The sequence below is a fragment of the Geotrypetes seraphini genome, chromosome 17 (genome assembly GCF_902459505.1).
Source record: "Geotrypetes seraphini chromosome 17, aGeoSer1.1, whole genome shotgun sequence".
NCBI lineage: Eukaryota > Metazoa > Chordata > Amphibia > Gymnophiona > Dermophiidae > Geotrypetes > Geotrypetes seraphini.
The window spans coordinates 1,696,323-1,943,107 of record NC_047100.1 but is presented as its reverse complement, the minus strand read 5'-3'; the positions used below and the strand labels follow the sequence as shown (position 1 = coordinate 1,943,107).

The 246,785-nt window shown below is 42.4% G+C and overlaps 3 protein-coding genes and 2 long non-coding RNA genes across 11 annotated transcripts; 2 read left to right on the top strand and 3 right to left on the bottom strand.

Moving 5' to 3' along the window:
- Positions 1–16,913: 16,913 nt before the first annotated feature.
- Positions 16,914–33,685, bottom strand: OXTR (oxytocin receptor). The gene is made up of 3 exons (XM_033926110.1): positions 33,464–33,685; positions 31,728–32,861; positions 16,914–17,786 (listed from the first exon to the last, which is right to left on the bottom strand). The coding sequence occupies exons 2-3, from the start codon at positions 32,656–32,658 to the stop codon at positions 17,536–17,538; spliced, it is 1,182 nt and encodes a 393-aa protein (XP_033782001.1). The 5' UTR covers positions 32,659–32,861; positions 33,464–33,685; the 3' UTR covers positions 16,914–17,535.
- Positions 33,686–36,990: 3,305 nt separating this feature from the next.
- On the top strand, positions 36,991–99,482 carry LOC117351191. Its single transcript, XR_004537349.1, has 3 exons — positions 36,991–37,243; positions 74,942–75,000; positions 99,341–99,482. It is a non-coding gene; the product is annotated as an uncharacterized LOC117351191 (long non-coding RNA).
- Positions 99,483–108,576: 9,094 nt separating this feature from the next.
- RAD18 (RAD18 E3 ubiquitin protein ligase) lies at positions 108,577–181,004 on the bottom strand. Of its 6 annotated transcripts, none has more exons than XM_033926104.1 (14): positions 180,813–181,004; positions 176,906–176,991; positions 175,821–175,902; positions 160,508–160,569; positions 157,920–157,990; positions 153,212–153,549; positions 151,039–151,138; positions 146,618–146,802; positions 142,720–142,793; positions 141,238–141,298; positions 134,989–135,123; positions 133,618–133,777; positions 119,428–119,490; positions 108,577–108,832 (listed from the first exon to the last, which is right to left on the bottom strand). In XM_033926104.1, exons 1-14 carry the CDS (start codon positions 180,886–180,888, stop codon positions 108,820–108,822), a joined length of 1,506 nt encoding a protein of 501 aa, XP_033781995.1. In that variant the 5' UTR covers positions 180,889–181,004; the 3' UTR covers positions 108,577–108,819. The 6 variants fall into 6 exon arrangements, with proteins under 6 accessions (XP_033781995.1, XP_033781996.1, XP_033782000.1 ...); XM_033926105.1 differs by lacking the exon at positions 180,813–181,004 and adding an exon at positions 180,461–180,494; XM_033926109.1 differs by lacking the exon at positions 180,813–181,004 and adding an exon at positions 179,569–179,605.
- Positions 181,005–184,007: 3,003 nt separating this feature from the next.
- LOC117351272 lies at positions 184,008–194,118 on the top strand. Its single transcript, XR_004537375.1, has 2 exons — positions 184,008–184,141; positions 193,876–194,118. It is a non-coding gene; the product is annotated as an uncharacterized LOC117351272 (long non-coding RNA).
- Positions 187,636–210,911, bottom strand: LMCD1 (LIM and cysteine rich domains 1). 2 transcript variants are annotated; one of them, XM_033926345.1, is made up of 6 exons: positions 210,765–210,911; positions 202,072–202,160; positions 200,225–200,480; positions 195,316–195,651; positions 190,688–190,903; positions 187,636–189,652 (listed from the first exon to the last, which is right to left on the bottom strand). In XM_033926345.1, exons 1-6 carry the CDS (start codon positions 210,789–210,791, stop codon positions 189,500–189,502), a joined length of 1,077 nt encoding a protein of 358 aa, XP_033782236.1. In that variant the 5' UTR covers positions 210,792–210,911; the 3' UTR covers positions 187,636–189,499. The 2 variants fall into 2 exon arrangements, with proteins under 2 accessions (XP_033782236.1, XP_033782237.1); XM_033926346.1 differs by lacking the exon at positions 210,765–210,911 and adding an exon at positions 209,281–209,301.
- Positions 210,912–246,785: the final 35,874 nt, after the last annotated feature.

Genomic DNA, 246,785 nt, shown 5'->3' with positions numbered 1-246,785 from the left:
AGAACAGGCCCGAGAACAGAACCTTGAGGCACACCACTGGTAACATCCCTTTCCTCAGGGCAATCTCCATTGACCACTACCCTCTGTCGCCTTCCACTTAACCAGTTTCTGACTCAGTCTGTCTTTTTGGGGCTCATCCTGAGGACACCCAGTTTATTTATTAGACGTCTGTATGGAACCCTCTCAAAGATTTAGCTAAAATCTAAATACACCACATCTAGCACACTCCCTCTATCTAATTCTCTAGTTACCCAGTCAAAGGAATTGATCAGATTGTCTGACAAGACTTGTCTCTAGTGAATCCATGTTGCCTCGGGTCCTGTAATCTGCTGGATTCCAGTAACGTCACTATTCTCTGTTTTAAAAGCGTTTCCATTAATTTATTTACCACAGTAGTTGGACTTACCAGCCTGTCATTCCCTTATTCTTCCATACCTCCACTTTTGTGGAGAGGGACTACATCAGACTTTTTCCAGACCTCTTGTACCACTCTCTACTCTAGAGACTCTTTGAAAAGGTCAACCAACCAGAACTTCCCTACGTTTCTTCAGTACCCTTGGATGTACACCATCTGGCCCCATCACTTTGCCCACCTTTAGTTTAGCCAGCTCCTCACAAACACAATACTCTGAAAATCGATCAGAGACTACCACCCTCCATCCCTATTCATGTTTGTCTTCTGCGGTCCTGCTCCCGGCACTTCAGCTGTGAACACAGAACAGAAATATTTGTTAAGCAATTCAGCCTTTTCTTTATCAGCTTCTACATATTCCTCCCCCTTCATCTTTGAGTCTCACAATGCCACTTTTGCACTTCCTATCACTAATAATATATCTAAAAAAGCCTTGTCCCCTCATTTTACCGTGTCAGCTATTTTTTCTTCCATTTGCATCTTTGCTTTCCTGACTACTCGACCAGCCTCTCTTAACTTTTCCAGATATTTTTGCCTGTCTTCCTCTTTCTGCAATCTTTTCTAGTTTATTAAAGCTACCCTCTTTCCTTACTTTCTCAGCTACTACTTTTGAGAACCAAAGCAGCATTCTTTTCTTCATATTTTCACTTACTTGCCTCACAAAAAATTTTGTCGCTCTTACAATTACTCCTTTCAGTTTTTCCCACTGCACTTCCACTCCTAACAGACATTTCCATCCAGACAATAATTCCTTGACGTAATCCCCCATCCAAACACAGTCTAGAACCTTTGCTTTTGAATGAGCTCTCTCTGTACCCATCTTAATATTAAACCATACCATGCAGTGATCACTGGATGTCAGATGATCACCCACTGTAACATCAGAAACACTTTCCCCGTTTGTAAGCACTAAGTCCAGTATGACCCCATCACGCATGGGTTCCATTACCAGCAGCTGGAACAGTTCTCCTCATAGAGAATCTAGGATCTCCCTACTTCTAGAAGACTCCGCAACAGGGATACCCCAATCAACATCCCTTTTTTAAGATATATTCTGAATGTCTACTATTAAATCTCTGTCCTCTTTTTACATCTGTGAAGGAGGCCTGTAAATACATTTTTCATTCCCTCTTTCCAAATTGATCTACAGTGCCTCTTCCTTGTCTTGTGGCTTTAATATGATCTTGTGGCTTTAATATGATCTTTAGCATATAATGCCACTCTCGCTCCATTTCTTCCTACCCTGTATTTCCTGAATAGATTATAACTACATCCCAGTCATGGATCTCTTTGTGATTGCTGCTAAATCCAACTCAGCCTCTTCTACCACAGCATTTAGATCCAGAACCTTGTTTCCCATACTTTGAGTTTTAGTATACTGCTTTCCAGACATTTTTCCCTTTTCCTATTTGTTTAGAGGTATTTAGTTACCTGGGGGCTTGTAGCACCCTGCCCAACAATTCAGCAGCTTAGCCAGTTAGTATTAAGCACTAAACAGACTTTCCTCAACTGCTATCTCTGCCCTAATCTGATCTTATCTTATGCTCTAAAATGCAACCTAAAATACTAATCTAGACTAAAACACTTTTTATATAAAACCCTAACAGAGGTCCTAAAGGCTACACGTGTGTCTAAACTAACTTTGTTGAAAAAAACAGAATACTGAAGCTCAAGTTTACCTTTCCCCCAACTCTGAGTGGCAGTAGGTAAGATATTCCAATGGAGATTTTCTTCCCCTTAGCAGATCCTTACTCAGAACCTCTTCAAAATAGGGCAGCTCATGATGTGAGCATTTTATGAGCCCCCCCCCCATCTTCACATGTCTATGCATCTTTTCTACCATGAAGGAGTAGTCCAGTGGTTAGAGCAGCAAACTGAAGATAGTGGAAAGTAGAGTTCCAACTGTGCTTTTCTTCTTCGACTGAAACATCTTGTGCAGTTGGGCAAGTCCCTCTAACATCTATTGCCTCAATTGGATCAATTTCGGCTATTAACCCTCCTGGCAACTAACTGTACCTTTCACTAACCACAGTCAAGTAATAAAATCCAGATTTGTGGGTTGTCTGTCATTTTATTTCTAAAAACTTACTATTCTGCTGGCATCAAAGCAGTCCCTGAGAAATATGTTTAAAAACCCTCTTTTAATGCACATTAATTTATTGTTCATAAACCCTAAATTCCAAGCAGACACACAGCTGATGATACATCCAAACCACTGCCAGTTCGTGTGGGGGTTTAATTGCTATTTTTGTTGGCCAGTGCTTCAATGAGACTTATATACAAGCAGGAGAGAGCTTCCTGATCAGCAGTGATGTGACTAGTGATCTTTTGTCAGTAGAATTTATGGTACAGGAGCCAGGAACTGGGGAATAGGCTTCTACTTTCATTTACATTGTCAGGATTCATCTATTTGACTGACAGAATTTCTGAGGTTGCCCTGAGTCCCGCTGCCAGACTGTTATAGCTTTTGACTAGACTCCAGAAATCCTGGCAACAGTCAGTGGTGACTTGGGCTACAGAAGAGCTCTTTGTCTGATGGAGGCTCATTTTTATTGAGTGCCCTGCTCTAGATGGATACGGAAGCAACTGAGTACTTCATAAAAAAGAACGACCATATTAATCCATATTATCGTTTACTTCATTGGCTGTCTTTTTGGAGGCAAGAGTATTATTCAAATTTTCCTGTATCTGCTTTAAGCTGATATCAGGATTGTCTCCAGCTTACCTTTTTCCTCATTTTGTGTTGCATAGGCCATCAAGAGAAACTAGAAACTTCTACTTGTTTGCTTATCCAAAAATTAATGGGTGTAGATATAAGACCTTCTTAGATAGGACCCTAGAATTTCAAGCTGGTAGGCAACAATCTTGGTTAAGTAAATGTATTCAGCAAGCTACGTTATCCTATTGCAGTTTTTGGAAATTAATTAAGACCACTTTGTTCGATAAGTTTATTACTTAGTGAGTTTTATTAGTGAAATTCTATTTTACCAATATTTGCATTGTTTTACTGTATTATTGTATTTAGCTGATTGTCCAGCTCTTTTTAGTGTAAACCGCCTAGAACTTTTAGTTATGGCGGTATAAAAGAATAAAGTTATTATTATTATAAGCCTACACAAACAACTTCAGAAGGAAGGCTCAGCTCAGAAGTGCTCAAGATACTGTCTGTGTCTATTTTCAGGCTAAAACTACACCCGAGTCAAAGGGGTCTCCTTGCTTTTGCTTGTCTGGTAACTGATCCTGCTGGTGCCCACTGATATAGTGGAATTAGAAAAGGTACAGAGAAGGGCAACGAAAATAATAAAAGGAATGGGATGACTTCCCTATGAGGAAAGGCTAAAGCAGCTCGGGTTCTTCGTTTGGAGAAAAGAGGGCTCAGGGGTGATATGAAATAATGAGTGAAGTGGAAAGGGTAGATGTAACTTGCTTGTTCACTCTTTCCAAAAATGCTAGGATTAAGGGACATGTGATGAAGTAGTTTTAAAAGAAACCAGAGAAAATATTTCTTTACACAACTTGTAATTACACTCTGGAATTTGTTGTCAGAGAATGTGATGAAATCAGTTAGCTTAGCGGAATTTTAAAAAGGTTTGGATAATATCCTAAAAGAGAAGTCCATAGGTCATTATTGAGATGGCTTGAGGAAATCCATTGCTTATTCCTAGGATAAGCGGGATAAAATCTGTTGGGACCTGGGTTGGCCACTATTGGAAACAAGGCACTGGGCTTGATGGGCTTTGGACTGTCCCAGTATGGCAATTCTTATGTTCTTATAGTAACCAGTGCTGAATATCAAACCCATATTCTTAGTTGTGAAAGGGGAGGGGGGTTGAAAAGATTAACTTCTACAGGGCCATAACATGGAAAGGAGAGAACACTTTTAAGTTATTTCTCAGGGTTCACAGTTTCAAATTAAAAATTATGATTGTTGAATGTGACAGCACAAAGCAAAGATCCCAGAAATACAATGGGAAGAAAATAGGTGAGTTTAAATTGCAAGTGGTAACACATGTCATTTTAAGAAACAGAGAGACCAGAGATCAGCCCAAGCTAGAAATGAGGTCAATCATCGAAACCCAGCCAGGGAGAAACCACAAAAGTGCTCAGAAGAAACATGACAGCTTAAGTAATTTCATCATTATGTTTACTTTTATTGCAAAACTTGCTAATTCCACCCTCTACATCAGCCCTTTAGTGGACAGTAGTGAGAAAGCTCCTTCCGGCCTCTTCCCATAAGTTCAACATCAAGGACCAACAACGTCTGAAGAATAAAATTGCTTGCAACAGAGAGACAAGAGCTGGATCTAAGAAATCTGGAGATTCTGGCAAAAGAGAAAAACACCAGAATGGCCCCAAGTGATTACTCTACAACCACGTACGCAGCACTGCACATTAAAAATGTAAGAGACAACCTAGAGCTTACAATCTAATCAAAAGCAGACAAATAGGGTTTAGGGAATTTCTCACAGAGGGAATGATAAAACAGACATTGGTAAGACTTAGGAGTTAAAACAGCCTCAAAAAGGTTAAAAAAAAGTGTAATCCCTAGAGTTTATGAACTCTGTGAATTGTAACGAGAAGGTCCTCAAGTGTTAAGAGTCCAAGACCAAGAAAATATGATAGAACAATACAGATACCACAGGCTTGATTAAAAGAAATTTTCAAGTACAACTTGATAAGTTGCTAATTCATAAATGTGGTTAATAAAACCAAATAAAATGCTCGTAATACCTTATGAGCTCTCAGTAAATCTGAGAAATGGAGCTCACACTCCACAAACCCTGGCATAGGAGTGAGGCTCATTCCTGTCATAGTATGTGCAAAACAAACCCATTTGGAGCCACTGTTCCTGAGAGAAGCTTCACTTCTTGAACCTACTCCTTTTGGTGTCTGTTCCTATTTGACTGTTCTGTGGAAGCATTTTCGGAAACTGACTACTTATGGGCCTGATTTTAGAGGCTATACCCCCTAAAGTACTTGAAGAGTCATGTCAAGGACATAGGGGCCAGATCTGTGGGATCTGTGACTGTTTAAGCATCTTGAATATTGAGCAAATTGTTTGACTGTGTCCAGGGAAGACTAATTTCTATTGGGTTTAACACCCCCAATCATTTTAAGAAGTTATCTCCTATGGCCAAGGTGATGCACCATTAAGTGAGCGTGCAACCTTGTGTTCTCCTTCATTTGGCCTTGGTACAGTTTTGTATGACCGTGGCCTGGTTTGGGGTTTTGTCCTGAGTTATTTCTGTTGGGGATTGTGAGTTAGAATGTTTGTGGTAAAGCAGACTCTCCCTGTTGACGTGGTTTCAGACGTGAAAGCATTTTCCCTGTAGGTCTGGAGAACGGAGAGCAAGGCTAAAGGGCGCCTTAATACCTTTCTATGAGCCTGGATTGAGGGGTACAGATAGAAGCAGAGGTAGGTTATAGAAATGGTCAGGAACCATTTCACAGGTCATAGACCTGATGGGCCGCTGCGGGAGCGGACCGCTGGACGTGATGGACCTCTGGTCTGACCCAGTGGAAGCAACTTCTTATGTTCTTATGTTCTAACAGAGGGTTTACATGTTGGGAAAATAAATCTGAGGCTGACCCACACGCACACATGCAACCACCTCACATAAGCCCATCTGTATCACCACCCCAGCCAGGCATGCCTCACCTGCACACACTCTCACTCATCATACCACCAGTGTACCCCCAACATACATAAGTCCCTACTTGGCCACCTCGGATATCTCACCTACAGCAGACACACACTACACACCCCTACTGTTTTAAGTACCTCCCTACACACCCCACATGTTCTGTACCTCCCCTTTGCCCAACACACCAAAACCTTGATCCCCACACACAGTCCTACCCCAAATATCCAGCCATACATACAGTACACTATCTCAAATACCCCTTCAGTTCTCAAAAGTCTCCACTTTTCCTCCCCATGGTATGACTATGATAAGGGTTCATCTTAATTTTTCTACCCAGGCCACTGGCTGTTCTCATCATGTGATGGGAAAACCACACACCCTCTAATGAATAATGAGAATATGGGATTTATTAGCCTAATGCAGATTGGGTCTTTCTTCAGTTCAGTTAGAAGAGCTGTGTTTGGCCTTTAAGGAACAGCTTTGTCATACAATATGTACTGCACTGGCTGCCCCAATTTGGAGCAAACATCTCTTTTCCTGGAAATTAATGACATTCATATGGACCCATATGGGACTCGCTCCTTCAAACTGCCTTGTTTTCATATCCTGTCTCCTGATTACATCAAACTCAGGGCAGAGAAACTTGCTGCATTTAGTTACAGAAGTGGCCATCAACTAAAAATAATTCTCTGGTGGCGTGTCAAGATATTGGCTTTCAATCCATGGGGGGAGGGGCTAAGCACAGGTTTATGGCAAAGGAAGTGGCTGCCCACCAGTCACCCTCCACCCCCAACTGTGAGGTTCTAGTGAGTTTGTATGAGTGTCTGGCAAGACATGAAGTAAGGAGATTGCAAATATCTGGAGGTATCCAGGGGTTGATTTTCAATCTAAGCAAATGAAAATTGTGCGTCGTTGAGAACTTTTAGGTGTCGTGTTCTCATGACAGATTTATTTATTTCAGAAGTATCAATACAAGCAGTTTACATAAATTAAGGTCAGCAGTTGTGCTCTCGTGGACTGTTTCTGGGTACTTATTTCTAAAGGCATTTGGGCATGATGAAATGTCCTTCTTCTCCACGTCCTCATTAAATCCTTTAGGGAAGCAAGTGAGTATAGGCACACTTGTACAGATTTAATAAAATGTATGCTTAAGTGCTAATCCCTCCGGGAACACATCTGAATATCACATAAAAGAGCTATGGCCTCTCTATGCTTGCAGAAGATGTATAAGACCCTTACCATCGCCATGACTAGAGGCGTCCATGGAACCCAAACCTCAGCTAAAAAAGTGGCCAGGAGGTGTGAGGACAGCAGATGGTAAAAGGTGTGACTCTGAAGACACTGCATCTTAGCTAAAGCAGCAGGTCATGGTGAGTTATCATTAGGGACTGGAGAGACATCAGCCAGTCATTACAATGAATGCAACTAGTGTTAACATTTTTATCCAAACACATTTTTTGCTCTACAATCCACTTTGCTTTTAGTAAAACTAAATTTTTACAAATGACTGTCACTCATGAGAGTGCGCTTGTGAGTCATTAATCCAGCAACGGCAGGTAGTATTCAGTTTGATAAAAGGTTCCTTCAAATCAGGCCAGGCTGCAATATATTGATGTTTTCTGACTTGATTTGCAGGTATTGATCAAGGGAATCTGTCTGAAATATTTGACTTCCATAGAGCAAAGACACTTTATCATCATTATTGCCATTATCATCTGCATTAGAAGTAGGGCTGTCTAATTCATCACTCGTATCTTCATCTTTATCTTCGTTATTATTGAAATGCTGTCCAATTACGAAGAAGGCTGTCACAAAGTTGGAATCATTGTCTGTTGTTATTCTAAGAGTTTTTCGTCTGATGGCAAACCCTGAATATCTTCGTGAGCTGATGCAAGAATGTCAAAAGTATGGGAACCCTTCGGTCTTAAAGCAAGACAAGCAGAGGGACAGCCTCATGGTTAGTGCAGTGTATTTCAGGCCAGGGCCCCCAGGCTCATATCCCCCTACAACCCTACCCCTGAACCCTCCAGGAACAGGGAAATATTGACTGTACACCACTTCAATAGCCTTCAGGTTTGCAGATGTCATAAATACTGATGTAGAGTAAGTATATGTCTGTTTCTGGAGGGTCAGTCAGGGTTTGGTTCGATGTATGTTTTTAAAAAAAATTATCAACTACTAATATCACAGCTCTAATTGGATTTTAAACTTCATTTAAAATATTTTAAAACTGATAGTGAAGTGCTCAGACCTTATAACCAGTGATTTAGTGATAACACTAAATTGAGGTTAACCATAGTCTCCAGCAGGTCATGGATGATACGTTGAAATCTTCTACTCCGTGTGAGGCGCCAGCCAACAAAACAAACAACTGTTAGTATGCCTCTGTATTACTTGATGGTGAGAACATACCTTAAGTATCATGTGCAGTTCTGGTTGCCTTTAATCTTTTTTCTTAAACCATGAACATGTAACTTTGCCCCTCTTTCCTTTTGTTTCATGTTTGTCTTTGATTTGTAAGTCTGAAGTCATCTTGTTTAAACTATATAATATGATTTTATATAATTGTAAATTGCTTAGCATCCCGAATAAGCGATTCATCAAGTACTAATAAAAACTTGAAACTTGAAAATGAGTAAAGGCACAGAGAAGGATGACCATAATGATTCAGAGGCTGGAACAACTCTCATAAGAAAAGCTAAAGAACTTAGGATTTTATAGGCCTCTATCCCCCGCTGCTATTTATTTAAAGTACTTATAAACCACTTAAAATCTAAGTGGATTCCAAATATACATACATAAATCATAAAATCAAAGCTTAAAAGTCCTGAGTGGAGTGGAACTCTTTCTAGAAATACAAAGACCAGGGGACATTCCATGAAGTTTCAAAGCAAAAACAGGTCAACCTTCAAAGCAATTTAAGCAGGCAGGAGAGACTCCTGCCTGCTTTAAATTAGGCCCTGGAAGCCAGCTGCTGGATCTTCTGCAGCTTCAACCAGCTGTACACAAAGTAGATTTATTTATATGGATTTAGTAACTGCCTTTATGAAGACATTCACTCAAGGCAACGTATAGCAAGTACAATTCAGCATAAAACATACAATTTTGTTAACAAACCGAATATAAACAAATACAATGAATGAGATAAACTCAAAATCAGCAAATTGAAACTTAATAATACATTACATTACGCTAGTTTCTTTTATTCCGCCAATACCTTGCAGTTCTAGGTGGATTACAAAAGGAAGAGATTCTGGTAATTTCCAGAAGATTACAAGGAAGCTATTGGTTGTAACATTTGGTGTCTGGTGATGGAGTGAGGATAATTGGTTGTATCAGGAGTTTGTCTTGATATATTTCTTGAACAACCTGGTTTTTATTTCCCTCCTGAAGGTTCTGTAATTTGGTACTGAAATCAGTAGATTGGAGATATGGCTGTCTAGTTTCGCTGCTTGCGTGGCGAGTAGTCCGTCGTGTATTTTTTTACGTAAATGCCTTTGATTGGGGGGTGGGTGAAGGGTGTTGTGAGTTCTCCTTGTGGAAGAGTTGTTCCGAGTTAGGCGAGTGTTCAGGTAGGAATGCCACAAAACAGTTTCAAAAATATACTGTACTTACAACAGCACTGACATTGACATGACACGAGAGAGATATAATACAATGTCAGCATAATACTTATGAAACACCTAATAAGCACACGTTAGAATATCCAAATAGCATAGATATGACGCTAATGCTTATCAACAATACAGCTTATCCTGTAGCCGAGGGGCCAAGTGCATACCCATTATACCCAGTTATTAAATACTGACAAGATGGGTGGTAGAGAGAGTCAATTTGGGATAAACAGATGGGAGGCTAAACTCAGGCAAGTTGATTATACGGTTCAACAAGATATAATGAACTGATTTAATTGCAGCGTGTGTAGCAAGCTAGTCCTGATGCACAAGGAGTTTACAGTCAACCACCCTAAGTATTAAAGGCTTGGATGAAGAGCTAGGCTTCCACCTGTTTCCTGAAGTAGAGGTAGTCTGGAGTTTAGACATAGCCCTTCTGGCTAGCTATCAGATGCTGGTACCCACTTTTATTTATTTTTTTAAAATTATTTATATTCCGCATATCCTATAATTCTATGTGGATTACAAATTATTCAGGTACTCAAGCATTTTTCTTTATCTGTCCCGGTGGGCTCACACTCTATCTAATGTACCTGGGGCAATGGGGGATTAAATGACTTGCCCAGGGTCACAAGGATTTGAACCCATAGCCCCAGGGTGCTGGGGCTGTAGCTCTAACCACTGCACCACACACTCATGTAGTAGCCAAAGTTGTTGGATGTGACCCCCCCCCCCAAACATGGCTTGACCTCTCCCCCCAACACCTGTCTGATATCAGATCCCTTCTGAGGCCTAACTTCCATCCCTAGCAGTCCAGTGAGACTCCATGGGCTAAAATGGTTTCTGCAAGCTCTAGCCGTTGGAACCACTACGGGTAGGAACAAGAAGTGATTACTCCTGCCTTGTATACCCTCGATAGGCCACCAAGGATGGAAGAAAGGCCCCTTGATGGTACTTATGCAGGTCCCTGCTGATATTCAGCCAGGACCCACATAAGATCAGGTAGACAAAGTCAGACCCAGGTACTCAATACAGCTGGCAGCACCAGCATACCATGTAGCTTTACCAAATATCTACAGACACTTCAAAGAGGCAGAACGTGCTCGGTGGAACTTACAGGCTACTTGACTAGGTGAAGACTGAGGACAGATGGACAGTAGGGAGGATACCTGGATAATAGAAAGTATGTCTTCTCTCTCTTCTTTATCTCTTTCCCTGGGTAATGTAATTAAATGTACAGTTGTGATAAACCTGTAAACCAAGATCACAGTCCCTAGTTCATATAATACTAATTCATTTGATTTGCTGAGCTGGATTACACGGAGCAGCGTCACTCAGAATGAATAATGGATTCTGACATATCCAAAAGATAAAAACTGCAATATTTTATGAAAGATGGCTTCTTAAGAAATCCAAGATTTAGTGTGGACAACTGGATGTGCCTGACTTTCTCATTCAAATCAGCAGGTCTCTGCAGATTATGGAACAGCCGGGCACCATGAACCTCCCTCCCACCTCCCACCATCCCCAACTGCTAGAGCTAAGTTCAGAGACACAACACATGCACTTGGAGGTAGGCCTCCCTTGTGCAGGATGCCAGAACATTTCTGCTAGTGTGGCTTTTACGGTCTCTCCAAAAAATCCTTCATCCTGACTTCCAAATAATATTTACTTCAGCCTAAGTGACGCTTGTGACTCTCTGTTGCATTTATTTCTGTCATAAATCCACACATGAGTCACCTCGCAGACATTTCAGAACTTCTTGGATGCCTCTCTTGAACATTTGTAACTCATTCAATAAATACATTCATCATTGCACTATTGATGGGAACAAAGAAACAGAGGATGGAGGAGACATTTCTTAACTTTTTTTTTCTGCAGCCACCAGAGAGAACAGATTAGCCAATGGAGAAAACTGGGATTATGTTTGCTACAGCCATTAACCTTGGCATTAGCTGGTTTACCCATGTGAATGAGCAATTGTAGAGACTCAGCGGCTTACAAGGACTTCAAAGTGGAAATGGATATGGCTTGAGTATATGTATTTTATATCTTCCAATAGCAATACATGCATACTTCCAAAAATGTCACTATCAACATTTACCAATAAATCACTCATTCACATGGACCGTGCAAGAAAGAAAATAATGGGTATGCACAGACCAGATTTCATATGTCAAGGGTGGAAAAAGCCTCAGACAACAGAACCTCCCACCAGGTGTTCAGGCTAAACCTCAAAATCGATGAAAAAATCAACTTATCTTGTTTTGTACTGCACAGAGCCAGCTATAGTGTCATAGAAACATGATGGCAGATAAAGGCCAAATGGCCCATCCGCAGTAATTATTATCTCATTCTCTCTCCGAGAGATCCCACGTGCCTATCTAAGGCCCTTTTGAATTCAGACACAGTCTCTGTCTCCCCCACCTCTTCTGGGAGTTTGTTCCACGCATCTACCACCCTTTCTGTAAAAAAGTATTTCCTCAGATTACTCCGGAGCCTATCACCTCTTAAATTCATCCTATGTCCTTCCTTTCAGATAAGAGACTCAACTCATTCTCATTTACATCACGTAAGTTTTTAAACGTCCCTATCATATCTACCCTCTCCTGCCTTTCCTCAAAAGTATACAGATTGAGATCTTTAAGTCTGTCCCCATACGTCTTATGATGAAGACCACATACCATTTTAGTAGCCTTCCTCTGGACCGACTCCATCCTTTTTATATCTTTTTGAAGGTGCGGCCTCCAAAATTGTACACCGTATTCTAAATGAGGTCTCACCAGAGTCTTATACAGGGGCATCGATACCTCCTTTTTCCTACTAGCCATACCTCTCCCAATGCAACCTAGCATCCTTCAAGCTTTCGCCTTCACCTTTTCAACCTGTTTGGCCATCTTAAGATCATCACATACAATCACACCCAAGTCCCGCTCTTCTTTCGTGCATGTAAGTTCTTCACTCCCTAATATGTACTGTTCCCTTGGGTTTTTGCATCCCAAATGTATGACCTTGCATTTCTTAGCATTCAGTTTGAGCTGCCAAATTTCAGACCGTACTTCAAGCTTTGCCAGGTCTTTCTTCATGTTGTTCACACCATCCGGCATGTCTACTCTATTGCAGATTTTGGTATCATCCGCAATGAGGTAAATCTTACCCGACAACCCTTCAGCAATATCGTTTATAAAAATGTTAAAAAGAACAGACCCAAGAATGGAACCTTGAGGCACACCATTGGTAACAACCCTTATCATAGCGATCTCCATTGATCACAACCCTCTGTCACTGTCCACTCAACCAGTTCCTGACCCTGTCACTTTGGGACCCATCCCGAGGGCACTCGGTTTATTTATTAGACATCTGTGTGGAACACTGTCAAAGGCTTTGCTAAAATCTAAATACACCACATCTAGCGCACATCCTCTTGTCCAATTCTCTGGTCACCTAGTCAAAGAAATTGATAAGATTGGTCTGACAAGACCTACCTCTAGTGAATCCATTTTGCATTTTGTCCTGTAATCCACCGGATTCCAGAAACTTCACCATTCTCCGTTTTAAAAGTGTTTCCATTAATTTGCTTACCACAGAAGTCAGACTTACCGGCCTGTAATTCCCTACTTCTTTCTTTCTTCCACTTTTGTGGAGAGGTGTGTTTTTTTTTATGCCTATGAGGTTTAGCCTGAACACCTTAAAACCCATATGTGGATGGTGGCAGGGTCTGTTGTATGAGGCTTTTTCCACCCTTAACATATCAAATCTGGTCTGTGCATACCCATTATTTTCTTTCTTGCACGGTCCATGTGAATGAGTGATGTATTGATACTATTGGATTTTCTCTATATCTGTGTCACTTATACTGTCAGTATTTACACTTGCTCTGAGTCCCACATAAGTGTCAAGTAACGTGGATGTGGACCTTTGAGGACTGATGTAAGAAGCACATCAAAAGTTTAAAAAGTTGAGTTTCGCAGCTCATATCCTTAAATGGATCCTATGTACATGATGTTTTATAAAATCAGCCATTTCTAAGTGCTGCTGTTTACACGTACAAAGCCTTGAATAGCATCACTCTTTTCTTTTTGGAACATGTTTTTTTAATAAAATGGCTACTCCTCTTGCAAGTACCACTGTGATACACATTTTTACTGCAACCCTATAAGTATGTTACAAAAGGCTGTGTTCAGAAAGCTCTTTCTAAAGACTGAGACCATGAACACCCCTTCCTCGATAAACAGTTCAGAGAAAAATGAACAACTTATGTTGTGATGTGATGTGTTTTACTCCCCTATTACAAGCATGAACTTATTGAGACTTCGAATCCCTATCTGTGACATTTCAAAGCAGTTATTAGTGAGGTGTACAAATATATCCCTCTCTCACTCGGGGTAATTGGTAAATCATTGTACATGGACATGACAGGAGCATTTGCAAATGAATTTTGCAGACTCTGGAAAAGCCCCAGGTCCTGATGTTTTATTTAAACTCTGTAAACAGATGGTACATAGAAGCAAGGACATGAGAGCATCTGATCTGTCTGTGATGCAGCAGAAACCTTGATACAGGCAGGGAGTTCAAACAGCACCTCCATTATATGAACAATTTCAGCAGTTAAGTGCAGTGAAATTTATAAACAAGCTTTTTATACATACTTTCATTATTTCATCTGATAAGTAAAACAAAGTCTCTTTCATGATTTAATTGTCATTAAAATTCCTTTAGATATGTGTCTGGTTAAGATGAAATTTCACCTGAGAAATTGAGACAAAACGTGCTCTGCAAAAAAATAGAATATTTTAGTAAGGAAGCAGCTCTGCTGGGGCGTCCAACACCAGTGTCCTCAGGAACCAAGAGTCTGGGGGATAGGACCTGGCCAAGAGGTGAGGAAGAAGAAGGACCCACAGCACCAAAGATCCTCCCATGACAGCAGAGACCTATCACGTAATACTCTACACTCTCTGGAGGCAGAATTAGATTTTTTTTAACCCATCCACTTCCCCTTTAAAAATAGAATAAAATTGAATTAGCACATATGTGAGATTGTGAGCAGTAATATCAGTCCTCAGGCTCTGAACATCATTCAAAGATCACCTCCTCTACAACCTCCCATGGTATTTCCTCATCTCTGTAGCAATCTAAAGCTCTGTTATAATTATGAGGTAAATGAGCACAGGAAATTTATTTTAAGAAGGTAATTGAATTACGGTATGACTTCCTCTGGGACCTGCCTCTCCATCACACCATCATCTCCTTTCTCTTTTTTTTAATCATATTGTATCTTCTTTTTATTGTGTTTTATTGAATATTTTTATTGTAATCTAATCTCAAATTGTTTTAAACTATTAAACTATCATCAGTGGACTAAAGTGAATGACTGTCTCTGGGCAAGGGACATTCCTGAGGGGGTCTACCCTTGGCGATCTGTTCAGGAGTGACCAAGAGAATTGGGGCTTTAGTCGTTTATAGGTTTGGTTTTCTTTATTTGCTGTTACTGTGGAGGTTTTAGGAGCATAGATTTGGGACTTATAGTTTGAATGTAATTATATTTAGTAATAATAAGATTGGTTCAGTTTGAGCGTTTTGGGCAGGACATTTTGTATTAGGGATTGTTAATTGTTTTTGTATTAATTGTAGGGCCTCCCATTCTCAGTTATACTGATGAACCTCATAAAATGTTCCAGAAAGACCCAAAACCCAAGGTGCTGCCACTGCCTTTGGGACCTCTCCTATCTCCCAGAGCTGTCAATGCCTTTTTCTCCTGCTTCTCTAATCTGTTTCCAGATCAACATGGCACCTTTTGTAAAATAGTGGAAGGATGCATGGAAAGACACATGTATTCTACAGCACGGCCATTGGGGACAGCCATTTACCCACAAAAAAAGCAACATCACTCATGGTTTTGTACATGTACTCGTAGAAGCTGATTTTGCAACTTTCACGTGTAAATGTCAGATATACACGAGTCAAGATGGGCCAAATAAGAAGCCAAACTAAAGCAATGTATTTTAACATTTTGGACATGATTTTACAACTCAGAGAGGTAAGCACGCATTAACCCCACTTCCAAACAAACCTCGAAGAAACTGTAAATGCAAATGTCCCCAATTTTAATGTAAACGGGTACTTCTGCTCTTAAATCAGAAATATATATATATATATATATATATATATATGTACTTTTTATTCCTTTGCAATTCACACCTACAGCCCACCCCTCCCAAAATACATATCCCAAGGCTTTTAAGCATGGAAGTAGGGACTTTCTAAACTGTTATTTGCATGTGTTGACTTTTTAGAAGGGCTTCTAAAATGACCTTCTTTAAGCCATTTAACCATCAAAATTAACCGATCAAAGTATTTTGTATATGTGAGCCTCTAACTGCCTTATAATTACATTTACAATTTATAAACAGAAGCCCTAAGCTGTAAACTGCTCTGAAACCCATTTTGGGGTGTGAGAAAGCAGTACAGAAAAATTAAATGTAAGATGCTTGAATGGACATTTGCTAGGATAGAACCTAAGAACTGGTTCTACTGCTCACAAATTTCATTTAATTCAATCTTTTCTTTTTCATGATACCACATGTCCAGCATGTATCAATGCGCTTTCTGTATTCATTTTTATGCAGCTTCTAGTTGCTCTGATCCTGGCCAGTTTCGGCCTTTCTTCTGGCCCTATGACTGCCAGCTAGTACATAAGAGATCTTAAGATGTGCAAATAAATTATTTGGCAAAATATTACTCACACTTCCCATATGGCACATGTTAAATAACACTCCAGGAGCCTTGAAACAGATTTTGATTCCCAGTTCTAAAATGCTGCTTTGAGGAAAAACATCTCTTTATCTAGAAGTAGCAGGAGGCACATAGGACAGAATGGGGCTTTAGATTAATTAAGGGGCTCAAGGCGCAAAATCCAAAGTGAAGAAGAAGAGCTCCAGAGATGCCGGCAATCTCTAGCCTGGTGATTCTGGGTGATAGCACCATTACAGCACCTGAACCAACAACCATCATTGACTACTGGGCATTAGCTTCTTGGAGGGAACAGAAGGGGAGATTTCTAGAGCTCCCCCAGTTGTACTGTAGTTACACATGGACTCTGCCTTATCTTGGACCCTACTGGCAATAGTATCTTGGTTATTTCTGGTGGTGCTGGAAATATCTATCTGTTAAAAAATAAAACTTGTATCATTGTGTGGCTGATATCATAAGGATCCCACCAAAACACAATTCTTATGTTCTCTGGAGACCGAGACACAGATGGCTAGAGAACTTGGTATGTTGCCAGTTGCTAAGTAGGAATGTCTTGTTCTGGTAGTGACATAGGTTCAGTTGTGACAGGTCATTCCCCAGAGAATAATAAAGTAATACTGTAAAGAGTGGTGTTTCTCAACGCAGGCCTCATGATGCATTCACGCTGTCAGATTTTCAGGACAGCCACAATGAATATGCATGAGAAAAATTTCCATTCACTGCCCCATTGTATGCAAATCTCTGACATGCCATATGCATTGTGGGTATTCGGTTCAGCTAGAACTTGGTTGAGAATCACCGTTATAGACGATGCCACAGAACTCTATGCATGTCACATGAACATACCAGTGAACTGGTACCGCTTCTAAAGCATAGCTTGGTAATCCCCCAAGAGAAGTTTAAGAAGTTCAAAGCAAGTGGTGACTGTTTCCCCCAGCAGTCACTCACTACACACAGGCTTCCTGCTCCTTGCTGGAGTTAAATAAAAACTTCACACCTGAAACTCGTATATATACATATGAACACTACATATATAGAAAACGGATACACTCTGAATCTCCTCTTTCTTTTGTCCAAATTTACACGAAAGGGAAGAGGAAGGCAGACTGTGTCCTCAGGCTGAGGATGGCTGCGAGACACTCTTTTGACTGGAGCTCTTCTGACTCATCACAAAGGTGGAGGAATTGCTCTTTCTGCTGGTGCTGAGGTCGCTTCCTTGCTGTTTGGATTTCAGGTAGCGTGAGGAGCAGCAGAGAACGCGCTGAAGCAGGTCATGGAAGAGGTGGCCAGTGAAGAACATATAGATCCAGGGGTTGCAGCAGCTGTTGAGGCTTCCCAGCAACATGGCAATGATGAAGAGAGAGGCTGCAAGGAGAGAAGGGGAGAGAGTAGAAAGGTCTTGCTTAGGCGACAGAGTAGAGCAGGGGTTATTCAAGATGGTAACAGCATAAATTCTTCCAGGTTTTACCACAAGGCTAATCTCTTTTGCAATCCACATCTCCAGCCCACCCCTTCCCAAAAGACATATCCCAAGGCTTTTACGCATGGAAGTAGGGATTTTCTAAACTGTTATTTACATGTGTTGACTTTTTAGAAGGGCTTCTAAAATGACCTTCTTTAAGCCAATTAACCATCAAAATTAACCGGTGTCTCGGCTGATCTGGAAAAGCTACAATCCTTTTACTTGCCCGGGTGCTGTTTAGAACCAGTTCATTGCATGCTCTGGAATGGCCCTAGCTGCTAGGCAAAGATTGTTTTGGTCAACTGATAACTCGGATAGAGTTGCCAATTGGTTCCTGGTTTACCCAGCCATAGGTATACCCCAGTGTATGCAAGGAATTGTAGTTCTGTTTTTCCAATTGCATTACCCAAGTAAAGCAAAACTCCAACCCCTCTGCACGCAATAGGATAAATCCAGTCCTTGATCAACCTTGTCAGGCAAATCTGGAATTGGTTGGCAATCCTAAATTTTGATGAGGAGGTTTTCAACAATTCTTGAATCCTGAATTTAAGATAAGGTAATAAGCACATGTTTCCATCAATATACATGTATGCACGCATACGGAGAGAGTCAGATGTACAAAGCAGTTTCCCCCAGTCACAACACAGGAAAAATCTATTCCATAAAGTTTAACCCTTTCCACTGGCAACAATTAGATAAATTCCAGCTGTGAAGGAAATTATCTTTCCTTGCACTTTCTACGTGAAAACTTTTTACCATAATACCTACAGCGACAGCAGCTTATCTGTTAAATAACACAGCTGATTTTCTAATACCCCCAGAAACTAAGTTATGATTTCAGCATGTGGGATATGAACCCCAAAACAAAAACTCACATCCCTAGGACCCCAGAACCTTAGTGAGATCCTCCAGAGTTCTTCTGCTGACCTTGCTGCAGGGGAAAGACTAATTCGGTAACACAGGTGATTCTCTATTCACAGAAGAAGTGACTTATTGCCTCTGACTAGAAAAGTCTGGGCTAAGAGACACTTCCATGACAGCCAGCTGCTGCGGTCACAGGATGGAAACATACTCAACATTCCTTCATTCTGCGTGGTGTATTCGTGTCTAACTGGTGACTGATTTGATGGACTTTCGAAAAGCATTAAAACTTGTCTGTATAAGGATAATTTCCCATCCCTGATGTGCTCCGTTAGCCGTAATGAGTTGTTTTCTTTTCTGATGCTTTTATTTTGATGACTGTTTTAATATAAATGGCTGTGATGTAGTGTTTGGTTTAGTCATGTGTATGCTCTGTCTATGTTTGCTGTAAACCATTTAGAATATAAGAATGAATGGTGTCTAAAAACGAATGGCGGACATAAAAGAACCTTTCTATAATGAGCTCATTTATCCGCTCAGAGCAGGAGGGAGGGAGGGTAAATATTACACTGCCTGACTCAGAGTGTTGTAGGTTATTGCAGGCTGGATATTGAGCTGCTTTGTTTCTCAAATCCAGTTTTCACCAGAATTTCTCAAGCTGGTCCTGGAACAACCACAATCCAGTCTGGTGTTCAGGATGCCTACAATGAGAGATTGCATTCTGATTTATCCTGGGCATATTCCTTGTGGAGCTCCTGAAAACTGGACTGGCTTGAGGTGCTCGGAAATACTGTGTTACCAACCTGTGCTTGCATCTCCAGGAGAGACATTCTGGGCCAGTTCTGGGTTTCTGAAAACCCCACTGTGATGTATTATGGGAGTGAAGGAGTAACATAATGGTTATTGCAGAGGGTTGAGAACCCAGGAAAGTGGGATTAATTCCCACAATGGCTCCTTGTGACTTTGGGGAAGTCCCATAGCGCTCTAATGCCCTAGGTACAAAAACTGACATTGTGAGCCTACTAGGGACAGAGAATATACCTATATATAGCAAATAAACAACTTTGGTTGCACTACAGAAAGGCAGGATATCTAATCCATGACCCTTGACCCTTTACATCACCTACAGCTCTGATTTCTATAGGTAGAATCATGGAATAGAAATAAGAAACTGCTTCGAGTTATAAATGCAAAATCAGTATACTCTTGAAAATGGCTCCAGGTTCATCTGACAAGACTGATCCAGTACGGGGCTTACCCCACTGCATCCAGAGACTTGCAACTGATTTCCCATTCACTTTGTCTAAGAACAGCAAGTTCAGGATTGTACTTAGACCTCAGTGGGAGGAGGTGGAAGGGAGAGGAGAGGCACAAGGAGAAACAGAGGAGGAAGAATGCATGGAATAAATGAACCCTGAAATAGAGAGAGGAAGAAAAACCTAAGACAGAAAGAAATCTGAGGCAGGAGAGATGCTAGCATAAGCTGGATGTTGGGGAGTCCCTGGACATCGTATACCTGGACTTTAGCAAAGCATTCGATAGCGTACCACATCGCAGGTTGCTGAGCAAGATGAGTTCTATAGGATTGGGCGACACATTGACGAAATGGGTTGGGAACTGACTTGGAGGTAGACTTCAAAGGGTAGTGGTGAACGGCACCCCCTCCAAAATGACGGAGATAATCAGTGGAGTGCCCCAGGGCTCAGTCTTGGGCCCTATCCCATTCAACATCTTTATAAGAGACTTGACAGAAGGGCTCCGAGGTAAAATAACATTATTAGCCGATGACGCCAAACTAAGCAATGTAGTGGGCAAAAGCACAACGGACAAAAATTCAATGCCTGACAACATGATGCACGACCTACTCCTACTGGAGCACTGGTCTAGGACCTGGCAACTCAGCTTCAATGCCAAAAAATGCAAGGTTATGCACCTGGGCAGCCAAAATCCATGCAAGACTTATACCCTTAATGGTGAGATCCTAACAAGAACGGTAGCAGAACGAGACTTAGGGGTGATCGTCAGTGAAAACATGAAGGCTGCCAATCAAGTGGAGCAAGCTTCATCCAAGGCAAGACAAATCATAGGTTGCATACGCAGGAGTTTCGTCAGCCGTAAGCCTGAAGTCATTATGCCATTGTATAGATCCATGGTGAGGCCCCACCTGGAATACTATGTGCAATTCTGGAGGCCGCATTATCGCAAGGATGTGCTGAGACTGGAGTCGGTCCAGAGAATGGCCACCCGGATGGTCTCGGGACTCAAGGATCTCCTGTACAAAGAACGGCTAGATAAATTACAGCTATACTCGCTCGAGGAGCGCAGAGAGAGGGGAGACATGATCGAGACGTTCAAATATCTCACTGGCCGCATCGAGGCGGAGCACGCTATCTTCTTTTTCAAGGGTCCCACGGCAACAAGAGGGCATCTGTGGACAATCAGGGGCGGGAAACTGCGTGGTGACACCAGGAAATTCTTTTTTACTGAAAGGGTGGTTGATCGCTGGAATAGTCTTCCACTTCAGGTGATTGAGGCCAGCAGCGTGCCTGATTTTAAGGCCAAATGGGATCGACACTTGGGATCTATTCACAGAGTAAAGGTAGGGGAGGGTCATTAGGGTGGGCAGACTGGATGGGCCGTGGCCCTTATCTGCCGTCTATTTCTATGTTTCTAACCATTAGGCAAAGCTAGGCAGTCTAAAATAAAAGTTCTGAAGTCACACATAAACTCAAAAGAACACATAGGCTGAGTGGAAATTTCCAAAGAGCAGAATATTATTCCAGATAAAACTTGTCCAAAACAAGACGGACGAGAAGAAATATATATCATAGAGTACAAAAAACCCAAGAAGAGAGAGGAAATACTAGAGGAGCCCCACAATGTAGAAAATATCTTTATTCAATGATCTAACATGCTCGTGATTCACATGGGAATTACTTATTAAATACCTAATGAAGACAAAATTTCCCATTTAAATGTCATGTTCCCAGAACAATCCTTCAGAAATGCATAATCAGGCCTTATTGAGGTGATCACCACTGTTAAATTGACCAAAATCTTGGGTGGGAGGGGGGAATATGCCTGGGTCATCTAAAGTTCTTGCATGAACAAGATCCTGGCTATGGGGAGGAGAGGAAGGAGAAAAAGAAAGCACTTAGAAAGAGTGGGGAGAAGAAGATGGAGAGGAACTTAAGGGGGAAAACAAGATAGAGGCTGAGGAGGGGAAGGGGAAGACATGAGGGAGTTAAGTATTGAAGAATCCATGGCCATGAGAGAAGAGATGGATATGAAACTGAAGAGGGAAGAAGGGGGGAGAGAGAGGGAGAGATGGTATGAGTGCAAGAGGAGGACTATTACCTCTCCATTTAAAATCTTCCATCTAACCACATGTGAAATTATGGTATAAAGCTTGTGTGGTTTGCTGTGTTCTTGCTGAAGCTGGAGGCAGTGCAACTTAAGATCAGAGCTGTCCCGTGTAACAAATGACAGCTGGCCACCCTCCCTACAAGCACTTTTGCTGATAAATGATCTTCTTGCGCAATGGCTGATTTCAAAGTGTTGCCTGGAACTGTGAAACTTGCTCAGCCACTTCTCCCCTTGGCCGCCTAACAAGCTCAGCTCCAAGACACAGTCCTGGTAAGCTCTTCTGCTGCCTCATTTCAGACAGGGCCACATTTTCCCTGTCCCTTGTTCTTGAAAGTGTTATTCTGCTTTGTGTGCAATGCAACTATTTGCTATAAACATAACACCTGTCCAGATGTGTGACCTGGAACGTATTTTGGGTATTTCCCAGCTTCTCCACAAACAATTCATTCTTCTAACCTGCAAAAGCAACACAAAGATAATTGTACTAAACTGATAGTCCTACCCCCAGCTCATGGTACCCCTGAGGGCCCTCACTGCACGATGAAGGAAAGAAGAAAACAAAGGTCTACAAGTAGACTGTGAGCCCACTAGGGAGAGAGAACGGAAAGCACTTTGGCTCTATATCGAGCTTTTCCTCTGGGATATTCCACATTCTTTATTCTATGAAACATAAGAACCTAAAAATAGCCTTACTGGGTCAGACCAATGGTCCATCTTGCCAAGTAGTCCACCTCAAATGTTTTCAGCTCAGTGTTTTGGACAGTGTTCCATCCTCTCTGAAAAATGCAGAAAGCAAAGAGGGAACCGTATATTGTACATTGGAGAAAAGTTGAGGGCCTCTTTGGTGGTCCGTGCATGGAAAGCAGACCTTGTTTGATGCCTGCCCATCTGAGGTATGCCCTGATGGTTTCTTATAGTTTGGGTTTGATATTCAGTTCAACAATAGTTCAGCATGCATAACATATCTCTACTATGCAGAAACAATTGTTCTCTCTTATACAACAAGATTCGCCCTTGCAAAATAGTGTCAGAAGCTTCAGCAGAGCTTTGAAAGTGCCGTTTTCTCGGAATAAGACCCAAAAGTGGAAAAAGGAAGGACGAAGAACTCCCTGCAATGTTAGGAGCTGACAGTTTTGAAAGATAAGTAACATCCTGAAAAGCTAGGAGAACAAAAAAAGGCAGAGTAAAAGAGAGAGAAGCAGAAATCTTCAGATCAGCAGGAGAGAATTAAGAGAAGAGCCGGAAAAGCTGAGGAATCTCTCCATTTAAGATGTTTTCGTCCTCAAAGGCAGGCTGCCAGTGCCTCAGGTTTTCAGGATATATGTGGAGACACGGGGTGCAAGGGGAGGTCCACCGATGGATCAAAAACTGGCTGGCAGACAGGAAACAGAGGGTTGGAGTGAAGGGCCATTACTCAGACTTGCATGGGGTCACGAGCGGAGTTCCGCAGGGGTCGGTGCTGGGACCGCTCCTGTTCAATATATTTATAAATGACCTGGAGGCGGGAACAAATTGCAAAGTTATTAAATTTGCGGATGACACCAAACTCTACCGCAGGGTTGAAACCATGGAAGACTGCGAAGATCTGCAAAGGGACCTAACGACGCTAGAAGAATGGGCCAAAAAATGGCAAATGAACTTTAACGTAGGGAAATGCAAGGTCATGCATGTAGGGAAAAAGAACCCGATGTTCAGCTACAAAATGGGAGGATCACTGCTAGGGGTAAGTAACCTTGAAAGAGACCTGGGAGTGATGGTGGACACGTCTTTGAAGGCGTCGGCACAGTGCACCACAGCCTCAAGAAAAGCAAACAAAATGTTGGGTATCATTAAGAAGGGTATCACGACCAGGACAAAGGAGGTCATCCTGCCACTGTATCGTGCAATGGTGCGACCGCATCTGGAGTACTGTGTCCAGTATTGGTCGCCGTACCTCAAAAAGGACATGGCGGTACTTGAGGGAGTCCAGAGAAGAGCAACTAAACTGATAAGAGGTATGGAAAACCTCTCATATACTGACAGACTGAAAAAGCTGGGGCTGTTCTCCCTGGAAAAGCGGAGACATGATAGAAACCTTCAAGATCCTGAAGGGTATAGAAAAAGTAGACAGGGACAGATTTTTCAGATTACGGGGAACCACAAGTACAAGGGGGCACTCGGAAAAATTAAAAGGAGACAGGTTTAAAACAAATGCCAGAAAGTTCTTTTTCACCCAGAGGGTGGTGGACACATGGAACGCGCTTCCGGAGGCTGTGATAGGCCGGAGCACGTTACAAGGCTTCAAAGAAGGTTTGGATAGGTTCCTAGAGGATAAAGGAATTGAGGGGAACAGATAATAGTAGCGGTAGGTTATAGGGATAGTCTGGGACCATTGCTCAGGCAATGGGCCTGATGGGCCGCCGCGGGAGCGGACCGCTGAGCGAGATGGACCTCTGGTCTGCCTCAGCGGAGACAACTTCTTATGTTCTTATGTTCTATATGCATGAAGGAGATTTACATGCCGACTACCTCAGTTGTATGCAAATCTCTCTCATGCATATTCACGAAAGATATCCTGAATATCTGACCCACTGATGGCCCTCGAAGACTGGTTGTGAAGGCTGAGGGATGAGACGTTTTGTAAATCTACAGGAGATACAATTGGAAGAAAAACATGTCCTGTTTCATATTCTCTATGTTTACCGGAAATAGTGGATTTTCCTAGAGAGCTGAAAAGTCAACATATGTGTAAGTGATCTCTTTTTACTGTATTAATTGGATACGGATGTGTTAATCCAGTCCAACAAAGTGGACTTTTGTCTTCAATGATTAATGCCTCAAGTCTGTCTGATGCCGCCAGCCTCTTTCTTAGTTCTTAACTAGTTCACGGAACACTATTTCTATGTCTCTAAGGGAACTACTCAGACAACCAGCTCATTTGCTTCTAGAGCAGAGATTCCCAAACCTGTCCTGACAACTTTCAGCCCGTCAGCTTTTCAGGATATCTGCAATGAATATTCATGAGATACTTTTGCATGCTCTGCCTCTGTGACTGAGGGTCCCCAGGTCAGGTGAGCAGAAAATCCTCTTTTTTTCTAGGGTATTTGTGCAATAACAGCTCTGGCAGAGTTGGTTCTCCAGTTATCAATAGCACAGCACTGATGTGAAAAAAAAAGAAAAGAGGTTGTGGTAAAAGTGGATAGCGTAGCTGGTTTTAAGAAAGGTTTGGACAAATTCCTGGGGGAAAAGTCCATAGTCTGTTATTAAGATATGGGGGAAGCCTCTGCTTGCTCTGGATTGGTAGCATGGAATGTTGCTACTCCTTGGGTTTTGGCCAGGAACTGGGGACCTGGATTGACCACCGTGAGAATGGGCTACTGGGCTTGATGGACCATTGGTGTAACCCAGAAGGCTATTTTTATGTTCTTAAGACAGAGAACAGGTGAAGAAGGCAGAGGAAAAGGAAACAATGTCTGAGCAGCCAAAACTGGAAGAGCCTCCACAGTACATGGCGTCTGCTCTCAGAAAATGTGGACGTTGACCAACCCAGCAGGGTTCAGAAGAAGTTAGGACAAGTTCCTGCAGAAAAATTCCATAAAAAAATAATTAGCTACAGAGATGAGGAGTCTTTGGGCAACCCTGGAAATGAACTGTGAGCAATGGATGGGCCAGGTACTTCACACTGGCTCCATGGCTAAGACCAAGCTCCTTTTCTTTCTGCATAAACCCCTCTCACCCCTCCCCCATTCTCTATTTCTGTGGACAACACTCTCCTCTTCCCTGTCTCATCAGCTCACAACCTCAAGGTCAGCTTTGACTTCTCTTTCTCAAGTTTCAAGTTTCAAGTTTCAAGTTTAATAAAATTTGATGGTTCGCCTATTAAATCTAAGCGAATTACATAATAAAAAAGATAATAGTATAAAACAGTAAAACAAGTTATTTTACATTAACAATTTTCAAAGGGCTATGACAAATTGACAATACAGACGAACTAAGAAACATTAGGAGAGGACATTAGGGATTAAAAGTTACAATTTGTTGTTTCCTCAAGGGAAGAAAGGGGTATGATATGGGTAGGACCAAACGATTAGGTTGGGGAAAATGTGTGAGGACGTATTAATTGTTTAGATGTTTAGATGTACGCTGAGAAGTTATTCTAAAGGTTAAATGAGGATTTGAATAGATATGTTTTTAGATTAATTTTAAATAAATTAAGGTCTTTGATGTTTCTGATATAAAGGGGGAGGGTATTCCAGATGAGAGGTGCCATGACTGAGAAGATGTCATGGCGTCTAGTTCCTATTATTTTCAATGAGGGGACCATTAATAGACCTTGAGTGTTGGACCGAAGTGAACGTTTTGAAGTATGAGGAATTAGGAGCCGATCTATAAACTGAGGTTCATTAGTAGCTAGTGTTTTAAATACCAGTAATGCTATTTTATATGTTGTACGTTGATTGATGGGCAGCCAATGAGATTTTATGAGATAGGGAGTTACGTGTCCAACAATCTGCTAAAGCCTGTCACTTCTTCCTCTAGAATATTACCAAAATCTGACCTCTCCTCTGCTTTCCAAAATCTGTATCCACACTCTCATCACCTCTCGCTTAGGTTACTGCAACTTACTTCTCTCAGGTCTTCCGCACAACCATCTCTCTCCCATTCAGTCTGTTCCAAATTCTGCTGCATGACTGAACCGTATATTCTGCCAGAGCCGCCATACTCACATTACCCTTCTCACTTCACTGGCTCCCCATCCATTTCCAAATACAGTTCAAACTCCTCCAAGTGCACTTAATCTGCAACCCCTCTCCACACTTGTCTCCCCCTATGCAGCCCCTCTTATCCATACCCTTTACCTCCACTGCCAACTCCAGACCATCCCTTCTATTTTGCTGCACCATATGCATGGAACAGACTGCCTGAGTCATTACATCAGTCTCCGTCTTTAGCAGTATTCAAATCCAAGCCTTTTTCAGACTGGTTTCAACTCCTAACTCTCACTCACCATAAAACTACCATCCTATCAATCCTATATGTCCTATCTGTCTGTCCAAATTAGATTGTAAGCTCTTCTGATCAGGGACTGTCTATTGCACATTAAATGTACTGCACTGTGTATGCCTTTCAGCGCTATAGAAATGATACATGAATAGTAGAAGTAGTAGCAATGGATTCAGTGTGGCTTTTTCTTCTGTTCCTGACTCTCTGACTGGCATTTAAATAACACTCTCTCCATGGGATGGGAAAACTGAATTTGCTGTATGCTTGGAGTTCTTTGGGAAAGTTTGTGAATGCCAGAGGGTGGTTGTTAATAAAATTAACTTGGGAGGAAGGAAAGATGAGTAGTGGAGTGCCTCAAGGATCATTAACAGGAGTCAATTCTATTCAAATTTTTTTTGCGTAACATTGCTGAAGACTTAGTAGGAAAGGTTTGCTTTTTTGCAGATAATACCAGTAACAGACTGGACACCCAGGAGGGAGTGGAAAATATGCAAAAGTTAGAAGAATGCTTTAATCTTTGGCAATTAAAATTCAGTGTAAAGATGTGCTGAGTGAAGCAATTGGGGAGTAGAAATTCAAGGGAGCTGTATGAGCTAGGAGGTGAAAGGCTGATATGCATGAACGGGGAGAGAGACCTTAATGTAATAGTGTCTGAGGATCTGGAGGCTGCATAGAGAGAGGTGTGACCAGCAGAAGAAAGAATGTGTTGATGCCCTTGTACAAGTCATTGATAAAGCCTCACTTGGAGTATTGTGTCCAGTTTTGGAGGCCGCATCTCACTAAGGATGTAAAAAGACTTGAAGCAGTCCAGAGGAAGGCAATGAAAATGCCAAAAGACATTCGAAAACAGCCTGAAAGACCTGAATATGTATACCCTAGAGGAGAGACAGAGAGTTATGATGCAGACATTGAAATACTTGAAAGGTATTAATATAGAAACAAATCTTTTCCAGAGAAGGAATAACTGGAAGACATGAATTGAGGTTGTGGGGTGGCAGACTTAGGAAAAATGTCTGAAAAATTATTTTTCATGGAGAGAGTGGGTAATGCCTGGAATGCCCTCTCGAAGGAGGTGGTGGAGACAAAAACAGTGAAGGAATTCAGAAAGGATCTCTAATTAGAAGACGAATGGTATAAAAAACAAACATAAATGGTTGCATTTGTGTTTCAAGTGCCGAGTGGTTCTTAGAAGGCGACTCAGGCTGTAAAGAGCTAAGGCTGGGCCTGACCATCCCATATATGGCAATCCAGTTTAGGCTAGGCTGAAGAGGGCTTCGATGGAACGTCCAATAATTGGAATGTGAGGACAGACTTTTACGGCCTGTGCCCACAAATGACAAGATGGAGTGAGCTTCAAGGGCAACGCTGCCGGGCAGATCTTGGTCTATGTCCAAGAAAGACCATGATCCTCTATTTTATATTGCATTCATTGTTGGTTTATTTATGAATTGATAATGAGCATGACTATTGGACAGACTGGAAGGACCGTTCAGGTTTTTATCTGCCGTCATTTACTGTGTTACTATATACTGAATCTAAAATCAGAGCTAAGAAGTATCCTCATAAAAACTCTCTAGAATGGTCACCCCTTCCCCTCCGAGTCCTTTTCTTCTGTACTCTGCAGCCCAAAGAAAAAGCTGGTAGATAAACAAGTTGTATCCTGCCTTACTGCAGCCTTTCCAGGTGCCGCCAGGTCCATCCATCATCCCCTATTTCAAAAATAATTACTGCCTACCCAGTTGAGCCACCTAAGCAGTGCACCTCGGGTAGAGCAAGCATCTACCGAGTGCAGAAACGACAGATAGCATGCCACCTTCAGGGGGAGATTCTGCTCAATTCAATAATGTCTGCTTTGGATTTTCAATTACAGCATCACTGTAACAGCGGAGCAGGTCTTGACAGAAGACACTTAATGAGTTTTGCAGAAGTAGAGACTGCTTTTGTTGCGAATCAGAGTCACACAGGGAGCGATGCAATGACTGGAAACAGCCCCTCAGCCATAGTAATCTGGCACAGCCTAGCAGACCAATCCTGTCCCTTGATGTGGCCTCACTAGCCACCATTGTCATGTCCACTAACTGGGTTCCGTCACTCACTACCACTACTATTATTAATGAATTCTGTAGTGCTATCAGATGCATGTAGTGCTCTACAGAGTCACAAAGAAGACAGTCCCTGCTTGAAAGAGCTTACAAACGGTTAATCTGCTGGCTGGGTTGGTGGGGAGTAGGGTTATGGATTGAAGGCTATATCTACAGGGTGGGTTTTCACTCTGCTTTTAAACAAAAAATGTGTTGTTCACTTTCTTCCCTTTCTGACAGCCACAAAACACTTAATGTAGGGTTACCAGATTTTCCCGAAGGAAGGGAAGGGGCTTGGCGGACAAACTCAGGTAATTTATTCCAGACATAGGGGCAGCTAGATGAAAGGAACAAAGTCTGGAATTGGCAGTGGAGGAGAAGGATACAGCTAAGAGCAGCTGATCTGAGGAACGGAGGTGCATAGGAAGAGAGGAGAGATATTGAGGGCAGCAGAATGTGGCTGTACTCAAAAGCAAAAAAGAGAAAGTGGTGGGTGAGCTGACCATTCAGGGAAAAAAAAGAGCTGTATCTTTAGTCAAGAAATGTACTGTTAGTCCAAGCAGAAGGCTCCACTTTTGTTCATGAGCCCTGAGCTTAACTAAACAGAGTCTGAAGCAGGCAAGAGCGGCAAATGCAGAAAGTGGGTTAGATTTCCTCATTCCCAGCCACACCAGAATACTTCTAGGCCGACTCTCCCCTCAAGCCTCTGTTAGCTTCCCTTGGCACCAGTCCAGCTACAGCACGTAGCGTTCTGACCACTAGATGCTGTATTTAGACAGTGTGTCCTGAATGATTAAGTAGAGAATATTTATCAGGGTTTATATGTTGTTATGGTTTTGTTTTATGATTGTTTGAAACTGGAAACCGCTTAGAGCTTAGGCGGGATATCAATTTTGTACATAAATAAATAAACACTGGTTTCTGCAGCTTGAGAGTAACAATCACCATACAGCTGCAGTGGTGACCTCCCCAAAGAAGCACAAGGGAATTCACACTAAGCGTACATGAGAATCCATGCTAAGCTTCTGGAAATAGATGCAAGGCAGAAAGCAGACAACTCATAGGAATCCAAGTTAAACACGTTTTTGTGAGTATCCAAACTAAGGGTAATGCATTTGCTATACGACCTTTCTATGGTACACCCAAAGCAGGTTACCTAGTCTATAGCAATACTTTCTCTGTCCCCAGTGAGTTCACACTCTAAGATTTTGTACTTGGGAACAGAGAATGATACGGTGACAAAATTAATCACCGTTCCTGAAACAATGCAGTGTCATTCTTTAGTGTCTATCTCAACCTCGGTCCTTCTGCACCAGATTCTTCAATGCAAGGCTTGAGGGTCAATGGCTGGGCCCATTCATACTCTTGATTCTTCCCTCTATGACATGGGGATGGTTTCCCACGGTTATCCACAGGGACGGGAACGGTGATGAATTTTGTTACCGTGTCATTCTCTACTTGGGAATTAAGGAGCCACAGTGGGAAGTAAGCCCAGCTCCTCAGGTTCTCAGGCCACTGCACTAGCCATAGGGCTACTCTTTCACTCCCGTGTCTAAGAGGACGTGGCTTATAGAAATCACTGCTCAATGCACAGAGCCAGTGGGAATCCAGACTGATTGTCGGCAATGTTCAGAGGAGTTGAGCGTAGGTGTTAACTGACTCAGAAGACGTGAATGCAGACTTCAGAGTAGTTCTTTTCGAGGACATGGCAATTTGTCCGGGTTTTGAAAAGCTTCTGTCAAAGTCGCATCGGGAAGGGGTATCCCCGCACGCACGGATGCAACGCGGTGGCATCATTGTGTCACGTCTGTGTGGATGCTGTCTGGGGGCGGGACTGGGTGGGCCTGGGAGCAAGGCCATGGGTCTGAATTTTCCTTCGGGAAAATCTGGTAACCCTACATTAAGTGTTTTGTGGCTGTCAGAAAGGGAAGAAAGTGGACAACACATTTTTTTGCCAGTGTAGAAGGTTTAGCAGAGAGGATTTAATGCTAATTTTGACTTCCTTTACAGCCAGAATTGCCCGAGCTTGTGCACATGCCAGAATGAAAATGAAAGCAACATTGGCACCTTTTTGCGCTTAGATATGAGCCCGCAGAATGTTTGCGAGCTAGATGGAAATTTCTGCAGGACTGATATTATACACAGAAGAGTAGTCAAGATGTATGCAGACACTTCTATTTTTGTTCCAAAATGTGCCTAAGGACCTGTACTTACCATGTAACCTTTGTGCGCATGCGTCCAGTGAGTTCCTACACCTTGTGCATGAGTTTTGTGCACATCAAATCTCCATCGATAGAAGCCGACATCTGGGCATGGTCTACCCTCGGCATTGGCCCTTCTGAGTCCCAAAGAGAAACGCTCTAAACCTGCATCATGCAATTTTCAACATTTATCCCGCACAGACTTTCCCACTATTCTATCACAAATCTTTGTAGAGCTTAAATGATCAAAAATACCTCAGTTTAGGGTGCGCAGCTACCTAGAGCCTTGTACCTGTCTAGTCAGTCTGTTTTTTAACGATGAGCCCAGCTTAGTAAGAAAGAAAGCACGTACCTTCTTTGGGAGCATTTATGTCCCAGACTGACCACATCTGTACAAAGAAGAAAGGGGTCCAGCAAACTATGTAAGCCAGGACTATAATGAAGGTCATTTTCACTGTTCGGATCTTGGCTTGGGAGATGAGTTTCACGCTGCTGACCCGGGACAGTGCTGGTTTGCGGATGGAAGTGGTCGTCAGTTTCATGTTGGTCTCACACAACGTTTTCAGTTTAATATTCTGCCAGATTTTGAAGCTGATCAAACCGTAACAGATAGTCAGGATCAATACTGGAATGATGTAGACCGTGACAGTGATCCAGGTCACGTAAGCTTTCAGCCCCCAGGGCTGGATGAACTCGGCCCAGCAGTCATACACTCCTTTGTTCACCTCTTTTAAGGAAAAGATGTGGACCTGTGGAATGCTTGCTAGGAAGCTCAGAAGCCAGGTGAGGATCACGTAAGCTCGGTCTGAGCCCCTGTGTAAAGACCTGAGAGGCTGACAGATGGCCAAGCACCTGTCAAGGGACATTAAGAGTAGCATGTAGGTGGATGCAAACATCCCCACTACCTGAAGGTACTTCACCACGCGGCATAGGAAGTCTGGTCCATAAAACCTGAAGGTGATGTCCCAGATGAGCTGCGGCAGAACCTGGAAGACAGCCACCACGAGGTCAGCTATGCTCAGGTGCTTCATGAAATAGTACATGCGGGAGTGTTTTTGTCTGGTGATGTGGATTGCCAGCAGCACGCACAGGTTGCCGGTCAGGGCTAGGAAGAGAATGAGGGAGAGCACGGCCACCTCAACCTTGGCTATCTCCTCATTCCTTTTCACGGGGTCCCCGGTGGAGTTTCCAGCAGAAGCCCTGTGCAGCAGACTGGAGTTTTTGAGCGAGTTATTAACAAGAAGAGCCCAGCACACGTTCCCTTCAGCACACGAGCTCTCCATGTCTTCCTGTCCCCAGCAGATTGCAACTGCCTTCTAAATGTAGCTCCTATGGATTTGCTCTGAAGAGGTCATTTTACTGGAAAGATTCAATTCTTATAATCCTAGGGTGAAATTGCCAATTCTCTGTCCTCCTTGTACTGTGTTTCTGCTGTCCTGTCTAAAAATGACAAGGATGGGCTTCCCTCACACATCACCTCCTGCCCCTAAAAATTAACGAGAGCAGAAGAAATTAAACAGCAAAGCCTGCAGAGAAATGCATCAAAAGTCTTGTGTCTTTTTTCCATTTTAAATTGCAGTCCATGACCACATACAACATTTGTGAAACTGTTTTAAAGATTTTCCTTTTGCTGCAAACCTATATTAACACATCAGCTTTCAACTAAAAGAGAGAGAGAGGATTCAATTACGATATCCACTGCAAATCATATTCAGTGCTAAGGATCCCGTCAATGAAACACGGAGCTACTTCTTAGAAATTTTTTCCCTATCGCTTTACTTCAGGGAGAAATAAAAACATGAACAAGTCAGTGACAGGCACGTTCGGAGGATAATCCTGTCAGTCTCTGGTGACAAACAGCTGTTGTGAAACATTCCCGGCACTGTCCAGCAGTAAATTAAAAATCTACTGAGGGGAGAAAACAGATGTGATTTACTGCCTCAACTCCTGGCAAAAATGTCTTGTCTGGGCTTTAGGAACAGACACAGGTGTATGAGCAACCAAAGCTGATACATGCAATGAAACTTCTCCTGCTCCCCCTTTCAGTGACAAAAGAAAGACATAACTCAGCCAGCTTTCAGTTCCTACCTTCTCCGTAGTCCTTTCTTTAGCATTTCAGGTGCTGGTGTCCTGCCCCATACTTTCAACAAGACTCAAAAATCCGGTGCAACAGCTTCTACCTCCCCCTCTCTTCCTTTATCCAAGCTACACCTTCCTTGAAGCCTCCTCAGGAGAAGTCAGGCAGCAGCTACACACTTGTTCTAAAATGAATCAGAGAGGGAGGGGAGGGGAGAGAAGATGGCTCAGTCGGTCCTATAAATCATAGAGGGATTAATCTGTGACTGGAAAGCTGCTGGGGCATCAGCAACAGTTCATGTACTATCTGCAATTTGGCTTTCTTTCACTAGAGGGCACACAAGGCCACTACATTCACTCATTGCATTCTCCTAAGAAGGGGAGAAGCATGTGGAATTGGAGACAGAGCTGCAAAGGTTTCTGTCAGAAAAACATAAGTTTTAATCCTGAACCGGTCAATTACTTTTTCAGTGTGTATTTTAGACCTACTTGAAAACCAAACAAGTGGGGAATCTTTCCAACTAGATCTTTCCAACTAGAGAATGACATAGTAGCAAAATTCATCACCGTTTCCGTCCCCGCAGATAACTGCGGGACACCATTTCCATGTCATTCTTTAAGGAGAGAGGGAAGAATCAGAGTAAGAATGGGCCCAGCCACTGACCCTGAAGCCTTCCATTGAAGAATGCTGGTGTAGAAGGACTGAGGTTGAGACAGACACTAAAGAATGACACGGGATGGTTAGAACATAAGACTCATAAGTGTTGCCATACTGGGACAGACTGAAGGTCCATCAAGCCCAGAATCCTGTTTCCAACAATGTCAACCCAGGCCCCAAGGACCAGGCAGAAACACAAAGAGTAGCAACGTTCCAGAGCAGATGATGTCATAATGCCTCAATCCACCAATGCCTAAGAGCCAACCTCATCAGTGATGTCACAATGGCTTTGATTGTCCTAGACTTGGCTCACATAAGAAAAAAAAGAATTGCTGTACAGAATGACCTGTCCCCCCTCATGTCATTCTTTAAAGAGAGAAAGAAGAATCCAGAGTATGAATGATCACAGCCACTGACCCTGAAGCCTTCCATTGAAGAATGCTGGTATAGAAGGACTGAGGTTGAGATAGACACTAAAGAATGACAATCTCTGGTATCCTGAGCAGATATTGTAATGTCATAATGCCTCATTCCACCAGTGCCTAAGAGCCAACCTCATCAGTGATGTCACAGTGGCTTGATTATCCTTTACTTGGCTCACATAATCAGAGTATGAATGGGCCCTGCTACTGACCCTCAAACCTAGCATTGAAGAATGCTGGTGTAGAATAGATGATGAGTATGTCATGTATGCAAGAGTCTATCAATGTTATGAGCATCTGTGTGTGTAAGGATACAACCAACCAGACAAGCATCATTCTTTGATGGGATTGGTCCTTGACAACTAACGGCAAGTCATTTTAGGTTTTTTGTTTTTTTTAAGCAGTAGTTATCCTACCTTGAGCAACAAAGCAATCAAGGTTTTGTAACCATTTGGATCTTCTTATCTTTGCAAACTTAGATTTGTAGCTCTGACAGAAATTAAATAGAAAAAAAGAGAACGACTGCAGATGGTGGATGATGAAATGCATGTTTGCATGTCAGCTATTGAACTGCGTTTTGAGTTAAAATTGCACTCAAAAACAAGCACATCCATCGCATTGATCAGCAGTTCTATTCTATCTACTTTAGTTTCACTGTTGTCACAATTACCCATACATAGCTTAAAGCAGTGTTTTTCAACCTTTTTACACCTATGGACCGTCAGAAATAAAATAATTATTATGTGGACTGGCATCGGTCCGTGGACCAGCGGTTGAAGAACACTGGGCTAAGTCGTGGGCCAGACCCCGCCCATCTCTACCCAATATCCACCCCAGACCCCGCCCCCATAATAGTACTAATTGCACCTTGCACGTCCCGTGCCTCATCTGGAAGCCTTCCCTCTGACGTTGCAACATCAGAGAGAAGGTTTCCAGTTCAGGCGCAGATTGCCCGTAGGAGCCACTGCCTGTGGCTTTGTGCACTGAATCAGTTAGGAAGAGGGAGCTGGCTCGAAGATAACGCTGCATCGATCACACTGTGGACCGGCGGTTGAAGAACACTGTTTTGGGCCTGATGCATGGACCGGCAGGAAATTTCTGTGGACCGGCACTGGTCCATGGACCGGTGATTGAAGAACACTGGCTTAAAGAACTTTAAATAAAGAACTCTCAAATTTAAATTTTTTGTTGGTTTTGCAATGTTATAATTTCAATTATAATGTGCTGCAAAAAATATTTGCTCTGTTTAGTGTGCCAGAGTTTAAAAAGTTTGAGAGACACTGTTAGATAATTCTGTTAACCACATCAGACTACCCGGTATATAGTGATACATTAAAAAAAATTTTATGTTAGGTTTTATTTATGTTAAAACAGCCTACACAGGTTTGCTAGCCTCCGCCATAAGACAACATACCCTCCAAAACACAGCAATTAGATTCCTATGTATGGTAGGTCATTACGATAAAGTCAAACAGAGAATTATTTATAAAATTTTATTTCTGACCTTCAAGACTTGGACTAATCATCTACTCTGATTATCCCACCTGTGTTACACTCCCTAAACGACCATCCTTGGTTTTCCCAGGTCCTAAGCAGGCTTATGTTGAAACTAGACCCAGAGCATTCCGTTTTATGGTGTCTTTTACCTGGAATAAGCTTGCCACTTTCAATTCATAGCATGACTTCTTTAAAAGATTTAAAAATGGCTATAAAAACATGGCTATGTTTGAAGGTTTTTTTAAGATTACCTTTGGCAAGCAGAATTTCCTGGTGCAGTTTGGGCTATTCTTGCATAGGGAAAGAAGACATAAGAATAGCCTTACTGGGTCAGACCAAACCTAGAAGCCCATTCTCATGGTGGCCAATCCAGACCAAAACCCAAAGAGTATCAATATTTCCTTCCTTCATTGGCCAATTCTCCCTTTGTTACTGTGTTGTATATATGACTCTTTAATTACTGGCGTTCCTTTCATTTTTCTTAGTTTTTTCTGATCTGAGGAAGAAGGGATTACCTTCGAAAGCTAATTATTGAACTACATTAAATTAGTCCCATTAAAATATGTGATTTTTTTTTCCTTTATGCTTTTGTTTTATTTTTACATAAGAGTGGACTAACATGGCCACTTCACTTCGTAGTTTTGTAAACAGCTTAGTTCTGTTTCCTCAGTTTAGCAGTATAGCAAATTTGAAATAAAGATAAGGATTGCTAATTTATTGGTGAAAAAAAAGGTGTTCTCTGCACCATAAGAAATGTTGCTTTCCAAAACCCGATATTTGGGATCAGAATCTGCAAAAAGTTTGTAGGTCGGTATTTGCATCCCCAAAGTTTTAATTTCCTGAAGTTTCTACAGGAGAATTATTGTATATCCAAATCTTGAAATTCTAGGGAAATGTCCTCCTGAGTTTTTATTTTTATTGTTTGAGGTGTTTTTTGTTTTGCAGAAGTTTCTTCGATGGAATATTCCATTCTGGAAGTTACAGGAAACCAAAGCCTTGAGCTAAAGTGACAAAATTTCAAAACTTTTCCATGAATTCAGCTGGGGAAAGCATGGAAGTCAAAAATGAAGAGAGTGAGAGGAACCCAGCAGCCAAGCAGGAAGTCACCGTGTTGATTATTTTGCCCTGTGTCTGGCACCACCCACCTGTCCTCTCATGGCCTCAAAGACTGCCAGACTGTGGCCAGATGTTGCTGTGAAAATCTCATTGGCTGAGGTAAGTCGGCACAGTGGAAGCTGGCAGGTTTCACTGCTGGAAAGGTGGCATGTGGATTCTTTAGCAATTTGGCAATTCATAAATGGCCTTATTGTGAAAAGAACTCATTCAGTGGAGAAAACCACCCAGTCGCCATCCCACAAACTCTCAGAAGACACAGTGTCAGGGGTAAGGAGCAGCAGTGCCAGGAACTGGGCCTCCACTGGCACTAGCCATAGAGCTCGCCTGTGGAACTAACAGGCTTGGCAGTAGCCTGGGATGATGCCAACTTATTTGTTTTTTTACGGTTTTCTTGTTCACCTGCTATTTCCTTTATGCGTTTTTTTTTGTTCACCATTTTGTCCACTGTGTCTGTCATAATTAGATTGTAAGCTCTTCTAAGCTGGGACTATCTACAGAAATAATAAATAGTAGTAGTAGCACTTTTGTTTTTGCGACACATATAAACCAAAAATGTCACATTTTCATCCCAGTGACATTCAACAACTATAAATTCACTAAACATGTGAATGTTTTCAATAGTGACAACACTGGGCCCTCTTAAACAATTGCTATATTTGCACCCTTCCCCCATTTGATTATTACATTTCCCCCTTCCTCTGCCCCATCCTCCTTTCACAAACTCACTCAGATCCTCCTCTACCTGCCTCATCATTACTGGCCAGTGTTTTATTTTAGTCCAATCCAATCCAAACCTTAGTCTTGTATACTGAGTCATCCTGACTATGGGGCTTGATCCGGTTCACACAAAGTTATTGAAAGGCCAAGGAAGTCGTCAATTTATCATTTAAAGATTTCTGAAATAGATAAGTCTTTAAAGTTTTCCGAAAGATTATCAGAGAATTTCTGTAGGAAGATCATTCCAAATTTTTACAAAGGGAGAATGTCAGAGAATGATAGATTACACCAAAAGCTTTGATTCTCCTAATGGAAGGGAAAGCTAATTTAAATTTGTGAATTCCCCTAGAGGATAAAGGTTGTTGGGAATTGAACGAAAAAGTAATCAATGGGAGAAAAATCCCATATAGAATTTTGAATATGATACCGGCACATTTGAATTGGACTCTCCAGTAGACCGGAAGCCAATGCAAAGCTTTCAACAAAGGAGTAACTTGATCATATTTACTCTTACCAAATATTAATTTGGCTGCCTATAAATCATTTCAATATATACATATATAATGTCCCCTGGCCTGTGCCCTGCATTCCTGATGGACATCATTGCTTTATGTCGTGGTGCATTGGATGTTAGTGTACAGATGTTTGTTGCAGTTTGCTATAGATCAACTCCTGTCCTGGATCTTTTGGGGTTGGCAGCCACTACAGTAACTCTATTGTCTCTTTCTTTTCTTCTCTACTGGTTCTCCAGGCTCCACTGGCTTCAATTCTCCATTAGGCCACTATCCATTTTTACATACACATTTGTAGCAGAGAGAAAGTCTGGTGGTAGTGGGAAGAGTAAATGAGGAGCTGTTGCCTGAAGTGAGAAAGAGAAAACCTCCATCCTGTGCCAGGTCATCCAAGCCTGGGGATGCTTCAGAGACCAGATTTAGAGTCCATGTTAGTCAAGTTCTGGTAGAAGTCACTGTTTGTGGCTGAGCTGAGTTAGGATACCATAAACCCCCAAATAGTTGTGGTTAAAGCCTCATGGTGCCATAACCTAGTGGAAGCCAGCTCCGATTAGCTGAATGTTTAAAGAAGGAGCAGCAAAGTGTCTGGCATAAAACCTGCATCTACTCTAATGTGTACAATGCTGCTTCTGCCTAGTAACATTATAGAAGTAGTAGCTCTGCCCGTGACCTCAAGTTTGGCTAGAAGTCAGTGACCAACAGAGTCATGGCAAAGAGACCTGACTTCATAAGTGCTGCAAATGAGGGCCTACTTAGCCAGATGGAAAAAACCAGCCCTGATCCCTGAACACAAAAGGGGAAATGTAATTCCAACACAGCTGTGTCTTTCACCTACTGCTAGTAAATCTCAATCCAGTGGGAACAGTGCAAAAGCCTCAAGATTACAAATCATCTTTCTTGGGTCTGGCTTAGATCTTTGAGATCTTAATGTCCCAAATATAGCCGGGAAACTCATCGAAGAATCCATTTCCTCTTGCTATTTTCATTCTGTGACTGAGGAAACCTAGCAGCGAATCTTAACTTCTATAATTCAGCATTACAAACAGGAAAATATTGTTTTCAGTCAGTACACGTCCCATTGACTCACACATGAATCTCTCTCCAGATTCTCCAGCAGCTGGAAACTGTTATGATGTTTCTGCCATTTTTGATCTCTGATAACAATTTACAGAGTGCAAGCTGATCCTCCTTGGTCTTAGCAGTGGGGGCCAAGCAGTGCATCTCAGGAAGCACCCTAGTTCCACATGGACAGGAATTGCTCTCCTGGCATACCTCCCCCCCCCCAAACATCTCTTTATGTAGATTGTTCACTTTCCAGAGCTTTCTCCCAGGCACTGCCTTAAAGTAACTAATTAGAAATGTTGGCCCTAATTAAAGTATCTAATTTCTTTGAAGATAAGAAATGCTTGTTGAACCTCCCCATCTTGTAGTGCCCCTTCCCTGTCCTTTCCCAATCAGTGCTCTGGGAAAATTTATGTTAAATTGGTTCTGTCTGATTAAATGCCCTCTGGTGGAATGAGCAGGTCCCTCAGCAATAAGAGATTTCCATATCTTCTGGATTCTAGAGTTACTTCTCTGAATCACATGGAGACATGCCACTGCTTTATTGCCATTGGTTAAGATATAGTTGTCTTCCTAAATAGGTTACAAGCTCTGCTAAACAATTAGAATAATTTTTTAAATGAAACTTATGCCAAAGAACATAGCAAGTGGTCTGTATTAAGATAGGATCATAGCAACAAACCAGTAATTATTAATTTTACTTGCTAAGTTCCCCTATAAGGTGTCTTCCCCTGCCCCCCCCAAGATAGGTAAGGCCTGTACTCAGATGATTTGGTTGTGGTATAAAATGCACATCCTTCTTGCTGCTTATGGGACAGAGACTGTGGAAGCCTGTCCGGCATTGGCTCCAGTCCTCCACTGCTGGAGTTGCCGTCAAAGCTAACTCTATCCCCTCCCCATCCATGTTGCCATATACAAGACAAAGACCAAAGAAGTCCGTCCAGCATCATTTTCACTTCCCCATTGCTGGGGCTTACACTTAAGCACCATTCCAGGGCATCATAAATGAAGTTATAGTGTTTGATCTGTCAAGTCGTGTGTCAATACTATCCTTTCTATTTAGGAATCCTTTGACTCTATCCCATTAATTTTTGAACTCCGATGTGGTCTTTGCCTCCACCCTTTCTACAGGGAAGGTGTTCCAGGCATCCACCCCCCACTCTGGGACGAAGTATTTCCTGACGTTATTCTTAAGTCTACCATCTTGCAACCTCCTGTTGTTTTACTGCTTCTCCATCTCCAGAAAAGATTTGCTTGTAGATTAATACTATTCAAGTGTTTAAATGTCTGTATCATATCTCCTCTATCCCTTCTTTCCTCTAGGGTATACTGTACATAGTCTGGTATTCGAGCCTCTTCTCATAAGTCTCTTGATGCAATCCAGCTATCATTTTTGTTGCCTTCCTCTGGACTGCTTCAAGTCTTCTTATGTCCATAGTAAGGTACAGCTTCCAGAACTTGAACACAATATTCCAAGTGGGACCTCACCAACGACTTGTAGAGAGGCGAGTTTTCTCTCTATGCAGCCCAACATCCTTCTGGTTATGGCCACTGTTTTGTCACATTGTTTCATAGCCTTGAGATCCTCAGACACTATCACACCAAGGTCTCTCTCCTTGAACATGCATATCAGATTCTCAACCGCCCCCCCCCCCTCCAGCATACAGCTCCTTTGGATTTTTATTCCCCAAGTGCATCACTCTGCACATCTTTGCACTAAATTTTAACTACCATACATCAGACCATTCTTTCAACATTCACAAATCTCTTCTCATGTTTTCTGTTCCCTCCAGCATATCTACTATGTTGCAAATATTCATGTCATCTGCAAAAATACACATTTTTTTCTTCTATTCCTTCAGAAATATCACTTACAAATATATTGAACAGAACATGCCCCAATACCAGTCCCTGAGGCATGCCACTACTCGCCTTTCTTTCCACTGAGGAAATTTCATTCACTACCACGTCATCTGTCCGTCAACCAATTTCGAATCCAGGTCACCACTTTGGGTCCTGATTTCAGCCCACTAAGTTTATTGATAAGCCTCCTATGCAGAACCGTGTTAAAGGCTTTGCTGAAATCCAGGTGGACTACATCTAGCACACATCCTCTACCCAATTCTCTAGTCACCCAATCAAAGGACCTAGACTTCTTGTGCAGCCTTTATGAGAATCAACTTCCTTAACTCCTGTCATAAACACAGCCTCAGTATTAATAAGGAGGAGAGTGTGGTGCAGTGATTAGAGCTACAGCCACAGCACCCATGCTGCTCCTTGTGACCCTGGGCAAGTCACTTAATCCCCCCATTGCCCCAGATACATTAGATTGTGAGCCTAGCGGGACAGATGGGGAAAATGCTTGAACTACTTGTATGTAAAGTGCTTTGAGTGTGGTTGCAAAACTACAAAAAGGCAGTATACAATTGCCAATCCCTTTCCCTAATAAGGCTGGTACTGTAAGATCAGGGTGTAACTGATGATTCCATCCATTGGTCACAACTTTCAGTTTTTCATTTTCTGTCCTTACCTAATTCACACTCATCACCATCTTTCTGCTCTCTTTTTTTTGTGTTTAGTTTCCGCATTGATTCATTTGCATTTCCTGGGACTCTTTTCCTTTCTTCCCTCCCTCAAGCTATACTAGAATATACAGAGTTCAATTATTTTGTAAGAAAGAAACCTATTGTGTTAAGGATACAATTGCATTTTATTGTTCCACCCAGCCAGTGCTCAGAAGCCTAATTAGCCTCTAGAAAAATATGAAATGAAAACTTAAGCTTCCCAGTGCTCTGGGCTCTACCTTGCAAAGAACAAACAAGTACAGTACAATGTAAGATTTTTGCTTTAAAAATAATTTAAAACTATGTTTGTGATGCTATAACATTACCCAAGACATCTGACCCTAGTCTCTGAGTTTGACAGTGTCATCCTGTCATGTAGAACTCTAGAAGCCATGTTTTTCTTGGCCAAAACAAGTCTTCGTAGGTTGTGATAACTTTTTAAGTATTGACAAAAATGGATATTCTAGCATAGGCCTCTTCTTCTTCAGAGAAAGGGTCTAGGAAATGATGGAAGTTCTTTATCTTTGGTCCTTTAGAAATATTCAGGATCAGTTTATGACAATGTGGGAGTTTCTAGTGACACCGATGGATAGCCTGAAGTATTCAGCTGCCTAGCCAAACTGGTCTATGATAACCTGGAAGCCCTTTATTGAGTGGGCCCAGGAATCTACAAAAACAAATCCCTAATAACTGATTCCACCACCTTAAAATGAGCCTGTAGGCATCTGGAGCTAACCAACCCTCCACCTGTGCATGATTGAATGTAAATACCTCGATCCATGTCCTGGAAGGCACCCAGGAGAATCATGGAAATAAAAACAGTACAGAAGATGCTTGGTGCCAAAACAGAATCTTGCTTTGTGCCATCTGAGACTGAGAAGCAATCGGAGGATTCATTGCATTCCTGTACTTTGGCCAACATCCTTTCATAGAACAATCTGATCATGGAAAACCTCTCTAAGCAACCATGTTTCTGGAGGGTTTTTAGAGGCCATTGTGGCTGGTTGCATTGAGGACCTTTGTTATATAGAGAACTTGATGTCTCTCAAAGCATTCCTCCTAAGAACACCATTTCCATGTGACCCCGCACTACGATTCCAATCAGTGTAGGAGGACACAGGGAAGGAGGGGCTTCCCCATCTTCGGAGACAATTTCCTGGAGGAAAAGTTCATAGTCTGTTATTGAGAAAGACATGGGGGAAGCCACTGCTTGCTATGGATCGGTAGCATGGAATATTGCTACTCTTTGGGTTTTGGCCAGGTACTAGTGACCTGGATTGGCCACCGTGAGAACGGGCTGCTGGGCTTGATGGACCATTGGTCTGACCCAGTAAGGCTATTCTTATGTTCCTACTCAGGGACTCTTAATTTGAAATTCTTCCAATTATTGTAGTCGGGGTGGATTGAAATGTAGATAAACGAGGCCCTTCTTAGTCCAGATGTTAAGAGGGACCCTGTCAGATGTGCTCAGGATTCAGGGGAACAAGATTGCCAACTATCTGGCTTTTTCTCAGGGTACAGACTTGTAAATTAACTGTCTAATTTGTTAATTTTTCTCATTTTAATTTTTTAAAAATTCCTTTTGATTTTATTATTATATCACTTTTAGTTTATGTGTTCTATCTCAACTATGGCATTCCTTTCAACTTGCTCTGACCCACTCATTAGACAGACTGATACTCATAGAAAGTTTTGAAATAAACATGACTATGGTAAATGTCTAGATGTTTTTCAGAGTTTGGCCCTGTATAAGTCTCCAATCCTCTCCCTACATTAGTGACTTCAGCCAGTGGGATGGGTGCTCTAGCCACAGGAAGGAAAGGGTGAGCTATGGGACAGCTCATGTGCAGTGCAAATGCTGTGAGGGAGACTGAGCCCTGGATGAGTAACTTATGGGGAGGGGGTTGTTGAGAATGTAAGAGAAAAGGGTTAGGGTTAGGGTCCACTGTTGCAGGTTGAGAAAAAAAGCAGGCAGCAAATTCAACAACCTAGCATGATGGTGGAGGGAGCGGGGGTCAGTGACCAAATGAGCAAATGAAGAGCAAGAGGCATCCCAGCACCAGAAGAGAGTGGATCTGTCTGTCTGATAAGTGGCAGTGCATGGCATGTACATGTGTGTGGCTGAAGAGTAAAGAGCAAAAGTGTATATGTGTGTCTTGAGAATACTAAACAAAAAATAAAACAGAGAGCTACAACCATTAAACAATGGGATTCAAAAGTAAATCTCAAAGATAAGAAAAAGAAATCCCTGAAGGGTATATACCACAGAAAAATACTATAATATCAGAGCAATGTACTCAAATTACAAAATTAGAAATATTGTACATATTTATTAATTTAAAATTTGCAAAAATATCACAAAATTTTCATAGAATAGCATACATAGAACACCATACAAACACTACAAACAAACTAAAGGTATATATCACAGAAAAATACTATAATATCAGAGCAATGTACTCAAATTGCAAAGTTAGAAATATTGTACATATTTATTAATTTAAAATTTGCAAAAATATCACAAAATTGTCATAGAATAGCATACACAGAACACCATACAAACACTACAAACAAACCAGACAAGATATAACAGCATATAACAAGCACTATCAAACCAGACTGGAAAAGGCCACAAAAAATCATACAATGATTGGTTTGTTTGTAGTGTTTGTATGGTGTTCTATGTATGCTATTCTACGATTTTCAAAAGGCTTTCGACAAGGTGCCACATGAAAGGCTGCTTAGGAAGCTGTGGAACCACGGGGTGGGAGGGGATGTGCACAGATGGATCAAGCACTGGTTGTCGGGTAGACTGCAGAGGGTCGGAGTAAAGGGACAATATTCTGACTGGCGGGGAGTCACGAGCGGTGTGCCACAGGGATCGGTGCTGGGGCCGTTACTCTTCAACATATTTATCAATGACCTGGAAAAGGAGGCAAAGTGCGAGGTTATAAAATTTGCAGACGATACCAAACTGTGCGGCAGAGTTAGATCCAGGGAGGAGTGTGAGGACCTGCAAAGGGACCTGGACAAGCTGGAAGACTGGGCAAACAAATGGCAAATGCGCTTTAACGTGGAAAAATGCAAGGTCATGCATATAGGGAAAAGGAACCCGTTGTTCAACTACAAATTGGGGGGGGGCATTGCTGGGAGACAGCAGTCTAGAGAGAGACTTGGGTGTGCTGGTAGATGCATCACTGAAGCCATCTGCGCAGTGCGCAGCAGCCTCGAAAAAAGCCAACAGGATGCTGGGCATCATAAAGAGGGGCATAACAACCAGGACGCGGGAAGTCATCATGCCATTGTATCGAGCGATGGTGCGTCCACATCTGGAATACTGCGTTCAATATTGGTCGCCGTACCTCAAGAAGGACATGGCGGTACTTGAGAGAGTCCAAAGGAGAGCAACGAAACTGGTAAGGGGGGCTGGAACACTGCCCGTACGCCGAGAGGTTGGATAGGCTGGGGCTCTTCTCTCTGGAAAAAAGGAGGCTCAGGGGAGATATGATAGAGACCTTCAAGATCATGAGGGGCATAGAGAGGGTGGATAGGGACAGATTCTTCAGGCTGAAGGGGACAACAAGTACGAGGGGGCATTCGGAGAAACTGAAGGGAGATAGGTTCAAAACAAATGCAAGGAAGTTTTTTTTCACCCAAAGGGTCGTGGACACCTGGAATGCGCTACCGGAGGAAGTGATCAGGCAGAGTACGGTACAGGGATTCAAACAGGGATTGGACGGATTCCTGAGGGATAAAGGGATCGTGGGATACTGAGAGAGGTGCTGGGATGTAACACAGGTATAGAAAGCAAACCAGGTAATAAGTATAGAAACCCAACCAGGTAGTGCATGTGCAAGACCAGAGGGTTAGGACTTCGATGGGAAGATAGGACTCAATGGGAAACCAAGGTGGCAAGGGGGCCCCTTCTGGTGATTCAGACAGGTCGTGACCTGTTTGGGCCGCCGCGGGAGCGGACTGCTGGGCAGGATGGACCTATGGTCTGACCCGGCGGAGGCACTGCTTATGTTCTTATGAAAATTTTGTGATATTTTTGCAAATTTTAAATTAATAAATATGTACAATATTTCTAACTTTGTAATTTGAGTACATTGCTCTGATATTATAGTATTTTTCTGTGGTATATACCCTTCAGGGATTTCTTTTTCTTGTCTTGAGAATGCTAACATGTGCCTGTGTGTCTAAGACTGAACAGCAAGAGATTGCATGCATTTGTGTGTGTGCACGTGTCCATAGCATAAGCATAAAATCTGTTTTACTAGTTGGGACCTGGGTTGGTCACTGTTGGAAACAGGATACTGGGCTTGATGGACCTTCGGTCTGTCCCAGTATGGTGGCTATTCTTATGTGAGGCAAGTCTAGGACAGTCGAGCCATTGTGACATCACTGCTGAGGTTGGCTCTTAGACATTGGTGGAATGAGGCATTGTGACATCATAATCTCCACTCTGGAATGTTGCAACTCTTTGGGTTGCTGCCAGGTACTTGGGACCTGGATTGGCCACTATTAGAAACAGGATACTGGGCTTGCTGGACCTTCAGGCTGTCTTAGTATGGCAGTGTGTGTCTCTGGTAGGGACAGTCTCATATAGTTTTGTGTGAAATCCAACAGCACAAATGTATCTGTTCACACACAGTACATGAGAATGGACGTTTTCAGCCATGGGGAATTTACCCGATCAAATTCCTTTGAAAACTCCATTAATATTCCCTCCACTCTGTTTATATCCTATCACAAGCACCAAAGAAAGCTAAATGTTATTTTCTTTCATTTCTTCAATAGTGAAGCTTTTCTCACAGGTAAGACTTTTTGTAAATGCGTACTTCAAACACTCACTCTTTGGGGGAAGTCCATCTGGTTTGTACAGTAGCAATGGAGGGTGAAAATGGCTTGCCAGCTTCCAAGGTTCTCCGTTCACTAAACTAAACTTAACCTTAAGTTTGTATACCGCATCTTCTCGACACAGTTTACAGGAATAGATATAGAAGGAACTCCAACGAAAGTAGAAGGACTTAGTAAAGAGAAAGTTTAGAGGGACTTAGTATATTGAATAGGGAGAGGTCAATTATATTTTAGAGTAAAGCCAAGTTTTCAAATGTTTTCGGAAGAGTTGGAAGGAGCCTAGACTCCGAAGCGGGGCAGTAAAGCTGTTCCACTGTTTGGTGATCCTGAAGACGATGGAAATCCCTAATTTTCCTAAATGGGATATGCCTTTTAAAGAGGGGAAGGATAGTTCACTGTTTGAACCACTAGCTCACTCAACTCAAAGCACGTGCTTGTACAGTCAGCATGTGCATTCACAACTTCCTGCCGCCACCACACTCGGAACTAGCACCTCAACTTTTCTATTTACTACTTCCGGAGAGATGAAGAATCTGGGAAGGCCATGAATGAAGCTCTTGGAGGGACAGGGAAAGAGTGAATATGGTTCAAATGGGGGTCATGGTAGGGGCCTACAAACGAATGTTTTCCCAGATCCCAAAACACTATTAATCTGACCCAGATTGTAGTTAAAAACACATTGAAAATTGCACGTCTGGATGTCTATTCTTGCTGAAAATAAACTATGTATTGTAACAATTAAGCATTAGCTTGTCCTGAACTGTCCTGGTGCATCTGTTTCTACTGGAAACACCCTCATAAAGACTGTCTGATAGCCAACAAATACTCTTAATGGCAACATACCTCCACTGGAACATTTGATAAACAAAAATTTAACCAGTGAAAACATCCATTACCCAGCACAAGTGAAAACACGTGTGTTTCCATGATGAATAATAGCAGATGAGACAAATTAAATTGATTCATAAATAGAAAAATTTGAAAAGGTCAAACTCCCTCCTTCAGTGGTCAGAAATGTGTTCCGTGTCTCTCTGATTTCTTTCCAATTGAGGAGAGTGGCACAGGGTACTGTCTTTGCCCGTCTTTCTCCCTAGTGCCCCAAAGATAGAGGAAGGGACAGAGATTCTGAAACGTTTGCATTTTAAGTTGTGATTTCATGGTAGTACGCACAGTGCATTTGTTTGAACTGGGCTATTTCCATTTCCCCAATCCTATTTCCTCCCATAATTCAAATGTATTTTAATTGTCCATTTGCTTGACTTTTGCAATTCCATTGGATATTTCAAAGCTAAATGAATGTTCAGATAAAAACATAATTGCAATAAATCTCAAAGCCCAACTGCTCAGAAATCTGCTTCACTTCACCCTCTCAGTTCTGCCATTTTGCAAACCCAGCTTTGTTATGGAGTTTACTAGGAAAGCAGATTTGAAATGTGGACTTTCATGTATGTCACATGAGCCAGAATAGTCAAATACAGTTCCTGGGCCATAGTAAGATAATCAATGATAGGGAATTACTTTCAGAAATCCCATCAGGACCCTGGCAATTTCCAGGAGCTCAGGATGTGATTTTGAGTTTAAATGACCACATTCTGACTCTCCCAATACATTTTCCACCAGGTTCACAAACACTGCTGCAAATTTTGCTTTTAACACAGATCTAGATTAGAGGGCATTTACTGGCCAATATTCAGTCAGTGGCAGAGAGTGGGAGATTTTTGTCTGCTGCTGGCACTAAAAGCAGAAATTTAATGCTGGGTCCTCTCTGCTTCAGCATTGAATTGCCGACTTTTTAAAAGTCGGCTAGCATTTGTCTGGTTAAATCAATATTCAGACTTAACCAGTCATGAACTAGCACATGGGCTACTTATGCAGTCCTATTTAAGTGCTAAACATAGCCAGTTGGGAATATTGGGAAATATCTGGAATCCACCCCTGAAATGCCACTGGCTTCCACTTTGGCGCTAACAGGTCATTTTCAGCACCACTAACCGGTTAATTGTCACTGAAAATGACCAGATAGTCACATACAAGTAAGTTAATCATTTGGTAGCAATTCCTGGCCGGTTAATTTGCTTTTAATATTGGCTGGTTAGATTTCTAAGTCAAGTCAATGCTTGGATGGAATTTGTTCATCCTCTCCCAGAAAGCCCTAGAAGTTGACCAGGTTCTGTTCATAGTGATGTTAACAGGCCAGCGGTCTTTGCATCGCTGTATCCAATGATGGTCATAGAATCCTCCCAAGGTACCCACTGAATTCCTATTTCTCTGGGTAGGGTACTGGTATTACCAGCTTCACTATTTGTGAATTTTGCTTCTTGAGAAAGAAATTGTGTTCGTTGTCCTGAATTTCTTGCCAAGCATTTAGGCATTGCTTTCATTTCTCATGATCTACATTTGAGACCACCATACCCTGAGCCCTGATGAAGGCAAAGGTTCCTCCATGGCCTAGGTCAAGTCTTTCGATAAACTCCCCATTGCCATCCATCAGTAGATTCCCTGTCATTCATCATTTTCCATGACCAACGCCTTTGCTGTGATTACCAACTTGACGCCAACTTTCAAATCACGTTCATTAGTCCATCAGATTGATCCTTCAGAACCATTCTTATAAGATCACTGTGCAAAAAGTACAAGTTATGGACCACACAATGGACACAAGACAGCATTAAAAAACATGAAGGAGCAGCTCATTAGAAATAGATAGAAAGGGTACACGTGTGACTGGAACATTCAGATAACATAGATATTACGCTAATGCTTTTCTACAATACAGCTTATCCTATAGCCAGTTAATAGGTGAGGACAAGATGGGTGGTACAGACTCCGTTGGGATAAACAGATGGGAGGCTAAACTCAGGCGAGTTGTGTTAAAAAGTCTTACAAAATCCCTACAGATAGATTTGGATATTTTATAAAATGCCAAGGGCAAGGCAAGGATATTGGGTGTGTCCTCTGGATTAAGTGCACTAACCACAGCAAAGGGTGTTTTCACATAAATAGGGGAGCGTGTGGTGGAGTTCAAACCCACGCTGCTCCTTGTGACCCTGGGTGAATCACTTAATCTCTCCATTGCCCAGGGAAAAATACACGAGAACCTGAATAAATTCATGTCAACTGTTCTAAGCTCCCTGGGGGGGAGGGGCAAATGGTATAGAAAATTGAATATGAAGATAAAGTGTGGAACCCACTGCTGTGTGGGAAGATGTACAGTCTTCTGAGAAAAAAGGCCAGTGATTTGGGAACATACCTAGTCTGATTAAGGCCCATCACAACCACATCAACAGCAGCCAGCTGGAGTCACAAATATCCAACAGATCCCCAAAGTAGATCTATTTCCCATAGCAACTTTCCATGGATGAGCAATGTCTCTCCCAGCTCCATCTGACTAATAATATTTTATGGACTTTTCCTCCAGTAACTTGTTCAAACCTCTTTTGAATCTCACATCCTCTAACAACAGTTTCCACAGCTTAATATTCGGACTAAAGAAAAGTGATCACATTAGCCCCTACTACAAATTGCTACACTGGTTACCAATAGAGGCACAAATTTTATTCAAGTTCTCTTGCTTTTCATACAAACTGGTGTGGGGAATATCCCCCACCTATCTCTTACCTCACTTCGAACTATACACCCCCAAAAGAACAACCAGAAATCGCAACCTCTTTGCCTATCCGAAGATCACTGATTGCAAATACAGGACCTTTCTGGACAGAACTTTTAAGTTTCAAGCTGGTAGACAGCAATCCTGGCTAGGCAACTTTATTGATAAAGCCAGATCGACCTATGGCGCTTTCCGGAAAGAAATTAAGACCGCTCTGTTCAATAGATTTATTACCCTGTTAGACAACTCCCTCCTTTTTTAAACCTAATTCTCATCATGTTGATACTGCTTAGTCTCTCTAATTGTACCTGTATTCACTGAACGTTCATTGACTTCCTCACGAACTATACTCTGAAATTCGCTGGCTACCCAGTCCCCTTCACTGTAACATCTGTACTCTATAGTCACTGACTGCTCAGTGACATCTTTATTTGTACACTGTAATTCGCTGATTGTACAGCTCTCTTCACTGTGAACCGCCTAGATGTCGCAAGATTATGGCGGTATAGAAAAAATTAAGTTATTATTATTATTATAATTATGTGTTGCATGAATTGAGGCTTGTAATACCGCTAATTTTGAGAGGAACATTGTGACTGAAAAATTGACTGATAGAATGGAACAGTCCTGTGTCTGCTGAAATATTCTGGCAGCTACAAATAAATGAATGTAATTCTTCTACCAACTGTAGACTAGAGAATGACACGAGGACAAATTTTTCCCCGTCCCTGTGGGAACTCTTTTTCGCATCCCAGCGAGTTCTTTTCTTGTCCCTGCCCCATTCCTGCAAGCTCTGTCCTCAACATTCCTTCCCTAAAAAATATTGGCACACGCCGTACTTCAATTTTTTCAGTTACAGCCCCGACAATCTGGAACTCTCTTCCATTATATTTAAAAATGGAAAAAAACTTAAAAAAATTTAAAAGCAACTTAAAATGCTTCCTTTTTAACGACGCTTTTAATTGAAAAAAAAAAACAAAAAAAAAAAACAGAGGCTCATTTTAGAGATCAAATAAATATTTGTTTTTAATTTATACCCATTTCCCTAATTCCTTTTGTGTTTACCTTAAATGTTTCTTACATTTACTTTATCAATTGTATTTCTTACCCTCTTTACCACTTGTGTCCATATCATGTCTGCCTATAATTACCTAGTATGTTTTGCCGTCAGTCATATCGATCATAGAAAGTTTGTATTAAATGTTTTATTTACTTTTTACTGTAAAGTTATTTTATATTCTGTACAACGCTTTGAAGAAACGAAAAAGCGTTTAATCAAAAATTGAATAAACTATAAACTATCTGCACAAGCCTCAAACATTTTAAAATCTTAAGTGTTTGAGGCTTGCAAATATGATGAAAATAAAATACAATGCAATTAAATTAAATTGACATACATCATTAATCTTCACCCCTGCCCCCAAAATAAAAAATCTATCACTTTCAAATTGCTCCAGCTCCTCTGGATGACAGAGCACAGCCTGTTAGGTATCCTCAAAAGCAAAACAGGCAATAGGGGCTGCGACCTTCAGGGCAGCTCGTGGGGAAGTGGGGGCTGAATTCCTGCACCTGATTCATCCAGCGCAGGAAGCAAACTGGAGGATGGCCAAAACCAAAAGAGAACCTGGAATAATTGGTTTGCCGTTTCATTTAGTTCTCCTGCCAGAAAGCTCTGTTACGGGCATTAAATCATTCCGGCAGTATCTGCTGGTGCCTGGAAAGAGACCAGGAGTTCTTTGGGAAAAGATCTGATTCTCAGGCACACTGATTCTGCATCACTCTTGCATATAATCTTTATTTCTTTATTTCAATGTGATTATACGCCTAAATCAACAAGGACACACCTCCAGGCACTGCTGAGGCCAAGCAAACTCAGTGCAGTCTCTGCTTCTTCAAGGTCCAAAGAGGTCAGTCTCACCTTGCAATGTGTTGCAAAAAAGGCATTGCTAAAGCAGATAATAAGGGCAGGAGATAATAAAACTCTTCTGGAATTATCCCCTTCAAAACTACAGTTCAGAAAAGAAAGTTCCACTGGTGGCTATGCGATCTTTTATTAATATAAACTATCCCTTGTACCTGTAATTACTTGGAGAGATGGAAATACTGAACCTGAATCTAACTTATTGTGAAGGTGTTTACATTCCCTCCGGAATGTGGGAAAGGGCAAAGGCAGGGACTGAAACCACGAATCAGCTCCAGTCTTGGGGCAGATGCTCAAAGGCATTTAAGGCTGGTTGTAGCTCCTACTTAGATTGCAGGCAATTGCAGCCCTGTTTTCTGTATGGCCCAAGTGCTCAGCAGCTCCTGCCCTCAGCAAGACCAGCAGCAGCCACCATTTGGCTCTGCTTTACAGCCACACTTGTCACCCCTATTGATCTATGAAATCAGGCTCCTCAGTGCGGGTCTGTTCATGTTCCCACATCCTCCTTGACCTTCAGTCTGGAAATGTTAGATTTCACCAGCAGTACCTGATATAGTTTCAGGGCTGGTTTTAGCATTAGACAAACTAGGCTATTCTGAAGAGGGAGCAATCAGCAGGCAGAGCAGCCCAGCCCCATTAGCCAAGACTGCAAAGCCAGCAAAGCATGGTTAGGGGGATGGATTTGGAGTGGATTTTGGACCTGGTGTGACTTAGGTGCACTCATTTAGACCAAGAAAGCCCTGGTGGAAATGGGAGTGTGTAAGAGCGGATAGTGTAATTGGTTTTAAGAAAGGTTTGGACAGTTTCCTGGAGGAAAATTTGTTCCCATCAAAAATACATGATTAAATTAACTTGTCTCTTCTTTTATATGTCTGGGTCATGTCCTATGTTATATGTCTGGTATTGTCCTATGTTCCAAATGCTGAAGTTGCCGTCCAAGCTCACTCCAGTCTGTCCAACCATCCTGCTTGCAGGATATCTACCATAAAGTCTGGCCAGTAACATCCTCAGGTTCCAAGTTAGTGGAGTCCCCATTGATGCCCTCCTCAGTCCATCCTACACCAAATCATATGGGACAGAGACCGTGCAAGTCTGCCTTAGTTCTTTAATTTACATCCTTCATTTTCTAATTAGAGATCCTCTATTTTTATCCCACGCATTTTTGAATTCCATCACCGTTTTCCTTTCCATCACTTCTCTCGGGAGGGCATTCCAGGCATCTACCACCCTCTTCGTGAAGAAGAATTTCCTTACATTGCTCCTAAGTCTTCTTCCCTGCAGCCTCAAATTATGCCCTCTAGTTTTACCTTTATCTCTTCTCTGGAAAAGATTTGTCGCTCAACGGCACTTAGGAGTTAAGCACTGTTTAAAGAATCAGGGTCCGTGTGTCATTTAATGATTCTACTCACTCTGGAAAATATTTTGAAAAATGTTATGCAAGTGATATGCAAATTACTGGAATAAAAGGATTGTGGTTAAAAGAAATTGTCACGGCTACAGTATAATGTGCAGTTACTGGCTGTTCTCAGGCAACGAGTGGGACAGACAGTCAGTAAATTGTAATTCTGTCTTCTGCATGCCTTGTTTACATTCACTTATCGTGGTGAACAGATGTTGCAGTTCAAAATATTGGCTAAGAGAAAGAATTTTCTTTAAAGATGTTGTGTGGCAACTTGAAAAACATGAAATGAGCATAGATTGTCTAGAAACTGAAGTTGAAAAGTTAGAGCCAACCTTAATACCTGGAACAATTTTCTTGCTGTATCATTCGTGTACTGTAGCTTTCATAGACATGGTCACTGATGAAGACCCGAAATCCTCAGATCAACAGACTATCCCCAGAAATTCAGTGGCAACTGTGCAATTAATACCAGGGTGGTCTGGGATGCAGTCAGGGAGGCTGGCATAAGCGAGATTCAGTGCCGGTGCCTACATAGCTAACCGGGCAAGTAATTTAAGAATTGCCATACTGGGGCAGATAAATGGTCCATCTAGTCCAGTATCCTGCTTCTAACAGTAGTCAACCCAGGTCCTAAGTACCTGGCAAGATCATAAGAATAAAACATTTTATGCTGCTTATCCTAGAGCAATAATAAAGTGCCAACCCAGTCTCGGCTAAACTTTTTACATGAACCTAAAAAAGGGATGCTAAACAAGACTAAGAATGTTATAATGCCTCTGTATCGCTCAATGATGCGACTTCACCTTGAGTATTGCGTTCAGTTCTGGTCTCCTTATCTCAAAAAAGCACTAGAAAAAGTTCAAAGAAGAGCGATCAAGATGATAAAAGGGATGGAACTCCTCTTGTACGAGGAAAGACTGAAGCTTGGGAAAGAGACGGCTGAGGGGAGATATGATTGAAGTGGATCGATTTTTCACTCCATCAAAAATGACAAAGACTAAGGGGTCACTCGATGAAGTTACAGGGGAAGTTACAAATAGGAGGAAATAATTTTTCCCTCAGAAAATAGTTATCCTCTGGAACGCGTGGCCAGAGGATGTGGTAAGAGAGGTTAATGTAGCTGGTCCATAGTCTGCTGTTGAGACAGACATGGGAGACATGAACTGCTGCTACTCTTTCGGGATTCCACATGGAATGTTGCTACTATTTGGGTTTTTGCCAGGCACTAGTGACTTGGATTGGCCTCCATGGGCTTGATGGACCATTGGTCTGACCCAGTAAGGCTATTCTTATGTTCTTAACCTGTGCATACTGCTAAAACACAGCTGTATCGACTCTTGTGACACCTGATACTGACTGAATTTTATGTCCGTTTTAACTACTCTTTATTATCAATTGAGGTGACTTTGACATTTTGGAGTCCCTCCTGTTTTTGGACCTCACTTTCTCTTCACTGTTGTACCAACCCCTCAGGGATTTGACCTCCCTTTTGCCTTCTGTAAGCTGTAGGTTCAAAGAATTATGGCTTCATTAACAAGATCTGTGCTCAGACAATCCCGGGAATGTAGATGGCAGAGTTGCTGTGAGCACATGTATTTATACAGTATATGAGTTCACATAAGTTAACACAAACATTTACAGCACCTAAATCTGTACTCGGACGCTCCCAGGGGAGCAGTGATGAAACTGTATTTTTATGTTGTGAGCTGTCTTATACTGACAGTTTTCAAGCAAAAACCGGCTTCGAAAAGAAGTATTCTGTCATAGACAAAGTGGAGCTTCTGTGGCTGGCAGTGCAATGCAATTGGGAATCAGAAAAAAGCCAACTGGTCTCTTTTGCCATCATTTACTGTGTTGTTCCTAAGCTCCTGTTTATTTATTCTTTGGTAAAGTAACACCTTTTTGCATTGTTTTATCACAGAAAAAAAAAATTACCCCCAGGATTGATTTTCAATGAATAAAGCAACTTGCCAAGTTTAAGATAGAGCTATTTACTCTACATGGTAATGAGCATTTACAGGCTTTGCGTCTCGTTATTATTTAACTCACATTGCATTTTTAAAAGAAATTGTGAATTTGTTGGCAATATTGTGAATTATTGTCACAATGCAGCTTAGAAATTAGCTTTTTTCTAAAAATAAATATCCGAAAGCAGCCACATTTCAATCTTGCAATGCTGGGATAAACTCTGATAATTAACTGCTAAACAATATTAGCAGAATCTCCATTAATTCAGGGATTAGTGCAGACATTGCACCCGTGACTGGTGGCAGCTCTATCCATTTATATGGAATAAGAGAAAACACCTAATGAAGAAGTGTCAATCAGTTTGGCAAGGGTTGAAGCTGGACTTGTGCCTAGAATACTTCATAATCCCTGATGCCTAAATCAGCCGAATTCCTGCACATGAGTTATAGTTAGTGAATTGTTTCTGCATTAAATGGAGCAGAATTGTTCCTCCAAGGTCCACGGAGAATGAGATCCCCTCTGCTCACCCAGCAGCATGTTTTGGAGACTTACTCTAAAGCAGGAATGCCAGTGAGATCTAGATGGAAAGATGCGCCGCTGGCACTGACAGATGGCTCCTGCCTTCCTCAGCTCAGGTCTCGCTAAGATGGATGACGGAGGGGGTTACGGTGCTGCTGTCAGGGCTGGAGATTCATGGGTCATGTTTGTAGCAGAGACTGTTGTCACTGATGGATCTGACATTGACATTATCATTGAGATTCTATTACAGAGCAGGCTCCAAAATCAATTTCCCCAACATGATCCATGTGCAACCGTTTCTCCTGGAACATCTTTCACATGCATAATTAGCATCCTCAGGCAAATCAGGAGAGAAAAGTGGGACTCCTGTATAAACAGCCAGTACCCTATAGTCACAACCTCTGCCAGCAGTTCCAAATGAGGGCACTTTTAGCAGCTCCTTGTAGATGTAAGAGATGTTCAGTTAGAGTGGCTTTGCCAATGATGACCAGATCCACAGATAATCTGTTGGCCTCTAGTGCAGGGGTAGGCAATTCTGGTCCTCGAGAGCCACAATGAATAGGTATGAGATGGATTTGCATGCACTGCCTCCTTGAGATGCAAATTTATCATATGCATATTTATTGTGGAGATCCTCCCTACCCTCTTCTAACCCCTTCCTCTGTAATGTCGCCTAGAGCTTGTATAGGTATGTGCAACGCATAAATGGAAGATATAACATAAAAAGCAAAGATTACCAGACCCAGGGAATACGAGCAATGATTGTGCCACCAATAGATCACAAGGTCCACAACACTGGCACTTAAACATTTAATTCTGAAACAGCCTTTTACACACCTAAAGTGTCAGCAGTTACATAGTTGCCAAGTTGCCTCTGATGGTTGTAAATCGTTTCTCCCGCCACTCATAGCTGGGTCCTGAACTGCCAGATCTTTCTCTGAAATGCTACCGGAACTGGACACATCCCAACCTGGACGGATCAGTCCTGATTTCTACATTCTACCTAAAATGGAGAGGAACATATTAATCCAAAGCAGGCTCTGTACATCAATTGAGATTTCCGTCACGTTTTTGGATTTGATCTGCAGTGGTCACAGAAATGCTACCGCCACAGCATTTACTAAGATAAGTTTCACTCTGTTGCACTAAGAAACTACTATTAACGTTTGAATATATTTTGGCGGTGTGGGACCATGGGTGCCATGATGGTCCCTCCTGCGACCCTTGCTGTGTTTTATTACACTTTGCACTGGGTTTGGGTCTGAGCATTCACATATTATTTTATTGCATTTTCGTATATGTTTTTTGATTATTTGAAATTCTGTACGGGAAAGCCCATTTCACATAAAATGCTGAAACTGGAATTCAGACGTCTAGGTTAGCTCTTAAAACTCGTTGCAAGCCATTTTTCTGCAGAGTTAACTGGAAGAAACACTTGGCGACTGAATGTACTGACACAACCATGATGTGTTGACCAAAATCCAAATTAGACGGTCTTATTTCCTAATGTGGCTCCAGCAGCCAAATGATGTTCTCAGCTAAGTCTATTGATAAACTGAGTCAAGGCATGCACTGAGTGACATTCACACAATTCAGCTTAATGAAGTCCTGTCATCTAAAGGTCAGCAGTGAAAGTGATACAGAATTATCAGACTCGTGGCATAAACAGCACCTTTAATGGGTAACCTCCATGCATCGTACTATCTTCCACAGATTCCCTGTGTACCACCCCCGTCTCTCCACAAAAATGGCTGCCAAATCAATAGGAACATTGTTTAACCCATAAACAGCCAGAGGAACTAAGCAGTTTCCCCATAGTGGCCCCGTATCCATGTCAGGGTCAGAAGAATGATCCCCACAAAAAAGCAGTGCCAGCCCAGGAAAGAAAGCTGAACCACAGGAGTCCAAAAAGAGGGATTTCAAAAATAATCTTGATGGTCCAACATGCCTCGGGGATCAAAACTCTATAAAAATATGCAAATAAATACTAGAGCAAATCGTACAAACTCCAATAGACAACAGACAATCTGAGTACAAACAGCCAAAGGTGAATGACTAGCGTCATGCACAACTTGAGTGGTAAATCAAAGGCCACAAAAGAAAAAAGGCCATGGCATAAAAATAATTTATATGCAAAGAGTTTATCTCAGTGTGAAGTACTTTCTCTAACGGCCAAAACTATAACATATGGACTTTGTACATTTCTATGTTCATATTGGGAAATTGTTATACACAGAATACTGATTACGCCCACTGTCCGTTTACTTACGGAAATAGCCTTAAATGGAACCGGGGGAGCAGACCTTTCGTAAAACGGATACCGGTGCAAGGCTGAAAGGCAAAATGCAATGAAGCTACTAAGTAGTAGATTTAAAACAAAACAGAGAAAATATTTCTTCGCTCAACATACAATTAAACTCTGAACTCTGTTGCTAGAGAATGTGGTGAAGGCAGTCAGCTTAGTAGGGTTTAAGGTTTGGATCATTTCCTAAAATAAAGGTCCATAGGCCATTATTTATAAATGATCTGGAATTTGGAACGACGAGTGAGGTGATTAAATTTGCAGATGACACTAAACTGTTCAAAGTTGTTAAAACGCATGTGGATTGTGAAAAATTGTGGGTGGACCTTAGGAAATTGGAAGACTGGCAGCAGCCACTGCCTTGTCACACTGTTTTTTCGCCTTTAGATCTTTGGTGATAGTGTCCGAAGATCTAAAGGCGAAAAAACAGTGTGACAAGGCAGTGGCTGCTGCCAGAAGGATGCTGGGCTGTATAAAGAGAGGCGTAGTCAGTAGAAGGAAGAAGGTGTTGATGCCCCTGTACAGGTCATTGGTGAGGCCCCACTTGGAGTATTGTGTTCAGTTTTGGAGACCGTATCTGGCGAAAGACGTAAGAAGACTTGAGGCGGTCCAGAAGAGGGCGACGAAAATGATAGGAGGCTTGCGCCAGAAGACGTATGAGGAGAGACTGGAAGCCCTGAATATGTATACCCTAGAGGAAAGGAGAGACAGGGGAGATATGATTCAGACGTTCAAATACTTAAAGGGTATTAACGTAGAACAAAATCTTTTCCAGAGAAAGGAAAATGGTAAAACCAGAGGACATAATTTGAGGTTGAGGGGTGGTAGATTCAGGGGCAATGTTAGGAAATTCTACTTTACGGAGAGGGTGGTGGATGCCTGGAATGCGCTCCCGAGAGAGGTGGTGGAGAGTAAAACTGTGACTGAGTTCAAAGAAGCGTGTGATGAACACAGAAGATTTAGAATCAGAAAATAATATTAAAGATTGAACTAGGCCAGTTACTGGGCAGACTTGTACGGTCTGTGTCTGTGTATGGCCGTTTGGTGGAGGATGGGCAGGGGAGGGCTTCAATGGCTGGGAGGGTGTAGATGGGCTGGAGTAAGTCTTAACAGAGATTTTGGCAGTTGGAACCCAAGCACAGTACCGGGTAAAGCTTTGGATTCTCGCCCAGAAATAGCTAAGAAGGAAAAAAAAAAATAAAATAAAATTGAATCAGGTTGGGCAGACTGGATGGACCATTCGGGTCTTTATCTGCCGTCATCTACTATGTTACTATGTTACTATGGACGTCCAAGTGGCAGATGAAATTTAATATGGACAAGTGCAAAGTGATGCACATTGGGAAGAATAACTTGAATCACAGTTACCGGAGAACGGGCTACTGGGCTTGATGGACCATTGGTCTGACCCAGTAAGGCTATTCTTATGTTCTTAATTACATGAAGCTTAAAGTAAAATGTTCTGTATTATTACTCACAGCAAAGAAATAAATTCCCTAACATGAGCCATCTTGAAATACAATGATGTCATAAAATGTGTTCTTCCTTTTGTAAAAATAAAAATATTTTGTTGATAAAACCTGGGACTAATAGAAATAATCTACAGCCCAAAAGGGATAACATAATAGTGGATGAACAGATGGCCCCAAGTCCATGTCACCACTGAGTTTTTATCCAAATCTGGTTTTTCACATCCCCTCCTCAGTCCAATTCCTGCCTCTCTCGCTGCACACCCTAGCAAGCAGAGGAAGGAAAATGAACTGTGACCCCCCCCCCTCCCCCAGACATGATCCAACAGAGTGGTGTTGAGAGACGCAGATGGAACAGGGTAAATAACTACTACTAGGTATCACTTCTATAGCATTGAAAGGGCCTACATTTCTAGATGGTTCTTTCTCAGTCTAACTTGGACAGAGAGAGTTGGGGATGCAGAAGCCAAGGTTAGGAGTTGAAAGCACTCTCAAAGAGGTGGGCCTTGAACACTGTCAGAGATGGAGCCTGCCATAGAGATTCAGGCAGCTCGTCCCAAGATAGAAGGAACGGAGTCTGCAATGGAATGCACCCAAGAGAATGTCTAATTATTTTCTTTTAAATGTTTACTAATCTACAGTCTAAACTTCTCTTGTGCCACCTTGAAGTGCAACAGCCCCTCCCTAGGATTCCCGGCTGCACAGCCCCAGTGCTAGATGGGTTAATGCCCTTTATCTAACAGGAAATCAGGGCAAACCCCCTAAAGCAGTCCGTGATATTTTCCCATCAAAGACACTTGTTTTTCTGCTTGAGGGAAGACCAAGAAATCTGTTCAAGTTTACGGAGGATGTCAAAACTTGTAATTTTCATGGGAAGCCTGCTGAGACAAGGACTCTGGAAAGAAATTACTGGAACAATCCCAGAGCTTGAGAAAAATGCCCAGGGGAAGAGCTTTTCATGTTCTCCAAAGAAAGGAAAGAGCTCCTCACTAAGGCACATGGGGAGGGGAAACCCGGAACATATTACATTCCATGCACTCATCCACCTAAACCTGGCCAAAAGAAAAAGTGGTCCCCTTCAAAATCAAGCAAAAATGCCTCCCTGCCCCACTGACTTTTCCTGTGCAATATTCAAGAACTGAATTTAGTGCAATAAAAGGTAACTGCTCATTAAGCTCTCATGCCATGCTTGGATCACAGTTTTTTAGCACTTAAACTAGACCTTGCACCATCAAATTCCCTGCTGCGTTCAGCAAAGAGCCTTAAGTGAATAAGAAGAACGTGTAAAGAAAACATGTTTGCTCGTTTGGCTTTTTCTCCTGGTTTTCTGACTTGTTTTGGTTCCTCTGTTATGTTTTCTGTTATGTTCTCTTCTCACTGATGTGGGCTTGAAATGGAAGTTTTCCTTTTTTGTTGTTGTTTACTGCTAGATCTTATTATTTTACCTTTATTTACTGGTATGTTTTTTATTTTGTAATCTACATATATAAAATTGAACAGCTTGCTTGGTGGAACATGAATATCGTTGGGGAAGAGAGTGTAAGAAGGTGGGTGGTTGTGGATTTGAATGCATGAGAGGAAAGGAACTGGAATGAAGGACTGTATGTGGAGATGGAAAACAGATGGGAGGGTAAGAAGTAAGAGGAGGAGAGGGAAATGGAGGGCAGGGTGGGGCTGGAAACTGGAAGAGAGAGAATGGGAAGTTGGAATAGGGGCAGAGCAGAAGGCCTGGGGCAGAGAGGAAGGAGTGGAAGTAACAGTGAGGTGGGGGTGAAAGAAAAAAATAGGGGGTTGGAGGAAGAGGAGATAAGGGGTGGGAGGGGGCTGAACAAGAGAGGGAATGTGACTGGAATCATGATTTCTATGTGTAAAATTCTTGCATTTGAACATACTGTACCTGTGAAACTCCTGAGCTGGTGTAGCGTCACTGTAGACAAGGTTTCTGCAGCTTTTCTTAGCTATTCTATGAAAAAGGCTGCAGATAGGCACCTTCTGCCCTTTGAACCTAGGTGACTCGTTATAAAACGAACCCTCCATAGGTGTAGGTGCCCCTGAAATATAGGAAACCTATGAGGGAGCCACCTCACTTTCCCCATCAACAAAGGAAAAGAAAACACACAGCTTCTCCCTGTCTTTAACTGTCAATATTAATAACTGTTAGTGAAATGTCTCGACAGCCTCACCTTGCAAATCTCCATTAGAACATTGCCTCCTACTTACCGCTGCCAGAGAGCAGGGCATAGAGATGGGTACAGTTGGGTGGTTTTGACAATTACTTATGTTGTTAATTCTTTTCTTTCCTTCTCATATCATGCCTTTCCTGCTCTCAAGGTCACTATATTCCCTCCAGTACACTTCCTTTTCATGCTCCACTGATAATTCCTAGGTATTGAATGCCTTTTCAGGATGTCAACAGGAAAATCAGGAAGTTTATTGGGTGCAACAGCCCTTTTTAAGGCTTGTGCCAGTATCTCAGGCTTCCCCTGGAAGGATATCCTCTATTTCCTCCTTCTGCCACAAGGAGATGAAAGACTGACTGGCACCGAAGGAAGAGGGCGAATGTGAGAAAGCCCTGGAGTTTGATGAGGATGTGGAAAACACGGCAACCACAGGCTTCACAAGTATGTGGATGAAGCATATTTCAAGCACATGTGTGACTCATATCTGGTCCATCTTTTCTTGCCTCTTATTATTGTCTGCTCATAATGTTCAGAATAGCACAGGCACTTCATGCAGAAAGGAAGGGCTGAAATGTGATTATGATAAATTGGGGATTAGATAAGGTTAAGGAGGGATTACACTGCAATTTTATGAGTTGACTTTTCAAATCCAAGCTCAAGGCAAGTTACAATCAAGTATCTCCCTGTCCCTAAACTGATGGAGGCATAAGGACAAATCCAAAGCCAGAAGAAGAAGCAGGAACTGAACCATCACTGCCTGACTCTCGCCTGCTGCACTATCAACTAGAAAACGTTCTTTTTTAAATTATTCAGTCTTTATTGACCATCCTGGAAGAAGTCATACGACAGCTGAAACGGCAGCCAAATCTTGTCTACCAGAATGAAAATTTTATCGTGTAAAATAAACCGATCCAATATAAAACAAAGCTAAATAATTAAGAAGAAAACAACTGGTGAAGAGGGTGATAGATTTACCAACTTTTAGTGAACCTTATTTGCTCGGGGTATAGTAAGAGCTATGAAACAACAGCACAAAAAAAAAGGAAAAGAAATCTATACTTCTGTCTAGAAAAGATTATAAAGAAAGTACGAGGGGGGTGCTGAAAAGTTCTCAGCCCAGCCAAGCAACTTCCTCAATTCTGAGCGTTATTTTGCCACTGAAGCAAATAAGAGTGTTCTCTTTTTTTTTTTTTTCCAGAAATGAAATTCTATGTTTTGACATTGTTTCAGATCATTGATTGAACCATATCCAAGTCATTCTCTTCTTGATTGGGCTGAGAACTTTCAGCACCCCCTCACACAGTTTAGTGAACTGACTAGACCAGGGATAGGGAACTCCAGTCCTCGAGAGCCGTATTCCAGTCCGGTTTTCAGGATTTCCCCAATGAATATGCATTGAAAGCAGTACCAGCAAATAGATCTCATGCATATTCATTGGGGAAATCCTGAAAGACCGACATTGGACACCCCTGCTTTAATCCCACTGAGCTTCAGTTTACCAGAGCTGCTAAGTTATCCATTCCAGGATCGAATCATTTTTGCCAGTCCTGGTTTTAAATTTACATTCCTCTAGGTCCTATTTAGATGCCCCAGTCCTTGAGTCATGTCAGGTCCACCTGCAATTAATAACCATCCACTTTTGTTTTGTTTTTTATAATTTTGTGCCATCTACAAAATTAACCACCTGGTTCATTGCTCCTATTTTTAGTTCTAACAAATTCACGATCCACAATAGGGCATCACTTTGTGTGTTTTGTTTTCCTAATTTCCTGAAAAATCATTTGTGATGGGCTTTGAACTCATTTCCATACTACCAAACAGGATCTAAAACAATCTTTTCGTTGCTCAGCACCTTAGCTCCATATCTTTCTATCATCTCCTTTGCTTTGTCTCTTGGGAAGCAGTCTATCACCAACTGCAAACTATTTTTAATGATGACCCATGTAAATCTCAATGGGGGTAGAGCCTCAGTGGTAGGGTTTATCATAGGGCTCCAGAAAAAAAGAGGATAGAAACATAGAAACATAGAAACATAGAAAGATGACGGCAGAAAAGGGCCAAGGCCCATCAAGTCTGCCCACTCTATAGACCCTCCCCTTAATACTATACAATGTTTTACCCTGACCCACTTAGGGATCCCACATGGGCGTCCCATTTATTCTTAAAATCTGGCACGCTGCTGGCCTCGATCACCTGTACTGGAAGCTTGTTCCATTGATCAACCACTCGCTCCGTGAAGAAATACTTTCTGGTGTCGCCGTGAAATTTTCCGCCCTTGAGTTTGAGCGGGTGCCCCCTTGTGGTTGAGGGGCCTCTGAGAAGGAAAATGTTATCTTCCACTTCTATACGTCCGGTGACGTATTTAAACGTCTCAATCATGTCTCCCCTCTCCCTGCGTTCCTCGAGAGTGTAGAGCTGCAAATTGTTCAGTCTTGCCTCGTACGAGAGACCTTTAAGCCCTGAGACCATTCTGGTGGCCATCCTTTGGACCGACTCGACCCTCTGCATGTCTTTGCGATAATGTGGCCTCCAGAATTGCACGCAGTATTCCAGATGAGGTCTCACCATGGTCCTGTATAATGGCATTATGACTGCAGGCTTTCTGCTGACGAAACTTCTACGGATGCAACCCAGCATCTGCCTTGCCCTTGAGGAAGCCTTCTCCACCTGATTGGCAGATTTCATGTCCGCACTAATGATTACTCCTAAATCTCGTTCTGCTGTAGTGCTGGTCAAGGTCTCCCCGTTCAAGGTATAAGTTCTGCATGGGTTTCTGCTACCCAGGTGCATGACCTTACACTTTCCAGCATTGAAGCCCAGCTGCCAGGTTGAGGACCAGCATTCCAATGTACGCAGGTCCTGCGCCATAATATCTTGTAGATTGTCCTCGCTTACCATATTACATAGTTTGGCGTCGTCGGCGAATAATGTTACTTTACCTTGAAGCCCTTGAGTCAGATCTCCTATGAATATGTTGAAGAGGAGTGGACCCAAGACCGAGCCCTGCGGCACCCCGCTGGTCACCTCCGATGTCTCAGAGAAAGTACCGTTAACCATCACTCTCTGAAGTCTGCCACTCAGCCAATCATTGACCCATGCCGTCAGAGTCTCTCCTAACCCCATCGATTTCATCTTGTTTAACAGTCTGCGGTGTGGGACGCTGTCAAAAGCTTTACTGAAGTCCAGGTACACTATGTCTAGTGAATCTCCTTCGTCCAGTCTTTTTGTTACCCAGTCAAAGAAGTTGATGAGGTTTGATTGGCAGGACCTACCCTTGGTGAATCCATGTTGATTGGGGTCCCGTAGATTCCCTTCGTCCAAGACCGTGTCCAATTGGCGTTTGATCAGTGTTTCCATGAGTTTGCATACTATCGATGTCAGACTCACCGGTCTGTAATTTGCAGCCTCTGTCCTGCAACCCTTTTTGTGTAGAGGAACGACGTTAGCTGTTTTCCAGTCCAAGGGGACTGTCCCTGTACTCAGTGAGAGATTGAAGAGCACGGCTAACGGTTCTGCCAGGACATCACCTAACTCCCTGAGCACTCTGGGGTGCAGATTGTCCGGTCCCATGGCTTTGTCCACCTTGAGTTTTGTTAGCTCAAGGTAAACCCCGCTGGGTGTGAATTTAAAATTCTGAAACGGATCTTCTGTGTTTGAATGTGGCTTCAATTGAGGGCCGGACCCTGGCGCCTCGCAGGTGAAGACCGAGCAGAAGTATTCGTTTAGTAGTTCGGCCTTTTCGGGATCCGATTCTGCGTAATTCCCGTCCGTTTTTTTCAGGCGTACTATCCCGTTTGTGTTTTTTTTCCTGTCACTGATATACCGGAAAAAGGATTTGTCCCCTTTCTTAATGTTGTTTGCTAGAGTTTCTTCCACTCGAAGTTTGGCCTCCCTGACTGCCGTTTTGACCTCTGTGGACTTGATCCTGTGTAGCAGTTGATCTTCGCTTTTCCCCGTGCGTTTGAAGGAAGCAAATGTGTTTTTTTTCTCCTTAACGAGACGTGAGATCTCTGCGGTGAACCACTGGGGTTTGTCTTTTCTTCGCCGTTTGTGTGATGATTTTATGTAACGGCCGGTTGCCTCGTGTATGACAGATTTCAGGGATGACCACATATCCTCCACATTCCCTGTCTCAGTTTGGACCTGGAGCGCCTGATGGACGAAGACTCCCATGCGTGCAAAGTCCGTTCCTCGGAAGTTGAGTACCTTTGTTTTAGTGTTTGATCTATGGAAACCTTTCCTCAGGTGGAACCATACCATGTTATGATCACTGGAGGCTAGCTTATCTCCCACGAAGACTTCTGAGACGCTTTCCCCATTGGTGAGTACTAGGTCTAGGATCGTTTGGGCCCTAGTGGGCTCCATTACCATTTGATTGAGGCGTGCTCCTCTTATGGAGGCTAATAGCCTCTTGCTGCCGCTGGTTGTTGCTGAAGGTGTGCTCCAGTCTACGTCCGGCATATTGAAGTCTCCCATTAGTACAACGTCCCCCCGTAGAGCGATATTTTCTATGTCTTCGATTAGTTCCGTGTCTTTGTCTTCTGGTTGTCTTGGGGGTCTATATACCACACCAAGATACAGGCATTTTTCTCTCCCTCTGGCCAGGTTCACCCAGAGGGATTCCCCGGTGTACTTAACGTCCGTGATTCTGGTAGTTTTGATGCCTTCTTTAATGTATAGCGCTACCCCTCCGCCTAACCTGCCCTCTCTGTCTCGACGAAGTAAATTGTAACCCGGTATGGCCATATCCCACCCATGAGAGTCCGTGAACCAGGTTTCGGATATCGCAACCACATCTAGATCGGCATTCACTATCTCGGTCTCCAATTGCAGAATTTTATTGCCTAAACTGTGTGCATTGACATACATGGCCCTCCATCCCTTGTGTTTGCTAGGGCTGTCATGCGTATTATGGGTGCTTACCTTGGATACAGAAGGGTGGTTGTGTCTCGCCTCCACCGGATGATTCCTTACTGCTCTGGAATGTGAGTGGATACCCTCCCCCAACTTACCTAGTTTAAAGCCCTGCGAAGTAGGCGGGCTAGACGGTGTCCAAGTACGTTTTTACCTCTTCTGGTCAGGTGAAGTCCGTCCGGTCCCTGCAGTCCCTGGAGTGTCTTTCCATGGTCCAGGAATCCAAAGTTCATCTCTATGCACCAGTTGCGAAGCCACTCGTTGGTACGTTGGATGCGTTCTTCCCTGGCTCTTCCTCTGTCTCTAACTGGGAGGATGGATGAGAAGACCACCTGTGCACCTGTTTGCTTCAGCTTCCTACCCAGGGCTCTGAAGTCCTCGGGTATGTTCTCTGAGGTGTTCCTTGCAGTGTCGTTTGTACCTACATGGATAAGAAGCATAGGGAAATGGTCATTAGGTTTTAGTAGTTTATCGAGACAGGTGGTGACGTCACGAATCCTGGCTCCAGGGAGACAGCAGACCTCCCTTGACAGCAAATCTGGTCTGCAAATTGGGCCCTCGGTTCCTCGCAGCATGGAGTCCCCAATGACTACCACTCTGCGCTCCTTCCGGGGAGGCTGATCAGCGTGCTTTGGAGTCCAAGTTGTGCGCAGGGTATCTTCCCGAGCCTCTTCCGCTACCTCCTCGGTAGTAATGTCCTGCAAGACGTGGTATCTGTTTTTCAGGCTGAGTTGTGGTGAGCTACCCTGTTTGGGACAAAAAGAAGAAAAGGGAAGTGAGAAAAGGGTGGAGGGTTTTCTCCGTTTTCCCGTGGAGGAGGTTACCAGCTGCCAGGGACCGGCATCCCCTATCATTTCCTGCACCCCGATCGTGGAATTTATAACTGGAGACTTGGGTGTCTCGAGGATGGATCTATCGTGGGTCAGCTCTGCCAAATGGGAAACCTCCTTAATGGCTCCGTCGATGAAGGCCTCGTCCTCCCTGATGCTCCTTAAGCGCTGCACCTCCTCCCTGAGGCTCCATAGTTCCTGTAGGATGTCCTTGTTCAGCTGCTCGATCTCCTCTGTCTGAGTAGAAACTGTAGCGTGGTTGGGGGGGGCAGTCTCGGTCTGCACAGCAACCTCTGCCCACCGTCCAGTGCCACCCTCCTCCTTCTGCACCATCCCCTGGATCCCGCCGGACGTTGGCGTGATGAACTGGGTGGTAGTCTTGGTACTCCGCGTCCTCCCTGCCATATCCAAAGGTAGAGAGATTAGGTGTAAAATAGAAAAGTAATGAGAATAGGGAGTTGGAGAGAGAATAGAGAGTGTCAGGAGAAGACTATCTGCCTGGATGAGAGTGTGTAAGAAAAGCGTATGTGGAGAGAGTGAGTGTGTATAAGAGTTTAGAGTTTGAAAGAAGTGTTATAATTTTTTTTTTTTTTTTTTTTTTTTTTTTTTATAAAGAGTTTAGAGTATGGATACGGCCTATTAGAGGCCCTTCTCAAGGCCGCTCGCCTTCGCCGCGCGCCGAACGGCTGCGCGCCGTTGGCTCGCCTCCTTTTAAGGAGGGGGGCCCGGGCGCCTACTGCTGACGCGGTGGGGGTGGGCGGAGCTACTCTCGCCTACCCCGACTCGATCTGAGGTTTGCCGCTCGCCTTCGCTGGTTCCCCGAGTCTCAGCACGCTGCTGCTGAGACTCCCAGCGCCTCTTTCCTGTCTCCTGCTCTGCCCTCGCTGCCTGTTAGCAGTGGCTGGACCGTCGGCTCGCCTCCTTTTAAGGAGGGGGGCCCGGGCACCTACTGCTGACGCGGTGGGGGTGGGCGGAGCTACTCTCGCCTACCCCGACTCGATCTGAGGTTTGCCGCTCGCCTTCGCTGGTTCCCCGAGTCTCAGCACGCTGCTGCTGAGACTCCCAGCGCCTCTTTCCTGTCTCCTGCTCTGCCCTCGCTGCCTGTTAGCAGTGGCTGGACCGTCGGCTCGCCTCCTTTTAAGGAGGGGGGCCCGGGCGCCTACTGCTGACGCGGTGGGGGTGGGCGGAGCTACTCTCGCCTACCCCGACTCGATCTGAGGTTTGCCGCTCGCCTTCGCTGGTTCCCCGAGTCTCAGCACGCTGCTGCTGAGACTCCCAGCGCCTCTTTCCTGTCTCCTGCTCTGCCCTCGCTGCCTGTTAGCAGTGGCTGGACCGTCGGCTCGCCTCCTTTTAAGGAGGGGGGCCCGGGCGCCTACTGCTGACGCGGTGGGGGTGGGCGGAGCTACTCTCGCCTACCCCGACTCGATCTGAGGTTTGCCGCTCGCCTTCGCTGGTTCCCCGAGTCTCAGCACGCTGCTGCTGAGACTCCCAGCGCCTCTTTCCTGTCTCCTGCTCCGGGTACAGATAAAAGTAGAGATAGGTTAGGAAGATGGGTACAGATAAAAGTAGAGGGGTACAGATAAAAGTAGAGATAGGTTAGGAAGAGTATAGATTGAAGAAAAAGGGAGATCATAGGGCTATGTCAAGGAACACCGGACAGGTCATAGACCTGCTGGGCCGCCGCGGGTGCGGACTGCTGGATGCGATGGACCTCTGGTCTGACCCAGCGGAGGCAACTTCTTATGTCTTATGTTTTTATGAGGCATAGAAGGATATAGGTGACTAAAAATTACGCCATATGCTTTCAATGGAAGTAAAACCTGGATGTCTCAATCTGCCCTCCTTGTTTCCATTGCTTTCAATGGAATTAAAACCTAGATGTCTCATTCCGTCTTTGTCCTGGAGCCATATGGTAACCCTACTCAGTGGCATTAGGAAGTAGGAGCATAACATCCATGCCAGGCCAAGACATATTCTGTGAAGGCAGAATGAAAAAATCCCCTGGGATGACTCGGGCATATTTTCTTTTGAAGAACTCTAAAAACTAATTAGAAAAGACACACGATAGGATGGAGTCAAGATGGCATCACATTAGGATGCTGAAAATCTAGCACTAGTACTGACATTTTCTTTGTTAATGACCTTCTGTTGTGGCCTGGTGTGGGAGATGAGCAGGAGGTTGTGGTAAGAGTGGATAGCTTAGCTGGTTTTAAGAAAGGTTTGGACAATTTCCTGGAGGAAAAATCCATAGTCTGTTATCGAGAAAGACATGAGGGAAGCCACTGTTTTCCCTGGATTGGTAGCATGGAATCTTTCCACTCTTTAGGTTTTGGCCAGGTACTAGTGATCTGGATTGGCCACCGTGAGAACGGGCTACTGGGCTTGATGGACCATTGGTCTGACCCAGTAAGGCAATATTCTTATGTTTTTAGACTGGAAGTCAGCTTTGGAGACCCCTGGATTCTTGTGTTGTCCTTGTGTCTGCTGTGACCCTTCCGGATGAGTTGAATGGCACCTTTGAGCTCAGGCATCCCTTTCTTACCACTGCAATGGCCAATGCTAGCAAACTCCCCAGAAAGTGATGTAGCTGATGACCCAGGAAATCAGAGATCAGGGCAGGAAGCTCAGGCCTTAGTATTGCTAGAGAAAGCTCCAGGGACAGTGGAGGGAATATGTGCCCCTGGGGACAAAGGTCAGATATTTTCTTTCTCTGTCTTCGCTTCCACTCCCTAAGGTTTAAGTGGTAGAGCTAGAGATCATGGGGAAGAAAAAGATGTCTCTGGAAGATCCTTTATTTCCCCAATATCTGACTTTTAAGAACAAACTGTGCAGAAATTAGAAGACAAGATAAGAAGTTGGTTATGGAATTCGGATAATAGCTACATGGAAATCTGGAGTGGTTTTTGTAAAAAATAGTGTTTCCCTACATTTGAAATGGGAAGCTGTGGAGAATACTTCCTACATGTTTGATTAATTTTCCCCAAGGCAAGATTGTTTTCATCAGAGATATTGTGGGCAATGTATTTGAAAGATATTTTCAAGATTGAAACACAGTGAAGATAGGATTATCTGTGAAAGAAATTTAGGCCCTGCTTTACTAAACTGCGGCTTAGTAAAAAAAGGGAGGAGGAGGGGGAAATAAATCTGTATCATATAACTGATTACCTAGCCTGGCTATATTGTCAGTAGCAAACAAAACAAGGGATTTAGTATTAAAACAGTTTCATCCATTGAAACCCACTGGACCACTGAACCATGGAATGGGGATCTTACAGCCATAGAAGGCAAAACCATGGAATATTGAATTCAGAACCATGGAGAGCCCCCAACACAAGACTAGAGAGAGCAGAATCAAGGAGAGAATTACAGGGAGCTGAAATGCCAGAGGCAGAGAAGACAGGAATGGAGAGAGCAGGAGAGCGCAGAATCACACAGGATTAGAGGGACCAGAACCATATGTGGTAGAGTGCAAAATCAAGGACACAGGACTAAAGTCAACAGGACCACAGTGAGCTGCGTCAAACACAAAGTAATCAAATTTTTTAAACTCCTTTTCTTGATTTTTCTCTCTTGTATTTATTTATTTGACAGACTTAGGCCAGGATATTTTTTATTTCTGGTAGAATTTTTTAAAAATACATTTCTCCAGCTTTTCTTGATTTACGATACCACTTTATATGACAAGGCAGAGCTAAGTGGTTTTATTAGAAAGTTGTTTGACAGGAGTGCGCAAAGTGTTATCTGAGGAAGAGCACGATGGAATTATTGCATGCATTGGTTTAAATGAAACTTTCTGAACAAGTATTTATGGCAACCACCCGAAATGAAAATGAAAATCAAACTGGAAGCTGGGAGGCTTGTTACGCTCTTTGCTTACACTTCCAATTGAATTAATAAAGCTCTCAGCTGGCAGGAGAACTAAATAAACACCATTTTCTATGTCTGAGATAAGAGGTAGTTATTTCCAGATTGAGGGCAGGCAGAGGACAAACCTCCACAGCATTGATATTCTGTAATTTTTGCTTAGTATTGCTGGAAGCAAAAATCTATGAATTTAGAGAGCTTGCACTGCCAATTCCTGATAAACATTTTCACTTAGAGCCTGACCTAGGCTGACGCCAGAGCCATTGCTAGACCCCTGCTCTGGAAAGAGAAAGATCACAGTCCCAAAAGTCCTCTGAAGATCTCTCCGAGCAGTGCGATCCCTTTTACAATTGAAAACCAGAGCTACCTTCACTTCCAGTTGCTGCCAAAGCACTGATGATAGCAGATCGGTGGCCAGCAAAACAGAGTCTACATGGGTACAGCAAAAGAGAATTCAGAATCTGGAGAATTGTGGCTCAATTTTTCTTACCCAATGGGACTAATTGTAATAACAGGGTAGCTATGAGAAGTCCCAAAGGGCCTGATTCTATAAACAGTGCTCTAGTTAGGTCTAACCTAGATTAAATCCATTAGTTTAAAGTGACTGCGCCACTGAACGTAATGGAATAATTAATTTTAAAAACACTTTCATCACAAGCAGAAGCTGATGCAGCTGATAATATGAGCTGGACTTAGCAGTAGTTTGCTACATCTAGAATCCAGCATGTCTGTTCCTTATGACCCATTGGCTACCAGACAAAATACAGATCAGAACCTGGAATTAATTAAAGCAAATCATTACCTACAGCTACCAAGTTACCCAATCCCGAGAGAGATCTTTAGGTCAGTCCAGGATGTCTGACAATTTCATCCTGAAGTCTTAAGGGAGTCTCAGGACTGGTTTCAGTGGGTATTTTCAGGGAGTACAATGAACGTAGGAGTGGCCAAAAGGTATCTCTCACTGAAGATCATGAAAAATACGGAAAAATCTAGGAGCGTGCACTGATTAGGGATATTTTGCTACATGTTTTAAAGAGATTCTCCCTGTCATGACAACTTCCAAGCTCCAATCAAAAGGAACTCTGGGTCTTTGGGTAAAGGGAAGTGACGTCAAAGGTTCCTGCCAACACCGATGTGGGCATGCTGCTCATGCCAGAGAAGTTAAAAAGATAAAGGGAAGGAAGCACACGTGCAGCAGGGGGGGGGGGCACCACGCCCTAGGCACTGTTCACCCTTACTACACCACTGGGTAGACAGAACATAAGAAGTATCTCTGCCGAGTCAGACCAGAGGTCCATCGTGCCCAGCAGTTCGCTCGCGTGGTGGCCCCACAGGTCCAGGACCTGTGCAGTAGTTCTCTATCTATACTCTTCTATCCCCTTTTCCTTCAGAAAACTGTCCAATTCCTTCTTGAACCCTATCACGCCTATCTGACCTATCACTTCTTCTGGAAGCGCATTCCAGGTGTCCACCACCCGTTGGGTGAAGAAAAACTTCCTAGCTGATAGGTACAGTAGGTTTGGGGGGAGTTTTGGAGGGCTCATCATAAATTATAGTGGGGTTATGGAGGGATGTATGTGAAGGTGCCCTACTGGGATGCCCATTTGGCCAGTCTATTACAATGCTGGCCTCTTCTATGTCCAAATGGTCTGGATCTGGATTTGGCCATTTTCAACATGGATATTTCAGTGGTTGAAAATGGGGAATAAAGTTAGATGTCCTGAGGTTGGATGTCCTTGCGGCCTCTGAATTTGGACATTTTGTGGGAACTGTTCAAATCGGACTTAGACACCCTTTTCAAAAAAGACCCTCCACGTGACTAGCACAGCTCAGTGATCTTTATTCCGGGGACTTGGAGAGGAGAAGTTGGCTCTCTGGCTCTTGGCTTTGTTTTTGTGCTAGAAAAGGGTGACAGTTCTGAGATGAGAAATGTTCCAAGCAGCCAAATTCTGAGGTGTGAAGTTTTCTGTAGCATTTCAAGATGTTTAGTAGAGTTTGGGCAATGCCACTTCAGGTCTCAGCTTGTTTCTCCTTTCTGTCTAGAGCAGGGCTCAGCGCCTCACATAAATCCTTTCTGTCAGCTACTATTAAATACACTTCAGAGAGCAGAGCAGACATTAATGTGAAGAACTGTCACGGCATCCCTGACACCTCTAGAAAATCCGTCTGATCGGAAATGTTAAAATCCAAACAGCCTGAACAAACAGTCCTAAGACTTAATTTAGAATTGTTTTATTTGGCTTCGTTGTGCTTTGGAAATAGTAGCTCATTGCAGATGTGATCCACTTGTGGATTTCTTCAGGTGAGGTCGGGAAACCGAGTGAAGTTATTCTTAGAGGCAGGAAACATTGAAAATCTGACCAGGGTGGAGTGCCCAGTGTGTCACCCCTTTCTCCAGCACAGATTTAACAACCTCAGGAAGCCTTTGTAGCTGCTGTCTCTCAAAATGGTCCTCAAGGCGCTAGAAGAAAACTTTCCATAAGTGAAAGAGGAATTCCATTTTTAGCAGCGGGTTTTCCTTTTCCTTTTTAGGTCTTATTGTATGCCAATTGCCCACCAGGACCAGTGCTGCTCAGTTATATTATTGATTCAGGGATATAAGTTGATTTTAGCTTGTGCTGCCTCATGATTTAGCATGTGGGGGATATTCCAGTTATTAATAACCGAGGTTAACAATAAAATATCATGGGAGCCTACATTGATAACTTCCTTCCTTAATTAAAGAGAAATGTCTCTAGAAATCAAAATCCTGCTCCATGTAATAAAAGTCAGCCAAGTAAAGGACAATCAAGTCATTGTGACATCACTGATGAGGTAGGCTCTTATTGGTGGAATGAGGCACTATGACCTCACAATTATGACATCACTCTCCCTGGATGCCATCTTCACACTAAAGGGGGCTACTGTAACTAGGGTATGTTGACCTGTAAACCATTCTGACTCTTTGGGGAGAACAGGGTAGAAAACATTTCTTTGCATAATGTAGAAAGCACTTAAATTTACTCACAGTGGGGAAGGGGCAATTTTCAAACAGTCCAAAGGTAAAATACTACTTTAACTGCATGAATGCTTTCTCCACCAAATAACTATATTTGTTTCTTTGCAGCTTCTGTGGCAGTGTGAAGAGACAAGAACCACCAAAGCAGATCTGCCTTCCAATAGCAGGTGAGGTGGAAAGGGATTGGGACTTACAACCACATTCAAAGCAGTTTACATACAGGCCCTCCAAGCATTTTCCCCTGTCTGTCCCGGTGGGCTCCCAATCCTATCTAATGTACCTGGGGCAGTGGAGGATTACGTGACTTGCCCAGGTCACAGGGGCTGAACCCAGAACCTCAGGGTGCTGAGGCTGTAGCTCTAACCACTATGCCATACTCTCCTCCTTTAGGGGTATTCCCCACAATCATGGCTACGATGATAGGGCTGAAGCAATAAGAGATGGGGAAACTGGGCAGACAGCATGGTCCAGCATTTCTCCACTGCATACAGTAGGGACTGAAAAAGGGATCATTCTGTTTAGACCGGTTACAGTTTAAGAAAATGTTCAAAACACAATTCTTGTAATGCGATGTCGTAGAGAGAGATCTAATGAGAATTTAAATGATGATCTTTGCTTTATAATTACTGAAGATTGAGGATATATAATTCCCTTCATGATAATGTCATTCTGATGTGTTGATAGAATTCTGTATGTTGCCTGTTGAACCATTGTGCATGATTTATTCTGTTAATCACTTAGTTATAGGCGGTCAAGAAATTTGAGACATAAATAAATAATTCTCTAGGTTATAATGCAGAGGACTAGTAGTGACCATTCAAGTCCTGAGAGAGGTGGATTCTCTGCAGACTGTGAGACAAGAAACCAGCGTAAGAAAATGTGAATTGTAATGGCCACACCGGCTCCCCTTGTAGATTTGCAAGTCCGTGTCTTTATAGCCGTAGAAAGAATTAACGTTACGAGTATGTTATGTTTTATATTCCACCTAATCAGTTCTATCAGTTCAAGGAGAAATTATAGAAAACTGTCTAGAGGCCATATTGTCCAAGAATTACAATAAATTGCCCCCAATTAAAATTAATCCACAGACAGATTAAATTTATAAAATTAAAAGGTTTTAAATTTGTTCAAACCAAAAAAATAGGACCCACAGGATCTTTAAAAAAAAAAAAAAAAAGCAGAAGTTGGTTCCATAATTCAGCCATCTGGTATTATATCAAAGAAGAATGACGTCTAATTGATTTCAGATTTTTAAACAGGGGAAACTTTAGCAGAAAAAGATTTTGAGTTTTGTATTTTAAATTGGAACCATGCAGTTGAGTTAATACATCAAACTTATACTGATGTGCTTCTCCACTTAAAATTTGAAAAACTGTGATACAAAGTTAAAGGCAGTTTTTGGACAGGCACAGCTCCTCCTCCGGCCTGCAGCTGCCGTTCTTCTTCCCTCTGCCCAGCTGATGGCGGCTCCAGAGCCCTGGTCAATGAGCTGGCAAAGGAGAGAACGGCAGCTCCAGAGTCACAATCAGGTAGGTTTGTTTTTTTAAAATAAGGGCGAAGCTGGTGTACGTGTGCTGTCTGCCTCACACAACGCACACACCACAGCTACCGACAGCTCCAGAGCTGCCAGAATATTACAGTCCTAAAAGGCTGGGAGGTGTTCCTTTAGTGCATCACAAGGAGAGCTCATTTAAATGCTAATAAACTCCTTGTGATGCATTTGCATAGGGCTCTCTGTGCCTGCTACCAGGATCGCTAGCATTGGCAGATGAGCTTTGGTGCCAGGAAGACTGCTTTAACGAGTCTTACAGCCACGGAAAGCTTTTGAGCATCTGGGGGGGGGGGGGGGGCTAGGTCCTGACAGTCATATTTGGGAGGGGGCAGCAACAGCAAAACAATAGATCCTTTGCATGTATGTGTGTTTTTGAGTATCCAGCCAAAAAGACTTAATTGTACCAGCTGTAATCTTCTTAGCAATTCTGGAGCTTTTCACTAATATTTAGGGCTTCTGAAGAGATTTGGGGTTTATCTGTGTAATCACATTGCAAAACACCCCAAACTTTTTGTGGCTTTATATGAGGATTCCATTCCCCCAAACCCAGTATCATCCCCCTTTTCACCTTGCCCTAACATGAGCCCCTCCTTCTGGCAATAACGTCAGTCTCCATATGTACCAACCTCAGCCCTACCCCAGATCCTTTCTTGTTCCTCCGAGAGTGGCAGGCGCTTATTCCTTTCTTCTCACCCCTGGCTCTGCTGCCGGCACTACAGTAAATTAGAACACGTCTGAGATAAGCAAAACACCAGTCAAAGTAGGTAACGTCAAATTAATTTTTTATTACCACTGAAAAATTAGACCTGGAAGAGAATCTTTGCCTATATCTTCTATCGTTTTATTGTTTCATGGCTTCGTAAACCTCTTAGATATATTTTTGATTTTGCCATATATCAAATACAGTACAGATGATGATGAACAGAGCACAGGTTCTCCTTGTCCTCAGGACACACCCAGTCTGCTTTTCCAGATTCTCATAAAGAAAATTGCACGGGGCAAATTACAATGGGCATTAAATAAAACTCCGCCTATACTAAAGTGCTCTTCACTCCTCAAAAGGGTGAAGGGCGTTTGTCTGGGAGTACTTGATTGATTTACCTAGCATCGATTTAGCCCCATTTTCTATTTGAAAACAAGGCTCAACAACCAAGTTGCAAGTGGGACCCTTTATTGGGCTAAGTCAACATATCTTTGACAAAGTTTTGAGAGTTATCATCTCTTCCTCGGGTCAATGAAGAAACATTATCCTTTCTTCATCCAGACAGATGAAAAATATGCAATATAAATTAACCAACATATATGTGCAAGGTCCAAGAGTAGGAGAAAATGCCAGAGGTAATTTCCAAAATGGAAGTTCATACATTTGATTAGAAAATTCACTGGGACCTGCATCGAGGATAAGTATGCACATAATTTTGATGCATGCATGCCGTGATAAAATTACCTCTGCCGAACCTCTTCTGTGTCATTTTGTTCACCATCTGCCCTCATCTGGCGTACACCGAGCCAAAATTAAAATGGAACAACTCATCTGCACATTTATCTGTCTTTTCTGAAAGTGCTGTTTCCAGACTGTGAATAATTGTGCTTTCTGAAGGCTGTACTGATTAAAAAAAATTATAGCAAAGTCTAACAAAGCAATGGTATATATAGATAGATGAACTTGTGGTGCAAGAAGAGCAAACACGCAATTAGGATCTGATCCAAGCAATCTCATTAACACGGGAAGAACTTAAGACACAAAATGCAAAAATTGCATTATAAGAGCCAAATGGTCACAGCAGAGACTTTGTGCGAATCAATAAGAGACTTGAATTCAAAAACATCTTTAGGCACAAGTGAGCCAGTTTTTTATGGAAATTAGGTGAATTATGATTGCTCTTGCTGTTTCATTTGGATTTACTATATGAAAATAAGGATCAACAACCAAACCTTTTATTGGACTAACTTAGCATATATTTGACATGTGTTTCAACAATGTGTCCATGTAAATATTAATCCTTCCTCGATTCCACCTCCAGAAATGTCTGCATTCAGTTCAAGCGTACACAGTTGCAGACCCTTTGCAAGTACGTTTACCCATATGTTAGGTAACTGTGCACATTTCTTACACAGTGCAGATTTTATAGGTGGGTTTATTCAGATGCAGACCTGACATAAATGCATATAACACATAATCAAAAACTAAAACATCCCCAAAACCTCCTACCTCATCCTAATCGCCGGGACATCCAAGTGGCGATAATCAAAACCGTTTTCCTGCAAGTCTAGTGAGACGTTTCACCTGCTGTGCCTTCAGGGGGCATGTTATGTGTGTGCGTTGGGCAAGCTATGGGCATGCTAGACTTGGACAACTTGCAGACATAATCAAACCTTTTGCAAAACTTCTTGGATGGAACTTAGACCTTTTGGACTAGACCTCTTTTGGAAGCATCTAAGTGTCAAAAAGGTACCCAAACTGACCAAATGACCACTGGAGGGATTAAGTAACGACTCCCACACACACTCCCCCAGTGGTCACTAACCCCTTCCTGCCCCACAAAGACCTGATGAAAAACTACATACCTGTCTCTAGAACAGCAGCACCTGGTATGGGAAATCCTAATAGAGCATCCCACAGTTGGGTGGGTTAGTGAACCGTAGAGAGGAGCAGTTGGACCCATAAGGCACTCTTTATGAGCCCACCAAAATCCTAGTACACTGCCATATAGGTGCCACCTGCAGACAGGTGGGTATAGTAGGTTTTGGGGAAATTTTGGAGGTATATGGCGAGATGTTTATCTAGCACCCTTTATGTGAAGGCCACAGCAGTGTCCTCTAAGGTGCCCCACTGCTCCGTTGGCATGTCTATGTGGCCAGTCAATTAGAATGGTGGCCCCTTCCACATCTAGATGGTGCTGATTTGGTCGTTTCTAACTTGGACGGTATTGTGGTTGAAAAAGGTGAATAACGATAGATGTACTGGTGGCCTACACGTTTTGTCCAAATAGGTGATTTTCAAATATATATATATATATTAGATGTACCGTTTGAAAATGGACAAGTCTATGTTTCCAACTTCGGACATTTAGCGGGAAATGTCCATGTTGTACTTTGACATCCTTTTCAAATCTGGCCCTCTTAGTATTCCATCATTTAAGCGTTGTCTCTGGCATTTAGACTTCTCAACCACTGTTATGCTTCTGTTCTATAAAGGAATGTAGCCACCGACATTCCTTTATAGAACAAGTTACAGAATCACCTCTGGGTGTCTCCATTACACGGCTATGCCTCCCCTTCCCCCATAGCATCCACTGTGCCAGGGAACAGAAGATCTAAGCCAGGCATCTGTATACAAGAGTACACTCACTGGCACAGATATCTCACTCAGGTGCAGAATAGCCATTAGTCCTTCCTGTCATCCAGCTACCGGATTATAATAAAATTATAGGGAGAAAATCTGTCAGACAAAGAGGAACATGATCAAAGTGATGAAAGAGCCAAGCTATGGATTAATTCAGTGCTAGGCTGAATTGAGAAAACATGAAAGCGAGTGTTGAGAAATACGGATTAAACACTCCAAGCGGCAGAGAACAGAGAAACCCAGTTGTATGGCCGTCAAAGTTATTTATTAACCTTTATTAAAATCCGTGAGAGTGACTAAATCAGTCAGAGGAAGGCTGACAACAAAAGGTGCAGAGCTCAATCCTGACGTATGTACTCGTTCCTTAGAGCAGATCCTGTTCAACGCTCACCCTGGGGAAAGGGCTTGGGCACTGCTACATCTCAGCCAGCTTGATCAACTACAATCTTGCAGCTGCTGTGAAAGGCGATGGGACCTTAAAGTTTAGAAAATCAATGACCACTGGGTCTGGGATCAGTTACAACTCAAGAATGCTAGCAATAAGATGACTGCAGCTCTGGGCGCAAGAACGAGGGATTCTGTCCCTAAAGACGATCAACTTCACAATGTTTGAATGTTTTCTTCTGGTGCTTTGAAGTTTTTTCATGTTCCTGTAGCCTATGGGAAGGAGGCTTGTGTCTTTTACTCCCCTCTCATGTTTTCTTTATCTTTCCTAATTGTGCCACAATGGTTTTTATTCTGTCCCCAGAGAGCTCATAATTTCAAAGAAAAGAAAATCAAAAACAGCTGGAATGATATTTGACCAGAGTTCCTGGTTCTCTCACTGTTAGTTGGCCGTCCTTTGTAAAATGCTGCTCTACTACCTTGTTCTGTGTTACAGCCATTCCCAACTTACTTGCATTGCAGTCAGAGGCCTGGCACCAGGGCTTTTAATCTAGCCACTAGGTGTCACAGTTGCAGTAGGGCTGGAACTCCACCCCCAAGGAACTCTGAACACTCTCTGCAGCAACCTTATTCCTTATCGACCCTTGGCATGCTTGTTTTCTACACTTTTGTTGACTTTCCTGTGTCCCTCTTCAGCTGGGCTTGATGGACCTTCAGTATGTCCCACTATGGCAATTCTTATGTTCTTATGCAGATTGTTGTATTGGTCATCCAGTCCTGTGCCCCCATCCCCTTTCCACTGACCCTTAACCCTCTCCTTGTTCCTTTCAATCACCTCCTTCCCTGCCGTGTCCTGTCTTCCAGGTTCTTCACATCACCCAGATCAAGTTCCACTAAGTCATTAACTGGCCTTTTCTTATGCTATTATTCCCTCCATCACCTTCAACAGCTCCAAATACTGCTGCGTGACTTCTCACATGAGCTGGCTGATACAACTATGTCCCCCCACGCATTAATTTTTGTTGATTACCAACTGCCTTTAGAATTCATTTGAAATGTTTCAATTTTTATTTGGTCTTCATAAACAAAGCGGTTTACAATTATACAGAAATAAAAATGTAAAAAATATAAAATGGTAGACAACAGATTCACATGAACAGTCCAGATATAACATGACACATAAGGGTAAATGGGAAGGATACATTGCATAAAAATAAAAAGGGGTAGAGGGAATCTTTTCCTTGATCCCTTGCCTACTCCTAGACTCTTCGGGTGCCCTGTTCTCTAAGTTGTCTATCTCACCCTCAGTAGTTTTCTTTACTGCCTCTTCCTCAGATCTACCTGGATATAACATGACCCAACACCTTTAACTACTTTGCGGCCAATAGACTTTCACATTAAAGTCGGCCTTAAAATGTTCTGTTCACACAGTCATTTGGGGGCCAATGATAGATTTCTAGGGTTTGGAAGGTAATTTTTGTAAATGGCCTTGCTATGCTATATAAACTAAACGATGCTCAGCTTCTGAAACAGATAACATAGCATAAAACTCACTTCTTAAGTTCTGTGCGATAAAGACTACAGATGAATAAAGCAACAAATATCTAACTTTCAAAAGATTCTATAAAGAGATGCATTTTACATCAAAACTGTTGGTAGTGGTTGGAAGATCCTTAGCCCATAAAGCTGCTCCTGGAATTTTTAAAATTTACAACCCTTTGCAGATGGAAAAGAGAAAAGCGCATGAGATTTCCTAGAATATTTGGAGTTAGTGATGATAAAAGATTCCATAAGATATTCTGCAATGAGACCTGTCAATACCTTAAAACAAATACATCCAAAATTAAACTTAATCTGCGCCTCGACCAGCAACCAATGCAATTGACGATAGAAAAAGGTAACATGATCACACTTCTTCAAGTCATAAATCAATCTAACCGCTCATTCTGTATTAAATGCAGTCTTTGGAGATTTTTTGGGCTCCAGCAAGGTGAACAATATTGCAATAATCGAGTTGACTAAGAACCAATGATTGTACTAATCAAAAGGAATTTATATCAAAATATGCTCAGATGGTTCTTAGTTTCCATAACACGTAGAAGCTCTTTCGGACCAGATGAAGAGGCTGAATTAAAGTAACATTCATTCATTATATATGACCTGCTCTGTGCAGCAAGATTTTGTTCTCTATACAACAGTTTGCTTCTCAGTGAGGTCATCTTCGAAGACCCATTTCAAGTGTGCTAAACCTTTGACTGCAATTCCAGGCAAGATGAATTTGTGGGTAAGAAGCATTCCAAGAGAACACCAGCTTATAAAAGTTGTTAACACTTCATTTGAGTACATATGGAAAGAATCTGAGCCAGACGTTAATAAGAGACTAGGAAATACGATGAGGGGATGCATTTGCCTTTCAGCATGGGGTCTCACACCATTTGTCACGAGCCCATGAATCTGAAGGCTCTGCATGCTCTCCAGGCACTCACACAGCAGCTGGAAATAGAGCTCTTGAATTTTTTCACGACTCCTGCAGAAGAGAGCACAGTAATGAAAAAGCACAGGATGCTGTTCTGTAGGTCTCTTGCTAACCTGAAGTAGTAATTGAGGGTCTGATATTTAGCTGCTGGCGATCAGCGTTTTGCTTACTGCCGTGGCTTTATTCCCAGATATTCAACGTGGGGCCATTGAATATCCAGGCTTTGGTTGGCAGATAAAACATAGCCAGGAGGCGTGGGCCTAGTGGTGAGAGCTGCTGCCTCCGTACCCTGAGGTTGGAGGTTCAATCTCAGTGCTGCTCCTTGTGCCTGAACTTTGCCTTAGTAACAAATGTGTCTTCTCTTGAGCATCACTTTGATCGTCGGAATCTCACAGAGGCTGGTGTAAGAAGGCGCCCTAAATTCAACACTCATTATTACTATTGTTTTGATATGCTAAATGATTTGTAGTGAAGGAAGAGTTACAGTACCCCAAAACTGTGCAGGCAGATTTTAGATAGTTTGGGGAGAGGAGAAGTCACTGTCCTGGACAAGATTGTTTTACAAGAGCCTGACCCCTACTGGTAATACCATAATATTACTGCTAGAGGTCTTGGAGGCCATTTTAGAAGGCCCTAATCCTCAAACCAGGATGCTCTCACCCCATTAAACCCCAAGGACCCTTGGAAAGTCAAAGGAGTGGTGAGTAGAGTATGGGGATCTACCTAAGGGGGGGGGGGTGCACATTTGCCACCATAGACCTTTGGGATGGGATTGGACATTAGGGGTAGCGTTTATATTTCGGAAGGATGTCCACACATGGGGGGGCAGGGTTTGCTGGAGGGCTGCCATTGGAGTATCGCTACAGAGGGTGGCTTTGGGTGGGTTGAGAAGGCGACTTACATTAGGGAGTTGTGAACTGAAGGGGGCTGGTATTGGGAAGGATGGGGGAATTGAGACCACAGTGGAGGATTGCAGTTGTGCAAATAAACATATACCTTGGTGGAATGAGGCATCAGGAGGGTGATCTGAGGGGGTTGGGGGAAGACAAATGTCAGGATTTACATCTGCCTCTTAGACCCCAGTTTTAACAATTGCCCTGAGGTACGTGTAACTTTTTCATTACAGATTCCTGTCTGCATTGTAGCCCCGCCCAGAACGCTCCCTCTCGCCACCCTTACCAACACCCCTTTGACATCAGCCCCTGTTCGGAAATGGCATTTTAACATCTGATTCTCTCCACAACTTGAAATGCTTGTAGGGTCTCCTATAAGGGATGGAGTATGCTAATTTGGAGTTGCTCTAGTGACCTAATTGGCCACCGTGAGGACAGGCTATTAGGTTTGATGGAAACCGCTTAGAACCTAACGGATGTAGCGGTATATAAGAAATAAATTACATTACATTACATTACATTACCATTGGACTATTCTTATGTTCTTAATTTGATGCCGATACATGGAAATTATCTACATATGGCATTTCTTTCAGTGTAGGAAAGTGTGCTGAAAAAGAGCAAACGTTTTAATTTCAGCTCTCATGTGCTGAATGTTTACCACAGCCCTGGAGGGAAATAACTGGAAGATAAAAAAAAAAAAGCCACAAACAGCCACCCACAGAGTTTGGGATCCAAATAACAATAGCAGCATATGTAAAATAAGAATGAAATTGATGTATAAAACGTGTACCTCCAAAAGGGGGAAAATGCATTAAGAATGTATTAATCTATTAAATGAATAATGCAAACGTGAAAAGAGCAAAGGGAGATGATCGGAAGCCTCTACCTGTATAATATGATAAATCAAACAGTTTTCAACTCTATACGTTTCTCTATAGACCGCCAATGAAATTTCTTGTAAAATATCGCAACACTATCGTATCTCTTCAGACCATATATCAGTCTCACTGCAGTTATTTTTTTTAACCATTTTTGAGTTTAAGTTCAAATACAAAGAATTCCAATAATTGAGTTGTGATAATATCAACATCTGAACCACCAATGCAAAATGGTAAGATTTCACCAATCTCAATTGTCTCATTACATACATGGTTTTCTTCCATAAATTTGCAATTTGATCCTTGTATGTCAAGGAGGGGTCCAAAATAACCCCTAATCCTTTGGTTGTTTTTCCAACTTTAAAGAGAATCTCCAGATTTCAATGTAATCAGTTTAGGGACCAAAGATAACTCAAGGGCAGACTAGATGGGCTATGTGGCCTTTATCTGCCATCATGTTTCTATGATTAAACCATCAAACACGTGTCTTATTTAGCTTTAGTTTACAGGACAAAGCCCATCTTTCAAGTTTTCTAAACGAGGGAGTCAGCATTTGTGGAGGCAGAGATCCATGGTGCTCTGGGGAGTTCTCATGTCATTCAATTCCAAATTCTCCATTCATGGGCAATGATAACAAAGCAGGACCTGTTTGGAAGATGTAGATTAATAAAGTAATAAAAAAAATGTGGCTCAAGATGTAACACCAGGGAATTATTGGCCTAATACCCACAATACGATGCCCAAAGATTGTGTTGCTGTTGCTCTGGCATGGGCCTCTTACTGGCAATGAGAGATGACACGCAATACAGTGTTTGTAAAATCATAATTAAATTCCATCCCTAGCAAAGAAACCAGAGGGAGGAAACGAGGCACTAAATCCACAGTCTGAATCATCCGTTTCACCATCGCTTCACACTCTATAAGAACCACCGAGAACTCATTTACTGAACCTATAAATTCCTTGCCTAGGGTATGGGTGGAGCCATGGGCATGTGGGTATCGCCTCAGACAGAGAAAATTCCCACACAGGCTCATAATTTGCATTGACATAGTGTGAAAGTGGGAGCCCCACCTGTGTTCGCTCTGGTCCAGAATATCCTGTAAGCAGCATTAGTAAATGTGGGACTAAACTTTTTCCGCATTCATTAGCTATTCATGAGATCATCTTTCACCAACTTTGAAGTGGCCTGAACTTGAAATGTCTCCACGCTAATGGGATTTGAGATTGACGAGTGCATCATTAAGCATACATTGGTTATTTGTACTAATTAGAGGCAGCAGAATTCTCCGCATAGCTATTAAATTAATGCGTCCTGAGATGCCAGTGAACTTTGCTATAGAAGTTCATTTTACCTTTTTAATGATGCCAGAAGAGCTCAGACCTGCCTCAATGTACCTTCAGATCCTGCTCTCTCAACTGCAGTGCAGACAGAGTTTGCTCAGGTGTCCCAGGGACAGCTCTTCAAAGAAAACCTTTCCTGCGGGTTCAAACTATGCCACCAGCACATACTTTCCGTCATTTCTTCCCTTTTTCTTGGGTCCCAGAGTGGGCATGAGAGTTGTAAAATCTAATCTACGATTTGTGAGTTGCTCTATGCCTAAAAAGGTTCAAGGCTACGTACAATTCAAGTGAAGAGTTAGGAGTGGAAAGGGGAGATGTGAATCACTAGGACTAGGGGGCATGCGTTGAAGTTACTAGGTAGTAGATTTAAAACAAGCCAGAGAAAATATTTCTTCACATACGTCTAATTAAACTCTGGAATTTGATGCCGGAGAATGTGGTGAAACCAGATAGCTTAGCAGGGTTTAAAGAAGGTTTGGATAATTTCCTAAAAGAGAAGCCCATAGGCCATTCTTGAGATGGCTTGAGGAAATCCACTGCTTATTCCTAGGATAAGCAGCATAGAATCTGTTTTGCTACTTGAGATCTAGCTAGGTACTTGGGACCTGGGTTGGCCACTGTTGGAAACAGGATACTGGACTTCATGGACCTTCGGTCTGTCCCAATATGGCAATTCTTATGTTCTTATTTACAAGGGGAGTGGAAACAGGAGCAGGGCATGTGTATCTTACAAAATAATAGAGGTTATTAACCTATCTGCAGAATATAGTTGCTAACACTCACAGTAGCTCCATGGATAGTTTAAGTACAAATAGGAACCGGGGGGGGGAGGGGGCTATATTCCTTTATACAGTAAAATAGGCCCCTACCTGTTTCAGCAATCCAGAGCTGGGTGTTCTATATGTTCTTAAAGGAAGCTCCAGAATGAGAAGGTATAGGATGAAGTTAAGAGGTGCTAGGCTCAGGAAATACTTCTTTACAGAAAGGGTGGACTGTATCTGAATTCAAGATAGCATGTGGGATCTCTTAGGGAGGAGATAGCGGATGCTGCAGATGGACCATTTGGCCTTTATCTGCCATCTTGTTTCTCTATTTCTAGAACTATAAAGCTCTAGAACCTCACAATGCAAGTGTTAAGAGCCTTAGCCAATAGGGAGAGGAGCTGGCCAGGGGCCAGGGACCTGGATTGGCCACCGTGAAAACGGGCTACTGGGCTTGATGGACCATTGGTCTGACCCATGATGCTGCTGATGGACCATTTGGCCTTTATCTGCCATCAGGTTTCTGTTCACAGCCTGACCTATGAAAAATTATATTGGCGGCTTAGAGGGTTTTATAGCACCAGACTGTAAGAACCTAGTGACGACCAGCTTGGCTCAGTCATGCCATTTTGTAAAATGGCACCACTGGGGAGGAGGGGGGGGGTCAGGGTCAGTCCTATCCCTTAATAGATTAGCCTCCTTATTAGTAAACAAAGGGTGATGCAGTAAATATGGAACATCAACCGTGGCATGCCTCTTGTGTTGATAAATGGAAGCCCTGCCTTGTAAAGCAGTCTCATGCATAGCACTGATAATTAAAAGCTAGTAAATGCCATTAGCTGTGTTCAGATAGGGACCATAAAGTTTAGTTTGGTCTGAAGCCAGATCAACAGGAATGCATCTGGTTAAGGTGTTTGGCAAACTGAAGCAGTGGTCTGCTTAAGTATGCATTTTCAAAGAGCAGTCAACAAGTTCCAAGGGACAGCTTTTTCCTTAATTACTGAACTGCCATCCCCAGCAAGCTCTGGATACAAAGTAAGGGTTGGTCGGATTGAAAAGGAAATGTGTGACTGAGAACCCCTCCTGCCAATATATTTGTTAAGTTTGGGGTTTAGGTTTTTTTGCTTTAATGTGTCGGGAATTTGTATCCATTGATTTACTGCAATTTGCTTGGGTGGTGGGGATTTCGGTTGGAATTATATTTCTGTGTTTATCTGTCTTGGGCTTCTTGCATGGAAGTAAGGAAGGAGCTGAATGATGCTGTACAAATTAATTCTGAGCACAATTTCGGTAAATGTGGAAACACAGAGGCTATTAAGGCCACTTATGACTGCTATAAAAGGGGTTAAGAGTTACGCACACAACACTTCTCTAGAATGGTGATTTTCAACTTTTTTCTCCTCCTAGCACACTGACAAGATGCAAAAATCGGCCGTCAGTTTTTTAAAGAATATATATTTTATTACATTACATTACATTAGTGATTCTATTCTGCCATTACCTTGCGGTTCAAGGCGGATTACATCCAAACTAAAACAAAAATTACATTCAAAATTTGAAGGAATAGAATAAGCGATGACATAGAATTTTTGAGGTAATAAACGTTGGGTAAAGAGTTACCAAAGGGAAGTGGAGGTCTTTAGGAGATAAGAATAGGCTGAAATTATGGGTTTTAGATAACGTTTGGTAGATAAAAGAGTATTCGAGAGCTCTAAGGGTAAATAGAGTGTTGGATATTGGGTTGCGATTGGTTTTATGTGTTTTTTGAAGAGTATGGTTTTAATGTCTCTCCTGAAGGCTTTGTAGTCTGTAGTCGAAGATAACAGAGTGGTGATTTGTCTGTCCAGTTTAGCTGCTTTGGAGGCTATTAGGTTATCATAAAGTTTTTTTCGTTTACATTTTATCATTTAACAAACAAGTATTGATTGTTTTAAAGCTCAATAATTAACCCCCTCTTTTACTAAGCTGCAATGGAGGTTTCTTGCAGCTTTGGCGCCAAATGCTCCGATGCTGCATCGACACTCAAAGAAATTCTTCGAGCATCAGAGCATTTAGCACTCTGGGCTGTAGTAGAAACCGCTACCACGGCTTAGTAAATGAGGGCCTAAATTTGTTATCATTCTGTTAGATTTATTCTGTTTATCTAAGCATAGAAACCTGATGGCAGATAAAGGCCGAATGACCCATCCAGTCAGCCCATACACAGTGACCATTATCTCTTCCTCTTTCTTGAAATCAGACACAGTCTCTGTCTCCCGGGAGACTGTTCCACACATCTATCACCCTTTCTGTAAAGAAGTATTTCCTTAGATTACTCCTCTTAACTTCATCCTATGCCCTCTCATTCCAGAGCTACCTTTCAATTGAAAGAGGCTCGACTCATGCACATTTACACCACATAGGGATTCTCCACATATCTCCCCTCTCCTGCCTTTTCTCCAAAGTATACAGATTGACCACCGACCATTTTAGTAGCCTTCTTCTGGACCGACTCCATCCTTTTTATATCTTTTTGGAAGGTGCGGCCTCCAGAATTGTACACAATACTCTAAATGAGGTCTTATCAGAGTCTGTTATCTGTTATATTTATTGAAGACAAGTTGGCAAAAGGGCAGCAAATACACTTCAAATATAACAAGTATAGCCTCAAATAATATAATATTCAAAACTAATAATTTTAAAATGAATCCCCCCTCCCCAGGAACTACAGTGTTGCTGGCAATAACATCTCTTCGTTGCATCCAATTTCTGGGCCTTAATTCCTTTGCAATAGACTCCCACCGGGCACATATTTATAGACTACCTCCATAATGACAAAGGAATGAGATCATACCAAATAGATACAATTTTCACTATGCACGAGTAATAATCTGGTTAAAATTTATGATGAGAACTAGGAAATTGTCACAGGAACACACACATCAAACCCAAAGACTCACTATACTTGAGCCTGTTAACATTACCACTATTAGGATTAATTATTTTTAGAGTCCCTGTTTGAATGAACTTACAATCTAATCAATCATGACAGACAAACAGGATGCCAGGGTAGGGGTTACAGCTGGCTAGGGTGATGAGCAGAGGGCAGTTGGGAGTAGGGTTTTCAGCCTACTTTTGATCAAGGGATGGGGCATGACACAAGAATTCAGGTAGTCTATTCCAGGCATACAGGACAGTGAGATGAAAGGAAAGAAGACTGGAATTGGAGGAAAAGGATACAGATAAAAACAACTTATTGGAGTTCTTGGGAAGGCGTATAAGAAGAGACAAGAGACAGGGGTTGCAGAGTGAACAAACTTATAGGTTAATAATAGGAGTTTGAACTGTATGTGAAGGCGGATAAGGAGCCAGTGAAGTGATTTGAGGAGTGGGGTAACATGAGTGTTGGCAGAACGTAAGTCATGCAGCAGCATTTTTGCACATGGAAAAATGCTTGAGTTCTTGAATAAATTCATGTAACCACAATGAAAACCCTTATACCCATGTTAAAAATCAGTTATTTTGGTTTGGACTGCAGATTTCTAATAAAAAAATAATAATTTCTTTTGATTACCCTGCACAGTCAAACATTTTCTTCTCCATATGGTTTGGCTTCTGTGACTCATAGGACACACACAGTTTGAGAGTCACACTGGAGGAATAATACGGTATGCTTGCAAGAGAGGAAACCTCCTGAGGCTGCAGGCCATTTGATGGTATCTTTAACCAAGACAAACAAGCAGTCCAGATTTGGTGAGATGAGATGTTGAGTTTTGGGGGCTGGATAATAAATACAGAGCCTGTATGCATGAAGGCAGCATTGATAATTGCAAATCGCAAGCCATTCTTAATTATTTATTGAAGATATAATTGAAAAAAAGGTAATGCACAAATAAAATGAAATTCAAAGGATGGCAATTATAATTGCAGGCTGTCACACGAGCCTCATTGTTTCATGGCTCGACTATCTTAGCAAATTGATGGCCATGGCAAACCTCTTCCCTTGCACTTCAAGTCACTTTCAATTCCCTCCCGTTTGAGGCCCGGTGCTAAATTTTTATCCGCTTGTATCCATGTCTTTGCATGACAGCCCAGTGGCTCAAGACCTGCATTTGATTCTCAAGGTTAAAAGGCTATGGAGACAGCTTTCGCAGCACCTGTTGGGGAAGAACTCTTGCTCTTCACTCAATGGCAACTTAGGGTTCACAGTGGTTGAGTTCTTGAAGGAACTATAGTTTGTGGCTCATAAGCCACTGTGTCTACAGGAGGACTAAAGTGAAAAGAATGCCAGAATTGACAGGAAAGATCAATCCCAGGAGCCTTCATAAAAAAAATCTTAAATTTGTTGTAGGAGCTTATTGCACAATACTGGAGCACACGAAAATCAATTGATGGTGATTTATTAACTACTTTTATGACGAGAGTCACCCACAGCAATGTACAGCTTGACATAAAACCTACAATTTTGTTGATAGCATTCTAGTAAAATAACCAAATATTGTACAAGCATAAATACAATCAAACTTGAGGAAACCGCAATCTAGAAATAGGACTAAATGACAGTATCAGAAATATAAACTTTAACAGCACTGTAAAACAATCATAGAACAGAAACATGACAAATGTCAGCAGAAAGAGCTTGAAAAACTCTCAAAATAAGCAAAAAAAATGTTTAAACAAATTTCAACACAATTAAGTAAGAATCTTATTATCAGAGAAAAGCTCTTATTTCACACTCGCCATGTCTCTTCACTAGTCCGATGTTTTTAAATATATTTTTTCCATATTCATAAAATAACAAACAGTGCTTGATATTAGTTTCTTTGTAACAATGTAATTAATTCTTGGGGCAGGGGCAGAACTCACAGGAACTGGACGGGGAAGGCGATAGATTCCACGGGGACAAATTTGTCCCCATGTCTTCTCTAGCAGATATTAAATAAAATAGGTCGCAATATCCTACAGTTCGGTGTCCAAGCTGAACAGAACAGATTGTCATCTGTCTAATAAATAAGATTTCAACCATGTAAATACCCTGTTTCTATTATTATTAAACTACACTTTCGACCTGGTTTACAGCACAGTACAACTAATCATGAAAAACCAATGGAACCTATTAAGAGAAATACTAATGTTATCATAGGCACCAGGTTCTAGAGCAAAAAAGCGGATAGCCCACAAAAAGCACTTCAACACCGCTTCTTCAAAAGGAGGAAAAAGCCTCAGATCCCCCCCCCCTCCACCAAACCGATAACTCAGGTTGTAAACAGGTGGAGATTAACCGGGGTATGGCATAAAAAACCTCCTCAATAATATTTCAATAAAGAAAAAGCCTTGTGCAATGCAAGTGGATAAGAATCCGCTTTAAGTTAGAACCACTGGTATCTGAAAATAACTCAGAGAGCAAAATCCCACTAAACAGATAGAGAGACATGCCGCACATCGACAATGGCCAGCGTTTCGCCAATCATAAGCTGCCTCAGGATGTAAGGCGGTGGTCAAACCTACAAGACACAAAAATATAAATATTCAGATACTTAACGTCTGTAGGACAGCCGCTCAAGCCCCTCTTCTTGCCGTGAAAAAACGCTCCGACGTACTCTCAAGTCAGCTCCAGGATTAAACATGGCGGCTCCTCAAACACAGAGAGTGGAAAATGTCCCGCCTCTTAAATCCATCAGTTGCAGTCACGTGAAACAAAACAGAACAGGATTGGATGAAAACAAGTGTCTTATGGTTTCAAAATAGAAAGACACAAAAAAGTGAAAATCATATATTTGTGTTTATTTATATGATATCCTTCAGTTTTAAGTATAATCCCCCAGATTCCTCAATTAACAGAATATTTCTAAATTGTATCATAGTACATGATGCCATTCGGTTCTAGAGTTCAGCCCTTTAGGTTCCTTGGTATCCAGAATGTAAATCCAAAATAATTCTCTTTGCAAAAGCAGACGTTGACGATTACAGTGACTCATAGGAACGTGATCTACTATACAGCATCGCAAATCTTCAAAATTGGGATTAAACTCTTGACAATGAGCAATGATCGGAGCCTGCAGCTTGCCAGTATGTAGACAGCTTTTATGTTCCGTCATACGTGTTTTAAAGGGGCGTAATGTTTGGCCATATAAATCTTCTGGCATGGGCATATTATGAGATATATTACATGGTCAGTGAGACAGGTGGTGTGAAAGCGAATAAAGTGCATTTTACCTGTTGCCGGATGCATAAAATGACCTGTTAAATCTAATGTTAAAGTACAAATTTGGCACATTTGACATCTGGAATGACTGCCTACAGAATGCACAACTGTCCGAAGGGCTTAATAATTATTTAAGGTTCTTTTGTCTGGAATAGGCCATGTGAAGGTGGCAAGCAGAAAATGCAGGGTCTCGACCTAAAATGACCCAGTGACAGCGTAGGGATCTAACAACTCGTTTTATGAATGGCGAGAACTCTAATACACAAGTGATTGTTTGCATATCTGGAGATCGAACTTTAGGTAGTAACAATACCCTGTTTCTGCCAGCCTTATAAACACAATTATAATCCACAGCGTCTAAGGTTGCTGAGAAATCCAGCAATACTAGGATCAAGACAGATGCCGTCATGATTTCTGCGGAGATCATCAAAAAGGAACACAGATCTAAAGCCAGGTTGACATGTAGGAGAGCCATGGCCTCGTGGTTACAGCTGCTGTCTCAACATCCTGAGGTTGTGAGTTTGATCCCAGCCTGCTCCAAGTCACTCGATCCCTCCATTGCCCCAGGTACCACTATTAGATTGTGAGCCTGCTGGGACATAGATGACGGTCCATCCAGTCTGCCCCACCTGATTCAATCTAAAACTTTGTTGCTTCAAGAGTGCCAGATTACTATTCAGTGGGCGAATCGCTTCATGAAAAACCAGTTGCTTTTATTTAGTTGAGTTGAATGCAAACTGTGAGAGTTACAAGCAATCAACCTCATTGCAAACTGGATGGCAAATGAGGTATTGCATTTACTGTAAGTGGAGAAGAGACCAGTGTATACTCCATCTACTAGAGCTGTCTTCTTAAACCCAGCAGTGCTGCCAACAAGCAAGTTGGTTATCCAATGCACAAGCCACTGCTACAATTCAGAATACAAATATTTCTTCCTTAGAAGCTTAGGAAAGGTTGAAAATCTTTGCTGAAGAATGTGGAAAGAATTTAACCTAGCCAAGTTATTTTCAGCCTAAAGTCTTATCAGATGTTTAGCAGTAAATTCATCATGCACTAGAAGATTGTAATCAGAAATATGCCGCAGCTCTCTGGAATCCAAACTCCTCCTTTGGCTTCTTTTCCAGGAACAAGAGGCCCTCTTTCGGCTTTTCCAATGCAGGTAGGAAGTTATACAGAGACTAGACGAGGAGAAATAGCTGCACATTTTGTTTCATCAGTAAAAATCCAGCTCTGCAGGTCTTAACGATAGAGGCAGACTAACTTTAAGACATGGTTCAGTGAGCCCTGTAAATAAGACACAGCCATATCAGGCAGGCAAGCCGGCTCACCTTGCAGGTAGTGATGGAATTTGCGTGTTTAAAAAAAATAAAAGCGTGGAAACTTTTTGAAGATCCTTCGTATATACATTCTCTGGCAACAAGTTTCAGAGCTTAACTATTCTTTGAGAAAAAAAAAAATATATATTTTCTCTTGTTTTAAAAGTATTCCCATGTAATTTCATTCAGTGTCCCCTGGTTTTTGTACTTTTTGAAAGGGTGGAAAATCTATTCAGAATTTTGTAAACGTCCTCGCTGAAGTGCCCCAACTTCTTTGGTCTATCCTATATTTTGCACTGTTCCTCTGGTGTTGTATTGCATGCAGAGTCTGGCATCTTAGAGTTCTGTTTGTGTTTCTTAGGACTTTGAGTTTGTGGTCCTGTATTTGAATAGGGTTTATCTGTCGAATGTCATGGCCCAAAGTAGGAATATATTTGTTGGCTCTCCTTCATCCCTTTTGGACCCAAAATGGTCTTCACTTAAAAATTAACGGGCCACTGTAATAGAACAGGGTCTACTCTTCAATGATTTCAATCTTACACCATTCATTACTTTCTCTTACCCGTTCCCCAGGGCTCTGTCCTGGCTCCTATACTCTTCACTATTTTTCTTCAGTCTCTCCGTTTCATTTTAATTCTATATGCAGATGATATTTGGCTTCTTCTTCTCTCACACACCATCTAGTTATTCATCTGTATCTGCTAAGCTGGATTAAATGATTACTTGGCTTACATTAAAAAAACTGAAAATTAATTCTCAGAAAACTGCAGTAAAACTTTTCTTTTCAAATATCTCACTTCCAAATCCACCAAACTTTAGTATGAAGGGAACCATCTTATCCAGTGTATCACAAACTGTGTGCCCTGATACACCAGGGAGGAGGAGGAAGAGAAGCGCCAGTGTATTGCCTACAGAACATGCCTCTCGTGGTGAGGCATATCCTGTAGGCAGTCAACTGGCACCAGTGCCTCTTCCCTCCCTCACCCATCACGGATGTATAGACGTCAATGTGATGTCATCGCACTTCCGGATGCCCTTGAGCCGCAGCCATGTTTAGTCTGCCATGGCTTTGTAAAGCTTGCGAGTCACTGATATGATCATTCACAACAAAAACTAAGATCTTAAGAGTTGTGATAGCTAACACCTTATCCTTTCATTCCCATATTTCAAAGGTGGTTTCTTTTTTAGTTCTTCGTCAGATTCACTTCATTCATATTCTTATACACTCTTTAGTTCTTTCAAAGCTGGATTACTGTAATTCCATTCTTGTTCAAAACACTGTCGTTCGGTTACTCTACCACTGTTCTAAATTTGACCATGTTACACATCTTTTAAAAGCTGAGCACGCCCTTCCTGTTTCTTATTGGATTCCATTTAAATATAATATCCTCTGTTTTCAAATGCTATCCAGCGGTCTCCCATTCTTCCTATTTGGTTACTTAATCCAATACACCCCATATACTTACAAATTGTGGAAGCTGCGTACCATAAAATTATATTTTGAGTTTCCAGCCTTTAAATTTTTAGTTCAGTCGTTACTTCTAAGTCTTCTTGACTATTGTAACAGTGTCTATTTGACATATACCATGAAAGAGATGGCTAGGCTTAGACTGATTCAAAATATGGGGGTCAAATTAATTTATGGTCTAAAGAAATATGATCACGTGACTCCTTTCTACCGTGAGTTGCATTGGCTTCCTGTAGAGGTGCGTGTTTTGTTTAAGCTGGGTTGTCTTTGTTACAAAGTTGCGTATGGTATTGCTCCAAACTATGTGCTCGATAGATTTCTCATAGCATCCCATAAACATAGGAGAGAATCACACGCATTGCTTAATTTTCCTTCTGCTCAAGGTTGTACGAGCAAGAAATCCTTGGAACATACACTAGCATTTCCATGACAGGGAATTTAGGCCACTGTTGCGTAGTGCTTGCTCTTACAAGCACTTTAGAACTCAACTGAAAACTCATCTTTTTTCAAAATATTTGGCGAACTAATTTAAATCATCCTTAGGTTATGTTATTTTTAATCTTTTGTTTACCGCATTGAACTTACGGTATGTTATGACTGTTCCTTCTTTCAAGGAAATTCCTCTCTCCATCATGGAACTCTCTTCCCCTATATCTCTGCACTGAAAGCTCTTTTAAGAATCTATTTCTCACAGGCATAAAAAATATAGCTTTCAATAAGCAAGACCGTTACTGGATGAGAATATTTTATCCAAACCCTCTTTGCCCTTTCCTTTCAATTTAATGTAATCTTGCCTTATTCTTTCTACCTATATGTTTCAGTGATGTTTGTAATATTATTGTCAGTTTACAAGTATTTGTGGTTTTATCCCTTAACCCCTATATTACTGTAAACCGCTTAGATTTTAACTTCGGTTTTCTATCGGCGGTATATCAAATAAATTGAACTTGAACTCATCCACCTTCAGATCATACATACAGCCCGAAGTTATAATGCCATTGTACAGGTCCTTGGTGAGACCTCATCTGGAATATTGTGTTCAGTTTTGGAGGCCACATTATCAAATGGAGTCGGTTCAGCGAATGGCCACTAGGATGGTTCTCAGGCCTCAAGGATTTACCATATGAAGAACGTCTAGGTAAGTTGCAGCTATACTCTCTCGAGGAACGCAGAGAGAGGGGAGACATGATAGAGAAGTTCAAATATGTTACTGGCCGTATTGCAGTGGAAGAAGACATCTTTTTCCTTACAGGACCTATGGCGACAAGAGGGCATCCGTTAAAAATCAAGGGTGGGAGATTTCATGGTGACACTTCACCGAAAAGGTGGTTGATCGTTGGAATAATCTTCCACTTCAGGTAATTGAGGCCAACAACATGCTTGATTTTAAGAAAAAATGGGATAAGCACGTGGGTTCACTTTGAGGAAGTGCTTAGGGGAGAGGGTTCTTAGAGTGGGCAGACTTGTTGGACCGATGGCCCTTTTCTGCTGTCATATTCTATGTTTCATGTGGCCACTGTCTGATTAGCTACCATCTTCTGTTCAGCAATTCATTTATAATATCCTTAATGATTACGCACAACTGTATTGCAAATATATGCATTTCACAATTCTCATAAGATTGGTCTAGAAATTTCAGCCCATCTGCATATCCAGGTACTAGTAATTCCCACTCCCTTAAGAAATATTTGAAGTGCTATCATCTGAAGTTTCACTCATAGTCGTCTTCAGCAAGTACATAAAGAAAGTCCCATTTTAAAATGCAGACAGATATGAGTATTTCAGGCCTAAAAATATTCTTTCTGCAGATCTAAGGTTTTATTTGAATGCTGCAATTTGTTTTTTTAACCCAGCAGTTTCCACCTGGGTTTTTGAGCTCTCATCTGTGATGCGATTGCAACCACCCAGCAGCTTTTTCCTCTCCTAACTTATCTAGCTCAGCCATTGCAGAGATTGTCCTCATTTAAGGGACAAGCACCAGAGCTACTTCCAAAAGCTTGCAACCACTAGGTGTTGCTGTTGCATAATGACTGGGGCTCTTTCCTGTAAAAGGCAGTAAGTGCAGCTTTCACCGTGTCCCCAACCAGCCCGGGAATCAAACCCTCATGTTCACAGTGGCAGTAGATAGCACTGCTTCTAAAGATTGGTAATTTCTTGCCCAATTTTTGCTGAACACATATGGACTTTTTTCATGAAATTCATTTATTAATATAAAAAACCCCTTCCCTTTCTTTACATGGCAATTGCTAGAACATCTAATTGTTCCAAATTCAAGCAATGCAGCTTCTGCCACTGTGACTGAGCACCTCTCAAAACAAATATCAATCCATAACGTACGCCAGGGTCTCTTTCCATGCTTAGTTACAGTTAATTTGATATACCGCTTTTCTTAGTAATTGTTGTCAAATCAAGGCGGTTAAAGTTAAAAGCAATGGGTTCAAAATAATAAAAACTAAAAAAAACAAAAACCCGGACAGGGGGAAATAATACAGGCAAACTTCCCTATCTGTCCAAAAGGCTCACAATCTAACTAAAACAGCTGAATAAACATTTATTAACACACTAAAGGTATAACAGGATAGAAAACCCCATTCATAATCAGCTTCAGCCTTAGAGCAAGGAAGGCAGCGTGCTATTTCTTCTTCTGTTTACTCCTAGCTTTCCTTCCAGATGAAGTTCAACATGGAGAAATGCAAAGTAATGCATTTAGGCAGTAAGAATAAGGAACACGAGTATAGAATGTCAGGAGCAACTCTTGGTAAGAGCGAACAAGAAAGGGACCTGGGTGTACTGATAGATAGGACCCTGAAGCCGTCGGCACAATGTGCGGCAGCGGCAAAGAAAGCGAACAGAATGTTAGGAATGATAAAGAAAGGAATCATGAGCAGATCGGAGAAAGTCATAATGCCGCTTTATAGAGCAATGGTCAGACCACACTTGGAATACTGTGTCCAACATTGGTCTCCCAAACTAAAGAGGGATATAAAACTGCTGGAGAGGGTGCAGAGACGAGCAACGAAGCTAATAAGAGGTATGGAGAACTTGGAATATGAGGAACGACTCAAGAAACTAGGACTGTTCTCCCTTGAGAAGAGGAGGCTGCGAGGGGACATGATAGAGACGTTCAAAATACTGAAAGACATCGATAAAATAGAGCAGAAAAACAAATTATTTACACTGTCCAACGTGACACGGACAAGAGGACATGGTTTAAAGCTAAGGGGGGACAAGTCCAGGACAAATGTCAGGAGGTTCTGCTTTACGCAGCGAGTGGTGAACGCCTGGAATGCTCTTCCACAGGAGGTTATTAAGGAATCCACTGTGCTAGGATTCAAAGGCAAATTAGATGCACATCTCCTTATGAGAGGCATAGAGGGATATGGGTGGTAAAACTACATCAGGTGTATACCTGACTGGGCCTCCGTGTGTGCGGATCGCCGGACTCGATGGACCATGGGTCTGATCCGGAGATGGCAGTTCTTATGTTCTTCCTTCACTTTGTTCCGTACTAGGCCAACGAGTCTTGCACTTTGTCACTGCTGGGCAGCTATTGGTTATAAGAAAAAAATGTGTCACTTCTGGATAACGACTGCTGCTGGAGGGAAAATAACATAAAAGCCAACATAACTTTTGCGTAGGACTAACTTAATATTTTGACACCCACCAGACAGTACTTAAAGATCTGGGATTCCTGTTGCATCATAAACCATAAAATTATGGTGCTTGTCATCCCTCTGATGACTCAGCCACCCCCTTACCTTTCTCTTGAGGCTGTCATTGGAATGGTTTTTGTTTCACTTGTATATTCTGATGTCATTTTTTTCTCATTTCTGATCTGAACATATTGCCTTCCAAAGCTAATCATTAAAAAAAGTATCATCATATCTTTTTTATGTATTACCAGGAAATAAATGGAACTTGTTATTCAGAGAAAATACAATGCTATGGAACCTGTTGGATCAAGACAAAGACCACATTGTCCTTGGTACACAAGGTATATTTTATGCATAGTCAATCTGTTTTTAAGTTCAATCTTTTTATTGAGTTATTTATAAAAAGGCAGTAAGTAAACAACATCAAAAGATATACACATATCAAGGTAGATGAAGGAACTGTCAGGAAACAATTGAATTGATCAAATAAACTGTAAATAATGTCAGTGGGTTTCCAAATATTATTGTGATTAGGAGTCATCTGTCCGTGGTTCAATTTATCTGCAGCATGTTGTTTTCCTATACAAATCTTGTCAAAGTCTAATAACTCCTAAAAAATCAATGGTAGTGTCTGGAAACATCTTCCTGAAATTCAACTTTGACCTTTAAGTTTGGACCTCGTCCCTTACAATTTTTACCCTAGGGGAAAATAGACTTCAAGGGCTCGCAGCTGCCGCTTTTTAGAACAGGTCAGCCACTCGCGAGCTTTCATTAGTCAAAAAACCCTTAATTTAAGCATATCCATTTTTGAATCGTCACTCATACTTAGCTTTGTATCTAAGCTGAATAATAGTGTTCTAGGGCAATGTTAAATCTTAATTTGCTTAACGGAGCATCCCTGTTTCACTCTGCTTAGAGCTTCTTCAGGAGAATATTTGCCCAATCGGAACAGCGTGTCTAATTATGTTCTTTAAAGTAAAATGTCAATTCAAACTTGTCTAGAGGAGTTTGAATTGACAGAGATCTCTCCGCAGTCAGCTTCAAGCACATAACTGAGGTAAGGAATCTCTCCCATTACCTTTCTTCTGTATTCAACATGGCGCCTTTGACTTTCCTATGAGATATGGCTTTGCATTCAAGCAACGGGTCATATTTGATAAACTCAAAAAGATAGAGCAGAGGTAGCCTGAAGATAGTCTTGAGGCAATTGTTTTGTTAAATGATTTAAATACAATTCCAAGGATAATGCATTACAATTGTAGCTCAATAAATCATTTAAACAAAAAATTGACTTAAGTCTAATTTTTTCAGGTTTATTAAACATTTAATATACTGCTAAATGCAGGGACGCTCAAAGTGGTTTACATTTAGAGAAAAGGACACCATTAATCATAAGTAAAAACCAGAAAGAGGAGGGGGGAAAAAACATACAAACAATTATTGAAGTCAATCTGGTGGACTGAAAACAAGTTTGTACCTCTGCAACCAAATTGACTGAAGCTCATAGAAAAAAAACAGTCTGCTGGACTCCAAAGATCGAGAGATTATGGCAAAAGTCAACTTTAAAAAATGGTGTTTGGAGCAGGGGTTATAGAGAAGGCAGTAGAACAATGAACTAAAAATCAGAGAAGCAGCTAGATTCATAGTGAGCTAAACGTGACACTGGAGAGAGTAAGGGATGACTATAGAAGAAAGAGGCGGGGGGGGGGGAGGGGGGCCTGAATGCAAAGTTTTGCGAGTGAGACAGAGAACTTTAAAGACTGGATGAAATTGAACTGGGGGCCAATGTCATTTTAAGAGTAACGGCGAGGCATGGTCAAATCTTTGGGACCTAGTGATCAGTCGTGCTGTTGAATTCTGGACAATTTGAAATCTTAAAAGGGAAGTTTTAGCAAAAACGAAATAGATTTTTATTTTCCAGAAATCGAGGCAATTATGAATAGCTTGAAGTTTCCTTAGAGTAAGGAAACCAATTTTATGACCCAACATATATGTGCATCAAACAATAATTGAGTCAACAATAATGCTAAGGTAGCAAAAGAACTGGTAGTTGGAATGAACAGGAATAAGGGATGAAGGAGGATGGAAGCAGGATTTAAAACAAGTTTGTGAGAGGCTAACCCGGGGGGGGGGGGGGGGCAAACTTTTTGACTTGCGGGCCACAATGAGTTCTTAAATTTGACAGAGGGGCTGAATCAAGAGCATCTTTCTATCCCTCCCATCCCCCTGTGCAGCAGAACCCTTGAGCACCTGCCCCCGCCGTGCAGCCGAACCCCCGCTGACCCTCCATCCTTCCCTCCCTTCCAAACCCCGCCGACTGCGAACCCTACATAGCAGAGCAGGGTAGCGTCGAGCCGGCAGCACTCTAAACAGGCTGCTTCGCAACCTTCTCTCATCGAGGCCTTCTGTGTACTGCGTTACTGATGGGAGGGGAGATAGGGGTTTTGTTGATCCTTGCTCTGTATTATTTGTATTTATAAAATGACAATTGTACAGAATATTGTTTCTTTTTAGACTTTAATCAAATATGTTCAATATAAAATTGTAACTATTTGAGGCTTGTGCAGATGGGATCAGATGGTGCGGGGACAGGGCCGGGACCAAGCTCGCAGGGATGGGGCAGGAACAGAAACAAATTTTTGCCTCATGTCATTCCTTAGATTCAGTGTGCTCTCAGTCTCCACCTGCTGGCAGAGGAGCATAAACCCAGTCTGTGCCAGTCTGTTGGAATGCTTAAGAATGAAGCTATTAGCTATTCTGCACAGACACAGGCACTAAAAACTGAGCTCTTCCTTCTGCAGTAGGATTTCATATCTGTTTTGTCTCCTTACTTCAATCATAAGGACCTGAAACTTTTTTCTGGCTTTCATGATGTTGAGGGGAGGTTCTGGGCATTAGAACCCAGCATGTGCCTGCAACTGTGCCCCAGTAATGGAACTGCAAAAAATGAATGCACAGCACAGCATCCCAGCACTTGCACAGATGTATGCGGATGCAATCTAATGCGTGCACTTTTTTGTACAATGCAGGGTTTGAACCCACAACCTTAGAGTCCTGAGGCTGTAGCTCTAACCACTGCACCGCACTCTCCTCCAATACAATATCAGATATGAGCCAAGTATAGAACAATGAAGCCATTGTGACATCATTGATGAAGTTGGCTCTTAGGCATTGGTGGAATGAGGCATTATGACATCACAATACCAGCTCTGCTCATCAGAGGCTGAAACCTTTCACACTATTTATTTATTCAAATTTCTATACTGTTCTCCCAGGGGAGCTCAGAATGGTTTACATGGATTTATTCAGGTACTCAAGCATTTTTCCCTGTCTGTCCCAGTGGGCTTAGAATCTAATGTACCTGGGGCAATGGGGGGATTAAGTGACTTGCCCAGGGTCACAAGGAGCAGTGTGGGTTTATTAAATTATTGAACAAAGTGTTTTGATAAGAGGATGGAAAATAGAAAAAAAAAACCACAAAAGGAGGGCAATGAAGAATTCAAATGCTATTCTGACCGGGAAGAGGACGAGAAAGGGATGGAGAAGATGAACAGAGGCAGCAGAAGAGAAAAAACAGAAGATGTTGAGATTTCTATGGTTCAAAACTATTTTTCCACAAAGAGACCCTAAGGTGGAACTATTATAAAGCTTTTGACATGTGCCAAACCCATTTTACACGTAGAAAGGGGCTTTCAGAAAACTGTATGACCGTGCAATGGAAAGCAATCTGCACGTACACACTCTGGAAGGCGTCATTTAAGGGGAGAAGAAACGGAGCTGCAACGTATGTGTGTATTTGAGGAAAATTGTGTGCATACTTGCACAACTTTACAGCTTTTTGGGAGACAGTTGTAAATTAGTTTGTGAGCTCTTGAGCTGGACTTTATATAAAGGCAGTTAGGTACCTGTGTTATCGTTGTCTATTAATTTACAGCAGATGCATGCAGCGACTGCACAACGGCTGGCCCACAAGCCTTCCCTCGACGTCAATTCTAACGTTGGAGAGGAAATTGCAGGCCAGTCAATCGCTGCCTGGCTGGCCCAGAACTTCCTCTCCCTGGCCCTTCCTTGCGGCAGCTTCAGCAGGGAGCAACGATCGACTCACGTTGCCTTAGCGATCGACCGATCGATCGCGATCGATGTTTGGGGCACTCCTGATCTCGATACACTACATGAGCCAGCTCACCTTTATCCACGTGTTTATTCACACCTCAAAAAAATGTAGTAAATTGGTGAGGGAAGACTTCCCTTGGCTGAATTTATGTTGACTCTGTCGTATTAAACCATGTTTTTGTGAGAATTCAGTAATTTACCCTCTCTTTTACGAACACAAAGCGGCGGTAATCGGAATTCTATGAACGTCGCTGCTAGCGCTAAAATCCACGCTATGTGTTCGTAAAAGAGAAGGTTAATTCTTTCTAACAGTTTATATCATTTTGCCCAGCACTGATGCCAGGCTCACCTGGACCACCCCTGAATTTTTTTTTTTAACTAGACATTACACTGACCACCTTCCAATCAGAGGAGATGGCAACAGCACTTAGCATAGCTAGGACTAAGAAGTCTATAGTGTGCTATTGAAACAGATGCAGGAAAAGCCCCTGCTCGCCCTGGGGTTGGTAGCATGGACTGTTGCTACTATTTGGGTTTCTGCTAGGTACTGGGCCAGATGGACCATTGGTCTGACCCAGTATGGCTGTTCTTATGTTCTGATATCATTTCTGGCACAAGTAGATTTGTATATCCTCCCTAGTAATGTCTAAAGCAAAGAATTCATTAGTCTTTCCATTATGGCTTTGCCCTCCCTGAGTGTCCCTTTTACTCCTTGACGATCTAATGGTCCCACTGATTAATTTCTCATAGTCTGATATACCTGAAAAAGTTTTTACTATGAGTTTTTGCCTCCACAGCATGTTTCTTTGCAAAATCTCTTTAGCCTTCTTGCCAGCGCTAATCCTTCCACTCCCCCAACAGAAACCCTTATGGCAGATCATCATGTCACAAGCATTGTGTAATATCTACCCAAACCATCCCCTCCCCATGGCTATGATTGTTCTTTAAAAAATATTAGCAAAGAACGGTGGGGGGTTGGAGTCTGGAAAACATACAATGAATCGTCCTCATAAACATCCTGTTTAGTAATATTTGGTTAAAGCCACAAGACCTTATAAAATAAGACAGAAGATGAATTCAGGGAAAGTAATAGAGAAGGAGACTAAACAATAAATCTTTTAAATGTTTCTTCAAAAGTGCAGACACGCAGAGGCATTCCAGACCCTCAGTACTGCCAGCGAGTCTCTTGAATTCCACTTTTCTGATCTCCTGGCCACACAGAACCATAGGCAAATTAAGGCAGATAAAGGCCATATGGCCTGTCAAATCTGTCTAAAACTAGACACAGGGCAGTACCTCCTCTACCTGGATCTACTACTGAAAAGGGGTGAGCTATATCCAAATAAATATAGGCCATCATGACTGTAAAGAGAGAGAGTTAGCAGAACGAATTCCCAGCCCTGCCCAGACTCCACCACCAGTCTGCACTTCTGAGCAGAACTCATTTAGGGCTAGATTCACTAAGCCCATGGATCCGATCTGATCCGTGGGCTGTGTTCTCATGCAAATGAAGACGCTCAAAATCACACCCCCAACCGACTGTATGGATCGCTGAATAGCAATCCCGATGCATGCGCAGACCATTTGTAGATACAGAGCAGCAACCTTTTTTTTTTTACAGCGAGCCTATGGTTTTAACCTGCGGGCTCGCACTGCTGGGGAAGTCCTGGAGAGTCAGGGCAGAAGCAGGGGGGCAATCGGGGCAGAGAAAGCAGGAGAGTTGAGGGCAGAAAGCTGGAAAGTCGTGGCAGAGAGAGCAGGAGAGTCAGGGTAGAAGTAGGGCGGCAATCAGGGTGGAAGACAGGAGAGTCGGGGCAGAAGCAGGGCAGCAATCGGGGTGGAGAACAGGAGAGTCGGGGAATAGAGAGCAGGAGAGACAGGGCAGGAGAGTTGGGGGCAGAAAGAGCAGGAGAGTCAAGGTAGAGAGAGCAGGAGAGTTGGGGGTAGAAAGCTGGAAAGTCGGGGCAGAAAGAGCAGGAGAGTCGGGGCAGAAGCAGGGCAGCAATCGGGGTGAAGAACAGGAGAGTCGGGGTAGAAGCAGGGCGGCAATCGGGGCAGAGAGAGCAGGAGAGTTGGGGGCAGAGAGAACAGGAGAGTCAGGGCAGAGAAAGCAGGAGAGTTGGGGGCAGAAAGCTGGAAAGTCGGGGCAGAGAGATCAGGAGAGTCGGGGCAGAAGCAGGGCGGCAATTGGGGTGGAGAACAGGAGAGTCGGGGAAGAAGCAGGGCGGCAATCGGGGCAGAGAGCAGGAGAGCCAGGGGCAGAGAGAAGGAGATGCAGTCGGAAACGATGTGAGTGACTGGGCCCCAGCAGTCGCTTGTTTGTTGATCGGCCAGCCCACTCGGTGTTCCAGTTTTTTGTTAGTGAATCGCTGCCTGCCTACTTTACATGCCGTTTCCCCTCATTTGCATGCGCGGATCGGATTACCATGAGGTTAGTGAATCAGGTCGCAAAGTGGTCGGGGACTTGATCGGTGGGCTTAGTCAAAAACCATTGCTACACAGATAAGTCCTGCTGAAGATCAGGCCCTCAGTTTCTAAATTCTGGTTTTGCCTAGAACAGATGTTATTTTATGCTAATCCATCGTAAGCTGTAGGAGCTTATGTTAGTGGGAAAGGGAATTATTCTGGGTGAAAAACGAGCTTTAAATATTTCATGATTTGTTAGTAGATAGAAATGTTGATAGTTTAGTATTCATGAAAACAGTTCATCTTTAAATACTGGTTTTATGGCTGCCTCCGCTCAGTCTAAAGAAGGAAGAAGAGTTGGGGATGGAGATTATTTGTTAAAGTTTAGCAGCAACTCACTTAAGAACATAAGAACTGCCGCTGCTGGGTGAGACCAGTAGTCCATTGTGCCCAGCAGTCTGCTCACACAGCGGCCCTTTGGTCAAAGACCAGCGCCCTAACTGAGACTAACCCTACCTGCGTACATTCTGGTTCAGCAGGAACTTGTCTAACTTTGTCTTGAATCCCTGGAGGGTGTTTCCCCTATAACAGCCTCCAGAAGAGTGTTCCAGTTTTCTACCACTCTCTGGTTGAAGAAGAACTTCCTTACGTTTGTACGGAATCTATCCCCTTTCAATTTTAGAGAATGCCCACTCGTTCTCCCTACCTTGGAGAGGGTGAACAACCTGTCCTTATCTACTAAGTCTATTCCCTTCATTATCTTGAATGTTTTGATCATGTCCCCTCTCAGTCTCCTCTCTCACTGTACAACAGCTCCTCCAGCCCCTTAACCATTTTAGTCGCTCTTCTCTGGACTCTTTCGAGTAGTACTGTGTCCTTCTTCATGTACAGCAACCAGTGCTGGATGCAGTATTCCAGGTGAGGGCGTACCATGGCCCGGTATAGCGGTATGATGACCCTCTCCGATCTGTTCGTGATCCCCTTCTTAATCATTCCTAGCATTTTGTTCGCCACCGCCGCACATTGCGTGGACGGCTTCATTGACTTGTCGACCAGTACTCCCAAGTCTCTTTCCTGGGGGGTCTCTCCAAGTACTGCACCGGACATCCTGTAACATAGTAGATGACGGCAGATAAAGACCCGAATGGTCCATCCAGTCTGCCCAACCTGATTCAATTTAAATTGTATTTGTTTAATAATGCACTCTTGAGAGGTTCTCAGTTTCCTCTCTGGAAAATATCAGTTAAAAGTCCTCTCTCCCAGAAAGAATAAAAGGCCACAGGCACCAATTTCAATTGTAATTCAGATGGTATGGACTACCAACGCAGCTGAGCTCATGAAGGCTTACCAAAGCATCACTTTGGAACCCCCCAGATTGCCCTGCAGCAGACTTTTGTACCACCTGTAGACACTAAGATGATTTTTGGGCTTCCTAGTATTTGACAGCTTATTGAGCTAGAGGTGTGAAGCACGTTTGCTGGAAGTGATTGAAAACCCGAGTAGACTGTAAAGGATGGTTAGGCATCTGAACACCTTTGAGTAAAATCACACGCTCAAACTAATAAAGAATATGCCACCAAATGATCGATAAGTTAAGGTCAAATGGAGGACAGCATCTGTTTAAGGATGCAGTTCATGCTGCAGAAAATAGCATGCGAGAGCTTTTGGTAGCAGAAGGCAAAACAGATGGAGCCAGAGACTTGTCCTGATTTGGTACATTAACACCAATTCCTCTCTCGATAATATCTTTGCACTTGAAGCCGACTCAGATAGCAAAGGATATTTTGATTCTTTCGTTGTTAGTGACCTATAGTCTCTGTCTGAACCTAACCAAAAGACCCTCCTGAAAACTAATGGGTCAAGAACCTTCAGTATATGCAGGTGGTTGTGAGATGTCTGTCTGGAGAAAAGCAATGACATAAAATCTTAAGATAGATCTAATACCACAAGAAGTTTCTTGGAACATAATTATTCATGTTTATGCAGTACCTTTAGGTTTATAAAGATGGCACTAGTTTATCTCCCACTGCCTCAAGTATCCACTCAGAATGTAAAGACATTTCCTACCTGAATACTTTTCGCCATTGTACACTGCTTCATAGAACTAGTAGCACTATAAAAAATAATTATTACAATTATAACACATCTTGTTGATATATGAATGCGGGAATTAATGTATGCTGACAGAAAACATTTGCCTATTTTTGTTCTGTGCATCTAGTTATTCTCAAAATCGAACTCTGAAACCTTTGTATTTTTCACTTGTTAATTAAAAAGTCTGAAAAATGGACACAGAACATTAATTACTTTCCCAAAGTAATCAAACTGCCTATGGCTATGGAAGATCTTTATTTGCCCTCTAAGGAATGGAATGACCCCGATATTTGTATAAGCAGAAACCCTTTGAAAATTAAGACTGATTTTCAGAGTGAGAAATATGGATTGGTTTTCTTTTTACAATGCCACAGATTTTGCATCATGTTTTACAGTGCTCTTAAGCTATGCTCAGGAGAAGATGTGGCTGTGCTTACATTTGAAAAAATCATTTCTAATAACTTAGTTGCGGCAATATAACCAATTAGACATTATGATTTCAGACACCTTCCATATTACAGGTCTGATAAAACAATGGAGATCCTTATTTCATTAGCTTCCCTTCCATGGGTTTTGGCTGGATTTTCCTCATGTATGTTGCTCCTATCTTATGTCCCATTCTTAATTGCTGTTATTTTGCGTTTACGATGTACCTCTTGATCCAAGATGCCCCTAATCTATGCAATGGCTATAGATTATTCTTGTTCGATGAGATTGTAACGCTACGAATGTGACTTATATTGTAAATCTACGATTGCAAACTGTAACCTCTTTGGGGAGGACGGGATATAAAACCAACCAAATAAATAAATATCAGAAGTGTTTTAAATCCCTCCATAATATGAGGGTGACCCAAAACGTAAAGAGAAAAAATACATTTGACGGCTTTAATAGAAGTAACTGTGAGCAACTGAACAGATCACTTTCCCACATTTGTTGTATCGTTCAACTAGCTTCTACTTTCCTGCTCTTGAAGCTGCCTTTACTTCATCATGCCTTCTCTTTTGCTCTCTGGGCTGCAGTGATGGTGGAGAAGGGAGAGAGAATGGAAATGTTGGCAGCCAAAATGGTTTTCTTTGCTTCCCACCAGTCCTTCTATCCTAAGGACGGCAGTGACTCAGCTTCGATATCTAAAGTAGAAATAAGAGCAAGAAAACTTTAGCTTCAGATCTGGTCCATCTAGCCCAGATTCCTGTTTCTGTGGTGGCCAATCTAAGTTACCAGTACCTGGCAAAAACTCCATCTCTTCCATCCCCAGTTAAGAGACAGGATCCCTTTACAATACTGACAAAAGAAATCTTGCTTCTGGCTGAAAGTTAGATAAGGAACTACCACAGTGAACATGAAAATCTGCTACTAGTTAGTTTCCATATTTTAAACAGGTGCTTATTTTGTACCTGGGGCAATGAAGGGTTAAGTGACTTGCTGAGGGGGAATCAAACTCAACCTCAGGGTGCTGAGGCAGCTGCTCTAGCCACTAGGCCATTCCAAATGATTAAAACATAGTAAACCTAAGTTAATTTGTTATGTAGTGGACCGCAAAGCTCTAATGTCTCCTCACACATAGTGTAATCGCTGCATTCACCAAAGAAATTTTTCAAAAGAATTGTGGGGTCCCGACATTTCGCAAGAGCTGCCTCTGGAAACCCCATCTTAAAATAGCACATCGCAACTGTGGTCAGTCTCTTTCCAATAAAGAGTAGTTACAAATATTGGACCTTCCAATTTAATACAAAAGTCTACAAAGGAAATCATATAGGTTGCCAATAGAAGCGAGAGTCATCTTCAAATTCGCCTGCCTCTGCTTCAAAACTTAACTGGCTTGTCCCCGATATATCTGTCTCACCACTTTGTGTTCCCTGGAACCACTCGCACGCGTAACGCCTATCTGTTTACCTACCCTTCCCCAAAGGGATGCACCTACAAAAGATTCCTCAATAGAACTCTCTCGTACCAAGCTGGCAGATGGACAAACTGCCTGACCACCCTCATCTCATCTGCCCCATCTTACTCATCCTTCAGGAAATCTCTCAAATCCTTCCTCTACGACAAATTTCTTGAACCCCCCCATCACCAAATAACCAAATTCTACCCCTCAATCAAATACTTCCATCCTGTAATTGATACTGGTTGCTTTTCTTGTCATTCACCACCCTGCATCCTCGCCATATATGTAACTATCATTGCATAGTAAACCGCTTCACCGCATTATTCTGTCCCTTGCATTGCATTTTGCTCTACAAGTCTCTCGCACTGCTTTTTTTCCACTATATAAATATCTCTGCTGTATATGTACAGTCTCCTGCATGGTAAATCTGCATTATTCTTCGCTGTATAAACACCTTTACTGAATATGTACAGTCCTCATTGTATCTTCACTGTAAATGTACAGTCTCTTACACTGTAAACCGCTCTGAACTGTTTGTGGTACTACGGTATACAAAATAAAGTTATTATTATTATACAGGTATTTAACCATTGCACAGACTCTGTATAAGATTCCCTCATGCATTAATGTCACTGGCCAGGCAGATGTTTCCATCCTCTAGCTTCATTTATCAATTGAATTTAGATTAATCCACTTCCCTGGGAACCTCTAGATAAAATTAAAGAAGAATTTGGGTGCAATTCTTTCTTAATGATCCAGGTATGGAAACACTGGAAAACAGGCAGGGAAGGAAAAAAAGTTTGGGGCATTAGTTTCTTAGCTGTGTGACGAAAACCTCATTTTGCTTCTATTACTTTCCTCATTTTCTTTAGTATTCATTGTTCAGCTTTCACTACTGCCCACGCTTCAGGGCTCAAAGGCACCACACAATGATGGAATAATCAAAGCCGCAATGCACAGACCCATCTCTCTGCAGGAAAATAAAGCATCTCAAAACAAAAATAGCCCAGCCTTCAAGGTTTCAGTGTAAAGTAAGTTTGAGGTTTGGCAGAAACTTTCCTGCACGGTTTTCTTCTGATTATATTCAGACTACAGATTGCCACCCACTTAATGGGATGCCCTCTGATCACATAGGCAGTTTGTTTCCCTTTTCAGAGCCTTCTGACTGAAAGCACTTTGAATGCCTTGAGGACAGCTTTGATCATATTACAGAAGCAATTCAGCTAGTAGCAGCTGCTGTGTGTCCTTCAGCATTGCTGAATTATGTAAATGAACGCAGATACCGTACTGGAAAGAGCAATTTGATACTGGACTACGGACAGACAGAGAGGAAGAAATGAATTTCCCCACTAGCATCTCAAAACGCTGCAAGTCGTCTCCATTAAAATATTACACTTTGTCCTTTCTCTACAACTACAATGAGACATTCTGCAGCGTTCTGTTGCAAAGTAGGAAACAAGTTTAATCTCCAGGTCAGCAATATGTTCCTTTAAATGTGGAAATCCATAAACCATTATTAAAGGGGACTTGGGAAAATCCACTGCTTATCCGTGAAATTTAAGAACATGGAATTATCTACTTTTTGGGATCCTACCCAGTACTTATGACCTAGATTGGCCACTGTTGGAGAGAGGATACTGGGTCTGATGTACGTTATGTTCCTACTGTGGGTAGAGAGGGCCAAGTACAGGACTTAGTGTAGCAAGGAAGGGGAGGATGCCTAGTGGTTAGGGCTGCAGGTTCAAGCTCAACACTACTCCTGTGACTGACACTCCATTGACCCAGATGCGTTAGTCAGATTGGGAGCCCACTGGGACAGATAGAGAGAAATACTACAAATAAATCCAAAATCTATCCTTATGACTCCACAGTTGGGTTCCAATGTATACAAATTTCTTATGTGCATATCTTGAAATCTCGACTAACTGGGAGGACGGTTTGGCGGACAGTAGCTTTCTGTAGCAGCATCAAGCCTACAACTAGACCAGATTAAAGTCCCGCTTAAATGAGATATCACCAGTGATTTTTCCCCTATGCTAAACCTTCTGTGGTCCCTGTAATGACGCTCCTGTGGCAGGGGCTCTTGCTAGACCCCTTAATAAGGACCATGACTTCCTTTACTCCTTCCTCCCCTTATCATCATCCACAGCACCACCGACCAGCTGAAATTTTAACTTTTAAAGGGGAAGGGATAAGAAAAGCTCTGTGGCTTTGGGTGACACAGGTTCCAGTACAACTTTACATCCTAGAACTAACAGTGACAGATGATGGCAGTCAGTACGGATCAATTGTTCAAATAATCTGTCCAAATGTGCCGTTACATTCTTATTCTAGCTTCTGGGTCTATCCTGTTCACACTTAAATAACTTAAAGTCATTTCATGTCATCGTTTTTCATTTGGAGAGCTAAATCATTTAGGTTTATGGCTGCAAAGGGATGGCACCGGCAGCTGGAACGATTTTGAGAGACCACTAACCCTACTACCATTAGGAAAACTTGGTTGTTTCCACAACTTAATTGATAAGCTTGCAAAATGATGACGCAGGAATGGTGAACACCCATAAGAAAAGCTTCATTTCATATTTTCTTGAATTTTTCTTGTTCTTAACTGATATTTTGTATTGCTTTCTAAATTACTTTGGGGTTTATGGTACAGAACTTCTTTACTTTTCATCATTTTTCAAGGGATATTTGTCTTAGACTTCATACATAGTGAGCATTAGTAAATTTATTTTAAACCATCTGTGAGTAATCAGGAAGATGGCATAAATGTTTATAGCACAACTGGAAAAAGGTACCATGTAGGGCAGTAATCTTCAATGCAAGGCCTGCGGGACAACAGCGGCCCACAGGAACATCTGGCAGCTCCTGCTATCATTCGGGTGGGGGAGGTCGGTATCTCTGCTCCCACTTTTTGCAGGTCCACAGATTTCTCCTACCTTCCCCCACCCCTGGTTCCTGTAAATTTGCAACTGTTCATTGAAGATTAAGGCAGGCCATAATTAGACAGTCCGGGGACTTCTCTCACCTCCTCCAATAGCAACGTCCTGTTACTATGCAACTAGGACTAGTGAAAGGAAGGCATCAGGACTGCCTGCTGTGGGCCTGCATTAATCTCCAAGGAAGACCACGTGTTTACAACAGCACCTGGGGGGAGGTAGGAGAAACTGCCAGATCTGCACGAGAAGGGGAAGAGGCACAAGAGTGAAAATTCTGGCTCAGATGCATGCTCTGGGGAGGGGGTTGTAGGAGAGTGAGAGAGAGAGACACTTGCTCTGGGGAGGGGGTTGAAGAGAGACAGAAAGATGCTTGCTCTGGGGAAGGGGGTTGTAGGAGAGAGGGAGAGAGAGACACTTGCTCTGGGGAGGGGGTTGTAGGAGAGAGAGAGAGACACTTGCTCTGAGGGAGGGGGTTGTAGGAGAGAAAGAAGCTTGCTCTGGGGAGGGAGGATAGGGGAGAGAGATGTAAATTTATGAGCATAACTGTAAAAGACAGAGAAACTTTTGGCATTTTGATTGTTGATGAGCTTTACAATGGAGAATAACACCGGGACAAATTTGTCTTATCCTTGTTAGTTCTGTCCCTGTTCCATCCTTCAAGCTCTGCCTTCATCTGTACAAACCTCGAACACTTATGATTTTAAAGTATTTGAGGCTTATGCAGATGAAGACAGAGCCTGCAGGGATGGGACGAGGACAAATTTGTCATTCTCTACTTTGCAATTCATTAATTGGAGCTGAAATGTTTGTAAATATTGATTATTTTGTAGTTCTTTTTTGTCAGCTGTATCGCATGTTATGTGAAGATTTTTATTCTGGTACTGTTTTAAATACTGGTTGTTTTCTTGTAATAAAAAATGTATCAATACATACTTTTGGTTTTATTACAAATTGGAGATTGAAAGTGAGTCAAGGAATCTGAGGTAGAGAGACTGTTGGTACATAGGTACAGGGTGGGGAAGGTTTGGAAGGCTTGAGAGAGAGAGGTGAGGATGGATGTCACTGACACACGGGCGGCTCTCCTTCAGCTCATTTGGATCCAAAGTGGCCCCTGCTCAAAAACATATCTAAGGCAAGACAAGATAGAGATTTATAAAATCCTGAGTGGAATGGAGGGATATGCCAGGAAGTTACTAAGTAGTATAGTTTATTTAAAACAAATGGGAGAATATATTTTCATTCATCACATAATTAGGGTCTGGAATTTGCTGTTGGGAGGGTGCGAAAAAAGCAGATGGCATAGCATTAAAAAAGATTGGACAAATTCAGAGAAAAAGTGTTCACTACATCTCAAAGAAGAAGAAAAAGTACAGAAAAGGGTGAAAAAGAAGGGGTTGGGATGACTTCCCTACGAGGAAAGGCTAAAGCAGATAGGGCTCTTCAACATGGAGAAGAGACGGGTCAGGGGAGGTATGATCGAGGTCTCTGACAACACTGGAAAGCTCAAGAAAGGGATAAAGACCATCCTCTTCACTAATAAAGCAACACAGAGAGTGCTGACTAATCCCTGTTGTGTGTGCAAATAAGTAGGATTTAGTAAGAACATAGTATGTGAGACTAGTAGGATGAATGACTCTATGGTACAAATCATCTCAAAAAACACTAATTCTGTATTGTAACACCTTTACAGAAGCTCATGTAAACCGCTCTGACTTGACTCCACAGTCATTCGTAGCAGTATAGAAGCTGAGTGGAGTGGGACAGGTAAACATGAATCGCTTGTTTATATTTTCCAAAAATACTAGAACTAGGAGGCATGCAATGAAGCTACTAAGTAGTAAAGTTAAACTAAACCAGAGAAAATATTTCTTCTCTCAACGTGTAATTAAATTCTGGAATTCGTTGCCGGAGAACCTGGGAAAAGCAGTTACCTTAACCAGGTTTAAAAAAGGTTTAGATAATTTCCTAAAAGAAAAGTCCATAAGCCATTATTAATATGGACTTAGGAAAATGTACTAGTGGGATCAAATCCCAGTGTTGCTCCTTGTGACCCTGGGCAAGTCACTCAATCTTCCATTGCCCCAGGTATATATGTAAATTGCTTTGAATGTGTAACCACAAAATTCAGTATACAAGTCCAATTCCCTTTCCCTACTGCTTATTTGTAGGACAAGCAGCCTAAAATCTGTTTCACTCTTTGGGTCTTATCCAATCCACAATGACGTCACACTGGGGAAAAGCCACTGCTTATCCCTAGGGGTAACCAGCAAGGAATCTTGCTACTATTTGAGATGCTGCCAGGTACTTGTGACCTCAGCTGGCCACCATTGGAAACAAGATACTGGGCCTGATCCAGTATGGCAGTTATGTACACCACCCTCTCTGTAAAATGGTATTCTCTTACACTGTTTTTGAGCCTTACATAACATGACAATTTATAGCATGCCTTATTGCTGAATGCAAAATGTTTTAACAGTGTAACTCAATTACAAATTACATCCTTGAGCTTTTCATTCTATACAAATGCCAATCCATGAATAATCTTAGAAATGAAAACCAGGCCTCTTTTTTCACCTGATCAAAGCTCTGGGATCTTTAGGCGCTGGCGTCTGATGCAGTTAGTTACCTGGGAGCAATGAACTACCAACTGATCATATTGCTTATTTGCAGCTCACACATTTCTTAACTTTGAAATCTCTTAAAGCCTGTTGTCATGTGGGAAAACAATTTCCTGGAAGATTTATGAGAAGATTTTTGTAATACTTGTAAATTAATTTCAGTGCTGTGCTATATCCTTATCTTAGGGACAGTTTGCCCCTTGATCTGTCTTAGGGCTAAATGGAAACCTGAACTAGGTACTCGATATGAGAAGCTTGATCAGAAGTCAATGGAAATTTGCAGACGATACGAAGTTATTCAGAGTAGTGAAGATGCAGGAGGATTGCAAAGACCTGCAACATGACAAACACGCTCGAGAAATGGGCCATGACATGGCAAATGAGATTTAACATGGATAAGTGTAAGGTGATACATGTCGGTAATAAAAAATCTTATACACTACAGGATGTCCGGTGCAGTACTTGGAGAGAGACTTGGGAGTACTGGTTGACAAGTCGATAAAGCCGTCCGCGCAATGTGCGGCAGCGAACAGAATGCTAGTAATGATTAAAAAAAGGGATCACGAACAGATCGGAGAAGGTTATCATGCCACTGTATCGGGCCATGGTACGCCCTCACCTGGAATTCTGCATCCAGCACTGGTCACCGTACATGAAGAAGGACACAGTACTACTCGAAACGGTCCAGAGAAGAGCTACTAAAATAGTTAAGGGGCTGGAGGAGTTGCCATACAGTGAGACTGAGAGGGGACATGATCGAAACGTTCAAGATAATGAAGGGAATAGACTTAGTAGATAAAGACAGGTTGTTCACCCTCTCCAAGGTAGAGAGAACGAGAGCACTCTCTAAAGTTGAAAGGGGATAGATTCCGGACAGACGTAAGGAAGTTCTTCACCCAGAGAGTGGTAGAAAACTGGAACGCTCTTCCGGAGGCTGTCGTAGGGGAAAACACCCTCCAGGGATTCAAGACAAAGATAGACAAGTTCCTGCTGAACCGGAACATTTGCAGGTAGGGCTAGTCTCAGTTAGGGCACTGGTCTTTGACCAGAGGGCCGCCGCATGAGTGGACTGCTGGGCACGATGAACCACTGGTCTGACCCAGCAGTGGCAATTCTTATGTTCTTATGAAGCCACAAGCAACACCAAGCTTGCACTGAATTACTACCTTGCAAGTCTTCTGAAAGTAAATGTAATGTAATTTATTTCTTATATACCGCTACATCCGTTAGGTTCTAAGCGGTTTACAGAAAATATACATTAAGATTAGAAATAAGAAAGGTACTTGAAAAATTCCCTTACTGTCCCGAAGGCTCACAATCTAACTAAAGTACCTGGAGGGTAATAGAGAAGTGAAAAGTAGAGTTAGAGGAAAAATAAAAATAAAATAAACATTTTAACAAGACAGCATTGATCTAAATACTTTGGAAGGTAGAAGAGAGGAGAGAAAGGAATAGATGAAATGAATTGCTGCGGTACTGTGCTCATCTTCAAAAGAGACATGCTCCCAAAGCAAAATTATAAGACATGATCTCAAGAGCACAGAATTAAAAGCAGCAGTACCTGGTAACATCTGAATCTGGCGCTAAGCAAAGAGCACAGTTACTTAACTGTAACAGGTGTTCCCTGAGGACAGCAGGCAGATATTCTCACGTGTGGGTGACATCATCCAGGGACCCAGTATGGACAGTGCAAAACGTGTACTGTCACTTTAGAATTTCCAGTCTTGAGACTGCCCGTACAGGGCATGCACTGGTGCCTTCCTGCTCGACGTCAGCTCGTGCGACCATCATAAGTTCAATAAAAAAGCTACTAAGTCAAATAGGGGAGGTGGAAGGGTTGTGAGAATATCTGCCTGCTATCCTCAGAGAACACCTGTTACAGGTAAGTAACTGTGCTTTATCCTAGGACAAGCAGGCAGCATATTCTTATGTGTGGGACTCCCTAGCTTAACTAAAGGGTTGGTGGTTAGTTAGCATTTAAAGAGAATACATTTTGTAGAATTGCTTGGCTAAACCACCTAGAATAATATTGGCCTATGGACTTCTCGTTTAGGAAATTATCCAAACATTTTTTAAACTGTGCTAAGTTAACTGATTTCACCACATTCTCCGGCAACAAATTATAGAATTTAATTACATGTTGTATGAAAAAATATATTTTCTCAGGTTTGTTTTACATCTACTACTTAGTAGCTTCATCGCACGTCCCCTGGTCCTAGTATTTTTGGAGAGAGTAAACAAGCGATTCACATCTACCCTTTCCACTCCACGCATTATTTTATAAACCTCTGTCATATCACCCCTGAGGGGGAAGACACCAGCCTGGCATCAGAACTGTTTCTTTTGCAGAAGCCTCTGGATAACTCCCCATGGACGGCTGATGTCAAGACCTGCCAAAGCCTGGACTGGCAGACAAAGAAGACCGTTGTTCAATGAAAGAGCCCGAGTACGGACGAAAGCGCCTGAAGGAACGAAAATTAGGATACCCCGAACCCCTGGAAGGATGGGATCCATTCATAGGCAATGACTTGGGCCTGTGATCCTGCACACTGGCCATAAGGTCATTCAGACCCTGTGGACGAACAGCAGCAGTCCCTTAAAGGCAACCAGCTCACGGTCGCTTTAGAAGAATTACCAGACCACTGCCGGATCCAGAGCATCAAGTGAGCCGAAACGGAATAGACGGAAAGCATCAGCCATATAATCCACTCCCGAGATTATAAAATCCAAGTTACAATGCACCACAGTGATCATGGTGCAGCGTGGAATGGCATAAGAACATAAGCAGTGCCTCCGCCGGGTCAGACCATAGGTCCATCACGCCCAGCAGTCCGCTCCCGCGGCGGCCCAAACAGGTCATGACCTGTCTAAATCACCAGAAGGGGCCCCATGCCACCTTGGTTTCCTGATGAGTCCTATCTTCCCATCGAAGTCCTAGCCCTCCGGTCTTGCACATGCACGGCCTGGTTGGGTTTCTATACTTTCTCAGTATCCCACGATCCCTTTATCCCCCAGGAATCTGTCCAGTCTCTGTTTGAATCCCTGTACCGTACTCTGCCCGATCACTTCCTCCGGTAGCGCATTCCAAGTGTCCACGACCCTTTGGGTGAAGAAAAACTTCCTTGCATTTGTTTTGAACCTATCTCCCTTCAGTTTCTCCGAATGCCCCCTCGTACCTGTTGTCCCCTTCAGCCTGAAGAATCTGTCCCTATCCACCCTCTCTATGCCCCTCATGATCTTGAAGGTCTCTATCATATCACCCCTGAGCCTCCTTTTTTCCAGAGAGAAGAGCCCCAGCCTGTCCAACCTCTCGGCGTATGGGCAGTGTTCCAGCCCTCTTACCAGTTTCGTTGCTCTCCTTTGGACTCTCTCAAGTACCGCCATGTCTTTCTTGAGGTACGGCGACCAATATTGAACGCAGTATTCCAGATGAGGACGCACCATCGATCGATACAATGGCATGATGACTTCCCGCGTCCTGGTTGTTATGCCCCTCTTTATGATGCCCAGCATCCTGTTGGCTTTTTTCGAGGCCGCTGCGCACTGTGCAGATGGCTTCAGTGATGCATCCACCAGCACACCCAAGTCTCTCTCAAGACTGCTTTCTCCCAACAATGCCCCCCCCCATTTTGTAGTTGAACAACGGGTTCTTTTTCCCTATATGCATGACCTTACATTTTTTCACATTAAAGCGTATTTGCCATTTGTTTGCATGCCCAAACCACAAAGAGGCTGACACCATCTGTACACCAGTGGCCACCAAATCAAACAGATGCTTAAGGACAAAATTCACACTGGGGAGAGATGTGCCACAGAGGAAGCAAAGCGTTTGTTAAAAGCATCTACCAGGGAATAAAGCTGCTCCATGGTATGAGCACAGTGCAAGGGACCCTCAGTCACATAACTGGATAAATGTCAGTGGAAGAAACAAGGTCGCAAGGTTGGGTAGATGACAAGGGAAGACAGTCAATTTCAAGGTGAAAAATTTATATGGTTACTCATCCAAAGTAGTTGAAACCGGGCAGAATGGACTAATCGGGCTCATCCGCCATCATGTACTGTTCTCAGGTGTTAATTCCAGCATAAGGATAAAACAAGACTTGCTAAAGTACTGTTTTATGTGCATTTTACATTAGAACTGTGAGCTGGGTATTCTACACGTCCTAGGTGCTGGTGAAGAACATACTGCTGCATATCCTTAAAAATCTCTGGTAAAAAAATATTTCTTTGAATTATGATGGGAGAAAGAGAACAGATAATCATACATAAAATATACTTACTCATCTAGCGATTCTTCAGACAATCCAGCTTGTTCAAGATCTCGTAAAATGTCTGAACTTGAACTAAAAGGGTAAAGACAACAGCACTGAATGAGTAAATTGCTAACACAATGTTCACACATTGGTGATATTCCTGTCACTGGTCCCTCAAATAGGTAAGGGCTGGATCCTCTCAAGATTCCTGATGAAAGCCTATTAATTGAAGCTAAATGATTTGTTTCCAGGAAATGATTCTACTGTTAAGCACTAAGGAACAACTTTAACCCAAAAGGGGTTACAGAACGATGTTGATGGAGGTGATGTCATTCACCTACATGTTAAACAGAGAAACAATGACTTACAAAATTACAATTGTTTGTTACTTTATAACGAACAAGGGTTCAAATTGGACATAACACACAGTACAAAAATAACAGCATTTCAAATTCATGTGCCATCTGGTTTACACCATCTTGTTTTAGGAGAAGATGACAAATAGATCTTCAAAGCAGGTAATCAGTGTGGTACACTAGTCACTGACGGACAGAGTTGACATTATAATGATTGCCATGCACGTTCATTCAAAGCCTTTCCAAGATGAAAGATATTAGCTGGTTCATAACCTCAGCCAACGTCATCTTCCTTTGCAGATTAGGTTGAATGTCCTCTTTGTGAAATATTCGATTTAAGTCCAAGACAATAAATTTTGTTAGATTTTGATAGGCAGGAATATTAATGGTGCAATTCATCCACATCATCAGGTTCACAGAGTCTGAACAGTGTGACTTATTCCCTAAGCATATTACATTAGTTCTCTGTCATCCTTCCCCTTGGTTGACTTAAAGCCTTCTAAATCAATGTTGTTCTTTTCTTCCTCTAGGAAGCGAGTCCACTTAAAGTGATGATATCATTGTGTGGAAGGTTTTCTAGAACCATGAAAGATGACCAACACTGGTGCAGAAAGTGGTATCCAATTGTTGAGAGAAAGATACCACGCTGTGAGAGTCAACGAACATAGACTGGGATTCAAGACAAAAACCCTCGTTCTGTGTCAGCAACATTGGAAAGATTTGAAGTGTGATGGGATCTCACACTGACTTGTAGGAGAAGAGGAAACCACAGTTAACACAGCTACCAGAGCATTATGAGAAAAATGGTTCTGTTCTTGGAGAAGTTTGAATAAGGTCTTCCTAATTAGAGGTATTGAAGGGAAAACATATAGAAATGCGTCTCTCCAGTCCAGGAGGAAGGCATCAGACTCCAAGCAATTAGGAGTGTAGATTCTGGAACAGAAGATCAGAAGTAAACAGATCCATTTCCGGAGTCCCCTAATTTGCAAATATTTGATGTAACATGGTTGAGTGACCACTCGTGAGGTTGAAGAAGTCTGCTAGGACATTCTGTTTCCCTGCGAGAGATACTGCTTCAAGGAATGTGTTGCGCAGAATCACCCACGACCAAATTTTGATCGCTTCTTGACAAAGTGGGCGAGACCTTGTGCCTCCTTGTTTGTTCGTATAATACATGTCTACCTGGTTGTCTATTCGAATGAGTACTACTTAATTGAGAAGGCAATATGGAGAAATGTCTCTTGAGGATTCCAGCTGCCTTGAGTATGGAGACCATCAAGGTGGGCTCCCCAATTAAGCATGGAATCTGCTGCTATTTGGGTTATGCCAGGTACTTGGGACCTGGTTGGCCACTGTTGGAAACAGGATACTGGGCTTGATGGATCTTCAGTCTGTCCCAGTATGGCAATAGTGGGATTAATAGTGGATTATGGCTTTTCACAATTATCCATTCTTCCTAAAGTATTATGGGTCAAGCCTTCAGTTGAACAGTTATATCTGGTGTATCAAACTTCAATCCTTCAGTGCCACAAACTGGTCTCATCTGCAAATTTGACTCATTCCTTGCTCCCTTTTCTTGATTTTTTAGTAGAAGAGAAGTGGCTTAGCACATAGATCAGGAGACAGGACAGAGTCGGAGTCTTCAAATTTCTACCACTGACCTCAAGTAAGCACTTAGACTAAGCTCTTCGGGAAGTGACTTATTGTACCTCAACCATTATTTTTATCAACATTGTACAGTGCTGCACGTTTCCATTAAGCAGTATAAAAAAAAAAAGCTTACTATACACACACAAATACATTATATATTGGTCTGAATAACACCATATTTTTGTAATATTGAACTAAGTCCCTAGGAATAGATAAAATGGCAAATTAGATGAAAAACAAATGTCATACATCAAAATGACAGGTGTGGCCACACAAGGAACAGTATTTTAAAGAAAGAGATCCAGCACTTCTGCATTATGTCCTGAACTGTCACTAGCAGTGCAGTTTATCTGAAAAAAAACCTTTTTTTTCTGCTTATAAGAAAGCAAAGTGATCTAGTTTTCAGATTTAATTCCTGTTTACTGCACTAATGAGACTCTTGAAGTCCTTAGTTAAGGAACTTGATTGTTTCAAATGATTTAGCAGAACACGAGGTGTACAATTTACAAGTAGAGTCTTTCTAATTTCCCTACCACTTAAGATGACACTGAATCACCTGTGCCAGGTACTAGGTAGACTGGCCACCCTGAGAATGGGCTACTGGGCTTGATGGACCATCGGTCTGACCCAGTAAGGCTATTCTTATGTCCCTCTTACGACTGTGATGGGATGAGCATGACGATGAGTAACCAAGCTAATGGGCACCACTCATGGGGAGTGCTTGGATTGAGATTTTGTAGAGAAAATGTGACAGTGGTACTACTCAATAGAGAATGACATGGGGACAAATTTTTCCATCCCTGCCAAGTGCCTGCAAGAACTTGTTTTTTGGAAACTGTAAACCGCCCTGATCTGATAAAGCTGAGTGGTATATCAAGCTTTTAAATAAAACAAATAAAAGCTCTGTCCTCATCTGCACAAGCCTCAAACACTTTAAATTCATAAGTGTTTCAGGCTTAAAGGAATGGGGCATGGACAGTGACAAAACGTTCATTTGAAGAAGATATGAGGAGCTGGTTTAAGTTACAGGGGATGCGGCAAACTAACAGGTATGGAGTGAGTGGCTAGTCAGGCTTTGCCACTCTGGGAATGAGTTGCAGATACGGGGGCTACTGGCAGGCATCACATCATGCAGAGGGAAGACGATTTTCAGAGAAGTATAGCTCGTCATCATTAAGGCACCTAGTGCTCTGTGACTCCCCGGGTACAACAGCTGCTACAGAATTAGTCATTCTCCGCGAAACTAGGAGAAACTAGCAACCTTGCTGCTCCGGCTCCCCCATCCAAAATTCATGATTTTCTAGTCCCGCGTATTTCTCTGCTTTTCCTGAAGCCCAGCCACACGACTCTCCCTCCCCATCATCAACCATGTGAACCAGAGATCAGAAGGTAAAGGAGACACAACATGTCAGGACCCGAGGAAGGAATGAAGGTGCGCCTGGAGAAGTGGTGAAAGTGACAGCATTTAAGAGGGGGAATTAAAGGATGATGTGATGGTACAGAGTGGAGGAATAGCCTGGGGGTTAGATTGCAAGTACAGTGTTTTGATGACAGAAAAAACACCTATTGAAATACTGAAAAGGCACGAGCTTAAACAAAAAAATCCAAATATGGATGGTGAAGCAAAAAGAAGTGTCCATGGGATATGAAGTTAAATACTGGAGGCAAAACACACCGGAAAGATAGAGTGTGATCAAAACAGAAAAAGAGGCCACTGTAAATGTAGAAAGCAGAATGAAAAGCATTCGGCAACCAGGCCATGGGCTACTTTTCAACCCAAAATAACCAGAAACATGAAGGCACACAGGCAAATGCTCCATCAGGAAAGCTCAAGGACCCAAATGCACTCAGGAGTCAGACTTGCCAAAAAAAGGGGTGGGGGTGTCTAACCCTAACTCGCAAACAAAAAACACTGCATATCTCAGTGGATTCTTCTAGTATGTCAATCGCTAGATTATATATTTCCCTCCCGAGATGATGGACTTTATTCCTGGAGGATCAGGGCTTTACTAGGTCTCCTTTCTCTTCTGTTTATTAGCTGTAATTGTGAGCAGGTCTGTGAAAATAAACAAAGTTTGGTAGCTTTTCCCAGTTTCAAATAATCCTTCTGGAACTACAGTTCATTTGACCGACTTCCATTATCTCGGAGCTAGAACTGCAAAAGATTTCTTCCTATTAAATTATACAAATGTGACTCAATTTTTTAGTCGATCCTGAGCAGACTCAGAAGATGGAGCATCATGCATTTTCCACTGCTTGCCCTGAAATCTCTTATCCATAGCATTATTTTGAAAAATAAGTTCAAAGACAAACTTGAATCGACTCTCAAACATCAATCTGTTGCTGTGAAGAGAATTTATCTCATTAAAAACATATATATTACAAAAGGTTAAAAGCATCATCTTCCTTGATCTTTTGCATTTCAATGATAACAATAATAATAACAACTTTATTTTTCTATACCGCCATAGTCAAACTGACTTCTAGGTGGTTCACATAGAAAGAAGGCTGGACAATCAGCGAATTACAAAATGCAAGAAGAAGGAAGTTACATCATGAATTGGAGAAGCATGGGGAAAGAATACATGAGAGAAGAAAGATGATACATAATATAAGGGGAAGAAAAAAAACAAACAAACCTGAGAGAGGTGATCTGATTAAGCAAGGAATTTGCCAAATAGAACGGTTTTAATTGATATAATCTTATGCTGTTTAAGATCAGATGACAACATTAGAAGATGACAACACCCAAGAGGAAGAACAAAACAAAACAAATTGAACTAAAGAACAATAATGTGAAAATCCGCAAACGTAAGACAAAAGTGATATCTTCCGACTCATCTAGTGCACCCTACTTCTTGGCAAGCATTCCATGAAAGTATCTTGTGGCCTGCATGCAACCTTCTCATTGCTTTTCCCTAATCTTGAGGAATCTGTTTCTTCATACTGCAGAATTTTAAGTTCAAGTGAGGTTTCCTCTGATAGGAACATCTAAGCCATTTAATATTACTAATGGAAAAAAAATGAAGAGCTATGGCTAGTCTATAAACTGATCTTTGAAAAAAAAGTACTTAAAAGGTTTTGGAACTATAACTTTAACATGCTTTAAAGAGAGAGAATCTCTTCTAGAGATTGTTTATTTATATCATATAGGTACATTTTGAGACTAATGTAATTTCATCAATTCTTGCTATGGGTTTGGAGAGACAGTTCATAATTTAATTAGTTGACTTTTACCTAAATAGTGATACTTTAAGCATGAACTATTGGGAGATTTTGGATTTGCAAGCTTGAGCAGAAAGTGGAACAGTAGCTCAGTGGTTAGAGCAGCTGTGAACAAGAGATATTAGGGTTCAAATCCCACCAATACTTCTTGTAACCTCGGATTCTCAAAATGGCACCATTTGGAAGGTGCCCAAGTGTTTTAATTGGCCATTCACAGTGCATTAATTGACCACGCTATTAAAAATCAATTATATAAAAAAAAAAAGTAGGGGCCGCAAGGCACCTTAAAAAAAAATCACTTGAATCACATTTATGCAGGCGCTTACTGGTGCCAAACATCAAAAGAGGTGTGTTATGGACAGGGTTGGCATTCAGTGCCACTGAGCACGATTCTACATTGAAGACAGGTGCCAGAAACGTAGGCCTGGAAAACCCTGGCCTCCATTTCTGGTGCCTATTTCGATGCAAATGGCAATTCTCAAAACAGCACCATAGTTTGAGTGACCTGTAACCAGCACCATTTTGAGAATCTAGGCCTTAATCTCTCCATTAGCTCAGGTGACATACCAGCTATTATTGAATATACCTCACCCTTGGACCAACACTGGAAAGGTGTCAATAAACACTAAATAGATTTATTTATTTATTTTAAGTACGGTATACTCATTTCCACAAAATCAGAAGAGATTAGAAAGCTGTAATTCAACAGCCGACTTCTTAGATGAAACAGTTACAGAAACTGAGCAATCGTAGAACTAAATAATGATGCTGGTTCTTCAAAGTCAATTTTGTTGCAAATAAATACATAGACAGGGTTACCTGTCAAACCAAATTCACTAAAAACATTCAGAACAATTGATTATGTTTGGAGTACTTCTTCCTCCATTGTCTTAGGTACAAACTGTGATTGTAAGTGCTGCAGATGTGGATTTATGAATATAGTCCAAGTCATAAAGCCTAGGGGGGTCAGGTTTAAAGATCTCGACATGTATACTTTGAAAAGAGGTAGGAATTTAGAAGCACTTCAGATAACCTAAATGTAATCCATATGGATGAAGTAATGGTGATGAGGCAGTAAAGAGAGTTAGAGATTTTCTCTGTTCTTTTAAACTGTGATCAGATGAGACTAAATCTTGTAAATAAATATATTGCTAATTGTGATGGGTGGAATCTAGGCAGAGCATCTCAGTGGAGGAGGATCAATAGTGAAGTGCTAGTGGGATCTGTATTGGGACCGGTGCTAGTTAACATATTTATAAATGATCTGGAAATTGAACAAGAGACAGGTGATTAAATTTGCAGATGACAAACTATTCAAAGTTGTCAAAACACATGAGGACTGTGAAAAGCTGCAGAAAATGGGCATGCAAATAGCAACTGGACAAATGCGAAGTAATTCCAAGGCAAGTTGCTCCTATTAGGAGTAATCCTTGATTCATCCCTATCCTTCACAGCCCAGACCACCTCTGTTTTCAAGGGAGCAACTCATTTGTTCAAAATGCCCTTTACTTCAACCCCAAGCTCTCAATGTCCTCTTTCATTCCTTAGTCATCAGTTGTTATTGATGCATTGCAATTAAAGTCTGTGAACGCCTCCAGAACATTCAAAATGCTGCCACGTCAAGTTAATCACCCAGCATCGTAAATTCAACCATGTTACTCTCTTACTTAAAACAGCACCATATTGCCTACAAGATCCTATTCCTTGTTTTCTAAATCTGCCAAGTAGATTATCCACTATACCTCGCCAGATTCCTCACTCCCTACCGTCCATCACGTAATCTTAGGTCATCACATCAAAGCCGTCTCGTGAAATAGTCCTTGACACTACCCACAGCACCGTTTTCTCGAACTTTGGAACTTACTCCCACCTTTCCTTAGGCTTCAGACTTCTTTGCCCAAATTTAAAATGGACCTCAAAACCCACCTCTTTTCACCGATGCATACAGTTAATCTCATCCTAGTTTCCCTTCTGGCCAAGAAGCAGAACTTTCCCCTCATCCCCTGCTTTCTATTTAAATTGTGTAGTTTTCCTACCTCTCCTCGCCGTCTTGTCTTGTTTCTCACACCCGTCCCCTAACTTAGAATATAAGCTGTATAGACATGTGTCTTTGATAAGCAGGATAGTAAATCCCAGATTAAACTTGGATCTCAATATGTAAACTTTGGAGGAAAGGTGCAATGGGGGCGATAAAATAGAGAAGTTTAAATATCTACATGGCATAAATGCGCATGAGGAGTGCCTCTTCCAATTGAAAGGAAGCTCTGGAATGAGGAGGAATAGAATGAAGGGGAAAGGGGATAGACTAAGAAGTAACCTCAGAAAATACTTTTTCACAGAAAAAGTGGTGAGTGCAAGGAATGGCCTCTCAGCAGAGGAGGTGGTGGAGATAAAAATGATCTGAAGACCAGAAAGCTTGGGGCAAGTACATTGGAGAGGAAGGGACAGCAGATGACATGGATAGGCAGACGAGATAGAAAAACAAAGGCAAATAAGTTTCTAACATTTCTTATGAAGTTTAGGTCTCACCATCCACACTTCAGGCTTCGCTTAGCTTTTAGACTGCATTACTCTAATTCCTTTAAGTCTGTATTCATTGTGTTCTTTCTAAATTCAGAATATACAAGAGCTCCTCCTTTCCCCTGTAACACAAAGGATTCCATTCAGGGGTTAGGGGTTTGCTTTAATATAGCAGATGCAAAACAGAAAATACGATTCTTCCTGTGTGCTTACAGGCTTAAGATTCAAGTTCCTGGAATATTCTGAATTACCTGAAGACCTGGGGCTGGAACTGAATGTCCAAACTGGGTAAAGTAGATGGCAAGAGATGAATTCTTTTGGGCAATCCTCCTTACTCATGCTCTTAGCCAGACTACAGTACCTCATTCACACACGTAGGAGCTGCCATATGGGAAACTTCAGTTTCAATCCATTTGGCAGACAAGTAGTTATAATTAAACAAGGATTCCAATGCCAACAGGGATTTTATTATTTATACTGTTAAAATAATGCTAGAGGGAATTTGCTTTCATTACTAAGAACAAATAAACCAACAAAATCAGAGGAAGAATAAGGAAGAGATTTTATTTACCTGTCAATGTTTGTTCAAAGGAGCCTCAAACGTGGGTCACGTGAATCGAAACAAAGGATTGAAGAGGAAAACCTGCAGGACCCTGAACCAGCCCTCAGTTCAACAAGAAGCAAAGATTCGAGAGGTAACGTGAAGGTAATCAAGCATGGGGATAAAACTAGGAGATTAATCTTAGTGTAAACAGTGCAAAGAATGCGGACAGGCTCTTAAAGGTGGTACATTTTTTCCTAGAAATTCCAGATTTCTAAGCATCAAAAACAGCTGTGTGTGATTTCTTAGGTATGAATCCACTTTATGTAGAAGGCCACAGAGTGTTTGTATTTGCCCCTTCCTCTCTAGCTGGCAGTAGGAGAATGCAGCTACTGGGATGGAAGCGCATGCTTCCTCTCCATGCGGTTCACAGCACCACAGATTTCAATGCAGTTCAATACATCATGCCATAACTCTCCTGCTCTCAGCTGGAATCAATCCACAGGAACTAGGGAGATGAGAGAAAATGGAAACCACCAGGATTCGGCCCCAGTGAAAAATTTCATCACACAACAGCGGCACAGCTTCCCGTTACATTATGAGCTAACGCAAAACCCTGCAAAAAGCATACTTGGAACCTAGAACAAATCTGCCTTTCTACAACAGAACAGCCACAATTTACACAGCTTTACTTATGAAAAGTTATTTACTATACCAGACCCCAGAATCTCTACCCACTCCCCTACTGGAAAAACAAAGAAAACACAAACCCAGCCAATACAGACCATCATTAAATTAGAAATATTATTCGGAAAGAAAACCCCATGAACCCAAAATTCTCTCTGCAGTGCAAAACTGGAAAAAGAAACAGAATGTGCTCCCTCTCATACTGAGGAAAATGCTTGGGCATTGGATGTGAATACTTTCTAAAGCTGATATAGTCCAATTATTCTATATTTCTAATCATATCGGTCTCTGCTTTCCTCTGAGTCTTAGCTCTCTTTCCAAAGTCTCCTGTCCATTTTCATATCTTGCCTTTTATTTTATCCCTTAAATCTCTTACGTTGATTTGACCTTTTCTTCTATTTTTCTGCTTCTCTATTGAGTCCTCAATCTCCCTCTTGTTGCTGCATCTAACATCTCTGTTCCCAAGTCCTCCCACTCTCCCTCTCAATACTTCCCCTTTCACTCTTCCTTCTCCCATCTGAGCCAATGTGCCTACGAATGGTCTCGCCATTGTGCACAGCAAGTTTTTTCAATGCCTTATTCTACCTCTATTAAAGCTAAGTGGACAATACAGATGGTTCTGCATGATTTTATATAATAAATACAGTATGTATTGTAACTATATATGAATTCATATGCTAATGAAACATTCTTTCTACTGACAAGAGACAGAGAGATAAACCTAGCAGGATGTATATTTTGGGACAGTCAGATAATCAGCAAGTCTTAACATTAAGGTGGGAGGAAAAATATTACTGTAAATGAACCCTTGTAATCGTTCGCCATAAGAAAATGTCATTTTGGATATGTTAAAATAAAAACCAGAGCTTATCTGTAATCTTTCGTCTTGTTTTAATGGATTCTAATACCTTGGATAGCTTTTGGGCATTTGGGGGAAGGCAGTGATGCTGCTAATGCATGCCGGCAACCATTGTCCTCTTTCAATAGCAAAGTTGCTAACACAGAGTACATCTGGAGAACATAAGAATTGCCGCTGCTGGGTCAGTCCAGTGGTCCATCATGCCCAGCAGTCCGCTCATGCGGCGGCCCTCGGGTCAAAGACCAGCACCCTAACCAAGAATAGCCCTACCAGCGCCCGTTCTTGTTCAGCAGGAACTTGTCTTTGTCTTGAATCCCTGGAGGGTGTTTTCCCCTCTAACAGCCTCCGGAAGAGCATTCCAGCTTTCTACCACTCTCTGGGTGAAGAAGAACTTCCTTACGTTTGTACGGAATCTATCCCCTTTCAACTTTAGAGAGTGCCTTTCGTTCTCCCTACCTTGGAGATGCAGGTAACTTCGGTATTTAGTAACTATGAAACAATTATTCAAAATGGTTCACAATATGAATACAACAATTAAAATAGCAAAAAATACGAGAGCTGAAAGAGACAATAGGTATTCACCTAAGCATTATACGAGACCTTTCTAAATAAGAGTTGCATCCTTAATGCAGTTTAGTTAACAGGCTCTTCAGAACATTAAGTAATGCAAATTAATTGTTTTAAATGCAACCAAAATGTACATAAACATTTAAAAAGCTGCTTGTTTTCTAATTCAAGTGCACAGGTTCTAACATCAAAGCTCTTAAGAGCAATTCTGAGCCATGCTTTGAGCGACGAGAACGGTAAAAAGAAATCACATTGTTAACAAAGCCGTTTAGATATGCAATAGTCATTAAGAGAAGATTTCAAGGTTCTAAAGTATGACATTTACGCAAGGTAAGCAGTAGTTCATTCCAAGAAGTTTGGCCCAGCACAAAAAAAGTCTTTATATAGTTCAATGTTTCTTTTATCAACTAACCTCAGAAAATGCCTCATCTAGGAAGAAAGAATTTTAAAGCGTGCTTTTCATCCGTTTCGCTTCTATGGCAGAGTTGTGTGTGGTCTCAAAATTAAGCCAAAATCTAGATTCCACTGCACAGTCGATACATTTTTTTAAGTATTAGCTCACACCTTTTCATTGGTTGTGCAAGGTGAACAGCAGGTTAATTCTCTTAAAGCTGCATCTAACAAAGAACAGAAAACTTCAACTGGTCCAACATTCAATCACTAGAGCAATTTTGGAGCTTCTTTGGCTTCCAGTTTATCTTGGGGCTAAATCTACATTATTAATTTGAATTTTAGGACCATAAGGTTATTGGACCCCAAAATCTTTGGGCTCATCTAACCCTGTATTAGCAGAGTAGTGAGTATGAGCTAATTGCAGGGCCTCAATGGGCCACCATTAGGTGAAATGCATTTCAGGAGGCAAAGGACAAAATGTTTTCCATTGGCAGCTCCTTATTTTTAGAACACACTGTTATTGCAATTTATGCAAAAGCTAAGAAAGCTTTTTTTTATATTATTATTATTGATCCGGAGCTCTGGAACTGTTTACATTTTACAACTGAGGGTACATCATTTCTTGCTTGCATTTCGAAAAGGCCTGAAGACTTATTTGGTCAACAGAGTTTTACGCAGGCTTTTACAAAGCCACAGTAGAGGGTTTTTACCGTAGGCTGATGAAGTAAATGCTCTGATGCTTATAGAATTCCTGAGTGTCGGAGCATTATCTTGCTGGCTGGCGGTCGAAACCTCTATCGTGACTTTGTAAAGGGAGGCCTTATTTTTCTTTGTAAGTTTAGTCTTTTTTTCTATTAGAGTTCATAGTTTTTTATTTATAGTATGCCTTTAACAAGGCGGATCACAAAATCACATCCATAAGACATCACAGCATATGTATAAAATCATACAGCAAAATATTCCACACCTTAGGGCCAGACTATTCAATTTTCATCACCCAGTGCCGTTTCAGCAGGCTTACAAATACTGAAATCCCTTCGATGCCTTATATAAGCCGGAAGTCTGTTCCATTCTGCAGGGCCTTAATTCTTTTCTTGCTGGTGCCCTGCCCTGCACAATGCAACTTTTGAAGTGAAACATCAGGTGAAATACAATCATTCAAATATTCCGGATGTATGCTTCATTTTGAATGTTCTTTCATCGTAAAAATGGAAGGAAAAGTTTAAAATAAATGTTTATTTAAACAATTTATTTTATTGTGCTGAATTTTTTCTAACCTATGTTACCTGGCTGGAGCTAAAAAAAAAAAGCAGAATCTAGTATTTAAATTGTATTAGCCATCAACTAACGTCCAGAAATACTCGGGGACAGCGTGTATACAAAAGCTATTACTAATTCAGGCTGGGGCCTAGGCTTGGCTCTAATGCTCACCTATGAGATTTTCTGGAGTTCTCTCATATTTATATCAGAATAATTACAGCAAAACAAAAATAAGGGAAACATCAGATGCATGATTCATCTTACACAAGCCAAGCGCTCTTCTCTTCCCAAAGCATAATGCTGAATACCATTAACAACCTGGCATTGCACTTTTTCACGAGATGACGTGTTCAAATGAAAGATCCCTCAAGCCCAGGATTCTGTCTCCAAAGGTATCCTACAAACCCACTTCTGGTTGCTCAATTGACGGGACAAATAACGGTTTATGGACTTTTCCTCTAGAGCTAGTTGAAACCAATTATAAACTCAACCATGCTTACTGCCAGAACTGCATTTTTTTGGCAACAAATTCTATAGCTTGAGTACAATTTTAAAAATGGTAAAATTGCTACCCCCCCCCCCCCCCATTTTGTTTTAAATGTGCTATTAGTTTCATGGAAGGTCATCTTTTCTTGTGTTGGTTGAAAGTTTAAACGATCATTCCCTATTTGCCCATTCTATCCCGTTCTATCGTATCTCCACTCGGTCTTCTCTTTACCTGTTTAGCTTTTCTTATAAAGAAGCCGTTCCATCCTCTGTATCATATTAGTTATGTTTCTGCTTTCGCTTCACTCCAGGTGAAATCACACCATGGATCAAAATAAAGCATTAATATTCTCCAATCATTTCTGAACTATACCTAGCATTCTAGCTGATTATTTTTTTTTTTACCATCCCCACACACTGAATCAAGAATTTCAACACATGGAACCATCTATAGGAAAAGGTTAACTAAAGTCACCAGAAACAATAAAAAATGAGATTTTAATAAATTCTGTTAGAGCAAATAATTTGTAACACAACAGTTCAGACCTCATCCTTCTATGAGAAAAAAAATTAAAAAGTTATAAATATAAAGTTCAAACATATCTTTTGCAGCCCTCTATTTTAGTCTTATTGTGCAATTACTTTTTATAATATGAAGTTAACCAAGAACACTTTTTGTTCATGCATAGTTGTTAGAAGGTGTTGGAGATTTTCTTACTGTACAAGATAGCAAAACTGAGGGCACAGTGTGACACCAGCATCAAAACGAAGAAGGTGTTCTTGCAGAGAAACAGGCCCAGAAGCTGCCGATGTCCTCTGTAGGAAAAGGCAGTTTTACACCAGCTCGTCAAAGCAGTACAGATGAGATTCAGTCTGCAGTTAAGAGCATTCAAGCCAAACAAATTACAATTTCCCTCTTAAGTACACGATAAATGGCAGTGCCTTTATTCAGGAAGAGAAAATGTAACATAAGAATAACGTAAATTGGGAATAAAAAGAAACCCAGGATTAAGAACTAACAGCAGCAACAGAACAGGCAAAGTGTAACGCTGGAACTATTGCTCTCATAGACCCTGCAGTAAAGTTTTCCATCTGGGGAAGACAACACACAAACATTAAAACAGCTGCTCGCAGACATGCGAGAAATGCAAAAATCATCGCAGTCAGAATGTCCAGAATTGGGAGTTCTCAGATACACACAGATCTAGGATACAAAGGAATGAAGACATCAGAATATTTGGGGTCCAAAAGTCTTTCCAAACATTAAATTGTTCTTCAGTTTCTGGCAGGGTGCCGACTTCAAGTACACAGCCTAGTGTCATAGCAATTAATGCACCTTTAAGCACAGAATTTACAGCTTGCAAAGGCAAGATTACACACCTATATCTATCTATTATACAGCTGATTATTACTTAAACAAAAGGCTCACATTCTGCTTCTTTATTTAAAGCAGTATTTCCACAGTTTATCCTACAATTATATGTGTAGAACCGCATGGAGTGTTTGTTTAAATTAACAATTTCAAGGCGAATTCTGGCTACACACCAACCAATCAGGGAAGGCAGCTGAAATCTGACCTGCACTAATTCTAAAATCACAACTGTAGAAATGTTAACATTTCTTTCAATATCTTACAGATCTCCAAAGCACTCTAATCACAGTCAGGTACTCACCTAGCGGCAGATAATGGTGATGGAGGAAGCTCCGATGGGCCTAATGCACAGGGTTCCATCTCTTCTACCGTACTGCAAGCAGCATCCATTTCACTTTCTTTCTTGATGAATACAGGGTCTTCCTCAGATATCCAGTCCTTGCACTGTCGTTTTTCCTCTCCTATAGAAAAACAGTCAAATTATAACTGCAGCATTCCCTTGTTATTTTCCCTGCTACTGCAAGCTACTCAAATCCTGTAAACACATTTGGAAGTAATCACCTTCCTTATTAAAATGTCCATGTAGCAATGACTTATCACAAAGAACACACCACTGACATCTGGGTTCTCTCAGGGCCTCGTCATATCCTAAGCACTACAGCTTCAAACTGTTGCTTTCTCTCCCCCGTAAGATGCATGAAGCATCACTGCTGTAGCTATGCAAACTCCGGGAGTTTGGAATGAAGTTTATGAAATCCCATGCAGTTGTGGCCAGTTGTACATTAGTGAACCTGGAGCTGCCAGACCCACGAGCGAGGGGGGTAGGCTGAAGCCACCAGACCCATGATGGTGAGATATCGGGGAGCTGTGGTGAGTGGGGTTCCCCCATAGAACAAAGCTTTTTACCGCTCCACGGAGAAGGGAAAGGTTTGTCCCTATGCTGGCGGTGAACAGATATACATTTTACCCGTTTCTGTGGTTTTACTCTGGTCATCCGCGTTTAGCTATGGGAAAGGGTCATGTCATTCTCCCTCACAGTCCATCCAGTCTGCCCATCACTCCATGTAGGCCCAGGTCAGCCATATTTAAATGCTGGTTTAGGGGCAATATAGCTGAAGGCAGTCTCATGAGTGGTTTCCAAGTGGAAACAGTGGGGGCGGGAGAGCCAGGAAACCTGACGACTACTGTCTTTCGCCCTTGTTTGCCTTCTCTTTTCCATCAGCCTTTGGAGTTCCCTTCTGTTTCAGAGTAACTTTTTAAATCATCTCAATGTAACCGCCAAAAGAGGTAGCTGAACCCAGTGAACTGACATAATGCCAGATAAAAGGCCCGTCATTGCTCCTATTTTGGGGATCCCAATCTTTGTTCCCTTCTGTGATGGCAAACACATTAGTACATCTGTGTGCAGTCTTACTGGAAAGTGCCCTAATTTTTCTTACACAGATTTTAAAGGGAAAAAAAAAAAGTCTTAATAGGCCCCCTCTATGATCAAGTGGAGAACACGAGGATGGACTTGAGGAACTTGACTGAAAAAGACGGGCTTTCCAGCTCTCACAGGAGCTCCTCCATTAGCTCGGTGGGTACTGGGTGGCTGCAGGTTCAGATCCAGGACATGGTACTGCAGCGAGCACAGCAAGTGGAGCACCTTCACACCCTCCTTTCATATACTCGCCTCTTCTTCTTGTGCCATCTTCAGGGCCCATTTGTTCCTCCTCTTTCAGGTCTTGTCTTCTTTTCTGGCCAGTTTTCTTCCACCTGTTTTTTACCTCATCTACTAGAAGCTGAAATTCAGTCTGATGTTTTCTCCCTGAAATAAAAGTAGAATCTGTATTAACCAGTAATCAAGAAACCAGCACTTTCACCCAACTGGCAAAAAAAAAAAAAAATAATCACTGGCAATAAATAAATAAATCGCCCCTGAAGCAGCAGTGGTCCTGAGCCATGAACCCCCCCCAGCCCCAAAGCGGCAGCAGTCTTGAGCTGCGAGTCCCCCTCCCTCTAGCCCCGAAGCAGCAGTCCTGAGCCACGAACCCTTAGGTATTATTCCTTGAAGTATTTTAAAAATACAAAAAAAAATTATACTTAATCCTGGCTTCAACAGGAAGCCAATGTAATTTCATTAAATATTGTGAAATGCTATCTCCTTTCTTCAAACCATAAATCAACTGAATAGCAGTATTTTGTAATGTTTGCAGTTTATACAATATTTTGGGACAATCCACTTGCTCCGCTCTTGGCCAGCCCCACACCTGGCCAGCTGGACATTTTTATGAGATCATGGCGCAAACTTCCAGATCCTCAAAAGTTTCAGTGTGAGAGGTCTCAGACATACTCCTGGGCTCTTTGAACTTGTTCAAAATGTGGTAAATCCTAATACATCCTAAATTCTGAAGTGGAATCCGATTCATTTGATTGTAGAATATGAGGTCAGTTGAAGCAGCACTATCCTTTCAAGGACTTTGGAGGCAAAAGGCAGCTTAAAAATAGGGTACCAGCTTGCAGAAAAAAGTTCACATTCTACTTCACAGAAGATTGTTTCAAAATAGGGTGAACAATAGCCTACATCCATGAAGAGGGAAAGAACTAGAGGAGAGGCTATTATCAAGAGGAAAGAAAATTACTTTTGATAAGGGTTGGAGGCATAGTATCTGCCTGAGTGAATGATGTGCACATGGAAGAGGATAAATTTGGTTGTTGAACATAAGCTAGAGCCTTACTGGGTCCATTTAACCCAGTATCCTATCTCTGTGGCAGCCAATCCTGTCAAAAAAACAAATAGTAGCAATATTCTATGCTACCAATCCAGGGCAAGCAGCAGTAGCTTCCCCCATCTGTCTCAACAGCAGACTATCGACTTTTCCTCCAGGAACTTGTCCAAACGTTGTGGTTTTTTTTTTTTAAAAAAACCCAGCTACATTAACCATTCTTACCACAACCTCTGGCAATGCATTCCAGAGCTTAACTATTGTCTGAGTGAAAAAATAGTTCCTCCTATTGGTTTTAAAAGCATCTGCCTGTAATTTCATCGAGTGTCCCCTAATCTTTGGACTAAAAAAAAAAAAAAAAAATCAATCCACTGGTATCCATTCTACATCACTCAGGATTTTGTTCACCTCAATCATATCTCCCCTCAGCCATCTCTTTAGTCTTTCCTCATATGAGAGAAGTTCCATCCCCTTAATCATCTTGGTTGCTCTTTTTTGAACATTTTATAGTTCAGCGATATCTTTTTTGAGATAAGGTGACCAGTACTCAAGGTGAAGTTGCACCATGGAGCGATACAGAGGCATTATAACATTCTTAGGGATAGATGCACTACAGTCAGTTGGTAATACCAACTGAATTGCTGTGGGCCGATTCTCTGACCGATTTTGGCCAAGCGATTGATGCACAACCGAGTTGACATGCCCGCCATAATCTCATCCGATTGATCGCTGTGAGAGCATTCCTGTTGGATCTAGATGCAACGTAAGTATTAGCCTGTTGTACGTCGTTCATAGGTATGGTTTATTCGCTCGCAAAGGCGTCTGACGCAAAGCACCGTCATAAAATGCAATATAAGGAATGCCGGAAGAGATTTCCCTTGTCTTGGGAGTTGTTGGCGGTAGCTATTGAAGCTGTTTTATTGTGTATTGTGTTGACACTGTAATGCCTGACCTGGTTTTGGTATTTGAATATTTTTACTACTGCAGTAGTCTATTACATATGTTCAACTTATTCTTGCTGTACGTCTTCAAAAAGGTGGTAAACAAATTCTAATAAATAGATAAAATTGTAGGCAATTATGCACTGCTTGAAAACCCCCCTAAGTTTTGGAATTGTATTGCCAGAGGATGTAGTCAAAGTGACTAACATAGTAGGGAAGACGTCCATGAAAAATTATTAGTCAGGTAGATCTAGGAGAGCCATTGCTCATTCCTGGAAAAGAGCTACATTTTGGAATCGGCCAGGACTGGCCATTCTCAGCCACAGGATGCAAGCTTAAATGGATGCTGGTCTGCTTCAACACAAGGTTTTTCTACAAGTCCATGACCTCATCTACTGGATAATAGGCCTCGGTCGGCCCTGCCTCAAGTGCTCACTTAGCAAGAAGGGTGAGAAGAGAAAGCTCTCTCTTGCATGATGAAGAACTGGAGCTCATCTGCTACACAAAGGTGAAGATGGCTAGAATACATAACTCCATTTTCTCTGATAATAAGGAATTCCTCCAGATTCAGTTACCTCAGAAAGCCTGCAGAAATATACTTTAAGAATATCATCAGCAATTAAAGTGCTTTTCACAGGACACTGCTCTCCCTCTGGCTATTTTTCTTTTCAAGTTTCAAGTTTCAAGTTTATTAAGTTTTTGATGAATCGCCTATTACAGATTCTAGGCGATGTACATATTACAATTTAAATAGAAGAAACTTACAAAAATAATTCAAATTACAATTTACAAAATTAAAAGAACAATTACATGAGGTTAAGGAATGGGGGTAAAAGTTACAATAATTGGGTATTGTTAAAAAAAAAAAAAAAAGGAAAGAACAATGGGAAGGGTATAATAAAACCATTGCACCATGTAAGAAAAAAAAAAAAAAATTAAGAAAAATCGTAGGCATCTTTAAATAAATAGGTCTTTAAATGTGATTTGAATTTAACAATATCTGGTTCGGATCGAATGTACTGTGGTAAGGTATTCCACCATTGAGGGCCCATTACTGTAAAAATATCCAGTCTTCTGGTCCCAATAATTTTTAATGAGGGTACGGAGAGTAAATTTTGTTCTGATGATCGCAGAGAGCGTTTTGGCTTATAAGGAATTAATAGTTTGGATATGAATTGGGGTTCGTTAGATGCTAATGTTTTAAAAATAAGAAACATTATTTTAAACATGATCCTATGACCTATAGGTAACCAGTGTGCGTCCTTTAAGAGAGGGGAAACATGGTCGAACTTCTTCGCGTTATAAATCAATTTCACTGCTGTATTCTGGATGATTTGTAGTCTCCTTTTCTCCTTATTGGTAATATTTAAAAATAAAGCGTTACAATAGTCGATTTTTGATATTATAAAGGAATGTATTAATATTTTCAATGATGATGTGGTAAGGAATTTAGAGATTGACCTAATTTGTCGAAGTTTATAGAAACAGTTTTTAACTACAAGGGAAATATGATCATGGTATGATAGATTCGCGTCAATCAGTATACCAAGGATTTTAACAGAGGGGACCAAATTAATTTGAATGCTATTAAGATAAAAAGGTTTAATGAGTGTTATTTCTTTCTTCCAAGTAAACAGAATTGATTTTGTTTTGTTTATATTTAATGCAAGTTTATTAGTATCTAACCAGTTTTGAATTTGTTCTAATTTTTGATTTATTACTAAAATTTCTGAGTTGTTTTCGGGGTCCAAGGGATGTATAAGTTGTATATCGTCTGCATAGGAAAATGGTATAAAGCCTAAGGCCTGACTAATTTCTAATAACGGAGATAGCACTTCATAAAGGGGCTGCCAAAACTTCTACAAGCAGACTCTCCTAAGAAACAGCATCAGATATACACAAACATTACTCCAGGGAGTTAACATTTGAGATTACCGATTGGGTGTAAATCACAGGAAATAGTAGATTTTGCTTTTAATATTAAAATAGTTGCACCATTAAAATCAGGATTTAAGTTTATACCCCGATTGTGCATGATATAAATCTATACCCTGTTGGTGCCCTATATTCTTTTCACTAGCCATGAATTTATGGTTTCTATTCCGATTTCATAAGTTTATCAAATCTCACTATCTTAATTAGACTATTGTTTTATTACTGCCAATTAAAATGAGGTAGCACTGTGTACAAAAGACCCCAGCTGATCTCAAATCCAACATCTTCATAGCCCATGGGAGGAAGAGTTACCTGACTTGCCATGCTAGAGTGACACCTGCTGGTGATGTTCAGGGCGCGAATTGAACCCATTCCTCAAGGCCACAGATGCTGTGGACCCTGGCTGAGCACTGTCGCTCTGATGGCTGGACTAGACAAGGGGGAGAGAGGATTCAAAAGAGGGAAGAAACCCAGAATAGCAGCAGATAAAGGCAGGAGCAAGTCCCTTCTGGCACACTGGTTTTTTTCTGCAGTTCATGAGACTCCTCTTCTTCAGCAGGTGGGGCCCAAGCTGCCTATCTGCTGCACTGCATTTCTCTACATTTGTCATCCTTTGGATGACAGGTCCTGGCCTCTCTGGCCTAAAAGCTGACAGATGGAGTGGCCCTCAAATAGCAGGGCAGCACCACCTGATGTGAAAGATAACTAAAAAGGAAGTAAGAACAGAGGGAAATCTGCAGTGCTGCTTCATTAAGTGAAAACGGGAAATTTCTTTCCAGAGCTGAAAGCTGTAAACTCTGCTGCTTAAGGAAACAAAAGATGCAGAATAGGCATCAAACCAAGTGTTATGCCCAAATTTGCACTGGCAGATGAGCCCGGGGAGAGCAGTAAACTCGAAAGCCATTAAAGAAAAGCACAACTCACTGGATCTTGGATTCTCTTGGCATCTCTACAGAGTTTGCTACAAAACTAATCATAGAATGGAAAAAATAGCAGAAAAAGCAGAACTGTTTAAAGCCAGTAAATTCCTCGCTTGCGAGTTCATGATGAATCCCATAGTATCTCTGCCTATCTGCTGGCACTCTGCCACCTCTAGGGTGCTCTGGACAGGAAGAGGATGCCCACAGCAATAACATGGGGATGGGATCACGGTTCTGGGTTAGACTGACGTCAGGTTGGATAGGGGAGAGACAGTCTCCATCGAGTTTTCAGCAGGTTACAGCTAGCAGACACTATCTTTCCATGCATCCCCTGTCACTCATCTGGTAAAGCAGGGGCCTACGAGTTGCAATGTGCAACTAACAACCTCATCCATCTTTTGCATGCCTTTGACATCAAGATTTATGGTTTTCCACAAAACAAAAACCAGAACACTAACTCATGATTCATGTGAAAAATATTTGTTTATTTAATATAAAATGTAATTTGTTATACTTGTTATGTACCTGCCTCAAACCTTTAGGAAAAGACAAATCAAATAATATGAAACACAGCAGAAACACAAACCAGGTTTCTGTGTTGACCTCAACATCACCCATCCCACCAAAGACTTCATGATGGTTTACAAAACAAGAAAGAGAATGAGGGCAATTAGTGAATCAAATCACTGCATGAACAGACAGGTTTTGAGGGCCTTTTTGAAGGGGAAGCTCATTCCAAAGTTTATAGCCTAAATCATGGAAGGTGCACAAACAGAAAAAGTGAGATGAAGCTCTGAAGGCAAAAGGAACGCCCAAGTAGTTTGTGATCAGGGGAACAAAGTAGACTGAGGTGTGTATGGTATGGTCTACTAAAATAGGCAGGCGCAATTTGTAAAGCAGAGAATGAAGTTTAGAGGTAGTCCTAGGAGAGACGAGAAGGATCTGCTGAATGAAGAGAGAGGAAGACCAGCATAGAAAGAATTACAGTAGGTCTAGACGGCGAAATGAGAACAAACTGAATGCCTGTCAGATGTACACAGTGCTGTACATTAAACATAGAAAAGACAATCCCTACTCGATAGGAGTTTACAATCTCATCAAAATATTCATTCCTTGCCCCGTTTGTGTAACCAAATCAATCTGTGGTTTAAAACTGAGGATAGCATCAAAAATAGTCTGTAAGAAAGAAGTTGGTTTCCAATGGTAGGGAGCTGAGAACCATAACATGGGATGAGGAGAAAGAAATTGATTCTGGGATAGTTTCAGCGCTGAAACTGAAATTTGGTCACCCTCCAAAAGTTTCACATGCAGCCAATACAACACTAACATTATGTTAAGAGATAAATAGCCAGTTCTTAGTCCTCTGTATTATAGTATCTTACTTCCAGCAAGTAGATCGAGATACAGTATCCTTACTTACGATATTCACTGTGAATTTCATCTATTTCTTTCTCAGTCTGGTCCTTTGTGAAAGTCATGGCCTAAAACAACATAACCAGACCTTAAATCAGAGCTCTAAACAAAATAAAATGTACAATAATAGACTTGACTCCTTCCAATGTGCCACAATTCCAAGAGTCAGTGGAAATGTGGCACATTTAAGCCTTCATACCCAACTTCCTCTCCCCCACCGTCACCAAACAGGAAGGCGAGGAGCAGCAAGCTGAGAACCAGGGAAGCCGAGGTTCGAATCACATGTCTCCTGCTAATTCTCCCAGTAAGATATTTCCACAGCCCGGGGACACAGAGATACCTACATTTCAAGTTTCTCTTTAATATATGGCCCTAAAGATAAACCACCCAGGCAGTTTACAACATAGAATTACAGAAGTGGAGTGAAATGAAATACTGATGTCCTACAATACAGAAAAGAGAGAAAATGTATCCAGAATCCCCAAAATGAGCAGTCAAATGCCTTTTGAAAAAGAGAAGTTTTGAATTTCTGATGAGAGATCAAGGCTTTCAGCATGAGTTTGGAAAGGGAAGCAAATAAATCAAGTACACAAATGGAAATGAGAAAGCGCAACCTATAACTTGCTGCCCACAACTCAGAACTTGACAACTGAAATAAGCTTCTGCGCAGTCCGACTCAGATAAGGGGACGCAAGTAGCTCTAGTAAAGTTTGCCGTTTCCTTGTTAAAGTTATGCCAGCTTCCGTGTTCTTAATGTTTTGCAATTGTGTACCATCTTGTGATGCCAAGGAGAGGGCAAATACATTTTTATAAACAGAGTTTTAGGTGAAGGGATTTAACATTTGGAATTTGCAGACACTGCTTTTCATCCTTTTGCTTTTCAACTAAAAAAAACGTTCCTGGCTGCGAGACAGACGTTTCACTTTTCACGCTACTAGTTCAAACCCATCTAGGCACAATAAGTAACTTGTTACATGTCCAGCTGGGTAAATTATGCATACACTGACCCCCACTAGAAAAACATAACAGAATAGCCTTCAGTGACCCCCTTGGATTGCGACTAACTTGGTGTGCGAGTGTTTTGCAAGACGAGCAAAACGTTTTATTAAATTTTAACTTGATAAACGAGTGAGGTCTTACAATACACACGTCACATCATAGTGAAAGTAACCATCATCCTCTCCTCTCTCTCGTGTCCCTCACACCAGCCATGATTCTTTTTATTTTGTATTAAAGTTTTGGGGTTGTGGAATGAATCATCTGTTATGGGAAAATTCGTTTTGATATACGAGTGTTATGGATTACAAGCAAACCAAGCTTTTACTGTAATCTTATCTTTGTCTAGTTCAGGATAAGGCACATGAAAAGCAGCCTCCCTCCCGCCTGCACTGAGTGAGCTTCCATAGAGCATCTTTCCGCAGCAGTATATTAGCATATAAAAGTTGCTTCATTTTTCATCTTCTCATAACACACAAATTGGAATACGTACAGGCTGAGTGGGCTTCGACTCCAGTAAGGTCCGCGTCTTCTCACTGCACTCAATCTCTTTCACAATTTCTGCAGCTATTAAAGTAAGCATCTGGAGTTAGAGAAACAAATAAGTTCCAAAGGAAAAAAAAAATTAAAACTGATACTATATGCTTCAGTTTATAAAACCAAAAGGGAACATTACCACAGCAGAGACTGCTAATGAAGGTTCCTCATTACTGTCACATACAATACACTTCTCAGCTCCTGATTTCAGCCATATTGGCCTACTTCTCTGCTGTTTATTACAGAGCTGACAAAATGCTAACCATGCCTGACCAAAAGCTAGAATAGAAAGAGAAGCCAGCAAACTAAAGCACTAGACCCTTTGTGGCAGCAATCTGCATTACTATTCTGTTGTACATTTTGACACACAGCAACTGTGCATTCTGGCGTTGGATTGTGCTGTCTTGGCTTCCGAATGATTCATATTCTTATCAAAAGGGGAAAAAAGCATTAGCTTAAAGGTAGACTTCAGGCACATTCCCAAACCACAAGCCCTGAAAAAAAAAAAAAGAAACCTTGTAATACAGAAGAAAAAATTGAAATTAAACATACTGCATCCTGCCATCAAAAGTGAGATCTATTTCTCTCCTCCCCTTTGTTCTCACTTTTCCTTCTTTTCTTGCCAATAACTTTCCTTCCTTTTGCCTCCTTACCTCCCTGTACATTTGTAATATATGAAGCTCTGCTACAAAAAAAAGAGTCACGCATCAGTGACATTACTGAATGTATAGAAAGCAAGGATGTCGCAACTGCTGACGAGTTGCCTATTAACATGAAAACACCCGAGGCTCTGCTAGTCCCAGATTTAACACTAGCTAGATTAGCTCTTAACAATATGGTTGATCCTATTTGTGAAAAAGTACAATATCTACAATGATCGACTCATCTTTCCTTTACCCCCTGGATTAAAAGCTCTCTGTTTAGGGCTTGTTTAGTATATCTCAATGGACCACCTTTCCTGCACTGCACAAGAAGGCCATTTACAACATTTAAAAGTCATTGCATGATAGGAATAGTTTCGGAATTGCACATGGTTCAATGGTTGCGTCCATTTCTCAATACAGATGGTTTTTGTTTCATGGAGTGCAACTGTTATTTAAGCCATATAGCGTACTTGGGTTTCCTGAATTTTCAATCAAATTTTTACAACTTGCACAAAACATTTCTGCTTGAAAAACTGGAGAGCTATAACATAACAATCACACCTCACTAAAGTTTATAAAACATCATCCACTACCAGTTAAATATCGGTATGTACGGTATTTGAAGCCAAGCAGAATAACAAGACGTGTGGAAACATGCGGTTTCTCAAATCAAGCGCCCAATGTGACCACGTTTCATCAGAAGTTGAGCTATAAAGAGATTAACATACACTTTCCCCTAAAAGCTAAATTGACTCCAAAACTGCAAACAAACATATTCTTCTGTCTATGCTTCTGCCTGTGGAGAGGAAATGTATGCTTCTTTGCTCTTTTGCAATCAATTCAACTTTTAGCTCTAACCCTGAAGCAGTCTTAGGGCAAAACATGGCCAGGTTGGGTGCTTGATTTAATAAACCATATACTTCCACACTGGTTGGTCTGCTTATCTGTAGATCTCCTCTTGCTGTGTTCATGCTAAATCAGTTTTCCTCCAGAGATGATATCTAATTATAAACCAGCTAATTCTCCCTACTCATCCCAGCAAGAACTGTTAATAATCCATACTGTGGCTAAGTTTGTAAAGTAGGTGCTCATACTGGAGTGATGTGGGTTGCATTACTTGCTCAGATAAGAGATACAGTACATGATCTTCATGAAATGTCATAAACGTGAAAACTTATTTACGTACCTCTGCACTGTGTATTATATAATTTTTGTTTTGTGTTATGTTTATATCTATGTGTCTTGTATTAAACCTAGGAGTATGATAAAAGGACAAGGGTAAATTTATATAAACATTTTCTACTCTGAGAACACAGTATTTGAATTGTAAATCCTTTGGGTGTTATTACATCTAGGGATCATGTTATGGAAGACTAGCTAATCTTAAAATGTTTCTGCTGCCAGCACTAATCCAGCTGTTACATGTATACTTTGGAAACATCAAAATAAGTATTTTGAACATAGCAATGTTACAATTTTCTGATGTATAAGAAGACAGGAGAACGTGTCTATTCACAGAGACAGCAAATAGGAAAGCCGAAAAGAACCCCGAGGCCCTTCTAGACTACTCAATTTCATTCAGACACTGTGCCATAGGCCAAAGTTGATGTTAGTATTGGAAAGTTGTGGAGATATGAAGGGAAAGCTAAGATTTATTCAAGAATGAAATTAAAACCTGAAACAGCCTTATAAACTATTGCAATTACTATCTTTTGTAAGCTGCCTGGAACTGCAGATAGCGCGGGATATAATTTTATTTTTTTAAAATGAACGCAAATAAGCCCACAGCTGCTAAGAAAAAAAAATGATTTATAAACAAACAATTTTTTTGTATTTATGAAAATATGGGACTTTTGAGAGGAATTATACAGAAAAGCTTAATGTAACTTGTACAGCATCTATTTTTATCTTGTCAGCCTTTTAAAGTGAACTGCTCCACTTTATAAAAAATGGACAAAATTGAGTATTCATTTGAAGAGAAAATCGCCTACCAAAAGTAAATCCGAGTTAGATGCAGTGTATCATGATGAGTCTCCTTCATTTTCAATGATGAAAACGTGGGTCGGACAAGCACTGTAGATGAAGAACGTTCTGGGCGTCAAAAAACAGCAGCAACTGACAAAATGATTGATGAAGTTCACCGAATCATGATGGAAGAACAATGACTAACCCTAAATATGATAGCAGAGGCTGCTGGTATTTCAACAGAACATGTACATATCATCCTACATGAATATTTAAGCATGAAGAAGTTGAGTACACGATGAGTGCCGCGTTTGGAAACTGTCAACCAAAAATGAATTGGACATTTCAAAAACGTGTTTTAGCATTTTAAACAGAATGAGAACAACTTTTTGTGGTGTTTTGTGACTGTGAATCAGACTTGGGTTCATCACTATACTCCTGAGACAAAACAATGGACTACAAGAGATGAACAGACTCCAAAGAAAGCAAAAACAAGTCCGTCGGCTGTGAAAGTGATAGCGACCATCTTTTGGGGGTTTCCACAGGATAGTTTTTATCAACTATCTGGAAAAGGGAAAAGCCATTAATAAAAAATACTATGCTAGCTTATTACAACACCTAAGTGCCAAAATCAAGATGAAATGTCCTCATTTGGCCAACAAGAAAGTTCTCTTCTACCAGAAGGATGCACTGGCTCACACATCAATAATCGTGATGGCGAAATTATTGAAATTATTTTAAAATGAATAAAGATTATTAAAAAAATAATAATAAATAAATAAAATAATCGCGATGACGAAATTGCATGAATTACAGTTCAAACTAATTCCCTATCCACCGTACTCTCTGTGGCCCTGGACAACTTCTGTTTCTGAATCTGAAAAAATGGCTGTCTGGGAAAAAAAATTTTCTTCAGATCCTGTGCTCCTAGATGCTGTAAATAGATATTTTTCCAGTTTAGACATTTCATATTTTACTGAAGGCATGAAAGATCTGGAAAAACATTGGAGTTAAAAGGAGACACTGTTGAAAAATAAATTTCATTTTCCTCCCAAAAATGTTTTTTTTTTGATCAGGCCAGAAAGTTTTCAATTGACCCTCTACTTCACAATACCACCCCTACCTCACCCTAACTACGCCCCTGTGAATACCTACCAAAGAGACACTTTCCCAATTTCGTAGCACTTGTAGCTTTTTCCTACACACAGTTGCCACTTGGATTTCTTATCCCTTTTGCTGACTTACCTGACTTGGGATTTAAAGAATCACACTGGGCATTGTACATGTGTACAAATTCCTGATGTCGTCTGATCAGCTGTTGCCTCGATCCTTGAGCAGGCAATCCTACATCCTTTAATTTTTTTCTCAAGTCACGAATAGTAAGTAAGTTGTACACAACTTTGGCCATGGGCTTCCTCTTATGCACAGAACTGTAGAATGAAGAACAGAGAAGAGTAAGCCAATACCCCTGATCTTCCTGCATAGGAAAGAGATCCAAAATAAGAAAATCAGTCTTATACAAATATTTGGTACTATTTACAGAAGAAAGAGTTACATAATACATCATAGAATACTCCACCACTGTGAAACCCACCCAAGACACTTTTATCACCAAACGTAAGCAATACCTGCATGGTAAGGGCTGGATTGGTTGGACCAACAAGAAGAGCAGATGCTCATTGGCAACTTAACTATAAGAAATCCAAAGTCTGATCCCCAGTAAGAGCCCTAGATATAATATGGAAGCTTCAGCAGTGTGTTTGCACCTTCAAATCAGCTGAGCCGGGAGAGCAGTTGTGCTTAGTGTTTCCTCTTCTGGAGCAAGCACCAGGAATAGTTCCTCACCTGTCTCGTGCCTAGAGGCGCATGGGGATGGGCATGGTTTGCGCCAGAGGAGGCCTTAGGCATCCCTATGCACTTCTGTCAGTGCCTTAAATGTAGGCCTTTGAAATGCTGGCCTATGCTAAAAAAAAAGACGCGATTGACATGCAGGAGGCACCACTTCCAGAATCAGGCCCTAAATGCCAGTTTACAGCCATCAAAAGGTAAAGAGCACTTCTAAAATAACTACCATAATGTGGGAACCGAGAAGAGGACTATATTTGTTTGTGTAATATATTTTGTTGTTTAATAATCCTTATTCCTTAGCTTCCCTATTGTGGTTTACCTTTCATGTTTTCTTTCCTTTTAAATTGTTGTTCTCCTTACTTTCCTATTGTTTTATGTTGGTCAAGTATTGTTCAGGGGGTATTTATTTGTTTATTGTTTCCCCTTTTTAATACAAATTGTAAAAGGCTTAGAAGTCTTGATTTGCGTTTTATAAAAATTTTAATCAACTTGAAACTTATTGAACATGGTTTTATAATGTTGTAAGCCACCAGGGGTTCTTTTTAGCATATAAATGCAGCACTGTTCCCTCTAAGCTGAGTGGAAGTCCACAAACTTAGGGTTACCAAATTTTCCGTTTGGAAAATCCGGACCCCCTAATCCCTTCCCCATCACACCCCAGCCCCGCCCCCTGCTCTTAACGGGCAGGAGAGCATCCACGCATGCAACGCGATGATGCCATGTGCATAACGCGTGCCCTCTTGTCCGTCGGCAATTTGAGAGAAGCTTTTCAAAACCTGGACACCAACTGCACTGCTATCAGTAGGGGGTGGTACTTCAGTGTGTGTTTCCAATCACTGGGAACAGGCAGGAGTTGCCTGTTCCCCTCACTATTGAAAACGTGATAGTAAGACAGCACCCCTCGCTGGCGGGAGGACTCCAGCTCACAGAAGCTTTATTCTGCTCTTATAACAAACAAATAACACTAATGGTTTGATAAATACTTAACTAATATTCTACACAAAATATCAAATACTTGCCAAACACAAACAGGCTACAGAGAAGACAAAAGACCTCAAATTTCATGGCTCAACACTATTCTTTAGCTGATATAACAGAGCCATAAGTTATGATTGTAGCTATAAAAAACTGCTCTCTACAGTGGTGAAAAAAAGATTCCAAATAGCCTATTCTAATATATATTTTAGAATAGGCTATTTGTAATCTTTTTTTCATCGCTGTAGAGAGCAGTTTCTTCTATTGTTGATCATAGCTCTTGCCTCTAGGTTATATACCAGCAAAAGAGCATGAAATTTATCAGCCTATTGATGTTTGCCAAATCTTTTTGCAACTTCTCTTCCTACCATTTTTCTCAAGTGAAACTAATCAGATGCAACATATTCAGCCACACTCCAAGATGTCATGAGCAGAGTTCTCTCCCGAGGCAGCAGCTGTGACAAACATTAGCACTCCTTTAGAATTAGCATGAGACCAAACTCAAGCTCAGGACCGTGCCAGCACCAAAAGCCCCCAAGCCCCCAACTCCCATCATGCAGAGAACAGTGCCAGCCATTTTAGTTAAATGACCAGCAATGAGACAGGTTTAATGGCATTTAAACATGACTTTAAAGTAAAAGGTTAGCTGAGGAGGCATTTTAGCTTATTTCTCAATTCAAAAAGGTCAGCCAGGCTGCAATATTATCCAGTGCCTACAGTTATAAATAGTATTACAAAGCAAACAGCACAGAGTTTTTCTTCAGACCAAAAACTAAGTGTGTCGCTCTCAAGTCTGTCTCTTTTTGGCTGCGATATACATACAGCACCTGTGCAACAAGACAGGACAGTCTCTTCTCTCTCTCAGATGAGACTGAAAAATGTGACGGGAGGGGAAGTCATGTAGGAACACAACGGAATGACTATACTGCCAAGACAAGAGGATTAAACATCCGGGAAAGAGAGAAAAAAGGTTCCTTTCTATGCCATTTCAAGGTTTGCTTCAGGGGTCATATATTCAGTTGCAGAGCTAATGGGAGAACTGCTCCAGGAAACAAGGCACAAAGAAATAATCCTTTTAAAAAAAATAAATAAATAAATAAAAATTGGCTTTTGGCAATTGAATCTTTTGGAACAGAAACTCCTGCGAGGTAAACCTGTCCTCTAACTTTTCTAGCTGGCCTGGTGTGCATGTGTTTCTACTTCCCTGTCAAAAATGCCATTTTTTTCAATTTCCTTTTCATTGCTGCTACCTGTTATAGCACATACCCAACAAACGTAGACAAACACCTACAGTAGCTGCAATGCTTTCTATCTTTAGTAATTTATTCATTTACAAGCCCATCTTACATTTTCAGTGGCTCACAAGTACACAGGAGATAGTAAAAACCCCAAACCACCAGCCAATGTTGAACATTACACATCCTTCAAGTATTTTGTATGAAAGTGTTCCTTCCTATCAATTATTATTGGGGTTCCTTTTCCTGCTATTGTTGACTGTTGTCCATTTGATGTTTTCTTTTTTCTCCATTCATCTTCCATCTCTGTACCTTCCCTTCCACTGCCATATCCAACAGTTCTGGGTTTTTCCCCACTGTCTACTAGTGCTGCTTGATTCGCCGATACGAATCAATTCACTTAAAAAAAAAAAAAAATTTGGACTCACCGATTCAGTGAGTCCTGACTCCTGACATAGTAGCTGCAGCAGTGATCAGCTTGGCAGAGGCAGTGCAGTCACTGATGACACAGCAGAGAAACCCTGGTGGACAAGCCATGAGAAGACTGTTCACCACGCTGCCTCTGCCAAGCCTGGTCACCGACACCTCTGTTGCTACTTTAGGAGCCCAGAGGTGTGTGTGGGGGGGGGAGGGGGGAAGAGACATTCACATGGCACATAGGTAACAAAAATCTCATGCACGAATACAGGATGTCCGGGGCGGTACTTGGAGAGGAAAGAAACTTAGGAGTTATGATCGACAAGTCGATGAAGCCGTCAACGCAATGTGCGGCGGCGGCGAAAAGGGTGAACAGAAAGCTAGGAATGATAAAGAAGGGGATCATGAACAGATCAAAGGTTATCATGCCGCTGTATCGGGCCTGGTGCACCCTCACCTGGAGTACTGCATCCAGCACTGGTCGCCGTACATGAAGAAGGACACGGTACTACTTGAAAGGGTCCAGAGAAGAGCGACTAAGATGGTTAAGGGGCTGGAGGAGTTGCCGTACAGTGAAAGATTAGAGAAACTGGGCCTTTTCTCCCTCAAACAGAGGAGATTGAGAGGGGACATGATTGAAAGGGAATAGACTTAGTAGAAAAGAACAGGTTGGGAGAACGAGAGGGCACTCTCTAAAATTGAAAGGGGATAGATTCCCTACGAACATAATGAAGTTCTTCTTCACTCAGAGAGTGGTAGAAAACTGGAATGCTCTTCTGGAGTCTGTCAGGGGAAAACACCCAGGAAGCAGCTGGGATATCCAGCTCATAATACACCTCGGGAACCCAATCCCGCTCGGCAATTTTGTCATCACTTCTATTATTGTCTACATTTATGCCTGCATCAGTGTCTCTAAGAACATGGATAAGATACAAAACCAGGACAGCGTTCAGCAGCATGGATAAGATACAAAACGTAAAGCTATCTATTTAAAACGTAAAGCTAGCTATCCTCTTCATAACCTCTAATTTCTTATCATGTCCTTCCCTCATTTATTGAATTTACCTGTAAACCGTACCGAGCTCTATCTTTATGGAGATGATGCGGTATACAAACTTAAGGTTTAGTTTATAATGAATATTAGGTTTCATGGGAAAGAAAATGACTCTGTGGGAATCCAAAGCACCTCACCTTCGCAAACTCTCCTTCTTTTCGTCCCTGGTTAAACATTTATCCAGATGCTTGTTGATCAACTGCTCAGAAATGCTAACTCCACAAACTGGGCAATCCACTGCAAGGAAAGAAAAAGAACAGCACTCATTACCATCTTCACCATAGCAGACTACATTCCCCACTGAATTTCACCTACATGTCCAAGCAACGCCAACCTTGGGATGGTACCTTTCAGGCTCAGCATTCATATATTCTCTCTCAGATCAACTCTTTCTCATACAATAAGAGCTGCAGGAATGACCTAGTGGCTGGAGCTGAGCTTGTGGGCTTCATCCCAGCGCTGCTCCTGACCCTTCATCGCCCCCGATACCATAGTTAGATTGCGAGCCCAACGAGAAAAATTATACACCGCCACGAACTTCTCCAAAAGAAGGCAGTTTATCAAATGTTAACAAATATAAACATACTCCTGCCTCTAGTTAATTGTCTGTAGCAGTCCTTTCACAACACCTTTGCCCCCGTCCTCAATGGTAAGGTAAGTTAGGGACAGGCACTTTAAGGCAAAATGCTAGATATTTTCAGAGCATACAATTGGGTATATCAACAGGTGTGCAGGAGACTGCAGGTTTGGGATCATTTTGTTAGAATTGAAAATTTTAAGAGATTCGTGTTTCTGTAAGTTTTGTTTTGGGTACGTGGGGTTTTGAATCCACTACATGTCTGAGGAATGGCGTTGGCAGGTTATTGCAGTGGTTAGGGGAGGTACAGTTTTGTGCATAGCAGAGGGATCTCTTGGGGAAACCATTCTGCTTCTGCTTATCTCTTTGTATGTTCCTTGGGATTAAATTGTTATATGCGAGACGCTCTTCATGATATGATTAACGATAAGAAGCCAGATCATGCTGTATAACAAGTCGTGGGTTGGCCCTGATGATTTTTGTCTCCTTGATTATTTGACTGAGTTTCTGGCTCTTCAGGGAAAAAAGGAAGGCAAGCTGTTACTGTTGTTTAAATCAAGCTTGATCCAGTGAAAGTCTGATTTAAATAACCACCTTTATGAAGAGATTCACCCAAGGTGGTGACAACAGGCACAACTTTAAAATGACAAAATATAAGGTTTTGTTTGCTTGTTTTAAATTTATTTTTATTAACTTTTTCAAATATCACATCATATACATAAATTACACATAACAATCGAAAACAAAGCATATTGAATAACCTAATACAAATTTAAATGTACACCTACAAACCAAATTGGTCAACTAGTCAACTTGGGTACCTTTTTAGTATTTAGATGCTTTTAAAACAGGTCTAGCTCCAAACACATAAAAAAAGCCCTAGATGATCTGTTACAGGCTTGATTATCCCCGCCGAATGTCCAAGTGCTAAGCCCACATCAATCCCGATCAAAACATGCCTCTAAAGCACTCCCTTAAGATTTAGATACACTGGAGACAAGACATCCAGAAAGTCAGTTTTGAGCATGCCCACTTGGATGTTTTGACTTGTCCAAGAGGTAGTTTATGCTTTCTTTTGAACATCTATCTTTTTTGAAAATGAGCCTAAGTTGGCCCTAGAACCCAAGGAGGCTCTGGAATGAGGGGACATAGGATGAAGGTAAAAGGGGATAGACTCAGAAATAATCTAAAGAAATGTTCCTTTATGGAGAGAGCAGTAAATTCCTGGAATTGCCTCCCAGTGGAGGTGGTGAAGCAAAAGACTATCTGAATCCAATCAAGTTTGGGACAAGTACATAGGATCTCTAAGGGAGGTAGGTATAGCGAATGAATTCTACTGTATTTTGTGTCTTCGCCGATATGTCTCAGTTCTCTTGCTGTGAACCACCCGGAACTTCCGGTTGTGCGGTATATAATAAATTATTATATGGATGGGCAGACATGCCTTTATCTTTCAATATTTTCTGTTTCTATAAGTTTAGCAATTCCAGACATTAAGTATGTTTGCGTTTATCATCTGATATTCCGCCTAAGTAGCGGACTTTCTAGATTGTTTCTGCATCCCACATAGATCAGGAAGCGCAGGGTAATTGTTTCTCGATCTGGCATCACCAGAAACAGATTATCCTACTGCCAGATAATATCAGTTCTTGAAAATGCCAACTGCATTTCAGAACAGTGATTTCCTCATGACTGCCTAAGCATTTATGAACTAAAACTCAAAATAGCCCAACCTTTTCTCATGTCTTTCATGGTAGACGTGGAGGGGGTATCTGGGCTTGCAGCTGGCCTAGCTGCCATCCTGTCGCACGTGGTACCACATGCTTCTGCAGAATGGCTGTGATCCTCCATCTTGTCCTCTTCCTCGGTTTCTTTCTTGGTAATTTCCAGAACTCTTTTGGATGTTGGGGTGTTTCTTTTTACCAAGAAACTGTCCATAAATTTATTTTCATGCTTCAGCCCAACGCAAGCCATTGATTTAGCAGCTTGCATTCTGACAGATGAATGAGTGCTGTTTGGCATCTGAGGAGATGTTGGAGGAGAATCCAGGATAAACTGGAACAGATGCTGCCTAAGAAAACAACCAGAAATATGCGATACAATAAGCTGAATTCATTTTGAGAAGCTCAAGATCCAATTGCTATTCACACCATTCTCACAATAAGGAAAAACCCCACAACACTCGTGCTAAGCATCTTAAGTACTGAGGCCTACAGTCCTGTCGTGCAGCATCCTTGCCAGCTCTGGCCATGCACCTCATTCCTGCCCTGCAACACCACACTGCTCCTCACTCCTACAGATTACTTATTTCAATAATTAAGTGGCTGTAAATATAACATGCACATACTCACAGATAAGGTTTCATATCACTCGATGAGTTCCGGTACGCACATATAAACTTCATTCCAAGTCAAGTGGCCCAATATTAATCATCCCCACTCGACCTCTTCCAAACTGAATAAACCCTGTAAAATTTTGCAGCTGGATCTCTATTGGTTTCAGACCTATAGTCTGTCGAAAGTAGGTCACTCTCAGAGTAACATGCTCTGCGGCCACCAAGAGAATTGAAATTGGGGGGATTAATCCAACTCACTTTAACTGACCTCCCCTGTTATGAGCAAAAAATGTTAAGAAATGAAATTTTATGCCTACTTAAGGCTAATTTTGGTTTCAGCAGTGTGATCCTTCTTGGGGGTTTTCCTGCCTTGTCCGTCTGTCCTAGTTTGTACCTTTCCCTGCTTTGCATAATGCCGTAGTGCTTAGACAGTCGACTGATTTGAACATGAGCATCACCCCAGCAGCAGCAGCCAAGAATTCAACCGTAAACCTCAAAGGTTGCAATAAGTAATAGTGACGGCAAACTTTAAGGGGCTTCAATGCAAGCCGAGCACTATCTAGATCCATAGTAAGATTTAAATAAGACATCAGTCCATCAATTTCAAATTGCTTCAGGTTACCCATATTTTGCAAACTAAGTTTTATGGTGATCCACAAGGTGAAAAACAAACACACAGAAACAATTGATGCCAACTCACATCTAGCCTCCTGGCTCCAGAAATCTCTCTTACTCGGCATTTGCGAGAAAATGGCAATGAGAAGCAGTGGAATAATTATGACATTAAAACACATCGGTAAAGGAATGACAGGGAATTGAAATGCCAAAAGATAGCAGTTTTATTTGAAGAAATTATATTCAAGCCATCAGAAACTAATGTTCTTCATGAGCTGAACTTATAGTCCTGCTGTTCCCACAAAAATTCAGAAAGTTATAGGGGCTCAAGAGAGCTATCCTGCCCCTCGTTCTTAGCAACTCTTATTGTTTCTTTTCATGTCTATTATAATTAAAGAGGAAAAGAACAACATGGCTTGTACAGATCATCATAGATTAGTCGTTAAGGATATTTGAGAATGGGACAGTCCATCCTCTACCCTGCTCTCACAGGACGCTCCTCTCTCCCCCCCCCCCTCGCAGCAATGCATCCTCCCTGAATGTCAGGATGAGAACTAATGGCTCATTTTCAGCACTGTGGGCTCCACTTTCCTCCCAGGTCAGCATCTGTTAGCACTGACAGAACAGATTAGGCTGAGATTTTATTTCATTACATTTGACGATGTATCTCATTTAAAGCTTCATTTTAGCACAAACAAACAGTAATGACTGACATATGTGGGTGTAGATATACAGCCTTATGATGTAATACATCACTGCACCTGCCTCAGAGGCAGAAAGCACAGTTACTTACCGTAACAGGTGTTATCCAGGGACAGCAGGCATATATTCTCACATGTGGGTGACGTCATCTACGGAGCCCCAGCGCGGACAGCTTTTCAAGCAAACTTGCTAGAAGTTTCAAGTTTGCACACTGCACCACGCATGTGTCTGCTTCCTCGCCCACTAGAGGGCGCGTTCCACCTCGTGGTCCTCAGTTCCATCACTAGCAAAGAAGCCATCCCCGGGGAGGCGGGTGGGTTGTGAGAATATATGCCTGCTGTCCCTGGATAACACCTGTTACGGTAAGTAACTGTGCTTTATCCCAGGACAAGCAGGCATGATATTCTCACATGTGGGTGACCTCCAAGCCAACCAAAAAAGGGCAGGTGGGAGGATGGCAATTTATGAAAACAGATTACGTAACACCGACTGGCCAAACCGGCCATCGCTTCTGGACAAAGTGTCCAGGCAATAGTGGGAGGTGAACGTATGAACCGAAGACCAAGTGGCAGCTTTACAAATGTCCTCCATGGGAGTAGATCGGAGGAAAGCAACCGAAGCTGCCATCGCTCGGACCTTATGCCCCGTGACACGCCCCGAGAGCGGGAGACCAGCCTGAGCGTAGCAAAAAGAAATGCAAGCAGCCAACCAGTTGGACAAGGTGCGCTTGGAAACCGGATGTCCTAGACGATTAGGATCAAAGGACAAAAACAATTGAGGAACCTTCCGATGAGACTTGGTACGTTGGAGATAAAATGCCAACGCCCTCTTACAGTCAAGAGAATGGAGCGCCGTCTCGCCAGGATGGGAGTGGGGCTTAGGAAAAAACACAGGAAGGACAACGGACTGATTCAAGTGGAAATCCGATACAATCTTTGGCAAAAATTTCGGATGTGTGCGCAAGACCACCTTGTCATGATGGAACACCGTGAAAGGTGGATCCGCAACCAAAGCTTGCAACTCACTAACTCTTCGAGCCGATGTGAGAGCAATCAGAAAAACCACCTTCCAAGTAAGGAATTTGAGAAGGGATACGTCCATAGGCTCAAAGTCAGGAAGCAGCGACACAAAAAAGATTAGGAGCTCACAATCCACAGGGCTTACTGGCTCCGCGGAAAAAAATGAACTGAGGACCACGAGGTGGAACGCGCCCTCTAGTGGGCGAGGAAGCAGACACATGCGTGGTGCAGTGTGCAAACTTGAAACTTCTAGCAAGTTTGCTTGAAAAGCTGTCCGCGCTGGGGCTCCGTAGATGACGTCACCCACATGTGAGAATATCATGCCTGCTTGTCCTGGGATAACATCTAGTACTGTGCATTTTGCAAACCTGCTTTCTGCTTGGGCTCTTGAACCCTATATGGAACCTAATCCAAGGCATCTGAATTTTCTTTGCTCTACATTTTCCTTCCAAAGGGTCCACAGGGTTATACTACAGGAGTTTATATCTCCAGTGGTGTGTCAAACATGTGGCCTATATTGTAGGATCTTTAACATCTGGTTAATTTCATAATGTAAGCTTGGCTCCTAAGTAACTGTAATGGGGAGAACAGGGCAGCCCATCAATGACGTAGCGGTCCAACAGCATTGAGTTTAGCATATCTGATCTATGGTTACACTGCCCAACAATGCATTGCAATGGTACTTTATAGCCAAAATGGCTTGCAGTGGACACAACAGCATCAGACATCTGGTAAAGACCTTCACCTTCTTGAGTTTGTAAAATAACTTAAGAGTCTGACAGAGTGTGTTTTGCAAAGACAAATGGTAGCTGTATGGAATTAGCACAAGGACTAATTAACATGGATAGAGGAAACCTAATCAGTTAATGGAAAATGAATATTACCCTCACAAGGGGCTGTTTGGCCTTTGCTCTTAGTTGAATCAGTTCTCAGGCTATATACAGATTAGGTCTTATAGCAAATCCAACAAATTCTAAATTCACACATTTTTCATCTAGGGACAAGTAGATGGTCAGAGCGGTCACCTCTAAATCCTGTCTAGGTTTCCCAAACACCAGCCTCCATTCTAGAACCAAATCTCACTTCCAGTTTTACTTTTTATCTCTTGCATGTTTTTTGGAGGGACACAGCGGTATCTCCCTGCTCCTGGCTAGAATCTAGTGTGCCGAACTTTCAAGCATAACTAACTAGGCATTATTCCCCTGTTTTGTGTCACCAGGTGGAAGGTGATGCGACTTGTCCATTAGCAATGTCAGGAGGAGGAGGGGACTGGTCTGTCTAGTTCTGTAAAGGCCTTTTTCTCAGCCAAGAAATTATTCTATTATCTGTATAGCTAAGAACTACTGGAGATCAGTGGATTATAAAGGTCTTCAAATCAAATCAATAAAGAACCCTGGCTCACTCATACCTGTCACCAGGAGTGGGATCCCTAGGATAGTAGACTTGGGGGTGGGTCAGTAGAGTGGGCAAACCTGATGGGCTATGGCCTTTATCTGCCGTCATCTTCTATGTTTCTATGATTGTAAAACCGCTTACATTATCTTGATAGGCAGTATATAAAATGCTAATAGAAACTTTGAGCCCTAAAGCATTTATTAAGGATGCCAGACCTGCTCTCAGGACTAACTTCCAAGACAACCTACCAAAACTCCCAATAGAAACAATCTAACGAGGTTCAGAAAAATCTCTGCCTCATTACCTGAAGCACACTTTGCCAAAACAGCAGACAGACATTGAAAAAATGTTCTCACCAGCAAAGATGAAATATACCTGGCAAACTGGAAGTTTTTGACAAGCTCATCTAATATTCGGTTATTCCTCAGATCAGGTTCCACTACAGACTACAAAAATGAGAGAGGGAATAAGGACAATTTCAGCTTCACATTTCATCACTGATTGTTCATCACATCAGTAACAGCTTACACCTATGCAATGAGATGAGACACTCAAGTTTCAAGTTTATTTAGATTTAATGGTTCGCTTAATAAATTCTAAGCGAATAACATAACAGTTAAGTTGGGATAAAACAATTAATTAAAAAAAAACAATAAAAAACAGGGTCAGTACAGACTAACAATACAGACAAAACTGGAATAATTGGGAAAGAACATAAGGGAATAAAAGTTACAAAATTGTTGTTTCCCCACTGGGAAGAGAAGAAAACTGTAAAGGATAGGGAAAAACACTAGGGATGGGGTATAAAAAGAGTAAAGACTTTTCACTTTTTATTATTTTAAATTATCGAGGAAAAAATTCCTTTTTAAAGATTAAAAGAAGCTTTGAAGAGAAATGTTTTTAGGTTAGTTTTAAATAAAGGACCCGTGTTCCCTGAAATTGCCAGGGGAAGATGGTGAGATTTTGATGAACCATGACAGCAAAACAAGTAGGATATACTCCTGGTGGAATTTTGCACAACTACGCATTGCAGAATTTGTGCAATTCCCCAGGGACGCAGAATTTCCGGTGTTCGTCTCCTGCGGCCCGATTGGATCAGCATTTCTCAGCGGCCTGAATCGTAGCGAGAAACATCTTTAAGCAGCCAGCACAGGCTCTGCAGGTCCCGATGATGTCACTTCTTCTTCAGGCAGGACCAAGGTAGAGAGAAGCCTGCAGAGCTGGCAGCAAGTTGCTTAAATCAGCGTCCCTGAGGTACACAGGATGGATTGGAGAAAGATTGAGAAGTGCTGGCTGGGGAGGACAGGGTGATAGATGTTGACTAGGGGGGGGGGGCAGGGGTGAGGGAGATGTTGGCTTGGGAGGGGATGTGAATTCTATGAGCGTCGGAGCAGTAGAAACCTCTACCACAGCTTAGTAAAAGTGGGGGGCTAATGACTTTCTTCAAGCAGAAAGTATCAAATTGAACAGTGTAGAACTCACCGCAGCTCTGGAGTTGGAAACAGCATTTATACAACTACATTGTGAACAAAAAAAAAATCCAGATTCCTGTTATAGTCAGCATTCTACAAAACAGGTCAACTATCACCAATTTTGGGGAATTTCCAACCAAAGATTGGAAGAAATGCACTTTGGACAACTTTCTGAAACCTCTTAGTCAGGTTCAGCTGGTCAGAGGCTACTAGCAAGAGGCCAAGAAACATTCAAATGGCACAAAATGTTCAAGCCATCAAAGAACCAAGATTAAAAATATTTTGAAGTGCTATTTAGTATATAATTAGGTTTCTCTATGCCAAAAATGATTGATATTTGACCAGTTATGCTAACCATAGCAGGGGTCTGGGTTTTAGGTTTGGTTCACAGTGTAGAAATTCAGTACAATAGTAGAGAAAACAAAGAGAATATCCTACCCCACCACCCAATCCTAACCCTGTCCCCCCCCATTCAACATTTATCACCCTATCCTCCCCAGCCAACACTTCTCAATATCTCCCCATTGTCCCCAATCGATTCTGTGTACCTTAGGGATGCTGATTTAGGTAACCTGCTGCCGGCTCTGCAGGCTTCCCTCTACTGCGGTTCGGCCTGAAGAAAAAGGAAGTGACATCATCGAGAGCAGGACCGCAGTAGAGAGAAGCCCACGCTGGCTGCCCGAAGATGTCGCCAGCTACGATTTGGGCTGCAGGGAAGAAGTGCCAATCCAATCGGGCTAAAGGAGAGGGAGTGCCGAAATTCTGTGCAGAACACTGGTATATTCTGCATCCCTGTAGAATTCTCTGCAAATTCTGCAATGCGTAAAATGCCATCTGAATGATTCTGGGGTGATCTGGTGGTTCAGTGCAAATGTTGGTGTCTAGGGTCAGTTCCAAGACCAGGCATCTGTCACAGCTGAAGATGCTGCCCATATCAGCCAAGTTCTGGATGGGGCTGAGGACTACAGAGAGAAACAAAAAGTGTACATCTCTCAGTTTGAGACAGGCCCGATAAATCTTGATTTTAGTGGCCTTGCGCTTAAGACTTGGCATGTGGGCTATTCAGGAAATGGTGCTCAGTGCTATATTATAATGTGCATTCAAACGTATCTGGGCACCAGCTCCATATTTCTATTGAGCTTTGCATAAACAAAGCTAACATAGGTCGTACTTTGTACAATTACTTTATTTCTATATGACCATAGGAAGTGAACAGATCTGAAGGAAGATGACTTTTCTGGTAGCCTAAGAAATATTTGCAGAGCAGCTAGGAATTTGCTCGACTGTCTGCCAAATTTCCAACCAACTGACTGGGTGACCAGTTAGCCCAACAGGTGCAGAAACTACACAACCCTACTCTACTACAATTTGCTATTTCCTTTCTACCTTCTCGTCCTTCATTCTTTATTTAATCAAAGATTATTTTTATCATAAAACTGCTTTAGATGTGCCAAATGAAGGTTGGTTAGCCCAGAAGAGCGAGAGACTTACCACACAACAAGTTGGGCACTGTGTTTTGTAGGATAAAAATTTGCGTATGCAAAGAGAACAATCTGAAAATTAACAGAGAAAAACAAACCACGTTAGTGAACCTGACATAGCAAAGCATTGACCTACCAAATTGCAAAAAAGTGTGGCACTCGTGCAGCCATTGTATAGGAGATTCAGACTTTATAAGAAATGTTTACTCTATAGTGGTTACTGTTATCTTATCTTACATTGCATGTATGATTCTATGGATAGGCTGCTTGTAACCCATCTAGAACTCCAATTGTGAGGATTCGGCAGGATATAAGATTGCACATAACATAATGAATTTAATTTACAAGAGTACAGATCTTAAGGAAAGTCATTTGTCCCTTTCATGCCAAAAAGTCCCCAGCTGGGCCTCAATTATACCTCTCTTGAAATTTCTACTACTGTTTTTCCCCGGAAATAAAGACCAGGTCTTATATTAATTTTGGCTCCAAAAAACGCATTAGGGCTTATTTTCAGGGGATGTCTTATTTTTTTCATGTACAATCATCTCTCCCTTCCGCTCTTCCATCCTAATTTTTCCTCTTTCCTTTCTCTCCCCCCCGCCATGTGCAGCATCTTTCCTCCCCTCTCACCCACCCTCTTGTGCATCTTTCTATCCCTCCCTCCCATCCTCCTGTGCAGCAGAACTCCACTAACCCTCCCACCGTAAAACTGACATACTATACCTCTAAGGCCTCCAAAACCAACTGCATTGTGGCCTTCCCTCTGCCACATCACCAAGTTCTCACATGCATGAGCAAGCTATCTTCGCTCCTGCTCAGCACTGAGCCACTCACTGAATGGCTGCCACGAGTCCTCACGAGACCCGGGAGAACTTGGGACAGCCATTCTGCGAGCGGCTCAGCGCCAGGCAAGAGCGAGGATAGCTCACTCATGCCTGGTATACCGCTAGGCTGTGAGAACTCAAGGCAGCCATTCAGGGAGGACATGAATGTGGAGCAGGAGCGCAGAAAGCTCGCTCCTCCTCAGTACACTGCTGGATCACCAGGGATTCAAAAAAAAAAAAATACATAGGGAGGAGGCGGGAGGGAGTTAAAAAAAATTGGCAGAGTCGGCCAGGATCTCTCCTAAATCTGCCCACCCCACCAGGCGTTATGGCAGGCCCAGTGGAGGCCTGCAACAAGTCCAGGAGGGGGGCGAGTGGGCGATGTCCTGTATATAAGCAGAGACCCCCATTTTTTGGCCCAAAAATCTCAGTAAGCAGTGGATTTCCCCAAGCCATCTCAATAATGGCCTGTGGATTTCTCTAAACTTCTTTTTTTTTAATTTATAATTTTTATTGATTTTTTTCTATATCCAAACCTTTTTTAAACCCCGCTAAGCTGATTTCACCACATTCTCCGGCAATGAAATTCCAGCGTTTAATTACACATTTTGTAAAGAAATATTTTCTCCTATTTGTTTTCAATCTACTACTTAGTAGCTTCATCACATGCCCCCTAATCCTAGTATTTTTGGAAAGAGTAAAGAAGTGATTCACATGTACCCTTTCCACTCCACTCAACATTTTATAGACCTCTATCATTTCACCTCTGAAGAGCCCAAGCTGCTTTAGCCTTTCCTCATAGGGGCCGCTGCAGGAGTGGACTGCAGGGCATGATGGACCACTGGTCTGACCCAGCAGCGGCAATTCTTATGTTCTTATCATTTTTGTTACCCTTCTCTGTACTTTTTTGAGATACGACCACCAGAACTGCAGCCGTAGCATACAGTGATACAAGGGCATTATAACTTTCTCATCTTTTCCTGATCATTTCTAACATTCTATTTGCTGTCTTAGCTGCCACTTGTTAATGGCCTGGATAAGAAAAAAGTAAAGCAATCACATTCTATTTTAGCTGAGCTTCTCTGATCTGGGTAATCACCAGCACTCACGTATGGTACTAAAGGTGTTGGACAGATGCAATTAAATACTTGTCTGTTGTTGTCATTAGCAGTTCTGAGACGAACAGGACGAGGACACGAAGACATGCGGCTCTTGCCATTTTCTGGGTTCTGCAGTGCAGTGCTCTGTTTTCTCAAAGCCCAAGCAAATCCCGAGCTGATTTTCACACACAGGTGAATTTCCACATTTCACCTGGTAGCAGTAAATCAATTGCATTACCCACTCTGACAAGTTTATTTCATCCTCCCATTTTAAAATCCTAGCAAAGCTCAACTTCAATCTTTGCAAAGTGCCGGTAACCTGTTCCAAGAAGTACAGTGCCCAGAGAGACCAATCCCTGTTGAGTCTATAATGAAAACAGAAAACACTTCATTTGCTTGATTATGAATCAAATTAAGTGATCTTTATTGCTATTCTCTCAACCATCAAGTACTTTAGCCCAAGGAAGGTGACAGATTTAGGATTGCAGGCATTACTCATGCCTGGAATGCTGCCAGTGCGGAAATGCACACAATCGGGTGAAGAGAATGTCAGAACATCTACTGTGCCTCCATGAGAATGCACCCACCTAATCAGGAAATCAAGACATCCTTGTTGCAAACCTTCTCAACGTAGTGTTGGTTTGTTTTGCAAAGATTCAAACAACGATCATGTTTCCTTGTTTTCTACTACACAGTTATTTATTATATTATACTTTGAGCTAGATAATAATAATAATAAAAAGGAACAAAGATATCAAAGCTGAGTTTTGTGGCTAAGAGAATTCCTTTGGGCAGCCAGCGCTGTTGGAAAACACATTCTCAAGCCATGCAAGTCTCTGCAAAGATCAATGTCAAAGATTCTTATGAAGGCCTATATTGATACGAAAAAGGGGCTGAATCGGCAACATCTGACACCTGTGAGCAGCTCTCAAGGCTTCAACCCTTGGCACTCCGAAATAAAGAAACATCAATGTGGCAAAGAAATGCGAGAAGCTCCACACTTTAGATAAGGAGTAGAAGAGGAACCTAATGATTAATGCCAGGGAATCCTGTTCAAATCTCACCGCAGCTCTGTGGGACCAGGGGCACAAAAACAGGGCTCACAATTAACACAAGTGTGTATTTAAATCAACCTCTTTTTGTACAGATAAGGAAATTCAAAAAGAATTAAAACAAAAAACTTATACCTCCTTTTAGGAAACTACGATAGCAGTTTCTAGCATGGTGAGCCACGCTGAATGACCCACGCTCTGAGTTTATATGAGCGTCGGGAGCAGCGCGGGCCATTCAGCACGTAAAAGAGGGAGTCTCCTGTTGGAGACTGCAAACAAATCTCATCGGCAACGTCTCCAGATGGTTTAATGTCATGCAAATGAATCTCAGGAATGAATCTCACTCATATGATCTGTCTCTCAAATTACTCCTAATGCTCACTGAAGTGCCTGTAGTGTGTTAAAAAGAGCTTCCTTCTTGTAAGCACATCTCGACGAGTTCCTTATGTTTTTAGTCAGGCCCGTGGCATCCAGCGTGCTAGGAAATCTCTCTTGTTGTCGCCTATACCATTATGCGCAGTTTTCTTGCATTGACTTCTTTATCATTATTCAACATATAAGACAAGTCAGTATAAAGAGGTTTCATCCGTATTGTGCTGCTTTCAGTCGTATGGACATTCTTACGTTCTGTCTATTATGTTATTATTCTTTTTGTTATTTGATTGTTCCACAGTGCTGTTAAATATTTAGATTTCTAATATTGTATCCATTAATTGTATTTGTGTTTGTATTTGGTCATTTTACCATTGGTAAATAACATGTCAAGCTGTATCTACTGGACAACCACCCTGGGTGAACCTCTTCATAAAACCAACAGTCAATTCCCCTCAAATGTGGAAGGATAAAAGTCATCTTACAGAATATATTAACTTTGCAGGCAATTTTCATGAAGCCAACAGGTCTCTCTGCAGCCAATTTTACAAGGTCTTGTGCACTTTGCACCTGCAAAATGTGTGAAAAAGAAAATGGCTGGAAAATCAAATGCACAGACAGTGTTTACCTAACCTCCCTAGTGATCAGAGCTGCTGCCTCAGCACCCTCAGGTTGTCTGCTCCTTGTGACCCTGGTACCAGAGACAGGGAAAATACTTGGAGTATCTGATTACCATTCAGTGTACTGGAAACCACTTGAATATACATGAGGAAAGGGAGTATAACCCTAAGAATCTCCTGAAGTAGGCAAGCCTGAACATAAGAAAAGTCATCCTGGGTCAACCTAGCCCAGTATCCTGCTTCCAACAGAGGCCAAGCCAGGTCACTTACCAAGACGCAAGCAGACTCCTGACTTTTCCTCCAGGAACTCACCCAACCCTTTTAACCTAGCTATGCTAACCAATGTTTCCAGAGTTTAACTATTCTTTGAGTAAAAATGTTTCTTCCTATTTGTTTTAAAACGTATTTCCATGTAATTCATTGAGTGTCTCCCAGTCTCTGTACTTTTTGAAAGACCTCAATCGTATCCCTCCTCACCCATCCCCTTTCCCATTTTTATTCCTCTTCTTTGAACCTCTCCTAATTCCACTATCTTTTTTGACATAAGGCAATCAGAATTTAACTGAATATCCACATGGAGCAATATAGAGGCATTCTTGGTCTTATTTACCATCCCTTTCCTAATAATTCCTAGTATCCCATTTGCTTTCTTTGGCCACCGTTGTAGAAAATTTCAGCATCCTCTAGTAGTTCATTTAGTGGTGGTAGTCTGGTTTCATCGTATCCTTCAAGGATGTCCAAACACAAGGCCCGGGAGCCGAAGGCGGCCCGCCTGGCCATTTTATGTGGCCCACGGTGACTGTGCTGCATCTAAGTGCCTGACTGTGCAGCCCCACTCCCAGCGGCGCTCCAAGCTCCTCACCACGCTGCCTCAGTACCCATTTGCAGGCAGAAGGACCCAGTCTCAGTGTAAAAGCTAGGTTGGAGCAGAGTGCTCCACACAAGTGCCCGACCGCACCACAGGTAGGGTAAGGAAGGATCTAGACTTCTACTAAGACCATTTATCTTAATTTAAAAAATTGGCCCTTGACTTAGCCTGTTTTAAATTTCGGACCCTTATGCCGATAGAGTTTGACACCCCTGCTCTACACCGAGCCATGTGCTCCTCGGTGACTGTCGGTCCCCCCTGCTCCCCCCAATTTAGTTTAAAACTGTTCTCTCTCCTTTTTAAATATTAGTGCCAGTAGCCTGGTTCCATCCCAGTTAAGGTGAAGTCCATCCTTTCAGAATATTACCCAGTTCCTAACAATTTTAAATTCCTTAGCCCTGCACAATCATCTCTGAGACTTTGGAGTCCTTCCTCTTGGGTCCTGCTCAGAGAATGGGAAGCATTTCCGAAAATGCTACCTGAAGGATATGGATTTCAGTTCTCTACCTAAGAGCCTAAATTTGGCTTCCAGAACCTCCCCTCCCACATACCTGATGAGCAGGTCCTGACTACAGGATTATTTCCTACTTCACTAAGGTGATGCTTTCCTTTAAGGAGACCTCCCTCCCCCAAGGCAGCAAAGGAGGTAAAAGACTAGAGGTAAAACTTGTCTACAATGTCCCTGAAGGTCTCCTCTACATACCACTGCTCCCTCAGCTCTTCCAATCTGCCACTCTAGCAGATGCATTCTCTGAGAGATAGGAGCTCTTTGCATCGAGCACACACACATATAACCTCTCACAGCTGGGAGATCATCATATATGTGATACTCAATGCAAAAGACTGGATAACCCCCCTCTTACTACTGGACTGCTGTCTGCATCTTATTACCAAGTTGTTTAATTAATTCAAACTTGTTACGGTACGAGAGATATTAGACTAATATAAAGAGCCTTATATGGTATGTTTATGTTATATTAGCATATCACAGACCTAAGCGGTTTACAATGCAAATAATTAAAGAAAGGAACTCCATTGAAAATAGGAAATAGTATATTGTGTGCTTTAGAATAACGGACTATAAATTAAGACTACATATGAAGAGATATTCTAGGCGTAGGCCTAGATTCACTAAGCCCACGATCTTACCCGATCCGTGGGCAATCCGAGGCAGGCCCTCTTCATGCAAATGGGGGCGATCGGAGGCACACCCCTCACCGACGACACGGATCGCTGGAGAGCGATCCTGATGCAAGCGCAGACCATCTACTTTGCTTGTAGATGGTCTGCAACACGTGTTTGCTGTCCTTTTTTTTCTTACTCGTCCCGACTCTCCTGCTCTCTGCCACCCTTCCCTGCGTGCAAGCCCGTGGGTTTAACCTGCGGGTTTAAAGTGGGACTGCACTGTGGCATGTTCCAGAACTTAACAGAACACGCTGCAGTGCAGTCCCGCTTTAAACCCGTGGGTTTAAACCAAGGAGTCGGGGCGGCAAGCCAGAATGAATTTTTGTTGTTGTTGTTTGCCGTCACGGAGTTACCAGAGGAGAAGTTCTTTCAACAAGATGAAAGGAGTCGGCAACAAATAGCAAAACTTCAGCCAGCCTGAAATGGCAGCTCTTCACTGGGCCCAGCGGAAAATGACTCCTTGTAGACTGTTCGCCTTTATTTATTGGCAACTCTGGCTGATCCTGCACTATAAGCACTTGAAGGTCCTTTCTTTTATTTTTACTTCAAGAACTTGGGCAACTTTCCCCGTGTGCACCGCTTTTCTGGTATGGAGGGTGGGTTGCGCGCTGTCAGTCCAGAGAAGCAGGGCGGCAGAGATGTGAGCGACTGGCCCCAGCAGTCGCTTCTTTGTTGACTGGCCAGCCCAGTCGGTGTTCCTCATTTTTTTTAGTGAATCACTGCGTGCCCACATTTGCATGCTCAAATCGGATCGGGCGCGGATACACTCGGGAGGAAGATTAGCGAATCAGGTCGGGGTTGCTAAGTGGTCGGGATGTGATCAGTGGGCTTAGTGAATCAAGCCCTAGGTCCTGTAGGCTATGACAGCTGAATTTCTACCTCTGGCAAAAAGTGCAAGTTTAAAACGATAGGAAAAAGGGTTGTACTCTATGGAAACTAGTTAATAAATAAAGTTTGCTCTTTTATCATTCAATGAACCTACAATTTCTCTTTTATCCCCATCTTTAAAAATCATTAGAGAACAAAGTAAAATAATGTTCTTACTTCGAGAAATGTCTTCTCTCAGATCTCAGAAAGAAGGTTAACTGGGAGCTTTCCTCTCTCTCTAGTTTTGCTTCTAAAGGGGATGACTTCAAACAGACCCTTTGAAGGTCAACCCAGTAATAAGATTGCCCTAGTGACCTTTATAGCTATTCTACCTTGCTTAGAGTACCTTATTAACACCTAATTCAAGTCAAGAGCCTTCCTTCCTTTCCTTATGGCAAAGTTCAAGACCTAGTCAGGCAGCGCGAGATGAGCAATTTACCTAATTAATGGCTTTGAAAATTCTTTCCCCCGCCCTATGGTCATTTGAGGATTCAGTTTCATAGCCAGAAATTCAAGTACTACTTGGCAGCTTGACATTCAGAATATTAAAAGTACTGTATATTATACTTGCTGCTTTTGAAAAATGTCCCAAATAAATTAGATAGTTTGGATACAAAGCAGAACGGGTGGAAAGTGATTAGCTCCCCTTCCTTCATGTGACAGGAATCAAAGACTGGTCTCAATCCCACCCTCCAGCTAAGTTGCTCAATGGCCTCTCATTTCACTCTTTACTTTGTCCTCTTGGACTGCCAACTTAGTGTGCAACACGGTATCAAATGGGACATAATTCATTAGTGATATGGACAGCCCACTGGGAACTGTGCCATAACCACCAAATGAATGCCAGATGAACAGACAGCAAATCTGAACCAGTTTACTGGAGATGGAAGTCATATTTCTGTGTCAATTCTCCAAGCAACTAAATCTTAGACACAAAAGCTATATATCTTCATACTAACTCCCTAAACCATCTAAGTCTTAGAGAAACAATGACTTTAAACAAGAAAACTGAAGAAAATAATAGGTCAGAAAGCCATTACTGTCACAAGTCATCCATTATTTAATTTTCTATTTGTTTGTAAGTATAAGCGACTCCGACTCCAATCTTCTGTAAAACAAAGCATGAGTCTTAAACAGTTACACATCAGATATATGTCTCAACAAGGGAGTGGTTAATTTGAACCATACTTCTAACCACAGAAAGCATTACACAAGAGAAAACAAAGACATGTTTTGTTATGAGTTTACATGTGACAGGTAAGCTGCTCCCTGTGCCCAAGGACTTACCCTTCAAGGGGCTCTGTCCAGATAGATTTGCTTTAAAGAAATTATTCAATTTTCTCTTGGTATAAGTAATTACAGGTAAGTCAATGACCTCAAACCGACTAGCCATGCTAAACTGCCCATCTCAAGAAATATTGAACCAAGAAAGGCGTTTTCTGAGTCACTTTCTGAAAAGGTGAACAGCTCATGTCTGGCAGACAGAGCTTCATGCAGATGTAAGGAAGAGAATCGATTTGCTCCAGAGATCAAGGGGGCCCAGATGCTAAATAGAAGAAGAATTTAGAGCTTTTGGAAGAAGAGCAGAGTCCTGATTGACCGTTCCCCTTGACTGTATCCATGACATCCTGTTTGTCTGTCTTGCCTTTTAAGATTGTAAGCTCTTTCGAGCAGGGACTGTTGTCTTATTCTTTGTGACTGGGCAGTGCTGTGTGCGTCTGAAAGTGCTACAGAAATAATTAATAATAGTAGTTAAGCATCCCAGACAGAATATAGAAACATAGAAACCTGATGGCAGATAAAGGCCAAATGGCCCATCCACAGTAACCATTATCTCTTCCTCTCTCTAAGAGATCCCACGTGTCTATCCTAGGCTTTCTTGAATTCAGACACTGGTTGAGTGGAAGGCGACAGAGGGTAGTGATCAATGGAGATCATTCTGAGGAACGGGATGTCACCAGTGGTGTGCCTCAAGGGTCTGTTCTTGGGCCTGTTCTTTTTAACATTTTTATAAATGATATTGCTGAAGGGTCGGGTAGGATTTGCCTCTTTGCGGAGGATACCAAAATCTGCAAAAGAGTAGACACACCGGATGGTGTGAATAATATGAAGAAAGACCTGGTAAAGCTTGAAAAATGGTCTGAAATTTGGCAGCTAAAATTTAATGCTAAGAAATGCAAGATCATGCATTTGGGCTGCAAAAACCAGAGGGAATGGTACAGTTTAAGGGGTGAAGAACTTATGTGCACAACAGAAGAGAGGAACTTGGGTGTAATTGTATGTGATGATCTTAAGGTGGCCAAACAGGTTGAAAAGGTGATGGCGAAAGCTAGAAGGATGCTTGCATAGGGAGAGGTATGGCCAGTAGGAAAAAGGAGGTATTAATGCCCCTGTATAAGACTTTGGTGAGAACTCATTTAGAATATTAGGTACAATTCTGGAGGCCGCACCTTCAAAAAGATAGAAAAAGGATGGAGTCGGTCCAGAGGAAGGCTACTAAAATGAGGTGTGGTCTTCATCATAAGGCATATAGGGACAGACTTAAAGATCTCAATCTGTATACTTTGGAGGGGAGATACGATAGAGACGTTTAAACACCTACATGATGTAAATGTGAATGAGTTGAGTCTCTTATCTGAAAGGAAAGACACAGGATGAAGTTAAGCGCCGATAGGCTCAGGAGTAATCTAAGGCAATAGTTTTTTTACCAAAAGGGTAGTAGATGTGTGGAAGAGGTGGTGGAGACAGAGACTGTGTCTGAATTCAAGAAAGCCTGGGATAGGCACGTGGGATTTCTTAGAAAGCGGAAGAGATAATGGTTACTGCGGATGGGCCATTTGGCCTTTATCTGCCATCAAGTTTCTATGTTTCACGTATATCAGGATTTGTAAACTCCCTATCACAAGCTCTTGCTCTAACTGCTGAACTGAAGAGGATAAAAGAAACAAAACAGAGAAAAACCCCAGGTACCACCCATCTAATATCTGCATCATATCTATGTTATTTGAATGTTCTGATTTGTGCTTATTAGATGCTTCATAAGAATTATCTCTTTCCTATTTGAATTTCAGTGCTATTAAGTATATTTTTGAACTGTTTCATGATCGTCCTATTAAGTTTCAATTTGCTGATTTTGGCTTTACCTCATTCATTGGACACTACTGTATTTATGTTTATATTTGGTCTTTTTACTACTGTTATGCTGTTATCAAAATTGTAAATTTATTGAATTATACGTGCTGTATACCACTTCGGGTGAATCATCTCTTCACGAAGGTGATTATTTATTTGGGATTTAATAAACATCAAACGAAAGGTCAGAGCACTGCTGAAGCAAATGACAACCGAGCTTCAATTGCAAAAGGAGAAGGAAGCATTCAAGGCCATTAAAAAGATAAAATGCTTCTATGTCAGAAATGTTTTATGACGTCTAAACAAATCAACACTCATTGGCCTTACAACCTGAATTTGAACGGGAGGGTAGTTTCTCAAGGTCACAGAACAAGTAGTAATAAGAAAATTCAAGCTTTTACTGTCTGTATGACACATGTGTAGCCATTTATCATCTGTAGGCCTTCAGCCAGCTGTCAATCTCTCCTCTGTCTAGCTGAGAGGGTTAGCAAATTGCCTTTTTCTCTAATGCTTTACTTTCAGTTATCCACGAACACAGTTTAAAAGAAATTATATAAACCTAAGAAGATCTAATCAAATAAAGCTAGTTTTTTAGCACTTCCAATCCAATTTTAAAGTTCTCCTATGAAAGCTATTAAAAGCATCAATTGATTTATCCTGGAAACCTGTATTGGCCACCGTGAGAACGGGCTACTGGGCTTGATGGACCATTGGTCTGACCCAGTAAGGCTAATGCCAGTGATGTCAAACACTGGACGGACTGGATGGGCCCTACAATGCTGCAAATCCACAGAAGTTAGAGAAGCCTATAATCTAAAGGAAGGAGGAATACTGCTATATATTTAAAAGAAACCACACACTACTAAAGCAACTAAAATGATAAGGCCAGTTCTATGAAGTTCGCCTAAAGTCAGGCACCGATATCGGCACCCATTAAAGAATCGCACTCAGCATCCCCAAATTAACCCTCTGCCTAAATCTAGGCACCGATATTAGAGCTAACAGCACCTGATTCACAAAGAGGCACCGAAGTCAAACACATGCCCATGTTGAGCCCATTTAGGGTAGGCACTTTGGGCCAGGCACCTACTCAAGATTTTCGGGTTAGACGCCTGACTGAAGTCCAATACAAATATCAGCACCTAACTTTATCGAATCAGGGCCAACGTATTCAAGGTAAGGAGGTGGCAGCATGGGTTAATCTGGAAAAAGGAATGGAAAGGTTTTTAGGCATAGGAGACACAATTTTCTGAAATATCTTCAATTAAATTTCTATTTCAACCTGCCAGAAGCCAACTGTCCAAGCTGTGGTGTCATCTAGATGCAAAAAGATGGATCCTCTGCACAGACCCTACATTGGACCTGCTGCTTACAAAGTGGGAGAGTATTTTTAACGTCACAGTGGGTGATCATTTAGGATCTAGAGATCACTGGATGGTGGGGTTCAATATCAGAGCACAGCCTGCAATAGTTCATTCAAAAGGTAAGGATCCTAGATTTGGGGAAAACTAACTGTCAGGACAAGGCAGTATCTCAAGGAGTTGGAAGCAAGATGGGAAACCTGAGGGGAAGTAGAAAAACAGTAGCCCAAGCTGAAAGGAGATAGTGTAAGGGCAACCAACCCTTTTTTTCTCAGGAGCGTTTTAAAAAAGAGGAAAAACAAGCCATTATGCTTTTCTGAAGTAGCTGAAAAAGTTGGGTCCTAAGATCAAAACCAGGCGTAAGAGAATCTGGAAAAGTAATCACAAAAGCAAAGATGAAAACAGAACAAAAAGAAACACAGGAGCATTAGATTTAACCTGAGCTAGTGACAGCAACAGAAAGATGTGAACATGGCATTGTGAGACTCAAGGATGAAGAGGAGGAGTAAGAAGCAGATAAGAATAAAGCACAACTGCTTATGAACTTGTTCTAGTGCTACTACTAATCATTTCTACAGCTCTGTACATCAAAAAACAGAAGAGACAGTCCCTGTTCCAAAGAGCTTACAATCTAGTCAAGGCAGACAAATTGGTCAAGGTGCATTAATACACTGTGCTCAGGTGGGGGAATTGCAGAGGGAACGAGAAGACAGATATTGGTGCTTAGAAGGTGGGGCGAGTTTGGAATTGTAAAGCATCTTCAAAGAAATAGACTGCGTCAGGGGTCGACTCTTCAGCAAGCCAGCCCACCACTGTCACAATAGCATCAGGCGACAGCCGGACACAACAAAAAAGCGCCAGATCAGTGATTATGACAGCTAAGTACTGTTCACTTTAGCTGCTGCTGGTGGAACTGTGTCTCAAGTGCCCCTTTTGAGGGGGGGGGAACCTTTCTCTGGATATATAGCACCAGTTTTATGCATACCTTAGGAGCACTGAAACATTGTATGAATATTGAGGGGTTTTCTCCACTTTTTTTTCTTTGCTCTGTATGCTTGGATGGATGGTTCCCCATAGAGTAGATTTAGAGTATGATTTCAGTGATCTAGTGATTTCAATTACCCCAACATTAACTGGTTACATCGGGAAGTGCTAGGGAGATAAAATTCCTAGACGTCATAAATGACGGCTTCTTGGAGCAACTGGGCTGGGAACTGTCAAGAGGGGGAGCTATTTTAGATTTGGCATACTACAGGAGTTAACTATGTTGGGTCGGCAGGGAAAAGGTGATCATAATGTGATCAAATATGAGCACATACCAGGAGTGACATTGCAAAAGAAATCTACTGGAGATCTAATTTTTGAAAAGGTGACTATGATAAAATGAGGAAAATGGTTAAAAAGAAGCTAAAAGGATCAGTTGCAAAGGTTAGGACTGTAAACCAGGTGTGGATGTTTTTTTAAAAATACCATCATGGAAGCCCAGACCAGATGTATTCCACTATTAACAAAGGTGAAAACAAGAGCCGGCATGGTTATAAGGTGACGTGAAAAAGGTTATTAGAGCCCAAAAAACATCCTTTAAAAAATGGAAAAAGGATCCAAATGAAAAAGAGACACAAGCACTGGCACGCTCAACCAATTCTACTTCACCCCTCCCAGCCACCACAAATCCTCCCATTAGCCCATGTGGTAAAAGAGGCTGATCATATTCCCAGGGAACACAAACACCACAACTTTTAAGCAACAGTTATTGCTAACCAAGACACACTGGGAAGAGTAATGAGAAAGAAATGTCAGCACTATCTGTAAGCTCTCAACCTCTGAACCACTCATTGCTCAAAGCAATGAAAATGATTTATTTATTGAAAGATTCCATAGTGCTACTAATGACTGGGGAGTCAATTCAGAGATATTGAAATTGTACATAATGCAAATCTGGATGACTCGTCATCGAAAAAGGAAGTGCCCAAGGTTGCTCTCCGTCTCACTGAAGAGATGGCAATGGTGTTCTCTTCACCTTCATCAGCAGGGATGAGCGATTCTGCTGACTGTGCAAGTGGCCATTATGAGTCATCATGCTGATGGATCATTAAATGGCTTCTGACTAGCCCGGCTAGATTTTAATCAGAGAAAAAGCTATTTATCCTTATGAACAGTACTGCCAGATACAGTAACAACCCAAGTGCCCTCTGACAGGCTCTACTATATGTGTACTATGCTGGTGTTGCAGCATTCCCAGCAGCACAAGGGCTTCCTGGAAAAGCCGATGAGCTACCTAGAAGGAACTAAAACCTGCCTGGACACTGCTGGACACTCAGTAGAAGCCCATTATATTGCAAACAAAGGAAAACCGATCTTCTAAACTCTGGGGATAAGCATCCTTATGTTTTCTGTTTTGGGATGATGATGCAGCTATAATACCAACATTTCATACGGCTTGGCCTGATTCAACATACAATTAGGAAGGAGTCTTTGCAGACAGGCAAAGGCTGTGTCCAAACCATTTATAAACTGCCTATCCACTACAATGCCCACATCCAAATGGCATAAATAAAACACACAGACACACATTATTTCTGAAATCAAACTCCTCAACTCCCCTCTTCAGCTGTCTGTGCTCTACCCACATTTTGCATGTAGCATAAGATGACAATTGAATTGGTAATAGTAGCTATATAAGTGGCATTTTCCAAATGTTAAATATCGGCAATTAAAAATCAGAATGAAGCTACATTTTTAGGATTCTATTTTAATTAGTAAATTATCCATAACGAAGGAAACACCTTTTCTGACTGCTTCCCAGCCCAATAAGAGATGGAAGTTTCTCATGCCTCACAGTACAAGACTGAACTGTCAACTTAACTCTTGGAATAACTGGGATGATTTAAGTGCTTATTTATAAAAATAATCAGAGGCATAAAATATACACATTTTTCAAAATCAAGCTGAGCCAAAGGAATCAGAGGGATAAGGTGCATTATTAATGAGTAGAGACCGATCAAATTGCAGTATCATGAAGCAGACCACATACAATACAGCTATTGCCAATCCCAGTCTGACTTACCACATGGAAATGACAAAAATCCAAAGTGCAGTACAAAGATGATAAATTTGGTTAACGAATGACCATGTGGGTATCAGACTTGAGAGCTGTGTGTCTGTTTGCTTATTAGATCTTTTCATATGCTTTTCCCCTGAAGCGTGTTCCTTTAGGTCCCAATTTTTAACAGAATACAGGGACAAATATTCAACAAGTAGGACAGGCTCCTAGCCAATTATAGCCCACAGATTGGATGATCCCTGGATTTTATAGAAAATAAAGGCACATACAGCCTACCCGGTCTGCCCATCTACACCATTTGCTCTCCCTCTTTCTCAGAGATCCTGTGTGTATGTTCCATGCTTCTGCCTCACTATCCAGTAAGGGCCGGGGTGAAGTAAGGACACTTGATAACTATGCAGTTAACAAAGCAAAAGAACTGTAAGTTAACTGGGTACTTTCACAGAATATCAGAGGTACACAGGTAACTCTCAGCATACCAGATAGGTACCAGCACTGAAAATTCATGAACAGCCAGCATTTTAAAGAAAACACTACCAGAGCCCTTATGGAATTTATATACTCAACTTTTTAAAAGGTTTTCCAAAAATATATGACTGACTAATCACACAACCAGGCGTGCTAAGAGGCATAAATTATATTATCCTTACCTTGCCTTACTCTATTTAGAAAAAGAAAACTCATACTTATTTTTATAAAATGAACATATAAATTAACATTTCCATGTCCATTAATTTGAGACTAAGACCTGGCATGAGCATGTCTTTCAGGGTAATCCACACACTTTATTTTACTTCTTTTTGTGGATCAAGATACAACAGATTTAAAAATGAGCCCAAGAAGGAGGGATGCAGTTCAACAAATCTCACAGTACTCACAGTTATGTGAACACTGAGGTATCATCATTGCAATATTGAAGTAGTCAAAGCAAATTCCACATCGTAGCAGATCATCCACCACCTGCAATGCAGAGATGGAAATCATTTATAAAGGAAGGAACAATATAAGAAAAAAGACTGGTACTGCTGTGCTTTAGCCTAGGAATTGCTGCCTCGGTCTCAGTGGTGACCATATGACACGGGGGGCAATTGGGGGCTGCCAGACCCGCATTCACCTTCAGCTCCTGCAGGCCCTTCAAGCACTTGGCGCGAGCCATGCAAGAAGCGGCGGCTGCTCCGACGTCCGAATTGGCTGCGCGGCGCCGGAAATAAGCACGTCACCACTCGGCGGAAGGAAGGGGGAGCGCACGTCCGCTCCACGCGCAGGGGCCGCCGGGAGATGGAGTTCAGAGTTTCCTAATCCTGAAGTGGGATTTCAACCAGGCTCCCCTCTAGTTCGGTTATAGCCTGATATTCACAGACTGCCTTTGGAGCCAACCTTTCAGCAGGGTTGAAAAGGTGCTAAACAAACCTAAGGAGTTCACTTAATAGGTGGCGGGGAAGCAGGGAGAGGAAAAGCGAATGGGGAACTTGGAGCCAAGAGAGAGGGGGTTGGGAGAGATGTTGCTTGGGGAATGGAATGAGGTCTGCAAAGGTAGGAAAAATGAGTTTATTTTCAATTTACTGATCAAAATGTGTCTGTCTCTAGTTTTGCACTATGGCCCCCTTTTACTAAACCGCGATAGTGTTTTTTAACCGCAGCTCCCAGCGCTCATGGAGTTCCTTTGTTTTTAAAACTTTTATTGTTGGTAGATCATTTTGACTTGGTCATTTTAAAAGTAGCTCACAAGCCAAAAAAGTGTGGGCACCCCAGAACTAGAGAATGACACGGTGAATGTTACCCGCAGCTAGTCACGGGTAACCCGCTGAAACGGTAGGGGAAAAAATGGTCGCCGCGGGGACAGGGACAAGGCCATTCACTGCCCCGTGGAGTGGTGAATGGCCTTGTCTCCGCAGGAACTCGTGCGGTCACCACACAGTCCAGCAGCCCCCTCCTTCCTGCCAGCTCCCTCCCTTCCTCTTACCTTCATTACCAGCTTTAATTTTCTTTCTACAAAGCAGCAGGAGCCTTGAAGTCGTGTGTGGCTGCCGAAGTTCTTCTCCGACACAACTGGAAACAGAAAGTAGATGTCCCGTTTTGAAGAAAAAAATAAATGGTCACGTTAAATTTTCTCGATATTAGGGATGTTCAAACACATACAGAGCTGGCTCCAATGCCTCCTAAATCCAGGACTGGCCCAAAAGTCTCCCTCCTGTGCAGCCCTAAGTTTGTTTTGCAAAAGACTTTTAAAAAGAATGGTCTGCACAGTTACAAGGGAAAGGAAACATTACCTTCAAGAAGTGGGATCAGTCAGAACCAGGGGAGCACCTAGCACAGACTAGGCAGGCAACCTTCATACACAGATTGGGGTAGACGAATCCATAGCACCCACACTGCATACGGTTACCACATGTCCGGATTTACCCAGATATGTCCTCTGAATGGCTGTGTCAGTTCTCGTGGGACTCACGAGAACTGACTGCAGCCATTCAGAAAGCAGCGGACCCAGGCAGTGGCACAGACAGCGTGCTCCTGCTGGCCCATACATCGCTGGACCACCAGGCTTCAGGGGGCATTTAAAAAGGTACTGCAGGGGGTGTTTTAAAAGGAAGGGCAGGTGGGTGGGCCCTGTTATTAAAGGGTACCAGGAGGGAGGATTGTTAGTCAGCTGGGACAGATCCCTCCTGTCCCAGCCTACCACTAGACCACCAGAGGTGAAGGGGATGGCAGGTTATAGGTCAGGGAAGGGAGGCTAAGGTGCAGAGCATGGCAGGGAAGGGAGTACAGGGTGCAGAGTCTGGCAGGGAGGGGGGACAGGGTGCAGAGCCTGGCAAGAAGTGTGGGGTTGGGTGCAGAGCCTGGTAAAGAGTGTGGGGTTGGGTGCAAAGCCTGGCAGGGAGTGAGGAAGGCTGGGTGCACATTTTGGTTCAGAATTTTTCTTTCTTGTTTTCCTACTCTAAATCTAGGGTGCGTCTTATGGTCTGGTGCGTCTTATGGAGCTAAAAATACGGTATTTAAATGTTCAAGAGGTGGAATTACTTTCATCTGTACTTTTTTAAATGATTTCACACATAATAAATGTAGGTAATATTTTGAAGCAGCTATTTTCTGTTTTCAGGCTTATCAGTTTTCTGATTTTGCAAACAATACTTATACTGTATTAATAAAAGTGATCCAAGTTACTTATTTTGTCAGCATTACATTTATTTATTTATTTACAATCCTCCCCTTTTAGTAAGCCACTTTAGGCTTTTTTATCGCCAGCCACGGTGGCATTGGAGCTAATATCGCTGCGGATGGCAATAAAAAAGCCTAACACAGCTTACTAAAAGGGGGGTTACTTAAGGCTCCTTTTACTAAGCCACGTTACGGCTTTAACACACGGAATAGCACATGCTACATTGCCGCGTGCACTAAAAACACTAGCACACCTTAGTAAAAGGAGCCCTTCATATTTATTGTAGAATTTGCTTATACACCACTTCAGGTACTCAAGTATTTCTCCATATCTATCCTGGTGGGCTCATAATCTGACAATGTACACTAAAATTATTTTAAAAATTCCATTTACGTATTGTTTCTAGAGTATAGGAAAAGGATCTAGGTGTTTTGTTGAGGATATGTTGAAACCCTTAGCTCAATGTGTGACGGCTGCTAAGAAAGCAAATAGAATGTTAGGAATTATCAGGAAAGGAATGAAAACCAAAGATGAAAATGTTATAATGCCCTTGTATTGCTCTATGGACAGCTGCACCTCTAATACTGTATGCAATTCTGGTCGCCCTATCTCAAAAAAGATATAGCAGAATTAGAAAAGATACAGAGAAGGGCGACAAAAAATAACAAAAGAGATGGGATGACTTCCCTATGAAGAAAGGCTAAAGCGGCTAGGGCTCTTCAGATTGGTGAAGAGACAGCTCTTGGGTGATATTATAGTGGTCTATAAAATAAGTCATCCGGGTAAATCCAGATGTCTAGTAACCCTAGCTAAGTTCATGTTTTTAACATATTTTAGTAAAAGGTTCTCTTAATTCTTTCCTCTGGGAGCCATCACCTACTGATTCGTGCTTTATTCAGAATCTCATCAACTTGACGTTGCTGGATTAGCACTCCTGGCTTGCATGTTTATAGAGGACTCTCTTCAAAAGAACAAAATCTTTTTTTTGCATTAAACAACATAACTGCTCTGCAGTTTGTACACTGCATCAAACTCATCCCATTCCCTTTTATCCCTCCAGTGCTGCGGTTTATTTATCAACTTAGCCCTCTGATGTGAGATATAGTTCAGCAGTTCTGTGACTGGAACCAGATTCCTGTCTGCACACTGCTAGATATATGTTATGTCACTATTCTTTGTTGAGAGATAGAGTATATGAAACAATTACTGATAAAATCTTAAATGAGACAGTCAGATAGTCACTTTAGTTGTGTGGACTTCTGATTTTTTGGACAATGTTCACATGAAAACCAAACCAATTTTATTAGAATTTAAAATAGAAAGACCAGATCATGTCTAGACATTTAAGAGCTATGAAGTTCACTTTTTTCTGTTCTTGTTAACCACAACAACAAGAACAAAAAAAAGGGATGTCTTGGGCTTTTGGGTACTGACTGCGTTTTCTAAGTAGAACTTACAGGAGTACATACCTCGTTCGTCAACCTTTGCTCCCAGCGCTCAGACTTCAATCAAAAAGGCTAAAATGATTATTTTACACGTGGAGTTAGTATGTGAGAACAGACTACAGCAAAACATGTTAAAGCAGTTTTACAGTATTTTGCTTGTTAGCACACAGTAACCTGTGCATTATTTCTTTTTTTGTAGCATTATCCAACTAGTGCATTAAGATTAGCATGCACTAACTGGATAATGCAGAGTTAATGTGATTAAGTACTCCTGCATTCATTTCTTGCAGGTTTTGCATGCTAATGGGAAAATTAATGAACTGCCTGCAAATATATATATTTTTAAATCCTGAAAATGTGCAACATTAAAGGCTCCTTTTACTAAACCGCAGTAGAGCTTTTTACTATGGGCCACCGAGGTAAATGTTCTGGCGCTCATTCAGTTCATAAGAATAGCCTTACTGGGTCAGACCAATGGTCCATCAAGCCTACTAGCCTGTTCTCACGGTGGTCAATCCAGGTCACTAGTACCTGGCCAAAACCCAAGGTGTAGCAATATTCCATGCTACCAATACAGGGCACGCAGTGGCTTCCCCTTGTCTTTCTCAATAAGACAATGGACTTTTCCTCCAGGAACAACAGGGAGGGGTGTATGTGAAGAGTGTAATCTGTTGCATGGGTTGAGTGGGCAGAGGGGTAAGAGAAGAAGAGGGAATAAACTTTGATAGTGGAATTTTGGTGGCCCTCAGAGGTTTTTTGTATTCACACTCTGAAAAAGTTGGAGATTACTGTCATAGAGTCTCTTTTAAAACCAATAGGAGGAAATATTTCTTCACTCAGAGAATCCCCCTGATATTAACTCATAGGGTTCCTTCCTTCCCATACCCACTTTGCTGTTACTTCCTTATCATCCCACCTTTCAACTGTTTTCTCATAAGCTCCTCAGGTTCTCCCCAGCTTTCAGCACTTGTAAAACAGACAAATGAAACCTGGTTTCTTGATTATCAAATTGAGAACGATTAGGAATTCTGGCATTTCTATGCAATTTGCTGTTTCTGTTTCCCTCATGTGCCTGTGATTTGGGGACTGCCATGACAGGAACCTGAGGGAGCAACTAATGCAAACTGGGCCGGGTCTCCAGAGAGGGATTTACTAGGCCAGGTCAATTGGACGAGTGCTCCCCTCCCCCCCCTTCAGATGCCACTAAGTGAAATTGATGACTCTCTTTAGACATTTAGAATCTAATAGAGAAGGCAAATGTTGCATACCTGTAACAGCTGTTCTCCATGGACAGCAGGATACAACAGCCACGAGCTCGGCAACGTCAGCTGTGACGTCACCCATAGGTGTGGATGTTGTTATCCTGCTTGTCCATGTTGAAGAAACGAGCTTTAACTGAAAATGAAACCTTGGCCCGATTTGCCTCTTGCTTCTCTCTCCTCCTACCCAGCTGAGAGGAAGAGGGAGCTCGGGCGCTGCCGTCCAGGTGGCCTTTCCTTCGGGCCGGCTCCGTCTTCCTCACAGCCTCAGCGGCTCCTAAGCGCCGGAACCGGAAGCCTTCGCTCCGAGGTCGCACGTCGCAGGGAAGGCTTCCGGTTCAGGTGGAGGCGCGTAGGAGCCGCGGAGGCCGTGAGGAAAAGGAACGGCGCATGCGCGAAGACGTTCCAACCTCCCCACGTGCCCCGCGAGAAACGCACCGAAGCCCCAGACTCGGCCCTCTTCTATTAGTAGAAGAGGGGGTAAGTCGCGATATATCACAAGAGGAGATCCAGACAACACATGCAAATAAGCCTAGTGGCTCTAAGTCAAAACAGAAAACACCCCCAAATTCATAATAAAATAAAATCAACCCGTGGGCGGGAAAATCAACATAGAATTGAAAGAAGCTGAAACTGATGGGGAAAATCTATGTAGAATAGTAATGTAGTAATATCGCCAAAAGCCAGTGAATGTGCTTGAAAAGGGCTTTTAAGCCAAAGATCCCGTATTTCCATTATAGTGTCGCCATCTGGTGGAAACGGTAAAAATAGACTGAATGTGAATAGGTGGCAAAAAAAGTAAAAAATCCACTATTTCAAATACAATAGCGCCATCTGGTGGAAAAGGTAAAAATAGACAAGGAATGTGAATGGGCTTTTTTTTTTTTTTTTTTTTTAAAGTTCAAAAAAGTTTTATTTATTTTCAAGCATAGAATAAACAACGAGTAATGGTCATGTCACAACAGAGCAGTAAAATAACAATAGTAGGAATTGTATACAGAGCAGCTTAAAGGATTATGCATCAATATGTCATAAACAAGCTGTAAGCTCTCAGCGAGAAATAATGATACTGTTAGTACATTTAGAAGTATGGGAAAATATACATAGGTGAATGGGCTTTAAAAGTAAAAGATCCAGTATTTCAATTATAGTGGCGCCATCTGGTGGACACGATAAAAATAGACAAGGAATGTGAATGGGCCGTCCCCTATCTCTTTTTGATTATCACAAGAATCCAATGACAATATTATTGTTATATATATACACATAATTTTTTCCTTTATATATATTTCTAGAATTCTTTTGTCTTGATTATGGTAACCATTTATTGTTGACCTGTTTTGTTTATTTTTTATTTCTGTATTTTTGAAAATCTTCAATAAATTTTCAAGAAAAAAAAAAAAAGTCAAAGATCCAGTATTTCAATTATAGTGGCGCTATCTGGTGGACACTGTAAAAATAGACAAGGAATGTGAATGGGCTTTTAAGTCAAAGATTCTCGCTGATAGCTTACAGCTTGTTTATGACATATTGATGCATAATCCTTTAAGCTGCTCTGTATACAATCCCTACTATTGTTATTTTACTGCTCTGTTGTGACATGACCATTACTCGTTGTTTATTCTAAGCTTGAAAATAAAACTTTTTTGAACTTAAAAAAAAAAGTATTTCAATTACAGTGGCGCCATCTGGTGGAAAAGGTAAAAATAGACAAGGAATGTGAATGGGCTTTTAAGTCAAAGATCCAGTATTTCAATTATAGTGGCGCCATCTGGTGGAAACCATGAGAAAGGACAACGAATGGAATGGAAAAGGAAAAAATCTGTATTAAATAAATAAATGTTTAAAAGAGTTGTAATATGTAATGTTTAAAAAAGTCTCTTTTGTTCCCTATGTAAAATATTGTTGATGTTGCCTGGTCGCCATTGATGCTTGGCAGGCGAGGCTTTCTATTGTCCATAGGAGAAAGAGGAATGTACGTGAGATCTTTTCACCTGTTTGAGCCACTCAGCTACCTACACACAGTGGACAACGAGCCTGCGGTTTCTGCTCTGTGTGCAAAGGATGTTTGCAAGCTGCCATAGGTGTGGGGAGCTGCTTTTCTCTCTGCAGCGGTCCCGCCCCTCCTGTGACGTGAGATGTAAAAGTACATCAGCTCCCATAATGTTAGTCGTCGCTAAACTTCTGTTCACTTCATCGGCGCGGATAGCGGCGCCGACTACAGATTTTTTTGGGTGTGTTAATTTTTTTATTCCCCCTCCCCCCGATTGTGAATAGGCTGCAAATTAAAAGATTTTAAATAATACGGTAATGGCGCCATTTAGTGGAAACAGTAAAAAAGGCAATGAATGCACTGGTTCCCTGCGCTAAAAACTGCGATAGCAGTTTGGATACAATAGTTTATCACATGGACAAATTATGACATTCACTGTCTATTTTTACCGTTTCCACCAGATGGCGCCATTGTAATTGAAATAGTGGATCTTTGACTTAAAAGCCCATTCACATTCCTTGTCTATTTTTACCTTTTCCACCAGATGGCGCCACTATAATTGAAATACTGGATCTTTGACTTAAAAGCCCATTCACATTCCTTGTCTATTTTTACCGTTTCCACCAGATGGCGCCACTATAATTGAAATACTGGATCTTTGACTTAAAAGCCCATTCACATTCCTTGTCTATTTTTACCTTTTCCACCAGATGGCGCCACTATAATTGAAATACTGGATCCTTGACTTAAAAGCCTATTCACATTTTTTTCCAGCTGTATCAGCTTATTTTAATTTTTTACTTTCTCACCCACCATTTATCCACAAGCTGAAATTTTTTATTTTGCTATGTATATGTGGGTGTTTACTCTATTGACTTGCACTCATTATATATATCACATCACATTTTAGCATCTCCTATTCATCATAGGATTTGTTCTTTTAGGTTTTCGATATTTACTCCTGGACCTTCATTTGTGATAGACATCACTTTGGGCACCTTTTATCAAGCTGCGTTATAGGTTTTTAGCGTGCGCCAGCACAGTAAATGCTCCTGTGCTCATAGAATTCATGTGAGCAGTGGAGCACTTACCTCGCTGGCTTGCACTAAAAACCTCTGCACTGCTTACACATCACCGTCGCCTCCTTGGGGATCTTCTCGCAGAGCTAGCACTTGAGCGACGCTGCCTTGATTTGCTGGTAGCGGTCCGCACAACCCCCGCTCATCCAGGATCAGGCTGCTGTGGCATCGCGGGCAGGTGATGCATGAGTTGCGGGGCATGGGCAGCAGGGAAGCAGCGTGCAGCATGACCGGCGGGAAGATGCCAAGAGAGAAGCGTTTTAAAGGTGAGACACTGACTAGGGGGGGAAGCGTGTCATTTGAGGAAGACAGCCGGGCACTCACCTAAATTAGCCAGGCAGAGCGCCCGGCTAAAAGACGCTAGGGAGAACACTTTGAAAGAGGCTCAGTGTCCGCTGCTTCTAATTAAAAGGACTTTTCAAAAATTCTAAAGACTAATCTCTTTGCAGGAGTGAGAGAAAGCATAAGAAAGAACCCACTGAAGGACCTTTTCTGTTTTTCTGCTGCCGGTCTTTCACTCTGAATCACTCCTCCTTGTGTGATGACATTTCTGTGTGATTATTCTCATTTACATTCCTGCTGTAGGATGCTCACGCCACACAGTCCTTCCCATCCTAAATACTTTTCCTTTTGGAAATGTGTTTTGTGAGCAGAGCTACTCTTATCCTAAAGCAGTTTAATGTCTTAAATGCATGGACATCTAAATCATCCTAATTCCTGACGCAATCCTTTAAGTATGACATGATGGGAATTCTCCCGGGATGTGAGAACATTGCGGTTCTGGGAATGGGATGTCTCTGGACTGTTTCTCACAGTATAACACTTGCAGATATCTGGGGTTTAGAGGCATGAGGGGAAAAAGAGCACATTGTACCCACTTTTTCTTGCTTCTGTTTCAAGCTCAACTTTAATAAACAACGCATCTGTGTCAAAGCATTTTAGCACTTCATCTGCTCTGATCTTTTTGTGTCCTTTCTTTCAAATAAGCATGGCATATTTTGGAATAAAAGACTTCCGCTTTCTAGTAAGATCTTTGATAAGAACAGAACAGAAGAATTGCCATATTGGGTCAGACCAATGGCCCATCGAACCAGTATCCTAACAGTGGCCAAACCAAGTCACAATAAGTACCTGGTAGCCATCTCCAAAATATCCAAATTTCCTCCTCTTCCCATGCCTACCTTAATAACAGTTTATGGACTTTTCCTCCAGGAATTTGTCCAAACATTTTTAAAATCCAGTTATGCCAGGTATTTTGTGAGAGACAGGATGTTGGACTTCCATGAGTGGTGGCAGAAGTGGGATTAGGGTTTGCATCTCTGGGTTTTACAAGCTTGTGTTGTAGCTAACGGGAAGTCTGGAGACAGGATGTGGCATTCATTGACTTTCTCCAGCACTGTCTGAGTAGACCATGTCAATTTCAGTAGATTGTAGGGAATGTTTCTAAACACTTTATTTTCCCTTTTGGTTTTATTTCTACTTCTGTGCTTTAAATATACAATTTACAACCTTGTTCACTTTTCAGGTATTAACCATTGGACATGACTTAGTGGCTCACAGGTCAAGACTGGGTTACAGAGAGACCCATAAACTAGGAGATAAGAGCAGAAATAAATGGCAAATATGAGAGTTAGGACTGAGGCCTGGATCCTCCAGTTGTGACAGGTCTTTGAAAGGCCACTGCTCGTTCCTTGTCTCCTGTCTGGTCCTGGTCTTGTAAGTGGTTGTGTACTCTAGGACAGAGGGAAGAGCAGTCCTCAGCGCCTGCTCGCTCATTCCTCACATATTTGACACAGCACATGTTTTGGGTAAAAAAATGGAATAAGACTCACTCTGTTCTTCCCAAAATGTTTTGTTCCCATTCACAGCGCAGCAGCTAATGTGCAGAGGGGAGGAAAAGGAGCTTACCCTGGGGTGGGGGGCCTTCGCTAAGATTTTGCCTTCATCAATCAAGCTACCAAAAAACCCATTTTAGGACATATTTTAAAGTGGAGAAATGACCATACTTGGCCTTTTACTGATTCCTGTTTCATTAATGTTGTTTTGCTTTAAAGCAAGACTTTGATGACATCATGCATAAACTAGTTGTTCTCCAGCGACTGCAGCCCTGTTCAAGCCTCCAGCACTTGGAATAAAAAGCAGATTTCAAGGGCGGATTAGCAGCTCCATCCAAAAACCTTTCTGGGACCTCCAGCTGGTCTTGGGGTGGTTGTTCTCTGCCTTTTCTTTTAATGCAATGCAGTAACACTGCTGGCAAAACTTGTGGGCCATGAAGGAAAGGAGAGCAGTCTGGGCTGTGAGGCGCTGCGCATTTCTTCATGGCGGATACAACTGCCTCGGGGCCACCAGTTCTTTGCTCTACATACCATCAGCGGGAGGCAGGGGCAGGATTTAGTTATTTATTACCCTTTCCCCCTCCCAAAAGAGGTTCTTCTGCAAATATTTTGTTATTTATTAGGGTTTGTCTATCTGGGTATATATGTAGGATTTATTTACCACCTTTGTGACGAAATTCATGCAACACAGAATACAGCAAAAATAACCTGGACATAAACAATGCACAATTAAATCAGTAAAACACATTCAAATGACAGTACACACTAACATACCCCCCCTCTCTTTTACAAAACCACGCAAAAGGTTTTCAGCACCGCATTGCGCTGACGGTCATAGAATTCTTGTTCTTCAAGTACTCTGGTCTATTATCTTTAAGTGCTTTAAAAACTAGATATAGGACCAAATCCACTAAAGCCAGCGATTGTCGCAAAACTTCTTTGAGCTTTAGCGACGATTGCATTTGGTGACCCGATGCAGAAAACGGCTCACTGTGTGGTTTTCTGCACAACCGCTCATGCCCCGATCCGATCATGCAAATGAGCTCATTAATATTGAAATGCTATGTAAACTAGTAAAGCGATTGATGCGCTAACATGGCTTCCCGATGCACTAAAAAAAGTGATTGCTTCATACCAGCGCATGCACAGATGCTCTCCGAACAAGTGAACAGGTTGAGGGGGTGGGGCTGGGGGGTACACTGACATTTGAGCGCAGGACAAAGTCATGCCGGGACAAATGCGCGCCACTGCCTGAAGCCATTATTACCATTAGCGCTGTGAGGGGGAGTTTGGGTGGGAACCCCCAATACACTGAGAAATACTCATGCTCATGTTGAGAATGTGTATGTGGGGGGGGGTTCCTCCCCCACACCGCCCGTCAGAGCGGAAGAGCTGGTGTTTGGGAGAAGAATGGGACTTTTCGGTGTATTGGGGAACCTCATACACCCCTCAACATGAGCGCAAGTATTTGTCAGTGTAGTGGGGGATTTCCTCTCCACACAACCCTCACAGCGCTAATGGGAACAGTAATAACGGGTTCAGGCGGCAGCACACATTCGTCCCTGAGCGCAATTGTTGGCGTGGCAATGTCTGGTGACTGGACAGGCCTGGGGGGCGGGGCCATGGCTCCAGATTTTAGTTCCAGAAAATCTGCTAACCCTACCCAGCATTAAATATCTGAGAATATCACTGTAGGCTGGGTTGCAGGGAAAAGAGGTGCAAATCCCTGGGGGGTGGTTTAATCATGCAGACCATAACATCTTTTCAGCAACACAATCCTTATTAAACACCACATACTGACAATGAAGACGATCTGCCAGGCCTTCTTAGGGCATTGAAAGTATATTTAAATTGCATATATAGGAAATCAAACAGGATAGGGAGATGACGGCAGAGTGTAACAGAATATGGCACCTGAACACACAGTCAGTCATCATGGTATTTTATTTAAGTCTATGAGAAATATTTCCATCAATATCTCAAACTAATTTTATAAAAATACCATAGGACAAAATTACAGACCTCATTTACTTTTTAATGCATCTGAATGAAAATGATGTTCTTTGTGCATTCACCTTATTAATCAGACTTTAGTCAAATATCATGCAGTAAGTAAATGAGGCTATAAATATTTAAAAGTAGCTGTTGTTCCAAACTCTACAAGATGAATCCCATCTGCTGGCCAGGTGCCACATGGTCATCTCCAAGCTCAGGCCTTCTAGACAAGCTTCCTCCACTGTTTTACCCATCAAATGTTTTCTGAAACAGACAGTATACTTTATGTAGAAGCACCAGAACCCTTCTTTTCCTCCTGCTCAAGGGCAGGAGGTGTCTGCGTTCATTTGTAATGGTTAACTGAGATTTGAAGCTGACAAATTCTTTTGTACTCCTGTTTACATGGCCTCTGTGCTATATTGAGCTCAGTGTTTCTGTAATTTATCACGTCGCTGGCTGATGGTCACCTGCCAAAGTTTTGGGGGACGAGAAGGGGTCACGAGTTGTACGTGGCTCAGTCTCCAGTATTGTAGAAATGTCTCTGACAACTGCCACAGGCCCATGTAGACATTCTCCCTTCTTTCCCTTGATAGATCCTCGTGTCATGGCTTCTTGAATTTGGATTTCAGAAACTAAACAAACCAAAGGTTACTAGGGTTTAACCTGTCCTTTTCAGCTGGGGTCTCGGAACACATTGCGCAGCGAGATGGCACCAGTCTTTTAAAAAATCACTAGAAAAGACGACATTTTTCACTTTATTACGACATTCTTAACCCTCTTGGTTCCTTTCCAGAGAGGCAGTGACCCCCTGATGCTATCACTGATACCTCCAAATCAAAGATCTCACCACAAGGACTCCTTTATCTCATTGCTTCCCAGGGAGTTGAGCCATGGAAGTGGTTTGGAACATATTTAAATACAATACTGTGGTACGTGAAGTGTGGGTGGGCATTTTTAGCTTCTCATGCCTCCCGTAAGGTAGCATGATGGTTAGATCAGTTCTGTCATCCACTTTCGGGTATTGGTGACAGCAGTGGGGTGGGGGAGTGCCATTTGCAGTCTGGAAAGGAAAGAGAAGGGTTCTGCGTATTGAAGTAAAGCTAAAACACCTGAAGACGTAGATGTGATATGAAAGAATCAGCTGTGTGCTTAATTTTTTCTATAGGGCAACTTCTTTTGAATTGAGCTTTTTTTACCTGCACCATGATTGGTTGCTCAGGGACTCCGTAGGCCAGTCAGAGTTCTGTTTAACCTGATTGGTTACCAGGCATTAAGGTATTAAGGCAACATGTTTTGTATGCTTAGCGAGCAGAGGATGTGACTACTTAAAAGTGAGTACGCAACATTTGCTTTATTGATTTTTATCCGATCCTTTAGCAGTTTACATTGTTGGTTTGTTCACTTGAGGGTTCAGTGGCCCTGAGGAAATGGTGTTTAAGCCACAAAATGATTGTTGGCCTTATAAAGTGTGACCTTTTTGTCGCTTACAAAAGAACTTAATAGTATACTTTTCCTCAGCTCTGTCTTTGAAGGAGAAATCGGAAAAAGATGGGGATCGAGCTTGTTAAAATGTAGATGAGCTGATCTTTCTTTGAATTCAGGAACATACACAAAAAAAGTCTCACACGTTCCACAGGGCTCCTCCTCTTGCCCCAAGCTTGAATGGAGGGGCGGAGGGGGGTTGAAGGAAGCTGGTATTGCTAGTATCACACAGGAAGGCTGAAGGTCTTGGTGAGGCATCCAGAATATGCAGAGGTTTGGGGTAAAGACATTTAGGTTGGGGTCAGCAGGGACTCACTGTAGCTTTCTGCAGGCTGCACACCAGAACTTGCTGTGGTCCTTGACATAGGGCATCCCAGCCAGGGACTGGTCACACTGCAGGCAGGCAAAATGGCTCTTATGCCAGGAGAGGTCTTCGGCTTGGAGCGAATCCTCGCAAAATATTATCTGCGACACAAAGGAGAAGCAGAGAGACATTTTAAAGAAAGTACATGCCACAGCCATGAGAAATCCTCACTTGGACTCTGAGCATTTAGGAGACTTGGCCCATCTCATTTTTAGTCTTCTTCCCTTTGTTTCCACGAGACTCGATGAATTATTCTTTACATTTGGGGGGCCTTTTAGTAAGTCGTGATGACCAATTTAGCACATGCTAAATGCTAAGGCACCCATTATATTCTAAATCGGTTTGCACCCCTTTTATTTATTTTTAAAATTTCTATACCGTTGAAACCTAAATGGTTTACATAATTTTACATTCAGAATTCTATAAAACAAATCAAACCAAACGTGAACAAATAATTCTCAGAAAAGGCTTATTCAGAGTCATACGGTTAGAATTTTTATCACCAGCCACAGCTCACAGAATTCCTTTGAGCGTCAGAGCCGTAACCACTGCGGCCAGCGCTAAAAACAGTGCTATGGTTTTGGAAAGGGGGGAGGGTAAGATGATAAAATTTCAATATCTTTTTTTTGTTGTTCATTTTATTTTGGGGCCCATGCTGAATGATATTACTCACAAGGAGATATAAACCTGTATGAATATATAAATAAAATACAGGTTGATTTCTAGAAATTAGATGGAGACCTATGGCCTGGAAGAGTAACCTAGCACTTCTTTAGTGATGCTTCTGGAAACCTTGGGCAAGGCACATCATCCGACTGAAATGGTGAGCCAAATAACTTGTCTACTCAATTTTAATGCACCTTGAATTTCGATTTGAAAAATAAGGAATTAATCCATTTAGACTCTTACCTCCCTCTTTTACTAAGCCAAGGTAGAGGTTTCTGACACTGCTCCGACAGAATTCCCATGAGTGTCAGAGCATTTAGCGCTCCGGGCTGTGGAAGAAACCTCTACCTTGGCTTAGTAAAAGAGGGCCTTAAATTGCGCCGTAGATACAAAAATGGGTAAAACCTTTAGTACTTCTGGCATCTGGTTACCTTCCACCCATCCTGCTTCCCTTCTGACTCTGGTCTTACCTCATCACAAGCCGCACACCGAGGCCTCTCACTTTCGCAGTAATGGCGTCCACACCATATGGCATTGCTTTTCCAAAAATAGATCAGGTCAACTAGAGGTTCACCGCACTTAGAGCACACAAAACACGCTGGATGCCACTGTCTATCATAACCTGCTCTGTCTGCGTACACCACTGGACTATCCAAAGGAGCAGGCTTCTTACAGGTCTCGCACAGCTGCAAAAACAAACAAGCCAAAATCAGCATTGTCGAGTGTAGGACAGATGAACAGAAGGTATCTGCACATCTCCATTAGAGCCAGAATACAGACAGACGCTGCTGGAAATGTGCTGTAACCAGAAGAAAAGGGGGGTAAAGCCAGCACGAATCCTGCTGTGGTTAACTTTTGTTATTGAGAAAGGCATAGGGGAAGCCTCTGCTTGCCCTGGATCGGTAGCATGGAATGTCGCTACTCTTTGGGTTTTAGCCAGGTCCCAGTGAGAACGGGCTACTGGGCTTGATGGACCATTAGTTTGACCCAGTAAGGCTAGTCTTATGTTCTCTTGGTCGTCTGAGTGATCCTGCTCTTCCCGTCTCCCTGGGTCCTGACAGTACTGCAAGTCTGCTCTTGGTTAGTGCCGCTCTCTGCCTTTTTCCCCCTTCTCACAGAACCTTTTGCTTCCTACTGTGATCTTTGCCTTCCAGGCACACACTTCTCAGGAAGTGGAGACTTAGGACAATATAACGTCCACATTTGAAAAGATAAACAGTTTGCGTATTTACAAGCAATGATTAGCTTAAGCCTGAATAAAAAAATGCCCTCCGAGAGGACAAGCAGCAGCCTCAAGAGAGGCGCCTTGCTTCTGGGGTCCAGATGCTCAAAATTCATTGCTGTATATTTGAGAAACCTCCAGGTAAAACATGGCTGGGTTGAGTTGGCATCATTTTTAAGAAGCGATTGCAGACTTGTGCATTCGTGTAAATCTTCTCCAAACTGTAGCCAATGAATCTTCAGAATTGCAATTTAACAATCCAGCTAGATTAAGCAAGGGACTCAGCCCAACCAACCAACTTCATTAAATTCTAAGCGTTATTTTGCCACTGTAGCTGAAAAGAGTATTATCTTATTTCATTAAGAGTCAATTTATAGAAACAAAATTCTATGTTTTGACATTGTTTCAGATCATTGACTAATCCATATCCAAGCCATTCTCTTCTTGTTTGGTCTGAGAAATTTTCAGCTCCTGATCCAAACCCTTTTTGAAGTTAAAGGATGGGGCAGCCTGCCAGTCTTGCGTAGGGACATTGCAGGTGTTTTGGCGACATGAATAAAAATAGTCCTATAAGAAAAAGTGGAGTTTTTTTTCTCCAAGGAAGTCCAGGGAAGCAGGAACCCACAGATGGCTCAGACACAGCCTGAAAAGCTGCATCCTTTATAGCTGGCTAAAATCACCAGTTCAGGAGGGTCGGTACCCATTAAGGCAGTTCTGTTTCCTCTTCTACTAGACTTTTGTACTCATCACAGGAAATTTAATTAACAATTCCATCCAATCTCTTTCCATAACAAAAAAAAAAAGGATTGATAATGGGCAGAGGACCTGACTTTTTGAACACATTATCATGTAGTTGGAGCAGTTGATTGTGATTTCATGTTTATATATCTCTTGAAATCTCTTCTGATTATTACTTAAGTTCCTAACCTTTACTGTTACTGCTTTGCTTAGTTTTGGTTTTTTTATTTGATTAAATGTATTCATGGCATTTTATTTTTAGTCTTTTGTGATTTGGTTTGAGCTGCAATTTGGTTACATGGAATATAAAGCACACACACACACAAAAAAAGTTAAAGTGGGGGAGAGTGTGGCACAATGGTTAAAGCTACAGCCTCAGCACCCTGAAATCCTTGTGATTCAGGGCAAGTTACTTAATCCCTCCATTGCCCCAGGTACATTAGATAGATTGTGAGCCCACCGGGACAGACAAGGAAAAATGTTACCTGAATAAATTCAAGTATACCACTTTGAGCTCTACTGGGAGAATGGTAAAGAAAATTGAATAAATACATAGGTTAAAGTTTTATGAGCCCTCCAGAAACAGAAAAAATGCACCTGCAAACCTAACATAACCTAAATTTTTATTTATGTATCGCAAAAAGCCTTTCAGTTCTATGCAAGTTACCAAAGTCAGAGAGCTACAACTTAACTTGGTAAGATCGGATAACATGCAAAAGTATCTGAGGACAGACTGCTGAATTTAGAGAAAAGGTGCGTTTTTAGGAGCTTTCTGTCAGGTGCTTGGTACGATGGGAATCTGTTGATGAATCTTTTCTGAGTGCTTTGACATGGTGGATATTTTTCTATTCCTGGAGGGATTTCAAGCTGGGTTCTCTCTCTAAAGTCCACCGCTCTAGCCAGGGATTGTCCGAGTGGCTATCCTTCTAAGAATGTAGACGGAAGGCCTTGTCCCTGATTTTTCCTCTTCATATGTTGGGGGTTCCAGTTTGTAAAATGGCTGTTCAATATGCGAATATCCATCTCACGGATTTTCAAAAAGGAAATCCTGACGAATTTCCTGTTGGAAAATATATGCAAGATGGACATTTGGTTTGGACATTATGAGCTATCCGTCTCTATTCTGACTTGGATGCGCTTTCAACAACGCTTTCACCACATACTCTGGCAATGAGTTCCAGAACTTAACTATATAAAAAATATTTCTAAATGATAAGTATTTATTAAGAAAATAAGACTAGTCATACTGGATCAGACCAATGGTCCATTTCGCCCATTATCCTGTTTCCACAGAGGCCAGTCCAGGTCACATCAGAGATTCATATTTACTGTACAGAAGAAGCTCAATATACAACTCAAACATATCAACTTACTTCTTACTTTAGAACATGCGCTGGTAGGGCTAGTCTCAGTTAGGGTGCTGGTCTTAGACCAGAGGGCTGCCGTGTGAGCGGACTACTGGGCATGATGGACCACTGGTTTGACTCAGCAGTGGCAATTCTTCTGTTCTTATGACTAGGTAACTTCATGGTGTGGCCTCTGCTGTCATTTCACCTTTACCTGCTCCACTTCAGTCAGTATTTTCTTGACCACCAAGATGAAAAGCCTTTCCTCGTATGAGTTGTTCCATCCTCAGATGTTCTTTGTTTTATTCTCTTTTGCTTTCTTTATCAATTCCTAACATTGTTTGCTTTTTAGGGCTGCTGCTACACTGAGCAGAAGATTTAAACATACGACTCACGATGACACCTGGATCCATTTCTTGGGTACTGACTCTGCATTGTCCACGTTAAATTTCATCTGCTGGCTGAGTTCCAGGTTTTCAAGTCTCCCAAAGGACTCTTGCGTGTCTCGCAATCTGTCTGTGATTTAACACTTTCAAAGTTGGCTGAACTTGGAATCTGAGATCCACAACAATGCAGCTTTACATTTTGTGATTTATTCTATTGTCGTAAATGATCTAAATGGCCTATACTGATATGTTGAGAGAGGAAGAGATAATGGTTACTGCGGATGTATGGGCTATTTGGCCATGTGTCTAACTCATAACCCTATTTATTTCTTTAATTCGTTTTCTCTAAAGAGCTCAGAACGGTTTCCCCTCTGCCCTTTCCAGCACTTTAACTATAACCCCTGCCCTGGCATCCTGTTTGTTTGTCTTGATTATTTAGATCAGTGTCTCACGACCTCTGTCAAGTCACAGCACACTAAACGTGGCCACACATCCAAAGTGCATTGACATCATGCATGCATGCATGAAGGCCCTTCAGATGGGCCCTGAGCCGCAAGACACATGGCCTGTAGGCAGTCAGCTGGCACCTCTCCTCCTTCCCGCCAGCATCTCACGACACACCTGAAATCTCCAGAGGCACACTGGTGTAGACTGTAAGCTCATGAGCAGGGACTGTCTCCTTTGCGGCTCTGTACAGCTCTGGTAGCGCTCTAGAAATAATTAGCAGTAGTCGATCTCCAGATCTGATCATCTTGCTCAATTTTCCTCATTTGCAAATCATTTATAATTTATGTTAGAAAGAAGAACTTTTAGCGGTTACACTCTCCAATAAGAATTTTAAAACGAGACAAAAAACATCAGAGAATACATGAAACTTTTTGGGTTTTCCCCTGCATTGGAAAGCTGACAGCCTTCGTGTATGAATCTCTCGTATGTTATTTTTGTAAGGACAAAGGTCCCAATGCTGCTTCATGGCTCACACATGATGAGAGTAGCCACAAGACCCCTGTTGCAAAACTGACACGAAACAAGGCCAAGTACCCCCCTTATGACCACATCATGGTGTGTGTTGCAGAACAGGCCCAGGAAAGCTCATTCTTAGAAGCAGTAACCTATGACCTAGTGGCTTCTTTCTAGCTCTTGAAAGGGGCAACTGACATTCTCACCCGCAGATGTTCGATACGCCTGGATTTACACATGTGTATGGTATTGTGTAGGGTTCCCAGATTTTCCAAATGCCCATCCCCACCCTAGACCCTCCTGCCCAATGGGGATTAGTTGGAAGCTTTTCAAAACCCGAACAAAGTGCCAGGTTTTGAAAAGCCATCCGGACATGTCCTCAAAAGGCCATTTGGTAACCCTAGTATTAGGTCTGCCACTATGTTACAAGCATAGAAGTTACTTACATATTCTGCTGTCTGTGTGGTGCCCACAGTCCCATTGGTTGTAGCTTGGGGTGGGCTGACCGTTGCGTTCTGGCCATCCGGCTGCTTTCCTTCCTCCTTGCCAGTGCCGGCTTGACCAGGGAGTGCCACTTCTCCCACACCGAGAGCATCACTTTTATACCTCTTAACAAACTCTTCCATTACTTTGTGTTGGTCCTCTGAAAGGCCCTTGCACTGGGTAGGGTCTTGATCATAGATAGGAAGCTGCCTCATTAACTGCCGGCGGCGGTAGTAAGCCCCTTCCATCCCTGCCACAGGCTGCATCTCTTTGGGTATTAGCTCCATGTAGCGGATGGCCTGATTCATGAAAGAGAAAAATGTAATAGTGAATGTGACCTGCACCTTCCCCGTAACCTTCTGTCTCAGACTTACATTGCATTGCTGTTTTAACCTCAGCACAGAGGTTCAGAGAACATACAATACACAAGTCTGTGGTACATCTCTACCATACTGTATTTTTCCAGTACAAGATGTAAGAGAAAAATCTTCAGTAGAAGCCAAACAATACTATGTCAGGGGTGAGCAAATGGCGTTCAATTGTTTTCACTGGCTGGAGATTAATACCTTTGATTGTTGGAACTTATAACTAGGGCACAGTAGAGGGGTTGGTTTGATGAGTTCATAGAAAGTGCAGAGCACTACAGACTGAGCCCCTTAATTCAGAAAAAGAGGAGAGGAAACCAGAACGGAGAAAATATGTTCAAGCAGACACAAAGCAAAGAGAGAATTATAATAAGTGAGACGTAGGAAAGACGTAAAAGGCAGGAGCTTTAGGTGCCTGGGCCAATCACAGACTTAGGCCCCTCCCAGGGCCATCCAATCAGAGCCAGCAAAGACATGGGAACTGAAGGCAGTGGGTTACCTCAGGCCCTGCCAAAAACACCCCAGTCCTGCATATGCCACTGCAGCCCAGTGACAGCTGGTTGAGTCTCACGATTGTATGGATGAAAAGCTGCTCATCCAAAACACCTACAACTTGAAATATACAACAACATCCAGGGCAGGGAACTGTGCCCAGGCGTCTGGTTCACAAATGTGATTCACTAGACAAACTCTCCCCACCATTTCCTGCAAAGTTATAAACACAAGTGATACTAGCCTCAGCCCCTTCCTGAGAGACCTCTGCATGGCAAGTGACTGCCCTCTGTGACTGTCTTCAAGCTCTGCACTGTTCTTTCTCACCCATCCACAAACAGTACTCAGAACAAGGACCCTGAAGTGCGTTTAGTAGTTTGTCTGGTTTTCGGTGTCTCATGGCACTTACGTAACAAAGAGAAAGCGGTCAGCAGCTGTTCAGGGCTCAGAACCAAGAAATGTTACTGTAAAACAGTTTAAAGTGACCCATGTTAAGATTTCCAAATATTTCTAGCTGCACGTCAAAAGACCAAAAAGAATGTGACTTATTCTTTTAATCATGGAAGACAGACAGAGGAATGTCTGTTTAATGAGAGGATGCAGCCCTGGGACTTCTAAACTAACAGATCTGAGTGCAGGCCAATTTTGCATGTGTAATGACGCAGGGAAAGTGGTAGATCCCAGCTCTGCACAGGACACAAAGCGCTAAATCTACCAGGATCTATTTTTTATGCAACATTAACAGGCAACAGAAGGCAGCAAATTCTGCAGGAGCTTCTTCATTTGGGGACTTGCAGACACTTTTAATGTCACTGTGCAAGTTTTCTGTGTGTATTGTCTCAGCTTTCCTTTCTCAATACCCTTATCCCTTTGCTGAATGTGATGTCATGAATTGGCATAGAGGAGTAGCCAAAGGACCGGACCGGGAGACCTGGGTTCTGTTCCACTGCACCTTCTCATGACCTTGAAGTCGCTTAACCCTCTATTGTCCCAGGCACAAAACAGACTGTAAGCTCACTAGGGACAGAGAATATCAAACCCCTGGCCCTGACCCTATAATACTGTGTAACTAAGGAGGACAACACACCACGGAGTCTCTGGTGAATAAGAAGTTTATTACTCCATCAGTTTGTGTCATGACCTATGACCCCCTGCCCCCTTCATTGCTGTTTTACTTGTTCCCAGAGCCAGTTCTGGTCAGATATTTAGACTCTGATTCTATATAGGCCGCTTACGAGGGGGGGTGCTGAAAAGTTCTCAGCCCAACCAACCAACTTCCTAAATTCTGAGCGTTATTTTGCCACTGGAGCTGAAAAGAGTGTTCTCTTATTTTGTTAAGTGCCAATTTGCAGAAATGAAATTATGTTTTGATGTTGTTTCAGATCATTGATTGAACCATATTCACGTCATTCTCTTCTTAATTGGGCTGAAAACTTTTCAGCACTCCGGGACACAGCTAGGTGTCCTAATTGTGTTCCGGATCCATGCCTAATTTTTTAAAATTGGTTTAATCGGCATGGTATTTGACTGCACTGGTTCTCAGCCAATCAACCCCCCCCCCCTTCATTAATCAATCCATTTTAAGAGTTCAGCGCCAAATTCTTAGGACACCTAGCGACGTGTAAGTGGATGCCTATCTGAAAAAGTAGGTGTGGTGAGGGGCATAGGATAGGCGTGGTTGAGTTTCGTGTCAATAGGTATGTTGACACATGAGATGAGGGAAAAGCTGACCTAATGGCATGGTGCCTATGTCTAGGTTTCCACTTAGGCGCTGCTCGGCGTGATTCTATAAATGCGCTGTAGACATCATTTATACAATCTGGCCGTTTGTGCCTTAATGGGTCTTTGGAACAACATCTGAACTAAAATCAGTAAACTGAGGAAACCCACTGTGCACTTTCACATCCCTCGTTACACAGACACATTCCCCAGTCTTAAGAACCCTGCAAATAATTACGGGCTTTCAATGACTGAATTCTAATTGTGTCTTATAGGCTGTCAGAGAAACGCACAGGCCTTAAGCACTGTCAGCAGGATGATAACCAGGCAGCCCTGTCCAGTTAAATCTGGCCAAACAGAGCCACCAGGGTAATCATGGCTGGCCAGTGTCCAACAGTATAGCTGGCTAACCAAAGTTAAATCATGCCCAGTTGTTTTTTTCTGAGGGGTGAGGGGTGGGAAGAGAACTTGAAATGTTGGACTTTTCTGCCTAAGTTTGTCGTTAGAAAAACATAAATGCACAGTCGATTCACAAACTCAACAATCCTTATGAGTGTTTAAAAACTGGTGTGGACTCGCTTCACTACCTGATTTTCAAACAATTTTTCGGTGGGTAGAAAAATGCAGATTCTGTCAGTTAGGTGGCTTATTTAAAGTGTACCCCTCAAGTTCAGGAAGTGATCTATATTTTAGTAGAGTCACCAGACAGAAAGAAATTCTCTTTGCAGCCCTATCTGAAGTATAAGGTCTTCACTTTAGAGCAGAACACTTCCTTCCAGTGTCTGCCCCCCCTGTCCCTCACACTTCCATACTTCCATTCAGTGTCTGTTTCCCTCTCTCTATCCCTTCCATCTACTGTTCACTCTCTATCTCGCCCCTTCCATTCACTGCCCTCTGTGCTCTTTCCATCCAGTGTCCGCCCTCTCTCTTCCATATGGCAACTTCCCTCTTTCTATGCTCCTTCCATAAACTATCTATTCCGTGCCCCTTCTCTCCTTTGTACATGATTGATTTCAGCTCTGTCACCTCTCTGTTTTTCTCTCTCTGTCACCACCCCCTCCCCTATGCTCTGGCATCTCTCTCTTCTCCTTTCTTTCTTTCCCCCATGGTCTGGCATCATCCCTTCCCTGATTCCCGGCATCTCTCTCCTTTCCTTTTCTTCCATCTCTCCCTCCCCCTCCATGCTCTGACATCTCCTCCTTCCTTTTCCCTTGGTCTGGCATACCTTCCTCCTTCCCTCCAAGCCCTTTAATTCCCTCCCTCATCTTCCTTCAACACTCTCCCCAATTCTCTCCCCCTCTGCTCCCTTTCCTCCTTGTCACCCAAGAACTTCATCGGGCAGCAGCAGCATTCACAATTCACTGTTGTTGCCGGCTTCAGGCCTTCCTCTCTGTCGGGTCCTGTCTTCATGAAAACAGGAAGTAGGCAGGATCCGGCAGAGAGCCAGATTTTAAGAAAAGATGGGATTAGCATGTGGGATCTCTTCATGGAGATAGTTAGGGGATGGGCCATTAGTGTGGGCAGACTAGATGGGCCGTGGCCCTTTTCTGCCGTAATGTTCTATGTTTCTATGTTTCAGTTTTGGTGTCCTTATCTCAAAAAAGATATAGCGGCACTAGAAAAGGTTCAAAGAAGAGCGACCAAGATGATAAAGGGGATGAAACTCCTCTCGTATGAAGAAAGACTAAAACGGTTAGGGCTCTTCAGCTTGGAAAAGAGATGGTTGAGGGGAGATATGGTTGAAGTCTACAAAATCCTGAGTGGTGTACAACGGGTACAAGTGGATTGATTTTTCACTCCATCAAAAATTACAAAAACTAGGAGACACTCAATGAAGTTATAGAGTAATACTTTTAAATTTTTTTTTTCATTCAGAGAATAGTTAAGCTCTGGAATGCGTTGCCAGAGAATGTGGTAAGAGCGGTTAATGTAGCTAGTTTAAAAAAAGGATTGGATAAGTTTCTGGAGGAAAAGTCCATAAACTGCTTTTGAAAAAGACATGGGAGAAGCCACTGCTTGCCCTGGATTGGTGGCATGGAATGTTGCTACTATTTGGGTTTTTGCCAGTTACTTGTGACTTGGCTTGGCCTCCGTAAAGACGGGATACTGGGATAGATGGACCATAGCTCTGACCCAGTAAGGCTATTCTTATGTTTTTATTTTTTTAACTGATTATGGTGTTTTTCTCATTCGGTTTTTAGTGCTGTACACTGTTTTGGCCTGTTCTGCTCAGTAAAGGCAGTGTAGAAAGTGTTAACAAACATAACCACACAGACCCAGCTGGAAAGTCTCTTACCAATTTCTGGGTCAGGCCAGGCGGGGCCCATTCATAGGTGACAGTGTTGAAGGTCGGGTCCTTGCGTGACACAATGGGGTTGGTGATGATCATCCGATTCCTTTTGTATATTCGCACCCCATCACTGCCCTTTAGTCGGGCTGTCAGGTTGGAATATCTGGAATCTGTTAGCAGACGGCCAATTTTCCGGTCATCCTCCATGTCCGAGCTGAGGCTGTGATCCTCTGCACCACATCGACATGCTCGGCATATCTTCCTGTGAAGAGCAAAATGACATCATTCGTGAGTCCTCCATGACCTATTGCAGGCATTTGTTCTACACAGGTTGATACTTTTAAGTTTAGTAACGGGAAATGTCACTGGGGATCTGGTGACAGCTGCAAGATAAAAGGGCTTTGTTATGTTGCCATATTTGGGAAGAGTCCCCGGAAGAGTTTCTGATGTAGGGAATACAAGACTCTCACAGTGCGCCCCGAGCAGCTGATGCTACTGAGTCACAAGGAAGGAATCTCCCTTGGTAATAATGTGATTTATTCGGAGATCTGTACAGATGCCACACAAGGCAAAAAACACTAACAGAGCCTCAACGTGCAATAATCACTCTGCTGTCTCTGCTTTGGTGGTTTGAAAGGGTCAGCTCCCAGCAGGACGTTCCCAGAGCGAGGCCTTTCTCTTAATACCTGGTACAGGGAAAAAAAGACCATCCCAGATATTTCCATTACTTCTCTCACTCTATCACACTTACACATCATAAATCAGGTTGAAGAGCAACCAAAATGATAAAGGGGATGGAACTCGTCTGGTATGAGGAAAGACTAAAGAGGTTAGGGCACCTTGGAAAATAAATGGCTGATGCAAGTCTACAGAATCCTGAGTGGTGTAGAACTGGATCGATTTTTTTTTTTTTTCCTCCATCAAAAATTACAAAGTCTATGGAACACTCAATGAAGTTACAAAGTAATACTTTCAAAACCAATAGGAGAAAATATTTTTTCACTCAGAAAATAATTAAGCTCTGGAACGCATTGCTGGAGGATGCAGTAAGAGTGGTTAATGTAGTTGGCTTTAAAGAAAAGGTTTGGACAAGTTCCTGGAGGAAAAGTCCATAATCTGCTATTGAGACAGACATGGGGGAAGCCACTGCTTGCCCTGGATCAGTAACATGGAATGTTGCTGCTATTTTGGTTTTTGCCCGGTACTTGTGACCCAGACTGGCCACCGTGAAGACCAGTGGTCTGATCCAGGAAGGCTATTCTTATGACATTTACCCCCCTTTTACTAAACCGCAATAGCTGAATGTTTCACATTGCTCCCGACGCTTAAAGGAACTCTATGAGTGTCAGGAGCAGTACGGAGCATTCAGCGTGGCTCCCTGTGCTAATAAGTGCTATCACGGTTTAGTAAAAGGAGGGGTTAATGAGGTTAAGCAGCAACTACACTCTCCTAACAGACTTGATGTCTATGGGTGAACTGGGGGATACTTTCACTTTCTTTCTCTTCGTTGAAGAATTGGTGTGGAAAAAAGAGGGAACTAGTATAAGCAAACATCCCCTTCCTCCACATGTAGCCCCTACTAATGAACCAGCACAAGGCTCTCAAACCCTGCACCCTTCTCCTGGGGCTGATGCTGAAAACTGAACCCACAATGCTGTCATTCAAGATGGCTGCTTTTGAATTGCCCCTGATGATGCAGTGCAGCCGTTTTCAAAAGGCTCACCCCAGGCTTAACTGCTTTCCTCCGGCACATCATTCAAGACCTTCTGCATTGTTGTATGTCTTCTGGAAAGCATTTGTTTTTAGGAACTGAAATGTCTGCAACAGACTTTTCTGCAGGCTTGAAATCTTACCTCCATGCATGTGGCTCGAAGCCTTTGCAAGCTGCCCTGCACCTCACACACGATGCACCTCGTCCCAGTTGCTGCTGGCTGACAGACATCTGGAATAAAAAAAAAAAGACACCTTTGGTAGTCCAACCTGTTTTGAACATTTGTTTTGGCATTCTGTTTTTTTTGAAAGAATCATGGTAGTACTGAAAAAAAGCACAAAAGTCTTATATCCTGAAAAGAAGACTTGATAGCTCTCCCACTGGTGTGACCCAGGATAGCTTTTCTTATGTTAGCTTTCCTCTGGGCATTCACCCTCTGCTCCAACATGCAACCCTTTCTCTTTCCATGTTTTTCCAGGTGTGTCCGCTCATCCCTTCCTTTTCTTCAGAGGGCAGCAGTTCAGGAATCTAAATGAAAATGACCTTTACGGCATTTTCCTTTTCCAGAGTCTCTCTTTTTTTTTTCAATTCACTTGCTCCTATATATTTCTATAATAAACTTTTGTGTCTGTTCCCTCACCTATATTTCAACTACTTCCATCCCCCCAGTCATCAGATATCTGGCTTCCTTGATCCCTGCCCTCACCCACAAAAAACTTATCGCCACCCACATCTCTTTCCCTCTTTCCTACTTTCTTTATCCCTCCTTCTCAGCTACCACGGTCTTTTCCATTTCTTGCCCACATACCATTTGCTATCCCCTTCCCTACATTCATTTTTATTTTTTCCCCCACCCAATTCCCCCATCCCTAGGGTTACCATTTTTGGTAAGTCAAAAAAAAAAAAGGATATCTGATCCCACCCATTCCCCACTCCCACCTCCATTCCACACAAAGTGTCCTGCCCCACCCCGCCTCCCTCTAGTCTTGCCCCTAAACTGCACCCCCTCCACCCCAGTGCAGCCTCTCTCTCCAGCGCCCCACTGGGCCACCCCAGTCAGGTATGGCTTTTGTGAATTTCCCCTGTCCCGGTACCTCTTCCAGCGCTGCAATTTCAAAACTTCAGGTATCTGGCAGCATTAGCGACGTGATCCTTTTGCTGGTGGCCTGATCTGGAAGCCTTCACTCTGCAGCACTTCCTGTTCCCGCATAGGTGGGATGCTGCTGAATGAAGGCTTCCGGGGTAGGCTGACGGCAGAGAGGTCACATCAGGAACGTTGCCAGAAATTGGGACAAGGGAGACTCACAAAAGCCAAACCTGACTCCAGGGCAGGGGCTGGACTGGATAAATTCCCTCCAGTCTAGGAAACCATCCCTACACCTGGACAGCTCTCTAAAAAGAGGATGCGTCTGGGTAAATCTGGATGTCAGGTTTTATGAAAAATTTGATAAAACACTTATTAAAATTTCTAAGCGATTACATAATAAAAATTGGGGAAAAGGAACATGTAAAGACAGACCTTGACTATAACTTACTTGAGTGTCAGAAAAGAAGAACACAGGGGGGCTAATAAGAATAGGGTAAAGGCTTTAAAAAGCTGCTAAATTGAGGCTTTAGTTGTAAGTTGCAGTATTGTGCGGTTTGTGAAATTGCAGGCGCATGTTTAAGGATTTCCAATCTCAAATGCATCTCTGAAAAGCAAACTCTTCAGTGAACTTTTAACCTGACCCATTCCCCATCTTTGCCCCCACGCTCTAGATCCCCATTTCTACGCTCTCACCATCAAGCTCCTTCTTCACTGTTCTATTATCTTCTATTATCCCTCTTTCTTCTCTCTGAAATCCCCTCGCTATCATTTAATTCTACCCCATGAGCCCCTCTACTCTCTTTCTTCCTGGATGTTTATGTTTATTAAAAATTCTTAATATACCGCTTAGCTAAATTCAAGTCACATGTACCTGACAAAAAGGGATTGGGACTCGAATACCGCCTTTTTGTAGTTACACAACCACACTCTTAATATTGTTTGGTATATATTTTAATTGTTTTTATTGTATATGTTTACTTTTGTAATCTGCTTTGGATAAAGGCAGACTAAACTAAACACTCAAAGCGGTTTACATACAAATAGTAGCAGCATTCCATTCCACCGATCCAGGGCAAGCAGTGGTTTCCCCCATGTCTTTCTCAATAACAGACTATGGACTTTTCCTCCAGGAACTTGTCCAAACCTTTCTTAAAACCAGCTACACAATCCGCTCTTACCACATCCTCTGACAATACGTTCCAGTGAAAAAAAATTCCTCCTATTGGTTTTAAGAATATTTCCCTGTAACTTCATCGAGTGTCCTCTTGTCTTTGTAATTTTTGACAGAGTGAAAAATCGATCCACCTGTACCCATTCTACTCCACTCAGGATTTTGTAGACTTCAATCATATCACCCCTATCTTCTCTTTTCCAAGCTGAAGAGCCCTAACCATTTTAGTCTGTCCACATACAAGAGGACTTCCACCCCCTTTACCATCTTGGTTGCTCTTCTTTGAATCTTTTCTAGCGCCGCTATATCTTTCTTGAGATAAGGAGACCAGAACTGAACACAGTATTCCAGATGAGGTTGCACCATGGAATGATACGATACATTCTTAGTCTTGTTAATCATCCCTTTTTCAAATAATTCCTAGCATCTTGTTTGCTTTTTGGCTGCCGCCACACACTGGGTGGATGGTTTCATTGTATTGTCTACAATGACACCCAGATCCTTTTCTTGGGTGCTAACCCCTGGTATAGCAATTCTTATTAGGTTTTTTACATGCTGCTTCCATGGCCCATGAAGATTAGGCCATTTCCTTGGTGTAGCCCTATAGCTGCAAGCATTGAACCCAAACACACAGAACTCACTAGCTGAAAAATAAAGTTCAGGGTAAAAGCCCCCATCCCAGTTAAAAGTGTGGCAGCTGTTCCCCACCAGCACCTTCTCTCAGAAGACTGTCATCTCCCTCAAGACAGTTTGGCAGTTACACAATGCACAACTATGCCCTCAGTGGGTAGACACGCCGATGGGGGGGTCACGCTTCATGGCATTCAGCTTACTTGCACAAAATCCCCCATTTGAAGAGTCTGCTGTCCCCGTATGACAGTAAACAAGCCACACGCAAACAACAACTTTTCCCTACGGTATGTGAGAGATGTTCCAGGTAGGGCTGGATCAGTGGAGAGTTTTGGATTTTCTAAACTACCCACATAACCAACAGAAGATTTTCCTGCATAGGAAGGGGCAGAGAGCTATGTTGACACTTTTTCCGTTGGGTATCTGGGTACTGGGAAAATTACTTCCCAAATGACTGTCAGACTGCCTAGATTTTTTAATAGTAAAGTTCCTTGATCGCACTATATTACATGACATTACATTAGTGATTTCTATTCCGCCTTTACCTTGTGGTATGATATTAAGAAGTACATATTGTTAAGATAATAAGAAATAGTTTGAACATTTTCTAATTTGCTAAGAAGTAGATAGTATATCAGAACTGGGGCATATCCCACAGCGAGACATGTCCCGGCTTGCACTGTGAGTGATTCCAGGGTAAAGGTAGCAGCTGTACTAGTCAGAACATAAGAGTTATACTGGGACAGAAACCAGTATCCTGTTTCCAACAGCAGCCAAACTAGATCAGAAGTACCTGGTAAGATCCCAAAGAGTAATACAGATTTTATGCTGCTTATCCTAGGAATAAGTAGTGGATTTCCCAAAGCCATCTCAATAATGGCCTATGCACTTCTCTTTTAGGAAAGTATCCAAACCTTTTTTAAACCCTGCTAAACTAATTGATTTCACCACATTCTCTGGCAATGAATTCCAGTTTAATTATACGTTGTGTGAAGAAATATTTTCTCCAATATGTTTTAAATCTACTATTTAGTCCCCTTGTCCTAGTATTTTTGAAAAGAGTGAACAAGTGATTCACATCTACCCTTTCTACTCAGTATTTTATAGACCTCTATTGTATTCAGACATGCCATTTGGTCACCACACAATTTTTTGTGTTTGCTTGGTTGCCTTAGTAAAAGGTAGTGGGTGGATGCGAGCTGCTAAGATAAGTGGAATATCATCCTGTACCGAACTTTTTCAAAGTAATGGACCCCATGACACGAGGTATATCGGACGCAGATATTGGGGGGGAAACTGAGACCACAGAAGAGGATCTGAAACCCCAACAGGTTATAAACTGATCTGCAGTGAACAAATTATCTTCATTTCTGCTTTGGTTTAAAGATGGGATCCACCTTCCTTTTGTATTTCCCCTATATGGCTCTCTTTCCTATTTTATAATGTAATTCTTTACCTTAATCCTATCATTCCAGTAGGTCCCATATGTTACCCTATTTTACTATGTACAAACCGCTTAAAAGACTGATAGGTGGTATATACATTTTTATGAAACTTGAAACATGTGAAACATTTTCATTAAAAAAGTCAAAAAACCACGAGTAGCAATTGTGTCGATATTGGAGCATCGAAGCCATCCATTTTCCTTGCTTGATGTTTCAGCAATTGAGACTAACTGGTTTTCAATACCTCAGTTAGGCTCTAGGATCTCCGAGAGAGGAAGAGATGGTAGATGGATAGGCCATATGCTCTTTATCTGCCTTCATTTTCTGTTCTAGCCCTCTTCACCTGCACAGACATGTTAATACTAGGATAAGAGGACCTGAGGCCTCTATTTACAATTTTACTTCCTCTGATCTTTGAGGAACATTCAATCAAATGAAGAGCTTAATCTTTGGCTCTGGGGAGGTCGGCACACAGCCTTACAGCAAGTCTAGTCTTAAAGCCCAAGATCTGCAATAAAGTCTATAAGATCATTTCAATCATCTCTTTAAGTGCTCAAATAAATAGTTTCTGCTTCAGACACTAACACAAACATCTGTCATTGTGAGGAAGAGATTCTCTGGCTTTTCTCACTCTGCCAGCCAAGCCATCAGCAAAAATTAGAGATGAGTACTGGTTTGCAGTTCCATTTTTAAAGCCTTAATTAATGCCAGACACTGTCAAATGATATGCTTAGACTGGCAGAATGATGCAGTCAGCCCTCAGTAACATTGTGGGACCCCACTGGTGCCCACAGTGAGCTCCTAGACTTCGCCACCAAATATGCCATGTCAGCGGGAAGAGTAGGTAGGGTAGGGTTACCATATGGCTCCAGAAAAAGGACGGATTGAGATATCCGGGTTTTACTTTACTGAAAGCAATGGAAGTAAAACCCAGATGTCTCCTTCCATCCTCCTTTTTATGGACGGTAGGGGCTCTGTCATTAGCCTCTAGGGTTAGAATCTACTGTGTAGCCTTTCGAAGTATCTCCCACTTTGTACAGCTCTAGCTTTCCTGTTACGATGCAGAAAGAGAAAAATATCCACCAGTATAAAAGCATTTCTCATCAAGTGAGAAGATTAATTCTACGGTATTTAAGTGAAACCAATTCAACTGTAAGCTGTGTGCCATCTCTGAATCCAGAGCAGTCTAATACGCAGAGCTGTAGTGCTAGGGTTATCATATGGCTCTAGAAAAAAGAGGATGGATGGAAACATCCGGGTTTTACTCCCATTGAAAGCAATGGAAGTAAAACCCAGAGGTCTCAATCCATCCTCCCTTTTACAGAGCCATATAACCCTACGTAGAGCTCACCACCGAAGTCTCTTGAAGACATTTCTGAAGATTTATAGCTTGTTGAAAAAGTCTATGGCATGAGCCTGGAAGAGGAGCTCAGAGTTTGCTCTGCACAAAGTCTCATATGGAGTTGTCATGGCTTGGACTGGAATCGCTTCTTACAGATATGGTCATCGTTTATCACTGCTCATAAGAATAGCTGTGAAGCATCTTCTGCTTAAACACCACCTGCTACCCTCAAAACATACTCTTTTACGTCTACTGGATTCCTCTATAGCTGTCGGTTGTATCTAAAGCTTTGTCCAGTAGACGCAGGTCAAGGAGAGCGCTGGTCCCATCATCTAGCCTGGATCCTCTGGGAAGAGGTGCTGCACTGTGAATTAGTGGAGATACTCTGAGGTCAGGCCATATTTCTGGTCTATTAGAAAAGGGCAGAGGCACACCGATTTCTCTACTTGTATGTTTTTATTCTAAATGGTACAAGCTGGAAACCACTGGCTGACACAGTGGCGAGATTTCATGTGGAAAAATGAGAGTCACCCAGAAGGCACAGACTTGCTTTGTAGCCCTGCAGAGAGCACGGATGTCTGCTCTCCTTTCTCTGCTCTACGTCTCCCTCCACCCTCCAGCTGTTGAAACAAAGGACTGATTCAGACCTGGACGACCAGTCTGGCTCCCCTGCGTACAGGCATTTTTGAGTGTTTATGTGTTGGAAAGGCTGGGCTGGCACATACAATCCCCCTCAGTGCAGCAGCTACACAATAGACAGCAAAGTTTATATTGGACCCAAAAGAGGTCTTTGGAATCAATTTCCCGAGCTCACAGGCTCGAATCATCACTAGATAAGTACAGGGTAAAGTGATCTGCTTTTTAAGAGCTGCTGGGGAGCTATTACAGTCTTATAAACACCTTGTTCTGTGGTCAGTGGTAAAGAGAGCAACTCCCCCAATTAATATGTAAAGGGACAGGAGGAGTGGGGCTAGTCCTTATTTCTGTCATGAGTGCACCAGAGACTCTGCCCTTAATGAGACCTAAAGGCTACTGCCAGCTCTCCAAGGCATGGAGGGCAGATCTATCTATGGTGTGTGCACTGCTGGCAGCAAGGACTATACATGGTATAGCAGCAGTTGCTGGTAGGTCATAAGAACATAAGAATAGCCTTACTGGGTCAGACCAATGGTCCATCAAGCCCAGTAGCCCGTTCTCACGGTGGCCAATCCAAATCACTAGTACCTGACCAAAACCCAAAGAGTAGCAACATTAATAACAGACTATGGACTTTTCCTCCAGGAATTTGTCCAAACCTTTCTTAAAATCAGGTGCTATGAGTCAGCACCTTACTGGAAGCCACTTGTGGGCCTCACAAACTATAGGGAGTGGAGATTGGAGAAGTAGCCAAATAGTTCTCCATGGACAAGCAGTCTCAGTCAGCCACACATTTGGATTTGCTCTCCAAGAGCGAAGCTTTTGGAGCCTCCCCTGGGCTTGGGCTAGCCCCCTTTGCATGCTCCCCTGCAGGAGCCCCTTGCCTCAGATTACTTTATCCGCCCTGCCCAACGGTCGGATACTACTGCTCTCCAAAGAAAACCTCAAAGAAAGAAGAAATAAAGAAAAGAAAACCTAAAGAAAGGACAAGAAAACCCAGCATGACAGAACCCATTGGCCACTAGGGACAGAGAAAGTACCTGTATATAATGTGTACAGTGCTGTGTACATCTGGTAGCACTTTAGACATGGACGTCGGAACAGGGGCCATGTCCCCCCCAGATGGCTCTCCCACTTCCCCCAGCCACTCTAGTTTAAATCTTCGGACAGCTGCAATGAGCAAGCGTGCTGCCGTCCAGCTGCTGAAGAATGAAGACTTCCGGGGCAGGCCGATGACAGCAGGCTTATTTGTTGTCGCTGTCCGAAGATTTAAAATGACAGTGGCCAGGGAAGAGGTAGGTGGGGAAGCCAGGAGCCAGAAAGAGAGGTCTAGGACAGAGCTTTTGCCCTCCTCCCCCCCAACAAAAAGTGTTCCACTATGGAAAGGATTAGTAGTAATAGCAGAGTGTGGCTTTCCAACTTGTCTAGTAAAGTAAGGAACAAAAGACACTATATATTGTGAGAAACTCCTCTGAAGCGAAGCTTTACTTCATGCCATGATCTCGGAGCATACGAGGCCCCCAAAGCCTACACAGGTGTACTGACAGAAAGTATGAAAATGGAAAGAGCAAAACATACTATTTATTATTTCTATAGCGCTGAAAGGTGTCCACAGCGCTGTACATTTAATATTCAAGAGGTGGACCCTGCTCAGAAGAGCTTACAATCTAATTTGCACAGACAGACAAACAGAACATCTCAAGGTTGGGGAGTTTCTGGCAGAATTCAGATACATGAAGAAATATAACGGCAAAAGAACCCCTGAACCATCATTGATTAATCTTAACATGCTAATGTAATTTCAAAAGTTTTTTGTATTATCGCTGTCTGTATACAGTCTCTTCCTCTGTAAACCGCTCTGAACTATTTGTGGTGTGTATTAATAAAGTTGTTATTATTATTTACACTCCAGTTCTTACACTATGGAAAGACCACGTATGAATAGCAAAGAGTGATATTCACTCCCCAAAGGCTACACTTCAGATCTCCGAAGTGGGGTCTCTCTTGAGCACCTCCCTGAGGAGATGGGGCTTCAAATTTCAGGGAGTCACCATTTTTTAATCGCCTTTATCCAAGGCGGCTCACAATAGTACATCCATATCATCCAGATCCTCTACAGCAGCAAAAATCTCAACCACTCTACTACTTCACATTCCCAGCCCCAAGACTTTTTTCCCTTAGTATGTGACTTTCCTGCTTTGCAGAGCCAGGGCACACGAAAGAGGGGGGAATGATTCTTATTTTTGTATGCCATTTTAGCAGACAAGGGTCCAAAGAAATGCACAGCCCTAAAAAAGAAAGGGTTCAAAGACATGGAAACCCCGCAAGGAGACAGCAGGTATGGTGACCAGCCTTCAAGTTCAGAGGCCACAGGAGGATGCAGTGGGAGCTGTTTTGTGATTTTTCTTCACTCGTCGTGGACTGGAGTAACTGGAGAGCCAAGGAGCCCTTCCACCCCTAGAAACTGAAGGAGCCGTTCCTGGTCCCCTCTGCACACAATGCATGCAGCCCCGGGATGACTCACCTGCTGCAAACCGGGACTCAGCTCCATGATGCAACTTCGGCAGATGTGCCCGGCCAGCTGCAGCCCGATCCTTTAACCGCACAGCAGAGGAGGAGCCCCCGACCCAGCTCCGCCCCCGACGCCCTTAGTGGCCGCTCGCACCTCCTCGGTCCTGGGTACAGCGCTGCGTACTGAGCACTGGGGGCGTCGGTTCCAGGCAGCCCCTGTGCTCCCGGCTTGCCTCGCCCGCCTCTTTCGTTCTGTTTATTTCGTTGACTCATCCTTTGTATCTGAACGGAGCACCAAAGTTTCCCTGGCTTGTGGCCAAACCAGCGACACCATTAACAGGCGGTTTCACAAAGGGAAGCCGGTGGTTTCCAGTTATTTACTGTACTGGACATGCAGATCGTTTGGGGGTTGATTTTAGGCGGAGTCTAACACCAATTATATTGCAAACTGCAATGAATCCTAGAAGAAATCTGTGGGTTATAAGAAATTATATGGTACTAGTGTTTAGCCCGTTACATTAACGGGTGCTGGAATAGATGTGTAGAATTTCTTTCTGTCTCTCTCCCTCCCACTGTCTTTCTGTCTCTCTCCATGCCCCCATCTTTCTTTCTTTCTGTCTCTCTCCTTGCCCCATCTTTCTTTCTTTCTGTCTCTCTCCTTGCCCCATCTTTCTTTCTGTCTCTCTCCCTCCCACTGTCTTTCTTTCTGTCTCTCTCCTTGCCCCATCTTTCTTTCTTTCTGTCTCTCTCCCTGCCCCCTGTCTGTCTTTATGTATTTCTTTCTTTCTTCTATAGGCTCCCGATGCTATCCATCACCATTTCCTTAGTCCTCTGTACCCTTTTGGCCCTTATCGATCCTCCACTGCATTTATCACCCTTTCAGTCCCAACTCCATTCCTATCTATCCTTTCTTCCATTGCCTCCAAGGCCATTCTTCCTGTCCCTATGTTCCACCCCCACCCACCTTCTCTTCCTTTTTTACCCTTTCTCTTGTACCCCACCCAGGACCAATTTCCCTCTCGTCTCTCCCCTGCCCTTTTCCACGGTACTGCAACTTTACCCCTTCCCATTACTTTAACCCTGTTCACCCAACTACACCCCAACACCAGAGCCTGCACCAATTCAAACCATGTCCTGGAGTACTAAATGCTCCAACGCTCGTAGGAATTCTATGGGCGTTGCAGCATTTAACACTCCAGGCCACCACAGAAACCTCTACCACGGCTCAGTAAAAGGGGGGGTATATTTCCACATTAGGGTTTTTTAATCCCTGGCCACTGCGGTAAAAGCTCCAATGCTCATAGAATTCCTACGAGCAACGGAGTTTTTACTGCAGGAGCTGGCAATAAAAAACCTTAACGTGGCTTGATAAAAGAGGGCCTAAATTAGAAGCCCTGGACATAATTTTAACGTTTTCTTTTGTAAGAAATCAGTTTGTATATTTTTGCAAGCTGATAGAAAATATATTAAAATGAAGTGAACTAATAACATAATTTTTGTCCTTTTTTTTGTTTTAGCTCATGAGATAAAAACATGCATTTTTGAAGAAAAGTCCAGGATGTAAAAACAAACAAAAAAAACAAACCCACCATGAGTTTAAACAAAACAAATAAAATACATGGAAAAAGGCATTCGTTTTTAGGACAGTTTGTTTTGCATGTGTGGTCCACTAAGGAGAAGAGCAGCCTGTGGCTGTGGAAATGTTTTATATTATGTAAACCGCTATGATGCTGTACCAAAGAGTGGTCTATAAATACAAATAAACATAAAGACGGTGGAATGGGGAGGGGTGGAATCCACTTCCAGTCTGACACTTACCCTGGCCACTCCATGCAAATCAGTCTCTCCTCTCTTTCCCAGGATTTCGGCTGGACCCTTCTGCACCACGACTGTGCTTTAGATGAGGTTTTGTTGGCAAGAGGCAGATAAGTATAGTGTGCACATACTGCTCCAGGAATCCATATCCATTAGCTTTCCTGGGGTTTAAAACAAACATTCCTTCACCGGAAAGATTTCCACTCAGTGCCCCAAACCTTTCAGCTAATCTGCTGAGCAAACAGGTGACGAAAAGTTCATGAGAAATTAAAAAGAAAGGATTACTTTGGATATTCAAAAACTACCCTGAATGTGTGTTTAAATACTGGAGCAGTTTGAAGGACCTGCTTCAATAAGCACTGGGTAAAGGAAACTAGGGTGGCAGCCCCAAACTCAAAGAACTATCACTGTGGTGTGGACTTTATCTAGCAGAGGAATGAGCAATTTTCAAAAAGCCCATTTGTCCTTTTGAAAATTGCCCTTATTATGTCTCTATTTGCAAAACAAAGCTTAATATTTAAAAGTTCAATGTCCACATCTCTGGTTTTATCGTATTGTTCTAGGATGGTCATAATTCTTAATGGGGGTGGGATGGGTTTCTGGCAATATTAAAGTTAATCGAAAGAAGGCACAGGGCGTAACATTTCGTGTACAGCACCTAATGTCATTTCACTGACCCTGACTGTGGGTGTATGTGTGAGGTTTGCAGAGTTCCTGCCTGCGCTACAACGGTTCTGAAGTGGGACCAGAGGAAGATTAAGGCATAAGCATACCAGGCTCCCGCCTAGGGACAAGTTAATGAGACACTCTCAGATGCTTGTCTTGCTCCCACCTGAACTGTACCTGCTCTGTTGTGGAAGAAGCTTGTTCTAAATATATGAGGTCTGCTCTCTGCACTGCAATGATGCAGGAAGCCGAATGAGCAGATGTCAGAGCGTAATTTATTGATGTGATGAATATTAAGCAGACTCGAAATGCTTAAAAGCAGCCTTTCACTTGTTTGAATAGATGCAAAGTTCTTGTCTGCTGCCTGCTTTCTAAACTAAACTAAACTAAACTAAAGCTTAACTTTGTATACTTTGTGTGTATACTGTATGTACTGAGAAGGCTCGACTCGGTTTACAGCAATTAAATAAACAGGGAATGATTTACAAATGATAAATAGAAGATAATAGCAAAATTTCAAAAGAATTAATTTTCAAAATGTTTGGCAAATAGAGTAGATTTTAAAGATTTATGGAAAAATTGAAATGAACTGGAACTCCTTAAAAAATGGGGAGATCATTCTAGAGTTGAGAGAGTTTAAAGACCAAAGATTGACTGAAGATCTTGACTCCTTTAATCCCTTTTTTAGAAGCAAGGGAGAGTTTAAATTGTTGGATACCTCTTGCAAAGGAAAATCGGTAAACGTTCCAAAATAAAGGAATAAGAGGATTAAAGATACCATGCATGTCCCTGAGAAAAAAAAAATGTTGATTACATTCGGTGATGTTTTAATAAGTATACAGCCTGAGATCTTCTTAAGTCTTTCCTTCTTATTAAGCTGTCAGGAAGACGAAGAAAACCACGAAGCATGAAAGAGAGGGCTACGGTTCCTCACACCACTATTATAGCTGGCTTTTAAGGGGTATTCTGTCAATTCATCATATTTGAAGAAGTCACCCTTCCTGGCTAGCGACTGGTCCCTCTCAGATCACGGACTGAGAACATAATAGCCTTTCTTGGTCAGACCAATGGTCCATCAAGCCCAGTAGCCCGTTCTCATGGTGGCCATTCCAGGTCACTAGTACCTGGCTAAAACCCAAGGAGTAACAATATTCCATGCTACCGATCCAGGGCAAGCAGAGGCTTCCCCCATGACATTTCCTCTAGGAATTTGTCCAAACCTTTCTTAAAACCAGCTACACTATCCTCTCTTATCACAACCTCTGGCAATGCGTTCCAGATCTTAACTATTCTCTGAGTGAAAAAATATTTCCTCCTATTAGTTTTAAAAGTATTTCCCTGCAGTTTCATCAAATGTCCCCTAGTCTTTGTAATTTTTGACGGAATGAAAAGTCGATCCACTTGTACCTGTACTACTCCACTCAGGATTTTGTAGACTTCAATCATATCTCCCCTCAGCCTTCTCTGGCCATGAGACAGTGTTGCCCTCCACCTGTATCCTCTGGAGGTCTCTATACAGTGCCTGGGTGTTTTATTGCAGTTAAGTTGAAATGGAAGGTTCATCTGTTCTTCAGAATTTCAACATTTGTCAAGTTACAAATATTTTCTAAGCTAGGAATGTTTTTTTCAAGTTTTATGGCCATTTGTAAACACATCTTGATGTTTTTGAACAACATGAAAACTTAAATAGTGTTTTCTACAACTTGAAAAACTACTAACCTGTTTTATAAAATGATGCTAGGTCATTTAGAGCAGTTCAAGTGGGCTCTTCTGAAGTTTAGCATACTCAACAGTAGTGACCTCCCCAGAATTTTTTTTGACTATTTTGACTTCTTTTATGCAGTCAGGTTTTCCTCATCGTTCCTCTTGGCGTCATTGGCTCGTCTTCCAATTGACTGCCTCTTAACTGGAGGCATTTTATACACATGCTGTGCATTTCGCGTTCTGCTAATCATCTCACCCTGCTTTCATCATTCTCCACCTCATGATATCCAACATTTTGTGTATGGTTAGCTGCTAATTATGCATTCCTGCTTTCTTCATTCTCTGCTTTTCAATTTTCTGTGCCTACGAGGTCAGCTGCTAATCATCTGTTTCTGCTGTTTTTTTCTGCCTGCCAACTCTGCATATATCTTTTACATTCTATTCAATCTGCGCACATTGGAAATGCCTCCATTTCAGGGCACTCCTCAGGGTGCCCAAGTTGGAACCTATCTAGGAAGCACTGCTGGACCATAATTCACCTGTGTACCGAGTTTTATCTCCCTATCTTCAACAGTTAACATATAGTAACATAGTAAATGGTGGCAGATCCTGAGCGATCCATCCAGTCTGCCAATTAGTTATTCTCATTAAAAATACATAATTAAATTAACTTGTCTCTTCTTTGATATTTCTGGGCCATACGCTAAAGTCCACCTGGTATGGTCCTAGGTTCCAGCTGCTGAAGTTGCCATCACTCCAGCCTATCCAACCATCCCGATGTATGCAGGACATGAGTCATTTGGACATACAAACAATACGTAAACATGCATTTCCAAAATATATAGTAGGTTGTCCAAGTGTGGAAGTATCACACAGGCAGAGTGGACAGCACAGTTCAACCAAATGCTCTGACTCTTAGTGCAAACTGAATCCAGCACAATAGATTTGTGAAGAGTTACTGGGCATAATATTCAGACGGATTTTACTTCAATCTTTGGGCTCCTTTTATCAAACTGCCTTAACCACACAAGCCTCGAACCCTTATGATTTTACAGTCTTTGAGGCTTGTGCAGATGAGGCCAGAGCTTGCAGGAATGGGGCAGGGACAGGAAAGAACTCACGGGGACGGGAAAATGACTTCTGGCGGGAACGGGGAAAAATTTGTCCTTGTGTCATTCTCTAGTTACAATTAACCTCTGCATCTGTAACTTTGGCCCACCCTCACTCAATGGTCGGAAGAAAAGAGTGGCATGTAAATGAGATCCTGTGACCCCCATTAAAACAAGGTCACTTCACTGGTTGCCTATCACATCCAGGATTTCATACAAAATACTAGCTGTGGTTAATAAAATACAAAATGCAGCCACCCTTCATTTTTATCCTGTCTTGATCCCATACCAGCCTTTGAAATCTCCAAGCTCCCCAAATCAGTACCTTTCTTTAACACATTTAATTTGATTTCATTTGTAGCAGTCTCTTTAAACATCACAGGTCCATCCCTCTGGAATAATCCACCACTGCGACATCAAGTAGAGCCCTCATTCTTAAAATTTAAGGCTGCTCTTTAAACTGATTTCTTTGAAAAAGTGTTCCAGTAAAGAATAACCCCCTTTCTGTCAAGAAACAGTAAAACAAGGCTTGGAAGTGGACCACTGCACTGTCTGCTTTTTGACTCACTCTTTGCTCTGCTTTTCATTATCTGCTCTGTTTTCCTATGTATTATTATTATTATTAGGATTGTCCACTGCTTAGCCAGAGTCCTGTTGGTCAGGATGTCAAAACCTGAAACTTGACTGTCAGCTGCTGGAAACAGGATGCCGGGTTCAATGGACCTTGGTCTGCCTCAGTCTAGCTTTGTTTAGGTTCTTTTGATTGAAGCAATTTAAGGGGACCCCAGACATCCTCACTATTCTTCTTCTTACTCCTCATGCCCCTCAGACCTTTTCCAAGAGGGCAGGAAAGGAGTTGACGTAACATCCCAGTAGACTGACGCCACCTCTGCTGACAACTGGGATGATTCCTAACACTCTGAGGTTATGTCTCCCTCTCTTCCTTTCCAAATTGGTTCCAGTGTGCTATACTGTAATAATCTTTCACACTGGTGTTTGTATTAAATGAACTGGTTTGAATAAAGGAGTTCCAGAGAACTGTCGCAATATTAAGCAGCCATTTTTCTCCTTGGGCTGTGGACTTCTGGGAAATAAGATGATGTTTGAGCCCAGGTCCAGGGGTTGTAATAACATCATTCACATCACAGCTCTTCGCAGATTCCTGCAAATTCTGTTGCACACCTCGGCACTGACTGGATCCCTCACATAAGCTGCACTTCAAGATCCCAGAGCCAAAAGTTATGAAGCATAGATCTATATAATAGCATGCAAAATAAATGAATGTCCTACTCTATGTGAGGATCGCTTCCCATTTGGCTCCACTTGGATAATGCTCTGTTGAAGTATGCAAGAAGCTTCAGCCCTTGCAGGAAAGAAGTCAAGAGGTGCCACCATGTGGAAGGAAGGAGAAATGCAGAGACAGGAATAACCCCCCATCCCAATCTCTACCCTACCTCCAACAACAAGATTATTGATAGGAAAATGCAGATATACCAGCAGTACAATGCAATTAGAGAGGAATTGGAACTGATAAAACTCCAATAGCTCACACAGTACTGTACAACCACATGGCCATGGTTAGTGTCCCAGAAAGATCAATGACTTTGCGCTTTATTCATCTTTCTACAAAGTATAGAGTGATCTCTAATGAACAGATTCAGTCAGGTGGGTCATAATATTTACTGGGATGCCAGTTCTTCCAGTTAACAGTATGTTAACAACATTTCTTTGCACTTGGACTAATTTCTCTAGGCAGAGAGTAACAGCTCATATCCAAAGTTTGGCAGTAGATCCGTCTGGTAATTATGCAAATAAGATAATTGAAACAAAATGTTTTGATTTAAGAAGCTATCTTATTTTGAGTTAATTAAATATTAGCCTATGATAGTAGTAGTAATATCTTTCAACAAACTCCGGTTACTTTCCATCTGTGGGGTAGAGCCACAGCTCCCCCTAGAGGCACTCACCTAACTTTACTTCTTGGCCTTTTAAGCTGTCTATGATGTGAGTCTTTTCATGCCTATGACTGACTGGGAAATTACTGCATAACACTAGGATGGGGAAACCAAAAGGTGAATGTCATAGAAACATAGAAAATGACGGCAGAAAAGGGCCACGGCCCAACTAGTCTGCCCATACCAATGATCCCATGTGCCAATCCCATTTTTTCTTAAAATCTGACACGCTGCTGGCCTCAATTACCTCCAGTGGAAGACTATTCCAGCGATCAACCACTCTTTCGGTGAAGAAATATTTTCTGGTGTCACCATGAAATTTCCCACCCCTGAGTTTCAACGGATGCCCTCTTGTTGCCATGGGACCTGCCATTCAGCTCCACTGAGGACACAAAATCCTTCTGAATCTGGTAGATTTGGAGGATTAAACCTCCCATTTACATGGTATTAGGACTGAGATAGAAACAGGTAACAGGAAAATTAATCAGACAACCATATGAGTTCAGTTCTGTAAAGTTCGCAACTGTAAGAAGTTTAGCTCCCAGTGTGCCAGATTTCAGGTGTTTACGATGTAGTATTAACACGTGGAATGAATAAAGTAGGGAAAACTGTCCTGTGACTTCTGAAACACCAAAACACCACAATTGTCTCAAAACATTGAGCACTTAAGCTTTCTACAGAAACCTGGACGCTTACCGCTTACTTCCCCACCATACACTGACCAGGACTCACTGCGACAAGGCTATCTGGCAAGTAGGGAAACCACGTGAACTGGGTTTGAGTAGCAGAGGTATTGGAGTTGATATTCAAAGCAATTTAACTGGCCAGAAATGGCTGTCTGCTGATATTCAGAGGCACTAACCATCAAACAGACAACCGGCTATTTTGTGGAAGGTCTGGCCTCTGGAGGCAGAGTCAGCACTTAAGGGCCGATATTCAACTAGGGTTGCCAGATTGTCCCTTCGCCCCGGGGCTGCACAAGAGGTACCGTAGATATGATGCCAGATATGTCTTCAGACCACAAGAGGGCTCTGCAGCACCACAGCAAAACCAGGCAATGTGTTACTGTAATATGGTAGCTGAGAGATGTAGAGATTTAGAGAAGAGGGTGAGTTGAAAAGAAAGACTAGAGATTTCTAAAAGAACCAAAACAGCTCTGCTTTTACCAGTCAAAATATTTTCTTGTGCCGAGTGCTCTGTGTTCAAAAGATGCAGCTTCTCCTGGATAAATCTGGTGTCCAGCTGTAACTCACAATCACACCCCTTGCTCTAAAGACTATTGCCTCTTCAGTCTTGGGATCCTTGGCCTCTAGAGCTTAATTCTTAACAGTTTCTTCAGAGTTCTCCAAGGATCAGCAAAAACCTCTTTCTCGTTTCTCTCCAATGGCTTTCTATGGCCTTTTTCCTGGTACTACATAGTAACATAGTAACATAGTAGATGACGGCAGATAAAGACCCGAATGGTCCATCCAGTCTGCCCAACCTGATTCAATTTAATTTTTTTTTTTTTTTTCCTTCTTAGCTATTTCTGGGCGAGAATCCAAAGCTTTACCCGGTACTGTGCTTGGGTTCCAACTGCCGAAATCTCTGTTAAGACTTACTCCAGCCCATCTACACCCTCCCAGCCATTGAAGCCCTCCCCTGCCCATCCTCCACCAAACGGCCATACACAGACACAGACCGTACAAGTCTGCCCAGTAACTGGCCTAGTTCAATCTTTAATATTATTTTCTGATTCTAAATCTTCTGTGTTCATCCCACGCTTCTTTGAACTCAGTCACAGTTTTACTCTCCACCACCTCTCTCGGGAGCGCATTCCAGGCATCCACCACCCTCTCCGTAAAGTAGAATTTCCTAACATTGCCCCTGAATCTACCACCCCTCAACCTCAAATTATGTCCTCTGGTTTTACCATTTTCCTTTCTCTGGAAAAAATTTTGTTCTACGTTAATACCCTTTAAGTATTTGAACGTCTGAATCATATCTCCCCTGTCTCTCCTTTCCTCTAGGGTATACATATTCAGGGCTTCCAGTCTCTCCTCATACGTCTTCTGGCGCAAGCCTCCTATCATTTTCGTCGCCCTCCTCTGGACCGCCTCAAGTCTTCTTACGTCTTTTGCCAGATACGGTCTCCAAAACTGAACACAATACTCCAAGTGGGGCCTCACCAATGACCTGTACAGGGGCATTAACACCTTCTTCCTTCTACTGACTACGCCTCTCTTTATACAGCCCAGAATCCTTCTGGCAGCAGCCACTGCCTTGTCACACTGTTTTTTCGCCTTTAGATCTTCGGACACTATCACCCCAAGGTCCCTCTCCCCGTCCGTGCATATCAGCTTCTCTCCTCCCAGCATATACGGTTCCTTCCTATTATTAATCCCCAAATGCATTACTCTGCATTTCTTTGCATTGAATTTTAGTTGCCAGGCATTAGACCATTCCTCTAACTTTTGCAGATCCTTTTTCATATTTTCCACTCCCTCTTTGGTGTCTACTCTGTTACAAATCTTGGTATCATCTGCAAAAAGGCACACTTTTCCTTCTAACCCTTCAGCAATGTCACTTACATACATATTGAACAGGATTGGCCCCAGCACCGAACCCTGAGGGACTCCACTAGTCACCTTTCCTTCCTTCGAGCGACTTCCATTAACCACCACCCTCTGGCGTCTGTCCGACAGCCAGTTTCTGACCCAGTTCACCACTTTGGGTCCTAACTTCAGCCCTTCAAGTTTGTTCAACAGCCTCCTATGAGGAACTGTATCAAAGGCTTTGCTGAAATCCAAGTAAATTACATCTAGCATATATCCTCGATCCAGCTCTCTGGTCACCCAATCAAAAAATTCAATCAGGTTCGTTTGGCACGATTTACCTTTTGTAAAGCCATGTTGCCTCGGATCCTGTAACCCATTAGATTCAAGGAAATACACTATCCTTTCTTTCAGCAACACTTCCATTATTTTTCCAACAATTGAAGGCTCACCGGCCTGTAGTTTCCTGCTTCATCCCTGTGACCACTTTTATGAATAGGGACCACATCCGCTCTCCTCCAATCCCCAGGAATCACTCCCGTCTCCAGAGATTTGTTGAACAAGTCTTTAATAGGACTCGCCAGAACCTCTCTGAGCTCCCTTAGTATCCTGGGATGGATCCCATCTGGTCCCATCGCTTTGTCCACCTTCAGTTTTTCAAGTTGCTCATAAACACCCTCCTCCGTGAACGGCGCAGAATCTACTCCATTTTCTCGTGTAACTTTGCCAGACAATCTCGGTCCTTCTCCAGGATTTTCTTCTGTGAACACAGAACAGAAGTATTTGTTTAGCACATTTGCTTTCTCCTCATCACTCTCCACATATTTGTTCCCAGCATCTTTTAGCCTAGCAATTCCATTTTTTATCTTCCTCCTTTCACTAATATATCTGAAAAAATTTTTATCTCCCTTTTTTACATTTTTAGCCATTTGTTCTTCCGCCTGTGCCTTCGCCAAACGTATCTCTCTCTTGGCTTCTTTCAGTTTCACCCTGTAGTCCTTTCTGCTCTCCTCTTCTTGGGTTTTTTTATATTTCATGAACGCCAACTCTTTCGCCTTTATTTTCTCAGCCACTAGGTTGGAGAACCATATCGGCTTCCTTTTTCTCTTGTTTTTATTGATTTTCTTCACATAAAGGTCCGTAGCCATTTTTATCGCTCCTTTCAGCTTAGACCACTGTCTTTCCACTTCTCTTATGTCCTCCCATCCTAACAGCTCTTTCTTCAGGTACTTTCCCATTGCATTAAAGTCCGTACGTTTGAAATCTAGGACTTTAAGTATCGTGCGGCCGCTCTCCACTTTAGCCGTTATATCAAACCAAACCGTTTGATGATCGCTACTACCCAGGTGAGCACCCACTCGAATATTAGAGATACTCTCTCCATTTGTGAGGACCAGATCCAATATCGCTTTTTCCCTTGTGGGTTCCGTCACCATTTGTCTGAGCAGAGCCTCTTGAAAGGCATCCACAATCTCCCTACTTCTTTCCGATTCCGCAGACGGAACATTCCAGTCCGCATCCGGCAGGTTGAAATCTCCCAACAGCAGAACCTCCTCTTTCCTTCCAAACTTTTGGATATCCACAATCAGATCCTTATCAATTTTCTGCGATTGAGTCGGAGGTCTGTAGACTACACCCACGTAGATAGAAGTTCCATCTTCTCTTTTCAGAGCAATCCATATCGCTTCTTCCTCTCCCCAGGTCCCTGAAAGACATGGTGATGCAGAGACTTAGCCTGTCAAAGCAAGAGATCGTGCACTGGGCTGAACTATTTGCAAGTTCAGAGAGGGTAATTCTACAAGGTGCTAGCTTTATTTCTAGAATCCTAGTGCAACTGGAAGCTGTGGAGCTCTTAAATGATGACTAGGACTGTGCATTAATTATAATAGAATTTACCACTCCTTTAGAAATTGACCAGCACAAACTTCTCATGACATATATGTATGCTAGAGCACTGACTCCCTCCCATCTAATCTGAGGCAAGAAAGCGACTCAGCAAAATTCAAATCTAACCTAAAAACTTTTATTTTCAAAGACGCACATGAGGTTTAGACCCAGAGCCTGATTTATGGTTTGTTTATTTATAATCCATCTTTTACAAGGCAAAGTACAACACACACATAATAATATGGTAAAACCTTGGTTTGCGAGCATAATTCATTCCAGAAGCATGCTTGTAATCCAAAGCACTCGGATATCAAAGCAAATTTTCCCATAGGAAATAATAGAAACTCAGACGATTTGTTCCACAACCCAAAAGCTTTAATACAAAATACTATACATACTTGTAATTGCAAGACCTCGCTCACTTAGAACAGTCACTACACTCCTGCAGCGTCAGAGAGAGAAAAACCATCAGCTCAGTTGTGATGTGTGTATACTGTATGTACTTGTATTGCAAGACATTGCTTGTATATCAAGTTAAAATTTAATAAAATGTTTTGCTTCTCTTGTAAAACACTTGCAAACCAAATTACTTGCAATCCAAGGTTTTATTGTACTTCACAAACAGTTCAGACATCTTACAAAAAAAATAATAGAAATATATATCATATTCAGCATAAAATCAGAATAAAATACCATGCCCTTTTGTCTTTTCCTCCCTCATTATTTTTTTTTAATTTTTAGCAATGTAATCCTACCCATCTCCCGTTTGTATCCTGTGATGTTATACATTCCGTTTTATATTTTAATTGTATATGTCAAACCTCCCTCTTTTGGTACTGCAGTATGCAAACTGCTTAGGAATGTTAAAGTGTTATATCAAGCTCAAATAAAACTTGAAAACTTAAAGTTTACCAAGTTTAAAAAAAACTAATGAACCAAGTTTCCAGCAAACAGAGACTAAACTGGAAAAATTTCCAAGCGGCAATGGTAAATTATGTTTTGATTGTCCTTATGAACTTGTGTTGGTATCACTGTGCATGAATTATAACATTCTATAATATGCATAATTGTTCTCCTACCTCCCAGCTGCAAAGTACACACCATCACATCAGGAATCATGTCATAGGGGAACCCTGGGTATCTGACATTGTGTATTATGTTTTAATTTTGTTAACTGGTTGTAGACAGCTTTGCTGTTGGTTATTGGAATTTTTATTAAATTAAGGGCAGTTTGTCAAATTTTTAAATAAACTTTAACCCTTATTAGCTGGATTATAAAGAAGTATTTAGGCTGCTGTGTTTAGTAAGGAAAAGCAAATAGCATGTGTAAATTTCATTTTCAAAATTGCTTGCATGGGTTTTAAACAATTGCAGGGAGACTATGATAAAATGAGGAAATTAGTTTGAAGGAAACTAAAAGGAGCAGTTGCAAAGGCTAAAAGTTTTTGTGAGGCCTGAAAATGTAAAAAAAAAATGTAAAAAAAAAATACCACCATAGAAGCCCAGATAAAATGTAGTCCACAAGTCAAAAAAGACATAAGGAGATCAAGGTGCTGATGCACAAAACTTATTATGCTAGCAACATTTAAATATGGCTGACTATAGCCATTTTAGCACATGTGTTATTAGGTGTGCAATTTCATCAAAGGGTCGAGGCAGGAAATCCTTCTTTAACAGCTGCAACTTCTCAACTAATCAGGTGTCCAGATGTAATCCACAGTTGCACTGACCCAGCCAGGGCTCTGACCCAGGAGGGAGGCCAGGGGCACACATTTCAAGGGTTGCAGCTCACTTCTTGTTTCACTTAATTTAATTTTGCTTGTTTTATATACAAACATCTGTAGAAATTCTGTGGATTAGTATATCACCCCTCCAGGACAGTGAAGCAAACAAGGTCACCAACACCCACATAGAGACATGTGATAATAGACAGACATGGATAGACAGATGTTAATATTTTACAGACATTCTTGTGTAATACTGACTGGCCTCTTTAGTCCCAGTGCCTGTGAGAAGAAAGGGTCAGGATTTGATATATCGCCTTTCCCTGGTCAACCAAAGCAGATCACATTCTTTCTCTGCAGGGACAATCTAAGACCCAGGGCCAGAAGGAACTGCAGCCCACTGCACTAACCAAAAGGACTGGATTCCAGCACCGAGTCTCAGTCAAGCTAAGGGAAATTGCATTTAGCACCATGAACACAGCAGGCAAGGAGTCCATTCATACAGCCTCGTGATTGGGTCAGACTGCTTGTTAGATGAGTCACATTGCCTCATTAATGATTAGGCCAAATGACTAATCTTCACTAATTAACAAAAGCACACAGTCAGACTGAGCAGTGAGGTACACATAGCGTTACAGAGCAGGACACAGCAGCACATTCCAGCAGCACATTCGCTACATTAAGGACATAAGCAATCTCTTAGAGCAGTGATCAAAGTGGTGCCTTCTTTTAAGCATGTAGAGGGGCTGGCCCAGTGGCTAGGCAGCAGTGCCATGTATGGGATTCAGAGCCTCTGATTTTAGGGTGAATGACCCCAGCATGCTGTTATCGCTGCTATGGTATGAGTCGGTATGAAGAGTGAGTGTGTGTGTGTGTACCAGGAGTTGTGATGCCAGATCTCAGCTCTGGTTCTCATTGAACTGGGAATCCAAAAGGAGGAAGCAAGAACACAAGCCAATACTTTTTGACTGGATGAGAAAGAGGAATTCCTGGAAGAGTGAATAGGGAGAGGGAGTGTAGAGGGGCGCAGAGCAAGGGTACACTGACATTTTCAAATGTATTTGCACTCTTTTATGCTGACTGGCTACTCACCTGGTCATTTCCCTTTGAAAATTAGCCACAATCGGGGAGGCACCTTTACCCCCTACTCACAGAACAAAGGCACATTCTCAGTGATAACCTGGAAATAGGAGGAGTCTTCAGACCCTAATCGGCCTTCTCCAATTTCCTCTTTAAAAAGGCCTTTTCAAGATTTTAGGGAGTTTGTTTGAAAATATCTTTGGCTACTATACTTGCCTAGTCAATTTTTATACACATAAAACATTATGCACATACAGTAATTAAATGAAAGTAAATGAAAATACATTACAGAAGCTTTCCCCATCTGTTGCCCCCTTAGGAAATTTGAACTGAAGAGGGATAACACTAAGCTTTTCTTTTGTTTGCAAAAAGTTTAGCATTGCTATGAATTTGCAGTGGTTTTCAAGATATCCCTAATGAATATGCATGAAGCAGATTTTCTTATAATAGAGGTGACAGGCATGCAAATCTGTCTCATACATATTCATTAGGGATATCTTGAAAATTTGACTGGCTGGGGGTCCCCCAGGACAGGTTTAAGAACCACTGAATTAGAGCATAAGAATCACCACTGGGTCAGACCAGAGCTCCTTCTAGCCCTATATCCTGTTTTCAACAGTGGTCAGTCCAGGTCACAAGTACCTGGCAGAGTCCCCAAAAATAGCAGGATGTCCATGCTACTTAACCTCAGGGATGAGCAGGGCTTTCCCCCAGATCTATCTTAATAATGGTTAATCAATTTTTCTTCCAAGAACTTGGTGTACATTGGTATTTCTGTCTGTGCCGTTGGTGTATGTTGGCATTTGCTGTCCGTGGTGCTGGTGTACATTGGTATTTCTGTCTGTGCCATTGGTGTACTGTATATTGGCATTTGCTGTCCATGGTGCTGGTGTACATTGGTATTTCTATCTGTGGCACTGGTGTATGTTGGCATTTGCTGCCCGTGATGCTGGTGTACATTAGTATTTCTATCTGTGGTATTGGTGTACTGTATATTGGCATTTGCTGTCCGTGGTGTTGGTGTGCATTGGTATTTCTCTCTGTGATATTGATATACAGCATATTCATTGCAATGAAAATCTTGAAATGGCGTAGGAAGCAAGGATGATATAATCACACAATTACACTAGAAAAAGTATGAGACTGAGGAAAAGCAGCTTGTTGGAGGTCACACATCACTGACACTGCTGGGATTGGAAATCAAAAGTGAATGATAGTTAGAGGCAGGAATGAGAAGGAAGAGATGTAAGGGAGGTAAATGGGGCTCCAGGAGAATAGAGAGGGGACATGAGATCAGTAAGTGTGAAACATTTTCTCCATGCATAGAAAAGGGAGACAGGAGCCCCTCTCTTTTCTTACTACAAAAGATCTGTCCCCACCTTTCCTTGCAAAATGAGGAAAATTCATTTTAAATGTTTCCAAAATAGCTTTACTTTCAATTAAATGCAACAGCCACAGACTTTCCTGTTCACTCTCTAGTCTATATGTATCATAAAATTATACTACTGCTATTACTACTATGAATTATTTCAATAGCGCTACCAGATGAATGCAGCAGTGTACAGAGTTACAAAGAAGAAAACAGTCCCTGTTCGAAAGAGTTTACAATCTAAACAGCCAAGACAGACAAACAGGATGCCATAGATACAGTTAAGGGGAATGGTTAATTAGCTGGCTGGGTTGGAGGGTAGAGTAGGGTTAAGGAATGAAGGCTTTATCAAAAAGGTGGGTTTTCAGTCTGCTTTTAAACGAGGGAAGGGGCTTGATGGACAAACTTGGGTATTTTATTCCAGGCATAGGGGGCAGATAGATGAAAGGAATGAAGACTGGAATTGGAAGTGGAGGAGAAGGGTATAGCTAAGAGCAGCTTATCTGAGGAATGGAGCTCTCTGGGAGGTGTATAGAAAAGTATCACTGAAGTGTGGTTAAAATGTGGAGAAAGCATGCCCATAAATTTATATTTTGACATTTAAAAGCATTTTATGTATCTGGGGTGTTGGCAAAATGTGGATCCCAGAGCAGGTAATTATATATGTTTAAGATTAAGTGACAAAGTATTAACTGAGCGCAGTTTCTTTCTCAAGTGATACCAGAGCATCGCTAGGTCACTGACAAGGGAGACCCCACATAGGAATCCAGCAAAGTTCAGCCAGCAATACCTGAGAACTGACATTAATAAAATGTCAGACTTTCAACGCACGCGTCTAAAATTATTCCCAAATGTTACATGGGGCTGTGTTGTCAATTCTTTCCATTTGAGATTGAAAAGGAAGAATAAACTTTGGAGACCTACTGATGGCATTTTGATACTAATTCTTTCTGTGGGTTCAGGAGGGGTCATTGGCTGACCCCAGGGTACATTACTTGGCTGATTGATTCTTTTTGAGAAGAGATATGCCAGTCACAGTGTTTAGTTCTTCCTCTGTGTTTGTGCTTGGGGAGATGTGACAGAGGTTCTTTGGTTCTCATTGCTAATGCATGGAAATACACCATCACTTGTGCCTAGAAATACACTAATTGGACTGATGCTACTATTTGGGCTTTTGCCAGGTACTAGCACTGTGGAAACAGGATACTGGGCTAGATGGGCCTCTGGTGAGACCCAATATGGCTATTCTTATGATGTTATGTCAGCTGTTTCCATGTTATCTGCTTCTGGTGGTCTACCTGACATCCCTGAGGGTCTGATACTTCTCTCTGTCCAAGCAGAGACCTTAAAAGCTTGTCTGTTACTGCAGAGCTTTGTTTGCTTATAACAAATATGCTGTAAATTTCAGCATGAGGAAAGTTGAAAAAAAATATATTTGAACGTTAAGTGTAATAAGCTTCAATACAATTGCAGTGCATCGATGTCACATGCCAGCTTTCTGAGTCTGCTAATTTGGTATCATGCGGAGATTGGCAGGCTCATAGTGATTTATCTCTGTCATATCTTAACACTTAATCATCTTCTAAAATGAAGCAGCATGTGTCAGAATGTGTGAGGCACTCTTTGGCAGAATAGACTTAGTGCGGAGTTAGTGCTGGGGGAACTAACAAGAGGGACTTCAGCTTAGGAAGAAGTCCAGTTGAACGAGTGGGTCCACATCTGTATCAGCCTCACCTAGACTGCCAGGTGTGTCAAAGTCCTTCCTCGAGGGCCGCAATCCAGTCGGGTTTTCAATGAAAGCAATGCATGCAAATAGATCTCATGTATATTCATTGGGGAAATCCTGAAAACCTGACTGGATTGCAGCCCTCGAGGAGGGACTTTGACACCCCTGATCTAAGCCAAGCCCATACTGTCAGTGTAACCTGTGTTCTGGAGTAGGGGGTGTCACAGACATTACTACAACAGTAAATAGGAAAGATATTTGGGTTCTGTTGGGCAGGGGACAGCAACTGTCTCAAGGTCCTCATTGCTTGACCCCATAAATACCATGCAGACATCCTTCCCTAATATTCAGTGCCAGGTCATATCCAGGCACCAGCACTGACTACGTAATTCTGGGTAGCCTGGCTGCTCGATATTCAGTCTGGGCTGCATAAGAGTTATGAGGGTCCCAACTGATTATCAGACTTGGAAACACATAAGCTTTTTAAAAATATTTCTGCTCCTTGGGCTCCTGACAGCATACACCTATTTCCCTCCCCAACCTATAGCAACAAATCGCTCCCCCATCTCCACCCCAAAATGTCCCCTGTCCCCCATCCCAAAGTCTAGATCTACTTCGCTCTCTGGTGGTCCAGTGGGGTTTTTGAGGGAAGAGCACAGCCCCTTCACTCCTGCGGCTCTTCTCCAAAATAGCTGCCATGACCTCTTATGGTAGCTCAAAGCCCACTGTGATCTGCCACAAAAGGTCATGGCAGCCATTTTGGAGAGGAGCCACAAGGGCAAGAGAGAGGAGTACTGGGGGGGCTTACCTAGACATTTGGAGGCATTTCTGGGTGGGAAGGGGAGAGTGGTTTGTGGCCGCAGGCTGAGGGGAGGGGATGCCATTGGGTGGTCAGGGGGCAGAAATATTTAAGAAAAGCTTATGCAGGTCTTGACCCGATATTCAGCCCTGGCCTACATAAGCTAAGCAGGTGAATTTAGGACAGCTTTTGAAATGTCCTAAATTCACCCACTTAGCTTATGCAGGTCTCGGCTGAATATCGCCAGTACCTGTATAAGTCCCAATTCCTCCTCAGCACTGCCCCAACTGGCCCACTTTATTTTGGGCCAGTCAGAGATGATATTGAACAGACTGCCTGGCTTGGTGTTATTGAATAATGTTGGCTAGGTAGCGGCGAGCAAAGTAAGTGGGATAGAATCTCTCTAGTCTGCATAAATCACTCTGAATATCAGCTCTCAAGTGTCCAGGACATCACTTCAAACACGGTGTGAGCAAGCCACTACCATCAAACCTTGACAAAACTCTTTCTTTCTTTCTCTCTTTCTCCATGACCTACACATGTCTCACTGCTTTGATGAGCCAAAAAACTTGGATAATATGAAAAACCAACTATAATTCAATAAAACACTTCCACAATGGTGAGATGCACAATGTCTGATGGTATGTTAGAGACACAGTGCAGGTTGGAATGTTAATTTCAAATGGAGAAAAAAGCCTCAGACAAGGGCCCTCCCACCTCCACAATGGTGGAATAGCGGTGGTGGAACGTTCATCTCACTGGCTAAAAAACATCCTTTACATTAAACAAACACTGCACTGAGTTAAAGTATAATGACAAATGCTTTGATGAGGCCATGTGGTTTCTTGAATTCAGGCCTGATTAGTCCAAAACTCAGAGTTCCTCATCTGTGAAAGAGACTGAGGGCAAAGGGCAGTCCTTGAAACATCTGCTTTCATATGGGACATGTGCTGCTGCTAATTCTGCCTTCATGGCATTGATTTCCTCTCTCTGTGGAGCCACAAAACTGTGCCCAAGGGGTAAATGAAATGGCAATATCCTACATATCTTTGCGAGATCACATTCCTTGTTTGTGGGCTGGCTGAGTCAGTGTGGAATCGGTGTGGGTGTGCAAATCCACACTGACATTGTCTCCTTGAGTGGAATGAAGGTGACAACTTTGGCTCCAGTGTGAAGCTGAAGTGACAGGGGTGAGTCACTGGTTCCTGAGGATACCTCACACTTTCTCTCTTCTCAACCCAAGATGCACCTGTGATGTAATGCGGGTGAATTCCGGACTTCCAAACAGTTACTAGCTTAGGTTTTTATTTCTTTCTTTCTTTGTCATCATCATCTTTTTTTTTTGTTTGTTTGTTTGTTTTGAACATCGCTTGATTTTTTTTAAAAGTCTCTGGAGATTCACAGTCTGAAAAATGTCAACGTGACCCGAAACCTTTTTTTCATGCTTTTTGGAGTTTCCCAATGGTTATTTTTGCAGTGGGAGATTTAATATTTGAAATATTTGGTGGGACACTCTATTCCCTATACCCCAGTGGGCTTTCTTTTGGATAAATACAAGGCCTTCCGATTGCCATCAAGATTTGGAAGGCTTTTCATTAGGAAGGCTGGTCAACTGGCCAAAAAATTTATTCTGGAAATAGAATTTGCTAATGTGACTGCTCTTCTTGAACAAACAATTACTATTGATACTGTTAGAGCTACGCTCTTAGTATCATTCGTTTTTGAGCAAGACGTGAACATGATTATGAAACTATTCTTTAAAAACTCACAGAAATTATTTGGGGAGCAAAAAGTTTGGATATATCCTGATGTTGCAAAGACTACACAAGAACAGAGGAAAGAATTTCTTTCTATGCGTCAAGATATTATAAAATTGGGAGCAACTTTCTTGTTAGCATACCCCTGTAAATGCTTAGTTAGGTATTTGGGAGTTAAATATACATTTTTTTCTCCTAATCACCTGAAGGAATTCTTGGATGTAAAGAAAATCATCAAGGACTGAGGGAAAATAGAAATTAATAGCTGGTGTTTAGAACATAAAGCCTAATCGTTTAATTAAGTTCCTCGTTAAATTTCTCTCAAAAAGTTCCGATTGACCATCCCCTTATTATGGTGGTCTAAGAAAGGAAAAATTATTTTTATAAGTATGAATCTGTAATACTTCTGTATTGTTTTTTCTTTCCTGTATTTAATGTAACAAGATGTATTCTTGTAAAATTTTGTTGAATAAGAGAAATAAAAAATTAAAAAAAAAAAAAAAAAATTTATTCTGGAAGAGTGGACTTCGGCCCATTCCCCGTCTTATTGGGTGCGGCAGAATCACTTACATGCTCTCATGCTCCTAGGGTGCAAGGTTCTTTTCAACAAACAAAATTTTTCCTTCGTGTATGGGGACCTTATGTATATTCTTTGCCTCCTAGGGCTCGTAGCCAGATTCTCAATACTCTGAAACTTTGAGATCTTAATGGTTGCGTTGACTGTGGGGACCCTGGGACGGGAAAGTCACCTTTGCTGGTCATATGGTCCTTCCTCCTCCCCGGCTTTTTTTTCCTTTTTCAAAAAAAAAATTTATTTTTCTTGTTCGGTTTGTTTTCTGCCTTGGGGTGCTCAGTGGGGACAGGGGGTTCTTGGGATATTGATCTCTAGGGCTCATAAGAGTCCAGGGCCCTAGCACAGATGTGATCATAGTATTGTTATGCAGTTGGGATATGGGTCGGCTGCCAACCACTAGCATTTATTACGATGATCGTTTCTTCCTTGGTACGTACATACTCTGTTTCTTGTTTGATTTCTATTGTTCAGTTGACCAGTTTCTGTATTGTATGCTTTCAATCATCCTATATAATAAAAGCCTACCTCGCGCATGCACACTCCTATCTGCGTGCTTCCATGATCCTTAAGTCTGTGGCCGCAGGAGTGCGCATGCGCGAGTCCCCAGCCTTACTTCCCAGCACCTACCACTCGCCATCAGGACTGGACGCCAGCGCTGGACTCCCTGTTCTCCATGTCGGCTCCTCTCACCAGCGTCGGAGAAGGCTTCCGACGCTGGCGGGATTGAGAGGAGCCGCGGCGACACCTCACGGGACAGGGCGGGAAGCCCAAAACACTCTAGCCGCAAAGGGATGCCGCGGTCCCGACTCCAAACCAGCTGATTCCAGCAGCCTGTGCAGCACTCTACACACGCTGCTTCGGGGCCTTTTACTGCCCTGATTTGCTCTGCCGCATCTCTGATGATGTCATCAGGGATGTGCCAGAGTAAATCAGGGCAGTAAAAGGCCCCGAAGCAGCGTGTGTAGAGTGCTGCACACGCTGCTGGAATCGGCAGGTTTGTAGGACCGCGGGAAGGGAAGGGTGGGGGCGGCAAGGGACTAAGGGAGCAGGCAAGACCGAGGAAAGGGAAAGGGGGGGGGGGTTAAAGGAAATGCTGCTGCTGCACAGGGAAGTGGTGTGAATGCTGCTGCTGTGGCTGCTGCACAGGGAAGGGGGGGATCTAAATGCTGCTGTACAGGGAAGTAGTGGAGGGGGAGGAAATACTGCTGCACAGGGACATGGAGGAGGAGGAAATGCTGCTGTGGCTTCTGCACAGGGAAGTGGGGGGGGGGGGGGGGGGGGGAGAGACAGATAGATAGAAAGAAAGCCAGACAGCGAGAAGGAGACAGAAAGAAAAGAAGAAAGGCACAGGGCAGAGAGAGACACAGAAAGACAGACAGACAAAGGGGGCCAGGGAGAGAGACAGACAGAAAGAAAGACAGCGGGAGGGAGAGAGACACAGAAAGAAAGACAGACAGACATATATTCTAGCACCCGTTAATGTAACGGGCTAAAATACTAGTCATCAATAAAATAGTTTAAAGTCTCTGGAGATTGACTGATTTTGTGATTGCGGTGAATATTCAAAATTATTCTTGTACCAATCAAAAATGAAATGATAGGATTAATCATGTTTCAATGAGACAGCAGCCGCGATTCCCTTCCAGCTCAGCTCAGTAAGGAGCTGATGTGATAAGGTGTGTGTGTGTGTGTGTGTGGGGGGGGGGGGGTTTGCATAGAGTTTGCACAGTTTTCTGCCCAAAGCTAAAAGGTGTTTTCTGCATGAGCAAACCATTTGTGCTGATTTCAGAGCACAGCTCGTTTAAAGCTCCAGTGTATTGAAGGTATTAGTTATTAAATCCAGAGGCAGAGAAGTGCAGAAAAGACTTGAAGGCTAGGTCCATGGAGGAGTGAAAGGTTAGCTCATTCTTCTGCACGCAGCGTCTCTTCTCATTACTGCAAACATGGAAAACCTGCAGCTTAGTTCCAGCCTCCTCTCCCTCAACTCCTCATCTCCTACCGTGTTTTCCACTTCAACAACTCCAGAAAAAAAAAAACCATGTTGACTGCTGACATAACACAATACAATGATTTTTCTCTGCCGAATAGCTTGTTTCTTGCATTCCAGCACATGTGCTTGAGATGTGACAGAATCTTTTTTTTTGTACAAAGCATAGTTGTTGCTTGTGAAGACCTGTGTGTGCATGTTTCAGGCGTACCTGGTCATAGTGGTGGCCGTAGTCTAATTCTGTCCAGTTCGGTTACAGCAGTGGGGACCCTGCTTGTTTAACAAGCCAATAGGCACTGATTGGCCACTAATTAGAATTGTTGCACAGAACTTTCTGAGCACATTCTATAAAGTGGTACACATAAATGCTAATATGTGGATCTCTAAAGGGGTGTGGGGGCATGGCATGGGCATTCCTAGGAATTATGTGCATTTTTATAGAATATACGCAAAGTATGCAGAATTTATGTCAGGTTTCAGTTGGTGTCAGTGGTCATACCTAAATTTTAGTCATGGGACCAACCACCACGTATATTCTATAAACCATATCTAACTTTAGGTGTGATTTATAGATTAGCATTAAAAGCTGTTTTTATTTCACGCCAATATTTTGGGTTGCCATATATAGAATTCAGTCCTCTGTGTGCTCAGAGGCAGGATCTGGTGAAGAATGGGTAGAGTTGTTATGTACAATTGTATTTCATAAAATATGTTTGGACCTGCATGTGTGCTCTGCATATGGGGACAGACTTATGCTTTAGAAGAAAGATAGGAGATGGGAGATATGCTAGAGACGTTTAAATACCTACGTAGTATAAATGCGCATGAGTCGAGTCTTTCATTTGCAAGGAAGTTCTGGAATGAAAGGGCATAGGATGAAGTTAAGAGGTGAGAGGCTCAGGAGTAATCTAAGGAAATACTTTTTTTACAGAAAGAGTGGTAGATACGTGGAACAGTCTTCTGGAAGAGGTGATGGAGACAGAGATTGTGTCTGATTTCAAGAAAGCCTGGGATAGCACATGGGATCTCTTAGAGAGAGGAAGAGATAATGGTTACTGCGGATGGGCAGACTAGATGGGCCGTTTGGCCTTTGTCTCCATCATATTTCTATGATACATTTATAGAATGTTAATGTTTGGTAGAATCTTGATATACCATCTTTCTGTGCTACAAGCAGAATGGTTATGTCTGCTCTTGAGCAGGAATCACGTTGGCACCTGCACTCTAGACACCATTTCTGACATAAACGTCTGGTCCCCGTTAGAGAGTTTCCCAGTAAGGTGTACAACAGCTCAAGCTTGAGGGACTTCATAGAGGCATTCAAGGGGGTGGAGAATGGGGGGAGTCAGGCAGGATCAGCACTTAAGCCTGTAAATTATGAAATAAACCCCTAAGAGTTGAGCTAACTCCTGCTGTCAGTGGTGAGTCTGGAAATTCAATGCTGGATCATATCCGGCGACCGGAATTGAATTTTGGATTTTTTTTTTAGCTGCGTGTGACATAGCTAGTTTTGCCAGATTTCACCAGCTGATGGGCTAAGCTAGAGTGGCCAAAGACAGCTCTATCTACGTGCTAAACTTAGCTGGGCAGCCAATACATAATGACGTTAAATGGTTACATCATGTGACCGGGTTAGCCACTAAGCACTAATATTTGGAGGCCATCTCATTCTGTTCCTGAATACTGAATGGACAGAGTGGACGGATTCTTCTGGCAAGTACCAAAGCACCATGTTCAGATCGATATTTAAAATAAGTTGTGCATTCAGCAGCTTCTGGCGAGTGTATAATTTATCTATCCATATGTTTTAAGACTATGTTTGGCTGCTGTCAGGCTGTAAATCTGACTAAATGACTTTATGCTGTCCGTTTAATAAGGGTCTGGGTTTGCAGCAGAGCAAGGGAGGTTCAAAACGTGATCTGTTGCTTTCTGGATAACTTCTATGTTTAATTTAGGGACAACCAGTATGGAAAGCAGTGATGAATATATGGATTAATTTAAACGCTGTTGCTTCAATGAATACAGTAACTGCACTGACTCAAAATCCAACCAATTGTCTTTATAAATTAGGTGTAACATAGCACCTCTCTTTGGTAATTCTAGAATGTTGAACCTATATTTCAATGTATTATCCACAGTGTTGTGAAGCACAGCAGTTCCACAGTCGTGTCAGGTCTTCTCAAGTCTCCTTTTAATATGTGACTTTTTGCTGTACTGCTGTAGTTTGTGTCTTGTACCAATTTTCTGTGTGTCTTTATTGTTCGATTCTACCTCTACTTTGGACTGGTTGTCCACCATGACTCCAGGGTCTTCTCTTGGATGCCGACTCCTGACTCTGAACCCATACGTGCAGCACTTTGCACTTGTCCATGCTGAGCTTCGTCTGCCATTTAGACGCCTAGTCTCTTACTCTCACTAGATCCTTCTGTAAATCTTCACCATCTTCTGCTGTTTTATAGCTTTGAATAGTTTTGTGTAATCCACAAATATGATCACCTCACTTGTCGGATGATTCATGAATATGTTAAATGGCATGGATCCCAGTATAGATCCTTGGGGCATTCTGCCAGTGACCCTTTTCCATGGGGTTAATTGACTATTCAGTCCTATTCTCTGTTTCCTTATCTTTCACTCACTTTGCAATCCACAAAATGGCATGTCTTCCTATCAGTATCTTTCTCTGTCATACAGTTCGGGATTCTGGTATTTCTCTCTAGTCCCTCCACCACCACCCCTGGTCATCAACTTCTGTGACACATTGCCAGTACTGTCAGTGATTTAGACACCCACTACCTGCCAGCTACTGAACTCCTCTCTCTGCCGCATCCCATCTGTGTGAGAACAGGAAATTGCATCACAGGATGTGGGACATGGCAGAGAAAAGAGTTTAGGAGGAGCCGGCCAGCAGTGGATGTCTCAATCACTGATGCTGCTAGCAATGAATCCGAGGCTTGGAAGACCGCAGAGGTTGGGATGGGGAGGGAAGGACCAGAGAAGATACAAAAACTGGAACGCTTTTCCGGAGTTTGTCATAGGGGAAAACACCCTCCAGGGATTCAAGACAAAATTAGACAAGTTCCTGCTGAACCAGAACATACACAGGTAGGGCTAATCTCAATTAGGGCACTGGTCTTTGACCAGAGGGCTGCCGCGTGAGTGGACTGCTGGGCACGATGGACCACTGGTCTGACCCAGCAGCGGCAATTCTTATGTTCTTAAGAAGTGCAGGGCAGCCTGGAGGAGAGGAAGACTGAAGATATGCCAGAATTCGGAAATGGGGGGTTGGATGCATAATTTATGCTGAGCCCAAAGTGGGTTGGTGGGCTTGCGGGCAATTTGCATTTTTAAAAACCTGGACAGACAACTACAAATTCCCATAATAAAAAAAAAAATTTTTTTAAAAATGCCCAGACAGTCCTCTAAAAAGAGGACATGTCTGGGTTTTCACACACGTATGGGCAGACTATGGCAAAGGACCAGTATCACGGGCAGAGCTAGAGAATAGCTGCTACACCGGCAACTTCCTTGTATTTTCACAGGTGAGGAGGGTTTGGAACCGGGTGGGGAGAAGGGAAGAACATCCTAACCAGTGGCGTAGCGAGGGTGAGAGGCATCTGGGGTGGTGGCGCCCCCTTCTCTTCACCGCCATGAGAAACAACTTCAATGTGCTCTTCCTCTGGTGTCACTTCCTATGCATGGCACCCAGAAGTGACGTCAGCAGGAGAGCCGATGGGATCACGAAGAGCACATTGTTGACTGCTATGAACAACTTCAACTAGAGGTCTGTGGAGGGGAGGAATGGGAAAAGGTGGGGGGCGGAAAGGAGGACGGGTGCCGGTGCTCCCACCAACATGGCACCCAGAGCGGACCGCCCCCTCACCCCACCTTGCTACGCCACTGATCCTACCTAGCCCATAGGGGCCCCCTGAAGCATCTGATTTTAAAATAAAGAGAGGAATGCTGGCTGGGATGGGAAATTGGGGGAGGGGCAGAGAAATTGGGGGGGGGGGGGCCATCCTTAATTTCCGCCCTGGGTCACAGCATGTCTAACACTGGCCCTGCTTCCTATTCCACGACTCTTTCATTTCTTCAAAAGATCTGGTAGCCTTGACCTACAGCGATGAGTTTCCTCGGGATGCAGCAATGGTTCAGCAGCTTTTAACACTTGTAATAGTCCTGTTTACTGAAGGTTGTGCCTATTTGCCCAGGGGATGAGTCCAGGTGACAGAAGTGCGCAGCTAGGATTTACAGCTTGTCCGATTGTCCCCCCTCACTGACATATTTGATTACATGTTTTAAAACCTCTTTGAGAAGTGATTTAGAAATTCAATAATGGTGATTCAGTGAAAAGGTATCTGATCTTCTGTCATGAAGGGGGAAAGTTATGGCTTTCATTTTAAAATCAACCTTTACTGCAATTCCCAAGCAGTCACGTGGCCTGAACTAGCAGTTTTGCCCTGGAGGGTGATATGTGATACACCGCATAGCTGGGAAGTAGTACCACCCCCACCCCCCCAGTCCTGCTAATCCAGTAACACTACTAGTTAGTCTTCCTGTCTTTATTTTGTAGCAACAAGTACAAGAGAATGAGGAATATTCTAGGCTCTGGAATGGCAGCACGGTTTTATATCCAAGAGGCTTAATTAAAATGACAACCGCTAAACAGCTTCCACGCTGCTAACTGACGGTAAAGACTGGTCAAAAGTGAACGCCTGGGCTCCATTAAATAATTCTGTTTTTATTGGCATTTAAACACTGTGCAGCTTCATTCAATAATTACATTTGCAAGAACTTACAATAAATAACATGAAAAAGTCTTTGCAGGTCGAAGAAATCATTGTGGAATCCTGAATTTTCTTTCTCGTTGCAACACCTCTCTTGGAACCAGCAGGCTCTTCACTTCTGTACAGCCCACTCTTTGCTGCTGGGTAACAGTTGTAGCTATGTTATTTTGGAAGTTTAAATAGGGGCAAGGACCTTCATTGTAGGGCCAGGTTCTAACCTTGCATTTGATGTGTTTCCCTCCTTGTCTAACACCTTGTCTAGCCAGCTCTGTCTGGTCTTTGCTGATACAAATGTAGGAACTACACAAGGGTCCAGAAGTTCAGATGGGCACATAAGATAGAGAAACCCTTGAGATAGAGCTAATGTTTTCTAGTGTCAAACTTAATGTCTGCCTAACAAATATTTAGGCAGACATTAAGTTTGACACTAGAAAACATTAGCTCTATCTCAAGGGTTTCTCTATCTTGTGTGCCCATAACAAATATTTACAAATTCCAAGTGGGAATATTGAGTCAAGTCATGTCTTTGTGAGTCATTCATGTCAATGTTATATATGATTGTTATTAAACTCCCATTAGTTTGAAGACCTGGACTGCTCCGCTCCCTTTGGATTGCTCATTGTGCTTTTGAAGAGGTTGACATTTCCCTTTTTCTCATGGAATATGCATGTGACAGATGACCTAGAAGAACCTGCAGGCTTAATACAGAGTAACATAGTGGATGACAGCAGACAAGACCTGAAAGGTCCATCCAATCTGTCCAGCAGTCACACTCATTATCAATTCATGATTAAACCAACAATGAATGTGATATAAAATACTTCATCGTGGTCTTTCTTGACATTTTTTGGGATCCAGACTGTAGAAGTCCACCCGACACTGTTCTTACATTCCAACTGCTGGAGTTTCTGTTGAAGTCCTCTCCAGCCCATCCTAAAATGGATTTCTATATACGAGACACAGAATCTACCGGCCTTAGATCTTCACAGTTGAAGCTGCTATCTAAGCACCACTCAACACGTCAACACACGTGCAGCTATTTAAGTTTTGGTTTTTATACCATCCATTTTCTAATTAGAGATCCTCTGTGTTTATCTCACTCCTTTTTGAGTTCTGTCACCATTTTTGTCTCTACCAATTCCCTTGAGAGTACGTTTCAGGCATTGACTACCTTCTCCATGAAAAAGAATTTCCTGTCATTACTCCTAAGTCTACCACTCCACAACTGCAATTCCTGTCCTGTCCTGCAATTTACTGTTTCCCCCCTCCATGATCTCAGGGCTCAGGTGGCTCTGTGGAGGATGTGGGTCCTGACTTGCATCTTTTATTTCCTTTGTTGACTAGGATTGGGGATGCTACAGAGGCTAAACTGTCCTAGGAGAGGGACTTCTGGCCATTATACAATATTGGCACTTAGGGGCCAAACCCGAGGCCTATGATTATAGAGGTTTCAGAACAAGGACTGCGTTGTGGTTCCCAGCTGGGCTGTGTTGAGATAGGGCTGGGGACGCAGGAGAGGTAGGAGAAACCTAAAATAAGGAACTCCCCCTAAGGCAAATGTAGGTGATGCTGATGGCACTGTATAGCCCAAGTGAGCCAAGTTCTGATTGAGCTAGAAGTCTACACATAAAAATAGCCTTACTGGGTCAGACCAATGGTCCATCCAGCCCAGTAGTCCGTCCTCATGGTGGCCAATCCAGGTCACAAATACCTGGCAAAAACCCAAAGATTCCATTCCATTCAGAATCCTAAAGATTGCAGAACCCCAAAGAGTAACAAAATATTACGGAATCCCAAAGAGTAGCAACATTCCATGCTACCTATCCAGGGCAAGCAGTGACTTCCCCCATGTCTTTCTCAATAACAGCCTATGGACTTTTCCTCCAGGATATTGTCCAAACCTTTCTTAAAACTAGCTACGCTATCTGCTCTTACCACAACCTCTGGCAATGCGTTCCAGAACTTAACTATTCTCTAAGTGAAAAAAATATTTCTTTCTATTGGTTTTAAAAGTATTTCCCTGTAACTTCATTGAGTGTCCCCTAGTCTTTCTAATTTTTGACAGACTAAAAAATTGATCTTAGAAGATGCTGGGAAAGCAATGTGAGAGTTTGAAGACCTTTCCTCTAATCTTTCCTTCTCACATAATGTCAGGGGTTGGTAGGGGGCAGGGCCCAAGATTTTCCTGTCAGTGTCCATTGAATCTCAGACAGAGAAAATCTGTGAATGACAGTGCTGATAATGTAACTGACTAGAACCCAGTCTTCTCATGGTCAAGGTATTTTGGGACGTAATCTAACCAGGCAGGGCTGCTTTGCTACTAGGGATTAGGATGGTGTTGTGTCCGTGTTTTCCCATTTACCTCTCACTGTATGTTTAAGGCCATGAGAATTCGATTTGTTTTGGAACCATATGTGCTGAAGCTACCGTTCCATTAATCTTTAAATTAAGAGACGCTCTGGGACTTAGCTCGTACCATAACAGTTAAAATGTAACATAATTATGCAAATAACAAGGGACTGGGGATGAGAAGCTGAATATAATCAATTAATAATCAAAAGTAGTTAATGACCTTGCAGCGATTGGAAAGAGAATTAGGAAATTCACTTTTGATTCATCTACTTCACTTGTAATCATTTCAGCACTAATTAGCAAATAAAGTGGATTGAAAGAAGAAATCCCAATAAAGACAGTGAAAGGAAGAAATGGAGGAGTAGGCAAAATAGACTGAATAAGGGGAGTGTGAAGAAGAAAGGTTTCAATAGGGAGAGGGAACTGTGTTGTTATTTTTGTGTGGAAATGGCTACAAAACGCATGTAAGTGGCCTGTTAAAAAAGTGACATTTCTTCTACAAAGAAAATATTTACTTTTGCTGCAGTAAACCTGCTGGAATTCACTCCCTGTTCAGCTTTGCCTAGAACAAGTTGATTTAAATTCCACAGAAACGTGAAAAAGCACAGTTACTTACCGTAACAGGTGTTATCCAGGGACAGCAGGCAGATATTCTTGACTGATGGGTGACGGCACCGACGGAGCCCCGGTACAGACAATTTTAGAGTGATTGCACTCTAAGAACTTGGAAAGTTCTAGTAGGCCTTCCCGCCCGACAGAGGCACGCGGTCCCCAGTTAGGATAAGCCAGCTAAGAAGCCAACCCAGGGAGGTGGGTGGGACGCAAGAATATCTGCCTGCTGTCCCTGGATAACACCTGTTACGAAGTAACTGTGCTTTATCCCAGGACAAGCAGGCAGCATATTCTTGACTGATGGGTGACCTCCAAGCTAACAAAAAGAGGGATGGAGGGAAGGTTGGCCATTAGGAAAACAAATTTTGCAAAACAGATTGGCTGAAGTGTCCATCCCGTCTGGAGAATGTATCCAGACAATAATGAGATGTAAAAGTATGAACTGAGGACCAAGTAGCAGCCTTGCAGATTTCCTCAATAGGAGTGGAACAGAGGAAAGCTACAGATGCTGCCATCGCTCAAACTCTAAGGGCCGTGACAGAACCTTCCAGTGTCAGTCCGGTCTGAGCATAACAGAATGAAATGCACGCTGCTAGCCAATTAGACAACGTACGTTTAGAAACAGGCGTCCTAATTTATTCGGATCAAAGGACAAAAAGAGTTGGGAAGCTGATCTGTGGGGTTTCGTACGCTCTAGATAGTAAGCTAGAGCCCTCTTACAGTCCAAAGTATGCAGAGCCTGTTCCCCAGAATGAGAGTGAGGTTTCGGAAAGAAGACAGGCAAAACAATGGATTGGTTGAGATGGAATTCAGAGACAACCTTAGGGAGAAACTTTGGATGTGTACGCAGAACCACCTTGTCATGATGAAAGACCGTAAAAGGTGGATCTGCAACTAGTGCATGTAGCTCACTGACCCTCCTGGCAGAGGTAAGAGCAATAAGGAAAAGTACTTTCCAAGTGAGAAACTTGAAAGGAGTGGTAGCCAAAGGTTCAAATGGAGGCTTCATTAAGGCGGAAAGAACCACATTGAGATCCCAGATTACAGGAGGGGCTTTAAGAGGTGGTTTCACATTGAAAAGACCCCGCATGAACCTGGACACCAGGGGATGAGCTGAGAGAAGTTTTCCATGAACCGGCTCATGAAAAGCAGCAATGGCACTGAGGTGGACTCTGTTAGAGGTAGACTTAAGGCCAGAGTCAGACAAAGAAAGCAGATAATCTAACAATGGCTCCACTGCCAGGGAAGTGGGATCAAGATGATGAAGAAGACACCAGGAAGAAAATCGTGTCCACTTCTGATGGTAACATTGCAGAGTGGTTGGTTTCCTGGAGGCATCTAGAATGGAACGAATGGGCTGAGACAAAAGAGTATCATGAGAAGTCAGCCCGAGAGATACCAAGCTGACAGGTGCAGAGACTGGAGGTTGGGATGTAGAAGGGTCTCCTGATGCTGTGTAAGCAGAGATGGAAACAGTGGAAGAAGAAAAGGTTCCATGGAACTGAGTTGAAGTAGAAGGGAGAACCAATGTTGCCTGGGCCACCTCGGAGCAATCAGAATCATGGTGGCTCCCTCACTCTTGAGTTTGAACAAGGTTCGTAACATGAGAGGCAGAGGAGGGAAAGCGTACAGGAACAGATTGGACCAATCGAGGAGAAATGCATCCGCTGCCAGACGGTGAGGAGAGTAGAGTCTGGAGCAGAATAGAGGCAGCTGGTGATTGTGAGGAGCTGCAAAGAGGTCTATCTGAAGAGTGCCCCACTGAGCGAAGATGGACTGTAGAGTTAAAGGATCGAGTGTCCACTCGTGAGGCTGGAGAATTCTGCTGAGCTTGTCCGCTAAAGAATTCTGTTCTCCCTGAATGTAGATAGCTTTCAGGAATAGGTGGTGATCTGTGGCCCAAGCCCAAATCTTCTGGGCTTCCTGGCACAAGATGCGAGAGCCTGTCCCACCCTGATTGTTGATGTAGTACATCGCAACTTGATTGTCTGTGCACAGCAGGAGAACCTGAGGAAAGAGAAGATGTTGGAAGGCCTTGAGGGCATAAAACATCGCTCTGAGTTCCAGGAAAATGATGTGATGCTTCATTTCCTGGGCTGTCCAAAGTCCTTGAGTTTGGAATTCGTTCAAATGAGCTCCTCAGGCATAAGGGGAGGCGTCGGTGGTGATGACCAGTTGATGAGGAGGTAGATGGAACAGAAGACCTCTGGAGAGATTTGAGGATATCAACCACCATTGTAGAGACTGACGAAGAGATGATGTCACAGAAATGTGTCGTGAGCAAGGATCCGTCACTTGGGACCACTGGGTAGCTAGGGTCCATTGAGGAGTGTGCAGGTGAAGACGTGCGAAGGGTGTGATATGAACTGTGGAGGCCATGTGACCCAAGAGTATCATCATTTGCTTGGCAGAGATGGAACGTTGTGGAAGTACCTGCTGACATAGAGATTGAAGAGTGTGAAGACGGTTGGACGGCAGGAACGCTCTCATGAGGACTGTGTCCAGCACCGCTCCAATGAATTGAAGTCTTTGAGTGGGGATGAGATGAGATTTGGGTAGATTGATCTCGAACCCCAGAAGTTGGAGAAACAGGATGGTCTGGTTGGTGGCCAGGAGTACTGTCTGAGATGAATTGGCCTTTATCAACCAATCGTCCAGGTAAGGAAAGACCTGAAGGTGGTGAGAGCGTAGAAAGGCAGCCACCACAATCGGACATTTGGTGAACACTCGTGGAAAGGAGGCAAGGCCGAAGGGCAGCACCTTGTATTGGTAATGACAGTGATTGATCATGAAACGGAGGTACTGTCTGGAGGTCAGATTGACCGGTATGTGAGTGTATGCGTCTTTGAGATCGAGGGAGCATAGCCAGTCGTTTTGATTGAGAAGAGGGTAAAGAGTGGCTAAAGAAAGCATCTTGAATTTTTCTTTGACTAAGCATTTGTTGAGATCGCGAAGATCTAGAATTGGCCTGAGATCTCCTGTTTTTTTGGGGACTAGAAAGTAACGGGAGTAGAATCCCTGTCCCTTTTGATCTAGAGGAACTTCCTCTATGGCGTTCAAAAGGAGGAGGTATTGAACCTCCTGGAGAAGGAGAGAAGACTGAGGAGTGTTCAAAGCAGACTCTCTTGGCAGACTTAGGGTAGGAACTGTCTGAAAGTTGAGAGAGTAGCCGTGGCGAATGATGTTGAGGACCCATTGGTCCGAAGTGATAACTTCCCACCGGCTGAGGAAAAAAGTGAGACGGCCACCTATAGGTTGAGGTAGGTGGGTAGATGTGGTGACGCTGGCTATGCCCTGGAGAATTAAGTCAAAAGGGCTGCGTAGATTTCTGCTGTGGAGGCGGCTTCACATGTTGTTGCTGCGGTGGTCTAGGAGTCTGTCGTTGTTGTTGACGTTGACGCCTAGATTGTTGGGGAGCTGATGGCAATGGACGAGCCACATAACGGCGTTGGTAGGCCGACTGCTGTCTGAAAGGCCGTGCCGGTGGAGTCTTCTTTTTTGTTTTGAGGAGAGTATCCCAGCGTGTCTCATGGGCGGAGAGCTTCTGGGTGGTCGAGTCCATGGATTCCCCAAAGAGCTCATCCCCCAGGCATGGAGCATTAGCCAACCGATCTTGATGGTTGACATCAAGCTCGGATACTCTCAGCCAGGCAAGGCGGCGCATGGCCACAGACATGGCCGTCGCTCTGGAGGTAAGTTCGAAGGTATCGTAAATGGATCTTACCATAAATTTACGGAGCTGGAAAAGAGAAGACGAACAGTGGTGAAAAGCCTGTTGTTTCCGCTCAGGAAGGTACATTTCAAAGGAAGCCATGGTGGTAAGGAGATGCTTGAGATAAAAAGAAAAATGAAAAGCATAATTACCAGATCTGTTAGCGAGCATAGCATTCTGGTATAATCGCTTACCGAATTTGTCCATGGCTTTACCTTCTCTGCCAGGAGGGACAGAAGCATATACACTAGTCCCCGCAGACTTTTTAAGCGTAGATTCCACAAGCAGAGATTCATGGGGAAGCTGTGGCTTGTCAAACCCAGGAATAGGGATTACTTTGTATAATGAATCCAATTTGCGGGGAGCTCCTGGAATAGTTAAAGGAGTCTCTAGGTTTTTATAGAAAGTTTCCCTCAAGATGTCATGAAGAGGGAGTTTCAAAAATTCCTTTGGAGGCTGGTCAAAGTCAAGAGCATCAAGAAAGGCCTTGGATTTTTTAGACTCAGCCTCCAAAGGAATGGAAAGAGATTCGCACATGTCCTTCAAGAAAGAAGTGAAAGATGTGGAATCATGTTTGGAGGATGGATCAGGAATAGCAGCATCATCCTCATCCGAAGAACACTCACCCTCAGAAAGAAAAGGCTCTTCGGAGTCACCCCACAGATCAGAGTCCCTAATATGGGAGCCGCGGTCCCGAGACTCCGGAGTAGAGGGTTCTAGGTATCGGGATTTGCATGCCGACTTACCCGACCTCATAGATACAGTACCAGGAGATATTACCGACTGCAACGGTGCCGAAGTCTGCACCGACTGATGCTGGGCTCTCGGCTCCGGTGCAAGGACTGGCATCGATACCGATGATGCCGAGTGAACCGGTACCGAAACAGTGGATGCTGACAGTAGGGGCTGCTCCACTGCCGGTACCGGTGGCTCAGACCGGACCGGGACCGGAAGGTTCGGTGCCAAGAGAGCAGGAAGGAGTTGTTGTAACTGCTCCTTGAGCTGCACTTGTAGGATAGCTGCAATGCGCTCATCCAAAGAAGGCACCGGTACCGCCTTTTTCTTTTGTGGTACCTGCGGTGCCGCTCGACACCCCGAAGATGAGGAGCCCGAGGTCGAGGGACTCACCTCGATAGGGGCAGAGCGCTTCCGCGGGCGCCTCATGGTCGGCAGGACTGGGCTCGCTGCAATCGAGACCGGAGGACGCTCCAGCGGGGAAGGCTTCTTAGCCGGCTTACCTGGGTGTTGCGACGCCGGCGCGGTGTCGACGAAGTGGGTGCCGACTGCAATGGAGCCGAAGCTGGTGTTGATGACGCGGGATCGGACATTTCGGCACCGAAAAGTAATCGCTGTTGTATCTGGCGATTTTTTAAGGTACGTTTTTTTAACGTGGCACAGCGGGTGCAGGTGGAAGCCTGATGTTCAGGACCTAGGCACTGTAAGCACCAGTTGTGCGGGTTCGTGAGGGATATAGGCCGTGCACACCGCTGGCACTTCTTGAACCCTGGCTGGGGAGGCATGAAAGTAAAAACGGCTTCTGCCAAATTGAAGGCCGAGGCCTCGATGATGGCAGAAGGCCCCGCCGGGGCAAAACCGAAATGACGAGAAAAATAAAAAGTAAACGGTCGGTTTTTTGTTTTTTTTTAAATAAAGAAAAGAAATGAAGGGAAAAAAACTTCCAAAAAGGTTTCGCGAGCGGGAAGGCGTTAAGGAAAAAATTTCAACAGCCGTTGAAAAAAGCGACTTCTTAGCTCCGCGGAAACTAAGAAACTGGGGACCGCGCGCCTCTGTCGGGCGGGAAGGCACTCGCGCGTGCGCGGTGCCGCCTACTAGAACTTTCCAAGTTCTTAGAGTGCAATCACTCTAAAATTGTCCGTACCGGGGCTCC

Coding starts and splice junctions, on each gene's coding strand:
- OXTR (XM_033926110.1), bottom strand. CDS start 32,658: ATGGAGAGCTCGTGTGCTGAAGGGAACGTGTGCTGGGCTCTTCTTGTT. Junction 17,787..31,727: donor CATAAATGCTCCCAAAGAAG/GTACGTGCTTTC, acceptor CTCTCCTTGCAG/CCTCTCTCTTCATCATTGCC.
- LMCD1 (XM_033926345.1), bottom strand. CDS start 210,791: ATGGAGCTGAGTCCCGGTTTGCAGCAG. Junction 202,161..210,764: donor TGAGTCCCGGTTTGCAGCAG/GTGAGTCATCCC, acceptor TTTTTATTCCAG/ATGTCTGTCAGCCAGCAGCA. Junction 200,481..202,071: donor TTCGAGCCACATGCATGGAG/GTAAGATTTCAA, acceptor TGCTCTTCACAG/GAAGATATGCCGAGCATGTC.
- RAD18 (XM_033926104.1), bottom strand. CDS start 180,888: ATGGGTGACGTCACAGCTGACGTTGCCGAGCTCGTGGCTGTTGTATCC. Junction 157,991..160,507: donor AGTGCCCAACTTGTTGTGTG/GTAAGTCTCTCG, acceptor TCATTTTTGTAG/TCTGTAGTGGAACCTGATCT. Junction 153,550..157,919: donor AAAAACTTCCAGTTTGCCAG/GTATATTTCATC, acceptor TTGTTTTCTTAG/GCAGCATCTGTTCCAGTTTA.